Source organism: Equus asinus, chromosome 10 (assembly GCF_041296235.1).
Source record: "Equus asinus isolate D_3611 breed Donkey chromosome 10, EquAss-T2T_v2, whole genome shotgun sequence".
NCBI lineage: Eukaryota > Metazoa > Chordata > Mammalia > Perissodactyla > Equidae > Equus > Equus asinus.
Genome location: NC_091799.1, coordinates 41,231,615 through 41,519,972, shown reverse-complemented (window position 1 = coordinate 41,519,972; position 288,358 = coordinate 41,231,615). Strand labels below are relative to the sequence as shown.

Genomic DNA, 288,358 nt, shown 5'->3' with positions numbered 1-288,358 from the left:
AATAATTATATTCTCGAATGTCATGGTCAGAAAAAACAGCTACCTCTTGCTAGAGCTCTCGTTCACACTGCATGCAGGTAAATTTGCCAGTCATTTTTCCAATGCCCTTTCCTCTTCTCCAGCCCCCAAAGGCACTGTCTCTGGGGTCTTTTCCCTCATACCTTCTCCCTCCTCCATCCTGGACCTCTCAAGTTAGCTGCTTATAGTGATTCTGCAAAAGTAGAAGTCTTTGTTGGGTGAAGGAGGGGAGAAAAGACAAGATCACGAATTGGTATGTATAACTCAGATCTCAGATCTCTCCTTGCCTTTTTAGATTCAGATAAGATTGGCTCAAACTTCCCATAAAGTTCAATGCCTTCCTCAATTTGGAGGATATTCCAAGGAGGGTTCTGTTGTTAAGGCCACTCCGGCTTAGAGCATCTCATTTCACTGAATCAGTTCAGTCAAGCACACAGGTCATCGCCCCAGCCCAGTGCACCAGCCCTGTGCATATCATGGTGACCTAGCTGGGAAACTTGGCTCCTTCAGTAGATTTCCATGAAAAAGCAAAAACAAACGAACAATTTCACTTTTTGCAGTGTTAAAAGATAAACTGAGACATACTAAAATTTTAAGAATTTATTTGAGCAATACCAGCTTGTTAGAAGCACTCTGTCAAAGGGAGCTGGGGAAAAACTTTGATAGAGAAAAAGCAGAAACAAAGTAAGGAAATTATTGATTGGTTATAGCTTAACGCCTAGTTGGCTGTTTGTGATTGGTTGTCCTTAGGTTTTGATTTCGTAACCTTGAGGCTCAGATTTTGGTTTGCTTATATACGCTCTATTGCATTAGAGCCACATCAGTCTAATGACCTCCTTGTTTAATTAATTTAACAGCAGACATGGTTAAAGGTTTGCAGAGAGGAAGGGGAATTACATGGTGGCCACAGAACAATTTAAAACTGGTCATTAGTCATCCCTATTCCTAAAAGTCCTTTGAAACACCTCACCAGATGGAGTGTCCTTTCACTGCTGCTGTCTCCACTTCTCTCCTCTCCTCTCCCATCTCTCCTCCTCATTTCTTCCCTCACAGATTGCTCTTAGGGGTCTGAATTGTTTTTACTCTACTAGTTGAGGCAGCACCCCCCGACTCACCTCTAAACCTTTGTATCTCCAAACAAATCAGCTGACTGGGCTATGGGACAGGGCCATCTGCTCCGCTAGAGAGGAGCCACTCACAAACCCTAAGCCTTCCTCTAAGAAGGTCCGTCTTCCTTATATGGCACTTTCGGTATTACATCACAATTTTGCCTTCTCTTTTAAGTATATTCCAAGGTTGTGTGGTGAGGGCCATAAGAGAGGCAAACCCGCTTGTACATGAGTTTAAAGGAAGGCAGTCTCTGTCTCTGAGACTGTCAGGGAAGAATGCACATGCAGACACTCCGAGCAGAGCGGAGAGTGTAGAGTATTTCCTGCTCTGAAATAGAACCTCAGGTATGTGTTTTGTGTGGGTAACAGAGGATAGAGTTGGGTGCTGACCTGTGATAAGGATCAATCCTCCTATGGGCCTGTTTTACTCCCTGCCCTTCTGCTCTGTGGCTGTAGGAGTGGAACAGAACCAGAAAATACCAGAGAAGAATTAACAAAGGACAAGCATTCCTTTATACCCCGATGATGCAATTGCATTTTCTTGAGCTAGGCATGGCCAGGACAGACAGTGGCCTTGTTAGCTAAACCCTAAGGCAAGGGAAGATACGGACCATTCTAAACCTGACGTTTTTTCATAGACATCCACCTCTTTTAAACTGGTTTGTAAAAAATCAAGCCCACACAGGAGTGACCTTCTTACATGTTTGCTTGTTAAAGCCAGGAATAGCATTGTTTTAGATTAGGTATGTATCAACCAGATTTTTATCGTGGCCAAGGAAAGAGTCTAGCAAAGGCTATTAACGTGACGACCGCAAGTTTTGGGCATTTCAGGCATCCATTTAAAACGAAGTAAACCAACTTTTGTATTGGCTTCCACACCTGTCGTTCTCTGCTGAGTGAAGGCTGAATGGTTTCTACTGAGGCCCATCCTGATAGATTCCTTAACTTTCACCAGGACCAGTGTCAGAGGGCCAGGAGGGTCTGAGCTTCACGTTCGAGAAAGACCTCAAGTTCAGTTTAGATGTTATCGCCGACTGAGTTATACATATGGTTATTGCTTCATGTGTGTGTTCAAAATATTACTTTGCTAAATGTATGCATTCGAATTCTACCACGGTTTTGGTAACTCTGGCTTTGCCAGAGTCTTCATTTTTAATATACTTACTGGAAGCTTAAAATTATGGAAGTAACCTGGATCTCTCTTGGCCTTTGAGAGGCCCTGTCCCACACTTATCTTGATTGTTTATATACAGATAGATCTTTATTCCACAGGAAAGGAGCATAAACTTGGGCTCAGGTCCCCCAATAATTTATCAAAAGATTATCTGAAAGAACTATTGGGAGAGAATTCCATGAAGAATATGCAGTCCATCCGGTTTGATGATATCAGAGGTATAGAGAACGGGCACATTACATACCCAGGCCTACACCTTTCCCACTGGAATCGTTTTAGGTGACTAGTTCTAGTGTGCTTTTGGTTTGATACCATCTGACTTGCCTGAAGGCCATCATCAAAAATAGGTCTGTGCAACTCACTCTCTGGCCGTCATCCAATCGTCCCATCACAGGCTGTGCTCATTACAAAGTGCTCAGACAGAAATTCTTGTCTGATCTGAGAACTAAGAATAGTGGTAGTTCTCCTGAGCAATCAGTTTAATTTTATCTCACAATTGTGAAACTGCTTAACTGGCTAGGTTTCCATTTCTTGTTGCCTGCTAGTTCATTCAGAGACAGATTTTTGATCTACCCATATTGTGACCAGAAATCAGGCAAGGAAAGAGTTGTTGAAAATCTGATCGATAACTAAACATAGTCTGTCGAATGTTTTCCAGACAAGGAGAAAACTAAATGTGCTGTTTTTCAGAAGATGATGTCCTTGTTTTTACAGATGTTGCTATCCTACAGTGAAACTTACATGGTTGCAGCAGGACCCCTGCAAACTGCTCCAGCTCTAAATGGCATGTTGCATTGAACCTGCCATGTAACGGCATTGAACTTGTTGTACACTACACCCTGATCAGGCCCACTTGTTACACAGTTGTAACATAGCCTCTGCACTGTCGTGTATAAAACCTCCACCTGCACTAAGCCCAGGGAGGTGGGGTGGGCACTGCTTTGGGAGCTATTCCCTGTATTCTCCATTGCTTGTGCAAGCAATAAATCTTTTTTCTTCACCCACTTCAGCCTTGGTTGTGTTTTTCAGCTCTGCACTCACCAAGAGATGGATCCATTGAGTTTGGTTACAATATCAAGTGTGGACCACAGTGGTTAGTTAGTTAATTGTACTAAGTTTGGCTAGTTCTTTTTAGGTTTGTTTGTCTTTGGGTTCTTGTTTTTGGCATTTTAGTGGATGTTTGCTTTTTGTTTTGGTTTTTAAAATTTTACTCATTAATCCAGATGTATTTTCTTTTTGTGAATGCTTTGAGGCAAGAATTTAAATGTATTTTCCCCCAAATAGTAAATTGTGAGTCATGCATGTTCTCAATGCACGCTCTTAAATGCATTTTCTTCTTATGCGTGTTCTTAAATGCAAATAACGGACTCTACTTGTCTTAGTCAGCTTGAGCTGCTATAACAAATACCATAGAATGGGGGGCTTAAACAACAAACATTTATTTTCTCACTGTTCTAGAGACTGAGAAGTCAAAGATCAAGGTGCTGGAAGATCCAGGGTCTGGTGAGGTCCCAATTCCCAGTTTGCAGATGGCTGTCTTCTTACTGTATTATTGTTACCAAACCTGAAGTGAGTTCAATCACCAGTCACACAGAAAGCCAATCTCTGACACCTGATATAGTAGAGGAAAGTAGGAATTTTATTGCAAAGTGCTGAGCAAGGAGAACGGGCAGTTAACACTGTAATCCCCAAAAAGCTACAAGCAAGGGTTTTTATTTGGAGTTTTAGGTGGGGGGGGGGGGGAGGGCATGTGGCCTTGGGGGCTGATGTTTTAAGAGTCCTCTGTGCAAGCATGACTGTCTGTCATATTTCTTTATGGGTCATGTGTGCAGATTTAGGGGGGTTCTATGTGTTGTGTGAAGTGGATTTTTAGTCTGTGATGTCTAAAGTTTACAACTGTCATTTTAGCTTCTCAGTGCTCCTGTGAGATGCTTAGTCAGGTGGGGGGCTGTTAGCAAACTACTCTCTTATCAGCAGTCCTCCTGCCGTTCTGCAAGGAAGCTCAAAAACTTTGGTTATTTTGTTTCCCACGCCAACCTTGTGGGTACAGGCACCATTTCATCCTAATCCAGGAAAATTTTAACTCCTTCATCCTTGGTTTCATCCTCACATGACAGAGACCATAGAGAGGAAGCAAGCTCTCTTATGTCTCTTCTTTTAAGGGCACTCATACCATGCATGAGGGCTCCACCCTTGTGACCTAATCACCTCCAAAAGGCCCCACCTCCTAATACAATCACATTGGGGGTTAGGATTTCAACACATATTTTGGAAGAGACACAAACATTCCGTCCATAACACTACTCTAGCTCAAGCAGAAAGGGATTTATTAAAAGATTTTGGTAATGCATAGACTTCTGAGAAGGCCAGAGAACTCGGCTTATAGGCTACACAGTCAAGACAGGCATGGTCAGCACATCTAGAAGAAATACCTAACCATACCGCAGGATAGTTCTAGCAAAAACTCTTTAAAAACTGACTCAATGGGACACCTACAACTCTGACATGGCTGCACCAAAGGAGCAAACACTCTTGACACCATACTTCCCAGAAGATCAGTCTCCCTGAATGTGCCCCTTCACATGGCTCCCTTCCACATCAGATGTCATGGGGGTGAGAGTGGGGAGTATGTAGAATCTAAGCCATATGCCTGATTTATGGATTCTTTTGGGAAAATAGGACTGACTTGCAAAGTGAGAGATGATCAGAATGTCAAGAGGGTGTTCATAAAATGTTGGACAGCCATAATGCAGAGTTCTTCTACATTAATCAGTTATCTCAATACTGTTTCTAAAACAACTTAGCATTTTTTAAAATGCTATCCATAACATATTTGATTAATACATAAATGTACACGCATGCACAGTGCATGTACACACACACACAAATGTATTATAGTTTCTATTTTTCCACTGATGTATTTTTGTTTATCCTTGTACTGCTCAACAGTGTTTTAAGTATTGGAACTTTATGACACATTTAAACATCTAGGAGAATGTGCCCCCTACAATTTTCGTCAAAGATTTCTTGGCTCTTCTTACCTTTCAATTTTCCAAACAAACTTTAGGATGGTTTCATGAAATTCTTAATTGGGCATTCTGATTAAAATGATACTAAACTTATAAACAAATTAAGAAATAATTGATGTGTTATTAAAATTTACCATCAAGAAAAATAATATGTCACTCTACTTACAACTTAATTTTTGTACTTCCCTAAATTTTTATAGTTCTTTTGTTAATTGGCCCTGTGGGTTTCTTGTTAAGTTTATTCTAGAAATTTTTTGTTATGTTGCTAAGTGAGACTTTTTGAATTATATTTTTAACTTATTAATCCTGTTTAAAAATCTACTTCTTTTATTATAGAAAAGTTTTCTTTAGTAACTGTGGAAATTAGTAAAAGAAACCTTAACTAAATTGGAGTCAGGAAGGCCTATAGGGGGATCTCTCATCCCCTATCCTACAATGTCAATTACTCCAAACAGAAAAAGATGGAAGCTTGCAGGATGTAAAACTACATTACTACTGAAGGAAGATTTCTCTCCCCAGCCAGCAACAGCCAAGCCAATGAGAAGCTGTTGCCACCCTGAGCTGCTACTTTGCCCAATGGACTTCTGTTTAGAACAGCCCCTCCCTAATTCCATGTTTTCTCTATAAAAGCAGCTCCCCTCCTTTGTCTTCCAAATTTGCCTGTGGTTTGCCATAGCATTCATGTCCTGAATTGCAATTCTTTTGGCTATTTCCAAATAAACTCATTCTGAGGGTAAAATAACAAGCAAATTTGCTTTTTAAGTTGACATAACTCATCTCCTTTTTGACATCCATAACTAGTTCAATAGTTTAGTTGATTTTCTACCATTTTAAAAATTATAATCTAAGAGAAATGATATCTTGTAAAAATAATGAAAAAACTTTATAGTTTTTTCAGTAGCCTCTTACTTATACATTGGTTAGAACTTACATAAAACGGCTAACATTTTGTGATGACTGTGCTTTTTTGACTATTTATTTATTATTTTTCATGGCAATGTTGTTAGTATTTTATTGTTGTGTCATATTGCTTTTGAGTTTGAGATATTTGTTCATTTAGAAAATTATCTACCTTAATTCACAATTTAAAAAAAAATCAGGAACAGACATTGAAGCAGATGCTTCAGCTGGTTGGCAAGAGGCAGCAGTATGGGGAGCCTACAGGAGGTGCTGGGTTATTCCGGAGGACCCTGCACTAGCCAAGCAAAAGTTACAGGGCTGAGACTCTGGTTCCTGTGGGGCTGGGGGAGGCATGTGGCTGTGGGGGGTGAGGGGTCTTTGTAGGACCAGGTGGGGAAGGTGGGTGGAGGTGGAGGTCTCTGTCCCAGCCTGGCATGGGGTTAGGGGCAAGGCAGGGATGCTGTCTGGGTCAGGTTGTGCTCTTGTGAGGGGAGGGGCTATTTCTGTGCCAGGCAGAGTCAGGGACACACTGCAGAGAAGGAGGAGCCAAGTGCACAGAGCCTAGGGATTCTACAGAGGGCATGCTGACCCTTTGCATGTCCTCGATTCACATGCTAAGCCAGCCAGATGGCCACTAAACAGTGCACTAGGACACGATGGTCCAGGTGGTGGTAGACTCCAAGGAGTTGGATTCCAGAGGTGGTGAGGGTCACCTCTTGGCCATTGGCAAGCAGAGTCACTTGATGATTTGGCCTTGGAATCAAACCCATGTGACATTTCAAGAGCAGGCACTATTCTCCTGAGCAAATCTCAGATGGATTTGCAAGAAAAGAGGAACAGCAACCATATAAACCATGTGCCTCCAGGCAGCTTACTAAAAAGTATAGTTCATGTGTAATCATAATTCTAGATGCCAGCATAGTCAGCTAAACTAACCTAAGAAGCACAATAAAATGTGTGAGTGTAGCAATATATTACCAGGTAAAGAACACTTGCTAAGACAGATCCCTGGAGATATATATAGATGTAGATAAAGATATAGATATAGATACAGATCATCTTCTCACACTTCCAAAACAAATTGAAGATATGCAAGGACTTCAGAGTAATAGATGACTAAGGGAGTGCAGATATAGTCAATTAGTTAATAAGACACTAATAAAGGAAATGGAAATGCTGTTTGTATGAGTAAGATATAGCTTTGATGTGCCTCTTTTCCCCCACTACACAACCCCAAGCATCTGATAGAAGCAAATTAAAAATCTTTTCCTGGGAGAAGAAAATGTTATCTTAGGCCCCAAATTATTTCAACAAATAAACTTCCAAATACAGTGTCTAGACACCTTAAACTATAAGCAGATAAGTTAACTGAAAAACATAACTGAAATCAAGAACTTGATAGATAAATTTAATAGCAGATTAGGCACAGATGAAGAGAGAATTAATGAACTGAAAGGTACATCAGTAGGAAATATACAGCACAAAGCAGAGAGAAAGAGAGGATAAAATACAGAAGAGTGAGTCAGAAATGGGGGAATCAGTGAGAAGGTCTAAACTACATCCACATGGGCAGCAGAAGAAGACGAAAAATAGGCAGCAGTAGTATTTGAAAAGAGCATGGCTGAAAAATTTCCAAACTGATGAATCGATTCACAGATTCAAGAAATCCAGTGAATTCTAAGCAGGACAAATATTTTTTTTAAGCACATCTAAATACTTTATGATGAAACTGTAGTACAACAACTAAGTGAAAAATCTTTAAAACGATCAGAGAAAACATGACTTTCGAAGGAGCCACAGTCAGACTAACAGCTGACATCTCAACAGCAACAACAGAAGCCAGAAGAAAGTGGGCTGTTACCAATATAATAATAATTTTAAAAAACCCTGCTATACCCAGTGAAAATATGCTTCAAGAATGAAAGAGAAAAGAAGTATTCTGTCCAGAAGAACATAAGAAAGAGGAGAAAGAGAAACCAAAAAAATAAACAGAAGAAAAGAGAGTGCAAAACAAGATGATAGAAATAAATTCAAAAATCTCAATTGTGATAAATGTAAATAAAGACCTCCAATGAATATATCCCCATGCTATATTTTTTAAAAATCAGCATATACTGTTCATAAACAATACAGCTAAAATGTAAAGAGTCATAAAAGTTCAAAGTAAAAGGATGAAACAAGTTATGCCAGGCAAATACTAACCAAACTAAACTGACAGAGCTACATTAAGTTCAAAGCAGGTTTTAAGGAAAAAAAGCATAAATAGAGAGAAGGTGACTACATAATGATAAGAGGATTTATTCACCAAGAACAAATAACTTTTACTTCATACTTAATGCAACTAATAACAGAACTGCAAACTACATTGAAATAAAACTATAAAGACAAACACATAAATCCAGGATCACGGGAGATCTTACTTATACCTTTCTCAGTAATTTTTTAAGGAGATAAAAGTTTGAATAGCATAATTAACAAGCTCGACCTAATGGAACACTGCATCCGATAACTACAGAATACCTATTATTTTTAAGGGTGCTTAGAATATTTACAAAAGTTGACCACATCCCAGGCCATGAAACATGACTCAGGAAATTCCAGAGGCTTGCTATATTATACAAACCTCAGTATGAGTAAATTAGAAATCAATAACAAAAATAACTGGAAAAACTCCATGTATTTGGAAACAAAGAAACATACTTCTGATTAATTCATAGGCCAAAGAGAAAATCACAATGGAAATTAGAAAATATTTTGAATTAAATAATGGACATAATTTGTCTTGAAGATTTGGGGATGCAGCACCTAAAGAATTTTTTTTTTTGCCTTAAATCCCTATATTAGAAGAGCAGAAAGACCAAAAATTGAGCTAAGAATCCTACTTAAATTGAAAACAGAATAAATGTAAAGAAAACATATGAGTGGAAACAAAAGAGAGGTAAAAATTTACTCTTTGAAAAAAACGAATAAACTGACTAACCCTCTGCCAAGATTATTTTGACTTCTCTTTTCTTTATCAATATTAAGAATAAAAAAAAGGTATCAAAAGTTTGACAAGGATATCAAGAAACTAGTTGCCCACATATTTGAAAACCTAACTAAAATGGACAATTACTGAAATAATATAACTAAGAAAATTGACTCGAGAAGAAATAGAATAACAATTAAAGAAATACAAACTGAAGTTGATGTTTCCACAAGAGAATTCTAGGACCACACACTTTCATTGGTTTGTTTTAATCACCAAAAAAAATGCTTCTGATTTACTCGGTATCATTCCAGAGAACAGAAAGAGGGGATGCTACCCAATGTATTTATGGGACTAACATAAACCTGAAACCCAAACCTGACAAGATAGTATCATCAACTTGAAAAAGCAAATTTGCCTATCATATTATCTCAAAATGAGTTTATTCAGGAATAGCCACAAGAATTGCAATCTGCAGTGTGCATGCCATGGCAAATCACAGGCAAATCCAGAAGACAAAGGAGGGGAGCTGACTTTACAGAGGAAAAAGGGGAGTAGGGAGGGGCTGTTCTAAGTGGAAGTCCATTGGGGGAAAGTAACAGTTCAGGGCTGCCACAGCTTTTCATTGGCTGATCTGCTGCACTTCTCATTGGCTGGGCTGTTACCAGGCGGGGAGAGAGAGCCTCCTTCAGTAGTAATGTAGTTTTACTTCCTGCAGAAGATCGAGCCTCCCTCTGTTAGTAATTGCTGTGATTGCTGTTGTGTGATAGGGCATGAGAGCTCCCTCTGCAGACCTTCCCAACTCCAATTTAGTTAAGGTTTCTTTTCTCAATTTCCACAGTATGAAAGAGGAAAATTACAACCCATCTCTTCAGCGAACACAGATGGAAAAATTCTAAACAAAGTCTTAGTTGAATACAATAACTTCTAAAAGTGACCATGGTATGGATTTATCTCAGAAGTGCAAACGTAGTTTATCAGGAGAAGATCAAATAACATGTGATTATATTATCAGATTAAAGAAGGAAAATAATCTTCTCTTAATGAAAAAGTGTTAGACAAAACTCGTGATTCAAGACTTCTTATCAACAAAAGTATCTATGAAAAACCTATATCAAGCATCATAGACAATAGTGAAATGTTGGCAGCATTTTGTTTAGGGTAAGGAATAAGACAAATACACCTGATATCACCACTTCTGTTCAACATTGTCCTAGACAGTGAATTAAGACAACAAAGAGAATAAAAAGTACAAAGTTTAGGGGCCTGCCCCGTGGCCGAGTGGTTAAGTTCACGCGCTCCGCTGCGGCTGCCTGGGGGTTCACTGGTTTGGATCCTGGGCGCGGACATGGCACCACTTAGCAAGCCATGCTGTGGTAGGCATCCCACATATAAAGTAGAGGAAGATGGGCACAGATGTTAGCTCAGGGCCAGCCTTCCTCAGCAAAAAGAGGAGGATTGGCGGCAGTTAGCTCAGGGCTAATCTTCCTCAAAAAAACAAAAAAGAATTTTTCTTTAATTGATATATGTGTTAAATCTTTTCATCTTTCAAAAATAGAATAGTAAATATGATCAAAATCTGGCCATTTTTAAAATGATTTTTTAAACAGTTGCTATAATGTAGATTAAAAAACCATTAATTTCTTTGGTTTTTATGTATCCATGGAATATTACTCCAGGGTTCCTTCAAGGTCACATGACCAAAAGCACTTACAAAATAATTCAGATTTATTCGTGTTTCTTTACAGAGGGATGTTTAGAGTCCTCTGAGAAATATAGTTGTTTTCTCACTCTGGCTGCTTGTCTCAAAAAATCATCATGGAGAATTCCCTAAGAATAAAACTTTCTACTTTGTTACTGCACTGAAACTGCCTTTGTAGGCTGTATTATCATCTAATATAATGCTATATTATATAATACATATGCAGTTCATGTCACTATTATACCTCATCGTAAATGAATAAAATTGCCTTCCTGGTGTATGTATTTATCTTATGATTCTGGTTAAAATATCTCATTCTAAGAGACAAATCTGTGCTGAGTCTATAAACAAAGTACAGTTTCTGATCCTGCAGGGCTGTGGTCCACACAACGTGAGAAATTTACTCTGTGAGGTCTATTGTCTTGTTCCCTTGATCCTTATGGTAAACCCGACAATACCCATGAAGCTGAAAACGGGCATTGGAATTGTATTGTATGTAGAGTTTTGCATTCTGCTTGTCTCATGTACCAGTACATCTTGAGCATTTTCCTATACCATTGAATATTCTTTGAGAACATAATTTTTAGTAGGTCTATAATTTTCCAGCGTATATTTAGGCCTTTATTTATTTAACTAATTTCTGTCTTGAAAACCAGGGTTGTTTCTAATTTCTTTGCTTTAACTATAAAAAATGATGCAGTGAATATCCTTATACTCAAAACTTTTTACACATTTCTGTTATTTCATTAAGATAAATTCTTAGGACTGGAAATATCAGGTCAAATTGAATGAATACTGTGGCTACATGCAAATTGTTCTCCAATATCCATTTTCCCCTTCTTCTAAAGTAGTAGGGTTTCAGCTGGGTGTACAGCTGCGTGGCTAAAGATATTTTAGCCACCAACCTCCAGTTCGATGTGGCTGAGTGACTAAGCTCTGACAGATGGGATCTGAGTCTAGTGGCGCGGGCACATAAACGAATCGTGCTTCAATTCCCTGGTCTTTCTCCAGCTCTTCACTGGCTGGAAGATGACAAAAGCTGAAGCAGTCACATTGAACCCACAAGTGGAAACCACAGGTTGAAGATAGTAGGAGCGCCAGCTATAATTTGCGGGGCCCAGTGCAAAATGAAAATGTGGGGTTCCTTGTTCAAAAAGTAGCGGAGAACTGCTATCAAAGGCAATAAAATGTAAAGTTTTCTCTTTCTTCCATGGTTGATTTTGATTTCTCTCTCTCTCTTTTGATTTCTCATGGTATTTTTTGTTGCTATTTAATGTTGTTCTAAGTAAAAAATAACCAAGATTTAGATCGGTAATGTGAATTTTTACCGTTTATCTTTGTATTGCACAATGCCAGTTTTAAATGCACGTACATATAAGAGCATTTAACTCGTGTGCAGAATCACCAAAATTACACAACTTGTGTTTTGGTCATATATACATATGTATTTTATTCTTTCTAGAAGAGTAGAAATTCTGCACAAAGCTAACTCAACTATTTTTGTTTCACTTCTCGATACACACATATCCTGTCAACATTCTCTGTCTTCAGCTTGCTGATGAGTAAGGAAAGCCTAAAGGAAAAGGGACTAGACGTTTCCCTGTCTTTCTGTGTCATCATTTTCAATGTAAGTGGCTGGTTAGTACAGGGAAGGAACACAAGTAAGAAAGGATGTGATGTTTCCTCGGTTGTACATGTTTCTTAGAAAGTTATCGTTTTCTTTCTGGATTAGAAACAATTTCTGGGTCAAATGGAAGGCTTGGCCTCCCAGGGCAGTCCATGCGCTCCCCCAGCCCCTTACTTAGTCACAGACATAACACACTTAACGTGTATTCACTGTGAGTCTCCCCGAACTCCCATGCATTGCAGGTCCACTGGAATTCTGTGCTCATAGAGCATTGCCAACACTATGTGCAAATGGAGCACAAGGAACGGCAGACACACTTCCGGTATATTTCTCGGCTTACGGGCATGTTCCATTGTTCCATTGGGCTTTACGTACAAAACACAAATTCAAAGATAAAATTATTAAGAATTTCTAGATGGCAACAGCAGCACATTAAACCAAGCTGTGGCCCCTTCTGAGAGTGGAGCTCTGTGTGACTGCACAGGTCCAACACCCATAAAGCCAGCTCTGGACTGTCTACCTGCCAGATATTAAGTGAGCTTGGAATATGTTACTACCTAGTTTAAGCTGTTGTATTTTGGGATGTCTTTTGTCACACTTTGTACACTGACTATTGCAAACACTTTTAGTCCTCGAAACATATTGCTAGTCAATTGATAATGTAATATGAAGACATTATTCTGTGTGAAGCACATTAGTCCTGTGCTAGCTTGAAGCGTTCATTAGTCACTGCTGAAGGTTAAATAAAATCATTGAGTAACTGCTAAAAAAAATCCCATATTGCCAGTTGCATCTGTTGCTCCAGCGTGGCCCATATGGTCAAAGTGTCCAGTAATCTAGAGCATTTTGACTAGAGAATTGTACGTATTGATTCCAAATCAATTATTTTTGGGAAAAAGTGCAATACGTGTAGGGAGGTGCTTCAAGTGTTTTCATTAGGAAGGAGAGTTAAAATATTTCATATTCCTCCACAGGCTCTTGGAGCTTAAGTACCAGACCTTTGTACTAGCTGAATGGAATACTGTAAAGGCAGCAGATGTGTGATGAAGATGAATAAGTAAATATGAAAGTCCTTTTAGAAATTTTGCATGATGCCAAGTTTTAGCCAGATAACCTACTAAATTTTTCATTTAAATATTTTGGCATCTCGTAGACACAACTTCATTTTACCCATGTACTTTTCTGTCATGTTTTTCTCCTTGATCCATATCTATAGTAGCATTTTCTGAAAGTTCTTATAAAAGTGCTTTTGTGAGGGTGGGCCCGGTGGTGTAGTGGTTAAGTTTGCATGCTCCGCTTTGGCGGCCCAGGGTTCACTGGTTCGGATACTGGGCATGGACCTACACACTGTTCATTAAACCATGCTGTGGCAGCGTCCCACGTACAAAAATAGAGAAAGATTGGCTTAGAGAAAGACTGGCACAGACATCAGCTCATGGACAATCTTCCTCAAATAAAAAGAGGAAGATTGGCAACAGATGTTAGCTCAAGGCCAATCTTCCTCACCAAAAACAAAAAAAGAAGCTCTTTTGTTTATAAAATAAAATCTATCTAAAAAAACCCCAAAACATACTGCCAGATTGCGTAGCCAAGAGTGTGTCTAGGAATCCCGCATAAGCTGTGTATGAGTGCAGATGCTTCACTCTGCTCTTGCTGTTCTCTCCTTTTTAACGTTCCACCACCTCTAACTTAAATTGCCCCAAACTGTACTCATCTCCCCTCCAGTATCAATGGTAGACACCAAAGCAACTAGCGTTTATTTAGCTTTAACATGAACCAAGCATTTTACATATTTCTTGCATCTGATAGGTAGTGTCATCATCATCACCATTTCCAGATGAAGAAATGGAGGCTTAGAGAGCTTGTGTAATTTGCTCCAGGTCACACTGAGCCCAGATATGATCCCAGTATATGTGATTCCGAAGCCTGTGTGCTTAACCACTTCTCTCTCCACAACCTTTCTGTGATGGCAAGATAATTCCTCAAACAGTGGCTGGTGGTGTGATTGGGAAAAAGAAATGTTTTCCTTTACATCTCGAAAATCAATGTCTACAGTAAGTCCGGAATCCTGGTATCCTATGAGTTCACTCTGTCCCTGTGATTCCTGCCGTCACCAACAGACACCCTGAAAACTGCTGTGCTCTGCTGGGAAGAGTTTGCTCAGAGAAGCAGCAGTCCTTTATCCCCTAGTGACCTCTTGTGGCTAATGGACTCCCTGCTGGGAAACCTGCCTCTGGAGAATCCCTGGCTTGTTGCCTCCTGAATGTTCATCCTCTCGCTACAGAAAATGGGCCATAGAGGAACCAGGAAACGGGACTTTGCCTTATCTTCCACACAATGACATGCTTGGAAGTCAACATTGAAAAGGGCCAATATGTGTCATCTCTAAAATTAGTCCAGGAAATATGTAAGAGAGCCAGGTCTTCTGTTTTTCGAACTTGGCTTTCATATCTTTTTTCTTTTCTTCTTTCTTTCTTTCCTCCCCCTGTTCCACCCTCCCTCGCTCCCTCCTTCCTTCCTTTTCTTCCTTCCTTCCTTCCTTAATTTAGGTGGGGAGAGAATATAATAATGAAACATAAATCAGACTGCAGAAATACATAGTAGTGATATAACAAACCTAGTGGTATAAAAGTATGCACAAGGGCGTTTTTTGCAGTGCTGATTTTAGCAGAAAAAATTTAAAAATATGTAAACATCCATCAGTAGGAGATTTTTAAAGTGATTGTATTACATTCATACAATGGAATACTAAAAATGCATTAAAATCTATGTATGTGCTATACACACAAGGTGCAGGGTTGGGAGTCGGGGGGATGTGGGTAAAGAAACCAAATTACCTAACAACTTGTATGATATCCTGGTTTTGTATAATTGAGTGTGTATTTCTATGAAAAAAGTCAGTCACCAAAATCTTAACAGTGGTGGTTATATCTGAGTGTAGTGTTAGGGTTTTTTTTTCATTTCTTTACATTCTCCTGTACTGCAGTGGTTCTCAACGTAGGTAGCACACTAAAAATCTGAACGCTCAGCCCCCTCTAGACCAATAAGGTCAGAATCATTGGGGTGAGGTCCAGGTGATTCCAACCTGCAATCAAGTTTGAGAACCAGTGTTATTTTGTTTGAATCTTTTAAAATCAGTGATCATATTTACAAAACAGGAATAAGGGGAGCCAGAGAAAGCGATCTTCATTTTGCCAATTTATGTGCAATGTGCATGTGTGTGTGTGTGTGTGTGTGTGTGCAAGCATGCTATTGCAGACAATTAAACTAAGACTAAAGCTTCCAAATAATCCAAAGAAAAACAGTGAAGTGACCTAAATTAGGTCATGGAGTCTAAAGTCAGAAAACCTAGCTTAGTTTCTTCATTCTACTCCTTCTGGCTATGTGACCTTGAACAACTCACTTCACCTGTTCAAAGGTCAGTTTTCTCATCTAGGAAATGTAGGCAGATATCTGCTCCCAACAGAACTGTGAGAATTAAATGCAATATTGCGTGTGCGAGGGCCATATAAATTGTTAATTATAATATGTGATGGAGGAAAAAAAAAACAGAAAAGAAAGCAGGAGAAATGATTGAACATTACAAGATAGAATCTGGTCATCCCGGGAATGTTAATATCTTTCGTTTCTCACAGATGGTTTCATTCCTCTGCCAAATACAGTTGCTGAGGGCCCACTGGGTCGCAGGCATTGCTCCAAAGGATGGAAAAGACCAGCTCAGTCAATAGTCTTATCTTGAGGGGCTGTAGGGAAGACAAAACTTTACCTCTGCCCTCTTGGGGTCTCCAGCTGGGCCTGAGAGTTAAATCAACATAAAACATATTAACATATTAACAGCCTCATATTAACAGGAGACAAGTGTATAGATATTTTCATGTACGTGGGAGGCCCCACAGGAAAAAGACCCAAAGAAGCAGTTAGAACCCAACCCTTATAGACTAAGTTGGACAAAAGTAGTAAATTGTAAAAATGTGACAATTAAAAGGGACTGGGTTAGGGCAGTTAAAGGTGGAGAAGAGACTAGGATGATAAAGATTAGTTTAACAAGATTTGTTTGCACAGATTTCTCAGCCTCATCTTCTGTCTCTAGTGATTAAAATTTTTCTTTCCTCCCCATGTAGGGAGGACATCTTTCACATGGGAGTTTCATCTCAGTCTTTCAGGAATAAAAAGGAAGATCAGGGGACTGACTGGCCGGTGATGTAGTGGTTAAGCTGCACACAGCCTGAGGTTCACGGCTTGGATCCCGGGCACGGACCTACACACCACTCTTTAAGCCATGCTGTTGCAGTGTCCCATATACAAAGTAGAGGAATATGTTAGCTCAGCAACAATCTTCCTCAAGTAAAAAGAGGAAGATTGGCAACAGATGTTAACTCAGGGGCAATCTTCCTCACAAAAAAAAAAAAAAAAACCAGCATATGCTGGGTTTTGGGTGCCTTTAACTCAAAATAATCTTTATGCGAAAGTGGCACTTTTAGGGATGACATATTCTGGTTTCCTTCAGCTCACACAGGCAAGGGAAAGATGAGCTGTAGCAGATAATGCAATGCGCTAAGTGCTGTAAGAGAGGTGTTTACGCTCAAGGTGGTGAGGGGGTCTCCAGATCCCGGTGAAGCCTACAGGAGCACAGGACGGGGAAGTGCAGGCCACACGCTCCATCTTCTGAGGGGTGCTGAAGGCTTTCTCCTCTGAGGTCTGAAAAGAATTAGCACATCTAGTCTGAAGGATAAAGACAGCTTAAGTAGAACTGGGTTACGATAAATGCTCCCATGCCTCTTGGTTTGGGGGTCTCTCTTTTTAGATGTTTCTTGTTGAATTGCTTCTCTCTTGGCTCCCGTGCAGCCAGTAGTGTAGGAGGACTCTGGGTCCTCCCCCATTTAAAAACTGCTTCCTCCAGTTAGACGACTAAGCAAGAACCAGAGTTGAAGTCCCCCAGGCAGGAGGATGCCACATCTAGGCACTAGTCACACGGTCTAACCCGACTCACACGGATGATGACAGCAGGGTTTGGGGATGATTTTGCCCTACTTTGTCGCTTGCGCACGTGCTTGAGGGAGTGGCCTATGCCAAGGGATTGAAAGGAGTTGGCAGGACAGGGTTCAGAACTTTGGGACCTAGACATACTTATCAAAATCACTACAACCAACAGATATATTTAGATCTTTTCATTTTATTCTTTTTACTAATTTTTTCATCATTGTTTCATAACTACATGATTTGTAGATTCAAGGTCCTCTTGAATCTTGCAAACACTTGATTTAGAAATTTTCTAAAATTTATTTGTGGCAGCAACTATATTTTATAGGAAGATATTTCTCTTGTTCCTAGATTGATTCCCTTCTTTTCATCATTTATTTTTATAGTGAATTAATGTTTCTATTTGCACACTCTTACATGAGGAGGCCTCAGATAGCCTCTGATCGTCTCACATGGAAAGCGAAGATGGACTCTCTCAAAATTTGTGAGACATCCAAATGAAGGGAAATATGGACAATTTTTTTTCATTTAATTTAGCTTTTATTTGTTTATGTTTTGACATACAAAAGCTATACATATTTAATACATACTACTGGATGAGTTTAGAGATAAGTATATACCCATGAAACCATCACTATATAAGACAAAAACACAGCCATCACCTCCAAAAGTTTCCTCCCCAGCTCTTTCATTATTGTTACTTTTTGTGTGTGATAATAACGTTTAACAAAAGATCTTAGCAAAGATTTCACATAAGATCTTAGCAAATTTTAAATTATACAATATACTATTGCTAACTGTCAGCCCTATGCTGTACAATAGATCTCAAGGACTTATTAATCTTACATAACTGAAACTTCATCTCATTTGGCTAATACCTTTCAGTTTCCTGCTCCCCCCAGTCCCTGGAAACCACCATTCGATTCTCTCTGTTCCATGAGTTTGACTATTTTAGATTCCTCTTATAAGTGGTGTCATGTAGTATTTGTCTTTCTGTGTCTAGAGTATTTTACTTAGCATAATGTCCTCCAGGTTCATCCATGTTATCACAAATGACAAGATTTCCTTCTTTTTTAAGGCTGAATAATATTCAATTGTATGTATACCCCACATTTTCTTTATCCATTCATCTGTCGATGGACATTTAGATTACTTCCATGTCTTGGCTATTGTGAATAATTCTGCAATGAATATGAGAGTGGAAATATTTCTTTGAGATTCTGATTTCAATTCCTTTGGATGTATACCCAGAAGTGGGATTGCTGTGTAGGGGAGAAGGCATTTCCTCTACCTGCTCTGGGTCCTTCTGGCCAGAGAACGAATTAAATTCAAGTGAGACAGAATAACAGGAGAAAATTAAACAAAGCTTTATAACATGTATACATGGGAGATGCTCAGCCAAACTGAGCAACTCACCAAAATGGCTGAAGCCACCACCTTAAATATCATCTTTAGCTAAAGACAAAGGAGTATGTTGGGGGTGGGACATGGGACATCAATCATGGGACATTACCACACAAGCACAGTAAACAAGAGTCAGGTTATTATGCAGACTTCAGTCCTTGCCTTCCATGTTGATAAGAGTTTCTAGAGATAAGGTCATCCCTCCTTCTTCCTGGTACAGAGAGGAAGACACCTTTACAGACGGAGATTTCCTTTACAAATGTAAATGTCTCTTAACAAAGGATAAGTAAATTCTACTTTTCAGAGTTTCTTTCCTGTCTGCAGTTTTTAAAAGTAACCAGCCCAAAATAATCCTCATGCCAAAGAGACATATCTTGGGGTGGCCAATTCCAGTTCCCTAAAGCTGAATCATATGGCAGTTTTGTTTTAATTTTTAAAGGAACCTCCATACTGTTTTCCATAGTGGTTGTACCAGTTCACATTTCCACCAACAGTGAACAAGACTTCCCTTTTCTCCGCAATATCCCTAACACTTGCTATCTCTTGGTTTTTCGAGGAAGATTAGCCCTAAGCCAACATCTGCTGCCAATCCTCCTCTTTTTGCTGAGGAAGACTGGCCCTGAGGTAACATCCATGCCCATCTTCCTCTGCTTTATATGTGGGACACCTACCACAGCATGGCTTGCCAAGTGGTGCCATGTCCACACCCGGGATCTGAACCGGCAAACCCTGGGCCACCGAAGAGGAATGTGCGCACTTAACTGCTGGGCCACTGGGCTGGTCCCAATCTCTTGTTTTTTTAATGATAGCCATTCTAACAGGTGTGAGGTGATATCTCATTGTGGTTTTGATTTGCATTTCCCTGGTGATTAGTGATATTGAGCACCTTTTCATGTACCTGTTGGCCATTTGTATGTCTTCTTTGGAAAAAAGTTTATTCAGGTCTTCTGCTTATTTTTAAAATTGGATTATTTTGTTTTTGCTATTGAGTTGTATGCAATCCTTACATATTTTGTATCTTAACCTCTTAACAAGTATATGGCTTGCAAATATTTTCTTCCATTTCATAGGTTGCCTTTTCATTTTGTTGATTGTTTTCTTTGCTGTGTAGAAGCTTTTTAGTTTGATGTAATCCCACTTGTTTATTTTTGCTTTTGTTTCCTGTGCTTTTGGTGTCATCCAAAAGACTCTCGATGAGACCAATGTCAAGGAGCTTTTTCTTTACATTTTCTTCTAGGAGTTTTAAGGTCTCAGATTTTACGTTTAAGTCTTTAAACCATTTGTAGTTAATTTTTGTTAGTGGTGTAAGATAGGGTGCCTCCAGCGCCAGGTAAACTGTCCTGGAGTGGTTGGTTGGGTCCAGATACACCCTCTGACCATCTCTTGCTACACCTTCATCTCCAGCCCTAACCCCTGAGGATATGGATGGGTTCTGCTGGCATCCAGGTCACTTGGTTAGTTGTTCCTTCTTAGGGATGAGTTGCAGTAGGTAGGATTGGCCATTTTTCAAACCAGTCCCTTCTGCACCGTATCTTGCAGAAATTCCCCTACGTCTGTTGTGTGTGACTGGCCCTTTTCCTTGAGTTCTAGCACAAATACAGTTTTCTCTGTACCTTTGTATTCTGTAGTTGTGACAGAGGGAATCTGGGAGTCTGCAAGAGATTAGTTAAGAATGCTGACGTCAACATTATACCCAGATGATTCAGTGGATGGTTCAGAAACTTCTTAAATTTCTGATAGCTTCCCATAACGCTAGGAATAAAATGCCAGCTCCTTACTGTGGCCTAAGAGAGCCTCCTTCTCTTACCTTATCTCTGACCACTCCCCCTCCATTGTATTTCAGCCACATTGACCTTCTTGTTGCTCTTTAAACAAGCTAAGCTTATGTCTACCTCAGGAGCTTGTGCAATGTGCTGTCCTTTGTGCCTGGCATCCTATACTCTAAATATTTACATAGCTTATTCATATCATTTTTGTCCCCACTTAAATGTTGGTTCTTCAGAGAAGCCTTCACGATACCTTATCAGAAATAGCCCACACAGCTTCTACACTCTTAAACAGCTTTGTTTCTTCTTATAGCACTTAGATCCTCTGAAACCATATTATTATTTTATTTGTATACTTTTAAAAAATCTGTTTCCCTTTCTAGAATATAAGCTCTATAAGGACAGGGACTCGCATCTGTCTTGTTTCTTGCTCTGTTCCCAGAGCCTAGAACAGTAAGTGGACAATAAATTTTTTTTGAATGAATGAGTGAATGAAAACCAATTTACATTTTTAAAAGGTGAGATGGATTCTGGATACAACCCTAGTATTGGGGCTTCTACAGATTCTGGGCAAAGAGAAAAACCTGTGCAAGGTGTGAAGTTTGGGGTTTTAGTGTATGGCTGCTTCTTTCAGGACACAGTGCCTGAGGCTAGCTGTGGTGCTGAGACCGCAATCTGGGCACCTCGAGTTTGCAGAGACAGGCCCTGCACATCCCTTGCTCCAACCCTGAGACCACGTGCTACAGTGACGATTCTAAATCATACTTTTTAATGTTTTTGAACCTGGAGTGAATCTTATAATGTATGCTTTTAATATACTGCTACTGCTTTTGTTCCTCCTAAAAAGCGATTAAAACCTAGAGATAATGGTGTGTCTTCTAATATGAGGTCATCTTCAATCAAAGAGACAGTATATTACCAAACTCATTTATAGAACTTTAGATTCATAAAATGTTATAGCTAGTAGGCATTAGAGATCAGATGATCTAGCAGATTTTAAAGACTTTTTCCATTTTTTTCTTTTTGTTCCCCCTTACACCTGGCCTTTTTTGAAATAAGTCTTTAGAGAGACTATAAACTAACAGATAAAATCGCAGTGGGGTGGTAGGTAACTCATGTTAAGTCTTTTTTAAATAACAACTTAATTAAGATATAATTGACATAATAAACTGCACATTTGTAAAGTACAACATTTGATGTTTTGACGTTGTATACCTCCATGAAACCATCACTGCAATCAAGATATTGAACATATCCATCACTTCTAAATGTTTCTTTATGTATCTTTATAAACTCTTCTTCCCCACCTTACCCCACCCCACCTCCAAGCAACACTGATTGGCTTCCTGTCACCATAGGGATTAGTGTGAATTTTCTAGAGTTTTATTTAAATGGAATCATACAATACATACTCTTTTTTTGGTCTGGCTTCTTTCACTCAGTATAATTATTTTGAGATTCATCCTTTTCATTGCTGAGTAGTATTCCGTTATATGGATATTCCTCAGTATGCTTATCCATTTGTTGCTGATGGACATTTGAGTGGTTTCCAGTTTTTAACTATTACAAAGAAAGCTCTATAAATATCCATGTACAAGTCTCCTTGTAGACATATGTTTTCATTTTTCTTGGGATAAATACCTAGAAGTGGAATGGCTGGATCTCATCAAACAATAGGTGTATTTTTAACTTTCCAAGAAGATGCCTACTTGTTTTTCAAAGCAGCTATACCATTTTACATTACCACCAGGAGTGCAAGAGAGTCTAGTTGTTCCACACTCTCACCAACACTTGATATGGTCAGTTAAAAAAGTTTAGCCGTTCTAGAGGGAGTGTGGTAGTATCTCATTACGGTTTCAATTTGCCTTTCCCTGATGACTGATAGTCTGGAGCATCTTTTTCTGTGCTTATTGGCCATCTTCTGTGGTGGAGTGTCTGTGGAACTACTTATAAGTCTTTTAACCACTTCAGTTTTTTTTCTTGTAAAGTTTCTGCAGTAATGAGAATGTTTTGAGGCATTTTGCACTCCATCTATTCTAAAATTTTGTTGACAGAACTATTCGATAAACAGCACTATGAGTGGGAAGCGAAGAAGATCTTTGTTAACTAACAAAGAACTATCCAAATAGGCTGATATTTATGGCATAAACGGTGACTATTCACACTTATTCAGGCCAGCAGAAGGGAAGGTGAATGGGGGAGATGATGGCATATAATTGGGAGACAGTGGGAGAGGTTGACAGAAAGAAGCTAGCAGGAGAATATTGATTTTGCCTCAACCAAAGTTTCTCTTCCCACACTGTCTATATTATGGGCAATACTTCATGGCCTTTTTTTCACAAAATTTCTTTTCATTATTCTAGATGACTTTTTGTTATTTTATACCAAATATGTTAAGGAGAGGCGGATCCCAGCTCAGCTGCAGAATCTAGCTATAGGCCATTCCTTGTGGTCAGATTGCCAAGAATTGTCAATGATGGACCACTTGATCAGAAATCCATCTGTAGGCAAAAAAAAGTTTATCCATAAACCAGTGTTAACAGATAGGAAGTTTTGCATTTTTTAAAAAAAGGACTTTATACAAAAGTGCAGTAATAAGCCTAGAATTTGAACTTGCCTTTCTAGTAAGCAGGTGTAGTGGAGTGAGAAGACTGGCCTAGACTGGAGTTCTGGAGACAGTTTGTCATGGAGTGGAGTGGGTGTGACCGTGGGGAGAGGACTGAAGGGCAAGGGGGGAGTGAAGATGGCATTCAAGCTGAAGAGCGAAGAGCTAGTCATGTAAGAGGGAAGGAGATGGAGAACTCCCAGCCAGCTCTCCTCCCATTTCTGTCTTGGACTGTAGGGGAGGGAGCATTTCTGCTGCTCCCACACCCTCTACCCTTCTTGCTAGCTTCTTCCTGAGGGAGAAAGAATTAGTTACTCAAGTGCTCAAAGCACAGGGCAGTTACCAAGCACGTTTTACTAGAATATCAAGTCTCTAAGCTGATGTTCCCCCTTTTGCAATTACAGTCCCCTTAGTGCAGTATACTAGGTCAGAGCCAGGCAATTCTCTGTTCTACATTTGTGTATAAATTGCATCTGGTCTGTTCCAGATCCTTCCATCACTCCTGAGTGATGGAAGACTTCCTTAGGATTCCAGGCCTAAACAGCATAATCTGATTTGACTGAACAAAGATCTCTGTACTGGGAGACAATTGGGTGCTTATTTATCAGTTAATAAAAAGGTATTTTATTTTCCATTTGGTTATTGTTCTCATGTGCACATTCGTCAATTAGAAATCCCTGAAAAAGTCTGAATGGTAGGATTTCACCCCTAAACTGAAATTCTGACATTCCCATAATTAATCTTAAACGAGGTCCAAATCCAAAGGGAGCCCAAAAAGAGACAACAATGGTATCCAACACAGAAGGACTGCAGCTAGGATCAAGGTGACAGGAGAAGTTCAGAGGATAAACAGAAAGTGGAAACAGGCTCCCCTTGAGCTTCATCTTGGATAGAGAGGAAACCGTCATTCACCCATCCACCCATTCATCCATCCATCTGTCCATCCATCCATCCAACCGCTCATCCATCCACTCATCCATCCATCCACCCATCTATCCATTCCATCCATCCATCCATTTATCCACTCATCCATTCATCTACTCATTAACACATTTCTGAGTTCCAGGTACTGGGCTGTAACTTTATGATACAGCAGTAAACAAGTCAGACAGTCTGAAGGAGGATTGGGAAAAAAGGGGTATATGTGAATTTGTCATGAAAAAGAAAAAAAATGAGTCAGAATGGGAGAGATGGCACAGCATTCCCTCCTCACCTCCATTCTTGGAGGATGTTGAAGCTCCTTTAGAAAGAGAAATTAGGACTAGCGCTTACTCATGAGAAAGTTTTAGGGACTCTGGGCATAGGCAGTACTGATTCCAAGATCAGGTGACAAAACAGAGCACAGAGCTGGAGAGAGGGCCCTTGTTTCCAGTTTTTCATAGAACCCAGGACTGACCTGTAAACCTGTAAACCTGTGATCTGTAACGTAGATATTACTAGTGTTCAGCAAAATCTCTTCTCCCCTTTCACACACATGAAAGAGCTCTCTGCACCTTTGGGCCCTCTTCCAGTTGAGTGGAGCCATGGCTCTGACCACCTGCACTTGGAAGCAGAGAAGAGCTAGCGAGTAACCATTAAGTCCTCTATCTGGTGAGTGTCTCTTTAAGCCTCCTGCATTAATCAGGGAGGTTTCCTGCTCCTGATGGGACAGCTACAGGACTATGAAAGCTTCCTCAGCCTAAATCGCTCAGTTACTACATGGAAAATAGTTGCCCTAAAGGGTTGCCCAGCTCTTTATTAGATTCTGTGTCAGTGAGAAATAAACCTTTGTCATGGTAAGGCATTTGTTCTCACTGAGCCAAAGTCTAGCCTCGCCTGGAGACCTGATAGTTTGGTATGCATTAAAAAATAGTCTCCTTGGCACAGGCACTGCTGATCCCAAAATGGCTACAATAAGCAGAGGCAAGAGAGAGGCCCTTTAGGGTTATTTTGCAGGCAGCGTGGAGTCAGAACAGGAGAAGAAAGACAAGATAGACGCTGTGTGATGAGCATGGCTAGCAAAGAGCTGTGTGAGCACGTACATGTAACGTACCTTTTTGGAAATTCCCAGAACTATTTGAGTGAAACTTTTAGGGTGTAAAGAAGAGTATGACAACAAAGGGAACAAAGCATTATTTAACATTAGCATGACTTCATTTGTATCCACAGGCTGGTGAGACCTGGTGTCTCTAGGTATTAATTAACTGAGTTTGGGATATCATTTTTGGGGAGAGTTCACGGTTCCAATTCTAGTTGGTAGAACTGATTGTAGTTCTTGTCTTCATCCTTATTCCTTTCTTGAAGAGTAAACTGTCAAATATTGCTCACCTTGCTAGAAATTTCGGGATCTCCCTAGGATTCGGGTCAGACTCACCTCTAAACTTCCAGGAATACTGAGTTTTCTTGGTGAACGTAATTTGATTTCAGCTTCATAATTTTCTCTTGAAATTGAATACAGACATATTAAGGTTTGCATGCCAAGAGAGACTCAGAAGTTTACAGCACGGTTCATTCCGTACATCAAAATTCATGTGACCACTTTCCGAAATCGTGAATTTGGAAAAAAGTTAAGAGCTTTTCATGTGCCCCCAATCAATAATTCAGGAACGTTCAATAATAATTTGAAAGCATAACTTTCAGTTGCCAACTAGTCAATCCCCAAGTCCAATTTGAGTCTGAGTATCTGTACTTCCTTGAAACTAACAACAATGATTTTATTGTTCCCATAATGTCTCATGTTCAGTTGCTCAGATGTCCTATCATATCAGAAAGAAAACGCAATCTCATGGGCCTCTGGGAAACTGACAAGCTAAGCCTCTCAAAATCCCTTTGAAGTGATTCAAAACAATTAATCTGGTAGCACTATGTTTTCAAAAGGCTCCTATGACCTAACCAGGTGACTACATGGTTAAATAAATCTAATCTAAATAAAATAAATCTCCATGTTGCTTCTATTTCTCAGTACCATATAAAGTGGCAAGACCAGGGAGAATATTAAAAATCTTGATCACTTCCCCAGCAACAGGGCAGTCACTGCTTACATTTTGCCCACGAGCTACTCACATACCTCTTCTTCCTGGCTAAAAAAAGCCCCTTTTTGTTTGGGGGCTGGGTAGAGAGCCCTTGAAGTCAAGAAAGACAGGCCCCACGCGTCCACAAGGGAATGGATTGTGACTGTGTTTATCTCATTTCCCTTTGCCCGCGAATGTTCTAAGAGCAGGCCTGTGGCCCATATCTCACCCATGAGACAAAGGAGAGGTCTTCTAGGACACTTCCTGAAATTGTTCTTCCTGGAAAAAAAAACACAGAACTTCACAAGGAGAAAGCTTTTCACTCCAGCCGCTACCTTCCTGCTTTGAATGCAGCCCTGCGAGGACTTGTACTTGACGTGTAGTAGTCATGAGGTGGTAAAAGATGGCAGAACATAAGGATAGAGAAGAGACTGGGTCCTTCATGACATCATCGTGCTGCTGGGACTGCCTACTCCAGACTTCTTGTTAGGTGAGAACCTTGAACATTATTGTTGCTTAAGGCCCTGTGAGACTAGATTCTGTTATTTGCAGCTAAATGCATCTTAATGCTACAACCATCTCAGGCACTGAAACTAACCTGCGAAATTTACGTTATTTCCCCAACACCTGAGGAGAATGTAAAAAAGCACTCCAAACACCTCTTTTAGAGAAATAGACTGAAAACATCATTTTTTCTTTTCATTTGAGCTATCCCATTTTGGCAAGTGAAATCAGAATTTTCATATATAAACTCACCTTATGATTTCCTTATTGGCTAGCGGTTAGAAACTATTAGCTCATGAATGCTTTCTCATGAATGTTAAGAGTTACATTTGCTAACGTAGTTCATTCATATGGGGGAATCCTTGAAGGTAAGGATCAGAGTGGACAAAGAGTTTTGAACAATGGTTGTGAATTTTGAATATCCCACTGTTTGTGGAGCAGCAGTTTGGCCAGCTATCCTCAGAGCAAGACTGAGGACTTTGCCAACACTGTTTCAATGTGGATTAGTAAAAAGAAAAAAATAATAATTTTAGAAAGTAAGGGATGAGTGTCTTCTGGCTTGGGGATCCAAATGGAAACATTGATGAGAATAGGTAGATGAAATAACGTGGCCCTCAGTTAAAAATTCTTCAGAGTTCAAAGAAGAGTGCTTCTCACAGGCAAGACAGTCATCCTGTGAGAAGGACAGAAAGCTCCAGGAGACTGGATCTGACTTACAGTCAGCCATGGAGAAGATGAGTCATGGAAAGAACATACTTTACATAAGAAACCCAAAGGCCACAAGACTGGGAGATGGAAATGAACTGGCAGGAGAGATTGGGGAATGAGACTCACTTTGAGGGAGTGAGGACCAGTGTGACCCTCACAATCCTCTCTCCGTTTGAGGATCAGTAAGCTCTTGTCAGCAAGATGGGATGGACAGTGAAACAGATTGGGTGTGGCTTTTCTTTTTTTTTAATTGATGTCATAATAGTTCATAACATTGTGAAGTTTCAGGTGTACGTTATTATTTGTCAGTCACCATATATATGTGCCCCTTTTCCCCTTATGCCTTTCCTATCTGGTAACTACTAATCTATTCTCTTTGTCCATATATTTGTTTATCTCCCACATATGAGTGAAATCCTACAGTGTTTGTCTTACTCCATCTGGCTTATTTTGCTTAATATAATACCCTCAAGTTCCATCCGTGTTATTCCAAGTGGGACGATTTTGTCTTTTTTTATGGCTGAGTAGTATTCCATTGTATATGTATACCACATCTTTATCCATTCATCAGTCATTAGGCACTTGGGTTGCTTCCATGTCTTGGCTATTGTGAATAATGCTGCAATGAACATAGGGGTGCATAAGTCTCTTTGAATTGTTGATTTCAAGTTCTTTGGATAAATACACGGTAGTGGAATAGATGGAACATATGGTATTTCTATTTTTAATTTTTTGAGAAATCTCCATACTGTTTTCCAGTGACTGCACTAGTTTGCATTCCCACCAGCAGCGTATGAGGGTTCCCTTTTCTCCACACCCTCTCCAATATTTGCTGTTTTTTGTCTTGGTAATTATAGCTATTCTAACGGGTGTAAGGTGATATCTCATTGTAGTCTTGATTTGCATTTCCCTGATGATTAGTGATGTTGAACATCTTTTCACATGCCTGTTGGCCATACATCTATCTTCTTTGGAAAAATGTCTGTTCATATCTTCTGCCCACTTTTTGATCAGGTTGTTTTTTTTGTTTTTGAGTTGTATGAGTTCTTTATTTATTTTGGAGATTAACCCCTTTTTGGATATCTGATTTGAAAATATTTTCTCCCAGTTGGTGAGTTGTCATTTTGTTCATGGTTTCCTTTGCCTTGCAGAAGCTCTTTAGTCAGATGAGGTCTCATTTGTTTATTTTTTGTTTCCTTTGCCCAAGTAGATATGGTATTTGGAAAGATCCTTCTAAGACCACTGTCAAAGAGTGTACTACTGCTGCCGAGACCAGCTAGGCAGCCAGCTGAAGGGGCGGATGGAATTAATAGACAGAATACAATCTATATAATAGACACAATCTATATTATTCAATGGGACAGGGGACCATCAGGCTCAAGGACTGAGGTGAGGTCCCTCTGATCGCCACGTATTTATTTATAGGCAAGGAAATAGAAGCATAGGAAGAACTCATGCCAGCAGGGATATGCAAGTCAAAGCTCAGCAGTTCTAGTCTTCCTCCCTCCGTGACGTACCCCAGCCCTATCCAAGGCCATTCCCTTAGGGAGTATCCTAGGAAAAATCAGCAAGTTATGCAGACGGTGTTCCGTTCCTGCAAGGGTCCGGCATTCCTAAGCCCCTTGCCTTCATGCTCAATAAAATACTCCCCTCCAGCCCTTGATTCCAAAGCACAAACAATCTGGTATAGTAATTCATGAGAATCAGCAGATCACATAATTCTCAGCCACCCATTTGTAACTTATTTTTCCTAAGCTTAAAGCCTAGCAAGAATGTTGCTATGATCTCCTGCAACATTCTACCTATATTTTCTTCTAGGAGTTTTGTGGTTTCACATCTTACCTTCAAGACTTTGATCGATTTTGAGTTAATTTTTGTGTATGGCACAAGATAATGGTCTATGTTCATTCTTTTGCATGTGGCTGTCCAGTTTTCCCAACACCACCAATTGAGGAGACTTTTCCTGTCTCCATTGTATATTCTTAGCTTTGTCAAAGATTAGCTTTCTGTAGATGGGTGGTTTTATTTCTGGGCTTTCAATTCCATTGATCTGTGTGTCTTTTGGTACCAGTACTATGATGTTTTGATTACTTTAGCTTTTTAGTGTGTTTCAAAGTCAGGGATTGTGATGCCTCTAGCTTTCTTCTTTTTTCTCAGGATTGCTTTAACTATTACGGGTCTTTTGTTGCCCCATGTGAATTTTAAGATTCTTTGCTCTATTTCTGTGAAGAACATCATTGGGATTGCACTGAATCTGCACATTGCTTTAGGTAGTATGAGCAGTTTAATTACGTTTATTCTTCCAATCCATGTTCATGGAATATCTTTCCATTTCTTTACGTCATCATTGATTTCTTTCAATAATGTCTTATAGTTTTCATTGTATAGGTCTTTCACCTCCTTCGTTAAATTTATTCCTAGATATTTTATTCTTTTTGTTGCAATTGTAAATGGGATTGTATTCTTGAGTTCTCTTTCTGTTAGTTCATTATTACAGTAGAAAACGCAACTCATTTTTGTAAGTTGATTTTGTTTTGGGTGCAGCTTTTCAGGATTTTTTTGAGGAAACTATGGCAAATTGCTGCCAAGAAGGTGTCTCATCCTTGGGCAAGCAAAGTTCTTTAGGAGTCATTTTCTTTTTTCCCAAAATGAGTGTTTTTAATTCAGTTTCAGAAAAAGATGTCAAATGAATTCGGATTATAAAACATGACATTAAGCTTGTTTTTCTGGAAATGCAAGGAAAAATAAAAACCCTTGATAGATTCAACAAAAATTTTATGGATCTTCTCCCCAAAGCACCTGCTCCAAGAGCCAACTCACCCTCTTTATCTCCCTCTAGCAGTGACAGGCTAATTCCCCTCTATCTGGACCCCTCACTTACTTCTGTAAATAAATGCTTGTGTCAACCATTTTGTTTTGTTAGAGACTTCTATGGTGGACCATGCTGTCCTCGGCAAGAGGCTACAGAGGAGTTGAAAAGTTGGGGTAACTTAAGAGTCCTAGTACTTGGGGGCAATTTATAGATGGCACCCTGTGACCCTGCCATCCCAGGACTTACCTCACTGTACTAATGTCCCCTTGTAAGGAGGAAAGCACATCTTACTCACTCACCTTTGTGTCTCCATCTCTCGGCACAGTACACCCACCCAGTAGGCACTCCATAAATGTAAATTGATATGTGAGACATGGCACCTGGTGCCTTTTATAGAACAAAAGTGACTTGTCTTAACGGACTCCTGAGATGCAATTCTGAATTTTCATGTGTGTCTGCCTTAGTGTGAGGATTAATGCATAACAATAGTTTAGGTGCAACAATAAGGGGTTAATTTGGCTGAAACAGTTCTTTTCTTCATTTGGCATTAACTGGTAAAATGAAAGATAATGTGACTCTAATCTCTTCAAAGCCTTTTCTTTTTCAAATATGGGAGTATGTTTCTGCGGATCGGATTGGGGCATTTCAGCTAATAGTTTAGCTAGATCAATAAAGACAAAATCTTGAGTCATCTGAATGAATATTGCTAATATGATTCAGGTGTTTATGCAGATGGGGATAAATTGCTAAGTTTAGATTTATGTATGATTAATTTGTTTGATGTAGTTCCTTGCAGAATAACACACGAACCATGATTTTGAATGTGACAGACACACACCGTTGTTTTTTTATAACTTGAAAAATATAGATACTTTTTCCTTTACTTGTTCACAGGAGGGAGACTACTCCATGCGTACATTCCAGGAAGAAGATAGAATCCTGCCTCTTTTATCACAAACTTCATTGGATAGGGAGCTGGATGGAAGCCAAGCTTCCTTTGTTGAACCCCCACTGGCTATGGATTCTGGAAGTATTGGGGCTGGAAAGGGTTATGGTTGAGAAGGACAAGGGGAATTGCCCAAACATATAGCTAGAAAGAAATCTACACAGACTGGTTGAGTTGTGTTTCAAAAGTATGTGCTGCTGATTGTACAAGTAACCCTGGTCTCAGGTCTCCAGGTTGCAGCAATGCCAGGGCTTCCATCTTTTTCTGGATAAAAACAAACTGGGGTGGAGTACATTCTTTGTCTAACATGTTGTCACCGCATGAGTGTTGTGGAGGACTCAACTTGTTCATGTTTAAACAAAGCTACACTAACAAAAGACACTAAAAGTCATGTACCAGAAAAATGATCCTTAAAGAGTTTCCTCTTCCTCCCATCCAGACTCTGGGAATGTTCACCTCTCTATTCTTGGTTTCTGTTGAATCATATAATATTTGCCAAAGGCCATCCCAACTACCCAGAGCTACACGGTCAGGCTTAAACCCTCTCACTACTCACCGGGATAACTTCAGAAGAGTTCATTGCTACAGTGTGGTGATCATTCCTTCACTCTCTTTCTGGCCTCTTGGCCTAAAGTCCTAGAACAGGCTGTGGAGCCTCCATGCATGGTGCTCATGTCTAGATGATTCCCACTGGCAACACTAGGACAATGCAGTAGTTGCAGCCAGGAGGAGAAAACCCAGCCTTCCTCCTAGAGTAACAGGCAGGGACCACACCCCCCCCCAACACACACTGAAAATAAAACCACAAATTGAGCCAGCCCTGATGGGCTAGTGGTTAAAGTTTGGTGTGCTCACCACTTTGGCAGCCCAGGTTCGGTTCCTGCACACAGAACCACACTGCTCGTTTGTCAGTAGCCATGCAGCTCACATCAAAGAACTAGAACAACTTACAACTAGAATATACAACTACGTGTTGGGGCTTTGGGGAGGAAAAAAAAAGAGGAAGGTTGACAATACATGTTAGCTCAGGGTGAATCTTTCCCTGCAAAGCAAAACAAAAACCTCCATAACAACAAAGAAAACAGTAGCTGTGTGGTGGTGCAAAAGGTTCTCTTTGCACTTACCATTCTCTCTGCCTGCAGTGCATGTAAGAAAGTTTTTTTACAGGAGTCAAAATCGTACAGCATAACCAGCCCTTACTACCTAGATCTCTTTCTTTGTTCCTCTCCTGTGAATTTTCTCCCCTAGTCCCATTTTACTTCTCCCAGTATTCCTTTTTCGTTTGGTGAGGAAGATTGTCCCTGAGCTAACATCTGTGCCAATCTCCCTCTACTTTATATGTGGGATGCCGCCACAGCGTGGATTAATGAGGGGTGTGTATGTCCACACCAGGGATCTGAACTCATGAACCCCAGGCCGCTGAAGCAGAGCACGTGACCTTGACCACAACGCCACTGGGCTGGCCTCCCAGTATTCCTCTTTTTTGTAGGCAGTTCCACTGTGGATTCCTTTACTCTTCCTTTCCTTCCCTTCCCTTCTGTCTTTCTTTCTGTGTTTCTGTCTGTCTGTCTTCTTTCCTTTCTGTTTCTCTCTCTATCATTCATTTCCTATTACATGTCAGGTACTGTTCCAGGTTCTGGGGACACAGCAATGAATGAAACAGTAGACTCCTGACATTGTGGAGCTTATATTCTGTGGGGGGAGGTAACGTAGGGGTGTGAATTTTATTCTAAATGCAATAGGAAGCCAGGTCCTGGCAAAGTAATGAATTATTTATCCAGAACACTGACTATCTCTTGTTTAGTTCCTTTGCATTCTTCACAGTCCTATAAAGATTTCATGACAGTGGGGCACACATAAAAGATTTATCACGTCAGGGAGTTTGGGACACACAAGAACAGGTGGCAAATGTGAGACCCTCTGCTTCACTGTACATCTTTGTCCTCTTCCCCCATCTCTCTGACATCTTAAAGCTACCCCATTCCTACATAGTTATGTCATCTGTTCCTTGTTTCTTTAATAAAGTTATCATTTGCCTTTGGATTTTCATCTATCTTTACCCCCAAATTGTTAACATAGATGCTTTTTTGGGAAGCAGTTCATTCTTCCATAGTTCTGTGCAGGTCGTTGAAAAAGATCAAGAAAACTTGTTAAATTCTAAACCAAACATTCCCCTTTATTGCAGAGTGATGATTCACAACAATGCTGCACTCCAGGACCTGCGGTGGCTGCAAGCCGCGGCAGACCTCCTCAGCAATTCTACAGATTCAGCACTTTTTTTGCCATTTGGACTATTAAATTTCCAGCCATCTTTGACACAAAGGGGTTCCAAATAAAATCCAACCTTAAGAAAAACAATGCCAGTTAATGAGCATTTCTCAGCAAATTCATTGCAGTGAGGATAAAAATATCCAAATGGTTCATGTGACTTAAAATTACCCAATTTTATATCATATGTTCTGTAACTCACAATGCATCGTAGTATATATAAAATGCCGCAGTAATCAACTCCAATAGAATGCCTCGCCACCCAAACTGAGTTACCAATTAAATAAATTCTCCCAAATGAGGAGTGTATCCAAGGTACATTAGATTAATTCTACCATTATATTAATCCCATTGGTGTTCTCCAGTTGCACTGTAATATTCTCACCATTTTTCCTTTAAATAACAATAAAAAAGAATGCATAATTTAAATATTTCCCTTTAAAAAACACAACAAAATCAGTTATGAATTTAAGCAAACGGCCCATACTTTTGAATGGTGACCTTGGGACTCCACAATGGGATATCTGTGTGTGTGTGTGTGTGTGTGTGTGTGTGTGTGTGTCACTATTTGCCACATCCAAAAAATCCATCCACAGAAACAAGAGAGAATGACAAAAGTCTTCCCAGGACGTCTCACTGGAATGGGTGCTTTTATTTTAACTGATATGTTTATACAAAAACACTCTGTCACAAATGGGAGCTTCTTAGGCCTGACTATAATTTAAACTCTGAAAGGTGAGCGGGACTGTTAGAAACCTTCACCCTGTTGGTAACCTATGTCCCTTGATATAGTAAGGGGACTTTAGTTCTCCTCCAGCCCCCTTGCTTAGGATTAAACGAGAGACTTAAGTTTTGGGATAAAGCTGCCAGCTGTCCTAATCAAGGACAACATACAAAAATTAGACTCTAGGAATGAAGGACAAAGGAGAGGAAGATCCAGAGGTAGGCAAGGAGAAAAGGGCAAAAGTGAGCCTGCATTTGCAGAAAATGCAAATATCCAAGGACAGCAGGATAGTTAAGATCAATGGGGTAAGATGCCTTAGAGTGTAGGTAGAGAAATCAGACAAGGCCAGGACGGCCTTAGCCATCCAGAACGAAGGAGCCAGAGGAGGGGATGTCTGCATGCAGGAGACAACTGAATTAGAAAGAGCAGAAATAGAAACCAGCAATGATTCCCTATCTTGGGCCTGGCTAGCTTAGATGTGGCTCTCCTGTCATTGGGCAAAAAATTTTCATGTGGAGACCCAATCAAACTCGAATGACTTCTAGGCTGGTTTAGCTCTGTTCTCAAACATGGGCACAGACTAGTTACTGCGAGAGGAGGAACGAAGGAGTTGAATCTGAACATCTTAATCAGTCATCTAGCAGCTCTGATCACTTTGGACATTCCTAGAGGATACATAACAGCTCACTGGAACGACACAACACACACTGATATCTGCTTGTTCCTCACGACCAACATGACAACGAGTTCCACCCTTTTAGCTTACAGAGACATTATTTAGTCTGGGTGACAATCAGATTTTACAAAAGGAAATAGGACTACATAGATATCTATAAAATTAACATGGTCAAGAAAAAAAATGCAAGGGCTGGAAGTCAGAAGAGCTATGTTCCAGTCTTGGCTCTCCCCCTGAACCAGAATAAGTCATTTAACATCTCTGGATCTCAGTTTGTTCATCTATAAAACGTGGGGATGAACCCCTGCATCCTCCCTTGGTATTATTTTTTTTTTATTGAGGAAGATTAGCCCTGAACTAACATCCACTGCCAATCCTCCTCTTTTTGCTAAGATTGGCCCTGAGCCAACATCTGTGCCCATCTTCCTCCGTTTTATATGTGGGACGGCTGCCACAGCATGGCTTGATGAGCAGTGTGCAGGTCCATGCCTGGACCCGAACTGGAGCGTGCAAACTCAACCGCTGTGCCGCCAGGCCAGCCCCCTTCCTCGGTATTCTTGAGCAGATCCCAAAACAGAAGCTCACCGTGGAAATTTAAAAGCAAACCAAAGATGTGGTGTGGGAACAGACTGGACAACTGCTTGAACTCTAAAGTCATCATGCATCCTCATCAAGGGACTTATTGGCCCTGGTTTGTTAAGTATCAGCAAAGGACATTTATTTGCAACTTTTGAGAAAAGTTAGTTTTCAGATGCTAGTCTTAGAATAAGCTCAAGAGGAGCCTCAGATCATTTCCAGTTTGAATGAACAATCTCTATTTTTGGCTTGGATGAAAGCGGAGCTGCATATCCTTCAGAGGTCAAAATGAAGAGTCAGCCTTTATTCCAGCAGCATGTGGTCTGGAATGGCTACTCCAGAGGTGTCAGCCCTATGCCCCATCTCATGCCTCAAACAATATCACTAATGTCTTTATCCAAAATACACTCGAGTTTTACATACTTACTACAGGAGAGAAAAAATCAAATATTTGCCGAGTGTCCTCTATGGGTGAGGCACTTGCTAGGCGTTCTATGTACATTCTGTCATTTAACCCCCAAGCCAACGTTAAAAGGTAGGTATCACCATCCCCACTTTACAGTGAAGAAACTGAGACTCAGAGTGATTATGACTTGCCCAAGTTCACACCACTAGGACATGGCAGAGATCTGAAATAAAAATTCAGGTCTTCCGACTTCACAGTCCATGTTTTTTCTCCTATGACGTCATGCTATCTGGAAGAAAAAGAAATGAGGGTAAACGGTTAGCCAGCAAAGTTAGGGACAAGGATCTGCTAGTAAAGAGCTCACCCATTCTATATCATTCTACAATGTCCAATTTTCAAAGAATCAACGTGATACAAATCTTCAATATTAAATCATTACAAAACATACGCAATCTGACTTTGATGATCCAGAAGGTGCTTCCAGATCTTGCTTAAAGGTCTCACTAACAATACTGATTATCAGTGCACCACAGATGAGTGGAAAAGAAAACGCCAGGTACCAGCAGCCAGATCACCTGCCTCAAAGATGCTGGGCACTTCACGGCTTTTATTACACCAGGAAACAAACGGAGTCTATCCATATGGTCCTGCCTCTTTGAACATATATTCTAAACATACATCCATTCTCATGCCCAATGAGGAAGCAATCAATTCAAAAGGATCTCACCTTTCACCAAATTCTACCCTTAAAATCCTAAAAGTCATACCACTGTGCACAATATTTTTGGCAGCCACAAACTCTACCACAAAGCAGAGCTGAAAACAACTGGAGAATATAACTGGTATTTAAACGCCCCCTCATTGGGCGAGTCAGACTGCATGAGGCAGCGTGGCTGTGTGGAGGGAGAGAGGTCCGCACCCCTGGCGAACTGCTGCTCCTGCCAGAGTATTACCAAGGCCAGTGTTCTCGACTGGTACGTTCCTTAGCTGTCCCAGCGTCTATATCCCTAGTGACATTAAACAATGAAATATCTGCAAGCAACCATGTGCAAATAAAGAGCTCAATATTTGAATCTCCAAGAAGTGGCCAATTTCAGAAAGGCATTTCTTGGCATGCTAGAGCAGACTGGGATGAAAGTTGTACCGCAGGCTGGAGAAGAGCCCGATGTGTTTCACGAGGTTGGGCTCTACCACGTAGGCCCGCTCCCCCTTGGCCCTCAACAGTGAGTAAAGGGCCATGTCCTTGCCAAAGCCCTTATGGCAGTACACCTGGGACAGGTAGGTGAGGGTCCGGCGGGCTGCAGGGGCAGGGAAGAGCATGGCCGGGGTGCAACACTGGGAAGCAGGGACCACGTTGTATAGGGAAGGACTCAGTCGCCGCAGTTCCAGGAAATAGTGCCGGCCCACCAGTTCCACCAGACCCATGCTATACAAGGAGAAGAAGAGCATGACGGGCCAGCTAAACCCTGGACGGCTGGCAAACCGCATGTATATCCAGGTTAGTAAGGGGCCCAGCAACATGCCCACGCCGACCCACTCCAAGATCCGCATGGGCTCTGGGTTGATGTAGTGCTGGAGCCTCTCAGGATGATAGAGCTTTAGATAAAGGGCATCTCTGAGATGCGGCTCAGAGAAGCGAGCCCGCAGAAGGTGCTCTAAGACTGGGAAGATCTGCTCTTCCGGGACGGCGTCGTCTTCTACCATCAGAACGTAGTCTGGCTTGTAGGTCTGCAGGGAGGACTCAAGGCAATAGACATAGTCCTGTTTCTCTTTCTCAAATGAGTTGGTCGAAGGGTCGTCACCGTAATCATCCTCAGTGCCCTCATATCGGTTGGCCACGGGGACATACTTGGACAGCAGCTTGGCATCAAAATGGCTCACACTGCGCTCCACGTTGCACAGGAAGAGTTGGTGCCCCTCGCACTGGGGGCCACACTGTTGAAGAAGCCGGTGGAACTGGGATACCACCTGCAAGACATAGTGGAAGCCAGGTTGCCTGTCCACAGTGATGATAGTGATGACCAGCCAGGGGCGGGGGGTGGCCTGCCACACGATGGGCACTGAGCCATTGGCAGAGGGCAGCTCCTCAAAGTAGTGGAGAGCAGCTTCACCTTCTTTCAAGCTTTGTTGCAGGAACTCTTGGCTCATTTGGTTCAGATGCCAATGACGCAGATAGAAGTAAGAGTGCAGAAGCCGGTGACACGCCAAGGGGGCCAGCAGGCCAAACGTCACCACTGTTAAGATGAAGAGTTGCACAGCAGTACTGCCCCAGGAGAGTCGCCTCAGCCTCCGCAGGAGCATGGCAGCTGGAGAGGTTGATGTGCTCATGAGGTCAACTTCTGGTCAGGTCTGGTCCCAAGAACAAACCATCCTGGAACGCAGGCCAAAATCAGCACAAGTCAAACCTAAAGAGAGAGGAAGCAGTGAATGGTAAACGAGAGTGTAAAAAATCCAGGGACAGAATTTAGCACGGATCAAACCAGAAATTCTAATCCTAGAAATTCTAATCTAATCCTAGCTAGTAGAGACTCAGAAGTATGTTCTCCAGTAAACTGATCTTTGTTGTCTGTTAATGATCTCTGGGATTCTTTTATTTCTATGAGTAATGAAACTTTGGTACATTCAACCAAGTCTCCATGCCTACAGATGTTTAGTTAGGTTTACAAAGGAAATCACCAGGTAGGCTAATAAAATCATTATTTCAATTCAGCAGCAACACAGACACGGGTTCTTAAAGTAGATGCAAAAAAGCAACTCTTGATGTGAAGGAAATAAACATTTAAAGTAAGTTTCACTAAAAGTGCATAGTAAGAACTTGTTGACTGTGCATAGTACTTTTTGAAAACTGTCTTTTCTGCACATCTCAAACAAGAAAAGGACTATTTAGGATTTCCAGAAATGTCTTTGTCAAGATCTTCCATTCTTATTTCTCTAATCTCATGCAACTATACATAAAAATTGCATATTAATTTAATCCTGATTGTTCTCCCTTTTTATTTTTCACAGAACTGCCATGGGAACCAGTGAGAGAAAGGATCTCCCAATGCCAGTAAAGTCTGGAGCCCCAGGCTTTGGGAGGGAGGAACTCTCTGAAGGAAGATCCACGAGCAGTTTTCAGTGAGAGAGGGAAAGGTTGGCAGAGATGAAGATGGAGAAGATAGTTGCTCCCAGCCTGGTCCAGAAAGGAATGTTCATGACACGATGACTTACAGTGCAGGCCTGAGGTCAGGCATAGAGTAAAAATGCCATTAAAATAAATCCACATGTATAAACTCAAGTAACATCTTAGGAGTTAAGCAGGCCTAACGACCTGAGGCAAAACAGACTCACACCAAAAAACAGAGTTGAAAGGACAAAGCCAGTATAACACCAGTAACGTCAATGCAAAATGAAGTGGTGTCTACGGAATTGAAGGTAAACCTCTTACCTCACATTGCACACATTTAGGAAAAAACTGCCTAGCATGTGAGTTATCTTGAAAGAAGGGCTGCCCAGGTACCATAAAGGTTATTGGGGTCCTGTCTCCAGTGCCCTCATATCCGTGTTCTCCCCTTCTTGGGCATACAGAAAGACCACAGCTCCTAGCTCGTCTTCTTCCAGGTGAGGTCATGTAACCGGGGCTTGTCAGTAACATGTGAGCAAAGCGACAGGTGTGACTTCTGGGCCAAGGTGGTAGAGAGTAGATGTGCCTTCTCAACTTTTTCTCCATCTACCAGCTGAATGGACAGCCTTGGATCTAGAGGAGAGTAGAGCCACCAGAAGGGAGGAGCCTGGGTCTTTGAATGACTGCATGGAACAGAGGTCACTCCCACTGCTCATCTCTCAGCACCCTCCCAACCTAGGTTGGGCTGTGTTGTAAGTAATACATAAACCACTGTGTCCAGTCACTAATGATATTTGGATTTGCCTATTACAGCAGTCAGCCAACCCTGCCCACTAGAGTCGTGTAGAATACCAAACCTCTCTCTACTGTATGACGGCATAGTAATTCAAGGAAGTAGAGAGACATGTCCCACTTCAGCAACAGAAGGAGATTATACTGTGGGATCCCAGAGGTGAGACAGACTTTCCCAGTACTAGTGAGAGATCTGGAAGGTACCTACAGAGAGAAAAAGCAGGGAAAGCTTTGACTAGTAGTGCAACCCCAGGCTTGCTGGTTTGTGAACTTCCAGGGTACCACAGACTGCCTGTTGTTCCACGTGATCTGCTCAGGTCAACAGAGTTAATTAATCATCAGACTGCACATCCACGTGGCCTAGCCAGTTCCACGTCACTACTAGCAGAAGCCGAGGACCCACTCGTGGAAAGTTGGCCTTGGGAATGGAGTCACTCAGGGGGCTTTCTGCTCACGGTTCCCCCTGCCTTTGCTATCACCCAAAAGAGCTGTATCCACGTAGCAGACAGAGCAAAATACAGTCAACAAGATAAGGCCTGCAGCTTGGAAAATGCAAGGCACATATCAAGTGCTAAGATGACAATGTGATTATGATGACAATGCAGAGTTCTGTAGGTGGTATAAAACTGCTAACCACTCTCCTTCAACACCCTGTTCCAGTGACAGCTTTTGATAAGGCAAGAATGTGACACTCTTTAGTCCAGATAAGTCCCGGGGTGGGATGTTTAAGGAGTATATATATATATATGGGTGTGTGTGTGTGTGTAGCTGCATGTGTGTGCACACAGACAATTATTTAAAAATATAAATCTGATCATGTCATTCTCCTGCTTAAAACTCTTCTCTAGCTTCCCACTGCTCTTATAATAAAATCCAAATTTTTTACCACGGCCCACAGGCCCCTTACGATCCTGACCCCACCTTCCTCTGTCATCTTGTTCTACTGCCCTGCTTTCTCAAGTTGCTCTAGCCTAGAGGTTAACAATATTTTTCTGTAAAGGGCTGGACAGTAAATATTTTAGACTCTTTGGGCCACATACTATCTCTGTTGCATATTCTCCTTAGACTTTTAAAAAACTCTCTGAGACCCCACAGGGGTGTCGGCTGTGGAGTGGCCAACCGCAGTCTCTGCAAATACTTCTGAGGCCTAGTGCACCATTCCCCCCACCAGGGATCCATGCCACCCACGATCGTGCGCCGAGGCCCATGAGGAGTCACTGCTGATGTTTCCCCCAGGCCACAAGCAACAGCAAGATGTCTATCCCCTTGGGCGCCTCGCTCCTGGCCACCCACAACTACTACCACCCACGCCTACTGCTGTGCCTCCTGGGTTCCACTTCCAGTGACAGCTGCTGTGGAAGTGCAGAGTACCCCGGACAAGCCATCTCCCCCAGCCCGGTCTCCCCAAGGCCGACCTGGGGCACTGGTGGGCGAGCTGCTTTTTCGGGAATTCCACGCTCCTGTTTAGGGCCACGGAGTTGGAGCCCCCAGAGCACTAGGATCTCCCCAGGCCTCCAGCACATGATCACGGTGACCCGGCCTGTGAAGCCAAGAGGAAGCAGCCTGGAGGCCAGCCTGGCAAAACCAACGCCAGGCCGCGTCCCGCGTGGCCACGGCCAGCCTCGAGCTTCCGGAGGTGCTGGGCTGGTCAGAGCCCTTCACTCCCTCCGGCCCCACCGGAGACTGGGAGGGCTGCAGCAATGAGACGCAGCTGGGCAAAACGCTGAAAGGGAAATTGAGAGAACCAGGCCCTTCACTATCCAAGCCCCATGGGAGCCTTCCCGACATCCCATAACTGTGTGCTTTCTGCACAAGTGGAAAATAAACTCCAAGAGGCTAGCAAAAAACAAAACAAAAAACTCTAAAAATGTAAAAACTATTTTCAGTGCTTCAGCCACATAAAAACAGAGTGTAGGCCAAATTTGGCCTGCGTGGCTGGCAGTTTACCAACCCACACTCTAGCTCTGTCCAATAGAGATATAATGCAAGCTACGGATGTAATTTAAATGTTTCTAGCAGCCACAATAAAAAAGAAACAGATGAAATTAATTTTAATAATATTTTTTAATACAATACATCAACACGAAACAATATAGAAAATTATTACTGAGGTATTCTATGCTCTTTTTTGTATACTAAGTCTTTGAAATCCACAGTGTATTGTACACTTCCAGCATATCTCAATTCAGACCAGCCACATTTCAAGTGCTCAACAGCCACATGTGGCCAGTGAGCAGGGCAGCTCTAGACACACTGATCTTCCTTCAGAACACCGACTATGCTAAGCTCTTGCCCATCTGCTGGCCTTTGCTCACACAACTCCCTCACTCTGAAACATTCTTATTCTCCCACCTTCCCTGCCTCTTCACATAGATTTTTCTCATTGTTTAGACAATCTCCTAGATGGGAAATTAGCTGAGTGACTCCTATATATCAGGGAAATGAGAAAATACCCACATCAACAAATAGGAAAGGCTGAGACACATTCTCACCCTAAAACCCACCCCTGGTATAGTGCCATACAATTGGAAGAGAACTCACAACTCCCAGTTTCTCCCTAAGGAGTGAAGGGTTTGGATCACTATCTAGCACTTCAACTTTTAAGACTCCCATCTGAGGGATGAGCCCCTAAAACACTTAGCGCTGAAAGCCGATGGGACTTATATCAACAAGACCATAGCAAAGAAAGCAGCAGTTCTTAACAGGTAGTGGGCACTCACCACTGGCATCCCCCCAGGGCTCAGTGCAGAAGGAGCCAGCAAAAAACACCCATTTCCCAGTTTCTCCCTGGAAGAGGTTGGACTGGGTACTTTACAAGCTGCTGCCTGAGGGTCCAGTTTCTAACTGAGGACTCATCTAGGAGCTGGTTGCGATCCTCCTGGAGCCCAGGGAAGCCTGTAGGCACTTCCCCCACGGGCTTCCTCCAATGACAATAACTGTCCCAGCTTTTGCGGCAGCTGCTTGAGAGGATAAGCCCTTGGATCACCTGGCTCTGATAGCCTATGGTACATGACTCAACTGTTAGAACCAATAAGTGAATTCAGTAAAGTTGTAGGATATAAGATCAATATACAATAATCAGTTGCACATCTATACACTAACACGGAACTATCAGAAAGAGAAATTAAGAAAAAAATTGCTTTTACAATGCATTAAAAAAAAATAAAATACTTAGGAATAAATTTAACCAAGGAGGTGAAAGATCTGTACACTAAGAATTTTAAGACAATGATGAAAGAAATTAAAGGCAGAAATAAATAGAAAGATAGTCCATGTTCATGGATGGGAAGAATTAATATTGTTAAAATGTCCATAGTACCCAGAGTGATCTACAAATTCAGTGCAATCTCTATTAAAATTCCAATGGCATTTTCCACAGAAATAGATTCTAAAATCTTTATAGACCCACAAAAGACCCTGAATAGCTAAAGCAATTCTGAGCAAGAAGAACAAAGCTGGAGTCATCACACTTCCTGATTTCAAACTATCTTACAAAGCTACGGTAATCAAAACAATATGGTACTGGCACAAAAACAGACATACAGACCAATGGAACAGAACAGACACCCCAGCAACAAATCCTTGCATACACAGTCAATTAATTTACAACAAAGGAAACAAGAATATACAACAGGGAAAGGATAGTCTCTTCAACAAATGGTATTGGGGAAACTGGATAGCCATATGTGAAAGAATGAAACTGGACCCCAGTCTTATGCCACTCACAAGAATCAACTCAAAATGGATTAAAGACTTGAATTTAAGAACTGAAATCATAAAACTCCTAGAAGGAAATACAGGAGGTAAGCTCTTTGACACTGGTCTCGGCAATGATTTTTTGGGTTTGACAACAAAGGCAGAGGCAAAAAAAGCAAAAATAACAAGTGGGACTACATCAAGCTAAAAAGCTTCTGCACAGCAAAGGAAACTATCAACAAAATGAACAGGCAACCTATAGAATGGAAGAAAATATTTTTAATCCACATATTATACAAGGGGTTAATATCCAAAATATACAAGGAAGTTATACAACTCAATAGCAAAACAAAGAAACAAACAAACAAACAAATAACCCAATTATTTAAAAATGAGCAAAGGACCTGAATAGACATTTTTCCAAAGGCATACAAATGGCCAATACATACATGAAAAGGTGCTCAACAACACTGGTCATCAGGAAAACTCAAATCAAAACCACAATGAAATATCACCTCACACCTGTTAAGATGTTTAGTATCAAAAAGACAAGAGATAACAAGTGCTAGCAAGGATGTGGAGAAAGGGAACTCTTGTACACTGTCGGTTGGAACATAATCTGGTACAGTCACTATATGGAAAACAGTATGGAGGTTGCTCAAGAAATTAAAAATAGGGGCCAGCCCTGTGGCCTAGTGGTTAAGTTAGGTGCACTCTGTTTCGGCAAACGGGGTTCAGTTCCGGGGTGCAGACCTACACCACTCTTCAGTGGCCATGCTGTGGCGGCGACCCACATACAAAATAGGGGAAGATAGCCACAGATGTTAACTCAGGGAGGATCTTCCTCAAGCAAAAGAGGATTGGCTACAGATGTCAGCTCAGGCCAAATCTTCCTCAGAAAGAAAGAAATAAAAAAGAAAGAAAGAAAAAAATAGAACATGTGATCCAGCAATCCCACTTCTGGGTATATATCTAAAGGAAACAAAATCACTATTTTGAAGAGGTATCTGTACCCCATGTCCATTGCAGCATTATTCACAACAACCAAGGTACAGAAACAATTTGTGTCCATTGACAGATGAATGGATAAAAAATATGTGTTATACATATGCAATGGAATATTATTCAGCCTTAAAAAAAAAGAAGAAGGAAATCCTACCATTTGTGACAATATGGATGAACCTAGAGGGCATTACGCTAAGTGAAATCAGACAAATAAAGACAAATACTGCATGATACCACTTATATGTGGACACTAAAAAAAAAGTCAAACTCATAGAAACAGCGAGCAGAATGGCGGTTGCCAGGGGCTGGGGGGTGGTGGGACAGGGAGAAGTTGGTCAAAGGGTACAGACTTTCAGTTATCGGATGAATAAGGTCTGAGGATCTAATGTATAACATGGTGACTATAGTTGATAACAGTGTATCGTATAACTGAAATTTGCTAAAAACGTAGAACTTGTGTTCTCACCAAAAGACAAAAAAAAGATTTAAAAAAAAGTAACCAAAGTCTTTATATACAGAAATTGTAAATTTTTAAGATATTTTCAGTTAAAGAAGACATAGAAAAGTATGTATGTACATCATGCTACCATTTCTGAAAAAAAGGGGGAAAATATACACAAACGTACTTGCCTATATATGCATATACATAGGCTATGTCTGGAAGAATATACTAGAGACTGGCAACTTTGCCTCCAAAGAGGAGAACTGGGTGGCTTAGGGGCTGGGGCGGGATGGAAACATTGTACTAAATACAGTAGTCGTCCTCCCTTATCTGCAGTTTTGAGTTCCGCGGTTTCAGCTACGTGCAGTCAATCGTGGTCCAAAAACATTAATGGAAAATTCCAGAAATAAAGAATTCATAAGTTTTAACTGTGCACCATTCTGAGTAGTGTGATGAAATCTCGAGCTGTCCTGCTCTGTCCTGCCCAAGATGTGAATCATCCCTTTGTCCAGCAAATCCCGCCCGTTAGTCACTTAGGAGCCATCTCCGTTATCAGATCGACTATCTGGATATCGCAGTGCTTGTGTTCTAGTAACCCTTATTTTTCTTAATTTTGGACTCAAAGTGCAAGAACAGTGATGATGGCAGTTCAGATACACTAAAGAGAAGCCGGAAAGTGCTTCCTTTAAGTGAAAAGGTGAAAGTTCTCGACTAATAAGGAAAGAAAAAAAATTGTATGCTGAGGTTACTAAGATTTATGGTAAGAACGAAACTTCTATCCATGACATTGTGAAGAAGGAAAAAGAAATTCGTGCTAGTTTTGCTGTCGCACCTCAAGTACATATGTATAGGAAAGACCATGGTATATATGGGTCTGGTACTATCTAGTTTCAGGCAGCCACTGGGGGGCTTGGAGCGTATCCTCTGAAGATAAGGGGCCCTATTGTACCTGTCTGCACCTTTTGAATTAAAGGTACTGACTTATAGGAAATAAATCTTAAATTTTAATATATTTCACGTAAATATCATCACCCTCCCACCCATTTCACCTGTAACAGTAGCTTGTTAGATTCCTTCCTGACCCTTGGTTTGGTTGGCCTCCTCCGTCAGAACACACCCTCACGAAGGAAAGGAGTATTTGTTTTGATTTTGATTATTATGGATACCCTGTACCTAGCTCCTTGTCACATGAAAGGCAAGTCCACAGATATTTAGTGACTAGGCAAACTGACAGGGCACATCCTTAAACCCAGAGAAGACTGGAGAGGCCCTGAAGGCACCAAGTCCTCCCAAGCCGGTGGCTTTTTGCTTTATTTTCCAGGATCTTGCTCAGGAGCCTGGTGTGCTTGCTGGCCTGGCTCCAGAATTTCTGTCTAAAGAGGCTTGTATGTTCCAGGAAGATAAAGGAGGAGAGGACTTTCTTGAAGCCATGTCCATGAAGCAAGCATGATGATTCTCCTCAGATTTCAGGATTCATATGGGGCAGTAGAAGTTAAGGAGATGAACTTCTACTGTCCAAGCCACCCTGGGCTGCTGCTCTCAGGCCCGGCCCTTCCCCCTGACAGCCCAGGCTCCTGACTCTCTCTCCCCTCTGGCAGGTGACAGAAACTGAAGCGCCTAGTGCTGATGTAAAGACGTTTAATCCCAGGCAACTCCCCAGTGGGGGCAATAAAATCATTAACACATCAGAAAGCCCCAGCTTTAAAAACATGGTGAGACTGCCATTTTACTAACGATCAGGGAAGAACAGGGATGCAGCTCAGGGCACACAGTCCCTGCCTCCACAGATCAGCTCTTGCTGGGGTCGTAAACAGCCTTAGATCTCCATAGCTTACAGTAACAACGTGCATTTCTTGCTCACCAGTATGTGGATAGCTGTGGCTCGGCGGGCGTCAGCTCCAGGCTGCAGGTCAGAACCAGATTGTTGATATACCTCTGATTCCAGGTCGAGTTGCAGAAGAACCAGCCAGCTGGGGCATGCTCTTTTGGTGCACGGCAGCTGCATATGAGTCAAAATACACAGCTACATTTACAGCCTCACTTAAGCATGCCATAGATCAAGGCCACTCACCATCCACTGGCGAAAACAATGGGGCAGGGAAATTTACTCCTCCCACAGAGCAGAGGAAGGGGAAAGCCAAGATTCAACAGAAAAGAAAAGCAGCAGGCCATTTTTCTAACCCCTCAGGAAAAGAGAAAGGATCTAGCATTTTGCTCAGAGTCTGGGAAATTTCTAGAATACTCACAAGGCATCCAGCCCCACCACATCATTAATACACTGTATGAGTTAGGACAGGCCACAATAATGACCCCCAAACCTCAGGGGTTTATAAGAACTGAGATTTTATTCTTGCTCATGTTACTTGTCCATTAGGGGTCAACTGTGACCCTGCTCCATGTCATTTGCCCTCCAGGACCCAGGTAGATGGAACTGCCTCTTCCCTGAACATTGCTGATTTTGTGGCAGAGGGAAAGCAGACAGAGGGTGAACCACAAACTGGCTCTCAAAGCCACAGCTCAAAAATGACACATATGTTCACCTGTATTTCACTGACCAGAGCAAGTCACATCATAACTCAAGTTCAACAGAGCAGAGATATGTAATTTTCCAGCAAGAAGGGGGTACTAAAAGACATATGGCCAAGCCTGAAGTCAATAATTAGGGAAATACACAACTTTCCAGGGAGGAGCAGAAAATACCTTGAACAATAATCCAATCTAGGATACCAACCGTGGGCCATGGGAGCTGGAATCAGACCCTTCATTCAATGATTAGATGACAGATTTGCCTAAAATCCCGTCACACAGTTATGTAGGCATTCAAGACTATGTTCTAGTTTGCTTTTTAAAACATTTTCTTTTCTGTTCCTTTTTTTTTTTTGAGGAAGATTAGCCCTGAGCTAACTGCTGCCAATCCTCCTCTTTTCGCTGAGGAAGCCTGGCTCTGAGCTAACATCCATGCCCATCTTCCTCTACTTTATAGGTGGGATGACCACCACAGCATGACGTGCCAAGCGGTGCCATGTCCGCACCCGGGATCCGAACTGGCGAAACCCGGGCCACCAAAGTGGAATGTGCACACTTAACCGCTGTGCCACCGGGCCAGCTCCTAAAACATTTTCTGAAAGGATTTAATGAATTGCTGCGCAGTGGAGTGTGGTGTCCAAGGCCACATGTAATTTATTTCACTTTACTGATCTGGTTTTAAGATAACTGGCATTGGGGCAAGAGACATGAAAACACAGGATTTTCCATTGGTAGTTTGGGGGAAGGAGTTCTCTACTCCCAGCCCAATCATGTGGGTGGTACAGTAGGTGGGCTATGTCTATATTATCACTCTGATAGCCTTTTTCAGAATCTCACAGTCACCCATGATGTCACCGGCTCAGGCCCACACTTCAGCAATGCTGTGGAGTGACTGGCATCTGTAAGTTGGCCTGGAAACAACTTCACCCCTACAGCCCCAATTCTATGGAACAATGATTAACGAATTCTTCTTATCTATGTCTTGCAAGTGCACTTTGAAACAAAACCATTTCCTAAACTAGATTATGCCTGTTACCATGTGTAGGCTGGAGGGCACAGGGAAGACAGTAAAGGACAAAGACGCCAAGAAATGAACATGAAATATGGCTAGGATGAATAAATGGATCAACAATGACAGTTTCATTTTAGTGCAGCTTCTAAAAATGAAGCTGAAGGGGCCCTAAGCATACAGGAGGCAGAACACCAGGCTGAGTGAGTGTCAGGAGAGAAGCACTGAGAATGGTCCATGTTTCTCAAGTCTGCCCTCCTACTTGAATGACACCACTACTCTCTCAGGCACCTGGGTCCAAAAGACTGGTAAGTTCTGACTTCTCACCCCTATCCAGTCACTTCCCAAGTCGTTGCTATTCTACCTCCATGGTCCCCCCCATGTCTCTTTCCTCTCCTCCCCTCCCCTCGCCATGCCCTTCTTCACTGCCGAGTCCTAGTCCTAGTTACGTCTATCAACTCCAGGCCAGCTGACCACAACAGGCTCCTAACTAGGCTTCTGACTTCCAGAATGAGCAACAGATTTGAAGCCAAAAGCTCTTGGTCCAGTTCTGGTCCCAGCACCCACTAAGCAGGTCCATTAGATCTCTCTGAGACTATTTTGCCTCTCTGCAAAACAGGAAAATAAAAAATATCTCATTTATGGAGGCATTGTGAAGATGAAATGAGACAATGGCTCTGAAAGCTTTGTCAGACACAAGACTGTACGAATGATGGTAATGTTTTACATTATCAGCATCCATCAGATACTCTGAAGCACAGGTCTGAACATGGCACTCCTTTCCGTAGAACTGTTCAATGATTGCTCAATCAGTGTAGAATAAAGCCCAAGTGCTTTGCCAAGATTTTTCACAATCCAGTTCCAGCTGTTTTTTCAGACCCACTTCTTCTCCTCACACAGGCTAAATCGACTATCAAGAATCAGCTAAAAAGGGACCTCTTCCAAAAGCCAACCCTGATCTCCCCCAACCAGAAATAATCATTTTTTTCCTCAAGTGCTGGGATCCTTTATATGAACTTTCCCCCCAGGATATTCATTTGTCACTTTCTACTTTAGACTCTATCTATTTCTAGCTACCACTTATTAAAAGCTCCTACTACATATCCACGGTCTGCATTAGACTCTTACATCTATTTCTTCTTACCAAAATAGCGACTCTCAAATAGCAAGGGAACTAATCCCGTTTAGATCAAAAAAATAGATGCTACCAAGTTGAAAGCAAGAAATTCAAACACAGGACAAACTTCAAAGCCCATGTTTTTCCTCCAATGCCTGCTGCCTTCCATGGCTTTATTCATGGCCCTTGATTTATGCCCAAATTGGACTTACAAATCCCTTGTTAGTAGATTCAGTCTGATTTATCTTTGGTTCCCCTCTCAGACCGAGCTCAGTACTCCATGCAGAGAAGACGCTCAGCATTTGTGGAACAAAGAAATTACCGCACTCAAGTCATTTGACCTCTCTGGGCCTCAATTCCTCAGCTATAAAATTGGGAGTATCACAGAGGCTCGTCACACAATGTGCAGAGGTCAACTTATTGGAAAATGCTGGCTGAGCACTAATTATGTGCTAGGCAGTGTTCTAAGCATCTCATTGATCCCCTTAAAAAGCCTAAGAGATGTACTATCATTGAGCCCATTTTACACCTGAAAAAACTAAGGCATAATTAACTTGTTCTCAAGGTTAACAAACCTTTTAAGTGGATGGCAAAACTTGAACCTAGGCAGTCTGGTTCCAGACCCCATGTTCTCAAACAATATGCAATATTGTCTCTGCACAGATTGGGAACCCAAGAAAATCAGCTGGAAAACCATTAGAAATGGTAACAGACTTGCAGAATGTGGTTGGTAACAGAATTAATATGCAAAAACAATATATAATATTATATATACACACTATATATATAAAATGCTTTCAGTTAATTGGACAATCACTAAATTAATTACTGGGATAAAAGATCCTAGTCAAAATGTAAAAAAAAAAAAAAAAAAACCCTAAAATACCTAGGAATAAATTTAAGAAATATGCAGAATATACACACATACTATAAAATTCTACTGAAGGACACTAAAAAAGTCTTTAATAAACGGAGAAAAATAACATTTTCCCAATTGGCAAGCCGCACTAATGAAAGAGGAGATAGAGGTCTCTTTCTCCAAAATTAATCTCTATATTTAACATAATGACAATTCGATTTACCTCAATAAGGAGCGGCCCAGTTCGGCAAATGGGCACTTTCATATAAATTGGTGCAATCTTTGGAGGGTAAGTCCAGATGGTATGCATAAAAATTTTGTATGTGCATCTCTTTTGATGCAGAAATTCCACTTCTAGAAATCCACCCTGCAGAAATGGTAACCCCTGCTACCAAAGATGGACAAGGAATGTTCATGGCCGTTTGGTTTGTGATAGTAAGAAAGAGAGAGAGACAAAGAGGGGGAGGAAAGGAGAGGAAGAAGGAAGGATGAACTACAGGGAAAGGAAATGCCCAGCAACAGGGAACAGATTTTTAGGTAATTATACAAGGGGATGATATGGAGACATCAAAAAGAGAAAGGTTTAAATATACTGATATTTTAAAAGTCTTAGCTAGATCTCTTATGGACCGAATGTTTGTGTTCCCCTCAAGTTCATACATTAACACCCTAATCCCCAATGTGACGGCATCTGGAGATGGTGTCTTTGGGAGGTAATTAGGTCATGCCCGTGGAATTCTCCTGGTGGGATTAGTGCCCTCATAAGAATCGATAGGGGAGAGCTTGCTTCCTCTCTCTGCTCTCTGCCAGTGAGCACACAGTGCGGGAAGATGACCGTCTGTGAACCGGGAAGATGGCCTCACCAGAACCCAACTATGTGGGCACCCTGATGTGACTCTCAGTCTCCAGAACTGAGAGAGATCAATGTTTCTGCTGTTTAAGCCACTCAGTCTATGGTATTTTGTTATAGCAAATCAAGTAGATTAGAAAAGTCCCTAAGGGAAAAATGCCAACTATGTCAATGCGAATTGGTGAAAAATGTACACAGTATGATCATTTCACTTTTAATGTGGAGTATAATTTAGTGAAGGAGAGATAAAGGTATGAGGGATGAAGGTATGAGGGATGGAGGTTTCCTGTTTTGTTTTCCAGCTTCTGCAAAGAGCATGTATTACTTTTATGATCCTTAGTAAACATTCAATTCAGCAAATACCGCATCTTGTGCCAGGCACCGGGGTGGTGAACATGACAGTCTCTACTCTCAGTCTCTCCTCTAAGGTCCCTACTCCCAGGACCTTTGTTATCAAAACTCCGGTACAAGTCTAAACATGATTTTGTTCGTTTCTCTTGGTGGAATGGAGAGAGGTTGGTTAACTTGACTAAAGTATTCTAAAGATCATCTAGAGCTAATACCAATAAAAACTGCTAGGAAATGCTCGCTTTGCTGGCACACAGACTAAATTGGAAGGATATATCAAAGATTAGCATGGCCCCTGTGCAATGATGACATCAAGTTTACGCAGTGCTCCATAATTTTTTATTGTGATGGCGGTTACATTTGACAAAATTCATCAAAATATACATTTAAATGGTGCATTTTATTGTATGTAAACTATACCTCAATAAAATTGATTTTTTTAAAAAGCCAGGAAAATGATGATACTGTGTAACGAGAGAATCTGCCTAACTAGATACTAAACCTATTATAAAACGTAAGTAATTATAATAACATGGCAATGGCACCAAAATATACTGATAAGTAGACGTATAAAAATTCACAAACGGATACAAATATGTAAGAAATCAATCTATCATAGTTGTAGCAATTTAAATCAGGGGTAAAAAAATGATCTTAATAGTTTTGCAGCAACTGGCTAGCCACTCAGGAAAAGTAAACTAGTTCTCCACTTTACAACTAAAGCTAGAATAAAATCCCACATTAACATTTATAAACAAAAGCTTAAAAGTACCTCAAGAAAATACAGGAGAATATTTATATAAACTTGGGTGAAGAAAGGCCTTTCTCAGCAAGATCCTCAAGCAGAAACCAAAAAGAAAATGAATAATAGACTTGACTAAATTAAAAAGTTAAACTTGTATATGATCAAAGATGAAAACATGACAAAAACATTAAGCAAACTGGGAAAGACCATGTAACATATAGGACTGAATTACTACTTTAATGTACAATATATAAAGAGTGCTTGAAAATGAGGAACAAAAAGACACTCCAACCGAAAAAGGGGCAAAAGAATTAACAGTCAATTCACTCACACAGATGCAAAAGGCCAATACACAGAGAAAAAGGGTTGATTCCCCCTGGGTAATCAGACATGCAAATTAAAGCAAGATACTATTTTTGTCCATGTTATTGGTTTAAATGTGTTTATGCAGGGAAAATTTTAAGAAGATATCCAGAAACTCTCAACAATCTAGACGATGTTTTAAGTTATCTTTATTTTCTCCTTTACATTTTTCTGTTTCCTAAATGTTTTGTAATAAGCTTACCCTTTAAAAAATTATAATAATTTTAATAATGGTAGGTGTTAGACATAGTTTTCTCTTCTTACCTTCTAAAGTACCGGGTGCAATGCACTCTAGAAATGCTCTCCTAAAAAAAGCTATTCCCCCTTACAGGGTCTAGTTCTCTTGGGGAAATACGCGCGCACATGCACACGCACACACGCCTGCAGGTTTTGCTAATGGTCTGCATAGTGAGAGCATCATTGGAGTCGCCCTGCGGTCTCCGGTCTCCGGGGGAGAGCACCAGACTAGCAGGGGATCCCCGGGTCACACCCACCCTGCAGGAGTTCTCGCCTGGGAACATCGCGGGTGGAGCGCAGTGCGGCACCGGCAACGCCTGCGCCGAGAGGCCAGGAAAAGGGCGAGACCAGCGTAGGTGGCTCTAACTATCCCTTGTGGAAAGAGAATGAATGGGAGCGGAAGAGCAGAGTCCCGGATCCAGCGTCTGCCGCTGACCTTGGGCAGTCCCTGCCGTGCTTGGGCCTCAGTTTCCCCACCCATAGGCCTAAGCTAAGGGTCTCGATCGCTGCGCTGGCTGCCTTCAGCTGGTCTTTCCCGGAGCTGGGAGGGATGCCTTTCTCTGCCGGGTCGTCCTTCCCCCGCCCCAGGGCTGCGAGGTCGCCGGCAGAAACGCCTCTCAGCTACAGCAGCGCGTTATCGGCGCGCCGCGAGCGGCCATTAGGCGGTCGGCCCCGAGGCTGTTCGGCCCCGCCAGGCTGGGCAGAAGCCGGGCTCTTACCTGGGCTCGCACGCGCCCGGCTCGCGCCTTCCTGTCGGCCTCGCTGCGCAGCCGACCCAGGCGACACTCTTTCATCCCTGCGCTGCCGGCCCCGGCCGCGCGGGAAACGCCCTGCTGGGGTCCCCGCAGTCCTCCGGATGGACGCGGCCGGCGCCCAGGCGGGGCTGCAGCGAAGCCCGCCTGCCCAGAGCGCACAGCCGGGGGCGCAGGCCCTCCCGGGCCGTGCCAGCCCCGCAGCTACTCTCCCCGTGCCAGCCGTGACCACCCCTAATCTTCATCCCCTCGCCTCATTCTCTCCGGGGTGGGCGCTCGGGTCACGATGCCTAAGGGGCTGGGCAGATAGTGCGCAGCGGAAACCTACCCGATTGGGGCGGTCAGCTCCGTCCCCTGCGCACGCAGACGGCCGCCTCTGGTGTCGCTCCGGCTGGCTGCCTCATCCCCACGGAGGAACCACAGGGCCGGACCCTGAGTTGCAGGAACGCCGGCGCAGCGCGGTTTGGGTGCGCGCCGAAGCATCACCTCCAGCGGCGCAGCTCCAGCGCGGGATCCCCGCGCTCATGCAGGCCATGTGACCTGATTGCTGCGGAGCAACCGCAGCCCCCAAAGCCAGCTTGGGGGAAAAAGGGACCGGCAAAAGGCGCCAACTGATGGGCAGAGAGGGAAAAGCAGGCTCAGAGGAAGTTGAAACGCTGGAAGGATTAGGTCCCTGTGCTGTTACAATCCCAGCTGGCCGTCAAGCGTGTTCTCTGCTGGAGGGATTTGTTTTTGCCGATAATAAGAATAATAGTGGACACCACTTGCACCCGCAAACCCACCGTACCCAGCGTTATACCAGGCGCCTTATGAACATCCCTATAGCTTTCACTTCACTCCTGTGCTTAGAGACTATCGTCCTTAGTTTGCAAATGAGGAAGAAAAGTTGAGAGGATAATTTGCCAAGTGCAACCCTTATTCCAAAAGCCAGAAATGTAAACATTTATTAAAAAGCAGAACGGTTTGGTCTAACCAAATCACCTAGCCAGGCAGGGGATTTAGGTCTGTGACTCTTTCCACTTACCTGTCAGTCTCTCCCAGGAGCGGCTTTGGTGGTTCGTTTGAGTCTTGTCAAAATTAACTATAGTGGAGCCATTTTAAAATGGGATGGGAGCTGCCTTTCCAGAGAAACTGCCTTGCTGTCTTGAACCTGGGATTGGGCCAAACCTTGGGACTGAGCCAAAAAGGCAATTGTTTTATAAGCAATTGTTTGAGAAGTCAGCAGGAGACTGGCCATCCTGACCCCAAACACTGAGGATTGTGGACTTTCTGAAGATAGAATCAATAGTGAATGGATGTTTAGCCAAGACTAGCTCTCTGCCTCCAGTTGCAATTAAAATTCTTTGTAATACAACCTCTCTTCTTTGCCTTTTAAAGCCCCTTTTACTCCCTAGCGGGACACTATTCGGTTCGCCACCCAAATCCGTGTACCCCAAATTGCAATTCTGTAATCACCAAATAAACACCTCTCTGCCTCTCATTTTGGCTCTTTATTTTTAGATTAACAGTCTGAAGCAGTATCCACCCCTAACCCTTAATTTTGGCGGATAGATAGTATCATACCCATCTTACAGATGGAACAATTGAGGTTTGGTCAAAGGAATGATCTTACCCAAGTGATAGAGAGTGTCAGTCTAGTCTACTAGTTAATAATGGAGTGGTGAAGGGCTGGCCTGGTGGTGCAGTGGTTGAGTGTGCGTGCTCTGCTTTGGCGGCCTGGGGTTTTCCAGTTCAGATCCCAGGTGCAGACTTATGCACCGCTTATCCAGCCATGCTGTGGCAGGCCTCCCACATGTAAAGCAGAGGAAGATGGGCATGGATGTTAGCTCAGGGCCAGTCTTCCTCAGCAAAAAGAGGAGAATTGGCAGCAGATATTAGCTCAAGGCTAATCTTCCTCAAAAAAAAAAATAATGGAATGTTTATTTGCTAGGGAGGTTCTGTGCAAAACACATAATTCACATTATTTTAGTACTCAATATTCAGTACAACTCTAAATTTAGTACAACAATCTTAGAAGGAAGCTACTATTACTATTCCAAGTTAAGAAAACTGAGGCTCAAAAAGGTTATGAATTTGCATAAAGTTATACAGCTAGTAAGTGGCAGAGTTCGGATTCAAATTTAGGTCTTTTTTCTGCAGAGGCTTTGCCTGTCTCCAAAGCTGTGGTTTTTTCCCCACGCTATGTGGCTTCTTACTCCTTCCTATTGCTTCTAGATTTTGCCAGAGATAAATGGAGTGTTTAACCTGTATCCGGAGGCTCAGGGCATTGTAACAGCATTGAGCTCATTCGCTGTGACATCTTCTGGATGACGTAAATGGCACCTAATAAATTGAAGTCGTTACCAGCCAGTGGCTGGTGTTCTGTGTATAGAGTCAAGGCTGGACCATTCGTGGATTTTGATGTTCTCTCGAAGAGCACCAGACATACTTTCTAAGGGCAGATCAGAGCTAGGTATATTTCACTCACAGCAAAGCCGAAGTTCTTATAATCACCAGAAAGCTCCTACAGTATGTGGCTGCTGGCTCCTGCTCTGGCTTCCCATCCAACCACCTTCTTCCTTTGCCTCTACCCTAGCCACACTGGCCCCTGCTGTTCCTCAAATACACCAAACCTACTCCCACCTTAGGGCCTCACACCTGCTGTTCTCTCTGCTTGCAACACTCTTCCTCTAGATTTTTATGTGGCTTGCTCCCTTGCTGTCCCTGATCATTTCCCATAGTCTCTACTCCCATCCCAGCACTCCCCTCCCATGAGCTCCTCCCTTTATTCTTCTCCTCAGTGAATGGCAAATGAATATGAACTCCTGGTTCTACCTGGTAATTCTGACACTTCTTACAGAACATCTAGAAGAGAGAGCCAGGCAAAGGGAGAAGAGAATCTTGAAGGAGAAATCTGAAAAGTGGCTGTAATTAGTAATGAAGGGCTTTCATACATTGAGAGATCATTTCTGGGCTTCATCTGTTAGAAACCATTCAGTTAATAGACCACAGAGGTTTAATAAAAGATCCTATTTGTAATTAGGTGATACTGAACAAGATAACTTAGTGCTTATTGTGAAAGTGCTAAGTATTCACTAAGTATATAATAAGTGCTAATTTAAATGGTATTTGAAGATGTGACCAGTCGTGAATTATAATTTTTATTTCATTCACATATTATGAGCGAAACTACCTAAAGTCTAGGCACTTCTTAAAAGAGGAGTGAGGTCTCAAGCCAACTCAGTGTCCAAATGAGAACTACAGAATGCGTTTCACCCCTCAGATAGGTCTTTACTGCTCATTCAAGCATCTGTGTATAAATCTGTTCCTGCCTTCAGGGTCACCCCCAGGTCGTGCAAACAGGAAGCATGTTTCTTTAGAGAGGGAAATAGAAGCCAGCATTATATTTCATCAGGTAGTACAGAGAGATTATTTGCATTCATGAAATGATATATCTCAATGCACGACAGCCCTTCATTGGAAAGCTGTGACTTTGGGCCTCGAATGTTTTTCCGTCTTCCGGAAACCTACTTAAACACAAATGGTCCTGAGAGAGAGAGCACTGGAGGTATAAGAAACTTGCACATTGGTTGAAAACAATGAGGAAGGGGACGTAAGAAGGAGATGTGGAATGACCCTGGGGAGGAAAAAGATGGGCTCGAAAGAGAAGACATAGACAGCCGTGTTCCCTGGTCTCTCCCTTCTTTGAAGGGTTCCCACTGGAGTTTCACTGCCTTGCTCCAGGCTTCTGATTCTAGGTCAGCTTGCCTTTCTAGACCAGAGGTTAGCAAACTGCAATTCACTGCCTGTTTTTGTGCAGCCCACAAGGTCAGAATGGTTTTTTACAATATTAAATGGTTAAAAACTAAAAAGAAGAATATTTTGAGACGTGACAATTATGTAAAATTCAAATTTCAGTCTTATTGAGACATGGTCATTCATTTACATATTGTCTATGGCTGCAATCAGGCAACAGCAGAAGAGTTGAACAGTTGTGACAGAGACCTCATGACCCACAAAGTCGAAAATATTTACTGTCTGGTTTGCAGACACCCGCTCTAAAAGGTCTATTCAGTGGTCACAAGGTATAGCAGCAAAGCCAATGAATGTTCACACGATTTCATCTCGTGTGTGTCAGCATAGCTGACAGTAGATACGAAGTTCCCTTAGAATGTTACATCCATCCCCCTGGGCATCCATCCATCCTCTAGTCTTACAACCAATATTTATTGAAGAATTGTTCTGACATAGTGTCAACACTACACATGGATGAGCATGAGATAAGAATGAGATGTGTGTCCTGCTCTCAAGGAGTTGGTCATTAGGAATGTTGGAAGTCTATATAAGACCACTGAGAGCTGGATCTGGCGCAGGAAAGGAGCTTGAGAAGGTGCTCTCATGCCCTAGACCAGTCCCAGACCTCCTACTTCCAGACTTCTTTTACATGAGAAGGTTAAAAAATTTTTTTCAAGTTATTGTTATTTTGGAATTTTTTATTATGTGTTATTAAACTTAATCCAATATAAGTTATGAGGAGAAATACACAATTATTTGAAGTTGTTTCATACTCAATTTGTTAGAATCATGTGGTAAGGCTCAAATTTCCATGTTGGGTAGTAGTTTCAAGGGTGTTTATTATTATTTTACATGATTATGTTACACATAGATAATGAAAATAACTACCTTCTCTACCACAGGAGTAACAGGGAGCCAAGTTTTCATATTAAAACCCAAAGTGGAACAGCCAACAAAGTCTTTTATGAAAGAAAATAAATAGAGGGGTTCTAGGGGGAGGTAAGAGGGGTGGTGATGTAGGAACACCTGGGAAAATTCCTGGAAAGATAAGTTTCCAGGATTCTGGTTCTCATCTAGTAAGCCCCCTTGTTTGCTCCACCCTAGCTACCTACCCTCCCTTGTGCTAGGGAGGGTTTTTTCTTTTTTTTCTCTTTGCTTTTTTCTTTTCTTCTTTTTTAAAAAATTAGACTTTAGGAGCTCAGAAAGAGATTAATCACAATTCTTGGTTCATGATATGCTCTCATCAGGTGTCTATGTAAGGACTTCTATCAACTAATAATAATAACAATAATAATATAATAAACACCCTTAAAATCACCACCGGGCACGGAAAACTAGAACCCTGACAACAGCTTCTATCTGGCTGTATGGTCCTTACTCATCCCATCTCCTTGGATATGTTAAAGAAAAAATTACTTGATAACACTTGTTGAAGACAATGAGGCAGACCTTATTCAAGGGGGGCCATGATGACGGGGGGGGGCTATAAGGACCACTGCAATGGGGTCTTGCCAAAGGGGATTGGACTCAACTCCAAACATAGCACACCCCATTGGAAGTTTCCAGCCGGGGGGCAGGATGGAGGTTGTGGATGGCAAATTACTAAGAGGAAACCTCTGGTGTAAAGGGGTAAGGTTCTTGCTAAACAGACTTAGCAGGTTCTTGCTAAAACTAGATTTCACAAGAAAGTGCACAGATGGGGCTAGGAGAAGATTCAGGAGCCTGACTAAAGTTTAGTGAAGAAAAGAACCTTGGTTAGTCACGAGGGGAAATGTTTGTATTCCATTCTTTTATGGAGCAAAAGAAAGAAAGTAAACACAGCTCACTGGATTTCCATGTTCACAGAGGTGGAGTGTTTTCCACTGGCTCTCTGTGGTCTCACAAGCTGGCTTACCTCTTCCAGAAGCTGACTCTGACAATGTGGGAACTGAAAAGAATTTGCAGAAGCATTAACCACAAAAAATTTCCTGCAAACTTCAATCTCATTGCATAAATGATTCTTGTTGCTGCATTTGTCACTAGTCATAAACAGAAACATTCTCTTTTCATAAGCATAGGACATTTTTAACCCTTACTTTATTAAAATTATTACTTTCCCAAAACGCCACAAATAATTTCATCAAAGACACACTACAGATCGTGTCCTGAGAAGTGCCAACAACTTACCTGAACATACTTGGTTTCCTTCTTCGTCCGCAGTGAGAAGTCTCTCCCATTGCTCATCCCCCTCAGCGTTGGAAATGGTCTTATGCTAACCTCTATCCATCACCTAATCATGTGACTCTTCCCCACTTCACAAAAGAGAACCAAAAGCAGACACCATCCTGGGTAAGTCCAAAAGTAAACATTCTAATCTGTTTTTATTACAGTAAATCTTTGATTAGCCAGAACTAACCTTCTAAATCTATGACTAGTCAGGCCTGTCGGTCCTCTCACCTGGCTTTTTGACAGCAGAACTTAGATAAAGACATCATCTCTCACCTGGTAATAGTCTCCTATTGAATCTCAGGCTCTTTAGTCTTTGGCCTCTAAGCAAACCTCCAAGGGCTACCCCGGTGAGTTTTCTAAAAATATAAACCAGATCAGGTTTCTGTCCAGCTTAAAACACTCCACCTGGCCCAAGCTTCCAGCTCATTTGCATGACATTTAAGGCCATTTGTAACATGGCCTCTGCCTATAGCCGCAGCAGGATTACCTCTCTGGAAAAGGACGCATCTTGTGTTCATGGAGTTGTCTTGTCCTTCACCAGTTACTTATAAGGGATGTTTTTGAAATGAGTGAATGAATAAGCAAATGAAAGTACCCTTTATAAGGAGGTCTGGATAGTAACTGTGTGTATTACCCTTGATCAGGGGGGGACTGAAATTGATCTTTGATATCTGTAGGCAATAGCTTAAGGAAATACAATATGGTATTTTTGCTGCAAGTCTTATTTTAAATTGCACTTAGTTTTACTGCCTGATGTTCTTGTAGGTCATATTTAATTTATTTTAGACCCTGAGTTCATGAGTTATAATTTATTCCAATTTCTAGAGGGTTGTCAAACTAAGCTTTTATTTGATTGGCACACATTTTTGAAAACTTCCTATTTAAATATAATATACATATCACTGCAGTTTTTAAACCTGAGATTTTGTTTTCTTTTATTGTTGTTATAAGTATTTACTTATGATAATGAGAATTGTTTTTTTTAATTTTGGGGGGGGTAACTTTTCTGCTTTGAATGGATTACCTACAGTTACGTGGATTGAAAATTAATAGTCAATATATTAATGTTGAAAATTTTAAAACTTACATTTTTGAAACCTGAAGTTTAATTTATAAATCTTTTTCTATTTGTAAATATAATAGTTTTATATGAAAATAAGCAGTTTTACTTTTTTAATGAATTGATTATAAAGTGCATTTGTACATTTAAATAAATTTGACTTTCTCACATGTTTTAAATACCTGACAGTAAACTTAACACTTGCATAAGCAAAATCTTACTAAGCATTTAAGCATCTTTTGAACATGTAATACATTTCTGTATAGAATGCCTCTCAAAATCTTGTAACATGCAATGCAGTTTCCACATTTCGTCAAATTCTACTACATATGTCAACTTAAAAGTATAAGATTGCCAGATTCTCTTAAATGTTGTCAACATACACAAATTTTCCTGAATTAAAGGAAGGCATTAATACTATGTGCTTAATTCAATTCCTTTTCCCTATGCTCAATTAGAAATCTTCCCAGGGTTGAAAAGTCCCTTCTATAACTAAGGAGAGTTGTTTCACCCTCTCAGGGAGGCTGAAGATACTGGGTCAAAAATCCAAGAAAAGGAATCAGATGCATATCAGAGATTGAGGACTGGGGCATGCTTCCAGGAGTCTCCCTCCCAAGCCACTGACATACATGCTAAGCGCCCTTTTATAGTCGTAATACCATTCTGTTTACTGCAGACCCCCAGTCCATGCCTCTCAGCCACAATTCTGGTTACCTAATTTGCATTGGCAGTTGACTTCCGCCACCCTGATTGCCTTAAGCCTCTTCGCTTAACATTTTTGTCTAGCTCTTGGTGACAACTCCACAGTCACTCTAAAAATAGGTTATACCTGAGTGACATATTTTCTGTTTTACAGTTTAATTACTTATTTTGCAAATAGTTTATGCTCATTGTGAAAAAATTACAAATATAGTCAAATAAAAAGAAAATCAAAATTTCCTAAAAGTAAAAGTCTAAGTCAGATTAAACAATTATTAATCTTTTATGTGCTTCCTTCTGTCTCTCTCATTCTGTGTGTGTGTGTGTATGTGTCTGTGTGTGTAACAGTACCCTTTTGGCTATTTGAGGCTGGCAATGACCTCACCCCAATTTCCCAGGTGTTTGCGTCCATTGAAATGCTGAGGCCTTTATTCTTTAACTAGAGGAGAATAGAGGAGTTTGGGTTAGGGAGGGGGTGAAAAAAGAAAAAAGAAGTAACTAAAGGGAATAGGATGGTGTTTGTCTCACCTACCCACTGAGCTGGATTTAAGAGACTCTGATTAGAGTCAGAAATGGAACAAACGGTTTATAGTTAGGTCAGATCTGTACTATTTCCCTCTTCACTAACATGAGGATAAATAACATCTCCTGTTGGGAACTCACTCCCAAAAATACCTAGGGGACACTTCATTTGGGACTAACTTTCTGCTTTGGGGAGGGGTGGGTAACTCAGAGGTATGATATTTGGGCCTACACATAAATGTGATGCTATTTTAAAATCGTTCCATTTTCCAACCGATTCTTCGAGTGTTGTATTAGTTTCTTATTGCTATTTTCACAAATTACCACAAACTTAAAACACCACAAATTTATTCTTACACTTCTGAAGCTCAGAGGTCTGAAATGAGTCTATGGACTAAAACCAAGGCATCAGTAGAGTTGGTTCCTTCTAAGAAGCTTTTGGGGAGAATCTCTTCCCTTATCTTTCCCAGATTCTAGAGGCTGCTCATGTTCCTTGGCTTATGGCCCTACATCACATCACCTTTTCTTCCCCTTCTTCTATCACATTCTTCCTCCTTTAATCTTTCTGCCTCCCTCTTGTTAAGGACCCTTGTGATTAAATTTAGGACTCACCTGGATAATCCAGGATGATCACCCCATCTTAGTCCTTCCAGGCTGCTATAGCAAATGCCATTGACTAGGTGGCTTATAAACAACAAAATCTGCAAGGTTTATTTTGCCATATAAGGTGTCGATGAAAATAATCCATGACCAATCTATAAATGAAAATTTGGGTGAGTTTATTCTGAGCTAAAATATGAGGACCATGGCCCAGGACATTTCTTCCTGAAGGGAGAAAGGGAACCAAAGAAGGGGGGTGTACAGAGTGGTTATATACCCCCAAAGAGGATGTTTCACATATGATTGAAATGTCCCTTTTACAATAGTTGTGAGACTGCTCTGTCAGCATGGTGATTGATGGACCCAGCAGGTAGGTCTGCTGTCTTGGTGAACACAGCAGGGTGGCAGGTCTGTTGTCTTCAGCTGGGTGGTCACAGATGAGCTGGGTGGTCAAAGGTGAGTGCAGCAATCAGTTCCTAGCCTAAGGAAAGATGCCTATCCTTAAGGAAATGCCAATATGGGGGGACGTTGCACCTTTATCTTAAGGGCATTTGTTCTTGCCATAGTAAATGTTTAAAGCGGATGTACAATGCATGCTCTATGGCCACGTCAGGCCCTTTTGGAAAAAACAAAGTCAAGCCAAATTAGGTTTACACCAAATGGCTTCCTCATATACTCCAATATATCCTACTGCTTGCCATCTCTATTTGTCAAAGGTAACATATTCACAGGTTTCAGGGATTAAGACATAGACTTCTTTGGGGGCCGTTATAAAGCCTACCACAAGTGCCTACTTGTGCACTTCCAAGTGCAAGTACCACTTGCAAGGTGCTGCTGTAAATTCTGGAGATAGAGCAGTGAATAGAATAGAAAGTTCTGAGGCTAGAAAGACTTGGAGCTTAATGAACAGGTGAAGAGAGTGATCAGATCATGCAAGATCTCATAAGTGTGGACAGATTTTTGGGACCACACTCCCTAGTCTAACAGGCAAATCTAGCAAGCAGCTGCATAGGCTTTGTCAGTACAATAAAATCCATGCTGTCCTGTGAAGCAGCCATGCCCGCCACCTTCAGCCTCTGTCAGAATGACTTTGCAACCCCTTGTCTCAAGACTGAAGATGCCAACTGGAGAAATCAGCAACAGGAAAAAAATAAAGGCACCCAGCTCCTACACCCACAGCTGTATTTCTTGAAGATTAAGGGACTAAATAACGACCCAGTGGAAACTACATTGAATGTTACAAGATTTTGTATTCTATACAGAAATGTCTTAGATGTTCAAAAGTTGTTTAAATGTTTAGTAAGATTTTGCTTATGCAAGTGTTGAGTTTACTGTCAGGTGTTTAAAACATGTCAGAAAATCAAATTTATTTAAACTCTCTTTCTGTGAATTGTCTTCCTCCCCTTTGAAGTCCCAGGCCCTACCTGCTTCTTGTTAGCTCAGGATGACATGTAAGCTTCAACTGCCTGACTGTCTGAAAGCCTCATATCTTCAGGGTTCCTGTACACACAAAATTGTCTATTTCTTTCTCTTATTAATCTGTTTATGTCACTTTAATTATTAGACCAGCCAAAGAACCTAGAGGGGGAAAAGGGAAAAGTTTTCCTCCCCTTCTGGTGGAAGAACAGGGAAGGGATGTCACCTGAACTCCCTCCCACCTGCTCCAACAAGGTCACTGCTCCTGCTTCATAAATTTCTTCAATAGGAACTAACACCATCGTCCTGCAGTAAAGATCAAGCTAGCTTCAAATGCGAATGAACTGCTTGTGAGAGTAACTTGAATTCACAATAGTCGGTATGTGTATGCGTAAGGTCAGAGTATTTCCTGAGGTTCTGAGAGGGAGAAGAGAGAGAAGAGCTGGCTGAGTGCCAGAAGTGTCCCTGATGATGGAGGTGAGCGCCCAGCTGGGAGGACTTTACAAGAGCTGGGATGCTGGAGGTGGTCTCTGCTGACTTCACAACTCCGTGGGCAATTGTATCTGCATTAGTCATGGGTGTATTTAGCCTTATTCTTCCTCTCAGGTGGGGAGGAGGTGCTGATAAGGCAAGACTCTAAAGATTCGTGGATTCCCGGCCGTATACTACTGCCACAGACCTCTTATCTGTGTTTGACCACATGCTTCATGCACCAGAAATTTATATCTGAATGTATTGGAATGGATGTCAGTTACGTCTTAATACATGCAGTTTGTTAGAGTCAATAAATGTTTAAGTTGATACACTATGTCAGTTGTATTGATATCAATTCTCCTTTGTTGATCTCCGAATAATTTAAAAGCTAGGGAATGAAAAAGACTAGACATAAGTGATAGTCATGAACCACACATGACAGCAGATATGCAATTAAGTGATAAACAGTATTTTTCAGATTAAGTACAATACAGACTTCTCTCTAAAGGAAAACAAATTTCTCATGGACCACCTCGAGCTTACTTAAGTTATTTTTATTATAATGTTAGTTAAAAACGTATAAACATAATCTTGGTATAAAGCCTTATGCTTATACAGCTGAACAAACCAAAGCATATTTACAAATTAGATGTAAATAAAGCCAAATAAGCTTCATATGAACAATATTGGATGTGACACCTGATGTTTCGCTGTGTGGATACGGTGTGCTGTACATTCTCCGGCGTTCAGTGGTCCATCTCATCACTCTTGACTGCCCACTGGGGAAGATGTCTGATCTCTAGCCACATGGATTCTCTCGGGACTCCTATAAATTCCAAAGGTGAGAGAGGGTGTGCCTGGAAACCTAATTGCCCCAAATTTTCGTGCAGAGGGATTGAACTGAACAAGCACAATTACCCTGAGCTGAGATAATGATTATTGCATTAAAAAAAATATTTTTTGGGGGAGGAGAACATTTAAGTTTTACTCTCTTAGCAAATTTCAATTATATAATACAGTTTGATTTTTTTAAATTAAAATATCATACTATTCCTACTGTCATGGTGTTTCATATTAGTACTATAAATTTAGATACATTTTCCATTTTGAAGCTGTACAATTATTTAGGCAGCCCTTCTTGATAGATACCATTAGTATTAAAATAATATATGTAATCCTGCTTGTTTTGCTTCCAGCTTCAACAAGTAGCCTTCTGATTATCTATAAATGTGGTTTCATGCACAGACCAGCTATAAGGAGAAAAAATTAATGACCAGAGAACGCAAATGTCTGGTCTTGTTGAAATAACTAGCAAATGGACATTTTGGTTAGAACATTGCATCTAAATTTGGATAATGAGTATTTTCTTTAGTCCCTGATCACCTGTGAGATCCTAAAACTGTAATCAGTTTTATGTTTTTGCCCCAGAGTAGGAAATAAGGTGACTTTACCTACATAATACCACCTGGGGAGGTATCTTTATACTAACCAGCCAGGCTTCCCCAGGGGATGCCTCCCTCCTGCATTGCATTTCAAGTTTTAACACTACCTTCACTGTCAGAGTTGATGGGTTTGAGCAACAAGAGCTGGGACATCATCTGGAAAGTATTAATCAAAGGAGTGGAGATTGAATTGGACCTTAAAAGTCAGATATGATTTAGATGGGTGACCCAGATGGGGCATGGTGATTAACAAACGAGGGTCATATCATACAAGCAAATTCAACTTTTAACTTCTGAAAGACAACATGTAAGGTGGTTGGTATGGACTGAAAATATACATGGTGGGAAAATACATGTGGTGGGAAAAAAATACACGAGGTAGGGAGTCTTCAGTGTCATTCTCTTCAAGACATAATGAGAAAAAAAGTGAAAAGGGGTATAAAGAAAGGAAACAAGAAAACTATCATTCACGGATGACATGATTGTTCTCAACCCCAAAGAAGAATCCGAGAGAATCAACAAGAAAGTTTTGTAAGATAATAAGTCAAATGCAGAAAAATATATAGCTGTCCTATATAGCACGTACAACCAGTTGAAAAATATAACCTAAAAAGTCTTATTCTCACAGCAACAAAACCTATTGACTATCTAGATATAAACTTGGTAAGTATCATGAAAAACTTCTAAGAAGAAAACCATGAGACTCTACTGAAACATACAGGAGGGCTGGAGAAAATGGAGAGATATGATGTGTTCCTGGTTGGGAAGACTATTTAAATATTAGAAAATTTTCATTTCTCCCTAAATTGTTCTATAAATGTAGTGCACTATATCAAAATCGCAATGTAATTTTGTTTGTAGTTTCCAGATCATTTTGATTCCCTGCTCCTGCCATAGGCCCCATCCCCAAATACCACCACATTGGGAGTCACAATGTGAGATTTGAGGGGAACACGATTCCATCCATAGCACCAGGTTATTGAAACTTTTGGGAAATGGGCTCTTCCAGTCTCCTCTCTGCAAGAGTTAAACAGAGCCCATAACCTGGGAGTAAAATACAATAATCCCTTTACAAACTGCCATTTGAAGGGATCAAGGAAGTGCCTGGGTACTAGAAGTGGGACCAGCTTTCAGCAAGACTCCATACCTTCATTTGCAGGAGTCAAGTGGGAGCCCCTGACCTCTGTGTCTCTTAGCAAAACTCCAAAGTGAGATTCTTTCAACTCTCATAGCTTTAGGACCTACCACACTGGTTATCCAAATCCTTTGGTCACCCAGTGGATGCTATGCTGTGCTGTCAACATCTTCCTCTACCCTCTCTTAAAAAGAACCGAGAAACTCATTTTCCCCAGCTGCTGGGAATGATGGATGTTGATGGTACTCAGCTGAGTTCCTCTCCAGAGTTTGCCCTTGGCTGAAGAAAGCCACCTTACTCAAGGTCCTGCCCCCTTTCCCAGGTCATCTGGTATCTGAATCCAATGACTGATTGATGCAGGGGTATAAAAGCCTAGCCTCCATGGCTCAATTTGGGGCAACTCTGAAAGGCTTCACCAGTCCAAGAGCTACCTAAGACCTCAGTGGAGGTCGTTACTGTGACAGTAACATAGCCCAACTTCTCCTTCTGCCTAACCCTGCTTCATTCCCTCCCCTATAGCTGTTAAACCTCTTTCGTGCAAATCTCCATCTCAGAGTCTATTTCCTGAAGACTCCAAACAAAAATGTCTTATTCCTATTTGCCCTGCCTGTGGCCTTTGTGGTCCCTTCCTCTAACTCTCCGCATTCTTTAAGACTCTTTCTAAGTGACTTCCGGAATTCCAGATCAGTCAGCAAAAATCTTTATATGAAGATTTGAGACACATAATTTTCTTTCAGTCTCCTGGATGTTAGAATAGTTATTTCTAGTTTACTTTTATGGGGAGAGGTCTCTAATAGTGTCGACTGAGGAAAAATCACTATAATTTAAACAGAAGATATTTATTTGGGCAATTAGAATTACAATTTGGGAGACACAGATTTAGGCAGAAACCCAAAATGTGCTCCAGAGAAGACAAAGCACAGGTTTATGAAGAGAAAAAGAGATAAATCATACAGGTTGTTTTGCAAGATGCGTGATTGGTGCTAGGCACAAGAGTTCTTCTTTGGTTGTGTGTGATTGGTTGCTAAGGCATCTCTAAGGCAAAAATTTCTAATCCATGGAGGAAGCATTTCTCTATAGGAATAAGCATTTTTTGTTTACTTAACAGAAGGTCAAGATAACAGTGATGCACAGTTCAAAATGTCACATTCTGTCTGGGCAGAGACATGGTGTACTCACATAAGCCTCACGTCCTCAGTGGTCTCCCAGCTCTATTTTATTTTTTACTTTTTATTTTCGTATTTTTTTTTCTTGAGGAAGATTAGCCCTGAGCTAACATCTGCTGCCAATCCTCCTCTTTTTGCTGAGGAAGACTGGCTCTGAACTAACATCCATGCCCATCTTCCTCCACTTTATACGTGGGATGCCTGCCACAGCATGGCTTGCCAAGCGGTGCCATGTCCGCACCTGGGATCTGAACCAGCAAACCCCGGGCCAGTGAAGCTGAACGTGCACACTTAACTGCTACACCACTGGGCCGGCCCCTTCCAGCTCCATTTTAGAAGCCCTGGCATATGTGACTCCACTTTGTTATCACTGTCCACAACAGCCATCCAAACTTGACAGTCCCTGGGCTTTGTCTCCTGTCCCTCATGCCCTTCAAGGCCATGAAAACCTAAGTTCACATTTACCCAGTTTGACAAATGCCTGTAAGCTGAAATCCAGTGTTAGTTCTCAGCTTGTTTTCTGAAGGATAGTCATGCTATGCTGCTGCTGAAAAAGAAAGTTCCAAATCTCACCTTCCTAACTATGCTCCGTAGCCCACGCCAATGCCTGATGCAAGCATTTCAGTAATGTTTTCCTCCAAGGCCAGTTACCCACTAATAGCAATATGAAATAGTGGACCTACCCAGTGAGAAGTCACAAATAAAGTATGGCTTCTGTCTTCCAAATTCTCTTCCTCTACTGAGGGAGTCATAGCCAGCACAAATGCTTAATGAAAATCAAAATTATAAAAATATTGGTACCCTAAACATAAAATATCACATGGCCTAAAAACATCAAAGACCAATTCCCTGACTATAACATACTCATGAGGCACCTTGTCAGGAGAGTGTTAAATGAAGTGGCGTTTCTCTGACAATTTGTGACAATATATCAGTTCTCATCCTTCCACAGACCCTGCTGGGAGTCCGTCTCCTTACTCTTTGAGGAGGAGAAGCCTGGCCTGGTTCCTTGGACTAAGCCATGACCACGGTCTCCAGAAATCACAAAGTAAGAGGACCGGGCATGGCATAGCATAGTGGACTGGGTGATCTGGGGAGAAGGAGGCAGGGGGGTGGAGAAGAAGAGAAAGACGTGGCAAAGGTGAATGGCTATAAGGTAGGAGAGGCTGAGGACAAGTGGAGGGGGCTGGTTTCCGCAGAACACCCTCAAGCAGAGCTGGATATCATCACTTGGAGCAGTGTTCCTCAAACACGCCCAGATAGTGGGCATAATCACAAAGGTAAGAACGTGCATTTCCAGAGAGCTTTCCCCTGGAGATTCTGATTCACTAAGTCTAGAGGAGGAGCCACGGAATCTGTATGTTTCTGTTTAACAAGTGATGTCATGCTAGATAAAATACAACTTGACTGAAAATAAGGATAAATAAGAGACTTCTAGTATTGTCACTGGCTACAAACATAGGTTCCTTACCTGTCACACAAGTTGGGCCAAAGAAAAACTGGAATGCCAGGCTTATGGCAAGGAAAGCAATAAGAGAGACTAATCACTCTCCTCTCCTAGCTGATGCCGCCTGAAATAAAAACACTTTCCTGGCCATAAGCCTGGCGTTCCAGTTTTTCCAGTTTTTCTTTGGCCCCTCTTGTGTGGTGGGTAAAGAATCTATGTTTGTAGCTGGTGTCAATTTGGTGAGCTAGTCAGGGGCCTCTTGCCCTTGGCTCCGTGGCCCCAGGACAGCTGGGATTTCCCGGGAAGCAGTCCAGCAGCTGCCTAGGTGATTTGCCCTAGGGACTGCCCCCATTACTTTCTCTTTGACCTGGCACCACTCACCCTAGGCTCATTTTCTTACGACAAGGAAACAGTCTCTAGGTTTGTTTGTTTGTTTGTTTTTGCTTCTTGTGAATCAATGGACTCAATCTGCTATAGGGTAAGTCACCTCAGGGATGGCTGTGAACTTCCTTCCCCTCCATCTGGGGTCCCTTCCATTCATGGAGGGTTTATCTGAGGTCCTTTCCATTCATGGAGGGGCCCTCTTGGGTCCTTTCCATTCGTGGAGGGCCCATCTGGGTGCATGTTCAGAGTGAGAACAGTTTTAGGACTTTCTACCCTAAATCTAGGAACCAGTTCACTGGTGTCTGGTTCTGTGTCTGGCTCTATGTGTCTGTCCATCTCTGTGTACTGGAATGGGGAACATGCTGTCTGTTCCCAAGTGGAGCCCACTGGGGCTGATTCTGAGTAGATGGTCTAATTATAGTCATAAGCCAGTGTCTAAAAAGGGATGATTTTCTTTTGTAACACTGCATGGCCACAATATTCTTTAGACTCCAGAGAGAAAATGGCCAAACAATGGATCCTTAACTTGGAAATATTTGAGAGAGCTTTCATCATAAACAGCTGTTTTATTGGTACCTATGAAAGACCAAATTAAAAGAAAATATACTGTCTAGTCTTAAGAATGTAATCAAACTTGGGGTCTCAGCTTCTTCTCATGGTCTTACAGATGCTAATGAAAACATTAAGTTAACAAAAGAATAAAAGGCAGCTAAGGAAAAATAAAGGGACTCTTCAACAAGGTGACAATTTTTAAAAGAGTTTTAAAAAATAATAATAAAAAGAAGAATGTAAATAAGACAGTGGATTAAATAAGACAAATATTAAAGGGAAAAAAAATTCAAAGAGAAATCCAAAAGTCAGAAGTCACAGGATTCATCCAAACAGGATGAAAATCTTTAGCTAGTTATTAAAAGGAAAATGGGATGAATAGAATAGATGTGAATAAAGTCAAAACAAAGGTTTTAATCAAACACTGCCTAAGGTAGGATGGGCTAAAGGGATCCCCTATGGGCCCCCCCAACATTAAAGGACCCCAGAAAGGCCTGTTCTATTCACCCCAGTTTTAAAAAAAATTTAAAAGCCAGAAGGCAGAAATCACAGTGAGAAACCTGAGCAGCAATTGTTTGGGGCAATGCTTAGGCTGCTCTCGTTGATAAGACTATAAAGGTTAAAGCGTTTAAACTAATATTATATGAAGAGGTTATGTCAACTTTGCCTGGATTGTTTTTTGAAAATAGATGTTATGTCTGGCTGAGAATGATTCCCCTACACAGTATTGTAATACCAAAACTTGCTAATGGAATTCTAATATAAGTTATAATTAGAGGTATAAGAGCTGATAAAATTAAGATAAAGTTTTGTAAAAATTAGTATTAAATGGGCCTTTTGTAAAATGATGACATCTTTTTTGCCTGAGTGCATTATAAATTCTGTCATGGGGATAAACATTATGTCTCACTGGGGAAAATTTCCCCTGTCTGATATGGTAAAAAAAATATAAATACCCTTCAGGCAATTTTAATTAAATGTGCTAAATGAGATCTCACTTTAAAATGGCCCAAACAGGGCAATTTCAGTTTACCCAAACTGGTGTATTTACACATGCAATTGGAAAAACCAGCTATAAAGTTAAACAACCAACAGGAAGCCTATTTTAATATTTTGAGGCTTCTAAATGAAATCACAAACACTTTACTGCCTCTTTAAAAGTAAGCAATTAAATAGTTAAACATGCCAGCAGCTGAAGCCAAATCTGCTGGGCCTCTCTCCTCTCTTGCTGAGCTCCCCCACTTCAATTCCCATGAAATTCCTGATCTAAAATGAAGCAAGTGAAAATAAGTAAATTTTTGAGATAATTTGGAATTATAATGGCCATTCTGGGGAACCTCTGTTTCAGATGAGTCCACCTTAAAGGTCACCCTTAAAAGAGAGGATTCAAACATCTCATAATGGAATGCAGCCTTGGATTAATATGCAGAAACTTCTAAAAGACAAAGTTATTTAACAAGGTCCAAAATGATCTTTGGTAAATAAAAGCATAAGTTTGCTAGTCTGATTTAAAATAGGCGTGTCGTAAAGTTATCAGCATTGGATATGATGCAGACATGTTATCTCTGTTACAAGACTTCTCAGCAAAAGTAATAACTTAGAATAATAGCTGATTTTGTTTGCTGTCTCATGAGGTTTTTGTAGACAATCTAAATATAATTGTTGAGGACAGATAAGCTAAATAGATGTAAAAAAAGGATAAAAGTTTCTGGAGAAACTTTTAAACAATAATTATGCGTTATGGTGTATGTACTTAAAACAACTTAAGATGATGGCTAAGTGCTTTAATGTCACACAAAATTTTTGTGAGTAATCTAAACATAATTGCTAGAAACAAATAATTTAGATAAAAAGGGGTTCGAGTTTTTGGGTACAACAATTGTGTTTTATGGTATATATGCTTGAAAAACAGCTTCCAAAATCTTTTTGGTAACTTAAAACTTTAGAGTTTTACTAAATTAAATAAATGATAAAGTTTATTGAGTATCTAGGTCATTTTCAAAACAAGATAAAATGTTAAAAATTGACTACTAAGCATAGGTTTGTCTGCCTTTGGTTTCTTATCTCAAGGAAACTAAAAGGTACTTAAGTTTATTGATAAACATATTTTGTACATGCTGAGAAATCTTCTATGAGAAAACATATTTCTAGAAGTCTATATACAAGGAAAATAAAATGTATGCTTTCAGTAAAGAAGGTATAAAAAATGGAGGTATTTTTGTTTGTTTTGTTAAAAAAAGATAAATTTATCCTAAAGTGCTAGGAAAATTTGACATGGGACAAATTCTAAATGTAAAAGTAAGTGACAGAAGATTTATGGAAGTAAAACCCTGAGGAGTTTTGTACATGGTCAAGCTGGCTAAAATTAAAGTAAACTGATACAAAATTAAATTTTGGTCTTCTCTCTCTTAAAAGATAGTTTTCTTGAACTTTTTGTCTGCTCTTGATAAAAAGATTATAAAAGGTTTTTTTTTGGCTGTTTTAACTCTGCCTTTGTTCCTGTTGTTACTTTGATTGAGTGGAGAGCTAAACAGTATTTTGTAGGCACCTATGATATTATATCTGTAAATGTTATTGATATAAATGTTTTAAAAATTATATAACATTCCTAAAAGTCTGGTCTGTTCTGATTATCAGGCCATAATTCTGGTTATTATTTCAAAGTTTTGTATGTCACAGAAATAGCCAAGTTTCTTTGTCAATTTCCATTTTTAAGTCTTTTGTTATTTACAGTTTTTATTCTGATGCTTTTGTAAATATGTTTCATCTTCAGAAAGATTCATGGAAAGGACTCTGACACTTGCTCTAGAATACAGGTTTCTGGTAAACTTTCAGATTATAAAACTGAACTGGGTAAAAAATTACAGAACTCTAACAGAGAAACTGATGGCCTCATAAAACTGCTAACAGAAGACCAAGATCAAGAATTAATTATATGAGACAATAAATTGATGAGGATGTTTATAATTTTTATGACTTTTTGATTAAGACATTGCTGATTTCTTAATGTTTTGTTTTTTTCAGATTTAAGAAAACCTTTTTCTCTTTTCTCTTACGGAACTATGACTTACAGCAAATTGTCAGCAAAATTGAAACACTTAACTTTTTCTCCCTATCTTATCCCTCCAAAACATGAAAACTCCTGATGGGTAATTATTCTTATTTTTATGGCTATATAGTTATTTGCATAAATTCAATAAGAATCTGTTCTTCTTATAGCAGGACACAATTAGAAACACTGGTTATATTACCAAAGCTTTGACCAGAATGTCACATTTCAGAGAAACACACAACTCAGCTATGACAAGACAGCTTTTCAGGAAAAAGCTTGACTTTCTGGAATAAAGCCGTGTGGAAATATTGGCCTGGTACTTTGTTTACAGGGATTCCAGCAATCTTACCAAGTAAGTAGGGAAGGTCACTTATCTGGCAGGTGCCCGGAGCCTTGAAATATTTTGGAGGACCTCAGAAGAGAGGAATTCACCCAAATCTATAGGTATTACAGGCAGAGTCTGATGACAAGTTCTTGGTCTGGTTTTCCTGGCCTCAAGAGAGCTTTAAAGTTCAATCTGAGATTCCTTGTAAAAAATTCTGGCAAAGAATATTTAAAAGAGATCAATTCCTATTCTTGCTGTACTTATGTAAATAATTGGGCCACGTTTATTGAAACAAAACATTTGCAAACCAATGGGTCTTAATTTGGCTATTTTTGATAAGAACAGCATGATTTTAGAGAGAAAAATTATGTTTAAACAAAAACTATGTACACATTCATTGATATTAGGTTCTAGTTCTGATAATTGTCTTTGAGGTTTTTGTTTTATATCTATTAACTAGACTGGATCCTGAATTCTTCTAGCCTCCTGAAATATCTAGCTACACATCTCCAAACTAATGTTTTCCATTTTTCCCCATCATTTTCATTTGGAATCATTGAAAACTGAACCTGCCCTTTTTCCTGAAGCCCTGAAAACTGAAGGTAAACATCTTGATATAAACTTAAGAAAGATTCATACCTGCTGCTATGTAAGCCACTCAGATAGATACCTGAGTGCCTGATGATACCATCAGAGACATTTCAAATGGCAGAGGATGCTTTCACCCTGGTTTCTAGAAATCTTCTTAATTGGCTCTCCCCTGGGCTCAAGAACTGGTTTATAATTTGCTCCAACCATCAAATTTTTTTTTCTTTTTGTTTTTCTAGAAATACTTCTTATTAAATATCTGGTTACTTTTTACACAATATAGGCCTAACTTTGAGAGCCCATCTACATCACTGCCTTATTAAAAGACTGGTTCAATGAGATAGAACAACTTACACCCATTAGCAGCAGGTATTTCCAGAGGTACCAGGTCCAAACTGATTTTCAGGACTGTTTCTTGGATTCCCCAAGGGAAAAAGTCTATTTTTCAGGGACTGTTAAAATTTGCGTTGTCTGTACTTCTTATCTTTCTGGTCAGATACTTCATGTACCTTTAGATGTTGTTCCACACTATTAAACAAGGTACAAATGTTCTAATAATACAAAATATTGATTTGAAGTTGGGAACAAAAAAAAATTACAAATGAGTTCTAAACAGTTTCATTCCTCTAACCCAGATATAGCCCCAATTCAGCAGCAACTAGCTAGATCAGTCATCACCCCAAATTCCTAAAGATTGAGGAATTAACATAAAATAGGGGGGAACTGATGCCAGCCCTGATGTCAGTTCCCCTTCACTAAATCCAGCATATATGGGGTTAAAACCAAGAGTACTCATCTCCTTCCCCTGCTTCTCTAAGTTGCAGTCATATGTAAATATCAGTTTTTCAAACCTTTGTATCCCTGAACTTCACAAGGCAGATGGAAGTTACAAATTATTAGAGTCCAGGTGGCCTCATACTCACATTTTGGCTAGTTAGGGCTCCTTTAAAGTTTTGTTACAAGGAAACTGATATCCAGAGAATATCAAGAAGCTGAAGTTTCCCAGAGCCCAACTCCTCAGCTGCCTGGCACCAAAATCCACAATCCACCACAGAGGCAGACAACTAAGGACATCCATCTGCAGTTATCCTTATCTCATTGTTCTCCTTCCTGCAAGTAGCCTCACAAGGCCAAATGCAGGCTGGTGGGAAGACACCAACCAACAAGCCCACAGGCTCTCCCCATCCCTACAAGCAGCCGTATTCCTTGCAACCTGTAAAACCCCTGGCTTCCCATCTTTCAGGGAGACAAAATGAATTTGAGGGCTCACCCTTGTCTCCCTGCTGATGTCACCCAAAATAAAGACCGTTTCCTTGTCATAAGCCTGGTGTTACAGTTTTTATTTGGCCCCTCTCGTGTGGCAGGTAAAGAACCTACATTTGTAGCCTGTATCAGTATTATGTTTAGCACACAAAACAACCCAGAGTTCATGAAATATTGGAATGCATGGAGATACAACAACAATCTCACAACAGAACATTTGCAGGGAGCATAGACAAAACAGTAAACAAAAATCCAAAATATCTTATTTTTATCTTTTATGAGAGCACTAAAAGTCCATCCTAAGTAGTTGTTCAGGTTTTTAATAGTTAAGTTGAATACTGGACGGAAGACTAAGTGCAGTACTCTGCAACTAGAACTTCCTAAGAGGACCTGGGATGAAAGTGTGTCTCCCGCTGCCACCTTCTGGCAGAATTGTGTAGTTAAAGAAGACGGGCTACAAGCCAGAAGAGTTGGGTCCTTTGACAAATATTCATTAAATAACTTGGAAAAATCACTTGAAATCTTTCTAAGTGTGTTTTCCCCTCTAAAAAAAATGACTATTACTATATTAGTTAAATTATAATGTTGTTGAGACAAGCAATGAGAACTTTCAAAGACATACTTTTCAAAGACAAGTATTACTTTAGTATAGCAACTGCTGCTCTGCCATTTCTGAGTGAGGGCCAAACTTACTTTTTTAGGCTATTCTTTTTTATCTTTATTAAGATGGTGACAGGTGGTGGCTGGTCAGAAATGGGGCATACAGTTAGTGAGAGAGGTCTCTGCCATCCTCCCCTTCATCTATTCCAGTTTTCTAATTCTCTAGGGTGAGACTGCCTCTTTGGATCAGGACAGGCTATTGGGAAGGTATCAAATGGCTGACTGGTGCTTCTGGAAAAGATACATCCAGTAGCTGGAGAATGTGGTTATCTACACGGTGAGAATGGGAAGGTTCTATAAAGATCTGTTCTCACTATCTTCTCTAGCATTCTGAAGTGTGGGTTGAAGTTATGGGGGTCCTAACTGAATTGATCTGGCTCCATTTTCCTGAGATTCTCTTAGTTCTGCCCACCTCTTTGTTGGCTTCATTATCAAGCTGGGTAGCAAGAAGGCTCCAACAGATTTGGATAAGTAAACTGCTTCAGCCCTAGTATTCGAAGCAATTCAACCCGATTTAACTGTCCTCTGTTAAAACCAGGGCTTTGGCTTGGGGAATGGGACTTACTATTTATATTAAATAGGCAATCCCTGGAGATGGAAGTGAAGTCAGCTTCCCCCAAGACATATGGAATGAATGAGGCTAAATGGATACACGAATAAAATCTTGGTTGTGTTCTGTTAGGAAGGTGAGAGGGAGAATGGATGCTGGGTAGGCAACCAACAACGTTCACTTACTAGCAGCCACTGATTTGTCACAATATGACACACAGGTGATGATACGCAAGTGAAACTCAACTGGTGTCAGGGAATTGATAATGAATAGTGGGAATTATAGCAAACAGGAATAAAAGAGGAAGCACTACTCAGTTCTAGGCAATGTGGCCATGCAAGAATATAAGCCCAGTGTTGCTAGATCTTCTACATTTTCAAGAGAAGTTGATAATTTGGATTTTTATGTAAAATATCTTATCTTAAATGTTGGCAACTAAGTCAGTTTTTGTTTTTAGTCACAAAGGGCAGCCGATAGTATCCAAAATAAAGCAAGCATATCTGTTGGCCAAATACAGCCTGTGAACCTCTAGCTTACAAACTTTGGACTAGAAGAACCATTGCTTGCCATTCAGTAGCTCTGTGGATGCAAGGCTTTCCAAGAGTCGAGCAGCCAAAGGAGGCAGAGCAGAGAATGAGTGTCATTTGTTATACAATGCTTTTCAGCCGGTAAGTCCCCAAACATGGTTCTCAGGCTTCTGCTTTGCCTAAAAAAATGTGAGGTGCTGGCCCGGTGGTGCACACGTTCCACTTTGGCGGCCTGGGCTTTGCTGGTTTGGATCCCTGGTGCAGATATGGCGCTGCTTGGTGGGCCATGCTATGGCAGGCGTCCCACATACAAAGGTGGAGGAAGATGGGCACGGATATTTGCTCTGGCTGGTCTTCCTCAGCGAAGGGAGGAGGATTGGCAGTGGATGTTCACTCAGGGCTAATCTTCCTCAAAAAAAAAAAATTAATAAAATTAAATTAAATTAAAAAAGAAAAAAATGTTAAGTCCATTTGGAGCCAGTTACTTCTTTCCAGGTTAGGCACAGTGTTCTAGCACTGGGAACTGTAAACACTTGTTTTCCGTTGTTTACCTTGTTACTTCATCCACAGATAAGAGCCAGGAACCAAAGTCTTCACATTACCAGAAATCCAGTGTAGATTAGATTTCATCTTTTTTCCAAAGATGCCTAAATTCCATGGGTTCTTTCTTTTAAGACATAACAATCATTCTTCATTCCCTGGGCCCCTATCTGACATCATTAGATAGTTTTTCATAGTTCTGCGAGGCATACAGATTTTATGGATAAATTAGATTGATTACCTTACTATCATTAAAACATAGACATTTGGCTTAATTGAACAGGAAATAGCAGTTTGTTACTGACTAAAATCAATGCTTAATTAGCTTAAAATAGACTACTGTTGAAATCAGAAAGTAGTGATTTGTATTTCTTATCTTTTCCTTGGTCAACTTCTTGTTTCAAAGAAGCTGGAAAGCGGTATTGTCCATCTTGTTTGCACACTAGAATCTCAGGGGTGGGGCAGGGTTGGGGAAATGCATTAAATAAAGTGTCCATGTCTAGGCCCTAAGTCTGGAGAGACCAAAACCCCCCAAGTGTTTCTAACGTGTAGAGAGGGCTGTACCTACTTCCCTGTAGGAAAAGTTTACAAGCCCTGAAACCCATCTAATCTCTTGGCTTTTCTCCACAACACTTCACTTCAGCACCCAGGGACTCCGAGTAACGTTTTCCAGAGGTACTCAAACTGGCGCTTTCCTGCCAGGAGATTGACGGGACCATCAGCCAATCGGCAGCCTGAACGAGTCTCGGAGAATTAATAACAGCCAGCAGAACAAGGCAATTTAGCTCAGGAGAAAAACCAGGTGGGAGGAGTAAAGGCCAACAAGCCGAAAAAGGCAGGGGCTTTCCAGGCCGGGTTGCACCTCAAGGTCTCAGCCGACCCCCACCTGCAAGCGTTGCTAGAGAGACGGCTCTTACTTCCGGGCGCTCGGCGCCCTCGGGGCACGTCACTTCCGCCCGGGTGGGTTCCTTAGTGCGCCGGGTTGTGTTGAAGCGACTTCCTCCTTTTTCTCCCTTTTTTCCGTCCCTGGCCCCGCCTCCCGGAAGTTGGATGGGTCTTTGCCTGCGGGTCAGGGGTGAGAGGTAGGAGAGCTGCGCGGACGTTGGTGAATAACTGCCCCGAGTTCCGTTCCCTGGCGGTGGGAGTTCGAAGAATCCAGGTTAAATCTCGGCCGAGGGCGCGACGGGTAAGTGCAGGCCCTCGGGAAGCTCCGCCCTCTCCAGCTCGCGGGCCTCCCTCTCCCGGGCCTGCAAGTTTCCGCGCCGGAGGCTGGGGTCCTTGGCCCCTAGCGAGTCCGACTGAGGCCCTTGTCCTGCTCCTCTGTCTCCGGTCTCCGCGGGGGAATCCGCCTCAGGCTGCTGCCACCGATACTCCTCTCCTGGAGCTTGAGTTGGAAGCAGAGTAGGGTGTAGGCTCGTTGATGGCAGGGCTGCTTCCTAAAGTAGCAAAGTGCCTTAGCGTTCTCTCCGCTTCCTTTGAGCTCCGAAACCCTGGGAGGCAGGTAGGGCAGACACAATATTTGTTCACTTCCATTGTACGTACCAGGAAATTGCAGCTCTTAGCGAACTCACTGTTTCAAGGCAACTCAGCTCCCTAAGAGGTAGAACTGGGGTTCGCGCCCAAGTCTTTCCTAGCGTTGCACAAAATCGTGGGGAGAGTGTTTGGAAATAGGGAAGAAACTGCAAATATGAAAAGGAGAGCTAGCATCTCTGAGTGGATACTTCATGTCAGGCATCGTGCTAAGTTCTGTCTATACTTATTCACTGCTTATAAGGGGTATAGGAAGCATATACTGTTGTTATTCCAGGCTTCAAAACTTGAGGCTCAGAGATGATAAATGACTTGTCTAATATTAATGATTTGGTAGACATCTCCCAGATCTCTTTCAGCTCTGTGATTCTGCCAACACTGCAGAATTAACTTTCGTCCCGATCAACCTGTACTTTTCAGATCTTGGCATTTCAGGATGTCAGATCTCTGAAATTTTTCTTGCTCTCTTCATCCTTTGCCCATTGTCTTATTTCTGATCAGTATTCTATTTAGAAATTTTTAGTCATGTGAATTCATCCCTGACTCTTGCTCCACAATTTACTTTTCTCTTTCCAAGCGTTGTATGGTGTGGAATTAATGGATCCAGGTTTAAGGGTCAGCTGGAAAAATTGCTATTTTTACATCATAAGTGGTCTCTATTGTTGTTCTCCTTGCATATCTTACCTCAGTTTCTGCTCTTTTTTTCCCTCTAGGAAAACAGCTATCATCTTGTTCCAAGATGTCAGGAATTGGAAATAAAAGATCAGCCGGAGAGCCTGGCACATCTGTGCCTCCTGAGAAGAAGACAGCTGTTGAAGATTCGGGGACCACGGTGGAAACAATTAAGCTCGGGGGCGTCTCTTCAACGGTATGTGGAAGCAATGCTGTGAGAGTGTGCTTTTCTTCTGTTCGTTGCAACCTCACAGGAAGAGTTTATGGAAACCTTCTGGAGTAAGGGGAATTGATTTGAAAAGAAAAGGGAGGTAAAATAGCTAAAAGTAGGTGAAATGATGTGCTGGTCAGTTCTGAAGAAGAGATATATTGACATTTGATCTTTATTTTCAAAGGTGTACTTATATCCTTTGGAGAGTCTGGTGACTGACACAGCATTGATCATACATATTTAACAGTGGGAAGCTGTACATTTATTTTTCATTCACTGAAAAATTAGGTGCCAGGTGCTAAGGGAAGGTAGCAGAATCGTTGAGGGAGTGCTAGAGCGTGAGTCTGAGACCAGACTACCTGGAGTTGATTCTCTACTCTACCACTTCCCAGTTGCCTGGCCTCGTGTTATCCTGCCTGTAAAATGGAATTATAGTGCCTACCTCCTTGGGTTGTTGGCATGGTAAAATGAGAGAGTCCCTGTTAAGGGTTTAAATATTATCTTTAACATGATAAGTATTCAATATCTGTGAGCTATTAATAGTTATTACTGGGCTAGATGATATGAATATAATGGTGACTAAAATAGATACTGATACTGTCTTTGCTCTTATGGAGTTGACAGTTTCATTCGACTGTTATACACCCAAAGCTGATGGTAATGTTATGAGTTCATTAGACATCAGCAGCTCGACATAATGGGTTTTGATCTAGGTCAGGATTCTGTATTTTAAAACTCAGCTGTGGAGATGTGGTATTAAAATACTTTACATCTGTATAGCTTCCAAAACCACATGTGTTACTTATTTGTTTTGAGGCTGAAGATCGGAAAGAATAATGGGAACGCTGAGAGTAAATTGTTGATGAACTGTCATTTCTGAGACCACCTGGGGTTCACCTCCTCTATACTGCAGCCAGGAGGTGATTTTTTTCAGTGGTGTCTCACATCACCCATCCCAAGAACGTTTATTCGTTCAATAAATATAAATATTTGTTGAATATCTGTCATTTGCCACCCACTGTGCTTTACGTTGAGGATGGTGGCCCCTGAACTTCAGTTTGTAGGGTGGCATTGTCAAGGGAGCAGACTGTTGTGGTAGAGTGGTATGTGTTCTTCATAGGGATAACCACATGCTCTAAGGGAAGTGTAGAGCACACATTGCAGCATGGACTTAATCCAGAAAGCAGCGAGGAGCCATTGGAAGGTCTTAAGCAGGGGAGTAACGTGCCCTGGCATATGTTTGGAGAATAGACTTGGAGGAGCAAGGGTTATAGGCAGAAGTTCAGTTAGCCCTTGTTCCTTCTTCCTCTTCCCCCTCCCATTCTGCCTCTCTAAGAATGGAGAGCTGGGGCATATATCCACTGTTTGCTGCCTCAATTGGTTGAAGACAATAACTTTCCCTCTTCACTTCGAGGTTGCTGAGTGAGCCAACTGAGATTATGGAACAAAATACTAAGAGACTCCAAAGTGTCCTTGAAGTAGGAACACTGGCAGTGTGGATGGAGCTGTCCACCAGAGCTGTGCTGAAATCTGGCAGGCCGACGGGACATGGCATGGGCTCAAGTGTGTCTGTTACAGGAGGCTGTTGCAGTAATCTTGATGAGGGATCATGGTGGCTTGGACCACTGTGGAGGTAGTGTTGACAAGATTTGCTGATGGATTGGATGAAGTATATGAGAGAAAGGAGGCTAGATGACCCCAGGATTTTGGAAGTATGGAGTTTCCACTTAACTGAGTTAGGGAGGAGTAAGAGAGGAGCAGATTTTTGGGACCTGTGGAAGATGAATCATGAGTTTGATTTTGGACATGTAAGTTTGAGATATTTATTAGACTTCTGCATGGATAGATAGTTGGGTATTGTAATCTCCAGTCTGGGGAGACGTCAGGGCTAAAGCTGTACCTCTGGGAAACATCTTTTTATAGATGGTATTTAAATCCATGAGACTGGAGGGTCTACCCTAAGAAATGAGCATAGATAAAGAAGAGATCTGAGGGGCTGGCCCAGTGGTGCAGTGGTTAAGTTCGCACGTTCAGCTTCTCAGTGGCCTGGGGTTCGCTGGTTCGGATGCTGGGTGCGGACATGGCACCGCTTGGCAGGCCATGCTGTGGTAGGCGTCCCACGTATAAAGTAGAGGAAGATGGGCACGGATGTTAGTTCAGGGCCAGGCTTCCTCAGCAAAAAAGAGGAGGACTGGCAGTAGTTAGCTCAGGGCTAATCTTCCTCAAAAAAAAAAAAAAAAAGATCTGAGAAGAGAGCCCTGAAGCACTGCAGCATTTTCATGTCAAGGAGATGAGAAGGGACTAACCAAAGAGACAGAAAAAGAGGGGTCCCACTGTGGTAGAAAGAGAACACAAGAGAGTGGGGTCCCAGAAGCCAATGAAGAAAGTGTTTCAAGAAGGAGCTGATCAGTGCTGCTGATGGGTTGAGTAAAGGGAGGACTGAGATGTTGGATTCAGCAATAGAAAGTTCAGTGGAGACTTGACAAGAACTATGTTGGTGGAGTGGTGGTAATGGAAGCCTGATTGCAGTGAGCTTAAGAGAATATGAAAGGAGAGGAGTTAAGGAAAAGAGGGTAGAGACAGTGCTTTAGAGGGGTCTTGATGTAAAGCAGAACAAAGGAAATGGGGCAGTAGCCAGAGGGAAACGTGAGGTCAAAGGAAGGTTTTTTGAGGTAGGAGATATTACAGCGTGTTTATCTGTTGATTGAAATGATTTGGGGGAGCGGATAGACTTGATGATGTAGCAGAAAGAGGAGATGGTTACTGGAGTGCTGTCCTTGAATAGGCAAGAGAATGTAATATAACGCACAAGTAGGGGAATTGGCCTTAACAAGGAGCAGATATCTGTTGCAACAGGTAGGGCAGGGGATATGGGTTCAGATGTAGGTAGGTTTGTAGTTGTGGTTGTGGGAGATAGATGTGGGCATTCTCTTTTGATTGCCTCTTTTTTTTTTTTCAGTGAAATCAGAAGCAAGACTCATCTGAGAGTGAGGATGGGGGAGGAAGTTTTGGAGGTTTGAAGAGACAGGAGAAGGTATGAAGTAGTCCTCTTGAAGAGAGAATGGACTAGAGAGATGGAGTAGACTTGCTGGGCAGCACTGAGGGCCTCCTTGAATTTGTGATCATGAGTTTAAAGTGAGACGAGGCAGCATGGTGCTTGATTTTTTTCTCATCCTATTCAGCTGTATGCATGTAGGCCTGGAGTAGGCGGAGAGTCAGATGTTACCAGGATTGGGGTTTTTCCCAGGCAAGTATGAGGAAGGAGAAGGTTATAAAAGTACTCAATTTTAATGACTGATCATGGAATTTAATTTTGATAAAGAAGGGAGAGAGACAAGTGAAAGAGAGGGAAAACTATAGGGCCAATGGATTGCAGATTCTAGTGGAGTTGAAGAATTGTTGGAGTCAGCAAACTAGAGAGAGTGAGCTGGAAAAACAGGTGGTAATTGTAAAGATTGGGGTGTTTGAAACTGAGCTTATGGAGAACATACAGGTACAGATAAAATGAAGACTAAGAATAACTGGGAGTTTGGTGACTGAGGGAGGTAGAGGATGAGGTCATTGGAGGAAAGAAGGTCAACGACTTGATGAGCCAAGATACAGGAAGGATCATCTACATGGGAATTGAAATCAGAAAGAACTATTACAGGAGTAGTAGTGGAGACGGTGATAATAAGTGAGGTGCTAAATCTTCAGGAAATGTGGGGAAGTGAGCTGGCCGTTTATAGATGAGTGCAACAAAGCAGAGCACTGAGTGGTTAGACCAATGGCATGAGCTGCAAAGCTAGGAGGTTTTAGGGAAGAGGGTGGGATGATGGCCTGGAAGTGGCACTGGACAACAGGGAGGACACCTCTGCCTCCAGGTCCAGGGCTTCAAGGAGTGTGGGAGAGAAACCACCACCATTGGAGAAGCCTTGTGGAGGCTGTACTCTCTTCCTGGTTTCAGTTAGAGCAAGAAGGGGAAGGCAGTGCTCAGAGAAGGGGTTAAGCATATAGTTTATTAATAATATTAATAAACGGCTGCAATTGGGAAACTGTTAACTATTTGGTGTAACAAGAATGTTTTAACCAAAATGGGAGAAAATGAAAGTGAAATCAGAAGTTGGTGCTCTAGTAAGTAGTTCTTCCTTTAAAGTGTTCATTAATTCCTAGGTAAAGTAAAAATGTAATCTGTTCCACATGCTGTTTCCTTGCCTGAGATACTGCCCACCTCCCAGCTTGTGCGAGGGAGGGAGCTAGAGAGAGAGGTGAAAGATTTTGAGTGGGGTGGGGAATTCCTAAGGGAGTGACAATTTCACAGAAACAGAAGAGAACAGGGTCCTGAGCACAAGTGAGGTTTTAGGAATGTGGGCAAAGGTTGAAGTGGTGTGAAAGGGTCGAGGAGGTGGGAATTGAGGAGCTTTCCATCTGAGGGCTTCTATTTTCTCTTTAAAATAGGAAGCAAAGTTGTCTGCTCGGTATGATGTGAGAGGAGGCGGGGCTTGGTACAGTTTGATACTGCCTCGATGGAGAATAGGAGATAGTTCACTTGTTAAAGAAACATTTCAGGACGACTTAGAAGATCTGCTCAGGTTTGGCGTTCGTTTTATAAAGGTGCCAGTCTCCCTAACTGACCTTACCTAGAGATCTCAGCATACTGGCTATAGGAATGGAATAGTCGGATATGTGGGTTAACTCAGATTGGGGTTTGCAGAGGTAGAATAAAAGGGTAAGGGCAGAGAATTGAGCCTGATAGGCAAGTGTTTGAAGGAATGTACTATAGGGTATAGTCAAGATATGGAAGATAGTGGAGACAGAACGGGACTGACAGGGAGAAAGGAGAGAATCAGAATTCTGGCGATCTAGATGAGGACTGTTATATTGGGATAAGGGCACGAGATACCTACAAAGATATGGTTTTATTCAGGCAGTGGGAAGTTGGAATTTAAGATTTCAGATGTAGCACAGTTTCAGATAATGACAACAGTCCAAGATGTGACTTTTGAAATGCATGGCTGAAGCACAGTGGAGGCGATAATCATTGGAGTTAAGGAAATCAAAATACAGCCTAGGTGCCAGAGGATGTCCACATGTGTATTCAGATCACTGGCAGGGACTGGGATAGAGAAGGACCCGGGTGCCAGTCTTGAATGGCAGTGCTTAGAAGATAGACGACGGTGTTGACTGGTATGGAGGGTGATCCAGCTGGATGGTGGAGCCTCACAGTAGCAGTACTTTGTGGATGTACATGTGAATAGAACAGTGAGATGGGTGAGAGACTGCTAGTGTGTTTGTGTCATTCTTTCCTTCTGTCATCATAGACCCTTTCCTTTATTTCTTCTGCTTCTACTTCTTATCTAATTGTTTGTTGTAAGATTTTTTTTTAATGACTAGCTTTACTCATAGGAGATAACTAATTAACTAATATGACCTTGTTGAGTTTAATAGCTGATCTGTCTTTTCTTTGTGGAGACTAATAAGACTGGTTTCCTGAGGCAGGAGGAGTTAGACATTCGAACTCTGCAAAGCAAAAATCGCAAGCTGGCAGAAATGCTGGATCAGCGGCAGGCCATTGAAGATGAACTCCGTGAGCACATTGAAAAACTAGAACGAAGACAGGCCACCGATGATGCCTCACTCTTGATCGTCAACCGATACTGGAGTCAGGTAGCTAACTCGTTTATTTGCTCAGATTTTTATTTGAGCATTATAGTCCTCCTTAGCACTGTCTTCATTTCCAAAGTTGTGTATTTTGTTTTCTCATCATTGGACCTGCCCTTCTCCAGTTTGATGAGAACATCCGTATCATCCTTAAACGCTACGACCTGGAGCAGGGTTTGGGAGATCTGCTCACAGAAAGAAAAGCCCTCGTTGTACCTGAACCAGAGCCGGACTCGGATAGCAATCAGGAACGGAAAGATGACCGAGAGAGAGGTGAGAATTCGTGATGGGTTCTACCACTGCTGCTGTCTGGGTTCTTGAAGTAGAGCTTTGCTTTGAGGCTCTCCATTTGAGGGAAAAAAGTAGCTTTTGGTATTTCCAGTTTTATAATGTTGGGGGCTTCTTTTTTCCCCCCGTGTCCTCAGGGGAAGGGCAAGAGCCAGCTTTCTCTTTCCTTGCTACTTTGGCCAGCAGTTCCAGTGAAGAGATGGAGTCCCAGCTGCAGGAGCGTGTGGAGTCCTCCCGCCGAGCCGTTTCCCAGATTGTGACTGTCTATGATAAATTACAAGAAAAAGTGGAGCTCTTATCCCGAAAGCTAAACAGTGGAGGTGAGGCAAGAACGAGGAGACGGGGAGCAGAGGGGGAGGAACAAGGACTCAGCTTTGCATGCTCATCTGTAGTTTGCAAACTTACATCTGTGTTTTTAATTATGTTCCTTGGAATCTAATCTCCAGTATTACCAGTAATGTCATTACTGTGGCTCATTAGGATTTTACGAGTGCTTCACATTTTGAGTCACATGCCAGTCCTGTAAGAAGCTGGGGAAAGATTTATCAGCCCCAATCTGATACTCTATTAGACACTTTTATAAGTAGCAGAATTAATTTTATTATTTAAGAAATAGCTCTATTTCTGGATATTTGTGTAGTTTTGTCCATTGGTTTATTAGTGGTAGTAAATATTTTAAATATTGGAGTTATATTTTTCAAAAATTTCCTTTATTAGATGTTGAATTTTTGACTTCGAAGAGTCAGTTTTAATATATTCTTGTTTTTTCTTTTTCTGTTATCTCTAATATTTTCAGAAAGAGTTGTTAGATGATCTCTGTTTAAAAAGGTAAAATAGAAAATATAATATGGATGGGAAGTGTCTATTTGAAATGAGGATTATTTGAATTAATTATGTTACTGTTCAGTGTTAATGCAGAAATTATATTTGTACAGTACAGTAAAGTATTTGTGTAGCTAGGTTGCATCTTCTTAAATGTCTTGATTTCATGTTTTCAATAATAATCGTGGTCTAGTTGTTATATCTTATTACATCGCCTGATTATCATTAAGATGTTTAACCTTTCATTTCTGAAAGGAATAAGTTGAAAGTAATGGAGGTTGAACCATTTGTTGGGCAAATAAGAATTTTATTACTCTTTAATTTTGTTTTGAAGGATACTTGGGCTAAATTATCAACAGAATTAAAAGAAGAGGCATGTAAAAGACTTGTGAAAATTTAGCAGGCAACAGTTGCTTTTGCTTTTCCTTTAGTGTGTTTGTGTATTTTTCTGTTTTATTATTTGGATAACAGATACTTGTTTTAAAATATACAATTCAGCAATATGTAAAGGTAGGTTATAGCAGTCCTCCTGTCTCACTTCCCGAAGATAACCATTGTCAACAGTGTGGTTGGCCTCCTCCCAGACTTTTGTATTCATGTGTCCCATCTACCTGTGTGTTCCCAGCTAAGCCCTGTCTCTCGGTGCAGTGCCTTGGCTCACTCTTCTTTGTTTCTCTGGTGTGTCTCATTGTATCTGGTATCTCATGGGTACTTAGTTAATGGTGAATGAATGGCTATAAATCCTCTCTGTCACCTAATATAAAGCAACTTGTGTGTTACTTCTTTCTCCCTTGGCTCTACTTGAACAGTTAGATGGTTATTGTTAAATCTTAATAACAGGCCACACAGATATACCATATACATTATAGTAAATACCATATACATATTATATGTGGATGATATGCCATATGCAGAGGCTTTGTCAACGTTAGGCTTGATTTTATAAAGGAACATCAAGTAAAATAATTGCTGTATTTAAAAAGGAACTAAAATGAGTAGTAAATTAAACAATACTTTAAAATTATTCTTTTTGATGGCATGCATTTTAAAGTAGGGTTTAAGTTAAAAAATAAAAACATTTATTACAAATTACAAATAGCTTAGCTATTATTTATAATAAAAAAGGCAATTGCCATTGAAAGTGAACTTTCTAAGAGATAAAGATGTTTAAAGCATGAATTGTAGCATCAGCTGTAAGCTTTTTTGCAGTTCGTGTTCCCTCTGTGTTTATTTGATTCTTGATTCAAAAGAATTGGCATTTCTTGGCTTGTTGATTAATTCACTAAATATTTATAGAGCTGCTTTTTTTTTTTAATAAGCACTGTTGTCAGTCCTTGGGTTATTAAGAAGACAAAAATTCAGTCCCTAGTTCTTAACTTGGATTATGAATCTGAATCACTTTGGGAGTTTTTGGAGCATACTCTTTTTTTGCCTCTGCCCATTGGGATTCTTATTTAGTAGCTGTGGGATGGGTCCTAAGGAAGTGTCTAATTTTAAAGATTCTGATGGGCAGTCCTGGTTGAAAAACCAAGAAAACCACCACGTGACCAACCTGTCCTGTGTTCTGTTTTTTAAAGTGATGCCAAGGCATGGCGGTATGAGAGAGCACACTTTTTCTTCCTGATAACTGTCTCTAAAGGGCAATGTATGTCCTGAGAGTATCTGGTTTCATTTACTAGCGTTTGGATTTGAGCTATAGTATTTGTGATTCTAATTTTAAACCTATTAACTTGGTGTAATAAGTTCTGTAGATTTACCTACCTTCTTTGTAAGTAGTAGTGTACATTCTGATTTTTGAGCTCAGGAGTGCCGCTAGCATAGTTTTCTGGAATATGATATGTAATTCTGTGCTCTTATCTTTATTCTTCATGATTTTGTAGGTGCTCATTTGAACAAGGAAATTTCTGCTCCCTGCTCTGCTTCTCTTTCCCAATAGAGAGATACTTCATGTTGGTGTTAGTGAATAATAGGTCTTATGAAATAGAATTTTATTGCTGTTAAGTCTGACACTGATTAGAGATACTTTTGTCTATAATTCTAGAATGCAGTTTTTTGGGTGATTGTGCCTTATCTGAGTAAAGTTATAGACCCTCCCCGTTTCTTTTCTCAAGGCATTTTGACTTTAAAGAAAGGGATGAGAGTTAGGGGACCTTGGCCCTGTGTGTGTCTCTACAGAATCGCAAGATGTGCTCGTTTCCTTAAGCGAGTCCTCTAACCTCTGGGTACTTAACTTGTCCTGTGAAGATAATAAAAACCAGCCTACTTCTTGAAGTTTTCAGGAAAATCAAGTGAGACAGTGTGTTAATGCTTTGGTGGGATGTACAGTTGTAAAATTTGACACTATAGATGCTAAACTAAAGTACAGTTCTTCTCTCTCAGATAATGTAGTAGTGGAGGAAGCAGTGCAGGAGCTGAATTCCTTCCTCGCACAGGAGAACATGAGGCTGCAGGAGCTGACAGACCTCCTTCAGGAGAAGCACCGCACCATGTCTCAGGAGGTACTTGACCAGAAAGGAGAGACGATGTTTTCTAGTGGCCCGTGGCCGACACTGCCTCTGAATTCTGAGTGCTTCAAAGGTCCTCTTACTCTAGAAAGCCTATTTTTATATTGAAGAGCATGCAGGTCAGGCTAAAGCAGCCAGCTTGGGGAAATAAAAATCTGAGGAAGAGTTAAGGGAAGAGGATAATTGACTATGCCTCTGTTTAAACAGACGTTTTAGGATCTTAGTCTTTCGGAAAAAATACCATCATGTGGAATTTCGCAAAACAATACACCAAACCCTCCAATAATGAATTACCCCAAATATAAAGGATCATATACAATGTTACTGAGGAATGAGTTGGTAGAAATTCTTCTGAGAATGGGGCAGTGGGAACTTCTGCATTGATGATGGCCTAGGAACTTGAGGAATATGGGTTTTCAGTCCAAACTTGGACATAAGTAGTGCCATGACCAAATCATGTCAAGATGTGAGTATTTTTTTTATTTGTTTATTTGTATAAAATGATTGGGATAAAGTGATGATAGGCCTTTTAAGACTCTTCTGACTCTGATTATCATTTTGGTTTAGTTCAAAGGATTTTCTGCTGAAATTTGACCTACCTTAGTTTGGCCACCTACTCTTATGCTTATTAGTAAGTTAATAGTGAACATTTACTTAGTGCCTAGCACTTAAGCACTTTATGAATATTATCTCTAATGCTCAAATAACTCCCATCTTATTGCTAAGGAAACAGATTCAGAGAGGTTGGTGACTGGTCTGAGGCATAGATAGAAAGTGATTGAACTCTAATTCAGATGTAAGTCTGTTTAACTTCAAAGCCTGTATTCATTATGCCCTGTGTCCTGAATTCCAGCGCCAAGGTCCATCCTGCGCTGATGGCATGAGAATCATCGGAGGAGTTTGTTAAGATATATGTATTCTCATCGATCTTCAGAGGGGTTAGAATACCATGATGCTTATAAATCAGTTGGAGTGTAGTAAAAAAATAGAATGTTTTAAGACATACACTAAGTGCTGCCAAGATGGAAAGATCTTCCTCTTCCAGCCATTTCCCAAATCTCACTTAGCATTACTAAGCTGGAGAGACACATTGCTTTGCTCAGCTGGGTAAACTCCAGGATGACTGTCATGGCTGTCGATGCTACCTGTCAGCTGGGAGCTCACCTTAGTTGTCCACTGGAACACCTGCATGTCACCTCTCCAATATGGCAGTTTCAGGGTAGTTGGACTTCTTACGTGGCAGCTGACTTCTTCTAGAGAATGAGCATCCCAAGAACCTCAGGCGGAACCTGCATGGCCTTTCAGACATAGCCTTGAAGTTATGTAGTGTCATTTCCACTGGGTCACCAAAGTTGACCCAGAGTCAAGAGGAGGGGACAGTGACTCCATCTCTTGAGGAGAAGACTGTCAAAGAATTTTGGGGCCATATTTCAAAACCAACACAAAGAGTATGTATAGATTATTGTGAAAATGTAATAGTTTTGTCATTAAAGTATTAAATAGTATTAGCTGGTGTATAGCTCCTAAATAGACAGAACAGCAAAGATTTTTGTATCTTTATACTATCTGATTCTACAGTGCCCTAGGGTCAGCTTAACAAAGAGAAAGGAAGTTTTCCTTTCATTCTCTATGGATTGTCATTTATGGGAATATGGGAAGGGAAAGTTGGGAGTAGAGAGAGCTGTCTTTTCTGAATATGTATTTGATTTTGACCTCCTAAAATATTTGGTAAAATCAAGGATGTTATGATTTGTCTCTTGAAAAGTACACATTTTCTTTTGTGTTTGTGTTCTATCTAGGGAATTGTGTTTCTACTCAGAGGTGGAAAAATTATTGAATCTTAAGTGGTGTTTTCCTCTTGTGAGAGTTCTTATAGACTTGTACAGTTTGCATGATTGTAACTGACCCAGAAGTGTTTCAAAGAACCTGTGAGTTCAGTTTTGTACTCATGCATTGGGAAGAGGATGAACATCTTCTATTTAAATTTTTTCTATAATGATACATAAGCAAGGGTTAATTTAGTGAGATTTTGGATGTAAGGTAGTGATGTAAGGCATTCCTTTTCTAACTTTGTCTTTTTTTTGCTGTATTTTTATAAATGGCTGTCTTTGGGATATAGTTCTCCAAGTTGCAGAGTAAAGTGGAGACAGCTGAGTCACGAGTGTCTGTCCTAGAATCCATGATTGATGACCTGCAGTGGGATATTGACAAAATTCGAAAGAGGGAACAGCGACTCAACCGACACTTAGCAGAAGTCCTAGAACGGGCAAGTGTTGTTTTATTCATAGTTTGGAGACTAGCATCATTTTAAGGAGTCTACTCAGAAAGGGTGGCCTTGGGTAGTAGTCCTGGGGGACAAAATGGACTCCTCTGAAAGTACTTTGGTTATCAGACTAAAATGTTAGCGTCTCTCACTAAAGAATCTTTGTCTTCTCTGTAGGTGAATTCGAAAGGTTATAAGGTGTATGGTGCGGGGAGCAGTCTCTATGGCGGCACAATCACTATCAACGCCCGGAAGGTAAAATCAGGGACTCCCTCAGGATGCGTTAGTTGACTTGGTGTCAGGTGTTGTGCTGGGTATTTAGGGGTGTTCACAAGTGGTGAAGGGGGTTTTGCTAGAAGAGTGGATCAGTGAAGATGGAAGCTTAGGAATGGAATGATTGAAAAGTTCTTTTTCTTTATTCTCATTTTGCTATTTTCCTGCTGCTCTCCAGTTTGAGGAAATGAACGCAGAGCTTGAGGAGAACAAAGAGTTGGCTCAGAACCGTCACTGTGAGCTGGAGAAACTTCGGCAAGACTTTGAGGAGGTCACTACACAAAATGAAAAGCTGAAGGTAGGAGACACACCTCTGAGGGCCGCACAGCGAAACTTGTTGCTCAGCTCACTTACTTACTGTGAACCCTCATAATTTATGAGGGGAAAGAAAAATTTTTATCGGTTTATCTGTTTATTTACTTCTGTATTTACTTATTCTTCATATCCTGCCTTGTTCTGAAAAGGATATAAAGCAACCTACAAAGATGTGTAGACTGAATCAAGGTGTTTTAACTTAGGAATGGTTGAGAAAAATGAGGAGCAGGGTAAACTAGGGTGAGGATTCAAAATGGATCAAAAAATGGCGCTTGTATACAAGATAATATGCGAAGAACATGTACCTACTGTGGAAGGGTAGGCCACTCACATCTCAGTAATTGCCAAATGTGGGCCACAGAATTTGGCTCTCTAGTTTCTAGCTGCCCAAACAGAGAAAGAAATGTGATCAGTGATCCTGTTGCTTTTCAAACCTGCTCGTTAGAATTTTCTCTCTCCAGGTTCTGGTGGGGAAGAAAGTCGATTCTGAAAGTCTTCCCACCCCTCTTTTAATCACAGCCATCTGTCTTTTATAATTTGATGTGTTTTTAAATAAATATATGAGTAAGGGTGTTTGAACTGAAAAAACAAAAACAACCTGCATTAAATCAGTTAAAGTGTTTGGGTAATTAAAGCAAACAGTTGCTTAGGAAAAGCATGACTGTTTTTGATACGATGTCAAAAATATTTTTGTCTGTGACTTAAAGAGAGCAGGTTAGTGGCTGGGGTCCTCCACTATGTTCTTAAAATAAGCATGGTGACAAATTTTGTAGCATTCTTCTCTGTTCTTAGATTGGACAGATTTCATAGGGCCCCTCTATTGTCCTGGGATCTAGGTTGACACATAATGTAAAACACTTATCAATTAAAACAATTCTTGGGTGAAAGAATACAGGTAGCGAGTACCACCTCTTGGATGGTCTAATTTAATTTGGGATACATTTTGTATAACTAGAAGAATGGTACATATTCTTCATAATCTTCAGAAAACTTGTGCAGGACGTTAATGAGTTTAGATTTTATTTCCTGTCTAGCATCCAGAGCACAGATGCTAGATCCTGCTTCTGAGTTTTCTTTGGGCCTTCCTAAGGTGGAGTTGCGGAGTGCAGTGGAAGAAGTGGTTAAAGAGACTCCGGAATATCGCTGCATGCAGTCGCAGTTCTCTGTCCTGTACAACGAGAGCCTGCAGTTGAAAGCGCACTTGGATGAGGCTCGGACGCTGCTCCATGGCACCAGGGGGACCCACCAGCGCCAGGTGGAGCTCATTGAGGTAACAGCTTAGCTTTGTCTTCTGTATAGAAGCTTTTCTGCCTCAAAAATGTTATAATTGTATATAATTATAATCTATAAATATAAATTATATTTTTATGTGCAATTAATCTCTTATTCATTCAGCAAGCATTTGTAGAGTGACCGGAGGTCTTTACTCTGCTAGATGGCGGGCAGCCAGCCTCAAGGATCATGCAGCCTAGTGGAGAGAATAGTAGTCATTAGAATGCAGGCTGGTACAATAGAGGGAGATCCAGAAGATGCAGTGGTAAAGGAGACAAAGCATCTCATTTGCCTGTGGAACCTTCCTGATTCTATTTGCCAAAGTGAACTATGACTTTTAAGGATAAATACAAGTTTACTGGTAGATAAAAATAGAAGGGCATTCCGAGCAGTGAGAAGAGCAGATATAAAAATAGTGTGGCTGGAGCCTTAAGTGCATGCGGGAGAATAGTGGGTAGAAGGTGTGTCGCTGCTTACGAGCCATTAGAGCGTATAACGGCACATGTAAATCATTTTTCTTAAAAGTAGAAACTTTTATGCATGTGTTCACTTCTGTATCTTCCGTAGTCCTTAAGGTAATGTTTATAGTAGTTGGTCTTTTACTGTAAGTCTGCCACATGAAGTGAATTTAATATATCTTACTTTATGTTTATATACTGTTTTATTGTTTAGTTCTCCAACTAAATTGTAACATTCTCAGTTAGGGGCCATTTCCTTTATTTCTTGAGTTTCCTGCCAGTTTTCAAATCAGTGTTTTGTAGCTGTCTGGTGCTCATTAAGTATTGATTGAATTGGAACTCTTCAGAGTAATCTCTTTTCATGGTTTTTTTCTTTTTAAGAGTCTTATAGATCAAACTTAGGAAACATAATAATAGAATATGAGGATAATTACACATTTTGGTAAGAGTTTTTGATTGATTCCTTTTTCTGTGTGTAGCGAGATGAGGTTAGTCTTCATAAGAAGCTGAGGACCGAAGTGATCCAGCTGGAAGATACCCTGGCCCAGGTCCGCAAGGAGTATGAAATGCTGAGAATAGAGTTTGAGCAGACCCTTGCTGCCAATGAACAAGCAGGTATAATTGCTCTCACCCCACCCTGAAGTTTGTCTACTGCAAATGCCTTCCTTTAAAGACACGATGTGGTCACCAGTATTTGTTAGTACTAATTGGAGTTCAGAAGTCCTCAAGAACCTGGAATCAAATCCTATAATTCATTTTCGTTCACAGCCTGGGTGTTTGTTTTCTAACTCACATTGGCCACTTTTGTTTTCATCTTCTGAGAAGGAATCTTTCTTTTGGTAACTCTCCCTGTTCCTCAGAGGTTCCTGATGGGTTCTGCACTTTCTCTCCTTGTGCGTCTGCCCTCATGACAGTTCTTCATAACGTCGCTGTTGCTGTATTTAAGGTCCCATAAACCGGGAGATGCGCCATCTCATCAGTAGCCTCCAGAATCACAATCACCAGCTGAAAGGGGAGGTCCTGAGGTATAAGAGGAAATTGAGGGAAGCCCAGTCTGACCTCAACAAGGTACCCAGGAGGAGTAGGATAAGTATTATTTGCTATGAAGTTTGTAAAGCTGTTTTTGAGGGAGGAAGACCTTGTGCTTGCCGTTAGTGATGTGTGTCTTTCCTTTCTTTGTCCTCCCAGACGCGTCTGCGCAGTGGCAGTGCCCTCCTGCAGTCTCAGTCCAGTACTGAGGACCCCAAGGACGAGCCAGCAGAGCTAAAGCAAGATTCTGAGGACTTATCCACCCAGTCCTCTGCATCGAAGGGCTCTCAGGAGGAAGCCAACGAAATTAAGTCCAAACGGGATGAGGAGGAGCGAGAACGAGAAAGAAGGGAGAAGGAGAGGGAGCGAGAAAGAGAGCGGGAGAAGGAGAAGGAGAGAGAACGAGAGAAGCAGAAACTAAAAGAGTCAGAAAAGGAGAGAGATTCTGCTAAAGAGAAAGAGAAAGGGAAACATGATGATGGAAGGAAAAAGGAAGCAGAAATTATCAAACAATTGAAGATTGAGCTCAAGTAAGAGCAGTGTTTAGAGTAAATGTTTCTGACTGAAAAGCTAAGGTTAGGACATCATGCGTGAAATGTTCAGTTGATGGCATGACTTTATCTGGTAACTAATATTTTGAGTGTAGCTAAATGTACAATTAATGTGGTCTCACTTCTTGATCAAGTGTGCAGCCAAAATGGCCTGCCTGACTATTTCGAAGTCTGGATCAATGGTCAGATCTCAGTAAACCCCCTGGGATTCATGAAGGATAAGTAAGCCATATTCTTCATGAATCCCAATTAAGGGAAAGAGAGTCGTGACTGAAGTAACACTCATGAGGGTTATTGGAAATGATCTACTGCTATTTATCGGATTTGGACAGATTGCTGGCATTAATTGTAATTTAAATTATACTAGGTAGATTATGTGTCACTCTAACTTGAACAATATTGATCTGTTTGCTTGGCAGTTAACTAGTTTGTGTATATATCAGCTCATTTTAAGAGATTTCCTGGAAGAACAGTAAGACAGACAGTTAAGCCAGTGGCACACCATCGTAACCTTACATATCGACCCTTCTCCTTTGCATAACCAGTAATTTCTCTGGTAGAACTAGTTACTTCTTGGTCCCCAGTGGTCGTGGTTGAGCCTTTCTTGATGTTTGGATTTTAAGGACCGTGTGCTCAAAATGTTTGAACTTCTTTGTTGTATAAAAGTAGAGTTAAGAGTTTTGATGATTTAGAAGGGATGAAGAGTCTTCGGCTGATGGTTAGTCACTCAACTATCGAGTCTAGTATTAGGATCATAGTTTAAACTTTCAGTTTTCTCCTTTTTTTCCTCCCTGCTCTTGGTCGCTTTAAGACGAACGTTTTTCAAGTGTGGTATCAGAATCACCTGAGTGACTTGGTGAAAATACATTCCTGAACCCCATCCCAGACCTACTGAATCTCAGTTTCTAAGAGTGGGGCCCCAGAAATCTGCCTATTTAATAAGTGCCACAAGTGTTTATCTTACAACTTTATTTGAGAGAACTTGGTCTCTAACATAAGGTAGAAATGATTCCTTTATACACGGTACTTTCTGAGTATATCCAGAAGTCTCTTGATAGTCATTGCAAAAGTTTTGTCTTTGAGGTGTGTAACATAAAGTGTAAAATAGAACTGTTGTAAGATATTTTGCTCACTTCAACATTCCCTTGCTCTGATGCCCTTTGTTTTCTCATTACACCGTTCCCCTCTACCACCCTCGTCATAGGAAGGCACAGGAGAGCCAAAAGGAGATGAAACTATTGCTAGATATGTACCGCTCTGCCCCAAAGGAACAGAGAGACAAGGTTCAGCTAATGGCAGCTGAGAAGAAGTCTAAGGCAGAGGTAATCTGGTCTGCCATTACCTGTCATTCTGGTTAAAGTCTTCATTTGTGGGATTTTCCTTCACACTTCTGAAGGATATAGTTTCTTTCTTTATCTTTAAAGTTAGTGTTTAAAACAGCAACATTTTCTTCACTTTCAAAGACCGTTTGAAATAGGGATCTCCAGATTCTCCGCTAGGTGATAAGGTATATCAGAATTGGTGGGAATAGGAGGAGCCTTTTCGAGTTTTTAGTCCTGCTTTCCCCATATAAATTATTATTATAGTGATTTTCTGATTGCTTTTGGGAAGAATGTCTTACTCTCTTAAAATTTTGGGGCCTAGAAAAAAAGGATGAGAACTCCTATTCCAAAGAAAGGTACATGTGTACTCCTCAAAAATGTTGCTGATGGAAGGTTGTATTGTTGGAGTGATGTTAAAACAGTGTTGTGACGTGGTGTACTAGTATCTCATTTATCTCCTTTCACAATTCTGTAAAGGTTCTTCTGGTGTTACGGGCCCTCCATCGTGCACAGTATTAATTGATGTTTAAAATTGTTTTATAGCTTTTTCTTTGTTTTTGTGTGATTCCTTTCCTCTTGTAGTTGGATGATCTAAGGCAAAGGCTCAAGGATCTAGAGGATAAGGAGAAAAAAGAGAACAAGAAAATGGCTGATGAGGATGCCTTGCGGAAGATCCGGGCAGTGGAGGAGCAGATAGAATACCTGCAGAAGAAGCTGGCCATGGCCAAGCAGGTGGGCGTGCTTTCTGCCTTTAATTGGCTTTGAAGTAAATGTTACTTGACAAGTAAGTGAAATTGGCTCCTTCATTCTAGTCTTTGTTGTTGTTAATATTTTTTTCTCCTATATATTTGCTTGTTTGTTTATACGTTGAAGTCTCTCATCCTTTGTTTTGTGTATTTGTAAGGAAAGAACTTTATTTTATTTTAAAGATTTTATTTCTCCTTTTTCTCCCTAAAGCCCCCCCGTACATAGTTGTATATTTTTAGTTGTGGGTCCCTCTAATTGTGGCATGAGGGATGCCGTCTCAGCATGGCCTGATGAGTGGTGCCATGTCCGTGCCCGGGATCTGAACCAGCAAAACCCTGGACCGCCAAAGCGGAGCATGCAAACTTAGCCACTCCGCCACTGGGCCAGCCCCAGAACTTTATTTTCAAATGAATGGCTAGTTGTTCAAACATTGTTTATTGAGGGATCTATCCTTTCTCTGCTGATCTGGAATCAGGATATAATGAATACAAAATTTTTAAAAAGATATAAAGTTTTATAACATTAGGATTGTAAATATATGAAACCAAGAAAAGCATGTCCTCCAAATAGGTTATAAATAAATAACCAGTATGTTAACTGTGGTTGTTTCTGGGTCATAGAACTATCGAGACTTTTCCCTTTCTCATAATGAACATGTATTTCTTTTTAAGTCTCAGTGAATTTTATTAACATTCAATAATAAAGATAAGAAAAATGGTTGGAAAAACCGTGTATGTTCATTGTGAGGAACACCTTCACTGTTTCTAAGAAATAGCAAAAGACAATGAAATGAGGTAGTTGATTTTTTTTTTTTTTTTTTTGAGGAAGACTAGCCCTGAGCTAACTACTGCCAATCCTCCTCTTTTTTACTGAGGAAGACTGGCCCTGAGCTAACATCCATGCCCATCTTCCTCTACTTTCTGTGTGGGACGCCTGCCACAGCATGGCTTGCCAAGCAGTGCCATGTCTGCACCCAGGATCTGAACTGGCGAACCCCGGGCTGCCAAAGTGGAACATGCACACTTAACTGCTGTGCCACTGGGCTGGCCCCTGAAAGGAAGTAGTTTTAATGGTGACTCGATCATTAAATACTTTGAAAACAGGAATGTTATTAGAACCAGTATACATTCTTTTGTAAAAAGTGGGGTTTTGGCTTTTCTTAAATCTGACGATTGCCGCTTTTCTCTCTTTCTCCTTTCTTTTTTTTTTTTTTTTTTTTCGGTGAGGAAGATTGTCCCTGAGCTAACATCTGTGCCAGTCTTCCTCTGTTTTGTATGTGGGATGCCACCACATCATGGCTTCATGAGCAGTGTGCAGGTTCATGCCCGGGATCTGAGCCCGTGAACCCTGGGCCACTGAAGTGGAGCACACAAACTTAACGACTATGCCACCAGGCTGGTCCCTCTCTCTTTTTAATAATTATCAGGAAATTGTACTGCTGTAGGTTCTAGTACAAGTGGAAAGACACACTGTGTTCTTATATAGGATGACTTGCTATCTTAAAAATGTTAATTCTCCCTAAGTTAGTGTATAAATTTAATGTGATCCTAATAAAAATATTAGTTTTTGTTTTTGTTTTGCTACTAGACAACTGATTATAAAGTACACATGGAAAAGTAGACAAGAATGGCCTGGAAAAGTGAAAAAGAAGAACAATGGGGTTGAGGGGTGGCAGTTCCTGTCTCTCAGATATTAAAATGTAAATTCTCAGTAGGTAAAATAGCTTGGGGCCAAAGACTCTTAGGGCTGAATACAAAGTCTAGAAATAGACCACAGTACCCAGGAGTATTTAATATATGCTGAAGATACAGTTCTAAATCAGTGGGAGGCGGAAGACCGTTAAATGTGGTGATGCAAAAATAAACAAGATAACATTGGAAAAAAATTGGATGTATACTTGAACACTCTGCACTAGGATAATTTCCAAATGGAACATAGATGTAATGTTAAAGAAGGGAATCCATAAAAGAGCCAGAAGAAAACAGATAAATTCCTTTATAAATTTGGAGTGGAGAAGACCTTTCTAACTATGAATAAAAGTCTAGAAAACATGAAAGAAAAGATTGATAATTTCGACTTATGAAAAAGAAACACACACAAAACTTCCACATAGCAACAAAGCCAAAAGATAAATGGAAAAAATATTTCTAACTCTTATCACAAAACGGCTTATCTTTCTAATATATAAAAGAGTTCCCAAAAAGTGATAGAGAAGAAAACCCAACAGCCCAATAGAAGAACAGGCAAAAGATATGAATAGTTCACAGAAAATACAAATGGCTCTTAAATGTGTGAAAAGATGCTCCATCTCTGTTATAATAAGATGTGTAAATTAAAACTATTTTTAGATACCGCTCTTGACCTATCAGATTGAGATGTTTGAAGAACTGTTGGAAGATCTGTAGATTAAATTCAGTATTATGCTTGTGGAAAAGTATGAGAAAATGTGAGATTTTATAATAGAAGTTCTCTTAACCAATTGTTACTTGATCAGTTTACTAGATTATGGTATGTGTAATTTTTGTCTGCTTTAGCTGACTTCAAGTATAGATCAGCTAATGAGCATCAGACCAGCAGTCAGTGCCAGTGGCTTCAGATAATAGGACTTCTGTATTCTAGGACTAACCTAGTGACAAAATGAAGCTTCTTAAAACAAAGTCTCTCCGTCACTAGGTTAATTTATTTCTAATGAACAGTGGGAAAGTTTAGTTTCCTGGGCTCATGTCTTTGGAGTTAGAAGATTCTATTAAAATGAAGGTTCTTCCTTCCTTATCTTAGGAGGAAGAAGCTCTTCTCTCAGAGATGGATGTCACAGGCCAGGCCTTTGAAGACATGCAGGAGCAAAACATCCGTTTGATGCAGCAGTTGCGAGAGAAGGATGATGCAAATTTCAAGCTCATGTCAGAACGTATCAAGTCTAATCAGATCCATAAGTTGCTTAAAGAAGAGAAGGAGGAGCTGGCAGACCAGGTTTTGACTCTGAAGACTCAGGTAATTAGAATGAATAAAGCTTTCCAGAATTCTGTTGAAGTATGATGCTTTCTACATGAAGATACACATAAAAGAATGATTATTGTGGCATTTTTTTGTAATAGGAAAAAAACCTGAAAACTAAATGTACGTGATTAGGATACTGGTAAATAAATACATCCCTACAAAGGAGTACAATGTAGCTGTTAAGACAAATATGGATCTGCTAATATGGAAAAATGTCTAAAATATTTCATTAAATGATTTGTTTTATTGTACTTCTTGCATTAAAAATGTATATGTCTTTGTGTGCATGTGTGTGTATTTTAGAAATTTCTAGAAGGCTGCATGGGAAACTATAAGAATGGTTACCTGACTGCCTCTGGATGTTGGGATGAGAGTTTGTGGATGCGAGACTTTGCTTTTTACCCTTTGATATTGTGTGATTGTATTTTGTGCATGAATTGCAAGAAAGACTACTGTAGAACTTCTACTTATTCTGAAAGAGACATGCTTGGACTTTTGTTTGAGCTATAATTTACATGTTCTAGTATGAATAGCCAGGCTTTGGGGATTGGTATGGGTAAAGAAGGTAAATATCCGTAAATGAAATTTCCTCTATTCTTGGCAATTTGGAGAAGAACCTTTTCAGTGGTTTCCCGGACTGTTACTTGAATCATCAGCAATATTTTTAATAGTAAAGGTGAAGCTTTTGATTATCATAGTCCTGCATGTATTTTGAAGGGTTCATGGATAAAATTAGTAATAGTTTGAGATTTCTAACAGATTCTCTTTTGTGGGCCTATGGATTAACAGAACCTAGTCAGTTTTGTTTTTTTCCTTCCTGTTTGTGTTAAAATGTGACTTTCTTTTTCAAAGGTTGATGCCCAGTTACAGGTAGTAAGGAAACTGGAGGAAAAGGAGCATCTGTTACAAAGCAACATTGGCACAGGGGAGAAGGAGCTGGGTCTTAGGACTCAAGCCTTAGAGATGAATAAACGCAAGGTATGGTTGATTACTCTGTAATCTAACATGATGATTAGTCTTTACAGGAACAAATAAGTATAACACTGATGAAATTAGAGGTTCGCTTTATTCCTTGGACTTGGGTCATGTTTGCCTCACTGGAAATAAGGGGTGGTAAGATGATGTTATGCATACATCCCTCTTAGGCAATGGAGGCAGCCCAGCTTGCGGATGACCTCAAAGCACAACTGGAGTTGGCTCAGAAGAAGCTGCATGATTTTCAGGATGAGATCGTGGAGAACAGTGTCACCAAAGAAAAGGACATGTTCAATTTCAAACGAGCCCAGGTAAGATCAATTGTTTTTTCTTTACATTTTGGCCTTTAGATGTTTTCTGAGCGCTGAAGTGACCCATGTGATGAAGGAGTCATTGGTCGAATATATGGCATTTCCTACTTGAGGGTCAATTCCTTGAGGGAAGAGACAGAGCCTTGTTTCTTCCCTGCCACATCCTCAGAGCCTTCCGTCGTGCCACCACTACTTGCGGCATGATATAAATACTTATTAAATGAATGAATCGGTGAGTTTGTAAAGAGGTAGCACCAACTTTAGAGGATTTTAAAGTTCTCCTACAATCTTTCAGTTTTTGGCACACAAACCGTTTTCCGTGATGCCTTTCTATACTTATCTATAAATCTGAAAATTATTTTAATCAAATTTACTTTCAGCTTAAAGCTAGTTATCTTAAGTGACCTATCAGATTTTCATCTTCTTTAAAATTAATTCAGTCCCTCTAAACTCTTACACTGTATTTGCACAGAACTGAATTGACAGTACAGGCATACCTCGTTTTATTGTGCTTCGCGAATGCTACATTTTTTACAAATTGAAGGTTTGTGGTGACCCTGTGTCTAGCAGGTCTGTTGGCGCCATTTTGCCAACAGCATTTGCTCACCTTGTGTCTCTGTGTCACATTTTGGTAATTCTAGCAATATTTCACAGCTTTTCATTATTATTATATTTGTTATGATGATCTGTGATCAGTGATCTTTGATTTTACTATTATAATTGTCTTGGGGCACCATGAACTTCGACCATATAAGATGGTGGATGAGTCAGTAAATGTTGTATGTGTTTGCTCCACCAACTGGCTCTTCCTCTGCCTTGGGCCTCCCTATTCCCTGAGACACAACAATATTGAAATTAGGTGAATTAGTAACCCTACAATGGTCTCTAAGTATTCAAGTGAAAGAGTCGCACGTCTCTCATTTTCAATCAGAAGCTAAAAATGATTAAGCTTAGTGAGGAAGGCATGTCAAAAGCTGAGACAGGTCAAAAGCTAGGCCTCTTGCATCAAACAGTTAGCCAAGTTGTGAATGCAAAGGAAAAATTCTTGAAGGAAATTAAAAGTGCTACTCCAGTGAGCATATGAATGACAAAAAAGAGAAACAATCTCATTGCTGATATGGAGAAAGTTTTACTGGTCTGGATAGAAGATCAAACGAGCCACAACATTCCCTTAAGCCAGAGCCTAATCCAGAGCAAGGCCATAACTATCTTCAATTCTATGAAGGCTGAGAGGGGAGAGGAAGCTGCAGAAGGAAAGTTTGAAGCTAGATTGGTTCATGAGGTTTAAGGGAATAAACCAGCTCCATAAGATAATAGTGCAGGGTGAAGCTGCACAAGTTATCCAGCAGATCTAGCTGAGATAATTAATGAAAGTGACTACCCTAAACAAGATTTTCAATGTAGACAAAACAGCAGTCTGTTGGGAAAAGATGATATGTAGAACTTTCTTAGCTACAGAGGAGAAGTCAACACCTGGCTTCAAAGGACAGGCTGACTCTCTTGTTAGGGGTGAATGCAGCTGGTGACTTTAAGTTGAAGCCGGTGCTCATTTACTATCCTGAAAATCCTAGGGCCCTTAAGAATTATGCTAAATCTACTCTGCCTGTGCTCTGTAAATGGAACAAGAAAGCCTGGATGACATCTGTTTACAACATGGTTTACTGAATATTTTGTCCACTGTTGATATTTATTGCTCAGAAAAAAGATTCCTTACCAAATATGACTGCTCATTGACAGTGCACCTGGTAACCCAAGAGCTCTGATGGAGATGGACAATGAGATTGATGTTGTTTTCATGCCTGCTAACACAAGATCCATTCTGCAGCCCATGGATCAAGGAGTAATTTTAACTTTGAAGTCTTATTCTTTAAGAAATACATTTGTAAGGCTATAGCTGCCATACATAGTGATTCCTCTGATGGATCTGGGCAAAGTAAATTGAAAGCCTTCTGGAAAGGAGTTACTATTCTAGATGCCATTCAGACCATTTGTGATTCATGAGAAGTGGTCAAAATAGCAACGTTAACAGGAGTTTGGAAGAAGTTGATTCCGACCCTCATGGGTGACTTGAAGAGGTTCAAGACTTCAGTGGAGGTTACTGCAGATGTGGTGGGAAGAGCGACAGAACTAGAATTAAAAGTAGAGCCTGAAGATGTCGCTGAATTCCTGCAAGCTTGCGATAAAACTTTAATGGATGAGGAAGTTGCTTCTTATGGATGAGCAAAGAAAGTGGTTTCTTGAGATAGAATCTATTCCTGGTGAAGATGCTGTGAAGAGTGTTCACATGACAACAAAGGATTTAGACTGTTACATAAACTTAGTTGATAAAGCAGGGGCAGGGTTTGAGAGGATTGACTCTAATTTTGAAAGAAGTTCTGCTGTGGATAAAATTCTATCAAAACAGCATTGCATGCTACAGAGAAATCATTGGTGAAAGGATGAGTCAAATGATGCAGCAAACTTCATTGTCGTCTTATTTTGAGAAATTTCCACAACCACCCCAACCTTCAGCACCACCACCCTGATCATGATCGGTCATTGGCCATCAACACTGAGACAAGACCCTCCACCAGCAAAAAGATTGAAGACTTGCTGAAGGCTCGGATGATGGTTAGCATTTTTTAGCAATAACGTATTTTTTAGTTAAGCTAAATACATTGTTTTTTTGACATAATGCTATTACACACTTTTAATAGACTACAGTATAGTGTAAAGATAACATTTATATGCACTGGGAAACCAAAAAATTCATGTGGCTCACGTTATTTTGATCCTTGCTTTATTGTGTTAGTCTGATATCTGTAAGGTATGCCTGTATTTAGATGCAACTTAAGTTTGGCAATATGATTATGGTTGCTTATTCTGAAACAAAAGAAAATATCTTGCCATTTGCAATTCTGCGCATTCCTGAAAGATAATTGGTCATGAAACAACAGGAAGTCCTTTCTTTTCACAACAGAAAGTTCAAGTTGGAGCAATTTTTCTTCTCAAAAATGGCAGGTTTCAGGGCAGTGTATCTAATGTGTATGTTATCCCACCACAGGAGGACATCTCTAGACTTCGAAGGAAACTGGAGACCACAAAGAAACCAGACAATGTACCCAAATGTGATGAGATTCTGATGGAGGAGATTAAGGATTATAAGGTTAGGAAACCTGCCTCAGTGATCTGTTTGTGTTTTGTTGTCCAGGCCTGAAATGGCCTACTAAGAGACTGAGAGAATAAACTCTGAACTTCTTTATATGAAGGTAACCAGAGACTGGTTTATTTTTGGCGGGGAAAAAATGGTACTCTCGTCTTAGTGCTTAGTGGGTTTTCTCTTGTTTGTTTGCTTATATATGAGAGTCATTTGGGGCTTCAGCCTTTCTGGTTGCTCAGACTCTGACTTCTTTCTTTTTTAGGCACGCCTGACCTGTCCCTGTTGCAACATGCGTAAAAAGGATGCTGTACTTACCAAATGCTTCCATGTTTTCTGCTTTGAGTGTGTGAAGACACGCTATGACACCCGCCAGCGCAAATGTCCCAAGTGTAATGCTGCTTTTGGTGCCAATGATTTCCATCGCATCTACATTGGGTGATCCAAGTCAAGAGAGGAAGAGAGGCTGGCTGACAGGCACTTATTCATTCACCACCAAACCTCTACCTCTTCTCTCCTTGACTGTCACCTGCAGGGCAGTTGTCTGTCAACTCTCTCCTCCACAGACTGTATATCCAGGTTCTACTCTCTAATAACTAGGACTTTAGGGGAAAGGACTGGTAAATGCAAGTCTTGAGTTTTACAATGAATTAGAAACGAACAACTCTTGTCTTCCCTACCAGCTTTGTTTATGTCCGGCTTTTAGACTTTTCAACATTTTCTTCTTCAGGCTCACTGTATAATCTTGGATTGTCCATTCCTCCTGAAAAAGTCAAGTTGGTATTTTTGACGTGGAGAAGGGAACAAAGAAGAGTGGAGACACATGGCTATTTTGGGGGGCAGATCTTTTAGAAATAAGCTACTTATGGGTACAAACTTTTCCTGATTTGAGTAGAAAACTTTTTGTAAACTTGGATTATAAAATGGTGTAATTGTACTACTTTTTCCTGGATGGTTTGAAGCCTTAATGAAATTATGTCCAGGATGATTCAATCCATTTCCTTTTCACTAGCAAAGTAACTTGTTAAGATCAGTTGGCTTCCTTGTTATTTAACTTTTGAATGTTCTACTCATTAAAGTCTTTAAATTTCTTGAGGCCAGATAATTTGAAATACTATAGCTCCTTTTATCTTACAATGAAATCAAGATTGGAGAGAAAGGGGAACAGCAATGAAATGGTGAACAGATCTGGGAACTCGATACAGGGAAGCCATGGTGAGCTATGAATTACTCTCATCCGCCTCTTGCAGGGGTTGGTGTGATCCCTGTTTTCCAGAAGATTCTCTATAATGTTTCTGTAGGACTTTATACTCCATAAGCTTCAATTAAAGAAGGATTCAGTTTGCTTTTGTGTTTGTGTTTTTCTTTGAAACTTACATTTGTCACTATTAGTTGATTTTACACCTGCTGTTCTAGAATTGAAATCTCTTGGACAGAAATAATCAACGTAGATTAAGATGCTAGCTGTGTTTGAAGAATTTATTTCTTTGATTAATTGGAGCACTTTTCTCCCGGTTGTGTTATTGAGTCTGTTCTGGGGAGAGATTATGCCTGAAAGAGGACAGTTTATTTGACTACTCAGTTCCCATCCATAGTTCACTGTGGGGGTAAGATTGTGGTTTGTTATCCAGGAAGTATAAGGCTGCCTGGCACTTTAGGCTGAGAGTTCTTGAATTATAAGTTTTGTAGTAACCAGCACTCCAGAGGTGTTTTATATCTCTGCTAAGGGGTTGTGTAAAATGGGGCCCTTCTTGATCACCACCTGTCCTAGAAGATAGGTAAGAACAAATTCCATGTCCTTTTGTGGTCACTACCTATATTCAGCAGGATTTGTGATGAATTCCACAAAGTCATGAGGTATGGGTTGAGAAATGAGTCTAAGTGGGGAATTTCACAGCATCATCAAAGAGGTCACGGGTCCTTTGATCCCCCTGTCCCCCTACCCACACACACACAGAGCCATGATGGGGCGAGGCTCTGCTTCTGGACGTGCAGTGCATGTGCAGGCAGTAATAGGACACTTTCCCCTTGCTGCTCTCTTCTTACAGGGCAAGCTTGGGCATAACTCTGTTGGTTTGGAGGCAGACTACTTGTGCAGCAGGTGGCAGGTTTGGATATTGACTGTTTATGACACTTGGCTAGGAAAGCCAGCTGCCCAACAGTGATGATGGTGGAGCCTGTGGAATGTTATGGAGGGAACCACGAGTCCCACGGGAAGGTGGATTTAAGCAAAGTTCCTCTAGCTTGGAAGAGCGGGGAACCCCTAGTCCCAACTAGCTTGAGGTCTAGGCAGTACAGGGAGTCCTCTTAAAGTCATTGTCAGATAATGACCAAAAACATTTGTGATTTTTGGGTATTCTGGCTTCTCTCACTACAGAAGAGGATGATGAATGGGCTTCAGGAAGACCCACAAATTGTCTGTCAGATTTCATTTGTGTTGGGTGTACGTCATTTGTAGCTTGTTTCAGATGCTAAAGGAATTCTGGAACTTCACAAATCCCAAAAAAGTTAAGAATCTGTGCTCTAGATCCATCGAACTTCTTAAAAAGAGAATTTCTTTAATGCCAATTTCATAAACAAATGCCAATTTTAGAGTATTACAGAAGTACTAGAGTCTTCTCTTTTTTAAAATGCTTCAGGACATACAGGGATGGTCTCTTGGTTTTTTTCTTTACTTTTGTTGTTACCTTGGAAATTGTCTTGGCAATTTAGACCAAAGTCAGAGTTGATATGCCCTAAGGCATATGTCTTAACTACATGGCTTGGCTTTTACCTCCTTACCTGCTATCGAGATCTTTTTCAAAGGTGTTCACCTGTTTCTACTAGCTATTGCATTCTGGAAATTTGTAATTCCAGAAATTACATGAATTTCCATTGGGATTCCTTGTTTTTTTCTTATTCTCAGTCCAGATCCACTGGCATCTTTCTCCTTCAAGGGCAGGAGCTCTGCACTTAGTACCATGTGCATGCCCCTTGAGTGATGAGTGTGATTGGATGCTGTGGGGATTCGTGGAAAGATTCTGGACAATAAGGAAGTGATCACCTGTCATCTTTTAGACCTGGGAAAGTGATGCCCAGTTCCTGAAGGAAGCTTTATGCTGTTCTCATCTATTTTCATGGTTTGCTAGTGTGGAATACCTTTAAATTTTGGTCCTTAAAGTTTTTCCAGAAGACTGTCAATTGATAAACTCAAGTCCCAGTGAGTCTGCAGAAAAGTTTTGACTAATTCTTATCACAAAAGTCTACCTGATTGACATGTTAGGACAGCCACACTGAGACAGTAAGTAGAAAATTGGTGGGTTGTGTATATGTTGGATTGGGTTTACACAGTAGGAAACTCCTGGCATAGAAGTAAATTAAAAATTTCCTAGATATGTAATTGTCCCACCACAAGGAAAAATTGAGCTTTACCTTCTGGGGATTTCTGCCCAACTTTGGTCATTTCCTAACATTAGATATTAAGGTCTTATTTCTAGCATACTTCACAACTACTAAAATCAGGACATGGAAAGGGCAATGTCTTAACAATCTAATCCCCAGCATCCAGCAGAGGGCCTGGCACACAGGAGTATCCATTACATTTTGCATGATTAAGTTAATTCAGCTCCATCTTTCTGCTAACAAATCTTCAGAAGTCTGCTTTATCGGACCAATGTGTGAATTCAAACCTTATTTCTTTTTTTCACCCTCTAACTGGAAATAACTTTTCCTCATATATTGAAGTAACTTTTCAAATTTGGATTATCCTGAAATATATGGCTGCATTTTAAATTTCTTTTGTGGTGATAATAAAGGAGAGTATTACAAATTCTGAAACTAATATCTCTGATAGAGGCAACCTATGATAGCCGGGGCTTTTCTTCACATAGATTTAGCCTTCTTTTTCTTGAGGGAAATTGTAGACAAAATTAGAACCACAGCATATTCACATTGACATAATGATATGCTCTGAGGATTTCCGGTTACTGAAATCTTCAGAGTTGGAATGATTTAAAAGCTAGGATGTGAGAGCTGGAAGGGACCTCAAACCATGTCCTTATTTTAAAGATGAGGAAACAGGCCCCAGGGTCACTCAGTTTAGTAGCAGAATCAAAATGTGATAATCAGACCTCCGTTGTTCTTTCTTTTACCCTAAGTGGAGACCTGTACCAACAGAGGGCTTGTCATCTGGGAGAAAATAACTGAAAATACTTTCTGAGTCTTTTTGAAGTCTTTCCAAAAACTTATATAAACCTGGTGTATTTAGCCTTGATAGTTCTAATGTAAGTAGGGTCTCTTTGCCAGGCCCTTGATTAGGACTCCGTTTTGTCCCCCTGTTCATTGAGAGTTCCCATAGCACTTTGGTCTAGAGTAGACTCGAACCAAAGGGGTCTTTGGTTTTTCCTGCTCACCGACTCTGTTGATGTGTTTGTTGAGTGCTTACTGTGCTTCCAGGAGCTGTGCTAAACACATTTATTATGAAGTCAGACTCAGATGAGAATGGCCCTGCCACGTATTAGCAAGTTATTTCAGCTCTAATTCAGTTTCTTCATCTACCAAATAATAATAACCACATTACAGGATTGTATTGAGGATGAAATGAGTCAATAAATGCAAAATGTTTAGCACAGTGCCGAGCAGCTAGTAAATGTTTAAAATATTAACTTCTATTATTGCAAACAAAGAATTGAGAGGTCAGTGTTTCTTTCTTCTACATTTTCTTCCTATTTCTAGGAAAAAATAAGACTGACATCCTTTGGAATCTTGGCCATTGTGTTTATGTCTGTCTCTAAATCCACCTGTCTTGGTTAATGATGTCATGGCCAAGTCATTCCAAAATATCAAAAAGTTAACTTTGTTTGCTCACTGTCCTACAAACAAAATGCATATGAATGACAGTTCCACCTAGTGGTGAGGATCCTGGTCTTTTAATTCATCCCTCTTCAGCTTAGAATCCTTGAATAGTCCCTGGAGTCTTTGGGATACCAATCCACTCTAGCACAGTTATCTAGCCTCTGCTTTTCTTTCCGGTCCTTACAGCTTGCACTTGCCTCGTGCATTAGGTTTCTGTCATATTGAACTATTTGATGTTCCTAAGTTCCTTGACTGCCACAGCTTCACAGGTCTGGACTTTGTACATACTGTTTCTTTTACCTGGCATCCCTGTTACCCTCCACTCAGTTTCTCCACCACACACACACACGGTGTCTTTGCTCCCATAGTACCCGATGTGCATCAGAGCACAAGCCACATTGTTTTGCCAGTTTGTGTCTGCCTGCTAGACTGAGCTCCATCAGATCAGAATCTGCGTTTTATCTTTCTGTTTCCAGCAGCTAACCTGATGCATGCCTCAAAATAAGCATCCAAAAAATGACTGATGCAAAACATGCTTGGGTAAGTTGGCAGTTGAATTAGCTTATAGTAGGTTTATGTTTTTACGAGATTTGATTTGGGTGTCTTCTGGAAGAATGTGTGTGAAGAATGCATCCAGCTAGCAGATTCATGATGGCAAGTTTGCAGCAGCTAAAACTGCCTGGGTTGTCAGAAAGTGCAAAATACCTGAGACTGGAGGACTGCAAAGTGGTTTGCACCAGTTCCTGGTTGGGCTAGATAGCAAAAAGAAAGAGATGCCCTAAACCGTTTCTGTGAGACTCAAAGGCTACAGTGTTGAGTTCAGTGGACCAATGCAGGTGCAGTTACCACATCAGCTTCCCTCTCCATTCTGTGGAGCTGGAGGCCAGGCTGAGGCATGGGTGGGAGGCAGGATGGCAGAAAAACTAAAGGGGGGTTAGAGGAAGAAGGGGAAGTTGTAAGGAGTGGTCAGTGTCCTGACAATGTAGTATGGTTGTTCTGGAATTGCGCTGCCTGCATGTGAATCTCTGCTGCTACTAATGCTGACTGTGTGACCTTGGGCAACTCACATAATTCCCTGACCCTTAGTTTTTCCATTTGTAAACCAGAGGTCTGGTTTATCTACTCCAGACCAGGTTTAGAGCAACTGTCTCATGGGGTTTTAGTGAGGATTAAATGAGATCACAGTTTGTAAAATAAGTGCTCAGTAAATGTTAGTTATTATTGTATTTTCCGTTTACAGGTTGTGGAAAGGACAGATTGTGAGGAGGTCCCTGAAGTTAGAGACCAGGCCCATCTTATTCACTATTGTGTTTCCAGCACTTGGCACATAAATACAAGCTGTTTAGCAAATGTTTGTTGAGTTCCTAAATGCGTGTGGTCAGGGCAGTTTTTCAGAGATCTCTTAATATTGTGGCTTTTCCTAGAATGTCTCTCTCTGATGAAGCCATTTCAGCTCTACTTCATGATGCCATAGCTCTGAGTGTTCTCAGCATATTTTGGGCGACTTTGGACTACACCAAGGAAACAAGCATAAGTCATAGCAGCAGTGGGTCTCCTGTTAGGAAGGGGCTGATGCCACAGCAACATTTGAATGCCCGAAGATAATGCCAGCAGTACATCCGAAAGTGAAGTTTCTGTCTGAACATTTATTCCACAGTCATAGAAACTGAAGATGGAAAAGACCTGAGGACATCTAGTCCATCCATGTGATTGTACAAGAAAAGTGGCTGGAGCAAAGCAGCCTGTTCACTTCATGCTCACAAGACAGCATTTCAGTTCTTCCTGGAGTGGAGCAATTGCAAACACATTAAAATGAAGACACAATGCAAATACTCTTTACAAACCTTAAGAAAATACTTATAAGTACATTATTTTCATAAAACAATTAGGAACTAATCTAAAAAAGGAGTGAGGGAATCCTGGATTAGATGGACGGTGTGGGTGGGTGAAGAAAAGAATAACTAAACATTGCAGATAGTGAAGTGGTTTTGATGACTAGAAAGCAATTTCTTCTGGACTGGTTGGGTTTTTGGTTTGCCCATCAAAAATATGAGTTGAGAGGAAGAGAGGCTCTGAAGTAGTTTCTTTCCCCTTCATTCTTTATCCACACCAAGGAAGTGCTTACTAGCTCCAAGGCCCTAATGACCCGGCACCAACACTGAGAAGTCTGTCACCCAGATCACATAGCTCTGTTCTGCGTGGCGGTTGCTCCACTTACCACTTCTTCTCTTGGCACCGAAGCAGCAGCTTCTATATTGGGTTTGTGCAATAGTGAGATCCATGAATAGCGGAGAGTCACCTCCAGGCATGTTAAAGACCTCAACTGATTGGGTCCCTGTGGCTGCCTCACTTGTCTGTCCCAGTCATTCTGCCAACTTAATGGTTGAAGGGATCCCCTTGCCCCTCTACTAGGGTGTCCACACTGTGGGGCCCTTATTATTATTTACATGAGCCTAGTAGCCCTCCTTGTCCCAACCCACCCAGTCATCCTTTATTATATTCTTCCTGTGTCAGGAATTCCCTCTTGGAAAATTGGGTTGGGGTGAGCGACACAATCAGGTTGTCATGTTCCAAGTTCCCAGCATCAGAGCTTGAAAAGGAATGGAGGCCTTCCTGATCTCATGAAATAGGAGCCCACAAGAGGAGGCAAGGTAGCACCCCATCTCTTCTTTACCAGAATACCACCCTCCGCCTCAAGATTCCTGATCTTTGTGTTTTTTGAGCCTGAGGGGAATTGAGAGAACAGAGGTGGGGCAGAACAGAAAGGAGGGTTTTCAAAGGACCCACCATTTCATGAAGTCTTTTTACAAAACACAACGCACTGTTTCACAAATTGCAAAACACTGTTCAATTACTACCAATAAAAATAACCATTGCTACTTAACATGAAGACTGCTTCATTTCACCACAAACAATTATGCTTTGTTTTTCTTTATCCAGAACTTGGAGGCATTTCAAGCAGTACTGATGGCAGGAAGCCTGCTTTCAGCCCCTGCTGTGTCTCCCCACATCCTGGCCACAGTGTTGGCCAAGTAGTTCCTCAGAAGATACTCGAGGAGCCATGCACTGGTCACCTGCTTCGGGGACAGGCAGGCTACTGCTCAGAATGCCTCAGTAGAGAAGCTTAAGGTAAACGCGATATACAAAAATCCAAACTTACAAAACAGATACATTAAGGGATAATTAATTGCATTACAAAAGGATTCTTTACTTTACAAAAGAATTCACCTCTGGGTTCCTTTAAATAGCCAGCTTCTCAAGCACAGTCAGAATATGAGCTGAGTTATAAAAATGTCCATGTACAACAGTAGGAGCATGGCTGTTGCGTGAGTTGAGGTACACCTGTACATCAGCCTTCCGGGCTGCAGAGAGCATGATGCAGTCTCTACAGCATCCTTAGCTATTGCAGACGGGTGGGAATGGCTAAGGGGCATGATCTTCCAAAGGCAGTTGCAGACATACTTCGGGACCTGTGATGAGAACGTGGGAGGATAGGGCATTTCAAAGCAGAGTTGTCCTTTCTGTTTCCAGGGCTCACCTGTTCCCTTACTGAGAGGTTGATGAAGTCTAACTTTAGAACCCTCCTACCACCTCCCTAATCAGTCTCTCTGCGCCTACATCCACCCCAGGGTTTTCTCAGACAATTAACTAATTGCTAAAGTGTTCTCTAATTACATCTTCCCCTGGGGGACTGGGTAGCTCTTAGTGGGGAATGCAGGGATTGCATCCAAAAGTAGGGGGAGAAATTTTGGAATTGAGGAGCTTTTCCAATGATCTGCAGCTGTTACAGAGCACAGTGCTTGGCACAATGCTGTGAGCTCATTGTAGGTCTTCAAATTGACTGGAGTGGAGCAAAGAGACTGAGAAGATAAAGAAGGTAATTGATAAACAAGGAAATCTAGTCCTAAATGGCACCCTGGGATGGGAGTGGCTGTATGGAAGGGGAATCAGCAGATGTTTGCTGAAGTTTAAAAAACTCTCAAGAAGGCTCTTCTCACCTCTCCTCATCGCTGGGGCAGCCAAATTCTATAACAGTGTTGCTCGAATAGTAACAACCACATGTGTCAGTCACCTGGGGATGGTGGTTAACAGGAGGTTTCCGAGCCCTCATCCAGATTCCCCACCCCTCCAGTCCTCTGGGGGAGCCCTGGCAATCAGCATCCTAAGGAGTGCCTTGATCATTGCTACACTAACATTGGGAACTGAAGTTCCATAGTCCCATATTCCCTTCCCTTTCGGCATGTCCAAGCCGTTGCACACCGGGAAGGGATGCCCAGGTGGAGGGGAAACAGGTTACTTACATAGTCTCTTGGGAGCATTAGATGGAGCCAGGAGGAGAATTGGAGGCTCCTCAGAGATGAATGGGAGTGAGGTGGGGAGGCTGACTTGGTCATTATCAATACAGATATGGAAAGCAGGACACATTCCTGAAGGTTGAAGCTTGTGATGTTCACAGGTTCGAGGCTCACTTTTAGGATTCCTACAGCTAAGAGACTGGTGACTGCTGACCTGAAAATGGCCTAGTAAGTGGTTTGCAGAGCATTTTCACTTAACCCACCGTGCCAACTCACACATCCTATACAGGCAACGACCAGGGATGCTCCAGTTTCATGCCAAGGCCACAGCCTTGCTTTATATTTCTCTTTCTTCTTCCTTTGTAAAAGGCACACACTATAGTGGAGATGCTTAGTCCTATTCATTCCTTAGCAAAATTGCTTTTCTGGCTCACAGCTTTTGTTCTAAAAGCACGCTGACATTTTTAATGCCTCTTGTGCCTGTCCTCTGTTCCCACTCACACATCCCTGTCCCTTTTCTTCATGGCAGGTCAACATGTTCCTACTAAATGTGAGTCAGGATGGTGTCGGAGATCCAGGACCTCCTCAAAACATGGCTCTTGCCTGACCCAGTCAATCCTTGGCCTGCTGTGATACTAGGAGTTGAGTTAATGTTTTAAGTACCAGCTCCCTGTCCTTGGTTTCTCTACCTCTTACCTTGCTCCCTGTCAGGATTGTAGGAACAAATCTAGCCTGGGGAGTTGTATCAAAAGCCACAACCCTGGATAGTTCTGCTCTATGCTAAGATTAAACCAACCACCCAGTAAGACATAGGTATGAGTGACAATTTTATCTCTTATTGATAGTGCAGAGAAAGGGCTAAAACCCAGAAATATTACCGTGGCACCTGGTGAAAAGGTTAAGAGGAATGAGGGTCGTCTGGTTATTCACAAATCCCTTCCTTAAACAGAGTTTACTCCTCTGACTAATTTAAGATTCCTGCTCTGAAAAAGATGCCTATCCTGGAGACCTAGGGAGCGAGCTCGGAAGAGCTGCTGCTGCTCTTTAGGCTGCGGAGAGCGGCCTTGACCTCTAAGAAGACCCAGACCTCAGCTTCCCTGCGCCTTTGTCAGTAGTTACAAAAGAGCATTACAAAGTGTCTCAGGGGCTCAGAAGAGTGCCAGGAATGGAGAGAGGGGAGCAGCGTGGTGGCCTAGGACTCGCAAGTCCGATTTGTCCTTTGGTACTCTTCTAGCTCCGTTTTCCTGCTCACCGCCAGCTGCAGCTCCTGGCGGATCACCTGAATCTGCTTCTCGAGCTCCGAGAGCTCCTGCATCACTGAGTTCCGAGCTCCGTTCAGGGAGTCTGCTCTCCCATTGGTGGTCAGCGAGGCTGGGAGCTCTCTTCTCCTTGGAGGCAAAGGGATGTCCTGGCGGGTCCGGAGGCCCAACTGGTTTTGTCGTCCCTCATCACTCAAGATGTATTTTTGTCGGTCGTCATGGCTCAAATTGGAAGTATTCCACACGGTGAGCTGACGGGGTCCCACGTTGGACCTAGGAAACCAAGAGACACTTTAGATTTGCCTTCCACTCTGCAGCCCTCAAAGTGCTGTTCCCCATCCATTAGCCATTTCCCGTGTGAATAACATGGAGCTGGTATGCTTTTAGAGATGAAGTAACAGCCATGGACAGCCTGCTTGCTGGAGTGTCATGGGGACAAAGGGAGCCGCTACAATTCTTTTCAAGTGAACTTCAAGGTCTTGTCAAGTCTTCCACCACCCTGGAACTGGAATGGGTGTATCATCTGCAGGGCTGATGGATCAGGGTGTGGCACATTACTTTATAAAGAACCATACGTGCTTTTTTTTTTTAAAGATTTTTTTTTTTATTATTTTTTTCCCCCAAAGCCCCCCGGTACATAGTTGTATATTCTTTGTTGTGGGTCCTTCTAGTTGTGGCATGTGGGACGCTGCCTCAGCGTGGTCTGATGAGCAGTGCCATGTCTGCGCCCAGGATTCGAACCAACGAAACACTGGGCCACCTGCAGCGGAGTGCGCGAACTTAACCACTGGGCCACGGGGCCTGCCCCGTTACGTGCTTTTTTATTTCCCTCCTGCGAATGAGGCTTAGAAAGCAGCACTGCCTAGCAACATGCTAGGGCTATAAAGATGGCGCTTTAGTAGAAGTGAGAATCTGTTTATTCAGCTATTGGACTCTAACTGTGAGCCTGCTGATAGATACTATAATATGGCTCATCCCACGGGATCACCCTGATGTTTACTAGTTGAGTTTGAGGAGAATAAAAGCATACAAACTACAGGTTTCAGCAAAAATTTCCCAGTTATAGAGATGTCTTTATGTGGGTTGAGAATGACAGCTTAGGTCTGAAGCTTAAAAAAAAACCCTAAGAAAGCCTCAGGTTCTTGCTGGGATAATGCAAGTCAAATAGAAATAGATTCGCAATCCTCTTTCAGGCTTGTGTCGAACACCCTACCACCATCTCAGAGAGATGGCCGTAGACAGCAAGAGAGGTCTTGCTGGCCAGGCACAGGAGGAGCGGGGTCTGGTTTCTGAAACATGCTTTGACAGTTAGATTCAGTGAGAAGAGTTTCTTGCTACAAGAACAGATTAGAGCCCTAAACAGCATAGCTAATTTCTTCTATCCTTGTTGAAGGAGAAGGAGGTGGAGGAAGATTTTGACCACTTTCACAATCTACCACAGGGCAAAACAAAATAGAAACGCTCTATTAAGTCCTTGTGTTTCTGTTCCTATACATATAACTGAATCAAGGCTTGATTCCTGGACTCTTACTTGCCAGGATGAGAAGGGGAGGACCTGTAGGGGGAGGGGAAAAAGGAGAGATAATCAGGTCTTGATTCGTTTACATGGATGAGAACAAAAACACAAAGACTTCATAGGATGACTATTTCATTTTGCCTGTGGTGGATTGCGAAAGTGGTCATAATCTTTTGTACCTCCTTTCATCCATGCCCCTCTGTAATGTGACTTTGCAGCTTATCCTTATCGAGGGTGTTCAAGGGGGAAAGTCTGCTTCCCCACCTGCCTCCCTGATGAATTTGGTCTTGTCTCATGACTTGTTTTGGCCAACAGAAAGTGCCAGAAGTGGCAAGTGGCACTTCCAAGCCTAAACTTTTAACACGCTTCACACACTTCCACTGTCTGTCTCAGCACCCCTCTGCTGCAGTGTGAACAAGTCCGGACTGGTCTGCTGGATGACAATAGACCCTGTGGAGAGAGTCCCCAGTCTTCCCAGTTGACCCAGCTGAGGCCATCAGCAATCAGCCAGCCCTTAGCTGCTTTCCCTCTCCCCATGAGCTGGCTGTAGAGACACAAGCAAATAAGCTGAGCTCAGCCAAGTTTGGCCCAGATCAGTAAACTGCACAGCTGACCCTTAGACTCATAAGCAACTCACTGCTGTTTAAAACATTAAGTGTTGAGATAATTTCTCACACCACAAAAACGGACTGATACATGCCCCAAGCCATCAAAACACAAGCATTTGAAAACACCTGCAGTTCTTTAACATTTCTCATAGTTTAAGTCTCATATAAATGAGCAGAGGGCACCAGAGCTCAGCTCTCATGTGTCCTGGGCTGGGTAAATTCTATAATGAATCCTCTATAGCCCACTGGCTTTACACTGAGATCAGAGGTACAGTTATAATTTTCTTTCTAACTTTACAGTTCCCTTTCATTTTTCCTTCATGTCTTTTCCTATTGAGTTTGAATAGTTTCAAAACAATCTTTTTGTGGTGTGTTATACGGTTTACAATTTTTGTCCGTCTTGGGGTGAGAGGAAAGGAAAAAGGAAATGTATTAGAAACTCAGTAGGGTAAAGGATAGACCAAAACATGTGAAATCACATGCTGAGTAAACCAAGGACTATATATAAATGGTCTCTGGCAATGCCTACTTTTTTCTCTGCTTTAAATAAAAAAGGAACACCACCAAATTTCATACCATGGCCCCAAATTTCTTCAAGCCTTTCCTCAAACCCATACATTAGTAATTCATTCATTTATCTATTGTTTTATTCTTTCAATAAATAGGGAGCACACAGAAGGGATGTTAAGTTGTAGCAGACAGGCATTTGGGTAGATATTCTTCTCAAAAAAGAGGGAGAGTTTTCAAGCAGACCTAACTCTGGTACCATAGAATGATTTGTAGTGGGAAGAACCTGGGAGTAGGGCATCTACACGCTTTCCTGGAATGTCCAAGAAGTCACAGAAATCAGGTAAGTAGAGATAGCCAATCTGGTTCCTCCAGAGCTTTGTACATCTATCTGGGAATATCATATAGAAGAATAAGCAAAAGCTGGATTCCATGACAAACTCTAGTTGCCAGTGTCACAAGTGCTCTGATAACTCATCGACACGTGGCTCTAGGCTACCTGCAAATGCAAGATGACAGATGCTGAATGTCAGATTTGGTGTCTGGTTGGAAGGAATGAGTGTGTTATATTGTTAGCCTATATAGTGTTTAACTTGTGTTTTGTAACAAGCCTTCCTCAGCCTAAGAGGGTAATGTGACCAGTGAGTGAACTGTATTTAACACTAAAAATGAGCAAAACAAGCTTCCACAGTGCAATTACATGACATCGAGGTTCAATCTTCCACCAGACCATTCGGAAGAGACCTGAGAGCTCTGGGGCCTTAAACGCCCACTGCGCTGGGAACGGTACAGGTGGGTGTGGGGCTGTAGGGAGGTGGCACAGGAAATGTGGGCCCAACATAAGCGATGATGGATGTTCTGCCTTAGCTCCTTCTCAAAATAAGGGGTTCCAGAAGGGACTCTGCCAAGAAAAGTGGATAAGTTGTGTGAAAGACGCATTTAGCTCTCCATTGAGGCAAGAAAGATGTGAATAGGAGTCATATCACAGTTGGAAATGGGATCACTGGGCTTCTTGTTTCTATTACGACTGGAAAACAAATGCCTTGTCATTAGGAGATGATGTCTTTGCTGCTGTGTCTTCTTGTGTTCCTCTTGTTAAAAATTTATGTTAAAAATAATTATAGAAAAAATATATATAACGTGACATAGAACAGCTGTGACCTGATTAGTCTGCAGCTTGTCTCTGACAAGGCTGCAATTTGATACAGGAATGCCACAGACTGAGGTGGGGACGGGATGTGCTCACTGACTGGAAAGAGGGTTTAAGAGACAGCAGAAGTGATTCTGACAAGCTGGATGCAAACGGGAGAGAAGGAGACTGTGGTAGTCCCAGAGGAGGTACAAACAGGGAAAAAGAATCATGTTTTTCACTCCTTTTCCCTTTTCCTCTGTTATAAATGAGAAGTGTGAGTGTCATATTTCAAGATTACCCACAAAGCCAACCTCTGAGCTGAGGATCTGCCATAGATAACAGAGTTGCTTAGAGGTACCACCCTAAACTGAGGCCTCTGGGCATATGAAAGAAGCAGGAGGGCTGCCATAGGCAGCATGCAACAGAGGCCACCAGGAGCCAGACCCAAATGTTTCTGACATCTTTTGCCACCATGAATGAGGCCATAGTCATCCCCAGGCTGGATGTGGGGAAGGTGTGAAGTTTCATTTTCAAATGTCATCTATGTATTTAATGCTTGCTACCTTCTACTAATGAGATGCTCTTTTCTGGGGAGCTTGTAGTAAGATGGCCAGGAAGGGGGCTAAGCAGAACACGTCTGTTGCATATTTCAAATATTCCTAGGAGTTCTGGCAAGGAGTGGGGAGTGGAAACATGCCAAAAACGCAATATCGCATGAAGTTTGTTGCCTGCAGTCCTATGAATTGTCTTTTGTGTACTTTGTGTACAATAGTAATAGCTGAAATGCTTTGTTTTCAGAGCCTGACAGTATTATCTCATTTAATCCTTGCAGCATCTCTAGGAAGTAGGTACTGTTCTGATCTCAATTTCACAAAAGAGGAAATTGAGGCACAGAGAGGTTAAATAAGGAACTTACCCAAGGCCACACACATTGTAAGTGATGAAGACAGGATTTGGATCCAGATGCTTGCCTCTGGAGACCACGCCCACACTTTTAACCATGGCATATATTGCCTACACTGCATTTCGGTGTTTGTATATGTACAAGTATGTTGGTCGTTTTGTCTGTTCTTTTTCTATTTGAAACCACATATATTTTTACTGATTGTGTTTATCAACAACTTGGTCCTAATTCAATCTGAGTTATTTACCTTTTGAGCACAGAGTCTCAGTTACATCTCTAAGCTTTTATTTTAACAAATATAGAGACACTGGGCATTGGCCTCTTCTTACCTCTTTTCCACACGTTTAGTCTTGAAACGCTGCTGCCTTTCTTCCACAAATGATGTGTTTAGTGCTCGATGCAATCGCTGGCAGAAAGAACAGAGTCACACGCAGAGATCATCAGAAACACACAAGGGACAAGGTACCACCCGAGATTTAATAGCATATCTCATCACCACAAACCTTGGCCTCTTTAAACAAATTTCCAGGGATCCAAACACAGATCAACATTCAGCCCCAAATCTCAAGAGGACAAGAATTCTAAGTTATTATTCAGCCTGGAGAAAAAAAAAAGTAATTTGATAGGAAGCTTAGAAATGCTCCAGGTTGTACCAAGGTGTGTGACATAAAGAAGAGCTATCATAACTAACACATGGAAAAGGGCCTGTACAATTGTTAACGGCAAGTCAAAAACTTAAGTCTGAGCTTCTCAGCAGCCAAAACAAAGAAGGGAAGACAGACTCTTGAGAATTAAACTAACTGTGTCAACACACAGTTGGGAAGATCAGTGGTCTTCAGAGTCCTCCTTAACAGACCAAATACTTCCTAAGATGAAAGTAGGAAGAACGGGGTTCAAGCATAGCTAGACCAATGAAAGTGACCCATCTAGGAAAAAAGTCCTGTGTTAACAATGCAGAGAAGTCAGCCTAACCGATGAATGGGGCAGAAGTGGGAACTGGCAGCCTCACTGCTGAAAGGCAGGGGAAAGCCTGTCCCTGGGAGATCAGGATGGCTCCTCTCGCCTCACCCCTCACCACTGTCAGGGGGAACTGCTGCCTTTGCTAGAGTCCCTTCACCACTGAGAGGCCTTCTGAGTAGATTTTGGCTCTCCATGCCAATTTCCTTCAGGGAGAGATGTGCCAATGAGTGTGCTTGAATGGTTGGCCTGTCAGTTTCAGTTCTCCCTGCAAGTGAGTGTGTTGGTGTCTGGATTACACGAAAGAACTTCCATCCTATGAGGCTTGGCCTTGCCACCAGCGAACTTCAAACCTCTGCGCCATTGAAAATGCAGAGAGAACAGCGGCTGGTGGGTTCACCTAAAGGAAAATAGGGACTTCAAGCTCATTTAATGGGTTTCAATTTTGGCAAGAAAAGAATCTGTAGGAGACAAATCTTTCACACCGTCTCTTCAGATTGTCACTATGAAGTGAAACCAGGTTAAAAACAATTCTATTGCTTCCATTGGGAGCAACAGTGGAGGGTTATATGAAAGGAAGGGGCATTACGGGACAGCCTAATTTAAGGGGAAAGTGAGTTAACGAGATAGAGGGAATTCCATCTTCTACATCTAGAGCATCTACACCACCCTAGTTGTCTTGGTAATGTACCATTCATCAGGGCTCTGGATTCTCCCATCACAGGGAGTTCTGACGTTTAAGAATATTGGTGCAAGATGCCCAGGGCACTCACCTGACTGGTGTGGAGCCAGTACTGCAGCCTAGATTTGTTCCTGATTCGTGGTAGCAGCAGCCTGTACACGATGTGCTCACCAATGATTGTCAAGATGGACAGACCAAACCCGATGCACAGCAGCACAAAGAGTCCAGAGAAGTGTTGGATGCCCATCTGCAAAGTCTGTGGCAGAAGAGGAAAGGAAAGGCCATGAATGTGATGCTCCTCCTGGCCTCATGTTCACGCAGACGCAGATTCTGTTTTTCTGGACCCAAGGAAATCTGGAGACTATCCTTCCCCGTGTGCTCTGCAGACTTCATTACACTGAACTGAGAAAGGAATCCAGCCAGGACTGAAGATGCTGCAGAGCACAGTTCCCGGGGTGCTACCCATATATAGTCCTACTGCATGAATAGTCCCTGAAGTTGTGCAGAGGCCCTGCATCTGGACCGCCTTACACTCTCCAGATAGCCTGAGAGATAGAGAAAGAGAGACACCAAGAAATGAAACAATTTAATATAGTCCTGTGCTGCATAACAATGTTTTCGTCAATGATAGACCACATATGCGATGTTGGTCCCATAAGAGGAGTACCGTAGATCCTAGGTGTGTAGCAGGCTATACCGTCTAGATGTGTTTTAAGTACACTCCATGATGTTCACACAAGGCTGAAATCGCCTAATGATGCATTTCTCAGAACATATCTCTGTCATTAGGTGACACATGACTGTATATTAAAACATTGAATAGCTATTAAGGAAAGAACCTCTCTCAGGGACATAGAATGAGTAGGTTTAAGGAGAAAAGATGATGAATTCAATAATTTTGAACTTTAGATCTGGCAGGGAACGCAGAGATCATCTAGTTCAATGTCTTTATTTTACCGATGAGGAAGCTGGGACCAGAGAAATGAAGTAAATTGAGCCAGGCTACACAATTAGACAGCCATAGAGGAGAAAGAGAAGGGACCTAACATATATTGATTGCTTACTTTTTTTGCACTTAGATAGGTATTATAACCGAAATCATAGTTAAGGAAACTGAAGCTGTTAAGTGACAGAGCTGGTCTAAGTCCCTGTTTGTTTTGCTCCAAAGCAGGGCTCTTTCTGCTACACAGCAAAACAGCAGCAGTTACAGCAACAACAATAGTTGCAATAACTCTATGTGGCAGTCACTTTGCTAAGTGGTGTACATCTGATATCTAAGAGAAGCCTCACGAGTTCTCTACAAATTAGGTATTATTCAGTCAACTGACATAGATGACAGGAGTCTATCCTCAGAAGCAAAGACATGTGATACACTGAATGCCTACTATGTGCCAGGCACTCTTCGAAGTACCATGGAACAGAGATAGGAGGGTTACGTCCCTGCCTTTAAACAGCTTGAGTCTAGGGAGGAAGCAAACATTTATACTCCATGATGCACTGAGACACACCTCCTGAGTTTTGTGGGGAAGCTGGCTCATGAGATAAGATTTAAAGAGAGGTAAGATGCAGAGGCTCAGGTGGGAAAGGAAGCACTCTAAGCTGAGGGTGGCAGAAACCAAGAAGGACTGACAAGACCTCCCGGCAGGCACGGTGATATAGTGATGCTGTGGCTTGGGGTAGGGTGCATGAGGCATGGTTGTGAGGGAGAAACAGGGCCACATGAAGCAAGCCCTCAAACGCCAGTGCCAAGGAGCCTGGGTGTCATCCCTCTGCTGGAGGCTTTTGGTCATCATCATCATCATCATTATCAATATTTATTTAGCCCTTAATATGTGGAAGGCATAACTCTGAGCACTTTGTTGAGGTAGCAACTTGCTTAATATTCCTAATGACCTAGGTAGGTACTGTTACTGTCTCCATTTTATAGGTGAGGAAACTTACGAACAAAGGAGTCAGGTAATGTGTCCAAAGGTTAGAGCTGGTATTCAAAGCCACGTAGCCTGGCTCCAGACCCTACACTGTTAACTACCTTATTTGACTAAAGTGAGTGATCCTCCCATCCTCCGGAAGGGGTTTTCCTTCCTCTTATTCTCCCCACCTCTACCCCCAATCCTGGAGAAACAGCCAGCCAGGCATGGCTCAGGCAAGGCTAGACCTCCCAGGGATGCCAGGAAGTCTATCGAGGGCGCGGGGTTCAGAGGCAGAGCTTGGAGATTTCAGGTTTTGGTGCAGCCTGGGCCTTGGAATCTCTTTTCCTCCACAGAAGTGGCTCTGGATCAAAGATGGGTGCTAAGATCCCTGGGGAAGGAAAGACTAGAGGTGAGCAGGGGAACAGAGCATACCCTAGGTCCAGGAGGCTGAGACACAAGGCAGGAAGACTAACAGACCACCTGTGAATGCAGGCAGAGCCCAGCCCCAGGGAATAAGGACCTTGCTGGTCTAGGCAAGGTGAGAGGTGTACTGGCCCCAAGGGCTACAGGGACTAGGGCTTTTCCACAGACATCTCTGTATAACTCTGACCTCCAGAAAGCATATACAAATGTGTCTGAAAACAGCCCTTGGCCTGGACCTGTTGTAATATGCACAGAAAATGGCTATTCCAGAAGGATTTAGTGAATTTACTGCTATGGATGATGAACAAACTGGGGAATTCATTTTGGACTTCAGCACTAACATCATCAAACATACAGCAAACACCAAACAGACTGGCACCGCTTTCTTAGAAGGCACTGCCAAGATGAGGAAGAAAACACGTAACTGACAGTGAACCATCTTGCCTTTAAACGCAGGGCTTCCCCTCTGTTTTCTTGTGCATAACAATATCTAGTCTCATTTTCCTCTTATTACATCAATAACAAATAGGCTGTATTCAGTTTATTTTATACATTTCTTTATTTAAATTTCTGTTGTTTATACCCACATACTTGACTAATAGAAGTAGTTACTGTTTTTGTTTTAATTGGACATCTAATGTGTGCGCCAGACACCATATATGTATACTATGTTCTTACACTAACCCTGTAAGTTAAGTGTTATTATCCTCAGTTCACATCTGAGGAAACTGAGGCTCATAGAGATTAACCCCCTTACCCAAGATCATGCAAGCTAATAAATGGGGGAGCCGGGCAGGGGATCCAGGACTGTCTGATGCCAAGCTCGCACTGCCCTTCAAGTGAACGCCAGTTTACAGGTACCCCTGGCTATCTGAACTCCTGCTGTCTATTCCCTATAACTTGCAAAAATTTTTATTCAAAACTCACCATCTGAATTGAAAATTCATTATAATCTGCTGTGAGCACCAATGATAATGTTTAAACTGTGTCTGAGCCCGAGCGATAAGATGTGGCGCTGCCACTGTAACTCAGCTGTTCTTCCCCCAGGACCACACTGCTTAAATGCGCTATGCATTAGCCGTGCGCGTGTTCCCCACCTTATCAAGCAAAAGCTTTTTTTCTAATGCAGTGGAACTTGCTCAACTTGACATTGATGATTGGTCAGAGGAAGACGAAGAGGAGCAATGAACATTCAGTGTCAAATCTTTAAGATAAATTTAAGTGATGCAGACAAAATAATGATCGCAGTTGCAAGTGACACGAGTAGACAGACCACCTTCAGAAATGCAATCGCAGCCCAGTCCCATGTCATCAAGAGCAGCATAAACGAAAGCAAAGAAGCACAAGCAGAGGCAAGTTTTCTTCATCCCATCGCCTCCTCTGCAGCTTCATTTGAGACCTCCCAGCCACACACTTCCGGGGTCTCAAGTGACCGGGAGAGAAGACCGTCCCAGGATTTCGCTGGGGGCAAATCTCAGACATTTATGGCTTCATTGGTTCTTCACGTGCTCTCTCTCCCACCCAGTCTCACTCAGCTAACTCTAATCAGTAAGGAACCGTTAAAAAAATTGCCTTGCTTGCTTATTTTGTTTTGCTGAATGTTATGTTTCTTTAACATTTTATTTTGTTGTTCATTTACATTAATATATATTCATTGCACTGTGGAGGGAAAGTCTACTCTGCATACTGCACCCATGAATACCCACTAATTAAGCATAAAAAAGTGGTCTTTTAAAAGCTTCATATTATGCAGAAATCCTTGGTGGGTTATCATATATAACGATCCATTCTTTGTGCATTAGATATTAAACACTTATAGGTGTCTAAGAGTGTTTTAGTGACGTTTACAGAAACTGATTGGGGTGGGAATGCTTTATTGCTTTTCCCATATAAGATAATGGAAAGGACTCTCAACATCTGGAACTTCACTAGCCAACACATTTCCAGGAATAGACTAGATTCAGATAAAGAGAGATGCCTGTACTGTCAGATGTTCTGAGTGGTCATCCAAGCTTCCATGCTTCCAAGCAGATCATCCATGCTTCCAGTGACAGGGAGAGGCCAAGACTATCAATTTTGTCATTGCCCAAACCCTTGCATCTTTGCATTGCATCTTACTCAGATGTAGACAACATCTGACACCTGGTTAGATAACTGACTAGTTCTTAAACCTCCAGCAAGAAATGCAGTTAAAGGATTTCGCTCATCAATTGCTCTGGGTGTTACTGGCTAAGTCCTAGGAACTAAGCCTCCATGGGCCCCCCTCCACATCTCCTAACACACAGCGAGGACTTAGTTTCTATGGTCCTCTAAAGAGTTGTCTATACTTAGTCTTTTCAATTCCTCTGTTCCCATTATTTCCTGTGACCCACTCCAATTAGGCTTTTCATCCCCACCAGTAATCAGGACAACTTCTGTCAAAGCCATCAATGACCTTCACATTGCCAAATCCAATAGTCAATTTTCACCTTATTCGTGTACCAGCTTGGACACTGTTGATTATTTCATCCTCTTTGATATAGTTTCCTCACTGTTTTTAGGATCCCTCTCTCTTTGTTCTACTTCGGTCTTGTTTACTGATTCCTCCCCATCTTTCCGATCATAAACACTGGCACGCCTTCAGTTGTTTAGCGACACTTTCTTACCCAGACTCATGGCTTTAAATACCACCTATGTGCCAATGACTTCCAAATTTATATCTTCCCGAACTCCCAACTCAGCCTTTCCACTTGGATATCTAGTAGACTTCTCAAACTTGAACATCAAAATTAACTCCTAAGTTTTCCCGTGAAACCTACTCCTCACAGTCTTTCTCATCTTAATGAATCTCCATCCTCGCAATTACTCAGCCCCAAAACCTTAGAGCCATCTTTGATTCCTCTTTTTCTCTAGCACCCCGTACATAGTGTGTCTGCAAACATGGTAGACACTACCTTCAAAATATGTCCAGAATCTGATGACTTCCTACCACCTCCACCAAGCACCTGGTCCAAGCCACCATCATCTCTCACCTAGACTGTTAAAATAATCTCCTAATTGGTTGCCTCACCTCTTCAGTCTGTCTTCTGCATAGCAGCCAGAATGACTCAAAATATGTCAATCCCGTGCTCAGTACCCAGCGATGGTTTCTGTCTCATACAGAGTAAATGTCAGAGTCCTTACGAGGGGCTACAAGACCTTACATGATTTAGTCCCACACTTTCTAACTTCATATCCTTCTTCTCTCATTGGTTCACTCTGTCAGCTACGTGGGCCCCCTCTCTCTTCCTTAAATCTATCGTGCAAGTTCCTGCTTGAGGGTCTTCATTCTCTCTTCTCTCTGCCTGTAAACTCTTCCAGGAATCAATATTGCTCCTTTCCTCATTTTCTTCCGGTCTCTGCTCAAGTGTTACCTATCAGTGAAGTCTACCCTAACCACTTTGGTTAAAAGGCAAATCCTACCTTCCTCCCCAACCTCCCCTGGACACAGTCTATCTCCCATACCCTGTTTTACTTTTCTCCTGACAAAATATTTGTTTATTGCCTATTTCCCTCCTCAACTAGAATGCAAGCTCCAAGAGGCCAGGGGTTTTGCCCATTTTGTTCAGCGCATACGCTGATGGCCTAGAAGAGTGCCTAGCACTTACTAGGTTTTCAATAAATATTTTTTGAATGAACGGTTAAAAGCATATGAAAGCTAGAATCTTTTTTGTATAATATAAATTTATATATATTTTCCCCCTAAAACACTTTCGTATATCTCAGGAGATTTCTAGAATAATTCCATGAAGGAGAAAGATGGAGATGGATATTCCCAATTGATAGATGAGAAACCTGAGGCTTGGAGAGCTCAGAAGACCTGCCGTCCTGACTTCATAATGCCAGTGTGCTTCACTCTGGGGCCTAACACGGGAACTGGGAGAAAAACACAGTTACAATTAACAAAGTTAAAATTTGAAATTGAATGTGGTAATTTCAGCTGACTTACATTGGAAGTGTATTGTATTGATTTTATTTGCATAGGATCCTTTCCTAGGGGACCTGCCCTCCCCCACTTCATGTGGTTTTGGTGTGGCCACCATGGCTACCAGTCACGGACTCCTCACTTCTTGGTCACGTGAGGCCAAGCACGTGACCCAAGATAAGCCAATTTGCATTTGAAGCAGAGACATGTGGCAATGAAAGTGGCTGGAGCTGGGTTATTTCAACGCCAGTGCCTCAAAGACACAGTTCCCTGCTTCCTGCCACTAACATCCTTGGAGTCCTGTTGTTCCTAAAGCATCATCAGTTCCTCTCCTCCTTGCGTCAAAACATTGAGCTTCCCCACTGTTCTTTTGATGAGCCCCTTTTTCTTGCTTAAATTGATCTGTTGCTTGCAACCAAAGAATCTGACCTGATAGACAGCTTAAAGGATTAAGCTTCTTTAGCTCTGAGGTGTGCATATAACCTCTTTCAAGACAGACTATTTCTCACACAGAACACTGAGAAGAATGAGGGAGGTTGTCTTAGGAAGTTTTCTCTGATGGGTTGAGGCGTTGCCTTTCTTTGCATGCCTCCAAAAGCCTGGTGTGTAGCAGGTGCTCAAGAAATGCTTATTAAATGAAGTAAACACCTGAAAAAGAACTCAGTAACAATTACCTTCAAAATTTTCCAGTACCTATTAAGTACTTTTCCCCAGAGCAAAATGACTACAAGAGCCAGGGGAAATCATTTTATTTTTCAGTGATCTAGTGTATTAAACTTTACGTGATCTCCTCTCTGAGTCCGTACAGCTAAATCCTGGTGCTCAAAATAATTTTCTTTTTCTTTAATAAGAGCTGGAGTGGGGAAGGAATAATGGGTTTAGTGAGAGGTAAAGAAAAGAAAGGCTACGGAGCTTCTGAAATATTGATAATCCCTAGATACTTGGAAGCAGGATGAGGAGAAAGCAAATGCTGTTTCTAATTTTGAAGACCTGATTTCTGTTTCTTTTGTCACGCACTATTTTTGCCAGTAGAGCAGTAGTTCAATAAAGTTTGGCAGCTTCGACGTTGTGTCTACACATATGGCCCTCGAGCGGGGAGAGAGCGAAAAGATGGAGACCTGCATGAGGCTGGGCTCCGGCGGTACCAAGCACAGCTTTCAGGGGAGAGACTTTGCCTGGCTGGAGAGAGTGGGGTAAGATTGTGCGGTGTAATCACTTGAGATTTCTAAAAGAAATTTAACAACAATCATGAGAAGAGAGAAAGAAGATGTACGGCTCAGAGAATCTGGAATTTCCTCATCCATGAAGACAGATTGAAAGATCACATTCAACAAAAGAAACAAAAGAGGTGATTTGCAAATTCCTGGGAGACACCGCGTGGGCGAAACGAACAGTACTCTCACAGTTGGACAAGCAAAATATTCTAGATGGACAGCAATCAGGGTGTGTGGGATCTTCCCATCACTTCCCCGGCCCGGGGGCGGGGACACCTCTGTCTTCTCTAACCTGGAACGCGCTCAGCGGCTCATCACCTTGGAGGTGCCCATGTTGCCGCGGAGAAGCCCCCTGTCTCTCTGTTCCTCACGCTCCCCAAGCCCCGCCCCTTCTAGGCTTGGCAATCATCTTTTAGCCTGGACTCGATGCTTAATTTGCTACATGAGCTCCATTGTGCAGTCTCTGGAAAAATCTCAACTTATTATTAAAACAACTCAAAGATATTGCTAAAAATTAAATTTGAGATGATGAACTATAATCCTGTTACTATTTAAACAATTACTTCCAACTCTTCATTTTCTCTTCTGACCCAAGACCTATACATACATATTTTCCAGAGTTGTAAACATAACGTAGAACAATTATGCTTTTTTAAAAATTTATTTTCTAAAGATTTATGGTTACACATCAATTTATTTATTTTAATGGCTTTATGTGATCACCTATTTTTCGTTTTTTTAAGGAAGATTAGCTCTAAGCTAACATCTGCCGCCAATCTTCCTCTTTTTTTTTCAGAGGAAAATTGGCTCTGAGCTAACATCTTTGCCTATCCTCCTCTATTTTATACGTGGGACAGCATGGCCTGAGAAGCGGTGCCCAAGTCCCTGCTGGGATACAGAAAGGCGAGCCCAGGGTCACGGAAGCAGAGCGCGCGAACGGAGCGTGCAAACTCAACCACTAGGCTACCGGCTGGCCGCTCGATTAGTGAGGCTGTTTTTTGATGTTTGTTTTTCTGACCTCCTTTTGTGTGAATCATTTATTTATATATTTTGCCAAATTATGCATTTCAGACAAAGTGAGGCATTTTATTGAAAAAAAGCTATTAACTCCTTTCCTAACATGTTACATATGTTTGTCCATTTTTAAAGTTTTCCTATTAACGTTGTTTTGTCAGATTTCATCATACAGAAGTTTGAAATTTTATATGCCTGGACTTCTTTTGTTGTAAACTATTCTGTTATTTCAGTCATTAGAAAATATCAGTTGTTGGGATGTTTTATGACCAGTTGCTTTATTTTTGGGAAAAAAAACCCCACTTCAGTCCATCTCCAGCTTTTGTACTAAAGAGTGGAACACATCACTTTCTCTTTATTGAGACTGCCAATTTCAGCCCCATGCTTCAGAGGGGCCTTAGCCAATAAAAGACCACTCCTATCCTGAAGTGGCCTGCATTCCCTTATGCCAATTTTGATTTTTACTTAAAATCTTCAGATTTTTATCTATTTATTTATTTATTTATTTTTTAAAGATTGCCACCTGAGCTAACAACTGTTGCCAATCTTTTCTTTTTTTTCTGCTTTTTTCTCCCCAAATCTTCCCAGTACATAGTTGTGTGTATATATATATATATATATTTTTTTTTTTAGTTGTGGATCCTTCTAGTTGTGGCATGCAGGATGCCGCCTCAACATGGCCTAATGAGCGGTGCCATGTCCGCACCCAGGATGTGAACCCTAGGCTGCTGAAGTGGAGCGTGTGAGCTTAACCACTCGGCCACGGGGTCGGCCCCCTAAAATCTTCAGATTTTTAAAAAATATTTGCCCAAAAAAATTGTGAGAAGAAACACCATGTGAAACTAACAACAAAACAATTTCTTTGCCGGTCAGCTTTAGCCTAAGAGCTGTCAGATGTTATCCTTTGATCGACGCAGCTTTATTGCTGCTGGTGTCCCTTCAGTGTTACGGTTTTTCATTCTAAGTCAGCTAATGCCTTTCAAGCTGACACATGATTTGCTGCTGTTCACATTGTCTTCAGCTGCTGGGACAGTCCTGGGAGCCAATATGGAAGGAGAGAGGTCCAGTTCTGCTGCTCAGTCTAGTGACCTGACTCCTCTATCACGATGCCACCTTGTCTTAAAAAACATCCACGCCTCTCCCTTTTCAAGGCATGCAAAACAGACAAAACACAGTAGCCGGACTCATGACCTACTCTACATCCTACTAGAGAGAATCGGAAGCCTAAGTGAAGAGTGGAATTTGTACTTAAAAAAAAATTCCCAGAAGATTTTCCCTTAAGAATGCCTCTAAAGCATGATAGATTTAGAGGATAAACCAATTGTGCTAAGGCCATATTTTTTCCTATGTCTCAAAAAAAGAAGTGTCTAGTGCTTGGAGAATTGCAACATATGGTAGAGAGCAGACACAATCCATTAACAGAGGATTCATAACAACATATTGTTACTGATCTTTGTAACCTCAAAGCATATTGGTTGATGTTATCAGTTTAATCTAAATACTGTTGCTTATTTTTCAAGATGAGATGAAGGCAGAAGATGATTTAAGACTGCCTTGCCTAATATGTTTTATGGTTTTCTCTTTGCAGTGCATAGAACGAAAGAGGGGGGCACTGCTTGCTGCTTGACAAGCAATTCACCACTTTTGTGAAAACTTGAGGCTTGATTTGATTACATTAATAAGACCATCAGAAATAATTTGGTTATTTCACTGAACATTGGTTTAAGTCTGTGTTTTGTCACTTACCAGCCGGGACACTTGGAGGAGATTCTAGAACTTTCTACAGCATCCTCTGTAAAAGTGAGATGATGGCACCCACCTCACAGTGCTGTTACGATGATTAAATAACAAATGTAACAGTACCTGGGACAGTTGTTCAATAAATGTTAACTACTATTATCACCCCAAGGAGTTGGACAGAACTAGATCTGCTGACAACCAGCAATTAACAGAGAGAAAAATCAAAGATTCTAATTTGGAAGTAAATGTGATCTTTCTTCCCAAATAGCCATACAGTCAGATCTTCCCGGTTGCTGAAGCTAGAATCAGGCTCTCAGTTCAAGGTCATTGCCACAAAACCTTGGGTAGCTGGTACTGAATGGACTGAGCAATTTGCTTGTTAATTCCAGCCACTCCAGAAGCTGAAATAGTTTTCCTCTTCTTGTGGAAATTTGAACGTGTAATCCAAGATGTTTCAACCCTTAGTTATAATTTTAAAATGTTCCTATTTTAATGTGCACATTGCAGAGTGTATAAATTATGTCTCTCTTTTAGAGGTCCTCTCAGCTGGCATCACACACACTCACTTTCCTCATGCAAAGTTTCCTCCACAACATCAAACACATTGGGCTAGAATGAGAGTCTCTCTCTTCAACTTTCTCCAGTCAAGAAATCTGTTGTCCCCTCTGCAGATGAGGGGGTTGGGGAAGACCTTGACATTGTTTCTATTGTTTTCTTTCTGGATTAGGATTACACTTTAGAGTGGGTGTGGCTAAACAAGGGCTCAGAAGGAACCACTGGGCCTCCTGTCTCCCTTATACATTGATCTAACAGAAGCAGAGGAAGGGGGAAGAGAAGGGAATTAGGAGAATGAACCCATTGCACTCTAGGCACTCAAAGTAACCCTCAGATGGATCCTCGTTTTAATTAGGAGGAATGACAAAGGGAGGTTAAGCAGCTTGCTCATGCTCATATAGCTAATAAGAAGCGACCGTGATAAAAACCCAGTTGTGACTGAATCCAAACCCAGGTGTGTCTGAGTCTTTGAACTTTGTCATCCTGCAATGGGGGTGTGATTCATAGCACTACAGGGTTGGGAGCATTTACTGATTATTGATACATTTTTTTTTTTTTTAGGACTGCAAAGGGATTAAAGAGATTCTTATGCTTTGTGGTTCCTAAGTAATCTATTAAATAAAAAGTGCGGCAGGGTATCTTGGTAGATGGGTGCCCTGACAGTAATTAAATTTGTGGACTTATTTTTCCTACTTCTTTTTTTGGGTCAAGACTAGCTACCAGCTTCTTCAAAATATAACGATAATAAACCTCCTTGAAACGGACCTTCCGTGTCCTGAGAAAAGTCACCTGAGTTTTGTCCCTTGGCTAAGTACGTGTAGGGAGAATACGTTTCATTGTCCTGGTGTCAAGCACCTTCTGTGCGGAGTGGTTCCCTGTGAGAAACAGGGCTGGGTTAAAGAAGCAGATGCTGGGACCAGTGCGAGCCCAGCTCTTCTGAAGACAGTTTGTTCTCTGACAAATGGCAGTGGTAAGTGGGATGTCAGAGAGCTGGTAACATCTGGGGTGTGGACAGTGGTGTACTCACTGGCACACTGGCTCTCCAAAACACAACAAAAACAACTCTAAGTTTTTGCTCTTTTCCATGATGTCCTAGTCCCGGCCAATTTCAAGCTGTCAACGTGACGTCACTGAACCTGGAGCTGGGGAGAGATGCACACACACTGGCTCTCACCAGTGTGAACAGGCTCCAGCACACCCCTTGGCTGCAGGATTATTAGGGTGTGAGGGACTCTGGGTTGAATGTTATATTAGAGAAAAAGCTTCCCCGAATGAGAGATTAGCTTCCCTGTCAGGCCCTGGGTTTGAGTTTCAAAACTAAGCTTCGCTAGTGCAGAAAGAATTCACTTCTGCTGCAAAGAGGTGCTTGCCCATGTCTGCATCTTTTGAGTACCAGGAGCAACACCACTTCAGCATCCTGGCGACAGTCCCCTGCAGCCGGAATCTTCACTACCTCTACCCATGGGAAGCATGACTCTGAATCTGTCCCTTTCTCTCCAGCTGGGGTGGGGCTGAGTGTTGGAGGTGAGAGAGCTCTCTGCCCTGCTTGGCTGGAAGCCTTCTTAACTGAACTTAACACTGGGGTGGCAGCCAACCCTCAAAACCTGCTGCCAGAGGCTGAGAGTTGGGCTGGGCACTTAGTCCAGGCTTAGCATTTCTTACAAGAGCCCCGAGACCAGTTTGTGTTCGGGAGCTGAAGCAAGGAGACAGGAAGAGCCTGACCTGATGCCTACCCCGCAAAACATGCTCAGGGATTTCTGGAAGCATCATGGGGAGTTGGCTGTGGCCTGGGAAAGGAAAAGATGGACTTTTGTTGCCCAGAGAGAGGTAATTAAAGGTGCTCAGCCATGAGAAATATATTCATCCCTGTTGCTACAATAGGGAAGTTGACACAGTCTGTCAAAAGACACCTGACACCACAAGTAAATGAAAACAGTTCACCTAACACTTGATTTGAACTGTATAATTTTCTCCCACATATAAAACCATGAGAGGTAAAGGCAAAGATGTATATTTTCTTGTTTTTGAACTTCTAAAGTTCTTGTTGACTCTTTATAGTTTGGTCTCTGAATCTCAACAAAGAAAAAGACGTTTATAAAAGCCATTTCTTTCCCCACCATGCTCCTTCACCTGTTCTCTGCCACTCAGGGTACTACCCTGAGTCACTGAGAGAAGGATAATTAGGAACAGAGTTGGTCATGAGGTTTATGTTAGCAAATTTGGCTTTCCAAAGAGAAAATACTTCCGAGTAAGTCAGAGTGACAGTTGCTGGTCATCTTGAGCTGATCTTGAAAGAGAGAGAGGAGAAAGAAAAAGTTGTTGTTGGGTGGTGCTCTTTAAAAAAACAGCTCACACAGCCACCACCAAGTTCTTGTGGATCTCCAGGCCTCGGACCACAGCGCTGAATTCCTCGTAGGATATTTTCCCATCGCCGTCTGTATCCAGGCAGATGATGGTTTTGTCGACGACCTCCTGTAACTCCCAGTCTGTCAGGGTGTCGTCCCCCACCATCAACTTCAGCACCTGGAAGAGCTCTCCGTTGGAAATGTAGCCGTCTTTGTCCATGTCGTAGATGCTGAAAGCAAACCTTAGCTTCTGCTCCTCGCTGCCCTTGACACTGAACTGGGAGGTCCCCACGATGAATTCCTTGAAGTCCACTACGCCATTGCCGTCGGTGTCGAAGACGTCGATCACTCTCTTCGCCAACGGATTCCGCTGCAGCTGGGGCAGCGACAGGAACTCATCCACGCTCAGAGAGCCCGAATTGTCCAAGTCCAGCTTCTTAAACCTCTTGCTCAGCCTTTTAATTTCATCATGGTCAAACTGGGAGCACATTTCCTCCGGGTAACTGGCCTCATTTCCCATTGTGGACGCTGGGCGCAGGCTCTCAAGGTCGGAGGAGGGAGCAGGGACGGTGGGCACAGGCGGGGTTCCCGCGGGGACCGTTGAGCCGGGGCGGGTTGGGGGACGGGGGAGGGGCGGCTCGTGGGCCAGCCAGGACCCGACTAGAAAATAGGCGGCGCTGGAGCAGGTGGGAAAGGGAGCTCGCGGGTAGGAGAGAGCCGGGCTGGAGGAATGCCCAGCAGAGGGAGCGGCTGAGAGCAGGGCTACCCGCCTCTCTTCCTTCTCTCAGCCCCTTGTAACCCCTATCCCCCTTGCTCTTATGTTCTCTTCTCACTTCTTCACTTTCCTTTTTCTCCTTAGAAAGTAAACCCCAAGGGGGCAGGGGCTGCATCAGTATTACTCACCACGGTACCCCAGCACAGTGCCTGACATACAGCATGTGCTTAATAAATGTCTGTTGAATGACTGAGGGAACTGCAAGCCGGGCCTCTTTATGCTCGCTGTGCAGACCTAGTGTGAGGAGGAAATGAGGTAATACACCAAAGCCCTGATGTGATATCTATTTCCTAAACTCTCTGGGAGGGGAAGCCAGGATTGGCATCCTTCCAGTATAGTGGTCACTGACCTTTTTCAGGACATGGAGTTCAGGGTCTTTATAAGAGACCCTGTTTGTAAGAGATCACAAAGAATTTCTCACACGGATCACCTACAGACAGTAACAGGTTCCTGAGGAATATACACAATGCTGAATTTGGGGCACTTTTCGGGAAGACACAGGTCCCAAGAATATAGCCTCTGTCTCCCTATTGCTTGGAATCCATCATCTCGTTTGGCGGCTGTCTTGCAGCCCACTTTGGGGAATGGCTGTAACGTGTCCAGGGAAGCCTTTTCGTGTTTTGAGAGTGACAGGGGCCCCTAAGCTGTCTCACTCTTTCCCACTCTGCTTCAACTGGATTTGTCCTTTTGGTTGAGGATGAATCTCACGGGTTCCCTCATATTCTTTCTTTTTTCAGGAGCATGTCAGTTAGTGCAGATGCGTAAGGAATAAACTTGATTCAAGAACTATGCAGTTCAAACAGTCTTGGGGGAGCCTCAGGTCATCAAATCAAATGGAAGGAGGCAAATACTCATTCCTTTAAAAAGTGTTGGCACCGTCTCTGCGCTTTACTTCGGGCAAACTATCGGTTTAAAGGTAACCAGGCTTCAACCAGCGCAGTGAAGCCACAGGGTATCTTATTGCTCCGTTGGGACAGTTTAGGGGAAAAGGAAAGGTTTGGAGGCTAAAATATTTGTGACCGAATTATTAGCCCGACTGACTGAATTAACTAGATCTGACAGAAGCATTATAGGTTAGAAAGAATTTAAAAGAGGACAACCCAGCATCAAATCTGGAACAAGTTGCTTTATGTCAGTTTTTCCATCTGTAAAATGGGGCTAATATTTTGTATAGTTGTATAAGGATTAAAGACATAATGGCTGACATTAGCCAATATGATAAATCATTATCATTATTGTCATTATTACTAATTTTATTACTATTTACCCTGCCGGTAGAGATGAAGTCTCAAAGAAAGAATACTTGGCAGCCCGGGCCTCTAAGTGTATACATGTCTCTGTAATGAACACTCCTCATAGACCGTTTCCCGGATGTCACTCACTGCTTGAAGCATTCTACCAGGATTGACTTTGGGGACTGACGGCAGACTTTCCACTGGCCCACCAGGCAGTCTTATGGAGTTTTCACTGACTTTCTCCCCAGTAATACCTTGATGGTCGTCAATCAGAAAGGCGTCACCAGTGTAGAAACTCTTAGTAAATGTCTTCCTCTATGTGGGTGTGTTATTAGGAGGTAGTGAGGGGTCACAGAGAGACCACAGGAATTAAATAGACCAGGTTCCAGTCCCCACACTGCCCCTATTAGCTGTGAGCCCCTAGAAGAGCCGTTACTGTTCTTGCCTCAGGGTCCACATCTGTAAAATGGTGATAATAATTACACCTGCTTTATGTACAGCATGTGGTTATTGTAAGAGTGAGGTGAAGGCGTGCATATAGGAAAGTTATGTAAAAGGAGAAATATTGTCCCAAGAGTTAACTAATTTAATAGTCGAGCAGACAATACTGGGAAGATGGTACCACTTCATTGAAATCATTCAGTTTGCAACCATAATTGCTTTACTCCTGCCTTGTAGAGGGTGTTCTGTTATGCTGGATCAGAAGTTTCATTCAATGTGAAGTTGAATTCCCCACTGCTCCACATTTCACAAACTTTGTAGTTTCAGCAGTATTATGGGACTCAATGTTATTGTTCCGATTTTCTCTGGCCATTATTCTTAGTTATTTCCATGGAAAACACAATTTGTTGCTCTTTCTGTTTATCACTGTGGAGGGATCTGGATAGTTGGACATTCACTGCAGTAAATAAATTACAGGGGTTGACTGATTGTTTTGGAAGAAATCAGGAGCCTGACGGCACTTCCATTTCAGTAAGCCATTTTTTTGTCCTCAAGAGTTTTCAGATGAAGAACTATGAGATGGTCACTTGCAAAAATAACTGATATTGGAAAACAAAATGGAGACGATGAGACCCAAGGCTCATATAAAGCTTCCTCTTCCAAGTTGGTCAGACGAATGGGTTTCTGAGTAATGTCACACAGTCATTCTGGGAGATTTACAGGCAGCCTTGACCTTGGCTGGAAGGCCTTCCCTCTCTGCGATGTTGCTGGTCACCATACTTAACATCTGTCTGTATTGAGGTTAGCAACTGTGTAGACTGTGGAACCACATAGCCCTGAGTTTAAAATTTTTTTGAGCATCAGATTTCTCATCTGCAAAGCAGGAATAATACAGTGGTGTCATAGTGTTATTGTAGGTTTCAGTGAGATAATACCTGAAATAACACTTTAAAAAAGCATCTAAAATAGCATGCCAGCACACAGTAGTTGCTCAATACATTTTGTACCCCGTCTCTTATTTTTTCCTTCCCTACTCCTTTACAGCCGTGCACTGCACAACAACGTTTCAGTCAATGAGGGATTGTGTATACCACGGTGGTCCCATAGGATTAGTACCATACAGGTGAATTGTGTGGCAGGCTATCCCATTTAGGTCTGTGTAAGTACATGTGATGTTCACACAATGACAAAATTGCCTAACAATGCATTTCTAAGAACGTTTCCCCATTATTAAGCGATGCAAGACTGTATTTGCTTTCTCCAGAGCACAAATTTGACTCCGGCTATATGTGTTCTAGGTTCCTTGGATATAACAAACCTTGTTTCAAGTCAAGTCCATTTCATAAATATATATTGAGCACCTGCTCTGTCCCAGGCCTTGTGGTCATGGGGGTTTCTGTGGTGAATAAGACACAGTCCCTTGAGAAATATACAGTTTTGCTGTTGAGAAACCTACAGTTTAGTAAACAGTGTGGCTTTAAGAATGTGGCAGGATTTGGTCAGTCTTTTTTGTTTATCATGTATATTCAAAAGGATCAAGAAGAATACACTTTATTTCCTTTGGTAATTCTGGGATGCTATTTAATATGAACTTTGGAGTGCATGATTGTCGATCCTAGTTCTGCTATTTAACAATTTTGAGATTTTGGGCAGAGTTACTTATCCGAGTCACTGTTTGTTCATCTATAAAACAAGGACAGTTGCCAACTCATGGCGTCGTTTTTCAAGATTAAATAAGAGAACACAAAAAGAATTAGACCCAATGCCTAGCACATGGTAGGTACCAAATGGTAGATGTTATCATTATTGCCTACTGTAGGCTTGCCTGGAAAACTCTAATAGGCTGTTTGCACATACACACACACACACAGATATAGTCAACTATTCATTTGTTTTCTCCACAAATATTCATCGAGCATCTACTATACGAGAGGTGTACAATGGTGACCTAAAGCAGATACTTTCCCAGCAGTCTCTGTCCTCATGGAGCTCAGTTTTGCAGGGAAGATGGACATTAACCAAATGATCATATCCATAAATGTAAATGAGTACCTGTGGCCAGTGTTACAGAGGAGAGGCAACGCAATGGGAATTTGTGGTGCCAGGGAGCTCACACAATAGGAATAGTCAGAAAGAGGAACAAAACCGCTATTGAGGATGTGATGATTGAGCTGAAATCTCAAGGAGGAGAGGTTACCTGGGTGTTCTAGGCAGAGCTGCGTGTTCCAGGAAGAAGGAACTCCATGTGTAAAGGCACTGGGGCAGGAGGAGCATATCAAATAGGATGAACTTAAAGAAAGCCAGTGTGGCCGGAATAGGGAGGTCAAGGGAGTATTAGATGAAGTAGTATTAGGTCAAGCGAAGAGAGGGTCTGACCATGCCTTGGACACTGACGTTCATCCAGTCATTCCTTACAGGTCATCATTTATCCAATTGTGCTTTGACATGTAAAGTGTTCAGGGCATTCAGAGATGGTCCCTACTCAGAAAGCTTACCGACTGCTGAGCGAATTGAGGCATAACTAATTATAACCCAAGACGGCGAATGAAAGGTCATCAGAAAGATAAGGGCAAAGAGCTATAAGAATTCAGAGAATTGAGAGATCGTTGAGAAAGTCGCAGAATTCTTGCTGGGAGCAAATGGAGCAAGACCTTTTTGGCAAGAAGTATTGTTTGATCCTGATGACAACAAAGGGGACAAGTGCCATCATCACAGAAGTAGGAAAGGGAAGAGGTGTAGACCTCAGCAACTAGTTTAATGTAGCTGAAGCCCTTGAGGAAAATCTCAGAAGGTGGGCTGGAAGGAGCCAGGTCAAGGAGAGTTTTGAAGGTTTGGCTAAGGCATATCGTTTCTATATGACAGGGAAAGCACAGCAGAGTGACCTGATAGAAGGATATTCTAAAAAGATTAATCTGGCATTGTGAAGGGTGAATTAAACAGGGGGAGAGACTGGCACTGTGAGAGCAGCTAGCAAATAATGACAATGACACCCGTTTGTGTGGAAAACGAGAGCCTGCTCTAGGGTAACAGAGGCACTAGAGGTGGAAGGCGAGGTGTATGAGTTTCCTGCGGCCACCCAAACAATGTTCCACAGACTGGGTGGCTTAAACAGAAATTGATTGCCTCCCAGGTCTGGAGACTTGTTTTATGTGATGTCAAGTTGGCTCCAATTCCTGGTGACCCTGGGAATGAGTGAAGTCCACAATGTCCTGTCCTCAGCAGCCCTACTCAGCTTCTGTAGACTCATGACCCTGGCTTCCTTTATGATGCAACTCGTGTTTGGTCTTCCTCGTTTCCTGCTGTTTATCACTTTTCCCAGCGTTATTGTCTTTTCCAAAAAATCCTGCCTTCTCATGATGTGCCCAAAGTAAGGCAGCCTCAGTTTTATCATTTTTGCCTCCGGTGATAGTCCAGACTTAATTTGCTCCGTGACCCACTTGTTCATCTTTCTGGCCATCCAGGGTATCTGTAGAGCTCTCCTCCAAGACCACATTTCAAATGAACCCATTTTTTCCCGTCAGCCTTCTTCACTGTCCAGCTTTCACACCCTTACATAGTTATTGGGAATATGAAGGTGTAGATAGTCTTTACCCTAGTCTCTAATGACCCTTCCTTACACCTGATGACCTTTCCTAATTCTTTCATTGCTGCCCTTCCAAGTCTCAGTCTTCTCTTGATTTCTTGGCTGCGTTCCCAAGTAAGGGCTCCAGGGCTCCCCCGTGATGCTGGCTTCTCCTCTAATGTGTGCTGAAATTCCACCAACTCCCACAGCTGCATGGGGAGTAAGTGTCTTCGGAAGCCTTGGATACGACAGAGGAAATGTGAGGGCAATTTCTTACGTTCTTAGTTCACACTCTTTGTGAGGTGGAAAAAAGATGGATTTTCTGATATTTTGTGACACTTCCCATCATGGCCACTTGATGGCAATCTTCACACATTGCCATACTTTGTTTTTTCAGCTGGAATCTTTAGAGCCTAGGGGCAACTATTTAGCACAGGGAATAATTAAGGAGGAGTCCCATTTCATGTAATTCTCCCATAGATTTCAGTGTACGGAAATCTAAAAAAGTGGAAGGAAGACTGTCTCTCACAATAGACCTAATCAGTTTGAACACTGTTTACACCTTTTAGTTGCATAGTAAATACCATTTCATAAATATTCATGAGTTCACTGAATTTAACCAAAGGAGAAGCAAGAACTATTAACCGTATGTGGTCTTGGGTATAATTTATGCCCAAGCATCACTGGTGTATAAAAGAGGAGACCTTTATTCCATGAGTTCTGTTTACTTGGTCATTAGCAATGGTGAAGGGGACACTTGCTGGAATTAGTTTTCAGTGTATCAGAATTCAAACTTCGGTCATGTCTGATAACAAGAGAACAACAGAGGAGCAGCCCCAGCTTTGTGATATGAGGTGGGGGGGAAACAAGACCTGAGAATTGTAGGTCTCCAGCCTGCGCTCAGCAACCTGACTGTGAAACACCATTGACCATATTTAAAGAAAATAGTTACTGTTGTTTCTCTAAAGATCTGTTTTAAGTACAGCCTAATGGTTTCTATAAACTGTATTCATGTTTTCCCACTCAAACCTAGAAGCTGAGTTAGAAGAAAAGAATAACAGGGTACTATAAAAGCTCATTAATCCAGCACATTGCAAAGTAGAAAAGTCTAGAGTCACATATTTCTCAAGTCCTCCGGTAAGAAAGTCTTCAGTTATATAACATATGTAAGTAATAAATAAAAGAACATTTATGTTGGAATTATAAGATGCTTATAATAATAAGATGCTCCTACTTTTTTGGAGCTGGGGAGGGTGCACCAACTGTAATTTCTTGCACGTGCTTATTATTCATCAAATATTTTTTTTCTTCTGTGTGGATAGCTCTATACACAGGGAAGGAGGGAATATTTGTTAAGCTAGATGTTCTCCATAAACCAGCTCATTAAATATATTTCACTACTTACAAGTAGACTCTATTAGTCTCAATTTTGGTGTGAGGATCTGAAGTTTCAGAAGTTGCCTGGCTTGCAAAGACACATAACGATGGAGACAGGAGTCAAACCCTGGTATGTCCACTTCTAGAGCTGAAATTCTCAGTTATTGCAGATGGCATTCCATGTGGAGACTAGAAAAGATGTCCTGCTCTTGAGGAGATGACAGGCGGGCTACGAGGCAGACACAGGAGAAGTCAGAGGCCTATAGTTTACTCCTGGGTCTAGCTGTGGCTGCATAACAAGGGGGCCAGGGAGGGTGGCCATCTATGATTTTAGAATCCCTGGGGAGGGCACAACTAAAACGGCAGCGTCCTGTCCAGCACCATGGTTGAGTGCAGTGTCTCTGGAGGGTGGGACCAAATTGCATTGCTTATAATTTCCTGCCTCAGTGTCTTGCTCGTGCTCTGACTGGAGGGTTCTTTGCCCTACAGAGGTTACCTCCTCTAAGAAGACTTCTCTGGTTCCTTCTTGCTCTCCCATGAGTGAATCAGGGGCTGACCTATGTCACTGTTCTGCCTCATATCTTCTTCCACTGCTGCCCCTGGGGCAGCGTGGTTTAGAGGGTTTGTTTGCAATCAGCTTCTACCTGCCTCTGAGCTCTGTGTTCATCTCTGCACCAGCTGCCCCTGGCACGCAGGAGTTCAGTACGTTTGCCAATTGATGGGTGGATGAATGAATGAATGAATGAATGAATTTGTTCTGGTAGCAGAATAAAAGAAGGTGAGGCCTTTCTGAGATTGCTTCCCTTTCTTCACATGCAATTCCACCCCGCATCATATAAGGACACATGAACAGCTTTGTGCTTCTTCAGGTTTCCGGAAAGCGCTACCTGGACAGGTTCCATCTGACCTTATGCTTGGCTTAAATATTAAACTCAATTACTTAGGCTATTCCAAGGGAAGCACTCAGCTGTCAAGGTGGCTCTCGACATACATGGGTTTTCAATTTAAAGCAATCTATAGTCATTAACTCTCCTTGCCTCACCATAACTCTCATCAGGTTGAATAGCAGACAGTGATGTTTTGAATTGAAAAAGGAAGGTGTGGGGATTAAGGAGGGGCAGGAGGCTGTTGGTATGTGACCCGGTTGTCAAGAGCAGAAAAGACTGTGTTTAAGCTCACCCCTCCCCCACCCCCGTACCATTTAAAGATAAACTGGACAGAACATTGACCAGCACTGAAGCTTCTTGATGTGACTTGTGTGATCTCTTTGGCTTTGAATGTAGAGTTGACTAACCCTTCCTCCATTCCCCAAAAAATTAACAGAGGGAAGAACTGATCTGCCATGAGAAAGCCCCATTTTCTCAGTGAAAAAATCTTAATAGGTTTCACACTAGGTACACATTTTGGTGGTGTGGTGCGGTGGTCAGGGATGGAGAGCCCAGACTGGAAGCTAGTCAGTCAGTTCACTGTCCTTCCCTGTGTTCCAGTATCCATGTCTTGAGCTAGATAGGTCGGGATCCCGCTAAACGAACCTGCTTGAGAACCACAGCATTCTCTAAGCTGGGTCTCCTGCATGGCTCAGTCTTACGGTGAGGGAACAAGCTGGAGAGAACTTAAAGGATTGGCCAAAGGTCACTCAGCTGGTTCATGGCAGAGTCAGGACGAATGTGAAAACCACTATCCATTCAGCACCTATTACGTGTCAGGCACTTTTATGTACATCATCTCTGTTCCTTACGCCAAGTCAGAAACATGGAATATTATTCCCTTCATTTTGCAGAGGAGGGAACTCAGAAGGGTTAAGTCCTTTGTTTTCATGATGTTTTGAAGCACCTTTCTGACGTGGATATTTTGATGACACAATTATTTCCACATTGGCACCTCTATAGTGTTCCTAAAAACAAACGATTTAAACGTCAGCTTTTAAAAATTACCTAAAAATGAGCTTGACAGACATCTTCACTCCATCCCTGCAGCCCCAACCCTTATTGGATGAAGTTCACAAACTGGGGGGGGGGGGGGGGGGCAAGGATGGGAAGGATCAAGAGTAGATTGAAGGTCAGGTTGGGGTTGGGGGCCAGGAATGGGGTGAGGTCAAGGATGGAGTACATTCAGGGTTGGATGGGGGTCAAGTTGAGGGTGAGGTCAGAGATGGAATGGGGCAAAATTTCCTAATATACACTTTCCTTGATAATAAAAAACATTGAAAAGTGTAATGATTTACTTTTAGACTGTTTCAGAATATACTTCTCCTTTTCCCTCCCTACCCCATGTAATCAAGGTCTCTGGATCCTGAGATGGAGCCCCTTTCACTGCAATGTTCTCCCCCTTGCTTGGTACGTGTTTGTTTCCTTCAGCACTCAATAACAGAATGAGACCCGTGGATTCAGAGACAGAAAACTTTGTAACAACCTAGCAAGATATGGATTCAATTGAGGCTCAGAGAACTTAAGTAATTTTCCAAAGGACATAAAGCTGCCTCCTCAGAGCAGTGGGAGAGCCGGGGTGGTCTGACTCCCAAGACAGGGTCATTCCAGTGGACCCGGTTGTACTTCTCTCTCCTTCCTGGCCAGCACGAGGCATGCTCTCTCTCCCTGCAAGCTGGACTTCTGTTTGCAGGTGCAGAAGCTGCACATTCTCAGATGGTCAGGCTCTGGGCACTTTCCTCTAGCTGGTCCCATCCCCCGCTTCGTGTGCCACAAGGGGCTGTGCTGGACATCCTTTTGCCCTTCCAGATCTACTCTTCATCTTTCTCCATCCTGCTTTGTGCCCTGGGGAGTCCTCTATGGACCACACTGACAGGTTTCCTTGACCAAAGGCAGCGGTGGAAGATGGGAAGGTGGGAAGAGACTGATGTCAGGTATTTATTCCCTGGCTTTCTCTTGGCCAGGTCACTGTGGGTTGGCTATGTTCCTAACCAAAGACCACAGCTCCTGTTAGAAAGCCCTCTCCTATGCACCCCTAGGTTTTTGGAATGGTTCTCTCCATTTTTTCCCTCGAGCCTAGGTGGTAACGGCTCCCTCACTTTACCTGCCCCTGGGAGCCATACAATTTCTGCTGGTTTCTTTAAACCATACCTTTGCAAATCGTTTCTCCTCAAACTGAGTCTGCAATCGATTCCCTGCCAAGAGTACTGTATCCTCTTCCTTCTTGACTATTCCCAGTTGGTTAAAAGGCACATTATTCAACTCATTATTTAAAGGAGACTTTCAAAAAGAAGTACCATCATATATCTTAATAATTCCTTGAAGAATTTTGAGGGTTTGCTAAGCTTTGATCTGCTGCCTTCCTTTGCTTTGCAAAAAGCAGATTTCACAAAACTGTTGCCCTGGCACTCTTAAACTCACTCAGTGACTTGAAAAAAAAATTGCATTTGCTTGCTGAGTCAAAGGAAAATGAAGGAAATTCAGAGGCTGCCATACGTTTTCCTCAGTGGAATTGATTGACAACGAGTCTACTGTGGGCAGAAGCACAGTTGGGTTAGAAGGATCGTGAAGACACATCTGAGGTCAATTTAAAATTCCTCTGAAAATTGCTGGAGGTGGGCTGTTGAATGAGACCCGCAATTTCCCGGGTGACTCTGGGGAGCAGATAAAGTCCTGGAATTCAAAAAAATGAGTTTATCCTCCAGAGAGACTGCAGCTAGACAGCTCTGGGGTTGCCAAGAGATGAGAGGTGAAGAGGTGAAGGTTCTCACAGGGGACCAAGTATTAATGTCCAACTACCAGAAATAGGGGGAAAAGCATATTTCATATCATATTACTAGGTGATCAAATCATTTATTAGCCAATCTAGGATATTTCTTTTCAGAGTTAAGGGGTGTTTAATTACTCCGTGTCAACCTACGTAGACGAGGACTGTACCTGGAAAATGGGAGGTCAGGTCAGAAATAAACAGAGGAAGCACCTGTTGGGAGAGGCGCCTTCCAGAACATACCTGCCTCTGCTGCACTGCACCCTGCAGCAGTCCCCCTGGGGGGTGAAGGAAGAGGAATATGTTCGTTAAACTACCATTTTATTACTCCTCACAGGAGCCACTGAGGAGAGGAAGAGGCTGAGCCTGAGGGAGGTTAGTGATTTGCCCAAGGCAAGGTGACGATGGTAGAAGCAGCCTTCAAATATGGCTTGTCTGATTTCAAAGCCGGTCCTTGTTTCTCTACAGTAATGCAGCCCAGTAGTGAGTGACATTTGAGGAAAAGGGATGGCACGCAGAGCGTTAACAGATGTGTCTCCTTCTTCCGACCTTTTCAGGGAGAAAGCTTAAAAAAAAAGCAGGTGGAGACTCATGGATTGAGCAGAGAGAAGTCCAGCAGGCAGAGGGTCCTCACGGAGGAGACCAAGCTCAGTCAATGAGCTGAACATTGATTTCAGTTAATTGCATTCTACCTTTACGTTCTGTGAGGGTGACATCCTGAAATTCTGTCTCAGGTTGTTCAAGACAAATATGCCAGTCAGAGCACAAGGATGTGTACTGTTGTTTACAGGCACACACGTGAGCATCATTGTGAAGCTTTTTGTTATGAAATAGACCAGGATATGCCACAGTGCAGACCACCATCCTTGAGAAAGAATAGCTCCATGTGTGTTCACAACATTCCCTGAGGCTGGGAGTGGCCCTCTGGTCTCTACAAACATGTGGATGTTATCAGGATCTTCTTTTATTTCTGTCTCTGAAGTTCCAATTAACGATACGTCTCTCTTCTATTCTCTTCATCCTTACCCCCTCTCCCTTCCAAATTCGGCTGACCTGGGAAGTGGGCCCAGGGTTGTCCTAGCAACCATAACTTGATCCTGATATCAGCCTCTTATCCAACGGCTTCCAGCTCACAACATCCAGAATTTCCCAAATGCCTCTCCCCTAAATCTGACCCTTTAAAAACCATGGCTGAAAAAAAAAATTGGTGTTTTGTTTGAAATTACTCGTAAATCCATACAGCTCTGAAACATTTATGGTGACACCTCATAATCCTTAGGAATGTAAGTGACCTTGTGGTTATCATATTTGGGTATAGGCTCATTATTTTACAAGCATTATCTTACTTAATTTTCACCACAACGAAATAGATATTATCATCCCCAATCTGCAGAAGCTGAGGCTCAGAATGGTCAAGTAACGTGTCCTATATCACACTGCTAGTGGGATTCAAACCTGGACCAGTCTCCAAAGCCCATGCTTTGGACCATTATGCTATACTGTAAAGAACATTAAATATTCTTATCTTGGATGATATAAAGGGAAACCATAATCACTGTATCAAAGCTGGGTGGGCTCTTGCAGATGATTAAATCCAAAGAACTCATTGTAAATATGACTGGAAGTGGGTAGGAGGTGAAATGAAGCAACTTTCCCATCAACAAAGTGGGTGTGGAAGAGGTGGTTGGTTGCCTATTCAGCATCCATTCTCCTGTCTCCTCCTTCCTAAGGGAACCTTGCTTTTGTTTAGATCTTTTCTACCATGTATTTCAAAGGAAGCTGCCCCATCATCAGTACTAGGGGATGAGTCATGATTGGCCTAATCTATCATGGTGATCTCATTTTTCTCACCTCATGGCTTAGACATGGGCAGATGATACAATTTTGGCCAATGAAATACCAGAAAATCTACTGGAGAGCTTCTAGGAAGGTTTCCTCACTTCTAAAAAGAGCTGCGGGAAGACACCTGAAGATATCTATGAATCCCAGGAAATTCTCCTAGTGAAAGGAGAAGAAGAATTAATACTTCTATTATTTACTATTTACTGGGCCAAGTAGTTTTTTTTTTCTTGGTTATCTTTTATTTTTTAAGTTTGACACCTGAGCTAAAATCTGTTGCCAATCTTTTGTTTTTTTTCGTCTTCTCCACAAATCCCCCAATATGTTGTTGTATATTCTAGTTGTAGGTCCTTCTGGTTGTGCTATGTGGCACGCTTCCTCAGCATGGCTTCATGAATGGTGCTAGGTCCATGCCCAGGATCCAAACCAGTGAAATCCTGGGCCACTGAAGTGGAGCATGCACACTTAACTTCTTGGCCCTGGGGCCAGCCCTGGTGCCAAGTTTCTTACTAGGTCTTTCCATAAGTGAGCTCTTATTCTCAGAACAAAATGGCAAGGCAAGTTTTATCATATCCATTCATGGATGAGGCAACTCAGACTTAAGAGCAATTAAGTCATTCACTTGTTAATTGACAGAGCCAGGATGCAGTCCAGAAATGTATGGCTTCAAATTTATCATGCTTTGTGTTAGATACTTTCACGTTGGAATAAATAGATTTGATACAAGCCCTGATATCAGTTCCCTACATTAAACCCAGCATATATGGGGTTAAAACCAAAGCATTCATTCCCTGCTTACTCCCTGGCTTCCTGGCACCAGAATCCACTATCCGCCATGGAGACAGACAGCTAAGGATGCCCACCTGCAAATTACCTCATCATCCTCCCCACTGTAAGCAGCCTCCCAAGGCCAAACACAGGCTGGTGGGAAAGTGCCCAAGGCCACAGGCCACTCCCATCCCTATAACAGAAACATTCCTTACAAACTTTAAAACCCCTTGTCTTGGGGCCAGCCCTGTGGCACAGCAGTCAAATTCATACATTCCACTTCGGTGGCCCAGGGTTTGCCGGTTTGGATCCCGGGTGCAGACATGGCACCGCTTATCAAGCCATGCTGAGGCAGGTCTCCCACATATAAAGTAGAGGAAGACGGGCATGGATGTTAGCTCAGGGCCAGTCTTCCTCAGCAAAAAGAGGAGGATTTGTGACAGATGTTAGCTCAGGGCTAATCTTCCTCAAAAACAAAACAAAACAAAAATCCTTGCCTTCCATTCTTCACGGAAATGAGACACATTTGAGAGCTAACTCTCATCTCCTAGTTGATATCACCTGGAATAAAAACTCTTTCCTTTCCATAAGCCTGGCATTCCAGTTTTTATTTGGCCCCTCAGGTGTGGAGGGTAGGGAACCTATGTTTGTAGGCTCTAACAGATTTATGCTAGTGGTTGTGTTAATCTCTGAAAGTATGTTCCCCTCTATGTGCCCAGGTGGAGTTAGGTTCTGAGTCTTCAGGGCCCTGCACCCTCAGAGGCTTGCACTAGGAGTCAGGTGGTTCTTCCAGCTGATATCTAGGTCTGATGATCCTGAAATGGCAACAGCCCAGAGGGGTGCTTTGGTCTGGGGGTGCCAGTCATTCCGTACAGCTGGCTTTGTTGACATGACTAGGAGACTCCTTTTGTCTCATCTAATGTCTTGCTGTCAACTTTGAATTACTTGGACATTTTGGCTTGAGTTAACCATGGTCACAACAACCAGTAGAAAGCACCAAGTGATTGTTGCTTTGCACAACTTAAGGAATTGGTTCGTTTGCTTTCTTGGCTGAATTAATTCTGCTGACCAGTGTAAGCCCAATTTTATTTCTCTTAGGAAAAGTCATGCACATCTTTCCAAATAAAGATAAAAATACCTGCCTTATACAGTTGTAGTGAGAGCCAGTGAGTTAATGTCCCGAATACAGTTTTTGTCACGTGGTAAGAAACAGAACATGCTAGTTCCCTAATTCCTCATTTCCCTTTTTGCTTCCTTTAAACCTTTGCTCAGTGAGATATGAGATTATAAAGAGAGATATGATTCAGATTGGATCAGGGACTATGGGCAGGCTGTGAAGAAGACAGGTCTCAGTTGGGAGTTTATGATGAGAAGGCATTAGCTGGGTAAATGTCAGGGGGAGAGTACTGGAGGAGGAGGATGGAACAGCATGTGCACAGTCCCCAAGGCAGGGAAGCTGCTGGTGTATCTCCATCTGAAATGACCATTGTGGTGTGGCTGTAATAGCCAGGAGGCATGAGGTGAGGCTGAAGAAGTGGGCAGAGTCAAGTCCAACAGGGCATTGTAGGCCATTGTAGCATTTCAGATTGTTCCCTAATTAACATGGGAGGCCATTGCAGGCTTCTAAGCAGAAGGGTGATCTGCCATGTAGAAAACAAATGGGAGAAAGGCAGGCATGAAAACAGGGAGACCTGTTAGGAGACTTTTGCAGTTGTCCAGGTGAGGGATGATGGCTTGGACTAGAGTGATGACAGTGGAGATGGCAATAAATGGGCATATCTGGGACATATTTTACACAAGGAAAAGATATGGCTTGTTGATGAATGCAGCAGGTGAGATGTGGGAGGCATTAAGGACCCCTGCCAGTTTCTGGAATGAGTAACTGGATGGACAGAGGTGCCATTACCCAAGATGTGAAGCACAGGATGGAAAGCAGATTTAGGAGAGAAGATCAAGGGTTTACTTTTTGACAAGTTAAATGTGAGATACCTGTAGGATATTCAAGTGGACATGTCAAACAGGAAGATAGATACATGGTTCTGGAGCTCAGAAGAAGAATCTGTGTTGTAACACAAATTTGGGAGTTGTTGGCAAATAGAGGCTATTTGAAGCCATTATTGTTGGCTTTAGATTCTTTTTTAAATGTCAGGCTGAACTTGTACTGGTTTATTTGGCTTCTCTCTTAAATAACTGAGCCTGTGGCTCTTGTTACACCTTTAGCCTCCTGTCTTAATCATCTACTTTCTGGCTCACTTTGCAGGTTTCTTTCTAATTACATTGTAAAGGCAGAGCATTGCAATAGAAAGATGTAGATTCTGACCATTTGTGTGCCTTGGGCAAATCACTTAAGATCTCTAGGTGTTAGTTACCCATCTGTAAAAGAAGGGAATTGGTTTTTTTAAGTTAAAAAAAATCTCTGATTCTATAATCTAAGAATTACCAGTTAAGGTATGTCTATTTTTCTAAACCCACAAAGGATTCATCACTGGACTACTGGGAAGTTAGCTTTGATTATATCTTGAAGGATATTTTGAAGTCCACATCCTGACCAGCAATTAACAGTTAAACCAAACACTGTTAATGTCAGTCTCAGATACTATTGCTGTAATTCAGAGCAGCGTTTCTTCCACACTTGTGGATATAGTATATAGAAAAAAAGGAGAAATTCAGACATTTACACATCAAAATAGCATCACATTTAAATCCAAGACAAACTTGTCTTACTGCAAATTCCTATAGGAATGGGCATTCATCCAGTGAAGTTGGGAGTAATCCAAATATCATGGTGAGTCCTAGGATGTGTAAATAGCCTGGCTTATCAATCACAAGACACATACAACAGCATTTCCTCATATTCTTCAAGGTAAAGCTGTACAAAGTGTCAACATTATCAGCAGTTTTTCTTTACCTCAGTGACAGCGAAACTTCTTTTGCCACAGGGAACCACCTTGTACCACTTGTCATGCAGCACATCCATAAACCCATGTGACTTGTATTGACTAATTAGCTCAGAGATATTGGAGGTCAGTGGAGAGCCGGGTGGGAGACCAATGCCGTATCCTAGGAGAGAAAAGAATCTCAGATCAGTTTTTCACCTGAGAGGCTCCTAAGAGATCGCCACCACACTTGTGTGATATTGCCATTAGACCTGGCAACAAGGGTATGGTGAGCTTTTACCCTCTTTCCTTCAAAGGACTCAAAGATGTCCAAAGTATGATTGCTTTGGAGCTGCTGCCTCTCTGAGTAGAAGAGATGAGTCTGGAAAGGAGAAGAATGGGCTGTGCACTGTGTACCAGTGGCACATTGTATTCCAAGGCCTTCTGCCCTTCCCTTCAAGTTATTTCTGAGAAGCCATCTTTGAGGTCTTTACCAGAGCTAGGATTCCTTATCTACTTCTCCTAGAACCCCTTCTCTGGACCTTAAATACGTAAAATTTGATTAATCATAATTTCTGGTTTATGACGTACTCTCATCATTGGTCTTGCATGACCCTCTTTTACTTTTATTTTGTTTATTTTTTAATAATATGATGAGGCCATGTAAATATACAACATAGTGTGGGAACTTAAACACCAATAAAAACATTGTCAAAAAACAACAAAAAAAACCTCAAAGGAATCTGGTAATACCAAGTGTTGGAGAAGATTTAGATGAATAAGATCACTTATACATTGCTTATGGGAAGGTAAATTGATATAATCACTTTGGAAAACAGTTTGCTATTATCTTGTGCAGTTGAACATTTGCACGCAATTCGAAGTACACTCCTAAAGAACTCCTACACACCCATATCAGGAGATACGTACAAGAATGTTTTTAGAGGCACGGTCATAACAGCAGAAGTTGGAAACAACCCAAATGTTCTTTGAAAAGAGAATGGGTAAATAAATTGTGGACTATTTACACAATTGGAACATTATATAATGTGAAACATATGAACTAGAACCACATGCAATAATATGGATGACTTAGCAATATTGAGTGAAAAAAGAGCAGTCCCAGAAGATTACAGTATGAACCCATTGTATAAATGTAAAAACATTCAAAACAAAACCATATATTTTTAGGAATTCATATGTATGTAATGAAAGTATATTTAGAAAAAATCAAGAAAATGATAAACCAAATATCCAGGATAGAGGTTATTCAAGGAAAGAGAGGCCGCAGAAAGGATGAAGGAGGAGCAAAAAGATCGGTGTAATTTGTTGTTGGAGTTTTATTAACCAGCTTGGACTCTCTATCCTCACTCTCTGTGACTTTACTTGCTTTCCAAACTGTTACAATATTGTTAATCTCTTTGATGAGTCATGTGGAAGAACTAATTAACTACGTTTTGTCTTTAGCTTTTGGACAGCATAGTCAAAAAAAGATATTTTGCCCTCAAGATGATTGGGGAAGGCAAATTAAAAATACAGCTAGTTCCTTTTTCACAAATAAAGACTAAAAGGCTGTCAAGAATCCAAAGATAGTTCATGGAAACAAATATCTGCTATAATTACTCCATCTTATAATTTATTTCCAAGGACATTAGTTTTTGTTCCTTTTTTTAATTGCAGATACACAAATCTGTTTTTTAAAAATATGAGGCTTGAGTCATGTATATAACCAATAAAAGAGAAGAAATAAATAATGCAGAAAAAATTTTTGAGTTTTAAAGAACTGTGTGTTTTTTCCCCCTGATAATTTTGTTTGTTCCTAACAATGGCGAGTCAAGGAAATAATGACAATGTCAAGAGCATGATTAGAATTTTCCATTCAAAGAGCTATTTTGAGTGCCTATTTTGTGCCTAGTAGTTTGGTTTGAAAGGCAAGACAGACAATAAAAGACTTTACAAGGGCAGCCTGTTCTTCTGCTGATGTTATCATTAAATAACATTTTTTAATAATCAGTGACTACAAGGAAGTAACTAGTTTTCTCTAGAAACTTTTATTATAATGAATGCTATTGACAAGTCAATTGCAAGGCATTCACTCAGTACCTATTTACATGTCAGGCACAGCAGTAATTGTGTGTGTAATAGCATTCACTGACTTACTGATTCATGCCTTCATTTATTCACTCATTCATTCACTCAACAAATATTTACTGAGTGAATAGGCGTTGTGTTGGGTGGTTGAGATTTAGCAGTGAGTAGGGCAGGTACGGTCCCTGCTGTCATAGAGTGTACACTCTATTAGGGGGACAGATATGAAATAATGCACTATATAATGATTATTGCATTGCAACTGAGATAATCGCCATGAGGGAGAAGAACTGGGCACATACGAAAATATGGTAGGAGGACTTAGAATTATCTTGTGGGAGTGGGTTGATGGACTCGATAATTAGGCCAAGTTTGCTCCATATTATTGTATTTTTCCCCCCTGAGGCAATAATTTTCAACAACACCAACAATTTCTAATATTTGTCAAGGGATAACTATACTCACAGTACTACTCTATGATCAACTTTTTATGCACCTTACCCCATTTTGTAAACCATGCACTAGTCTAAATTTGTGTACTAGATTGTGCATATAGTTCAGTCAAATTACTCTGGGACTCAATAAGAACTAGAGCATATTGGGACCTACTGTATGCCAAATACTATTCCACATGTGTCTAACCTGTATATAAACCCGTGCAGAATATGTATTACTCAGAATAAATAAACTGCCTAAGGTCACACAGCTTGTAGTTGGCAAAGCTAGCATTTGAAAGTAGGTCTCTTTGAGTCCAAAACCAATGCTCTTCCTACTGTATCCACTATCACATGTGACCCAGGCAAGGGAGTATTTGGCCTATCCTCCCCTTCAATACAGGCTCTATCACTACAGTCATATTGATGTCATCTTCCCAAACCAGGCAATTCAGTAAAAAACCCACAATCATCTAAACTGGTGGTTTGTTTTCAGCAGACACAAATCTATATTATTCCCGGGCAGATTTTGTCATCAAACTTTTCAATAAGTTGTGTAAATATAATGCAAGTACAGCCCAAACTGGTATATGATTATGCATATATGTGGAAATTAACTAGCAAGGGCTGTCCCTTACTATATTGTTTCTCCTAAAAATCCTGTTAAAGCCAATAATTCCAGCCCAGGTTAGTGTAATAATGGCAGAATTGTTTTCATTTGATGAACACTTATTGTATACCAGTTCATCTATTCATTAATTCCACAAATGTATTGAAAGCTTATTCTGTGCCAGACACTCCACCACGTGCTATGGAGGTTACCAAGTTAAATTAGACACTGAGTTTATCCACATGAAGCTCATGGCAGCATGGGGGAGATGAAGTATACATAAATAACTACACAACATAGTAGGAAGTTACAGGACTTTTCTTGGAAAAAAAAGAGGTGAGGCATAAATTCAAAAAAGGTAAAGTAAAATGATTAGGACGAAAGGAGGAGGATGGATAAAACTCTGTGGCATTCTGAGGAATGAGGGATTGCTATCAGATGAAAAGATGAGAGAAAGCATCTTATATTGATTTGTTTTTAAAAAATATAGTATATCTCTAAAATTATTTTATTGAGGTCACACTGGTTTAGAACAGTGTGTAAATTTCAGGTGTACATCATTACATTTCGGCTTCTGTATAGATTGCATCACGTTCACCACCAAAAGTCTAGTTTCCATCTGTCACCATACACACGTGCCCCTTTACCCCTTTTGCCCTCCCCCGAGCCTCTCGCCCTCTGGTAACCACTAATCTATGCTCCTTATCTATGTGTTTGTTTATCTGCTACATATAAGTGAAATCATACGGTATTTGTCTTTCTCTGACTTATTTCACTTAGCCCAATACCCTCAAGGCTCATCCATGTGTTTGCAAATGGCACAAATTTGTCTTTTTTTATGGCTGAGTGGTATTTCATTGTGTGTGTATATATATATATACATACACACACACATATATATATATACATTGATTGTATATATATATATATATATATATACACACACATACCACATTTTCTTTATCCTTTATCCATTAATGGGCACTTGGGTTGCTTCCACATCTTGGCTATTATGAATGTTGTTGCAATGAACATAGAGGTGCATATAGATTAGCTCTCAGCTAACATCCGCCACCAATCCTCTTCTTTTTGCTGAGGAAGATTGGCCCTAAGCTAACATCTGTGCCCATCTTCCTCTACTTTATATGTGAAATGGCTGCCACAGCATGGCTTGAAAAGCACTGTGTAGGTCTGCGCCTAGGATCTGAACCTGTAAACCCCAGGCCGCCAAAGCAGAGTGTGTGAACTTAACCACTACGCTATAGGGCTGGCCCCTATAGGGGTGCATATATCTTTTTGAATTAGTGTTTTCATGTTCTTTGGATAAATACTCAGAAGTGGAATAGCTGGATTGTATGGTATTTCTATTTTTAATTTTTTGAGAAATCTCCATACTGTTCTCCTTAGTGGCTGCACCAAACGGAAGTGTATGAGGGTTAGATTGATTCTTGATAGTGGTATTTTGAGTATATGAGACAAAAATACATGATAAGAAAGCTTAAAAATCTGAATTTAATACTTATAATAAATCTACATATTCTAAGAATAAAATGTTGGCAATACAACAAAATTATTAAAATTACCTTAGGGGAAAAGCTATGTTGAAGTTGCAGAGACATTATAAAAAATTGCTACATAGGAAATAATAAATATTAAATCACTCCACTCCATCATGTCAAGGTTAATTTCCAACTGACTGCTAAAAATAGATTACTGTCTCCTCAAATTTTCTATTTTAATACATACATTGAGTATTGATATTTTAATGATTATTAGCATTACTAATACTCATTAGCTAATTAAAACAAACTATGCATATAGAACAAGGAGAGAAATAGGAAAAAACAGTTATGTGATGACTAGAAAAGGTATTTGTTAAAAGGCATAAAAATCCATTTTATTCAGAAACACAAAATAGTAAAACCTTCAAAGTTTTGTTTCTGTCCTTTATCAGTTGCTTTTCAAATTTGATTGTGTTCATTGGTCAAAGAATTCTTATTTTAAAATTGCTGACTCAACTTAGCAGCCTGAGTTGCTTTCATTATCATTAGAAACGTGGCTTTGCAATAAAGACGAGGTTGACTATTTCCTGGTTGATGGATGAAGCAAAATGGAATCCTTCAACCCTAAAGATGAAGGCATCAGGCACCCTGGAAATTGGATATGGCTTAATAGCCCAAGACAGCAATTTTCAGAATAGAATCCTGATCTTTTCTCCATGGATAAATCAGCTTTACTCAGCTAAGAGTGGTAGAAATATATTTTGGCTAGGAAATGTATAGAAATTCATAGATGAAAAGAATCTTCCTGAAATGTGGTTGGAAAATAAGATCTCAGATAGGGTTAAAAAGGCTTCAAGAAGAAAGATCAAGTCAGTTTTGCAGTCTGTTCTTGGAATACCGTATTTATCTGGGGCAATGGTTGAGAACATATTGTAATAGTCTCAACTACGAAGAAGACTTTAAAAATGGGTTTCCTCACCCTACGCATGTCAAAGCAGAGAGAGCAGTGTGTGGAAGAAGCTGAGATGTATGAAGATTATCTATCCTGGGATTATTGTATAGTGAATTGGTCTCAACGTATTAATTCAATATACTGAATAATAATAATTTATTGGGCACTTACTATGTGCTTGTACATGCTTTACATGTATTACTTAATCTTCACAACAACTCTATCATAGATGGACTATTGGTAAGTCTTTTATGCAGGTGAGGAACCAGAAGAACACATTAAATGACTTGCCCAACGTAACACCGTTAGTAGCAGCAACTCTATTTTAACCCAGGCACTCACACTCCAGAGCTAGTGCTCCAAGCACTGTATTAAATAATTAGTGGAAAACAAGTAAAAGAACAAATTCAAAAACAGGCAAAGGTCTTCGGCAGAAAGGTCACAAATCATTACTGTGCGGTTCCATTACTCTTTCTTCTCATTTGACCTTTATCGTCAGCTAACTCCAATGCATAAATTTGGGACATGTATTCATTTATCTCAACACTTCTTTTTTTACAAGAGCACACAATATGTCTTTGTGCCCCTGGTGTGTGGTATTTAATATGATCAAAGCCTTTCCACATGCTCTTGAATTCTTAATGGTTTGGGTTTGCTGTGCTGAGTACTCATGAAAAGGTTTCAAACTCCTTGTGGAGCCACTGTCTCTCATTTGCCTCACCTTTAAGCCTAAACAAATGCAGAATGGTGAAGCTGGGAGGGGTATTTGGCAGTCACAACAACAGCTGGTGTGATATCAACACTATAGAGAGCCAATGTACATTGAGCATGAAGGAATCAAGATGGACTTCGTTTTCCCTCCTAAATTCCCAAAGTCATTTATGCACCTGGGAAAGTGTATGCAGACTATCAGGGTGCTTTTGAGTAACTACATTAGTAAGTGAATTAGGTACGTATTTCACATCTAAACTAATGAGTTATATAATAGGTAATACATCATTTATTACATAACTGTTAAATGCCTAGCATTGTACTAGATTCTGTGAAAGGATACAGACGGACGTATGAAATAATCTCGTAAGGTGACTGGGTAAGAATTGTTCATAAATTTCTTTGATGATATTTTTATGCCTATAAAGTTGAAATAATTAATAACAAAGTCCACATTTCCATAAGTTCAAGAAACCTAAATGTTGTGAAAAAAGCATATATTATTTAAAAAATTTCGTTGAGAGAAATAGTCACTAAAAATCAATGAGATGATTAACATTTTTTAATAAAAGCAGCAATTAAGAGTTTTGCTAGTATCTCTATCATACTGTTGTTTTTAACTTATCAGTAGCCTCCTTTTGTGTTTTACCAAGTTCTGTTTTTACTTGTTGGCAGGGACGGTATGGAATTCAATTTTCTGATTTACACCTCACCTAGAATAAACCTGCTATGGTTTTTTTTAGAATACACCAACAATTATGAGAATGTTCTCTCTGTTCAAGTCTGTGGTCTTTCTGCTCTCTTGCCGAGAGAACTCTTCCATGCATCCCCTTTGAAAACATGGTGGTGTCTGGAGATGATGGGAACTATAAGACACTAGTCTCATAAGCACAGATGGAAATGTAAACAGGAAACCAGTGGGGAGTTAATTGTGTGGCATCTGGCACTGGGGTCCAGCAGAGTCAAACAAGCCATTTCACCACTGCCTTTTGACAAGATAGGGTTGCCCCCTGAAGACAAAGGTGGAAAATGGAGTCCCCCATTCTTATGCCCGCTAACAATGATTCATTGTTAGTAGCTGCTAATGGCAGAAGGGACCCCAATTACCCAGTGCATCCAGGACAGAAAAAGAAATATAACATCCCTTCCATATCCCCAGATGCCACAAAAATGGGAATTTTTCCACTATTACATAAAAACAGGGTTATATAATGAACGTTCTTTTAGTTTTCTAGCTTTCTCCTTCTCTTTCCTTTTCTTTTCTTGCCTTTGCTATCTCAGACTGTGGTCTTAAGAGAAGACCACTACCACAAAATCTCTCTCTTCCTGAGTTCTCTCCTTGGTTCAGGTGGAGGTCACTTCACCTGGAGAGGAGATTAATTTCTCTTAGGAGGAGGCGCAAAGAAACAGCATCAGCTGTTCCATTCTCATTCATCACAAAAATAAAGACTGAATTAAAAAAGGTGCTGATGTGTTTAGGGGAGACAGAGACCACCTGTGGTTGGGAAATTGGAATCAGAATAGTCTTGATACACCAGTTAACATACAGAAAAGTAGAGTTTTCTTGAAATAGAACTTAGGTCCTCCCGGGTATTGTTTCAAGTCAAAGTGTTTTCTGACAAGTGAGCATGGCTGTCTTGAGAGCAGCATGTACTGTCAGAGAAGGGAAGCTGGGAATTGGGAGATGTGAAGTTTGCTGGTTCGAACCATCAGCCTCATATATCAACTGTTGTCCAGAATGAAAGGAGCAACTGACATAGCAATCCTTCTCTGGTCCCGAAGTTTGATTGATTGGTTGATCAAGTTGGAAGCAAAAATTTGCTGTCAGTGGGGAGAAAGGCAAACCTGAGATCCTAAACAAGGTTTTATTTAGGACTCTTAAAGGTTACTAAGCTATAGAAGATTTTTATTTTTAACTTATTTTCAAACCAGTGGAAAAACATTTACTTAAGAACCATGAGATTTGGATTCTAATTCCAGTCTTATCTTCTAATTGTGGGATTATGAAAAAGTGATGTAATGTGCCTGGGCTTTCTTGTGAATAAAGTGAGTAGATTGGGTTAGATCAACACTGGGTCCTTCCAGTTGTAAAATGCAATCATTCTAGTTTTTGCATCAGGTTCATTATAGGACTTGGCCATTAGGAGATGCAGGTTAAATTAAAATTGGACTCCTTCTTTATTACACTGTGTCACTACTCCCAGGTATCTGAAGAAACATCGTTTGGTTAACAACAATGCTTTTTGTTGTTGTTGTTTTTCTAACAATTGGGTGAATAAATGTTTGTGGAGTAGGTGAAAAATAAATTCCTAACTTCAGCAACTTAATAGTTAAGTGCTTATGAGTTGAAAGTGAAAACAAAGGAAGATGAATAGCTCTTTGCCTCTGACTTTGGCATTTGTGACTTGCGAGGTTGGCAAACTGAGCTCCTGAATAAAAGGGAATCACAAATGACTGATTCGTACCTTCTATGGCAAATGGCTTCCCCACAGTTAGAAGTTTGCAGTCAGCATCCACTGACACTTCATAATCCAGAAGGGCTTTGTCCATGATGAAGGCATCTAGTTTCTCTGGATCATTCCTATATTTAAGACCAAGAGAAGAAAAGTGAAAAATGATTCGTTAATGTACAGGAAGCACTAAGGCTGACAGCTGGCTTTGTTTCAGGGACAGAAACCTGGACATTGAGGGCAGCACAAGCCAGCAAGCTGCTGACTCAGCCTTGTTGACACCTCACTGACCTGTAGAGAACAGACTAGGGAAAACAGACAGTCTTACAAGAGAGCATGACATCTTTCCAGTGGATTTATCTACCAGGTCCTTTCATTACTTCTAAATCCAACAAAAAAGCCAGAGTGCCTCTGAATCGAATGGGAAGGTTCATTTCCCTTGCATTAACTGAGTGACTTGTTTGCGCTAGGCATTGTATTTATTGCTCTCCATACATTTTATCACTCATAATGACTGTGTGATGGGTGGTATTACTCATTTTAACAGATGAGGAAATTGATGCTCAGACAGTTGAAGTAACTTGATCCAGGTTATACTGCTAGTTGTTGCAGCCAGGTGGTCTCATTAATCAGTATGTGGAAATTCTTATTTCTTTCTGTCATGGTCACTATCTTATTCTTTAGAGATCAGGCATCATTTCATATTTAGGAATACGTATTAAGGAAATGCAAAAAAGAGATCTAGCGCTCTTGGGAAAAAGGGAATTAAGGTGTCTTTAAAGTTCATAGGTTAACATTCAAGAAATGGAAAGGTAAGAATATGTAATAGATCTTAGTGATCTGATTTATTAATATATCTCTAGAGATTCACGTTTCACTCCCATCCCAGGAGGCAGTTCAGGCAAGAAGCATTTAAGGTAGGTGTCCCCGGACTGTATCAGTGAATTGGATGTGGCCTGGGTTCATGATGCCAACAGATGCCTTGTGTATCCTTGATGTGTTCTCTGCATCTTTTGAACCTATGCTCAGAGGTGGTCTAGAGGAAGGCTATGTCTCAGCACTAGCTGAGCTTCCATTTGCAAAGTGGGCAAGGAAGGAGGAGTCTCAAAGAGAACTGTTTAAGGTGTATGCAGTGACTTTGCTTTCAGCCACCTCAAATTCTTTTTGGGAAAGTGTGGGACATGCATCCATTTAAGAAAGGATTTCCAACCCTCAGGGGGTCCAAACAGCTGTCCAAACAGCTTGGCAAAGAGAACTCTTTTCTATTCCATCTGGGCTTGATCATTCCTCTCTTAGAGCCAAAAATGAGGCTGTTGGAATTCAATACAGAGGAGTGGCCTCTAAACTCAGAGGAGAACATGGGTAAGGCACATCAAAAAAATAAAAGAGAAAGACACGCCTAGACACCTCTAAGATTCATCCTTAGGCAGAAAGTACATCCTTACATGGATGGCTTTGTCTGGGCCACACATAGACACAGATAAGTAGGTCACCTTCCTTCTTGGTACCGACGACCATTGCTTGCTCTTTCTGCTCTCCCAAAAATTGAAATAGCCAATTCAAAGTGCATCCCCTTTTCCAGAGGTATTGGATATAAGTTATAATGAGGCCATGTTTAATTTTAATGGAAATGAGAAGCACCTCTCAGATACACAGCTGTGGGAAGTTCAGAAAGGGTTGGGGATGTGAATTGTTTTCTAGGAGCTGATGATGAGGAACCTTAATGGAATACAGGCAATAAAAAATAAAAATCAAGCTGAAAGATATCTGTCCAATAAAAGTTTGACTGACCCTGTAGCAGAATGTACCTTGGGACCTACATAGCAACAAGTTACCATTTGCCAATACTCCACCAATATTTGTGATAGCAATAGCAATCGAAAAAAATTGGAGTTCAGTTTTTCTAACCAGTAATTCCTGAGGTCCATTCTCAGTGGTTTCCTTAAATAACTACTCCTGATTTTGGACTGCAAAGTGAAGTTAGCTACAACAGGTCTCTATTGCATAGAAAGGCAAAAAGCAATTAGCTCACAGATTCCCATGGAGCCCTGAGTCACTGGTGAGGAAGTGGCCAGTGTGGTCCAGGTATTAGTAGTTTCTAGACTGACTGAATCATTCTTATAGTTGGCAGGACCTCCAGTTGTTTCTCTCATTATAGAATCATGCTGTGTCTTTTTTAGCATTCATTTAATAATACATATACTACCAAAAACAGTCTTAAATAAACATACTAAAATTAATACTTTAACAGGGATTAATTTATTGGAATACTGTCACTTCAGAAACAAGGCTCTAAGTGAGTAGAACTAAGCCCAAGGGAATTTTCATGGGAAAGGGGAGGGACAGGTTTAATATAGGAAACTGACTTGTACAGGCGACTTCAAGGGTTGTGCCCTACAGGCCAGGGCTCTGGGGTGTCATGGGGGTAGCACGAGGACTGTGGTTGCTTGGAGTGGTGGCTAAGAGCATGGGCCATGACTGGGCCAAAAGTGGAGAGAGAAGCCCAGAGAGGAAGTGAAGGGGCATTAACGATAAGCTCTGCCTATATTCCAATTTCACTTCCATCAGTGAGTCACCTGGGGAGCTTGTTAAAATGCAGATTCTGAGATGGGGCCTGAGAGTCTACATTTCTCACAAGCTCCCAGGTGCTAACTTAACATGGACCATTCTTTGAACATCAAGGACCTCCTTTTCTGCTATGGTTCCTAGACTGACTTGCAGCAGCGGTTGGATTCTAAAGACTGGGTTCTATTCCCGACTGCACGACTTGCTAGCTGTATTACCATGGACGAGTAGCTTCTTTTGGGTCTCAGCTTCTTTATCTGTACCTGCTTTTCTAACGATTTCTTCTCTCTAGACTAGAGTGGGGCCAACTCTGAGCATTGGAGTCTTCTCAGGTGAAGCCTCCAGGATAAATGCATCCCTGAGTGCTGAGTGGGGACTACAGCAGCGGCTCTCTCACCATTTTCACAGTACCAGAAGGGCACGGTTTGTCAGCCATTACTAAGTGGGAGCCATTGCTGTCTCTCTGACATCTTATTCTTTCTTTCAGCCATGAATTTGCCTGAAGAGGAGCGGGGAGGCAAAGGAGCACTGAGCTCAGTCAGAGAGGAACTCTAATGTTTTAACGTTTTTGCAAAATTGAAAGTGCCGTTTCATAGTGCTTAAATTGAACATATATAACTTTGCAAATCTGAGAGCACAAGGTTTCCTCTCTAGGTTCTAGTTAAAAGTCCATAAAATTGCTTTTGGAGCCTATTACTACTGCTCTTGAGAAATACAGACTGCTTGAGTCCCATGACGTTATTTATTAATTTCCCTTCTTAAAAAAGAATTTGAAGTGGCAAGTTCTGCGGTCCATTGGGAAGATTATTGTGGTTGGCCATAGAGAAACCAGTCTCCTGATGCTGCACAATTCTAGGAGTTGGAGGTTTGAATGTGTGTCATTGTCCTGAGACCATCAGGCAGGAGGGAGAGGAGTGCTCACCCTCAGGCTGTGGTGCTTATCAGGAGCCATTCATTCCCTTCTCCCAGGCAGACTAGACGAGCAGATCTATAACCACACCACCCTCCTTTGCCTTCAGCTTCACTGAATTACAGCCTCTGATAATCTGCCATGGAAGTGTGATTGCTCTTGATTGCTTCTCATAAATTCTGATGAGGAGGATGCAGGCATGGGAATCACTGCCTTTTATTTCCTTTCTACAGGAAATCTCTAAGATAAATTCTGTTTCCTTGTGGCAGTCCACAGGCTTGGAGATTCACTGTGAGGGAAAGGGTTGCTTTGGGACATTTCATCCTCTGGCCACATTCCTTGAGTGTTTGATCATTTCAGCACCATTGTTTTCTCAAGTGATGTCAAACCAACATTTACTTCCCCCACCATCTGCTACACTAATGACCCCACTGGCACTTTGAGCAAAGCTACTGCCAACTTGGGACTATGCAGGTAACTAGTAATCTAGCTCACATAATTAAATGCACACTATTCCATACTGCCTCCTGGATCTCACACAGTGTGAGCTATTACTGTATATACTGTGGGTATATCTAGCTGTCATTTACAAAAGCCAAAGCACTACATCAGTAGCTGACTTCCCCTTCAGGGAGAACTTTTTGGACCCAAGAGGTCACACTCACTTCAGATACTCTACTCCGTCGGGGGTGGCTGGTACATTGTACCTTCTCATATACTCATGCATCTCTGGGAAGCTTTGCCTCACATAATCTTCAGCACTGCTTTCCCGGACAGTTCCAAAGCGGAAGCCTTGGGAGGGATGATGTAGCTGGGGGGAGAAAAAGAAATGTCTTCAATATAAATTATTCTTAGAATTGTTTTCAAAATTTTCCTTTTCCATCATTCTTTGGAATTTAGTAATGATTTAGAATTTTTCAAACACATGTAGTCATAAATATCTACACAGAAATGTGCAGACATAGGTACATGCTCTTATTTCAACTTTCACATAAGTGTTCTATCTTCAAAAGCAAAAAGACAGAAACAACAAACAGAAAATATAAAATAATTTTCTGCTTCATATTGAGAACCTATCAGAATTCTTTAGAAAATGTATGAGTTGGCATGTAGAATCAGCCTCGTTATTATAAACTTCATAACAGATGAAGTATAAAGTTAAGGTAATAAATTAAAGATCGTGTTCCTCCTTGGTTAGAACTACACAAAGGCCAAGATAAAACTTTGCATCCTGAGATTGAAATATACCTGACCCAAAGCAGTGAATACATCTCTTTAATGTCTATCTGTCTTTTTGCTGTATTATATTTTAAGTATGTTAAATTTATTTTTGGTGTTATTATGAAATGATCTCTTTCCTTTTGACAACTCTATCATCCAGTGCTGAGTCATGCTGTAAATTTGCTTAAATGGAATGAATGGAATGTAAGACAATTAGGAGCAACAGAGGAAAAGGGTAGCTGGAGTAGACCCAGCAAAGTCCTAGTTCTCCAGGATGCAAGACTTCACCGTGAGGATCGGTAGAGCACCAGGAGTTCTCCAGAGGCTCTGCCACAAAGGATGACAAAGACACAGCACGTGAAACATCATTATTCATGAAAGTTGTAGAGGACTGTTAATGTAGACTTAGATTATTTCAAATACAAGAATGAACAGGGATTGGACCATTTTATGAGATTAGTTGAATGTCTTGTAGTCAGCAGTATTTTAGCAATTCTCCTCAATTGTTACGTTAAAGTTTTTGCACTTTTTTATTCTGCTTCATGTTGACATATTTGATATCATTAGTTCTGACCTGAAGCCCCAGGGACAGAAATCCCTGGATAGGCTTCATGGAGTTTATAAAGCTCCTGAAATTGTAGGCAACATTTTATATAAATATATGGTTGTAATTTTCTTCTGTGAGGGAGACAGTACAGACTTTCATTTTTAAAAAATTAGGTTTTCAAGTTGTTTACAACCCCAAAAGGTTAAGAACTCACTGAATAGGGTAACAAGTAACTCATATTTGAAGATGAATTAGTTTTGACACACACTAAAGTTCTAACAATATGACAGTAGTTAAATAAATTATATGGCAATCCTTATAGAATGTTATACAATATAAATCATATTTGCAAACCATATTAAAACAAGGCAAATGCTCGGATGATAAATGAAGAAAAAACTTTTGTACGGCATGGTCAAAATTAAATATGTATATAATTATCTTAAATGCTGTGATCCCCCACATATATCACATTTGTACACACACACACACCTCAGAAGAAAATACATCAAGATGGTAGCAGTGGTTGTCCTATTGGTGGCGAAATTGTGTGTATTTATGTATTTATAGATTGTCTACAGAAACACGCCTCATGTTTATAAGTAGAAAAAACTTTATTTTTTCTATCAGTCAGTAAAATAAATCACTCATTAATTTATTCAACATTAATTGAGAGCCTGCTTTGTACAACTTTCAGAGCTATTGGGGCCACAAAGGTAAATACTTGCAATCATTGCCACAGAGGAATTCACCACCTGGTTGTTTATGAGATTCCTACGGACGCTCCAATGTTGAGTAGGTGATATGAGGTGCCCTTGTGTTTAATGTAATCATTCCATACGCTAAACACATTCTAATGTTTTATACCAGTATAGCCTTAATGAGGCATCAGCGATAATAACAATAGCTAACGTTTATTTTTTGTGGGCCAAAAATGGTGTTCAGTGCTTTACATGCATTATCTTATTTAATCCTCATAACAGCTCCACGAAGAGGGCACTATTATTACTTCCTTTTTAAAGACTATTAAACTGAAGCTCAGAGAATTGAAGTGATGGGCATAAGATCACACAGCTGGAAGTAGTAGGGACTTGATTAGAACTCAGGTCTGTCTGATTTCAAAGCCCATGCTCTTATCGACCACATCATCCTGCCTTCCACCTCATGGCAGCAACTGGAGAGAAATGTTTGCTCAATGAACTCACTAGTCTTTTAAAATATTCTCCTTAGACCCCTTTACCATTCTCACAACAGCAAATTGCAACCTGCTGGCTTGAACAGGGCAAATTTATCAGCATTCGGTCTGTCCAACATCTATTCATTTTTTAAGGCCTAGATCAATACTTTCTATATGAACTCTAGTCTTATCTAGCTTAACCCTCCTATCTAGAACAACAAAAATAATTCACTGCTTATTTATCTGTGCTGATACAGCACCTTGTATCTACCTAATATGTCACCTAGGTGTTTATTAACCATCTTTCCACACTTCTCATGCTTTATCTCCTACGATGCTCCCAAGAAACTTATGAGGTATTTCTATTATCTAATTTTTATAGATGAAGAAGCTAAAGATTAGAAACTTTGTCATTTGCCCAAGGTCATAGAGCAAGTAAATGTTGGACCTGGGATTCAAACCCTCTCTGATCAAAAATAGTGATTTTTTTTTTTGCCATTGAGTTAACATCTGTGCCACTCTTCCTCTATTTTGTATGTGGGATGCTGCCACAGCATGGCTTGATGAGCAGTGTCTAGGTCAATGCCCAGGATTGGGACCCATGAATCCCAGGCCACCAAAGGGGAGCACTTGAACTTGACCACTACATCATGGGGCCGGCCTCTAAAATAAGCTGCTGACCACTGTAGAACACTGCTTCTGATGCTACATCAGAGTGACCCTTGGTCTGGTCCTTACAAAATTTGCTACTTATGTGCCAGGCAGTGAGCTAAGGGCTGTAAACATTTTTAATTCTCATAATAATCCTACAAGGTAGATGTTAATTTCTTATGTTATAGATTAAGAAGCTGAGGTTTGGGTAGTTAAAGTAACAACCAAATTCTCACAGCTAGCAATTAGCAAGATTCAGCCCATGTTCTTTTCCATGATCTGCAGACTTAGCTTCATTCATTTGTGTATCAGTTACTGATTATGACCCTTGTCACCTGACAGGTGCTCTATGAATTTATCGAATTAATTAATTTACCACTATTCTTCCATCGTCTCTTCACCAGTTTAACTTCTGCCTATCCTTCTCCTCTCAGTTCAGACATCATTTCCCTAATTTGCTGTCTGTGCCAGATCCTCCCTTCATAAGCCCTCATATACACATAACTTCCTTCTGTAGGAACTTATCACAGCTGCATTTTTCAAATTTAATTTGTAATAGTTTAATGTCCAGACTCTCAGCTTCTTCATTGACTGGAAGCTCAATGTAAAACATTTAATTAACCATTGTGTTCAAATGCCTCTCATCGTGTGGTTGCTCAATAAAATGCCTGATGAATAACTGATTGATAACTATTCTTTGAACCCAGAGGTGGGTGAGAGCTTAGTCATCCCACTTAGCACAAGAGGGGCTAACAATATAGCTTACAACTCAAGCTTTTGAAACGAACCTTCCTTTTAAGGTGAGAGGATCTCAGTTCAGTAATTAAAACATTTTTATCTTCTATATGAGAAGAATCCCTTTCAGAAGTCCATTTCCTCACACTATGCCGTGGCGAGGACCTATTTCTAGGCAATCTCTGGGCCTCTTCTCTGCTGAGTGCATCAGTACATCATTCCTTCCCCGGACACTGGAAGGAGTTGGGAACCAGCAGATTTAGTCTGAGAATTCCAGTGAGGACTAGTCTTTTGGGTTTTTCCCTTTCCATGATGTTCAGCCACCCTTCATGCATAGGCTCCCACCTCTCCCTCACACGGCTCTAATGCCTGTGAAGGCAACGGTTTTGGGGTTTTGAGCATGGAAAGTTCCTTCAACATTAACATAAATAACCAGACTCCATGGGAGGAAGTATTTTGTTAGCCCAACTGGGACACCACTCTAACTTGGAGATGTTTTACAAACACTGCCACCTCTCTAGTCCAAGCCACCATCATTTCTGCCCTCTGCACTTTCCCTCTCTTCCCCTTAATCCAGTCAGATTGGATCCAGATTTAGAGCCCAAATCTGATGATGCCACTTACTTGCTTAATGGCTATCAATGGCTCCCTATTGCCCTGGGGATAAAGTCGAAACTCCTGATGTGGCCCCTAAGGTTCAGCACGTTCTTGCTCCTGCCTTCTCTCCAGCCTCATCTCCCCACTTTCCCGCTGGCCCTGTAAGCTGTAGCCAGTTCTCTTAGTTCTTCCAACATATATATTTTGCTTGATCAGAACTCTCGCCCAGTCTTCACTGTGCCTGGGATGCTCCTTCTCCTCAAACCTACCTTTCCTTTGTCTAGCTAAGTCTTAAGTGTTGCTTCCTCAGAGAAGACTTCACTGACCCTTTGACTAGATTAGACCACCTGTAACACCCTCCCATTGTGCCCTGCAATTTCATGTAGTATTGATGACACTTGGAATTACTTGTTCAATGTCTGCTTTTCCTATTAGCTTATAAGTTTCCACGAGGGTAGAGCTCATGCCTGTCTCATTCTGAGTGTGGTCATAGGTTCTCAGTAAATGTTAGCTGCTATTACTATCATTATGATCATCATATCATTACTGCAACAAACACAATGCTTGGCACATAGTGGACGCTTGATAAATATTGGTGTAATAAGTAAATCGTCATTATTAACATGAAATTCTCTTAGGTTAGATACATTTCAAATTTGACACTTTTGTCACACTTCGTTGTCTTTCTTTCCCCTTAAAAATTATTTTTTTCCTTTAATTTTTATTCATTCTTTCAAAACAATATATTCTTTTTTATTTCTGTGCATGAGATTCTAGTGGAAAAAAACAATGAGCTACTCAACAGTCACAGAATATTAGAATCAGAAAAGGAATCTAAGAAGCAATTGATACAACCTGATAGACTAGCGTAGTCCATCCTGTGTGTCCATGTGGTGTGTGACGCAAACATCCACGGATGTCAGAAAGCCCGATTAAGGAGGGAGGATAAAGCATACAAAGAGCTAAAGCAGTTGAGCCGTATTACAACTTTCAGCAGGAAGTCTCCGAGAGAAGAAAATTTCTTTACCGTTTCAACTAAATAGTTCACCAGCTCTTCCAATTCTGTTTATATTTGTGTCAACCTCTTCAGGCCTTGGGGAAATATCTAAGGTCAAACTATCTATTTGTATGTGAATTGTTCAGTATTAATAGAACACTGGACTTTACCCAGAGCATCTACGTGAAGAACAATCAGATAGACCTTTCACAGAAAGCAGAAAAGTGGCTCAAAACAAAATGGAAGCAAACGCAAGAAACAATCAAGCTGCTGTGTCCAAGGTAGATGTGATGCTTTAGATTAAAAACAAATCTCAATGTTGAGTATTTTCATTTAAAGTCTACATTTGTATTTATCTGACATTGGTACTTAAATAATAAATAAAATGGAGTCAATAGACCTAGTACAGTGTCCTCTGGAGTTGAGTGGGAAGGGCCATTCTTAACTTGCCCAATGGAAAGGGATATACTAGATATTGAGACCATTGCTCCTCCCCATGACATTATTTTATACACTTAAAACCTATGGACTCTATAACATGAGGTGATCTCAGAGTTTGGAGGGACCTTAAAAGTCACCTACTCTAAGTATCCACTGATAGCTGAATCCTTTATAGCAAAGCTAAATATACCACCTAGAGTTTTTTCAAAATGTAGATTCTGATTCATTAGGTCTAGGTTGGAGCCTGAGGGTCTGCATTTCTAACAAGCTCCCAGTTAATGCTGATACCTCTGTTCATGGACCAGACTTTGAGTAGTAAGACTTAATTTATAACATGACTATTAAGCACCTGTTAAGTGTCTGCTTGAATGTCTCCAGTGACAAGGAAGTCACTCCTCTCGAAGCAAATCTTCTGTATAGGAAGGATGACTTTGTGTCCCAGCCAACCAATCTATCTATTTGAACATGTAATAATAATAGTAATAACAACAATAATAAAATAACAAGTAATGTTTATTATATGCTAATACATTTAAATCTAATGAGATTGCTACTTTTATTATTACATACGAAGAATTGAGATTCTGGGAGATTCAGCACATTGTCTCGGACCAACAGAAAGTGATAAATTAAGATTTGAGTCTGACTCTATCTGACTTGAAGCCATTCCCCTTATCTAGCACCACATTCTGCCTTTATAGTCTGGTGTTATTGTCCAAGTTTTGGCAATAACTTTAAGTAACATATACCTATCTGTGCTACAATTTCAAAATAATTTTGGTTATAATAGATGTGGCCACATAATTTATATTGCAGACTAGGACTCTTGTTAAAAGGGAACACTATTGATTATTACAGAGGAACAATAGACACTAGGACTGTCCCTAGCAAACAAGAACGTGTGTTCACTGAGTTATTATTTATGCTCTGAACATGAGAATACAGAAAAATGAGACTGGAAATAATATTTCTGAACCCTACCCAGTGTATTTCTAATGTGAATTACTGAGTACATTTTCTGTTGCAATTCTTTTTTCCTTGTTGTTCCTAGTTTCTTCTACAGAAGCTAGGTTTTCCATTTCAATGTAAGCATTTTACTGCCTCTCTCTTCATTTTCAGTCAGAAGCCCTCTATGTTAGGTCAGCTAATCACTGGTCAACCACATTTTTTGACATTATGTTTGATTTATATGAGCTTTAGCCCAGGTCCTTCTGACAACTTGAGTCACTGTATCACATCCCTTGGATAGATGAGGGGTCAGCAAACTATGACCCATGTGCCAAATCCAGCCTGCCACCTGTTTTGTAAATCAAGTTTTACTGGAATACAGCTATGCCCATCATTAACGTATTGTCTATGACTGCTTTTGCACAACAGTAGAGTTGACTAGGTGCGAAAAGACTATATGGTTTCACAAAGCCTGAAGTATTTACTATCTGACCCAAAAGAAAATGTTTGCCAGCCCCTGGTGTAGACAATATTGGTCTATCTCCTTGACTCTCATATTTCAAATTTTCCTCTCTATTCTAAAATCCCATCTGTCACTTAAGAGATGCCATCTTTGGAGGTGAATGAACAGAGGCAGGTTTGATAAATCTCAGCAGGCTTCCTGGCACTGTGCAGATTTAGGCTTTAAGACGATGACACATCTCATTTCTAGCTGCGTGGAGTATCAATCCCTCAATGAGAGGCCCCGACTACTACAGTCCTTTGTTTCTTTCTAGTACCAGTAACAGGAATGCTCCGGTTCCAAGTCTCAAATTGGAGCATTAGTATGATGTGTGGACTAATTTTAAATTTAATTTTAAATCCCAGGGGCAGGTGCCATTGCAGCTGCCTTCACAGGCTTGAGGTTATGAGAAATGGCTAGTGACACACATACTTACTCTATCTGAGTTATTTTCCATTCCATCCTCTTCTTTGCCACTTTCCTCCCTTTCTCGTCTTTTCGGTGCACACTTTGTGTACTTGCCATCTCACCAAAGCTGGAGTCATTTATTATTTCTATATTATTTCTTCCATTATTTTAATAATGGTAATAGTCAACACTTATTGGATGTCTCCTTCATTCCAGGCACTGTGTCAAGATCTTAAATGCATCACTATATTTAATCCTCACAGCATCCTTTTGTTGTACGTATAATCATTATCTCCGTTTTAAAGATGGAGAACTGAAGCTTAAAGCTGTTAAGCAACTTGCCCAAGGCCACACAACTGGAAAGTGGCAGATTAAGGAACTGAATCCAGAAACCTCAGGGCTGGTACTATTAATCTCTAGTTTATACTGCCTTCAGGAAAGATTCTTCTGCTTTGAGAAGCTGTAGATAAGATGGGCTTTCCTCAAACCTATGGTCAATTTAATCCAAACAACTAGTGCCAGCTTAAAGAAATAAGACAAAGAGCCCATATCCCTTGGGTTTTTAAACAAGGTGTTGATCATAGTTATAGCAACAGCAGAAAAACAGCAACATTTGAACTGTGCTATTTACAAAACTCATTCTTGCATATTATTCCAATCACAAAACAAGCAGTCTGAATGGTGTCTGTGTTCTATTCATAAAAGCTAAAAAAATAAGCGAGATGGATTGACCAAGCTTCTTAAAACAAGCACATTCACCCTGTATCCCCTGTGAGGCTCAAACACCTGTGCTCCATATGTAGTAGTCTTGGGGGTGGCTGTAGGGGGACTGAGCCCTGCTCCTTCCTCCCTTGTCAGCGTCACCACATCTTCACACACATCTCTGATGTCACGCTGCCCATCGTAGTGCTTATTTTTTCCACTCTATTTATGTTACAGGTGGGGGCTAGGGACTGAACTTGAAGAGAGATGTCAAGGCTGGGAAGGCTGTAAAAATATGGAGTCCAAGCTAGAAAAAAGACGAGTAGCAGGAGGAGATGCTACAGATCGTTTAGTCTGTTCATTTATTTTTATAGATAATAATACAGGTAGCTTCCATTTATCAAGCACTCCCCATGTGTCAAGCATTGTGCTAAAACCTTAACATGGATTATGTAATTTAAGCCTCATAACACCCTATGAGCTATTTATCGTCATCTCCAACTTTCACACAAGAAACTAAGGGTTGCATTTAATTAATGTGCCCAAGATCACTCGGCCAATAAGCATACAGGAGGGTTCTGAACGTAGTTGGACTCCAGTCTTTGTACCTGAACTTTCCACAGTGCTGTTTCCTGATCTATACAAAAAGGAGATTTAGGCGCACAATGAGAAAAGCTAAGAAGGGACTTACTCCAGGTCACACAAATAATGCAAAGGTGAGCTTGAAAAACTCTAACTCAGGCCCAGATATAATCCTGTTCAATGTATAATCCCCTCCCCAAATGAATATGGCTGATAAAAATAACTGTTCCTTCTTTCTCCTTTTTAGTATGCTATATTCAACAACACTTCCCATCTACTATTTATGAAACTATAAGTTTCCAGTCTTTATTTCCTTCTCTAAAAAATAATTTGCTGAACTAAATTTGCCCTGCAACATCCATGAAATGGCACTGCAGTCCTCAGTTACTAGGCTTCTGGAAGCCCTTGGATTCTTCCTGTCTCACATTTAGTAATATAAGGGTGGGGTCTATCACCATGGTCTTTATAGCATCTAGCCTTTAGATACTATAGAGACCAAAGCAAAGATTTATAGGATTTCTACAGGGGAATGATCGCTATTCTGCTGCAAATGTTCTATCTGTGTCTTTGTGTTCTGTTCCCTTTCTTTCACTAAGTCATTTTGTTTTGCTTCATCTCTGACCCTGGCCTCAATGTATTCTATTCATCTCAGCAGGATATCCTTTTCAGTTCACTGAGACCCTTCCAACTGTCTTATTCAAAAGCCCCTTCAAAACTCACTTTATTTTGAGGAATCTTGTAGAGCTAAATCCGTTTCTCCCTTATATGTCAGACTAATTATTTCACCACTGGTATTACTAACACTGCTGGTGTTTCCAAATGAAAAAGTATGGAATGATAATAATCACAATGATGGTGGTGATGATGATGATGGTGGTGGTGATGACGATGATGGTGATGATGATGATATAGCTCACCCTATGCCAGGCATTGTTTAAATGCTGTAGACATATTAACTTTTTAAATCCTTACAACAGTCTCATGAGGCTAAGTCTGTCATTATATCCATTTTATAGATGAGGATCCTGAGGCAGAGAGCAACTAACTAACTTGTCTAAGCTTAGGGAGCTAGTAAATGACAGGACTGGGCAGCCAGTGTGGCTCCATGGTTTATGCTCTTGACCGCTATAGTACACAGTACAAAAGTTTTCATCTTTATCAGCTATTCCCTTAACTTCTATGAGGCGCAGTTCCCTTATCTGCAAAATGGCTAATTGAAAGAGTTCAGCCATTGTTCATGTAGCCCAAGAGCCAACCACAGGAGCTTAATCAGCCCCTAACAATCTGTTAATGCTAGCAGCCATCATTGATTGTGCTGATTGGGTGCATGGCTCTCCATATTCATCATCTCATCTCAGCATACCTATACCCATCTGAGGCAGGTTCTTTAATAACTCCAGTTCACAGATGGAGGAAATGAAGCTCAGAGACATGAAATACCTTTCCCTAGGCTCTTCAGCCCATGCTGTTGGAGTCAGTCATTACACACACTAATCAACTGACTCTAGAACCCAACTACAGGTAAGATAATGTCTTACTGGGTTTCTCAAAGGTAATTATGGTCATAATGCAATTACTTTAGAACCGTAGTCCCTCTAAAGATGTGATTCCACTCTAGGTGGCAGAATTGGGGTTTGAACCAGGTAAGCTGAGGCCAGAACCGATGCCTCTTACAGAAAACGGGAAGATTCCTTTAAGCCCAATGACATCAGAATAACCCTGGCTTTTTGTTTATATAATTGACTTGCTATCCAGCCAAACTTCAAGGTGAAAAACGACCTGTGGACCGTGGAACTCAAACTACTCACTTGAGTCATTGCCCATCACCAGCAGTACTGTACTCTGCAGACTGAGCAGGCAGCAAAGTCCTTGCCGAACCTAGAGTCAGCACTTCTGGGCTGATTAAATGCAAATGAATGAAAACAACTATAAATCCAGTCTAGTGATGTAAGCTCTTTGGCACAACTCTACTCAAATCCTTACGGCATAGGAACTTGTTTTAATGCCAGTTTTTAATCATATAACTCAGAAGAATTAAATATTAAAGCATGTCCAATTTGGCATTTATTTAGGGTGGGTTCGGTGCAAAAGTACGGGAGGAGGTTTAGCCTTAAGGTTGGTAACTGACAGCATGGACCCTAGGAAACCAGCCTCTTACAGAGGCTGCTAAGCAAAACATCCAACAGACAGAAAGACAGACAAACTACTGAAAAACAGTAAGAAGAGAAAACCTTTCCTTTTGCATTATTTTTTTCTTAGGCTAGCCCTTGGGGTGACTTGGGCTGTATCTAATCATTTTATTTACCATGACTGAATAGTCAATCTGTCTTTGCTCTGGAGTGCTCAGGGAATCAGCGACTGAGTCGTTATGATGGAGGGACCCTCAAAGATTCAAGCATCTATTCTGAATAAATGCATCCAGGAGGAGCAGATGCTCACCCCCCCCACCCCAGGGCAGCCTGCCTGTAGCGTTGCTCAGGTTTTTCCAGTGGAGACCATCTCCCAGTTTATGACAGAGCTGGTGTTTTCTTATCTGTCTTTTCTCTTCAGCACATTTGCTACTGTTAAATGAATCACAGGAACAGCACAACTAAAGCAGCCCTTTGCTTGTGAGCTAAGCATCAGAAGGCAGCAGTCAGCTGAGTTAAAAAGGCATTTGCTTTCTCCTTCTTTTGCAAATTTGAGAAAATTTTCATGCAGCAATAGAAAAACATGCAGCGATTTGTAAAGTTTGCAGTTGAGAAAAAATGAGGATTAGCAAGATTAAGCAATTTGGCCAAGATTAGACAGCTAAGTGGAGCTATGTCATACACACATTTAACGTATTGAACATGTGTGCTGCCTCTGGACTTACTTAACCTGAACGTAAGTTCTGATTCCACTATCTTGAGTAATCCTCACAGAAAACAATCTAGGAGCATGAAATGAGGAGTTTATAATTCATAAGCAGAAACTGGCTTGGTGCAACTGGAAGCGCAGCTCCATGAACTGTCTCTAGTGACTAGATAATGACAGCAAATGCTTGATGAATGAAAATGCCCATAGTGTAGAGAAAGAAAAAACAAAGATTGGCTCAGAACCTAAAAATACACAATGTCAATTAATCTACACTGAGTTTAAAAAGCATGCATTCTAAAACAAGTATGTCATCTGTTTAAAAAGTAATTGTAAGTGGAAGCTATTGGACTTTTAAAATCATCATCTGTCACATCAGTATACATTAAAAAATAATAAAATATTTATTTTTATTTTTTGCTGAGGAAGATTCACCCTGAGCTAATATCTGCTGCCAATCTTCCTCTATCTTTGCCTGCAGAAGATTAGCCAAGAGCTAACATCTGTGTCACTCTTCCTCTACTTTGTATGTGGGTCGCTGCCATAGCATGGCTGACAAGTAGTGTAGGTCTGCCCCCAGGATGGGAACCCATGAACCTGGGTCACTGAAGTAAAGCCTGCTGAACTTAACCACTGCCAAACAGGGCTGGCACAAAAAATAATAAAATATTTTTAACTAAAATAACTGATTTAAAAATTTTGTTTACTTATTAAATCCTGAATTAATTCTTCCTTCCTCTTCTTTTTTGGTTCATATTCTGACTGATAACTTTTAGATAAGTGGGTTCATTTTCAAATGAACCATTTCTTCCCAGAGTGATAGAATGTTAGACCTAAGGTGTGTTAGAACCATTTAATTCATAATCCTTAATTTGCAGACGAAGAAACTAGAGTTGGCCAAGGTTAAATGACTTGTCCAACGCCAAAGACTTGATTACAGCAAAGTTGGGTCCAGAACCTAGTTTCCTGGACTCTTGGTCATGCAAATAAAAATAAAGTGTGAACACAGAGATATTTAAGGATGAAAATCGAACAGAAACAACCCGAATATCCAGATCAATGTTAAGCTGTTGAAATGGAAATTATGAAAAAACTTTAGTAGTTTCATTTTATGAAAAACTTTCCAAAATATATCCACTTATTTAATGCCACAAGTAATACATGAATCTGTTTTCACAGTAAAGTGCAAACAGAGTTTTATGGCATAAAACATTATAGTATCTCTTTTTCCTTCCTGATTCTCCTGCCTCCTCTAGAAGTAGCCCTGGCTGATTTTAGTGGTTAACACGAGTTTCCTTGGGCTTACCTTGCTCTCTAAGGGGCTGAATTTGGTATTTAGATGTCCTTTTTTAATTACAGCCCGGAAAATGTACTAGCCTTGTTTGAGACTATTGTTTTCTCTAAGGAACATGAAATAGAGGTTTAAGTTTAAATGTGTGGCTAGCTGGTGTGCAAACCACAAACAGAGTGACACCAATCTCTTAGGATTCCATAGTAACTTCCTGTGTTATTTGTCTGTTTGTTCGCAGCTAAAGAACTTCAACCTTCTATACAGGTCCCCTCAACAACCCTGGGATGTCAGGAGGGAGGAAGTGCTGTGTTCTCCATTTATAGAAGATGACATCAAACCCTAGGGACATTAGGTGGGTGTAGTCTATTGATTGTATTAATGGCTCCAATTCTCCCTGCTTTGATTCCCACCCTTTGCCATGTCACTGTGAGTGCCCTCCCTCTTTGACTCTGGCCCTGGCCAGTCAGGTGACTTGCTTTGGTCTCTGGAATGTTAGCAGACATAACGTAAGCATAGTCTTAGAAAAGAGGTTGTACCTTTCTGCTTATGCTATAGCCCTCTGCTATCATCATGAGAAGGACATACTTAGCCTGCTGAATGAAGGATGAGACATGGGGAGCAGAGCTAGCAAATATTGAAGTCACTCCAGACCAGCCAGCAGCCAGCTGCCCCCCAAATATGTAAATGAGCCCAGACTAGATCAGCTGAACCTGACAAACTTGTGAGCTATGCAAATGCTTTTTGTTGTATGCCACTGATGTTTTGTGGTTTGTTGTTCTATGGTATTATTCTAGTAACCGGTAATTCATAGAGTGGTAACAACTATAAATGAAGATCCAGAAATTTAACAGTCTTCCGTCTCTAAGCCTGATGCTCATGTCATTTGGCTCACTTTCGCCTTTGCACATGCTATTAATTACGTCTGCCTGGAATTCCCATTTCCATTTCCCTTATTCTTCCTTTAAAATTTAGTTAGGTTGCCATCTCTTTTTAGAAGCCTTCTCTGATCTTCCCAAGAAAGAGATAATTATCCTTGTGGGAACCACCTCTCCCTTTCACATGTTCTTATTATTTCACTAATCACAGGGTAGTGCAATTAGTTTACTTGAATGTATTTCTGAAGGGAATATGAGTTTCTTTGAACTCTTTTAGAAACCATCACAGTGCCTCATTAATATTTTTGGAATTATATTAACTGGTAGAAAAAAACATTGGAGGAAGAAATGGATGATTTCTTACTGAAAGATTTCAAGCATATTTCTGATTCGATCTTGCCTGCCACCTAAGTTAGGCTCCCTGGGTCAGGGGATAGATTCAAGAACAAAGAACCTATTAATTCAGCACATATATATGATATGTATTCTGTGTCCCAGTTGATAACCCCTATGAATAACATAGAGAAGGTCTCTAAACTTATGGAGAAAAACAATTAACAAAAGGCAAACCAAGTAATTACAGATTATAATAAATTAAAGAAATGAAGATAAAAAATGCTATGTTGAGAGAGAAAGTCAGGTGGGGTGGCCACTTTGCATAGGGCGGTCGGGGATACTGACGTCCTCACTGGGTACTTAATGGTGAACGCGCTTCCTTCCCTAGTTATACTGCAGTGTTTTAATCTTAACTTGATTATATACTTCTGAGGACGAACACTGTGTACACTGTTCTTCATGTCTTCCACAGACTTTAGGAACAGAGAACAACTTGCTGGCTGATTTATTAATTTGATGATGAGGGGCATAGTAAGTTCCCCTTGTGTTTGTGTGTGTGTGTGTGTGTGGTGTCTTCTTTTCTGATTTTAAAATTTATGCTACTTGCTTGGAGGGTTGTTATAAGTCTGTAAATTCTACAGATAAATTTCATATTCCTTGGTAATACTTCTGGGCTGCTTCTGAGATTTCCTGTTTAAAATTGGTCACAGGCTTTATTTCAAAGACGTGTATCAAAGCATAAATCCTGAATGCCATGAATGTTGGCTGTAATTCTTGGAGAAGTCAAGGATGCATTAGGTCTTGGCCTATTGTTAGAGGTGTGAGAGAAAGAACTAGAGTGGATCCTCAGCCCTCATAGTAGGTATAATCTGTCCTTCTTCATTCATCTGGTCACCTTCAACTCTGGGATTATGGTCATCGACAGCTCCTGAGAATTTCGATTTAATAAATAATTACAGAGCATTGATACAGGCCACTTGCTGTGCTCAGGGATTTTATATACATTATCTCATAATTGCCTAAGGGCAGTGCTATGAGTAGGTATTATTTTCATTTCTATTTCTTGCTCAGGATCACAAAATCCAGTTATATAACACACACAAAATTCAAACGCAAGTTTTCTAACTTGAAACAGGATTTAGAGTTCTTTCATTTTTTTCCCAGCAAATGTTCATCAAGTGTCAGGCTCTGTACTAGGTTCTGGAAATACATAGATGGTTAAAATGAGATGGGGCGGTTTTCATGAGGATCTTTCCATTGCACCCCATGAGAAGAGAAAATGCAAGAAATAAGTGGGTTTGAGGTATTTAGTGTAGCAGTTTGTCTATTTAGAAGAGCAACTGTTGCATTAAATTCCCTGGAGAGCCAGTAGTTCCCAACATCCTCCTCCTACCAACGGCACCGACGGCACCGTCCCCCAGGGGGGAATTGACCGCCAGTGGGCTGAGCAGGGGTCCCAGGCACTGAGCTCTGTGCCATGCCCTGTGGCTGCAGTGTTCACGCTTTTCCCAACCTCTTTGGACCAGGGCCACAAGGGACTTGGGCAGCCTAGTTACCTTTCATATTTTCCTTCAGATCAACCTAGTCAAGTCAACTTGTCTTTTCTGAGGCTTGGTTTTCTATCAGCATTTAGTTTCTATGTATCCAGGCTTTCCTCTAATATGCATAATTGCTGAAAGAAAAAGGCTGTAGAACATCCGTGGATTATAGCTTTTAAGGGAATGAACTCCCAGTTAATGTTGCAAGACAGCTTCCATTATAATCCTATTTTCACATCCCTGTGACTTTTTAGGGGGGAATGGAGGGAGGAAGAGATTTCTGTTGAGCTAAACTCTTCCATGGTTTGACTTAGGTTGAAGTGATTTTCAAAAATGAAACATTTGCACAAACGTCTCCATTTATTTTTGAGTTATTGTTTTTGGAAAAGGCTGTTCATTTTTACAAGTGTTGTTAATGCATAAAAAATTCCAAGTATGAATGGCTATTAAAACTTCAGTTGCTGCATGCCACTTGTCTCAGGAATGACATCTGAGTAAGATTTTATAAGAATTATAATTCTCCAAAGCTAGATTCTTTCTGTATATAACTATATCATAGTTTAGTGAAAAAATGGTTAAAATATTTCATTATTTTCAGAGTTTCATTGTAATGCTTGGTTAGCACACAGCTTTTCAGAGAGCAGATAAACATTTAGGTTACTTTTACTATTTTTGAATTTATGATAAACTCTAAACTGACAAAATACACCTAAAAATAATTTCTATACTTTTTGAACTATATTAATCAAGCTTTTAATTTTTTAGTTTAGGTCTGTTTTACATGTGTCTCATAAATGGCACTTTGTTGAGACTTTTTCTAAAAATGTTGCTTTCTCAGTGAAACCAATTAGCAGAATTACTAATAATTACCATAAAACCCAAACCAATTCTTCCTATGTCTAAGGATCTCTATTCAGAACTTGGGGCACATATTTAAGTAAGTATTTTGTTCTATTGGTTTCTTTCTCTTAATTATTTTTTCCTTCCACTTATTATTGATATAGTTTGATATTCTGAAACATAACCTCTCTTGTGTCTATTTTTCATTTTATGTGTATGACTTTAGATGATTTATTTATATTTAACTGTACTAAAACTCTACTATGAGTGTACCTACTCACTAAGATGAGAAAATATTATGTATATTATAAAGTGTGATACAAATGAAAATTGTATTATCACTGAAAATAATAATGTAATTTGTTTGTTTGGAATTATATGGAAATACTGTTGAGAGACGGCTTCGTGTGGTCAGTAACTCTGGGCTTTTCCATTTGGTGGCAATCTTTATATTCTCCTCCAAAATGAATGGCATCTTCACTAAGTAAATGTTTCACATTAAATAACCTTTCGGTCTCTTTTAAAATCTTGTACCTATTCTTCCATTCAATATAGTATTTTGTGATCTTATCTGATTTTGTTATCCTAATTAGTTACCCTTTGAATATTATCTCTATAGTCTTTGAATCTTAAGCTATTCTTTTCCTTTGTGACTGGAGATGAAGCATTTTATTAAAAATGGCTTGGAGTTTTCTCATTTCAAATTCTGCTCTGGTACACACACATGTGCCTATATACATCCGTACACACAGATGTAAAATATGCATATATTATATACTGTATTATATATACTATATTATTTCTCATTATGTATATGCATACATCTTATAGACATTTATTTATGCTTGTACTCTATACAATATATTATGATATATTTGTATATATTATATATTTGCATATATTATATATGTATGTATATATTATATACATTGTATATATATTTGTAGTACTATATGTATAATATATAACATAATATATGTGCATATATAATGTATATATGTATAATGTATATGATATACACATACATATATTGTGATATATAGTATAGAATATATATATATTATAGATAGATATAATGAGAAATACCTATATGTACATTTTTACTAATGTATATGTTGCATTATTTTCTGATCCTTACCACTTTTTCCTCTAACATATCCACACAGCTGTTCCTATCGTTTGGAGGGAGGTTTGATCTCTTTGTTCTCTTTCCAAGTTCCCTTTTCCTCTCTCACTCTCTGTGTGCTTGTTAAGAATGAGTTTTCCCCTCCTCTTAGCCTTCATAGTTCTGATTCATCATTCAGAGTTCAGCTCTATGTTTCTTGCCTCAAGGCGGCCTTCTCGGATTGTGTCCCACCCTCCCCAGTTGGTCAGATTCCTGTTAGCCCATTGGCACAGCATTCTGTCCATCATCATAACACTTATCTCATAGTTATGGTCATTTAATGTCTGATTCCTCTGCTAAAATGAAAGTTCTCTGAGGGTAGGCTTAGGGATCTGACTTGTCTGTTGTAACCCAGCCCTTGTCTTAGTGGCGGACATGTGGTGACACACATATTTATGGAACTGATGGATGAAGGAATTGCCTGCCTGCCATTCTCATTTTACAAAATTTCTATATTTGAAGTCATTAGTCAATAAGATGAGGCTTTTAATATAGTTTTTCCTATGATTGCTATAGAGGACAGGCTAGTTATGGTGCCCGATGGCTGAAAGCATTTCAACAACTTTTCCCCATGGGGAGCTATAATTTTACCTTATGATATCATAAACCACTCAAGGATTTCATGTAGTTAGCAGAACCTTGGGCTAAAATTATAACCCTGAAAGCCCTTGCTGCCTATTAGTCATTTGGTACATGGCACAAAGCAAAATATAGTCTGCATTCTTGGACTTCAGTTTGGCTCCAAGTATATTGGCTGCTTGATTTTATATTTGACCTGCAAAATATTCCACTCCCTGAAAGTTTAAGCCATCTAAAAACCGAAGGTAATTCACAAGTAATAGATGTACATTAAGCAGTAATTAAATGAACATATTACAAATTTCTTATGTGTTCTGATAATTATTTTTCTCAAATTACGTTTCTGAAATGCTGAGCAAAGCATTGAGAGATGTAAGCATTCCTACCCTTGTATGCTTAATAAGTTTTTGAATATAGTTTAATATGAGGCAGCACATTGTACTGAAAACTGTGATGGATCTGACATTAGGAAGCTTGGGTTCAAGTAGCATCATCACTTAACTCCTCTGTGCCTCAGTCTTCTTCCCTAGCCAATGCCTTTTCTGTCACAAAGATGTAGGGGATAAACTGAGGTGCTGAAGAGGAAGCATTTGGAAAGCAATGAAGTGCTTGACAAATGGCTTGTATCGTTATTATTTGTCATATTAGTGAAGCAAAATTGTCATTTTCTAAAAGCATATAAAAATGAGAAGAAAATGACTGGATCTGGAAAAAGCTTGTATTTCCTATATGTAATACATTTTCTGCTTTCAGCACTCTATTGTAAATAAGAACCTGTGCCCTATGGTAACATTATGTGAACACATGGGCAAGACCTTTCATTCCTTCAGATGAGCTGGAAACAATGATTTGTCAAGTGATGTGAAGTGCAGGGTGAGAAATGGGTTAATAATGGTTCAAAAGAGAAGCTGATAAGCTGGTTACTAGCTCCACAGAGGAAAGGACAAGAGTGAAAAGGCTTACAAAGAAACACAAGGAAGTGAGGGTAGACCAGTGACAGAGACCAGGGACTCTTTTCTGAAATTCTTTAGAAGATGGACCAGTGTGTTGCTGATTTGGTTAGAAGGCACACAAGTAGGATAGATCAGTTCGACAGTGGGGTAGGGAGAATTCTGTGTGGACAATGAAGAACAATAGTCTATAGGTCTGTCATCCAAGATGTCTAGCAGTTGGGCTAAAATCATAGCTGGCACACTAGGGCTCTGAGCCAAAGCATCTCCTGGATGCTGGGAGAGGACCAGAGCTAGGCAGAATCACAGTATGGAAATCACTGGAACCTTGAACTTGTTAATAGGGCATAATGCCAATTATAAGATAAAGGTAAAATTTAGTCCTGGAACATGGCACTGATTGAAGGGTAAAGATAGGAGTGGGGCCAGCAGCAAAGTGACCTGATGCTGATTCATGTAGGAACAGACCTACAACAATGTTTCTCCAAATGTATTGTACATATGAAACTCCCAGGGATCTTATTAAACTACGGGTTCTGGTTCAGTAGGTCTGGAGTCAGGTCTGAGATTTTGCATTTCTAACAAGCTCCTGGAGATACTAAAATGGCTGGTCTTTGGACCACACTTCTGAGGAGAAAAAATCTAGACAGGGCATCTTAAATTCTTCCTGAAGGAGAATAGGATTAGTTCCTGAGCCTGGTTAGGAGAAAGGTAAGAAAGAGAGCTGTGCCTGAACGTGAGGGAGAAGTGACTTCAGCTATGAGAAGGAGACAGTGAGAGGGGGCTGAATCTTGGTAGCAATCTATGCTGACTACTTTATCCTTTGGTCTCTTCTTGCACGAAGCTGACGGTTGGTGTCTTCTCCCTAAAATTCATCACATTGTCCAGTGGTACAGCCCCTGTTCTCTGTGTAAGCAGAATCATCTGGTCTAAATTAATAACCTCTATAGGAAGTTAACAGAATTTCACCTCTTTCAGGGAACATTTGTCTTATCTCAAAAGACATGCAGTCTATATAGTGGCCGTCTGGAGGCAAATCTCTTAATACAAAGAAATAGCTGTTAGGAGAGTTTCAGGACCTGTGGCAGGAAGAAAGATCTGAGGTGCCTCTGATATCATTACTGTCATGCGTCGCTTAATAATGGGGACATGTTCTAAGAAATTCGTCGTTAGGCAATTTTGTTGTTGTACAAACATCATAGAGTGTAGTTACACAAACCTAGATGGTGTTGCTTACTACACACCTAGGCTATATGGTACTAATCTTATGGGACCACTGTTGTATATGTGGTCTGTCGTTGATGGGAGCATCGTTATGCAGCACATGACTGGATATTCTATTGCTGAGGAACCAACCCTTTATGTGACTGCCAATTCAGGAAACTAAAAATCTTAGTAGAATGTATTTACAGGTTATTTTATTTTATATATGTTTTTTATAATCAACTATTTTTACTAGACAATATATATCTAGCTCATTTTTTTTTCTTAACAGCAACATCATATTTCCATGAAGGAATGTACCCTACTTTAACCAATCTCCTCTTAATGACTGCAGATTATTTCTAGCCTTCCAACAGTATAGTTTAGATTATATATCTAATATATTTCAGAGGAGATATAAACTGATGCGGTCTTTGTTCTCTTTGAACAAAATTTATGTGAGTGGTGCTGAAGGTGGAGTAGAGTAACAGTGTGAGGGGTCTAACAGTGGGAAGATGAATTAGCACCAAAGTTCATACTCAGATGCTACAGCTTCAATCGGAGATTTGTAACTGCAGGTCAGGAAGAGAAGAGAAGCTGCCACTTCACAGGGAGCAGGGCGGGGGGGCAGGGCAGCATCTGACGCTGTGACAGAATGCCAGAGTGGTGGTGGCTGGAAGACATTATGCAGATAAATAGCTCCTTCTTAGTTTATGAGGTACCCAGGAGGGCAGATTCTTGTGACAGCACTTCCCTGGGTAGGGTAGTAGTGTTGATGATGGTGGGGATGGAGTGGGAGTTAATCTTTCCTGGATCTGTGTCTCTCATATCTTCATCCCTTACTCAATCATATACGGTGTGTGCATAGATTCAAATGTCGCAGCCTCAGCAGCAGTCTCTGCCCTTGAATCATCTTTGTGTGTGAGCAGACTAAGTCCAGGGTGGGCAGAGGGTTGGTTGGAATAAATCAGGTTGAGGAGGATGTTCTTATTGCATGTGTAAATGAAACACAGAGTAGGAATAATTCACAGTCAGATAGTGTTGGATAGGAATCCTGCCTCTGCCGTTTATTAGCTATATGGCTTTAGACGGGTTACCTAATTTCTTTCAGCCTCATTTCCTCATCTGTACGGATGCAGTAAAGTTTAAATGAGAGAAATCCACGTGAAGCAGTTAGCAGAGTTCCTGGAACATAACAGACACCAATAAATGTCATTATTATCATTATTATTTATTGACCACATTTTCAGTTCCTGTTCCCCAAGTTATATCTGGAGTCTTATTATGACCCTCAGGATGCTGACTGATCACTTTAAACTACAGGAGATCCAGGTATTTACGTACCTACCTTCACTTACATTCTTATTTTCCAATAGCTTCACTTCCGTTAACTCTGTGTCTTCAAATCATGCATGAAAAAACTCCCTAGTTAAAATATAATTTAAGGAAACATTGATAGGTCCTGTTTTGGTTGGCACTGTTAAAATTTTCTGTCATTTGGCATGTTATTTTTTTAGGCAGCAGCTTTCTGATAAAATGCCACAGTAAGTGTACTTCTTGAGTTTGAAAAATATTAACGGATACTGACAAAACTGAACTTAAGCTATGAATAACATCATATGTATTTTATATATGTCTGTGCAGTTGGCCGGAGCAGGCTGAGATGCAGTTGCAATTGGGAAAACTGAGCCCTAGCTGACTGAATTTCGCAGACTGAGTCACAGTGAAGCCTCCTGACTTGCTGCTGGATACACTGTTGGTTAGATCATGCTGGCTCTGATCTGACTAAGGATTAAAAGGTTGAGGCTAAATCAAAAACTTCCAGCATTCAGCTTAACTTGTAGTGTTTGTGGAGCTAAAATATGTATTTTAGACGTAATAGGAGCCCTTTTGGGGGTTACTTGCAACTTCTTCAGACACACATAGACGTTTATTAAGCACGAAAACAAAATTCTTCACAGGGCAAGCTATCAAACTTAAATTGCATCAAACATGTATCTGTCCAACACCAAGGCTTTGCCATTTGTTCATACTGCATCGCCCCCTACTGGCGCTCACCTTCTATTCATTCCATAGCATCTAGTATGAGAATGGTTTGAATGGTTTGAACGGTTGTGAGACCAAGCAGAGGTGGCTAAGATGAGACCAGCAGGCTAGAAGCAGAAGTGAGAGCACCTCTTATCTGCATTTGGAAGGTGCAACCAGGAGATTTCCACATTGTGTCCAAGAGTGACCTGAAGTAACTTAGTTCTCCCCAATTACAAACGAGTGGGTTCATTTAAGCTGCATTAACTTCTTAAGTAATATAAATATATGTGTGTGAACACACAGTAGATAGACATGCATGTGGATAATTCGTTATAATTATATAAGATATATGTGAATGTTTATAGATATCCTATGACATTCATCGGTACAGAAACTATCTATGTATAAAGATAGTGCTTGCTAAGCAGGTTAATAATGTCAACAAAGTTATAAGCCAATTTCCCCCTGATTTAAGAGAAGGGTTTGCAAAAGTGTAGCACATTCTCTGTTTGTATTCAAATGAAGGAAGTGATCTTAGACATTCATTAAAGCAAATCCAGCAGGGTGTCTAATTGGAAACACTTTGCTGCAGTTAGTATGAATTACTGTATCTATTTGAAAGTAATAAAGCTGCAGTTACTTAAAAAATTCTGTAAAGATGCCATCTCAAAATTATTGTGGAAGTAGGTGAGGAAATAAACAGATTACATGCTCATTTGTTCAGTTTTCCATTTATCAACCTGAATTAGCAAAGTCTTGATGATTTTCCCAAAGTTCCTTGAATTGAAGAACATTCAGGAAGGGAAGTGAAATGTTTTTTCAACTCCTACTAAGTGTCACGTACTCTGTGTCTGATCCTTACTGGACCATTAAATGTTTCTAAACTCACTCCACAATCCACTGCAGGGGATGCGGAACCATCTAGGCTGGGGCAGCGTTATCTGTCTCATGTTCCCATTCAAGGATCCTAAGTCTTTGACCCTTAGCTTAGGGATGGGCATCATGACCTTAGTTTTTTTTTTTTTTTGCTTTGATGATCTGATTATATCCATCTCATGGCCCAAACACTCCAGGTCACTCTGGGATATAATTTGGAACTTACTTGGGTACACTCTCCAATTCCAAGAGAGTGGTGCTCCTGCCCTCTGCCTCTATCCTCTTAGATACATGTTGGTCACCCTGCTTGGCCTCAGAGCCAAGTCCATTATTTACCCAACACTTATCTAAATGAGTGATTGCCTTAAGGTTAGGCTCTGGGGATACAGGTGCATAAGATAGATCTGGTCTCCAGTGTCGTGGAGTTCATAATCTAGTAGTGGATGGAATCTGAACTTCAGCTAGATATTTCACATCCATTATCTCCTGTAATCCTCTCAAAGGAGGACACAGAGGCCATGGTAAGTAACTTGTCAAACTTCACACAACTAACCTATGATTGAGGCATATATCAATCTTAGATCTGTCCACACCAAGACTTTGCCCTTCATATCGTTGTATGTTGCCCCTTACTGGCTTTCCTTCATTTGTTCCACAGCATCTGGTAGGAGAATTGTTTTGAACGATCTTATCAAAATTATTGATTTCCAAGTAGTCCCTGAAGAAGACTATACCCCATATGCAATGATGCTGCCATTTTTCATTCATTTATTAATTGAACAACATTTACTGAATGTTTACTGTTCACCCAGCATTGTGAGGATCCAGTGGTAAGCAAGATACAGTGGACAATTAACGAGTAAACCAATAGATAACATGACCGTTTCAGACAGTGTTAAGTCCTATGAAGGCAATAAACTAGGTGGGAATGGAAATTTGCTTCTGAAAGTCTCTTTGGAAAGAATAGCATCTTTACAATGTAGACATTTCACTGTGGGAGTACTACTCACTGAGGAACTTGCCTTACCTAGACTTGAAAGGCTGCAGGCAGCAGAAGTGCATGTGGAGCAAACATTGCTGCTGTGACCATTGTCTCATGTCTGAATTATTCTCATTCTTACTTGGCTTATTATGTACTTTCTCATTACATAAATAATACATGAACACTGTAGAAAATATGGAGTGGAAATGATAAAGTAAATGTTTCCCATAATTACACTGCTCAGACATCAGTGCTATTAATATTGTGTTATATTTCCTTCCAGTCACTTCTCTTTACTACATGTACATATGTAAATTACAAAATTGGAAAGAAAGCGTATGGTTTTTATCCCAACTTTTCACTTAACATTTTATTTTGATTTTTGACATTTCAAAGACTCTTCAAAATCATTTTTACTGGCTACATTTTATAGCATATAGGAATATTATAATGTATTAATTGTGCTATTCTTGCACATTTACATGGTTTCCAAGTTTTTGCCATTTTGAGTAAGACTGTGGTGAATCCTTGCGCTAAATTGTTGTCCATATACTAAGTTATTTCTTTTGGACAGATTCCTAGAAGTGGAAGTCAAGGGTGAAAGGGCATGAACCCTTTTATGGCTCTTGATACAAATGACCAAACTGATTGATGAGCATATTGTACCAACTCACCCTCCCAATAGCAATGCATGCTGGAGCCATTCTTAATGTGCTCCCACTAAGATCAGGAATTATCGGTAAACAATTCCTAATTTGATAGGTAAAAATATCATCTCATTACTGTTTCAGTTAGCATTTCTTTGATTATAAGTAAGATTTAAGATTCTTTATATTTGTTGGTCAATTTTATTTCTTTTCTGAATTGCTATTAATATTCATTATCTATTATTTAATTTTAACATTACTTAATGTATGCCTTGCTCTCTTCCTGACAAGAGTTAAGGCAGCCTAAAGGTCACGTAAGACACAAGAGGCATAAATTAAAATAGGATGAAGTAGAAAAAGAAACAGCAGGAAGCCAGGAATGATGTTGAAAATGCATACTGCAATGACAATAAATCTGCTATCAGTGGGCAAGAAATTTGCCTCCAAGCTCTCTGGAAGTTAGCTCAAAAAGAGAATCTTGCCATTTACCAGTTCTCATTGACAATGAGAAAGAGAGAGAGAAAGACAAAGAGAAAGAGAGAGAAAGAGAGCTAATTATTCAAGATAAGTATAATCAATATTGGTATTAAAATCTGATAAGACCTTTAATTATTTTTATTATTACTTTGTGCCCCCTAGGGGTCAGACACTATGCAAGTTGCTTTACTTGGATTAATTTAATTTCCATGACCGCTTATGAGGGGAGGTACTATATTAACATTGTTTACAACAGTGCCTGGCATGTGAGAGTGGTCAGTGAGTATTAGCTTTTCCATTATTATTACTAATATTGAGGATTTCAATATCTAGAAGAACAAATCCCTTGAATCTTTTATTTTTTATATTAAATTTAATATATGTATTTTAGAAGTTTTAGCAACAAATAAATTTTAAAAAAGTCCTTTGGGACTTTGCTTGAAATTGGTTTATACCCATAAACTAACCAAGGGAAAATTTGACATCTTTAAATATTCAGTCTTCCAATTTGGTAATATGGCACGTTGTGTGTGTGTGTGTGTGTGTATTTATTTAATTATTATTAAAACAGCTTTACTGAGATATAATTCACATACCATACAGTCCACCCATTTAAAGTGTGTAATTCAATGGTTTTAGTATATTCACAAGATATGTGCAACCATCAGCACATTAATTTTTTATCCAACCCATCCTTTATGTTTTGTGCATTAAAAATTGTTTTCTTTTAACACAGTTTTTATAGAGGACACTTCCCTGATCTCTTATGAATTTTTGTTGCCAAAGTGAATGGGATGTTTCTTTTATTATGTTTTCTATCTGTGAGTACATGGAACCCATGGGAAGTGCAGTTCTCCTCAGACTATAGCACTTCTTGGATTTTTCTTCTTTTGAGAAATTTTCTCTCTAGCATATCTGGCGATCAAAATCCTCTAACTTATCACTTGGCCTATGCTTGTCCCCCCTTTCCTGGCTTTCCAGTCTCATAGCTCACAGTTGGGTGGGTGGTCGTGACTGAGCTCCTCTCCTTCCAGTCTCGGGCTTCTGCACACGCTGCCCCATCACCTGAGATACTCTTCTCTTACCACCCTCCCAACTCGCCTTAGCTCACTTAAATGCTTCAGATCGCATCCAGACTTACTTTCCTAAAGGCGGGGCGAGGGATGGGAGGGAGGTGGGGTTGGTAGAGGGGGTGTGTTCTCTGATTTTCCATTCAGATCAGGTCTCTTGCAAGCCTCTCAGATTCTGTTGTATTTTCCTTTACAGTAACTTACCATGGTTTAAATCATTAGCTGATTTGTGTGCTCCCTTGATTAATGTCTTTCTTTCGCACTAAACTCCATGTTGCGAGGACAGTGTGTTGCTCAGTATTAAATTGCTAGCCGCTAGTTTGGTGCATGGAACAGAAGTTGCCATTATTGGATGAATTAAAGAAAGAACAAATGAATGGTTTGGCGTAGTTCAGTTTTCTTTCCTCTCATCTCAAACCCCATTTTCACTGTCTTGTTTGCCTGGGAGTTCTGGCACCCCTCCCTTCTTCAAGGCCAGCTTTTATTGTATGAATTCAAATGTTTTATTGGGCAGCCACATGCTGTTATATGGAGATCAATAAAGGTGGTTTTTATTATTTGGGGAAATACTTATCATTTCCTACTAGGGCTATGTGAGTGGCCTTTACTTTAATATTTCTGGTTAAAGTTTACTCTTGCCTTCACAGCAGGTCTATTTAATTTTTAATATTTACCTGAATGTTCCCCAGAACTGTTTTTCTAAAGCAGCACCACCATTTGCCTGTGCAAAAATGACACTAGCTTCTTATTTCCTCTAACAAGCTGACACTTTTTTTTTCTATATTAGAGACACAGGCCTAAAAGGGGTATTTTGTGTGAGAAACTGGAAAAGAAGAACTAGAAAGTTCACTAAAATCAGCAAATAGCCCATTTCAAAAGCTCATGTATCCGCTCAATTCGACCAAGTGAGCTCTATGAGGGGAGGAAGTGCTTTATTTTTCCATGTAATTTGTGATTTATGAAGTGATGTTTTTCATCTTGTCTTAGATCTCAGTAGATTGCTGGATATAAATAATACAGCAGTTTCTATTCACCTGTCAATCATTCTAAGATGCTAAGAGGAAATGACTTTGGATGATGAGACAATGGGTACTTGCTTCCATCTGTCTACTTTCCTCTATTTTCTGCATTGCCTATAATGAATAGTGCTAGCTCTATGTCAGAGAAATACCCATATAAGCTTTATCAAAAATATCACTCATAAATTCTTGCTTTCATGGTCTCATGCTTCAAGAGCCCACCTGCTTTGAAGCATGGAGCCTCTTCCCAGAAGAGTCGGTGGGAGGCTGTGAGAAGCTACATATATTACTTTTAGTGTAAACTAAATTATTCAGGCAGAAATAGTTTAGTTAAGTGAGGCTAGAACCAGCCTCTTGAATTTTATTTGCACAGCAGGCCAGTCCCTCTCCCTTGGTGTTATCTGTAGGAGCAGCCAGCAACAAGCTTATTTCTTCCCTCTGACCCCCTCTCAGAAAAAAAAGTATTCTAACCTGCCTTGGCTCCCACAACATGCAGTGAATCATAAATTGGTCTGTCCTGCACAGCCTTTGGCTTTTAATTTTATTTCTGATTCAAAGTAGTTAGTTGAAGGCAGTGAATCTCAACTCTGAAATGGTGATAAAATGTTTACATTTTAATTATTTACAGTTTTATTAATTGTGCTAAATATATAGCCAGCATGCTAATCAATAATGATCAAGAAGAAAAATGGAGCTATTATATTCATTGTAAGTTATCTGATATCTTGGTTACAGATACTTATGTGGCCAGGACTCAATTTACTGATGGACTGTGTATAAATACAGACCACAAATCTCACTTTTTAAATCAATAGGTTTTCATCCAAACACATTTTCCCATATGGATATTTTAGAAGTGGTGGTTAGATTCCAAGACTGATATAAAAAAAAATAGCCAAAATTTTGGGCTAGAAATATAAATTATTTACACAAAAAATAAGAAAACACTTATTATAATTTGAAATATTATATGAGACAGAAAAGTCATTTTAAGGAAAGAGTAGATGGAACTTGTGGGGTTTTGGGGTCCTTGGATGGCCTCTAAGAGTGAAGTCATTGATTCTTAGGAGCACATTTCTTAAGAAAATGCTTCTAGGGAAGTCTGAGAGTTGTTTCTCTCAAAGTTTTCGGACACACAATTAGAACATGGGGAGATTATCCCAAGATGACTAAAGAAGAGTCAGAGAAGGGAAGGAGGCAGGGGTTCAACAGCATTAATGTGGAGGCCCAAGGAAGTGTGAATGAACAGAGCTGTGAGTAGTGAAAACAGGCTGAAAACGGCAGCATGGAAGAATGGAAGTGTCCTAATATCCAGTAGGTGAGGAAGTGAAAGGAGATGAAAAGAAATGAGACAGATCGTGAGTGAGGGGTGAAGAATCTTCATATATGTCACCTCTCATTCAGATTTAGCGGATTTTTTACCTACAGCAGAAAGTCAAATGTCCAAAGAAAACCACAGGAGATCTGTGACTTCCATGGTATGCTTTCACTTATCAGAATTAAAATGCTATCAAGTAAAATTGAAAAATCAAAATGGAATTTTGCAAACTACTGAAAAAAAGCAAATCACATAAACCCAGTTTCATCAGACTTTAAAACACACACACACACATACACACTTGCTAATTCTCATGGTTTGGACTGGGAACTGATCAGCCTTTGAGAGGTCTGATAACTACTGGCAAGAAGCTAGACGTGACAGGTGGGGTAATATCAATCCTCATCTCAAAAAGTCAGAATTCTATTGCTAGAGGGTCAAGGGCCTGCATGATTTTACTACAGGGCACCTTTATCTCCTTATCTTCCACCTCATCTCTCTTCAAATCCTATACTCCAACATCTTGGGACTTCTTTATGCCTGTTGCTTTCCTTCAAAAAGCAATTTTTCTTCCCGCCACCTTCTCCCTTGGGGATCTCACACTTCCCAAGGGCTTTCATACACGGTAGCACCTCTCTGTCTAGGATTCCTACTAGTTTCAATCTCACTCTTGAACTCTGGCTCCACGTTTCCAAATGCTGCTGGATTTCACTTGGATGTCCAAAACAGATTTTAAAATACCATGTATGAAAAGGAACTGATCAGTGTATTTTTGAGCCCATAAACTGCCTTTTCTGCTTCCTTGAATGGTACCATCATCTCAGACACTCAGGCCTGCAACTCTGAAGATGTGACTCTTTGTTGCCTCTCACACCCAATTAATTTCCAAGTCCTACCAATTTGATCACCACAATATTTCTTGCAGCCTTTCTTCTTTCCATCATTGACTACAGCTATAACTTCAACTCCACTTGTCTTTCTCTTCCAATCTTGTTTACCTGTTGCTGCGGAAGCAACCATTCCAAATGGAGCCTGCTCCTCTGTGCTATTCCATTGTTCGAAATGTCAATGGGTCTCTACTGTCAGATGTCCACTCTTCTTAGCCGGATGTCAAAGAGTCTCTGTTATCTCAACTGAACTTAATTTTCACACTTGGATCTCACCTCCTCCCTCCATGTGACATATGCTGTGGCTAAATTGAACGCCTCAAGATATCCTGACTATGCCTCATACTTTCCACCTCTAAGCAGGTCACTCTGTTCCTTTGCTTGGAATGTCCGTTCCTCCTCCCCTGATGCACATGTCCAATTTTCGAGTAGTTTTCAAGAATAAGCACACATTTTTATCTTGTTAATTAAACTTCCCCTTGATGCACTAAGTTTAAGGTGATCGTCCTTTCCTTGAACTTTGACAGTATTTCACTTGTTTCTAAACTTCGGCATGTTTATAACTTTCTAAGTTGTTTTCTCCCCTCTTTGGCTTATTTACCTCTGAATTTCTCCACCTCATTTGCTGTAAGAAAAGGATACAATCCCTCAAAGAATTGAGCATTGGGAGGAGAGAAAAGCTCTCATGTGAGTAACCGCAATATACTTAAGAATGAATGCTGAGAGACTGAACGGGTATGGAAATTATTTTAAGCATAACTCCCTGTGGGAGGGTGAGGACATTATGTCATCTGTTTAATACCACACATCTGGAGAAAATGGAACAATTCTGTCAATAGCATTATTTGCCAAAAGTCCAGATGTCCAGTATTGCTTAATCAAATAATACAGGTTTCTTTATATGAAAAAATTGTATAAATGAGAGACTTTAATACAGAATCAACACTAGGAAAGATATACACCTTTTTGGAAACCTTAGTGGAAATTCATTTATTATCTCAAATTGAAAACAGTTTATATTTAGGCTTGTCTCACTTCATTAAGAACGTACTAGCTATAACAGAAAGTTTACTTTATCCAGTTCTGCTCACTTTGTCTTGTGGGCTGCTTTAGATTTATAAAAATGTCACCTTTTTATTCTTGTAGAATTGGGGATGGAGTCATTGTTTCTTTTTGCTTAAAAAAATTGTTTTACTGCAGTGTATACTTTATGATTTTCTTTTTAATTCCCTAAAATAATCATTGTTGCAGGTTTCTCACACATAGCATCCAAGACTTAATTTTGGCAGTCCCTGGTTCTGACTAATGAAATTCTAGTCAGTATTGTGCTCATCTTTTTACATAAGATAATACTCTGGAATCTTCACAACGACAGGCATATATTAGATTGTTCTTGGGACTAGATTGGGCTGAATGGTTTTCAGTTTGAGTTTGTAATTTAAGAGTCACAATGCCAAGATTCTTGCAAAAAATCTGAGTAAGGCTTTATTGCGATGGTGAACCTTTGGGAGGTCTACAGGTCTATTGGGGCAACAGATAAACAGAGGCTGCTAATACTGGTGCAGCGTGTGCATGCTGAAACATCACCAAAATCTCTCTTTAGGGTGACACTTTTATTTGTGTCACCTGAGTGTTCATTAAGAAGCAATGCAATTCCTTGCCTAGTTCCTGAGCCATTGTTTGTTGACTCTTTTCATGAGATTCATGTCACTTACCAGGAGTTTGCAGTGTATAGGTCAAACTTCTCATGTTCATTTGTTTGCAGAATAGATCTTATATCCTAATCCAAACCGTTTATGAGATTCTCTAAAGCTGCCACCAGCCCTCTGGGCCACTCCATCATTTGATAAAGATAGTTGCAAATGTCCTATTTGTTGATGCTCTATGAAATGAAGTTTTTATGTTTAATAGAAATTTACAGTGAATCTTTCAATACTTTCAGACTTGGTGTGGGAAGAGGTATATGAAAAGGCATGAAGAGTGTTTCACAACTTGAAATGCTCACCTTAGTTCAGGTTGCTTTAAACACAGTGTGTGCTGAGTAGGCCCATTGAATTGCAGGTGTCTTCAGTCTCTCCCAGGTGGGTCCTATGCATTGGAACACACTTCTGCTCTGGATTTACATTCTGTTCCTCATCAGGTGTGTAGGGCTCCCTTGAACCCTATTCCAATTGCCTTGAACTTTGACAGCCCCCTCTTCTCTACTCCTATCAGGTTGGAATAGGTTCTCCATACCCCCACTCACTGAAAGGGTTCCTGTTTCAATCCAGAGAGAACACAGACATGGCTGTCCTTACTCCAGTATCACCACTGCTTTACCTGTCTACCTGAACTCTACCCTCCTGCTCTTAGGGTCAGATGTCTAGGATACTAAAGGCAGCCTGGAATAGATACACTTTTCTTGAATATCCTTGGACACTGCAATGTAACTGCTGGCACTTTCCTCTAACCTAAGGTGGCCAACTGTACAGCTTCCCCTACTCTTTAAGGACACCCTGTTCTTAGCTAATCCTGCCACCTCAGCTCAGTACTCCCTGTTCTATATGCATTCAGTTCTCTAGCATCTGATTTTGCTTATGATAAAATGCTAGTTCTTTTCATTTTATTATTTTTTAATGGCAAAAAAAAGGATTCTTTACTATTTAAAATATGGGTCCCACTATTTATTTCCATTCATTCCCAAGAAAATTAATTAATCAGTTTTTGAAGACTGCTTTGGGTGAAAATTCTCTGTAAGACTATTTCTTGATAGTAATTTTGTCAGACAGTCAAACAACACAAGGACAAACTACACTAATAACTGTTTCTACCAGAAAGACTTTCTCTAGGATAAACACCCCTTAAAACTCCTCATTTTCATTGTTTCACTTAATAAAACAAGGAAATATTTAGTTCAGTTAAGCAGCAGACTTTTGCACTAGTCTCTACAGATGGCTGAGAGAATATTCTCTTGTCAGATGAAAGGACATAGACATGCTGTAGCATAAGACAAAATATATGGAGTTATAATGGAAAATAAAGAAAGCTAGAGTAAAAAGAAGTATTACCTTTGGGTCATGTATTCCAGAAAGCTCTTCGTAGATCTTCTCACCTACCATAACAGCTGCCAAGTTCGCCGTGTATGTAGAAAGGCAAAACATACAGAAAATGGCCCAAAGGTTCATTAGAAACCTTCCAGTCCAGCATTTTGGGGGTTTGATGGCTACTGTTCTACCAAACAAGAGGGCATAACAGACATTCAAGGCTGAAGAGAAGGAGAAGACTTTACTTCTATTCCGCCCCTTGGGAGTCATACCAAAGGGGCTCTTCCATTCATATAAAGTGAGGAAGATGGCAGTGATGTGCAGAGCCACAAAAATTCCCAGCCACATGGTCCAGTGAAGTGGCCACATGAAGGCTCCAATGGGAGCTGCTGTGTCTCGGGTCCTCACTAAGATGCTCAAGCTGGTGGAGAAGAAAGGACTGGTGAAATCTATCACCTGGCTTCGTGCAGTATTGATGCTGAAGGAAGTGACTGCCATGTGGGCTGACCCACTCAGGAGATCACCCACCAGCCCAGTCCAGTGCCCATTTTTCCAGGCTCCATACTTGCCATCCCCAACAATATAGAGGTCAAAGTCAAAGTTCATGTCTTCTGCTAGCTTTTCCAGCAGATCAATGCAATATCCATAGCAGCATTTCTTGAATTTGAGGGGCACTGTATCATTACTGCTATGGAGGCTGCTAAAAAGGCTGTCTAATATGGAAGAGTCATTAGTCATGGGGTCTAGACAGAGCTGGCCAGCAGGGCACAGGCCTTCATCATCTACCTTCCGGGTGAAGACAAATGGATGCTCGATCAGGGTAACCACTCTCAAGTGTAGCTTACTTGGGTGTTGGAAGTGGGTTTTGTGCCTCTGGGCCTGCTCTGGCCATATTCCATAGTCCATGACAATCTTTCCCCCCTGCCAGCTGCCCAAGCGGGTCCACATTGGCTTTCCCAGGGGGTCATGTTGCAGATTCCAGATGAAAAAGTTGTTTTCTGAGCTGATGATGGAGGAACCTTTTACATTGATGGAACCACTGAGGCCTCTGAATGTGGTGTTGGCTAGAAACCTGGCAAAGAGGAGCAAAGGCAAAAAGTAAGGAAGAGAGGTGACGCCCAAAACAGGAAACAGTGCTCATCTTTGCTTCTCTGTCTTAATAAAAAGAAACTGTAATCTTTTTAAAAAAGGCATTGCCTATATTTTCTTCAGGAATTAATTAGCTAGACTTTTTCTAGGAGAAGAGTCCTATTTCACTGAGCCGATGAGATCTCACCCTCAGGTTTAACACCTGGGCTAGGCGTTTGGCTCTTGATCTTGCTCCAAATCTCTTTATTTCTAGATAAGGATGTGTTAACTGTTTAATGTTATAAACTGTTAATTATATATTCTCACAAGTTTCCAAGCTAAGGAGGTTTGCGGCATCCTTAACATGTCTTTTTTCTATTACTCACTACATTTGATTGCAACTAAATCAGCTTGATAAATAATTTTTGCTGCTAGGAATGAGTTTTAAAAAGTATGCATATACTTTTATAATTGCTTAAAAATTGCATTCATAATTTTACAAAACAGTTAAATCTTGTTACCAATGTTTCTCTTTGTAGAGTGTAAACAATCAACATATCTGTCCCCAGGAGACCAGTCAAAGCTGCCTGTTGGATATCATCCATGGAACAAACAAAAAAGATGATAAATAGACTGGCAGTTCTCAGGATGGCCTCAGGCTACCCTCCCTCTAAGTCATTAGAGAAAAACAATTGGCTCTGGCTCTAGAGAGAGCTTCTGCCAGAAGCCAAAGAAAGGAAAATTACCAACTGAATGATACACTGATTCCCAACCCAGGGAACCCGGGCACTGTCAGTATATGTTCTGATCTGGGTGAGACAGGAAAATGCTTGGTTGGAGCCTCTGTGTTTTTCTTGAGTCTGGGAAGATAAGACAATGAGAGGTAACGTGGAAGTTTGTGGCACCTCTGTACTCTTCGCTGCGACCTTGTGTCAGGATAAAAGCCCAGACTGTAACATCAGACACATCTGTGTTTGAATTGGTCCAGCCACCTTATAACATTGTCCTTGGACAACTTACTGAGCTCTAAGCTTCAGTTTTGTCATCAGCAAAATGGGTAAAATAATACTTCCTCCTTTACCAAGAGCTGGAAATAATGCACATGAAGCACACACCACACCTTCTGACATAGAACAAATATTCCAGATATGGCGGCTGTTGTTCAAGTTTTTTCAGTCAAGGCTATCCCCAGGTCACTTTCCCAAGTCCTTTAATAGAACTTTTCTAATTGGAGACACAAAGTACTACATTACTAAACTCATAGAGGGTACTCAACACACATTTCACATGAAAAAAGAATTAAATTGAATGTGGAATGTAACGTAAAAGATTGTTTTGAGGAATCAGATGATATGAGTCTAGGTTCTGTGAGGGATTAGAATGTGCCATCCCAAAATGAGTGTCTCTATGGCTTGATTATTTTTAAGAACAAAAGACTCTGAAAGAAACTTTCGCCTTCCCCTAACTGCCTAAAGGAATTTCAGATAGAAGGCCTGTTCCAGGAAGGAGCTAATACTGCAGATAACTGTACTATGATATAAACTAGGTGTGATAAATGGGGAGGAACTCAGCAAGGCCCATTTGATCAAAGTTTTCTCCATCTATCATTGTCTTTGCAAGGCATAGTCAACATCTGTTTATCAAACATTTGCTTTTCCATCTCCATGTAAATTGCCTTCCTCCCCTTTGAAGTCCCAAACGACTACCCCAACATCCTCCTTTGTCCTTAGCTGACGATGGTATTTAAGGTAATTGCTTCCATCATTTTGGTGAGTTACTCAGATTTCCTGGGTTTCTCCCATGTATACATGTTATTAAACTTTACTTGATTTTCTCTCGTTGTTCTATCTCATGTTAGTTTAATTCTTAGACCAGCCAGAAGGACCTAGAGGGTAGAGGAATAGTTCTCCTCCCCTACAGCTCTCGGCAAAACACATTCATCCATTGCCTGTCACAAACATTACCCATTAATTTACAAATGCATATACAAGCAGTAAGAAGTTATGCTGCCACAGAAGGAACATAGAAAAAATCTGCAAGTGTGAAGAATGTACTAATTTTCATTAGAGATATAAATGTCAATCACATTTGAAGATGCTATACTATCACTAAATGCAATGAAACTACTCATTTTGGTAGATTGCATGTAATGGTAATTATTCATGTTAGCACTCCCCAGTGGGGCTCTACCACTTAAAATGAATTCTATTTTGCAACAAGTAATGAAGTCTCAATTATCTTAGACTTTAAAACAGTTTCTTGCTTTTTTAGAGAAGTAGGGACACAAATCATTACGATATACAGATTAATCAATTGATAATTACCTAGGTACTATAAGGGAAAGGTGACTACAGTTGTGTTTCTGAGGAGCAACTTAGTTTCAGATTTTTTAAGACACACACACACACACACTCACACACACACACTTGCACTTGCTGACATAGCCTAGGGAATAAAATGGTTAGTAATAAATAGGTAATTTCATTTGGCTAATTTAGTGATCAGGAAAGTGAAGTTGTAGAAAGAAAAGCCCTTCATTATTTTAAGAATATGTAGGGCTTAGTGATTATAGATTTTAACTGGATGGATCCTTCAAAGACTGCCACTGAATAAATATATATTTAAATAATCTCAGAAAAGAAGAACTAGAAGTCTTTAGAAATCTTTCAGAGATTGTATAAGTCCCTCATTCCCGTAAAACCATTCCTTGTTATCAGTATTAAATAACATTCAAGATGGCCATGACTGGAGGACAATGCTTGGGTGTCTTTGAGGCATTCATTTGTCACAAAAAGGCAAATCAACCAGGATCTAAATGTCTTCCATTTTCCCAGACCAGAAAATCCGGGGCTTGTTTCTCTATGCAATCTGCATGAGGAAATTGGGTCTCAGAGAATTCCCACTTATGAGAGATTATTTCTGTTTGTTTTATTTTCACTTTTACAGTAAGGATAAATTAAAATCATCTCATTGATAGCTTTCAGTTATAGTCACACTTCACATTCTTTGTAAGGTAATGACAATGCGTAGCATAGTTTCAATGCTTACTGTATTCATTAAAAGATTAAAAGGTTGAAATCCAGGTTCTGCTTAAATCGAATTCTACCATTTCATGCCCCGGACTCTTTGTCTTGCCCTGGACTCTTCTTGGATGAACAAGAAAAAGGAAAACCAGGAACAATTTTATTGGCAAAATAAACTGATGCCAGGCACTGTTCTTAGCACTAGAGTTATAGAGATGAAAGACACACTCATTGTTTGCAAAGAGCTCAAAGTCTAGTAATGGATTTTTCTAGAAAGAAAGATGAACAGGCAATTCTAAAGCAGGGTAATGAGCATCATAACAGAGGTAAACCTGGGAGCCATTGGAACAGAGAGCAAGGGCACCTGCACATTTTACTCTAGGGTGACAAGGAAGGCTTCTTAGAGGAGGAAGTACCAGAGCTGAGTCTTGAAGAAGCAATTACAGTTAGCCAGGAAGAGAAGCTGAGGACTGATGCTTTCAACTCTGGGAGATGCATGTGCAAAAGCCAGAGACAGAGTGTGCAAGCTGCATGATGATAAACAGTGAGAAATAAGGCTGGAGATGAGGGTGGGAAATGAATTACAAAAGGTCTGAGGCCAAGAAGAAGGTAATGGAGAGCCATTGAGAGAGGTTTATCTGGGGAGGGACAATACCATCAGACATGATTTTAGAAAACTTTTTTTCCTGCTAGTTCTATAGGAAATGATTTGGAAGGAGGAGGGAGATGAGTGTAATTTCTTCTATGAGGAATAATGCTCCTTCTCTCCTCTGGCTTCTTCTCTTCCTGTCTCTCTGCTGGTTTCATAGGGTGCTTAAAGCGGCAAGGCTAAGGAAATGGCAGTAGAAGTGGAGAGAAGATGGCATAATCAAGAGCTATGGTTTCAAAAAGAAAAGTAGAGATTTTAAGAGGGCCAAATGCACAGGGTTGCAGTTAGCTCACAAACCACACTAAGAATGTGTAAAACTCGGCTTGATGGAAGGTCATATACATAAGACCTGGAGGATTTAGTTGAATATCAGCTGAATGTGAACCATAGAGCTTCATGAGTACAATAAAGGAGAAAAGTAACCTTAAATTCTTTTAATAGAAATTTAGTGCCTAGGTGACAGGGACCAATAACGCTACTACACTCTGTGTTCATCACACTACTGCTCCAGCCTAGATATGAATTTTAAATAAATCTTCCAGATTCAGGAATGTTATCAGGAAAGGTAAGGAGGTGGAGAATGTAACAGGGAGTGGTGAGCCTGACGATCTGATTGCAGAGCAGGGCAGAAAAATGAGAAAATAACATAGGAAAAGCAGATTGCAACTAGATTATAGAGGATTCGCATGTCCGTTTTTTGAGATTGGATTTTATTTAATTGGAAAAGGGGAGCCATGTAGATTTCTGAGCAGAGTAATGATATAACCAGAGGTCTGCATTAGCAATATTGATCTGGAAACAGGTAAAGTGTGTCTATAAGAAGGAAGAAATGGTGAGCAGGACACCACCCAGAAGAATATGGCAATAGCTTTGTCATGGTATAAGAAGGGCTTGGACCTCACTCTGTGATTGAGAACCTACTTTAGCGCTGTGCATTGTGCATAGTGAGCGTTTAACAAAGCAGTTCAGGTATACATCTTTCTTATCAGTAAACCTCCCAAGATGCCACTCTGCTAAAAGAATGAAGCTCATTAGTTAATTTGCATGGAGGTAACTTATTACTTTAGCAAGAGCTCCCAATTATGTCACTAATTAAGAATATATGTTGATTTGTATAGAAGACCAGATAAAATTTGCAGTTTGCAAATTGTGTAGAAAATGTTTTTGAGACAGTACGCAGTATAAGCAAGATCAGTGTTTAATATATTTCAGATATGTTTTAGAAGCCAGATTTGCACACAAAACTTGACATACTAATTAAAGGATTTTCTTATTCATTAAAACAAATGAACAAAGATGTTAACAAAACAATACATCATCCATTCAATCATTTATTCATTCAACAATACTCATTGGTGTGAGGCACTGTTGTACGTGCTGAAGGATATGGTAGTGAACAAAATAGACAAAAATCTATGCAGCCTATATTCTCCTGAAGGAGACAGAATAAATAAGTAATATGTACGGGATGTTAGATAGTGCTAAGCGCAAAGAGGAAAAATAAAACAGAGTATGGAGATAAGATGTGTCAGGGTTGGTAGTTAGTGGGGTGAAATTTTAGAGTAGGGAGGCCAGCACAGGCCTCTCAGAGAAGGTGATATTTGAGTAAAGAGCCGAAGAAAGGCAAGGAGCTAACCAGGAGGATAGCTGAGGAAAGAGCATTCCCTGTACAGGGAGCAGCAAATCCAACATCCTTGAAGTGGGGTTGTGTCTGATCCGTTTGAGGAGCAGCTAAGGGAGCGAGGGGCAGGAGAGTTGAAAATGAAGTCAGAGAAAACTTGCAGGGAGTGGGAGTTGGGGAAAATAGGATTTTGAGGGTCATTTTAAGGACTCTGTTTCTTCTCTACAAGAGTTGGAAAGTCATTGGTGGGTTTTGAGCAGAGAAGTGATACGATATGACTTACATTTTAACAGGCTCGTCACAGTGCTGTGTTGAGAATGGACTAAAGAGAGACAAGGGCGGAAGCAGAAAGACCAGTTAGGAGGCTATTTCAAATACCCAGAATAAAGGTGATGGTGGTTGAAGTGAGGTAGTGGCAATGGAGGCGGGAAGAATTAGTTGGATCTTGAAATATTTTGAAGGTGAAACTGGCAGGATTTGCTGATGGCTCAGATATTACTAGGAAAAACAGGGGCAAGGATGACACCAAAGTTTTTGCCCTGAGCAATTGGAAGGCTGGGGTTGCCATTAATGGAGATAAAGACAACTGTAGAAGAGTCAGGACTGAGGTGGATGAGAACTACCAGGAGTTCAGTTCTGCTAATATTAAGTTAGAGATAACTGATAGACATCCAAATGGAGATGTTGAGTAGGTAGTTGGAGATTGTCTGGACTGGAGACACAAATTTGAGAGCCATCACTCTATACGTGGTACTTAAGGAGACCAAATGAGATCACAGTGTGAACTGTAGATCAGAAGTGGTCCCAAGAGTAAGTCCGGGACACTCCAACATTTGGAGGTGGAGCGGGTGAGGAAGAACCAGCAAAGGAAACTGCAAAGTAGCCAGAGACACAGGAGAAAAGCAGGCTGTGTTGTGTTCTAGAAGCTAAGTAAAAAAGATGTTTCAAGGAGGAGATAGTGATCAACTGTGTCAAATGCTTCTAATAGATCCAATACAATGAGGACTGAGGACTGACCATTGGCTTGAGAAACATGTAGGCCACTGGTGACTTCATGAGAGTAATTTCAGTGAAGTGTTGGAGCCTAATGCTTCAAGAGAGAAGGGGAAGAGAGAAACTGGAGACAGCTCTTTAGAGGGTTATGCTGCAAAGAGAAAGAGAAAAGTGGAATAGTGGTGGAGGGGGAAAATCAAGTAAAAGTGTGTGCGTATAAACATATATATGTGTGTGTATAACATTTATATATAGGTATGTAACAATGCTGATGGGAATGATCTAGAAAAGATAGAAAAATTGTTGATGTGAGACAGAGGAGGGGGAATTCCTGGGACAATGCCCATGAGGGGCAAAAAGGATTGTGCTCTAAGGTGCAAGTGGAGGTGATGCTCTTTGCTGTGATAAGAGAGGAGCAAGTCCTCTTCTGATTTCTTTAACTCATTTTGGGGCACTTGAAAAGTAAAGCATAGATCTCATTATACTTTCCCACTGTAATTCACTTGAGAAAAGTTTTACTGTATTATTTTCAAAATGGGACCAAAGGTGTTCTTACAACTACAGAAAGCAAAGGACTTTCATGAGAAATCTTTTAGATCAATTTCAACTGAAATGTTTAGTGTTTTGTTTTCCCACTTAAGTTTCTGAGAGTCAGTTGTAAAACTGTCTGGGCCTGGCACTTTTTTAAGAATTGTAATTCTTTAAATCACTTTTTCAATCTCTTCTATTAAGCTTCCCATTTCTCTGTGTCAATCTTGGCAAACGATATTTTTCCAGGAATTTGTTGCTATGGAATCCCATATAATACCATTTATACTAGCTTAAGGATTCCTCAATTAATTTTGGTTGTTATTTTGTTAATTCCTTCTTTCTAGGTCTCCTCCCACCTCTCTCTCCTCTAATTTTCTTTTGGATGAGGACATACTTGTGTTCATATCTTCTTCTTTAAAAATAGAGTGTTAAGGGGCTGGCCCCGTGGCCGAGTGGTTAAGTTCGCGTGCTCCGCTGCAGGCGGCCCAGTGTTTCGTTGGTTCGAATCCTGGGCGCGGACATGGCACTGCTCATCAAACCACGCTGAGGCAGCATCCCACATGCCACAACTAGAAGGACCCACAACGAAGAATATACAACTATGTACTGGGGGGCTTTGGGGAGAAAAAGGAAAAAAATAAAATCTTTAAAAAAAAAAAAATAAAAAAAAATAGAGTGTTAATTGCAGTGTTTATCTTAATTTATCTGATGAATTATGTTATTCATGTACTATTTTCACTTTTTTAAACTTGCTCTAAAATTTATTAAAATTAAATAAAAATCTCCTGCTACAAATAATGTTGTCTTGTTATTAAAGATCTCAAGACTTGTTGCCTCCTGATTTTTCTTCCATCTTATTCAGCATAGAAAGTTTTACTGATATTACATTTTTATGTTTATTATAAATCTGTATCTTTTCTTGCTTTGGAACTAGTTCTGTAATAATCCCATTGTTGGCAATATATGAATTTACCTCTTTGTTGTTTAAATGCATCATCATCCTTATGTGTCTCCTTCTATGCCCAGTTGTTGATAGGTCATATATTTATTTGTACTATGATCTTTTTTCACACACCAACTTGTCTCTGTCTATCTACCTCTTTCATTTGTTTTTCATTTCTTTTTAAATTGCCCTCTTTATCTTTTCCTTTTTCCTCTATTGTTGCCTTCCATTAATCTTATCTATGAGAATGTCTATTTTGCTCCGTAAAGCCTTAACATTTATTTTTCCCTTTGGGAACTTTCTTTGTATCATTAAAAAAATCTGTACCCTCATTCTCTTATGTCTTGAAAAATGAGCTGAATTTCTTTTCCCATGATCATCTCGTCCTATTAAATATTTCTCCCCTGAGCAATGAGAGATTTGTTCACCCTCCATAAAGCTCTATAAAACTTTTTAGCCTGCGAGAATTTAATTTTGATTTTTTTGCCTTTGCCTGATTAGAAATCTTTGGCCACGTTATTGCCAGTGACCATCTACCCAACTCCCCTCTCACCAGTAGCACCTAATTCTTATCAGGTTTACTTACTTCTGTGCAGTGAATCTAAATATTTATTTCTTGGTCACTTTTAGCTCTAGGTCTATTGACTATAGCAGAAAAGCGCAATAAAGCCCTTTTAGCATGAGACAAAGGAATAGTTTTAAAATTTCCCGTTCTTTTTCTGGGAGGAGTGAAGGAGAGTTGGGAAGAGAGCCATCGGTGTTCAGAAATCCCATCTTTTCTTCACACAATTTGTGTCTACAATCACGTAACGAATCTTCCATTCAAAAACATCCTCCAAAGATCTACACTTTTGTATTTGTCACAAGCTTAGACTTATATAGCTTTTTTCTGCTCTTTATCATTGAAGAGCCCCAAACTATCTCTCTTTGAATAGTCTTATGTCTTTTAGAAAACTTACATCCAATTCTGATCTTTCACAACCTCTGTAGATCTCTAGTTGTCTGAATTATTAACTATTTATACTTTATGTTTGTATTTTAATACGTGTGTGATATTTACTACTTTTCAAGACTTTTCCCTAATTCTTCTCATTCCCTAAGTGATTCTCATTTTGTGTCTCTTCCTCAGGCTCTAGACTATTTCCCCTTCCTCCAGTATCCTTACAGTTTTGGACATGTGGATTAATCTTTGGCTATCTCATCATTCCTTTAATGTTCTTTCTCTCATTTTATTTTTCTGAATTTTCTCCTCTTTTCCTTTTGGTGGACTTTGTACAAAGGAATTGCCAATATTCCATCCTGTTCAGAAGAGATCTTGTCTTAAATCAGCTCTTGACTGTCTCTACTTAATTTAAATATTTTTTTTTGTAGTTGCCCCTTTAGGCCCCCTCCCACTACCCTCTGAAATCCATTTTACTTCCTTTTATATTTTTCAATGTCTCTTTTACCATCTCTCTCTCTCTCTCTTTTTTTTTTTACCATCCTGGAGAATCTTTGTCTATTTGTATGGCCAGTTGTTACTCATTTGGTCTCTTTCACTGAAACAGACCCTGTCGTGTCTGCCTCCCTTTCATGATAACATGAATTTGCCACCTTAGCCACAAAGCTTACCCATGGTCCAATTCTGTCAGAGGACATTGCTTTGATTTTGTTCTCCATACATGAGGCAGCTCTCCAAATTAAGCATTAAATATAGATGATTTCTTGAGCTACACGTAAAATGACTCCTTAACTGTCTTCGCTAAATCCTCCTTAGTAACCCTAAAGGATAAGTATGTGGCAGCTGATTAACTCATCTTTGACTTTTTAGACTGTTAAGTCTTCCAAGTCATGGATTTTGACATTCTCCACATTCTGAGAGCAGTTTCTTCCACAGAGTTGCTGTTAGGAATGAACAAATCTTCCCTTTCCCACTTCCGTGCTTCATAACACTGCAGGGTGTCAAGCTGAAAGAGACGTCAGTGTTCATCTAAGCACCTATAGTACGGAGTCATCTTTGAATCTTAGGCACAACATGGCATCTGGCCAGCGTAACTGCTCAGCAATGTTTGGTAAACGCAATTAAACACATGCCTTCTGTTCAAATCAAACATATATCTCTTAAAGAGCTCTTCACCACTTTGCCAGAAGAATGAGCTTGATCAACCAGGAAGTATTTGCATTTGCAATCTATGGACTGTTCAAAGCATTAAAATTCCAATACATTTTCCCCTGAATAATGGATAGTATCAAAACCAGAAATTAATTCAATGAGAAACCTGATGATAAGGAACTTAATAGGAATTGGAAATTGCTAAATTTCAACCTTCAGAGTATAGGGCCCCACACATTTTAGTCCTTGATTGCATCATCTCTTAAAACAGCTCACACAGCTCATCTTTTAAAATAGATTTCTATCGGTGAATGGACAACAGCAATTTAATCACATATTAAATGTGCATATGTACACACATATGAATCATTGGGTCTATGTTTTGCCAATATCTGCAAAATTCAGTTACGTACAAGTGAAACTGTAATGTGGAAGGAGAGCTCTTGTTCTTCTTGACTCTTTTCCCAAGAGGAGAAAAATACTAATGTATGGGATTGGGTCATTTTAATATACAATTTTGGCTGTGTTACAATTGGTGTGTATGTGAGGGGGTCACTACATCAAGAAACTGGACACATGGCTATAGCACTCTCTTTTCCTGCTTTCATGTGGTACAACTGGCAAGCTGGCACTTTTTTCTCTGTGTGTTTTTTTCCAACATGGTAGTTAGATCTATTCCATACCCTTAAGTTGTTTTCCTTTCCCTTCGCTTTTTGGTATGACCCTTGACTCTTGTCCACAGTTATTGTCTGCATCCATCCCTTGGACTGCTCCTGGTTGCTTCCTGTAATAGCCCAACTTACTTCATTCTAGCTCTCTAGCTCTGGCTCCAGCACTAGTCCAGGTTCTGATATCCTTTCCTTTAGCATAGCCCTGGCAATGGGACAATATGCAGTATTTACCAGTCTAACATCCATCCGAAGGGTTACTGGGTCTGGAAGTTGAAGTGGCCCCGAGAGAGAGAGATCTAGAATGCAGAAGAGGGCTGCAGTATTGCCCTATCTTCATACCTCTTTTTAAAATGTTTCCAAATTTTATAGTAGATGCAAACAAAGTAAAAAATGTCAACGAAGAAGACAATTTCCTCTCAGGCAAATAAAAGCTTGGAAACTTTCCTAATTTGGAAAAATTCCATAGTTTAAAACCTGTTAGATGCAGGATTAAGCAAATTTAAGCTGTATTCAAAATAGGGTCCTGAGGGAATACATATTTTTCAGTGTTCCTTATTTGAAGCTCTCATGACTTAGAGAAAATTTCAGACTCAGCTCTTCACATGACCTAAGTGACATTGAAGAAGGGGCAAATTCAAAGGATTTCAGCCAAATTAGTCCAGTTTCCTATTGGAAACATCTGGAAACACAGACCTTAAGTGTTGGTCTTTAAGATTCTTGACACCAAGGCATGTGTTTTCTGAAAGTACTAACTTCTTGGTAACCCTAGCAGAGAAAGTTAACCTAGGAGTAACAGCTGAACACACTAGGTCACCCACAGCAACAGGTTCTCCTTGGGGAATCCAAAGAACCAGTGTTACCAGCATCCCACCACTGGCTTCCATGGTCAATGCAACTACATTTCTTTTAAGTACATGTTGAAACATACAGGCTGACTAGTTTGGCTCCATAGAGGTCCTTAGGACGAGAATGCTTATACAAGGGTAATCATGCCTCCTGATTTATAGCTTTTGGCTAAAGGAATATGAATTACAAAGTAATGGGATCCCAATTAAGGAAAGTTTATTTTAATTCTGAAAGATCCTGGAACTTGAATTTAAATGAACTGATTTAAATCTTCCCCTATAAAGTGCTAGCTGAAAGACCTTAGGCATACCACTTAACTTTGCAAGTAGGAATCCTTATAGTTAAGGAAATTGGAGTTTCAAGAGATTGAATAACTTTGCCTTGGTCACAATGCCAGTAAATTTTTGTAAAGCTGGATGAGAATACCCCACATTAGAATCATATCATGCAGCCTCAGGTTCTTCTGAAACTCTTCTAATATCCAGGAATGAAATGGGGACCGTCATCAATTTATACCTTGGGATTTTTGAATGGATATTTGTTTTAGTCTTTTTTCCTGAAGCTTCCTAGTACCTCACAATACTCGGCACATAGTAGGTTCTAAATAATATGTGCAGAATCAATAAATAAAGCAATATTTACTATTAATGACAGTCCAGAGAATCTTGATATTGCTTGACCACGTAAGCATAAAGATGAACATAGCTTGGAGGAGAAAGAATCTCTAGCATGGTGGGCCGTTCTTCAAAGACAACTGAGGGGGCTGCCTAACAATGCCAGCTAATGCCAGAGGATAATCATTACTAGTGTGGGTGTTATCTCAATGAAGAATGATAACCAAACAGTTAGGTCAAACAAAATGCATAAAAAATATGGATAATTAGAGGAGCATACCCTCTCTTGGTGAGAGAAAAGAATAAGGAAGTTGTAAGCTTCCAGAGAGCAGGCCCCTTGTCTTCTATTTCTTTTTTTTTTTTGAGGAAGATTGTCCCTGAGCTAACATCTGCCACCAATCCTCCTCTTTTTGCTGAGGAAGACTGGCCCGTGCCCATCTTCCTCTACTTCATATGTGGAACGCCTGCCACAGCATGGCTTAACAAGTGGTGCTAGGTCTGCACCCAAGATCCGAACCAGTGAACCCTGGGCTGCTGAAGAAGAATGTGCGAACTCAACCACTGTGCCACTGGGCCGATGCCTTGTCCTCTATTCTTTTTGTCTCCAGCATTAGCCAAGGACCAAGGACCTGTTGAAGCCTAGTAAGCTTCAACAAATGTTTATGAATGAATAAACAAATTAATCACTGCCTACTTGATACAGAACTGAACTGCAGAAGCTGTTTAAAGAAGAAGGCAAGATTCCATAGCCTGCTTAGAAGCTAGAATAACTATCAGGACTATGATTAACTAGCCAAAGGGTCAAGGACTTCTTAGGCCAAGGGGAACAAGGTGTTTATCAGAGTCTAAACTCCTGGAATTCTTAAAGAAAGGATAACTGCCTTTGACCAGCCTGTGAGTAAGCCAGGGATCTCTTCCTCCAGGAAGAATCAACGATTAGCTTTCAGAGAAGCATGGGCAAATTCTAACCCTAGGAACAGCAGGTAAATCCTCAAACTCTTATTCGCTTTCACCAGAGTCCAGTGCTTAGAATGCAATAAGGGAGTAAATGTGGGCAAGGCTAAAACCAATTTTGAGAAATAAAAACAATCTTTATATTCTAATGGTTTTAAAAATTACTTTTAAGAGTTTTACACTATATTACTTAATTTGGTTAATTTGTTACAGGATTATGATTTTACAAATATGTCATGGCTAATGTTCTGCCATTCAAGTGACATTCAGTATGCATATAAAATACAAATTCCTTAGCTTGGTATATAAAAGCACTGTGCTGCATGCTAGCAAATTAACAGCTTTTCCAGAATATGTCAAATCCACTTCATACGCAATGTATGCTTCAGTTGTACAAAATTTCTCTTTCAGGTCTTGGTGAACTTGCAAATACCATTTCCTGTGCCTGTGAATTTGATCCAACTCAGAAAATTCCTATTCATTTGTCAAGATCCAATTCCAGTGTTTCTCTTTCATCACCAAGTCTCTGAGAAGAGTTAATTATTTTCTCTGATATGTATCTGAACATATCTCTATTTTTAAGAATCATATATTCATTTGTTTTATAAGCATTTACTTACTTCTCAACCTTGTGCACTAGGCTGTCAGCTACAAAATGGCAAGATGCAAGTTTTCACTTTATCTGTCTCACCTTAGTTCAATAAGTAATCATTGGCTGCACAAAAGCCCCCATACATACGTATTTACAGAGTTATTACCAAATAATGTATCAGATATCATTGCTTCAAATAATTAACATTTAATAAAGCAAGTTACAAATAAATTGTTAAAGATCACGCTATGAACTTGGCCCCCAAATGGTTTTGGCTACTTTTAGTTATGATGGACATTTGATTTGGCATGTGGGGACCTAGAAAGAATAAAATCCATTATGCCTGTAATTACGTCTGTGTAGTCTGCCATAAGAAATGATTTTTCTAGTCTAAAAGCTTATGCTGAAAAAGCTATGTTTTTGGTGATTTTGTTAACATTTAAAAATGTTAACAATTCTGTCAGCCCAAACCGAAAATGACTGTGTGAGAAATGAAAGCTTGCAAAACTCTGACACTCGCTATTCATGGCTCATTATCCTCATGACTTTCATTTTGCAGTGAGGAAGTGGGGTCAGCTTCACAAAATTTAGAAACGATTAAGAAAATTACTGTATGCAGATGTGACTTATGGACTGAGAATAACGCACTTTCTAAAAGACTGTATTCAACAAAATAAATAAGGATGATGAGAAATCCACAGATGTTTTATGGCTTATGGCAGTTTTTCAGTTATTCATTATAAAGACTCCTTCCAGGGATTTGCCCACTTCCCTTGACCCTTTCCTGAACACTTTGAAACTTTCTCTTTTACTGTATTCCTCAGGGAGTTTATGAAGTTCTAGGCATATTTCCTGAAGTTCTTTGAGTTCATTCTCAAACACATCCACTGACCCTTATACATTGTGAATTGGTGCCCGGGTCCAAACCTCACATTTTTCTTTTATAACTTTCAGAGTTTTTGGAATAAACATGTGGAAATAGTCACAAGGGCAAAGGTTATCCACTAACCTAACATTCTATCAAAAAAAAAAAAAAGAAAAGAAAAGAAAAAAAGGAAAAGAAGAAAACCAGATGGTATCTAGGTAAGTAGAAAACCCCTATGTTTTTAATTTAGATAAAATTTAATTTATCTGTCAGCCACTCATTTTTCTTCTGCAGCAACAGATGGTGTAGGATGTAAATATAATATAAAATTTCCTTTCCTTCTTTCTGTGTCAATTTAAATAAATGTCTATTAAGTGGCTGTTATATGCTAGGCATTAAACTAGGCTAGATAACAGTGTCTCCATTTAATAGAATTTATATTTTAGCTTAGAAGTCAGACACATAGACAAATAAAGATGATGGAATGGGCTAAGTACTATCATATAATTTTATGTACAAAGTGCCATGGGATACTTGTTGATGGATGCACATAACTTTAATATAAACTAAATTTTGAGGAGACAAAGACCAGTTTGATTTTGATAAAATGAACCCTTAAGGTATATACAAGCCAACTCAACAAATATTTCTCCCTGTAGCTTCTAAACATGTTTAAGATCCAAACAGAATCGTTTTTCTTGTGCTCTCCATTGTGCATGAGACAGAAAGATGCTAGATAATTTAATGTAGTTTTCAAAAGTGGTTTTCCTGTCTGATGTTTATGATTGTCCTTCCAAAATAATGAATATAAATAAAGGCTTTGCTTATATTTTTGTGATGAAAGAGAATGTTTCTTCTCCCAGATAAAATCCTGAGCCTCAATTATGTGTTAGTTCAAAGACTGTAGATTGAATCTGGATAGCGGTTGTAAAATAAAATATGCATAGACTTTAATCTTGAGGAAATTCAAATACAAAATGTGAGAAATGGAAAGTTCAAATGATGATAGGACATCCAATTTTTTCATTAATAGATTCCTAATAAATGAATTTTGAATTATTTTATTTTATTAACAACATTCTTTAGGGAATGTGTAGGCTGTGCTTCAAATTGGCCAAATGTATGGCATTCGGCATGCTGTCTTCCACATAGTAGATGCTCGATCTGTGTGTGTAAAATTGGATGTAAAATGCTTAGGACCTTCTGAGCATTCATCAGTATTCATGTCTTTCTAAAAGGCAAGACATGATGAGGTTGTCTTGTCAGATGTCTCTGCTCCAAAAGGACTGCCTAAAAATGGGACAGGCCTTTAGCCAAGCCTTCACCTCTGAAACAACAATAATTCTCTGATTTGGCCGCTCTCACTGTAGGTGGCCCTTTTCAGAAAAAAATCTAGCCCCCTCCCTATAAAGTATATAAAATAAATACATAAAATATCTTTTAAGGATATTTCCAGAGATTGTGAAAACCATTTTTACATGGTGGGCTATTTTTCATTTAAATGAGCTTTTTCCATTCTAGCTTCTGAACCAGACTGGGGAACTGGAGAAGAAAGGTACCTAATTAAAAAAAGAAAATATATATATATATATTATATATATATAATACTCTTGTGGAACTCTTAGTTCTATCTGTCTATCTGCCTATCTTCACAACAACTCCATGGATAGTAGGATCTACTGTTGCATCTATTTTGCATAAATGGATATAGGAAATAGGAAACTAAGGCTCAGAGAAGTTAGGTAACTTGACCAAGTCACACAAGTAGTAAGTGACAGAGATAAAATTCAAACTCAGAAAGCCTGGCTCCAGGTCTATGCCTTTGACCACCACTCTACGCAGCCTTAGGCATTAAGGCCTGGGAGGAGAAAGAAAAGTCTATTTCCTGCTTGACTAAATTTTTTCTCTGTGTGGATTTAGAGAGATTTGTCCAAGTCTGTTGATATGGGAAAGAGTGGGCAGGGATAGAAACTTCTATTGTGTATCTACTATGCGCTGAATACAGTGTTAGGTACTTTTCATATATAATTTCATGGTATCTTTATTATAATATATTAAGATATTCAATATTATCCTAGTTTACTAATTAGAACACTGAAGCTCAGAAGTTTTAAGTGACTTGCTAAGAACACATAGCTAGTACAGGACTAAGCCAGGGTTTAAAAGCAGGATTATACACTTGTGCTTACAAGTGTATAGATCAAATTCCAAATGACAGGTCAAGAAATACTAGCCTTGTGTAACCAGAAAACCTTTCAGAAATATTATTAGCGTTTAAAGCTACTCAGAGTCAACATTTCTGCAAAGGGGATAGAGAGGGAAATTTTACATCTTGTCACAACCCTATCAATGGTGATGCAACCCAGGCTTTACATCCTACCTTGATAAATATTGTCCTGAAGTGAGATTTGCAGCTTCCACATCCATGCAGTTCATTGTGCTGGGAATGAGAGCAAGTTCTGGCTGGATCATGGTGGCTGTAGCTACAGCTCTTGCGACCAGTTCCATGGCATCTTGTACATAGTATTCAAAGACAGACTGTGTTGTTTTTCCATGAGCAATGAGCCCTAAGGGCAGACCTTCTGTCCTTAGTTCCTCAACATTCTGGGAATCCCCCAGCACCCAGTGAAGCTCAGGGGGCGTTAGCCCAAACTGGGTGGTAATTTCGAAAATTCGCCGGATACTTTCCATGTCGCAGCCAAACATCACAACTGTGGGCGTACTGTTCTTAATGCTCTCAAGCTGGACCTGCAGGAAGCTCAAGAGGTCCTCGGTGGAGGAGAGGTCGGTGGTGATGTTGATGACAGACCCGAGGTGGAACTTGGAATTATTCTGGGTAAGGAGGAGAAAGTCAGTGATGTTCCAGTCTTCCTGGCACAGCAACAAGCTAAAATTGTACCAGTTGTTCATGGTCAGGATTGAGACAGTGACATCAGCATCAGAACTTAATGAATTTTCTAAACTCAGTTGTAGGTGAAGGGGATTCTGTATTTAAAGATATGAAAAAGAAGAATTAGAAAGCATTGGCCAAAGATTATAACATAGGGTACTTTTGCTTTCTTATGAGGCTTAATCCTTTATTTTTCCCTGTGATATTCAAATGCTTCTGGGATAAAACTCTCATAATTTGGAAAGCCATGTTTCCTGTCTAATAGAATTATTGATTCCTTACAACTGATTTCCCTATAATTTTTGCTAAGAGTACCAGAGGACAGATGGTTCTTGATGTAAATCTAAGCGTGACATAACCATACATTTGGTCTTAAATTTTTATCGGGTTAAGATTTTATCAGGATACTTCCTTACAGACAGTCCCCTTTATACATCCCACTTATAACTATCACTGTTATTAACTCCTTTATTAAATTTTCTCCTCAGGTAAAATAATTGAAAGAAATTATTTTTGCTTTCCTTTAAAACTAATAGCAGAGAAATCTTAAAACAGTGCAGGTACTTGTATAAGGCTGGTGTGGAAAGTGCATGCATAATAGTTTCCTAAACTTCCAGCCCCTGAGGAAGGCATTTCATCTAATATTTGTGGTGCTATGGTCTGAATGTTTGTGTTCCCCCAAAATTCATATGTTGAAATCCTAATGCTCACCGTGATGGCACGAGGAGGTGGGGTCTTTGGGAAGTGATTAGGCCCTGAGGGCAGAACCCTCATGAATGAGATTAATGCCTGAGAGGCTTGATAGAGCTTCCTTGCCCCTTCTTCCACGTGAGGACACAGTGAGAAGATGGCAGTCTGCGAGCTGGAAGAGGGCCCGCCCCAACCATGCTGGCACCCAGCCTTGGACTTCTAGCCTCCAGAACTGTGAGAAACAAATTTCTGTTGTTTACAAGCTACCCAGTCTGTGCTGTAGCAGCTTGAACAGACCAGGATACATGGAATAATTAACAATATATACATTAAAATTAAGTGTAGAATCCAATATTGAAGGCCTGATTACATTTTGTATCTATTGACACTGGATTCTTGCTGTGAAATGTGTGCCATTTAAACACATTTATGTAACTTCCATCACAATTTCATCTACTTATAGAACTCACCAACTCAATGAAGAAAGATTATCTTATTAGAAAAGTCGTAAATTATTAATCATATAGGTGAAGTGGAAATAGTCCTCCAATGAATGAATTTATTGACTGTTCTTCCCAAGTACAGACATTTGATATATTTATCCTTTAATATTGACACCCTGAGAGTGTTTAGCAAAAAGCCTTACACATGTTAAGTGCACAATAAATATTGGCCGAATTGAACTAAATATGTTCCCATTGGGAACTAGTAGACTATTGGACTATTTTTGAGATCTTGCTAAACATTCAGGTCAATAACGTAAGCAGAGAAATGAGGAGGACTTTCTCAGTAAAGTTTCAAGTCTTTGTGCTAAAGGAAAGAAGTGTGGCCTCCCCTTGCACGCCAAAAAACGTGTAACAAGAAATAGAATTTGAGCTGAACTTTGAATTCTTTGAAAGCATTCTGATATGTGTAGAATAAGGAGTGAGGATTCCAAAGAGATTTTTGGGAGAAAAACTATGACAAAAGGCAGTAAATGAGAGCAATCATGGCGGTAGGTAGGATGGAGTTTTAAAATTTATTCTGAGAGTGTGACTTCCGTCCTTCCAAATTAAGCTATTGAGTAGGGCTTGTAATGATAAAAGCAGAGCTTTTGGAGGATCATCTATGGGCAGCATTCACCAAGGAGAGGGAAAATAAGGCTTCCAGGATCTTGATTAGGTGCTAAAGGTTTAAGCTGGAAGCCAGTGTTGGTAAGGGTAGGAAGGGCGATGAGAAAAGGTATTTTTTTTTTGGATCACCATAGGAGAAAAATTTTTTTTTAAATTAAAATTTTTTGGCAAGATCAGATGTGAGAGGCAAAAGAGAGAAAGATGTCAAAAAACTAGGAGACAATATCCAGCAAGTAGTTCCTGTTTTCCAGGCTTGAGATGCCAAGCAAGATTCTTGAGGTAAGAGGAATGGAGCTTCACTGCCTCTTTCCTACTATTGATTAATATAAATTGCTCCAGAGAGTTCTTCTGTCCTCCTTTTTTAGCTTTCTTCCTTCCTTTCTTCCTTTTTATTTCCTCCTCTGCCTTAACCCTCTTCCAGAATGGAAGGCGAGTTCTACATTTAGCTGGGAGGAACAAATTATTCCCAACTGCCTTCTTGGCCTCAGCTCCCTGTTCTGTTGCCAGTTTTCCTTCTAAAACATAAATATGACCATATCTTTCTTCTGCACCAGAACCTCTGAATCACCCATAGCAAAAATTTCAAAATAAACAGTACTGCTTGGGAAGCCATTCCTAGTCTTTAATTTCACCTCCAACACTCCAAATATGCTCACCAAGACAAGTCGTACTGGATATTTTGTTTTTCTCTTATCAGAGCAAGCATTTTCACACCTCACAAATCTGATATGCTGATCTCTCTACCTGGGAATGTATTTGCCTGTATTCATATTTATCCTTCAAAACTCAGCTCTTACATGCAGATTTCCGGAAACTAGTTTATGTAGTATTTACTACTGTTTCTGCTGCTGCTGCTGATTTTTTCCCCACGATATTTTTGCCCTGTTGACTTCCTGCCATGGTGAATTGGGTTCTTGTTTGTTTGACTGTTCCTCGGACTGCTGACCAAGCAGGATTAATCATCTCATGTCTGTGTCATGGTGGCATTTTGTTCATCACTCTATTACAGAACTCTTCACACCGTAGTGGAGCTATATTGTTGTCTATCTCCCACACCAGACTGGAAGCTTCTTTAGGACTAGGACCGTATCTCAACCATCTCTTCAGCACAATTCTTAGTTAACCAAACATAGTATTTGTCAAGCGGAATTTTCTTTTATTCACCTCAAGTCCTGGGCTCTGATTATAATCTCTTCACTGAAAGACTGAGAAGAAGACCATTTCCAGCAGAGCTTCAAGACCTAATATTTTGCCTCCAGTTGGAACAAAAGCTCATTCATATATTTCCTACAGAGGGACTCACTAAATTGGTGTGTGAGGAACAAGTTCTAATGGAGGCAAGGATGAAAATGTTCTCCTTTTGCTAGATAGGGAAGTGAAATTAGCTAATCAAATTGAGCATTTAGCACCATAGAAACAAACATATTTGGTAGAGAGAGTGACATGGGAGTAAAATGAAGACCCTTGTCCCCATAGATAGTGATTAATCCATATAATCACATTCACCCCTACAAACAATTCTATTAAGAAATTCCAGATGTTGAAGTTAATTGTTTCACAAACTTAAGGAACACAATTCTTCAAACAAATATTTATGAAACGATAGTTTAGAAGCATCTAGTGCTATATTTATCTAGCAGCCTAGGATGCAGCATCTCCAATTTCTCTGCATATAATGATAAAGGTACACACACATGCACACACAAAGATACGAAAACTTTTAACACTAAAATTCAAGTCTGATAATAAAACTTTTATCAAAATCTGGGACAACAATTAAACAAGACCTATTGAACCAAATTGAGACTCAAAATCTGCGTCTTATATATTTTGCTGTTTGCAAAAGAGCAAACTCATGGTCTGAAAGAAGGTATAAATTTTTTCTAACATAATTTCCACATTATTTACCCCTTAAATCGGAGATCCAATAGCAGCACAACCCAAGAATTAGGAAGCCTCTCTTTACCACTCAGAGAGAGTGAAACTGCCTCATAAGTGCATTTAATTTATACAAATTAAAATAAACAGGCTCAGTAGAGGAAGGTAGGGGGAGAGAAAATATGAAGTTAAATAGTACTGATAATTCTAATTCCCTCCCCTAAGTGAGTGTACTCTTTATTATACGTGACATATTATATATACACTACTGTGTACTGTTATATATGCATATTATTACACATAGTTGTTTACACAAAACCATATATGCCAAACTAAATAGATAATTTAAGGGATTTTCAAATGTAATTTTCCTATACTTTGAATTGAATTTTTATTTCTACCTAATATGACATGCCACTCCACTCCATTGATTTTTAGGGTTTTATTACCATCAAAATCTGCTGCTGCATTATTTTAGAGGCTGAAATTCCCAAAAGCATAGGGCATGAAGTGTGGGTAAGCAACGGCCATGCTGAAATGTACTCATGGAACGAAATCTCAACAAGTCAAGTGCAGAGCTGAGGGGACAGGGGAGTTGCCCAGCGGCAATGCAGTTGCTAGTGTCAGAGAATTGCGAAAGTGTCAGAGAATCAGTCAGTGGTGAAAGGGAAGACTGCTTCACCTGCCGTGGATCATAGTGGATTTGTAACTCATAAAATATTAAAATTCCACAGAACGAAAAATCAGTCAAGAATGGTAAAAAAAAATTTGGAAAAAGAAAAATGACAGAGAGGTGTTGCCTTAAAAGATATTTGAACACATTAGAAAAATGCAATTTTTATAAAATAATAATAATTAAAACAGGGAAGTGCTAAAAAAAGGATTAACAGGTAAATAAATAAAACATATTAATGTATTTAAGGAAGTACATTGATTTACTATATATTAATATATTATATTTTGAAAATTATAAAGGAATTTGGAAGAAACATATATGAGATTAGGAGTTGAGAAAATAGATTATTTGGAAAAATGATATCACTTAAGTACCTAATTCCACCATATATTAAAAATAAATCCCCATGGCCTTCTGGTTGAGTGTGGTGCACTCTGCTTCAGTGGCCTGGGTTTGGTTCCCAGGAGTGGACCTATACCACTTGTCAGCAGCCCATAATACAAAATAGAGGAAGATTGGCACAGATGTTAGCTCAGGGACAATCTTCCTCAAGCAAAAAGAAGAAGATTGGTAACAGGTGTTAGCTCAGGGCAAATCTTCCTCAGCAAAAATAAACAAATAAATAAAAAATAAATTCCAGACTATTTAAGAATTAAAAGTACAATGTCAAATCTTTAAAAAGATAGACCAAACAGGTAAATGTCTCAGAAATCACAATGATAAAGAGAAAAACATTAAACTAAATAATACAATATACAATATTTCTAGCATTAAACATCTACCATAAACAAAAAGGTAAAGGAACATGAGAAAGAAGAGAATATTTGCAATAAATCTGATAGACAAAGAGTTGATGTTCATAAAATATAAAGAACACTTGCTAATCAACCGGGAAATAGAATCCTTGACTGAGTACTCATTCAATCAAGAAAAATAATTTTAAGCTCCTTCTGTGAGCTATGCTCTCTGCAAAAAATTTCCTGTTGCCTGTATAGTGGGTGAGAGATAGACAATATCTTTTTTTTAATTTCATATTTAATACTTAAGTGCTGAAAGTGATAGAAATTGCTATTTTTTCTTTCTTAACGAAAAGAAGCAGGTAACTTGGTAAAAGTCAGAAAATACCCAGTGAGTCTTTCATGCCATCCTGGATTTTTCTGCTGTCAGCTGGACCCACTAGAAACAGCAAAGGATGCATTTCTGAACCCCACTCCAGATGTTTGAAAGTAGACGACATGATTACAGTAAATGGACAAACATTTAACATCATTACAAATTGTGGAAATGACCATAAATATAATAGGGTGTGGCGAGACTGGGAAAGGGGGAAGAATATCCCAGGAAAAGTTTAATAATTATGATTAGTAGGATAGGTGGATGCAAGTATGTGCACTGTACAAGCACTCTCTAATTTAGGTCTTTAGAAAAAAATAAGGAATGTATATAAAAATAATTAATCACTATATATAAGTAAACATATATAATGGTTTATAAAAATATACACATTTAACTAAACCTGTGGTCTCATTTTGACCATCCATTCTTCTTCGACTAGGTACTATCTTTCTAGTCCCAGGTAAATGGTTGGAGCCATCGCCTGTTTCTATATTCCCTGATTGTTCATTTTCCTCTTTTATAGCGTCTCCAATGTTCTTGCTTCAGTCCTAAGCCGTCCTTGCTGTCGGTAAGGTAAGCCAGCTGAGCTTTTCTCTCCTTTTCTGAGAGGCAGTAATGATGTGAATCAAGGCTGCCCCAGGGAGAGAAGCCCAAGGCATCCTGGCCTACATGACGATCTATATGACCTGATTCATATCTAAAGCTATACAACCACACAATAACCAGACCCCATCTGCACTCATACCATTTTAATCACTTTTTACATCATCTTTCTTTTATCTAGTAAAAATAAGTCACGTACCCAAGCCTTATAAATTTAGCCCTAACCCTCAAAACATTGCAGCCCTTCACTGCCCGTGGGTCCTGTCTCCATGCTTGCAGCCCTTCACTACCCACGCGTCCTGTCCTCATGCTATTCTCTGAATAAAAGAGCACTACTACCAGAGCTTGAGAGTCCAAGAAATCTTTCTTTCGACTCCTCTGCTCGCGGAGCTTGCATCAGTGAGTACAGCGGTCAGTGCTTCATAGTCGGGACAACATGTGCTTCAATTCTGACCCCATCGTTTATGAGCCATGTGGCCTTCGACAAGTCAACTGGCATTTCTGAATTGTAAATTCCTCATCTCTAAAATGAGGATAATACTACCTCTTGCCTTACAGATTCATTTTGAGATTTAAATATGAGAATGTGATAATGCATAGAAAGTGCCTGGAACAGAGTGAGGGCCAGTAAATGGTAGCTGTTACAGTTTGCTTAGAGTTAAGCTATCAGATTGGAAATGCTTGGTAAAGTGATTGCAATACAACTTTTTTCTTTGCTATTGCTCTTTTTTCTTTCTCTTGTTGGTTTTCAACGCAATGGTCTCTGTAATAGATGGCTTTTACAAATGCTGATTACCCCAACTCCTTAGGAGGAAAACAGCTACTGTATCTCAGCCTGGGAGAGGCTATTCATTTGAGAGATATGTTTACAGCAGAGGACCTCCCCTCTCCCCTCAAAAAAAATGCTTCTTTCTTTGGTAACTAGTTCCAGTGAGACTTCACAAGCTAAGAAATTTTCGGTGCCAACTGCTGGAGATCCCCCGTCAATCTTTGTTCTTCCTGAGAGCATAGATTCAGCTATTTTCTGGATCAGTCAAAGTTTCAAAAACAGAACTGTGAGATAGTCCCTTGACAGAAGAAAAGAGGTAACGAAGCCAGGTTTGCTTCAAGAGTGAGAAAAGATGAAATTCTCTCAGCTCTTTCCTGGGCAAGCAAACCCATTTTGTTTTACCTTCTAGGCCAAAGCTCAGAAAACTCAAGTGAGCACAGTATTTCTGCTATTTTTAAGAGAGATGAAATTCCTCTCCTTTCATAGGTCACCAGATTGCTAAAGGTGTTGAAGGGGTTCAGAACTGGCTTTCTAGGCTGCAGTCACTTCTCCCAGCCAAAGAGAACCTCCTGCAGGTTTGCTGTTTCTCATTTTCTCACAGTGCATTTGACCTATATTATATAGAAGTCTTTTTTTTTCTGAAAATTAAAGCCTACTCCTTTAGAAGCCCAGGTTTTTAAATAAATTAACTGTTTTTACAGTTGTATTAGGGATTCAGGCAAACATAAGGCATAGTCCCTGCCCAGAAATTGTTGTCTAATAATAATAATACAAGTGAAGAGCTAATACCTATGGATGTCCCTGGGGCCTTATGCGTATTGTGTTATTTTATGCTCACAATGGCCTCATGAGGTGAGTTCAATGACTAGCCTCCTTTAACAGATGAGGAAAATGAGGCTCAGAGAGAGTGAGTAATTTTCTCAAGGTTGCACAGCTACTATGAAATAGAGCCTGGATCCAAAACCCAAATTGGTGGGACTTGAAAGCCTGTACTTTTGGTCAGTACTCTATACTACTCCTTCCACTTGGTAAGAACAACATGCGATATAGAGCCTTGACATTTGTGGATTTAATATTTATAATTCCAATTATTTGCAAGTAATTCTAAAGGCCCATGGAGTCGAGTCACTTTTGTGTGTGTGTGTGTTGTTTTTTTTTGGTGAGGAAGATTGGCCCTGAGCTAACATCTGTTGCCAATCTTCTTCTTTTTGCTTGAGGAAGATTGTTACTGCGTTAAGATCTGTGCCAATCTTCCTCTATTTTTTTGTATATGGGACACGGCCACAGCATGGCTAGATGAGCAGTGTGTAGGTCTGTGCCCAGAATCTGAACCTGCGAACCTCAGACCACCAAAGCAGAGTGGGCAAACTTAACTGATATGCTACCGGGCCAGCCCTTCAAGTCACTTTTAAGATCTGTCATGATGGGTTAGAATGACATGCCCTGTGTGGCTGGCACATGGGAGCCAGTGAGGGGGGCCTAGCCTGCTGCCCAATGTGCACACGGCTTCTGAGCCATTTTCTTCACTCATTCTCTCTGTGTAGCAACTCCTGTGAAATGATAAGACTTGTGTTTCTTTATTAACAACAATTTGACAAAGAAAGGCAGTTGAATAATTAATAACATCAGTTTTGTGTTTGGTAGAATAAGAAAGTTTGGAAAAGCTCGCTAAAATTTTTCATTTAGATTCTACTGAATTTCATAGTGGAAACTATAAAATAATGTTCAACCATTATCTATGGTAGTATTAACAAAGACCTTGGGACATATCCCTCAGGATTTTTGAGTGATATATGAAACAATACATAACATAAAATGCAATGAATGCTTCACAAGGTAGTACTATGGATGTATGGAGCAGTCGGCATAATATTGCCAGTCATGCTGGGTGCAGTCTATTTCACTGCAGCAGTATGGGGAAGGCTGGTCTCACCTTCTGGAATACAGCAGACACTGGTAAGCTGGCCAAGTCTTAGGAGGAAGTATTGGCATGCATAACACTGTCTTCAAAAACAAGTGGCTGATTTATTCCTCCAACAAAACATGTGTTGAAAGCCTATTATATGCCAGGCTATGAATATAGAGATGCCTGTCTTCAGGAGGAAGAAAGAGCAGAAGCAAGCATATGGTACCCTTTGAACCAACTCAATCCTTCTTCACCCTTGGCCGATTTCCAAAAAGGTAAGTCAGGGCATAGCAGGTCGGTTTGTGGCAGTCACTCAAGCTTCCTGCACTGGGCTTTTGATCATGCATTTTTTCCCATTCTAGTTCTAGCTAATTATTGATTCTCAACTCGATCATTTATATTTCACCCCACTTCTGCCTTTTGTTCTGGATGAAACTTTGTTTCTCTCACCTGACCCCTGGTAATCTTGAAAGCCTTTGGCTGCCACTCATTCTCTGAGCCCTGTTCTCCCAGCCCACTCACACAAGATATACCCCACCCAGGTGCAACCCCTGGGGCTTAAAACTGTCACTGGTATACTTGGGGGAGGGAGGGCTTTGATCAAAAGGATGTGGCTACAGAGATATATCGTCATATGGTGCTTAAAAGAGCAGTCAGCTCAGGCATAATGTCCCAACTCAGGAAAGAGTGAAACAGGGACAGGTAGTCATCCGAAATGTGGGCATTTGACATCAGGAAAGGCTATCAGTGAACAACAAGGTCCAAAACCTTGGTCTAGGGTTCAGAAGGTCACTGCCATTCCCCGGAGAGTCCAGAGGAGAGAACATGGTGGCTCTATTTGGAGTATCTCAGATCTTTGTTTGAATTGTGGTGCTGCCATTTACCAGTCTTGTGTGACAGATTTTATGAAAATCACCTAGCCTCATGGAGCTTCATTTTCCATTTCTGTGCAATGAAAATGATACCACCTGCCTTGCAAGGTTTGTGAGGATTAAATAACATGATGCATCAGCACATAGTAAAGAGTAAGTGGTAGTTTATAATGATGAAGATGCTGATGAGATTAGGAACGTTACACCAAGAGAACTGAAATATACGGGCTAGACTTGTAGTGCATTCAGTTTATTTAATGTCAATTGAATAGCTGTTTTGAGGACCATTTTGTGCCAGTCATTGGGTAGAATAAGAAAGTTTGGAAAAGCTCGCTAAAATTTTTCATTTAGATTCTACTGAATTTCATAGTGGAAACTATAAAATAATGTTCAACCATTATCTATGGTAGTATTAACAAAGACCTTGGGACATATCCCTCAGGATGACTACAGTAGTGAATATGACCAATATGGTCTTTTCTTTCATGAACTTTAAAATCTACAGGACACTATAATCAGCACCAGGACACAAATTGAGGAATAGTTTAGAGATAAAGCAGCAGACCAGTGACAAGAAATAGAGCCCAAAGTTTGAGCAAGACTAAAAAGAATCGTGATTTGGTTTTTGAGTTTTAGATTATGTGGCAAATATCTTCACAGCCTTCTTTCCTGGTGGAGGTTGAGGGACCATGGATGAACAGGAAGGGAGGAGGCTAGAAGAAGGCAGAATCTGACAATCAGGGAGGCTTCATCACATGTCTGACATGCAGTAAGCACTGGGTAAATGTTATCCTATTAGTATTATTGGTATTGTTAATAAAATTAGCAGGCTTCTTTGGGCTGGCATAATTGATCCTTCCCTGATGACTCACAGCATTCTGATGTCAACACCAGTCATTGTGCCTGGCTACAGGGCTATGGAGCCAGCTGGTTTCCATGTTGACCAGAACAGGTAGAGCTGAGCTTATGATGATGTGGGAATACTTGAAACTCTTTAGAAAGTGTATTTTCTCAGACGAACTCTGTATGACTCCACTCATAGGTGGTAGTTAACATATAGACAAAGAGAACTGATCAGTGGTTACCAGGGGAAAGGGCGGGTGGGGGAAGGGCACTAAGGGTGAAGTGGTGTACCTACAACATGACTAATAATAATGTACAACTGTAATTTCATAAGGTTGTTAACTATCATAATCTTAATAAAAAAAAGTGTATTTTCTCTTTCCTGCCACAGCATCAGTTATCTACCACCTTTTTTTGTTGTGTCAGTGTGCCTACCATCAACTCCTTACAGCCGTTTTAATATACTTTGAGCTAGAAAAACAGTACAACTCTCATGTCACAATTTTGACTAAAATAAGAGGAACATACACCAAGACCATCCCATCAGCAAAATGGATCAGCTTTAGCAGTATTGAGGAGGCTGTGGACTGGATTTGAGATCAGGACTGTTTTGGGGAACTTGACTTCCATTTCTTTAACTGTGACAAGAGAATAATAATAGTCAACCAACTACTCCAGGGCCATGCAAGAACATGACGTTATGCGATGAAAGTGCTCTATGAAGTGGAGAGCACTATAAAAACAGAAGACACAAGGCATTTGCAGATCTGTTTCCTGGACAGTACAGGGTGGCAGGATCAATTACCTACATAGAGGTAAAGGAGGCATTTCTGGAGTAGGATATTAAAGTTAGATATAATTGTCAAATTCTAAGCCAACTTTTTCATCTTTATATTCCAAAGGACAGGATTATTTGTTATGTTTTAAGAACTTTTGGAATACAGATGTTGGTTTCAGACTGATTTTAGTTCCTATTTCACCACCCAAGTTTTGGCCAGATTTAGTAATATTCGAATGAACTTACACATTTATACACATCAGCAGGCGGATGATTTAGAAGATAATTAAAATTTATCGAGGTATTCAAACTATTGTTATAGACACTCTCAGTGACAAACTCTGACATATTTTCTTATAATGGGAACTATTGAAATGTGCACCAAATAATTAAACTGTCTAGCATGCAAGTTAAATTTCCTATGGAAATATGATTACTTTATGTCAATGCAGCTTGAAACTATTATTAAGAGATGGCTTATGTCACATGCTAATTTGCTTTATTACACTAAGAATGAAAACTCAGCTAAATGCTGGATTATTTCTATTTTTAAATACTCTCCAGAGATGACACCACAGTTGACATAAACTTTTTTTCTCAATTCCATAAGCCATTTTTTTAATTGATACAAGTACACGTTTTGTACATTTAAACCATGGTTCAACTAATTGCGATGTAATATAGCTTCTATATATACTGGTTTAGCACCCCAGATTAATTTCATGGTTATAAAATCAGCTTAATTGCATAATGCCTTCTTCTTTTACTTGGAAATTTAAAAAAATTTTATTGACTCACATTCATTGCTTGCTACCTGACATTGACCAGTTTAACACTAGAAATGGTATTAGCATGCCATTTAACAATATCTCAATAAACATCCTTTTTAGCACCTTATTTCAAAACTTGTAATCTGCTAATTATGATTAAGCTTTGCTACCATGACATTTTATTTCACTTGCATTACTAGGCACATATTAGCATAATTAATTCTACATGCATTTCAAATCTTGGTTCAAAGTAAGAAGGCTTTGGAAATGTTGAATTTAATTCTTAAAGTCTCTGGCCACTACTTTCTCATGAATTAGTGATCAAACACAAAGATTCTTTAAGCAGTTCTGGTGACGTCAGGTCCAGGACAATGAATCCTGAATGAACAGGTCTATGTTCTTTCAGGATGGTCTATGTGAGCATTCTCACTGATCACAAAATGAAAAAAGACGTAGTTAGCTGGTTTTCAAATTTAAGGTTTGCATTGTCTCTGGCCCTGTTGTGAACTCACTTGTCAAGTCATTGCCGATATACATTCAAGCCCAGTAGTAATCAGATAGGGCAGAAGTAGTAAGTTTGAATGATCCACCAAAAGACAATTAGTGTTCTTCTAACTTTATCATTTGGTTTGGAAGGGACCTTAAATCTCCCCTAACCCAACCTCCTGTACAGTTTACGGATTGCCATGAGTTAGGGAGTAAGAGTGAGTTAAAGGCATTTCTCTTTTTGTTAGGAAGGTTAATAATTTGTTTAATTGAGATAGTCTGTCTTTATTATGGTCTTTAGTGAATATGATTAAATTTTAATATTTATGAGTATCTACTTGTGTTTAATTTTATCTTCTGAATTTTAAGGGAAAGATTCAGGCTCAGTCCAAACTTGCACACTCTAATATCTCTCTGTAGCCCTTAAACCACAAATAATTGCCTTTTAGGAGAAACATATAAAGAGTACACTGATTTATGAATTTACTAATTTTTCTTCTCCACTGTGACAAACATACACAATCACATGGTGTCTTGAGGGTACAGAAACATTAACTACTAATATTTTTAGTGCTAAAAAAAATAAAATCAAATATCCGGGCTTCCATCTGATTTACTGCATGAGCCTTAGAATTATCTCTTTCTGGAATTATTTACTCTCCATATATATTCATTCTGTTAGCATTATTTAGCCTCTATTGGCATTATTTTCTTTGAAACTCTTGCATATCATACCAAAGGTTTTTAGGCTTTAAAACTGGAAACCTCCAAAGACTATCATTATGTTTTCTAAGTCAGTTTGGAGCATAGACCCATAAAGAGATCAGGGATCTTGAGAGGTCTTTATTATTTCCAGAAAAAGAGAGAATTGATAACCCAGCTTTTATCACACAGTCCAGCATCTCAAAATGCTACATTCACAATATTGATGATTTTCTCTCTCCTTCTTGTGTCCTAGATGATCCTGGAGAGTTCTGATATCCTACTTCCTGCCTCCCTTTCAAGATTACGCAAAATCCATCAGAGCAGACTGTTACAGCTGTTTGTATTCTAGCCCTCATGCTTTTCTTCTTTGAACCGCAATAGTGGTGTCAACTTGTCCTGTTTATTCAATTGTCTAAACATATCTTAGTTTCCATTTATCTTGGAAGCCATTCCAAAAAACTCGGAATTCCCAAGTGCTCCAGCTCTCTTGCCTCCACATCCAGGAGTAGGTCTTTTTCTCTGCCCAGAATACTCTTCGCTTCTCTTTTTGCAGCAAGGTGGTGCTCAGGCTCTGTTTTTCCAGTTAAACATTCTTGACTTGCCTCACCCTCAAGTCGTATTACTTGCCTCTGTGATCTGCTGTCCCACCACACTCTGTACATCCCCCAATTATTTCTTGCATGGTCTAGTCATCATTAGTTTACTCATCTCTCTCTCTCCCTGGACTATCTGGGAGCTAGAGATGTTGTCTTTCATAGTAAAATCCTTAGTAACAATGCCCAGAAAATAAGAGACTCACAGAGAAGATTTGTTGGTTGAATGAATAAATGGTGATGTATAGTTCGGATTTAGACAGAGAAGCCTGACCTTTAGCTGAGATAAGTCTGTCTTTTATGAGTCATTTTCTTTCCTATTTGACCAATACGGTTTCTCTCTAGAGGCAAGAGTAATTATTATCTGCTTTCCCATAAAATCTTATCCTCCCGTATGACACAAATCTTCTCTGACGTCAATCAGAAAAGTGGCACCTGAGTGCTGAGAGGATTGACAGAACTGCTCAGGTTCATATGCGCCTGAGGCACTGTTTAGAAATACAAGTGAGTCATGAAATGTGCAAACTCATGTGTCAGTCATTTTCTTTATAATGAAGATGGTTGTGGGGAAAACATTTATTGTGCTTTATAAATTATTTGTAATCAAGTTTGTTTAAATGTTCAACACTGATGCCTTTAAAACATGATTCAACATACAGAGGAATCAATATTGAGGCAACCTTTCCGTTACTTATCTATTATCTAAGGTACTATGATAGAACTGGAGAAATGACTTGGAAATCTCAGTGACCAACTCGAATGGTATTCTACCAAAGTAAATGGAAATGACAGTAAATAAAGAAAACTATGTTAAGGGAAAGGAAGAGGACAGATAAAGGAAGATGACAAAAGTTTTATTAAGATTTTAAAACTTAAAATAATGCACTTATTATTATGAGGCAAACAGAAAGTATCTTAGCATTTTGCATAAAAGAAGAAAGTAACCAGGCTTCTGACGCAACTATACATGGCATGGAGGATGGCGAGAGGGAATGTGGACAGCTAACCTACAGTATAAACCCTTCCATCTCCTTGCTCTGAATTAGTCTAGTTTGCCACATAGTGTATATGATGAAAGAGTGAAGATGTTTACTCTTTCTCAAGGAAACAAAATGCAGATTGCTGAGTTGAAGTGAGGTGGGCCCAGAGTTAGTTCCTGAAGTGTTTGGAAACTTTCAATTATAGAAATCATGGGGAGTTTTTTCATTCCTCTCTCACCTCCCCGATGACCTTGTTCTGGAATTTGCTTCAGTAGTTTCCCTCTTTCCTCTGGGTTCTCCCATCCGCTTACAAATATCCTTAATATCATCCACTTTCCTCCTCCAGCTACTATTCCAGATTTTACTCCTTTTCTTCAGCACAAGTCTGAAGATCTATCGATTCTTAAAACTTCCACTTCCTTACTTTCCATTTTTCTCATCCAATCAGACTTTTGAATTTACCATAACAACTTTTACTAAAGCAATCAGTGACCAAACATTGCTGAAACCAAAGATCGATTTTCATGCTACATGTGGCTCACCTCTAAATACCGTTTGATACAGTTGTTCCCTCCCTCTTGAAACACTTCATCCTCTAGGCTTCTCAATCTCATAGGCCTTGTTTTCTTCTTATCTCACCAGTTGATTCTTCTCAGTCTACCATTTTGCTAAATTTGTTGTGCCTCCTTTTCTTATCTACACTCCAGCATACTAAATTTAAGTACCACCCATACACTTTCTTCTCCAATCTGGACCTTGTATGTTGGACTGCCTTCTTGATATCTCCTTTTGGATTCCTGTTAGGCACCTGAAACTTGACAAATCCAAAGAGATTCATTGCATTCCTTCTTCTTAACCCCACTCGAGACACCCCTGCCAAATCCGCTTCCCTTAAAGTCTTCCCCAAGTCACCATGATTGCACCATCAAGCAGAACAATTGCTCAGGCCAAAAAAATAGGAAATCAGCTTTCAATTCCTTTTTTAATTCACCTCACTCATTGAATCCATCAGTAAGTCCCATTCACTCCAAAATATTTCCTGAATTCAATCTCTTTCATCATCTCACTGCTTCTAGAGCAAGCCTCCCTCTGTCACCTGGACTAACGTGACAGCCTCCTGACTAGTCTCCCTGCCACCACCACTGCCTGTCCAGCAATCAGGTCTATACACAACAGGCAGAGTGATCTTTTAAAAAATCCAAATCCACATCATTCCTTTGCTTAAAACACTTCAAAGCTACCTACTGCAGCTGAAGCAAAATGTAAGCTCTTCACGCTATGCCCTAAATGATCTGGCTCTGCCTACTCTCTAAGCTCACCCTCTCCACCATGTGGTTTCAAGGCCATTGTGCTCAAACCTTGTACTTGCTGCTGCTCCTCCTTTTTAATTTTTTTTGGGGGAAGATTAGCCCTGAGCTAACTGCTGCCAATCCTCCTCTTTTTGCTGAGGAAGACTGGCCCTGAGCTAACATCCATGGGCATCTTCCTCTACTTTATGTGTGGGATGCCTACCGCAGCATGGCTTGCCAAGCGGTGCCATGCCAGCACCCGGGATCCGAACCCGTGAACCCCGGGCTGCCGAAGCAGAACATGCGCACTTAACAGCTGCACCACTGGGTGGCCCCTGCTCCTTCCTTTTTTATGCAAAGTGGGATTACTCTTTCCCACAGATAGCTGATTCTTTCTCAACATCCAGGCCTCAGCTCAGATTTCAAGGCTCTCAGCCTAACATTAGCAGCCTCCCCTCTGAACCACCCTCCATCAGATCCATCATTTTCTTCATGGAACACAATTTTATCCTCTTCAGATCACTCATCAGTAACGGAAATTGTCCTACTTATTTGTGGATGAGTTTGTTGAATATTTTCTCACTCACTACTAAAAAGAAATGTTCTAGAGGGCCAAGACACTTGATCCTCACTATATCATCTGGGCCTAGAATAAGGTTTAAGGCATTTGATGATGGCTGGCTGACTGACTCACTGACTCAGGATGCCTCTCTATCACATATTAAAATTTATCTTTCTACCAAAAACTTCAAAACCTCTTTTTTTGACTGAGAAGATGTTTCTCAGAAATTGTCCCATGGGAATTATTTTGGGGTCTTTCTGTGCTTCCTCTGTCTCCATCCAAAGCTGGTCTGATGCTCCTTTTGCCTACACTTCCACCCCTATCTCTACCTCTATCTCTGTCTTGATCTTGATCTGTCTTGGTCTGTAAGTTTCTTTATCTAAACATTTACCTCCTTTGTGGTCTGTCTTTAGCTTTCTCTTGTTTAAACACAAGCCAAAGGGCTTCCTTTAAAAAGAGCATAATAATGGCAAGTGACTGTATTTACTGAGTGTTAGAAACCATTATCATCATATTCAAATAGCTTGCTGCTTTGGCTATTGTCTTTAAAAGATGAAACATTTTAGCTATTAGAAAAATAATTCATTATTTTGCATCTCTTTCCTGCAAAATTGGATATCTGCAGATCAAATCATGTTTCCTATTCTCATACAGTATTTCCTGATAGAATAGGACTGGTCTTTTCAATACCTTAATGTAACGTTATAGAAAGGCCCAATTTAATCCTTTGGTGTTTGAGGTCAGATTCACTTCCAGAGTAACTCATGTTTCTAGGCAATATATTTTAAATATATTTTTATTCATAAAATATTTGTTGAATTGCTACTATATGCCAGGCACTGTGACTTATTGGAAATGCAATGGGAATGAACAAAACAGACATGTACTCTGTCTTTGTGGAGCTTAGAGTCTTAAGGGGGAGGCAGATATTAACAAAATAATACATTAGAAAAATAAAAAATAATAATAGGTAACACTTATTGGATGAATGTTTACTGTGTGCCAGGCAGTATTCTAAGTGTTTTACAACTATTAACTCATTTAATCCTTACAGCAACTTTATGATGTAGAAACTACTAACATGCCCTTTTTACAGGTGAAGAAAGTAAGGTCACATAACTGGTAAGAAGCCAAAGTGGGATTCAAAATCAGTCTCTAGAAGCCATGCTTGTAATCACTGTGTTTTACTGCCTGGTGACACACAAAAAAATGAAAGGCAAGAATCATTCCAAGTCAATTCATAATTATAACAATAAGGTCTATGAACCTAAAAAGTATAAAGAGACTACCTTTCAGAGTGACCTAATCTGGGGACTCAGGGAAGATTTTCTTAGGGAGGAGGTGTTAGAGCTGAGATGGGAAGGATTTAATTTATATTCCATTCCCTCCAACCTTGTTCTGCCTTACCTAATACTACTAGAAGCTTCTTTTCAAAGGAATACAGAGGCTCCTCATTGACAAGTTGGTAGTTAATTCATTCTTCTGACCTTTCCACTTCCTGCAAAATAATCGATCTTTGCTGTTGCTTAACATAATGCGAAGTCAGAAAAAATGAATATGGGCCAGATGAATGTAAAAACTCTCTGGGTGGCCATGGTCTGTCTCAGGATAAATGTGACACCTTCAATAATAACCCTAATAAGTGAACAATATTAACTCCAACTCTTTTGTGACCCATTCTAACCATTTGTAGATAAAGATGTAACTTGGAGAGGAATTGTTTAAGAACATCATAATCAGATTACACAATCAGGGTGCTGGAAGGACTGACGTTATTGCATTTAATTCATGACACATTATATAGTAAACCATTTCAGGGAAATGGCGCCTCTCCTTTTAAGGTAGGTCATTAGGAACATACTCCTCACTATCCGTGTGGCAGAACAGTAGAACGTGCTGCAAGAGGAGGTCATCATGCACTCTTTCTAAACAACAGCTCATTTAATCCTCAGACGGGCCAGGAGGCTTCAATTTGTTCCTTGGACGTGGATTTCATCCTTCACCCCAGGACTTATCTAAAAATGTAGAATGTTGCAGGAAGAGAAACCAAGAGAAAGAACGAGAATGAATGTGTTCCCAAATGATCAAGTTTTACAGTCTCTCAAATCCAAGAGGATTGATCTTTTTTTTTCACTTGCAGATGAAACTCACAGATTTCAGAAAAGAAATCACACGCTTATAAGGAGATGGTGAGACTAAATCAGCAAATAAGGAGCAAGAAACATCCCAACAGCAATTATTCAACAGCCACTGAAATTTGCAAAAGATGCCAGTATCACCCAGGAGAGTAAACAGTCATGATGTAGAAATGTCAGTTGTGGAAAGAGTATGTTAAAAATGCAGTGCAAAATTTCCCAGTAGTATATTTTGTCTTATGGAGTGTGGCATCATGCACAATAGTCCATAAGTAGTACCAGGGTTGTAGCTATGTCAGCAGAAATCTCTTTACTGCTCTGTCCATGGTAATCATTAATGAACTGAACTGGAGACATGCTGGCTAGCTTAATTTATTATCACCAATAATTGCTTAAGTCTAAAAGGTTGAATGATGGAATTCAAACCTAAATCCTATATACACCCATTTACCTACTCTTCCTTATGGCTAATTTATTGTCCGAGCTTGCATATCTTTTTTTTGTTTTTGAGAAAGATTAGCCCTGAGCTAACTACTGCCAATCCTCCTCTTTTTGCTGAGGAAGACTGACCCTGAGCTAACATCCATGCCCATCTTTCTCTACTTTATACGGGGGATGCCTACCACAGCACGGCTTGTCAAGTGGTGCCATGTCCCCACCCGAGATCTGAACTGGCAAACTCAGGGCCACAGAGAAGTGGAACGTGTGAACTTAACTGCTGAGCCACTGGGCTGACCCCTCAGCTTGCATATCTTTGTCACAGTCAAGAACGGCCACCTTTTTGGTTGCTTGGTAATGCCTTCTTCATGCATCTTTTAAAATATCCCAGATTGGCAGCTCCTCAGAAATAAGAAATGGATATAGACAAGAGTACTCTTATTTATGTAGTAAAGTAATTGTTAATACACATCTCTCTAGTTTAAGTAAACACCTTTTCTTTGTTGTTTTAGCTTTTCACAACTGCTCCCAGTACCAGCAGAGATATTTCTAACACTATGTAATATACCTACAGTTTTAAGGTCATATCAGGCAGTTGTTTTCATCCTCAACTGTGGCAGACAACTCATCCTAAGGATTTTGGATTAGTAGATAGTGAAATTTTACTCCCCTCTTGGACTGCTAGGAGTCTCCAGGCAAGAGTAATATTATACTCTTCTTTATAGTTAATGTTTCTGCTGAGGGGGAGGGTGGAAATGAGCATGAAGTCAGAAGTTGCTCACTTCTCTTTTGATAGTTCTTTGGCAAGGCTTTCTCCTTAATGTTAACCAATTGCATCTTGCTGATTATCAGGTGAGGAAAAGAGAGAGTTCCTCAATGCAAAATGTTGGGGTGGGAGCCATGCTTAGAGGTACTGAATAAGTAATAGACTTAGATAAAAAGAGAACGAGAACAATCCTACCATTTGAATGAAGAGTCTAAAATGAGTTAGCTGATGAGAGTAAAACATTTTTCATTCTAAAGGGTCCTGAGGTCATGCCAGTGATTAAGTGCTAATAGTAGTCAATAGATTAATAAGTGACTAATGCAATCCCATTTTAGAACTTGAATAATTAAGTGAATTTTACAATTTTCAGGGATTTAACATTATTTTTTATGGACAATGGATTGTCCAGTGGTGGGGAGACTGTCATCATATGCCTTTTAAATATGTTTTAAAACAAGATATTGTGGTTTTGTGATGGCTTTATAGATAGAGGTAATTAAAGCATATTTTGCGGGACTATGTGATAGTATTGCTAAGCCAAAGTGGGAGCAGAATGCTCTGTGTGAAAGGAGAGATGGGGTACCGTGGTTTAGCCCCACAATGAGCTCAAGGTCACAGATGTTAATGTGGCCTAGGAATTATCTATATGATACCTACCTTGATAGCATTCTATTTGTATAATTACAATTAATAATGAATAAGTCATTTTGGTTTAGAGCTCCAGAATTAAATTTATTATCTGTTCAAGGCATAAATCTTCAGGAATAATGGGATAACGATTTGTCCTATGCATTTCTACATCTAGCCTGACATTTTTATAACAGAAGAGTGAGCATCTAGCTTCAAATTATAAGGTCTACACTAATGTCTCCCAGATGTTTATTAAAAGTCACCAAAGTAACTTTGCAGACTCTCACATAAAATTTCGCAGTAAATCCCCCACATCTGAATATGTCATCAGACATATTTTATGAATCCTATATAATAGTAGAAAGCTGAAGACTAAATTTTTAACTGCTGTAAATGTTTTCAAGAACTTTTGAAAAGGATGCAAAGTGACCATAACACACAGGCAATTTCAAAATGCTATGGTGAGGGCCAACCCTGGTGGCCTAGTGCTTAAATTGGGTGCACACTCCACTTCGGGAGCACGGGTTGCATTCTCAGGCACAGACCTACACCAGTCATCTGTCAACAGCCATGGTGTGGCAGGGCCTCACATAAAAAAAAGAGGAAGATTGGCAGCAGATGTTAGCTTAGGGCAAATCTTCCTCAGCAAAAATAAACACAACACCAAAATGCTTCAATGATCCTTGGCAAGGGACTCACTCTTTTAATAACACATTCATATTTTCCCAGTCATAACCTATGCTACAATTCTTTAAGTACTTTTTTCTCTTTTGAAGCTGATTTTTTTCCTAGGAAGATGAGTTGCCTAAGTTTTCTAGAGGCTGGACATGAGTAAAGGAAGCTAAAGGTAAATATGTTAATATGTATTCAGTGTCAAATAGGTCTCAGAAAATTCAAACAATCTTTTCCAGAAAGAAACAAGATTCATATTTACCCATCTCAGTAGCTTCAGATGATGATAATGTTTTCAGATGCCAAAGGGGTAATCTAAAAGCAGTTTTAAAGAATATATAATTTATTATATTATATATCAACTCTCTGCTTATGGGATCCTTGGTAGAATATGCCTGGTTTTGTTGAGCCAGCAGAGCCTGGTGATTAAAGTCTCAACAGAGGAGTCAGGACCTTTGGATTCTGAAGTTGATGCCACAGCAGCTCCCACGCTATCTAAGCTCCCATAAGAAGACTCTCTGACTCAGCAGGGATGTAGAGGACAGAGAATGGGACTTAAAATCGGAAAATTTCACCTTCATACTTGCTTGGTAAAATAGTCTACCCGAGGCCCAGCTTCTTTATAACTTAAATTGTAATTTGGGGGAGTGATACCTTCCTCCTAGAGTTGTTGTAGGTTATTTTGTGTATATGAGGTTATATGAACCAAAATTACTTTGTACATTGTAAAATCCTCACGAGCTGAGAGTGTTTTTATTATACAGATACAATAAAAGGCTCACGCCCTGTATGCAAAACCCAAAGGGAATGAGACCCTCTACCGTAACTCCACCGGGGACTTCTTCCTCTTTCCATCAGGAAAGAGTCTGTCGGAGATTGTAGGAATGGTATGTTTATGATCTATCAACGTGATGGTATAAGAGCCTGTCAAAAGTGTTGTTTGGATATCCCAAACTTAAACTTATTCTATACATAACCTGTCTCTTTTACTATTATTCTTCTAAATTGTTTTTCATGGAAATCCTTGGTTTGGGAGAACTCTGAGTGAATCCCAGTAATTTGAGGAGGCTGAAAGAAGGAACTATAAAGAGATTAGATTTAAGTATTGGTTGGCAGTATCAATCTAGTCTTTAAAAGCCGGAGAAGTATTTATAGGTAAATATTGGGAGTCAGGCAACGTAGGGGTGGGTGAGTGGAAACTCAGGAGTGAAGAATTAAGGATCTAAGTCTCAACTATCAAAAAATCTTGAATAACAGATAATAGCAATTTTGTAACTAAACCAAATTCTCTGTCTCAGAGAATTCTAATTATTTTTTTGAGTCTCAAATGTAAATACAAATTAAGACAAAAATTCGCTTATTGTTGAGTGAATGCCAATAAATGTGCAAATATTAGTAATCTTTGGCAGACGTCAGTGGAAATATTAAGATTTGGCAGATGATTGATGTCCCAAGTCTATTCTCAAGAGTTATAATTTATTGTCTAAAAAGAACTCTACTAGTCTAGAGGTCTGTAGGCTGATACTTTCCTAGTTTACCCAACTTGCTTTCCTAAGGGAGAGGCTACTGAGGAGAGTCAACCTCTGGTGATGAGGTACACGAGGGGGGAATTATGCCAAACAATTAGAGTGACATTACATGGCATAAAGTCAATTGACAACCTGGCATTTTTCCAGGCAATCTGAAAGACAAAGTAGATGGCCAAAGCAAATAATTCACATTAATATATATTTTCTAAACTTCTCATTGTCCAATTCAACTATCTGTTTAGTTCAGCTGAATTGGAAAATTGCCCAGTCTCCACAGCTCTCAGCAATTAAGCACACACGCCTAACATACCAAGTTAAATGTTGTGAAATAATAATTTTATTGAGAATGAAACAAAATCAAACAATGTTGAGCAAAGAGACATCAATTACTCACAAATGAATCTCAGAGTTAGAAGAAATCATAGCATCAAGACCATCCACTATAGGAGGCAATGCTGTGTACAGGCTTTGGAGCTACAAAGACTGAACTTGATTCCTGGCTGTGTCTCTTACTAGTTGAGTGACCTTAAGCAAGTAACCCCTAACCTCTTTACCAATAATATGAGGATAAAAATAGCTACATGAGAAGACAATGCATGAGCCTAGCACATAGTAATGGTGCAATGAATGCTAGCAATCATTACTACTATTTCTTTGATACTTTAGGTGACTCACTGTGCTGGATATGGCTATTGTCTCTCAGCTGCAAACTCACATTTCTTTTCTCTGCTTCGGGATGTTGGAGCTAGTACTCTACAAACCACATTTCTGCTCTACCAGGGAGATCCTGGTAGCCTCCACCAATAGAGGCCACCAGGGGGAGACTGCAGGGCTGGAGGAAGAGAAGAGACTTGCTTCTTCCTGTCTGCTTCCTGTGGCTTTTCTGTCTGTAGCATCACCCCAGCAGCGCTTCTTCATCTTTCAGCAGCTCCTTTCCAGGGCAGCAGCCAAATCCAGTGCAGCTTTTCCAACACTTGTAGAACCACTTTCTCCTGCACCCTCAGAGCTACCAACAGCAACCAGCCAGTTAGAGGTCTGGATGTGAGCCCTTAGGGACACTCCTTGGAGCTCAGAGACACCATCACCAGCTGAACAGTACCTCTTTGTCTCAAATATCTGAGTGTCAGCTTCACAGGCTTCTTCCTCTAGGCTCCTAAGTGTTAATATTTCCATCATCTTCCGGTTGTTTTCTTAGTTCCAGGGATGGTAACTGCTTCCAGGACTTGCTGTCTTCATACCACAGAGTTCTCTTATTATCCTTCCAGTTACCTGACCAACAACTTTGTACCTAGTTAAATATTCATTCTATTAAATTTTCTCTCTTCAAATAACTGGTGTGGTTTCTATTTCCTGAGTGGCTCTCACTGATACACTCAATATTTGGCAGTTTATTTAACCACTTGGACAGCTTAGAAAGATCTCATGCAGCATTCCTCAATTTCCTCTAAAAATATCAAATAAGATATAAAAATATGAAAGCTTACAACTCTAAAAGCTTCTGTTAACAATCAAACTACTGCTAGAACAGAAAGTTTTTGCACAAACTGCAAGCTCTTGGGACCAAAAGAAAAATATATAAAATTGATTTCTATATGAAAATAACAGGAGCTAATATTTCTTGAGTACTTAGTGCATACCAGGCATTTCTTAACACTTTCTATAATCTTCCTTTCTAACACTTTCATTTAATCTTCCTTAAAACCCAATGAGATAGATCCTATTATCCCTATCTTATAGATGAGGAAACTGAAGAATAGAGAACTTAAGCAATACCAGTTGCATTTAGCTAGGTAGTGGCTGGGATGGGATTCAAACTCAGGTAATCTGGGTCCTCTGGCTCCTAACTCCTATAATGACTATCATCTCTTTCCTTCTTTCACTTAGAAGTTCAGTTAGAAGAGTCACCATGGTCCCTCTACTGCATGGGTTCTGCTTTTTGAGGTAGTCAGAATGACACTAAATCACTTCCCTCCTCTGCTTAGTATTCTTGTTCATGAATGTAGATAGAAACTGTATCTCCAAGTGGAGTGTGTATGGGGGAGGTTTAATTCCCACAGGAAAAGCACGATTGAAGGCAGCAGAATCAGAAGTCACCCTAGTAGACCTGCAAACCAACAGCTCTGTGTGTGTGTCTTTTATGTACTTCATTGGTTCAGATCAATGAGTCTCAAACAAGGGGGCACATCAGAAACACCTAGGAAGATTTTTACGTACACAAGCCTGTATTTCCTAAGACTTTGAGCCAGGAAGTCTAGGATGGAGCTTAGGTGTGTATTTTGAAAAGGCTGTCTAGGTTGAGGAATTGATTAAGAGCCTCTGGTTCATATGATCAGAAAGCAAGTCAGCAGGGGAGGAGCAGATTCCAGCTAAGTTCAGCAGAGTCCACCATGCTTGACGACTGCTAAAGACTAGGATTTGGTGCCGGTGCTGTGCACAGCAATTTTGTGTCCAGTTGTATTTATTAGAAGAGGATTCAGCCGGAACAAAAGTGAATTCAAAGTATGGCAATTAGCAATCTATGCATCCTACTGGCAAACAAGAAAGTATAGATAGATTTCTTACTGATCTAGAATAAGAACTCCTCCTCCCACCCAATAAAAAGGAACAGAACAACATTGGCTCTATATAAACGCTGTAGAACAGGCAAAGGAAAGACATTCTGAAAGTGATTTATTTTAGAAGCCAAAGGAAAATAGGAAAAAAGTCTCCACAAAAACCCTGACATTTAAACACTAAGCAAGGTAACATGACTTTTACGAATCATGAGTAACTCACAAGAGGACAACATGTTGAGATGGACAATCATAGGATGCAATGAAAAAGAATAGTGTTGTATGGAAAGAAACAGAGAACCTAAAAATCCAAGTATAGATTTGAAATATGCTTTGGAAGCATAAAAGGCATGATAAATATTGCAAAACATTGAATTAATGATATGCAAGACAAAATTAAGAAAATCTTTCAGGTTGAAGGACAAAAGGGCCAAGAATGGTAGATAATGAAAAATGATGGGTAACATGGCTGTGTGTCTCGATTTGTATTCAGATAGTTCTTGGATTTATACCTATTGTCTTGTGTAATTATTAACTGTCCCCCTTTTCACTTTCAGAATTGTCCTGGTTTGGATATAAGTTATTTGTGTCCTAGATATAGGGAGAAAGAAGACAGCACCAACCTAAGAATTATGATATATCTAAGAAAGAAACCATAACAACAAGAATGGAAGCACTAATCAAAGACAGATCTGAAGAAAAATTTTCTGGTTTTAAAAAAACCCTCAATTTTATGACTTCATTCTTCACAAAATCAATAAAAATTGATTTGAGACATATCTGGCAAAATGCTTTAATAAAAATCTGTCAAGCATTCAGGACAAAAGAAAAGAGAAAAAGTAACCTTCAAAGGGATAAATATAAATATCATGGGTTTCTCATTTCTGCTACATCAAATGCTCAAAGACAATAAAGTGATATCTAACTGAATTTTTTGAGGAAAGAATTTTATGCTTTGTCAATCTGTCTTTTATTTGTAAGAAAAATAACAAAGACATGCTGGCACATATAAGGGTGTAGAAAATATTCTACGTTCGTATACCTCAGATGAAAAAGATCTCTGGAAATATTCCAATTAACCAGCATTTATTTTCCCCTTCCAAGAATCTATGCTAAGGAAATAATCTACAAAGTGGACAAAGAGTCTATGAACAAGGATCTTATTGTGGAACATTTTATAACAAAAATTGTAAAAAGCTTAAATGTCACCATTCTAGACATATCCAATAGCTTGGGTTAACATGTAGTTAATAAAATAATGGTAGCAATGGCTTTCCCACGACATGGGAAAACACTAGCAATGTCACATAAAATCAAAGCATCTGAATAGAAATCCTCCACATTTAAAGAAAAAGTTTTATATACCAAATATTAGGAGAAATATCTTAGCAAGTTAAGAGTGATTGTTTCTGGATAGTGAGATTAAGATTTTTTTCTAGGTTTTCATATTTTCCTGATTTTATATTAGAGAAAATCAACAAAATAGGTAGAGAAATATGATTTGGAAATTAGAAAAGATGCATAACATCATGTAAGTGAGCAAAGAAGAATAAAGAATTGATTGTACCTTTATAATTTCAAAGTTCGTTCATTCATTCCTTAAACAAATATTGTGCAAGGCATGGTAATAGGCCCTTGGATTATAATGGCAAGTAAAACAGAAAGCACCGACCTCAGAGAGATAAAAACATGTACACAAGAGGACAAAAACAGAAGGGAATGTATATCAAGGTGATGAAATTATTAGTATTTTAAATTGTAAATACATTTTTTAACATCACCACTACATTGATTTCATATAAAAGTTGCTATTTTTTAAAAAAAAGCCAATGAATAGCAGAGTGCAACTAAGTCAAGATAACATTCCTAGACCACTCTGGCCCAGATTATCAGCTTTTTCAGAATTATCCACAAAAATTCTCCAGGCCATTTGTTAGCAACTTTCTTTGCACAGAAATTAGAATTACTGAATCTACAGCACAGGAAACAAATCCAGGGATGAGATGCAAGGACAGTTTTGTATTTTGAAGTGACATTTCTCATGAGAGACTTGAATTACTTTGTCATCACTATTTTCTTAACTATCTCATCATAGAAATGTTACCAGTTTTCTTTAAAAAACCCCACAAATATCAAGGAAATTTGTCAGTTTTTTGCCATAAGTTTGCTTTTCTTTAATGCCTGTTGAATTGTAGTGTCAGGAAACAGAGGCTTAAGGAAAGGGAAAACAAGGGAACTAGCATATTTAAAAAAGATTCAGTATGTACTATATGTCAGAGATGTTGCTAATTCACATGATATAAACTATTCTACTTAATCAATACCTCAAACACTAAGTAGTTATCATTATCTCATTCTCTCATTGATGTGAGTAAAGTTTCTAAGATTCATCTACGGGCACACCTGGAATGGATTACATTCACTGTCTTTTAGTGCCTTTTTTTCCTGTTGTTCTCTTGCTTTCAAATGAGGGTGGCCACCTCTCCTTTATAATGTGTACTTATTCTAGTTCTTTCTAACTGCACCTTAAAGGCCTATGTCAGCTCCTATTGCTTAGCCAGTCATTAAGGTATTTCTGGTCAATACTTGTCTATGACAAATATGCTGACCTCTCCTAGTCCAAAAGTGTCAAACTGGCAACCCTCCAGCTTTAGAGGGCCTGCAGATTGTTCTTTAAAGAGTGAATTAGTTAATTAACTCAATGGGGGAATCCTTTCACAATGTATGTGTATATTAAACCATGACATGTGCACTTTAAATATAATTTTATTTGTCTCTCTCTCTCTACATATATATCATTAATGCAGAAAAAATGTTGAGTTAGTTATCAACATTTAAGGAAGTTTTTACATTAAAAAACCACAGTCTGGCTTCCTTTGGAAATTCAGAATATCTGGCAAAATCCCCATGAGTAATAGCTGGTTGCAGCTGACTGATGACTGGTCGCCTCATTTAGAAAGATCAGGCATTCTTCACTTACCTAGAATTTTTACTACTCCCTACTATATTATTTGGGACTGTTTTTCACATTTCCGTTACCTTCTTGGTCTCATAAGGCATCTGAGTTTGAGACTTCTGCCCCAGGTCATTGATTCTCAAAGTGTACTGGGCATATATCAATCACCAAGGGAAGTTTCTTAAAAAAAAAAAAAAGAAAGCAGCTATCAGGACATAGCATACAGTTTAGTGGAACTCAGTGAGTCTGAAAATCTACACTTAAAAAAATTACCTAATATGATTTTGTTTCAGGTAGTTCCCAGTCACTCTTTGAAAATTACATTAGGGGAGACTCATAGGCAATGATGTCCCAAAATATGATACTCAGAATCACCTGTGGACACAATCACCTAGGCTATTTGTTTTTTAGATAGACTTCTATGCTCTTACCCTAGGGGTTCTGATTTGATAAGTCTGAGAATCTATGTTTTGAAAACTTATCTGGGTGTTGCTAATACACAGATGGCCACCACTCCAGAAGGTTGAACGCCTAAGGAATTATATTCATAAGAGAAAAGCAGTGAGGACAATGTGAAGCTAGAAATACACCTGGCTAATCTTAGCCACATCTGTACTCTTGCCTGAGTTCCTGATATTTTTTTTGACAAGAGATGACAGGATAAAATGCAATTCCAGCGGGCTGACCCTGTGGCGAAGTGGTTAAGATTGGTGTGCTCCACTTTGGCGGCCTGGGTTCACAGGTTCAGATCCCAGGTATGGACCTACACCACTTATCAGCCATGATGTGGCAGCAGCTCACATATAAAACAGAGGAAGATTGGCACAGACATTAGTTCAGGGTTAATCTTCCTCACCAAAAAAAAAATAAAACAATTCCAGGCTTTTTTTTTTTTCACTGATGATTACTTCCAGTAATTTTACTTTTCATCAACTCTGACTTTCTCTAATTTTATATGTCAAGAATCTTTGGCTCTACAATATAATGAAATTGTCTAAAGGCAGGGATGAGAGTTTGGGAAAGCAGTGGCTCAAAGTGATGAGAACAATGTCGCTTTTCTGTCATTTGTGGTCTTCAGAAAATTGAAAATATTTGGTGAAATGAAGGATGTATGAAAAGTTTAATAAGCTAGTAGAAGCAGGTTCTCTATTTCTTACAAAATCAACTTCCTTAAGGCCTTACTCTTCCAGGTTTGTTCTACATCTTATAGTGAATTCTGGGTGGTCATGAACTCTATCCACCAGTGAATGAGGACCCATTTTCATAAGGGGGTGCACTTTCTTAGGTTCACATCACCCCACCTTGAGAGATGGTGGGTTTTCCATAAGTATTACTTAGTTCTCTTACACTGGAAGGGATGGAAATGCATCATTAATTCATACTATAGAACTATGATATTTAAAAACAGTATGGTACTGGCATAAAAACAGACAAATAGACCAGCAGAACAGAATCAAGAGCCCAGAAATAAACCGAAGCATGTACGATCAACTAATGTTTGACAAGGGAACCAAGGATACTCACTGGAGAAAAGACAGTCTCTTCAATAAATGGTGCTGGGAAAACTGGATATTCACATATAAAAGAATGAAACTAGACCTCTATCTTACACCACTCACAAAAACGAACTCAAAATGGATTAAAAATTTAAATGTAAGAGCTGAAACCATGAAACTCCTAGAAGAAAACACAGGGAAAAACTCCTTGACGTGGGTCTTGGGTAATGATTTTATGGAAATTCCACTTAGGGCATAAGCAACAAAATAAAAAATAAACAAGTGGGACTACATCAAATTAAAAAGCTTTTGCACAGTGAAAGAAACCATCAATAAAGTGAAAAGGCAACCCACAAGATAGGAAAAAATATTTGCAAACCATATATCTGATAAGGGGTCAATATCAAAATATATAAAGAACTCAAATAGCAAAAAAACCACAAACAATCCAATTAAAAAATGGGCAAAGGATCTAAACAGACATTTTTCCAAGGAAGATATATGAATGGCCAATGTGTCATGAAAAGATGCTCAACGTCACTTGTCTTTAGAGAAACACAAATTAAAATGGCAATAAGATATATCACCTCACACATGTTAGAACGGCCATCCTCAAAAAGACTAGAGCTAACAAATGCTGGTGTGGAATGTGGAGAAAAGGGAACCTTTCCACATTGTTGGTGGGAATGTAAATTGGTATAGCCACTATGGAAAGTAGTAAGGAGTGCCTCAAAAAATTAAAAATGAAACTATCACATGATCCAGAAATTCCGCTTATGGGATTGTATATCCAAAAGAAATGAAAGCACTAACTCAAAAAATTTGCACCCCCATGTTCACTGCAGCATTATCTACAATAGCTGAGACATGGAAACAACCTAAGCGTCCATCAGTCGATGAATGGATAAAGAAATTGTGGTATATGTATACACACACAATGGAATATTATTCAGCTATAAAAAATGAGGAAATCCTAGCATTTGCAACAATACGGATGGACCTTGAAGACAGCATGCAAAGTGAAATAATTCAGAGAGAGAAAGACAAATGTATGATTTCATATATGTGGACTCTAAACAAACAAACAAACACTAAATTCATAGAAAAAGATGTCAGTTTTGTGGCTACCAGAGGTGGAAGGTGGGGAGAGGGAATTGGAGGAATGTGGCCAAAAGTTACACACTTCCAATTATAAAATAAATAAGTACTAGGGATGTAATGTATAACATGATGACTAGAGTTAATAGTGCTGTATGATATATAGGAAAGTTGTTAAGAGAGTAGAGTTCTCATTACAAGGAGAAATTTTTTCTTTTCTTTTTATTGTATCTATATGAGATAATGGATGTTAACCTAACCTATTGTGGCAATCATTCCACAATATATGTAAATCAAACCATCACGCTGTATGCCTTAAATTTATGCAGTGCTGTATGTCAATTATTTTTCAACAAAATTGGAAAAAAATAACCATTGAGCATCTACAATGAGCCACACACTGTGCTAGGAGCTTAGAGGTCAGTTCAGTGGAAGAGAGAGACAGCTATGTTAAGAAATAATTACACTGCTGTGATAGATCTAGAAAAGAAGCAGGTACAAGGTACAAAGGACACACAGAAGTGAAAGTGATTCACTGTGGTAGGGAGAGGGTGGGCAGTCAACTGCACACAGGGGATGTTTGAGCAAAGATCTGAAGGTTGAGTAGGAGTTTCAGGCCAACACAAAAGGAAAGGGCATTCCTAGCGGTGAGAATAACTTGTGTCAAGGCTTGGAACAGCATTGTGCCTTTAGCCATTGCTGAGCACAGAGTGCAAGGGATGAGGGTTTGGATCAAGAAGAAATGAGGAGAGTTAAGCAAGGCTAAGATAAGGAAAGGCCTTGAATGCTGCACCAAGTTGCTTAGAATTCATCCTATAGGTTAGAGTCTGGCAGAGTGTAGGTGGTTCATGAGAGGATCTTATGTTGTTGAGAGACTTGACATTAAATAACACTGACCTGCAGTGAGAAAGTTAATCCCTTTTCAATTAGCATTTAATCCTTCTGTTAAATCAAGGTGAAAGCCTCAGTTTGGTGTCAGTATGTCTTTAACACTTCTCAAACACCTGGAAACTTTCCATTTTAAAAAAGGGCTCAGGCAAGAGTACCTAGTTAGAATTATTTTGTTTTCATTGTGTACTTATTTTTACAGTTAATTTCTATTTGTGGCAATGAGGTACCTGCTTTTCATTAATGTCATGATGGAAGGATTTTTAAAAATAAATTTATTTAAGTAAAGTAGTAAGTTAATTTTAAAAATTAACAGCAATGGGTGATGTCGAGATATGGCAAAAATTATGAAGGCAATACATGAATGCCTGACTTGGAAACCAATACCATTGTCTTTAGGGAGGAGTGGAGGAGTTAATTAAGCAGGCTAGTGAGCTTGTTCACTTTTTGACAGAAGCTTGGAGTATCTAACAGAGGAGTCAAGAAGGGAGGCAAAGAAGTCAGTTAGGAGGTCACTAAAATGCTGTGGGCAGAGATGGTGTGGCCATGGTGAAGCCTGTTGGTTTATGCCTAGTGTTACTTTGCACGAAGGGGATCCTAAGAGTTCTCCTGGCCTGGACTGCTAAATCCTAAAGTGGTTCTGAAAGATGGAGATGCCAAGATCTTTAAGTGGTTGCTGCCCAGCAAGTGTTAAAGGCAGACTTGGAATGAAGGTTAGACTAGGATTTGATTATTTTCCAGAATCCCAATCCATTATGGAGTATTACTTAGACACTGATGCAATCTTAAATCTTAACTAATGTACTTTTATGGCTATAAGAAGTCAATCTTAGGTTTAATATTTGATTTCCAAAGTGTCTCTCATTCTGTTCTGAGTCCTGGCTGTGGTCCTCCTATCCTGCCAGCTCCTCAAAATCCTTTCCTCTCCCTCGGGCCTAAGATGGGCAGCTGACCATGGGGACATTTAGGACAAGCACCTTTTTTAGTCCCTATTTGGGAAGTGTGAAGCCCTGCTCTCCTTCCTTCCCTTTCCAACTGCTGCTGACCATTTAGGAGTTGCAGTATGACCACTCTGGTTCAACGCAGGAGGCGAGAACAAGGGTGGGCTGTCCTACTGCCAAATTAGTACCGAGGAAGATACGTCCTGGCTTTCCAAATCTGGAACTAGGAATGTTTTCCTGAAGAAAAAGATGTTTCAATAAAAATGCTTCTCATCTGTTTTTTAATTTGAATTTATGAAGAGTTTTTATGTATAGTAAACTTACTGAAATCCACATCAATTCTTTAAAATAGCATAGGCACTTGACAAATACCTGTTTAATGAGCAATTATTTATAATTTATAGTGGAGAAAAATAAGGCTCAGAGAGGCTTCTCGAGTCTATACAGATGATTATGGAGCCGTAACTCGAAGCCGGTTCTGCTGGCTCTCCTCCTTGCTCCACAGCACCTTGGTCTCAAGCAGAAAGAGCCTGTTACAGATAGTGTTCAGTGTCTAAAGAACTATTAACACCAGAGTTCTGCTATATTATAGGTCAAACAAGCTTTTGTGGCCTGGCCTGAGGTCTTAATAGCCACAGATAACATTGTTTCAAAGGAAAAATCAATTTTGAATTGGAACTTAATTCATCTGTAAATCAAGACAACTTGGGTCTGTATATCTGTCTTTCTATATAGATCTATAAATAGAGAAATGCTTTTAAATATGATTTGCATTTATTGATTTTTTTTAAAAACCTCACACACACACATTTCTATTCCTAGAGATCTTATTTTTTCTAGGCACCTGTATCTCAACAGAATGTCATGAATTGGAAAGAGTTATTCGCACATTTGTGGACAGGCTTGAGGACTAGGTTCTGTAAGTTTGCTGATGATTATTGACTTGATTACTTCTCTGGCTTGTGGGAGGCATGTCAGAATCTTAGGAGTGGGGCACGGAAGGCTTTTTTGAACTATATGCACAAAACCTGATACATTCTGTTAAGGGCAGTTTACCTTGCTCCAATTTTGTGACTTAGTGAACCATTGTTATTAAGGTGTGTGTTTCCTCCCTTGGGAGTGTTGGGACATGGAAAAAAGAATGATAATATTTCCATAGTAAAATAACTTTCAAGCAGTGGAGTGGCATGAAGCTAAGTGCTTCATAAGTGTTTGTTGAATGAAAAAAATGAAAGAATGAATAAATGAATGAAAGTTGCTTTGCTTTAGGAAGATTTATCTAGCAGCATGATGTAGAGTGCTTTGGAGGAAAGCAACTAGAGATATATAGGCCATTCAAGAGTATGGGTGGGAGGAACTAATGTCTTTTGAAAATAAGAAGGAAGGATAGAGGTAGGAGAAATATACTGAGGAGGCAACAGAACCTGGTGAGAAGAAAAGGCAAAAGCCAAAAATGTTCTGAGAAATCTGTTATAGGTGAGAGGGGACACCATCTTAGGATATCTTTAAATATTTTGAGTCTAAGTGAGAAAGAGAGATATAACTGGAGATTCAGTTAGAAATTCCTGGTGCAGCCACATGCAAAGAGCCAAATTCAGGAGTCTAACCCTTGGGAAATACCCATATGTAGGCAGGTACTGGGTCTGGTTATCGCCTCTGTATTCCTTCCTTGATATTGTGCCCACCAGCCAATCTTGTAATCCATGGTACTAAGGATAGTTCATTTATTCATTGATTCAACAAATTTTATTCCTATGCTCATTCCTATCTCAGGGCCTATACATTTTCGTTCTCTTTGTTGGTAATGCTTCTCCCTCAGAAATTTGCATGGTTCCCTCCTTACTTCATTCTCTGCTCAAATGTCACCTCCTCAGACAGGTCTTAGTGACTAACCATAGTCATTCTCTAATCTTTGAGCCTGCTTTATTTTTCTCCATTACATTTGCCTCTACTTAATAATGCCATATGATATATTACTTTGCTTGCATGTCTTATTGTCTACCTCCCCCTCTAGAATGTAAGTTCTTTGAGAGCAGGAGCTTTGCTATTTTATTTATTGCTGTATTCTAAGGTTTATATTAAGCACTTAACTCAGGAATCTGGCCATTGCTCATTGGATTAAGGGAGGGCCTATAATTTTGGGTGGAGAGGGAACAAATTTATGTGGGCTGAGCCAATCAGATGTCTGGAGAATCTGAGCTAAGAGATACAAGGAACATAGTCAGATGATTTGGTTAGAGTTGTAAAGTCATAGAGAGTTCAGGCTCTGTCCTGTCATGATAAATCAGAACCGTGCACATATAGAAGTTATAGCAGACAGAGGAAGAAGCAGGTATCGAGAGAGGAGGATGGAGCATATGTGAATTGAGAAGCCAAGAGAAGAGCTTTTGAGCCCCAGAAGAAAGGAAAAAGAGAGTAGCTGCCCTAACACTTTCCAGTGGTGCAGCCCAGCTGGGCCTCAAGCAATTTCTCCCCTTGTCATTTTCCTATAGTTTTTTAGGGCCAATCCCTTGTTTTCCAGCTCGGTGAAGTGAATTTCTGTTCCTTGCAATTGCATGCCCTTAGACAGAGATAGAAGTATCCAACAGAACTTTCTGTAAAGAGGAATATGTTCTAGATCTGTGCTGTCAAATACGGTAGACACTAACCACATGTAGCAGCACTTAAAATGGGGTTAAAGTGCCTGAAAAACTGAATTTTTAACCTTATATCATTTTAATGAGTCTAAATATAAGTATTCATATATGGCTATTAGTGATCATATTGGACAGCACAGCACTGTGATTATTACTACACGGGTCAAAGACGCATAATCAGTAAAAGACAATGAAAGAGCCAACAAAAAGGAAAACCCTGATAGTGTCATAGAACTCAAGTAGAGAGTGTCCCACAGCACCAAAAATTACAAGAATGCTAAGGAGGATGAGTCTGGTAAAGTCCCATTAATAGCAGTGTTACTGATTTTTTCATTGGGAAAACCTGGATTCAAACAACAGGGGTTAAACAAATCATGAGAAAAGTCCATTCAAAGGCAAAGCATCTAGTCATTAAAATAACGGAAAAATATTAATGACACGGGAAGATATTTAAAATATATGGGGAAATTTAAAAAATTCATAAAATAGCATGGTCCCAATTTTATAGCACATACATATGTCTCGATCTCTAGGTTGTGAGTTTATGGGTAATTTTCATTTTATTCTTTGGCACTTTACTGATTTGCAGAATTCCCCATAAAGAACATAAATTTTTTATAATCAGAAATAAAGGAACAAATTATATGCTTAACACAATAAAATGGCTGCATCTTTTCATATTGCATTATAAACCCAATTGATAGTAAATACAGCTACTAAAATACTTAAGAACTCTACATTTCTAAAGTTAGTAAAAGTCATTCACGTTTTCCTCCCAACCCATCTAGATACATTGAGATATCTTACATAATGATTTATAACTGCGATTACAGATATGGTAGTAGAACAGCAGAAACTGTTGGATCTTCTTGGAAGGCAGAAGAAGGTCTTTTATTCAATGGGTTAACCTAGATTTCCCATGGTCAAAAGATCAAGAGATGGACTAAAACCTGCGTGGAGTCCTTTTCCTGTCTTGTGAGATTGGATTCCTAGGACGCTTTAACTTAAAGCTATATTTGAGAGACCACTAGATGGCTCTCTGTGCATACGACCAGGCACGTTGGATTAATCCTTCATTTTCAGGTACACACTGAAGCATTTCCTTGTGTGTATAACATAGTGTGTGATATGATGCAAATTAATTCCTTGCATGGCACCAAAGCAATAACAGTTCTCTATCTGTGCCTACTAAATTCGCAAGATACAGAAGCAAATTCTTTGTTTAATGGAATCCCTGTTTAAGTACCCCATTTGGGACTGAACAAATAGAACTTCACAACTGAGCCAGATTGTGATTCTATTAGATAAAGACATGCTGAGAGTCTAACTTTGTTTATGGAAATAAACATTTTTTATTTTTAATCTGGAGAGTATTAACCCAACTTTTGTTTGGCTTTGAGTTGAGGCTTTCAATACAAAAGACACCAATAGATTGTATACAGGTTGTGTAGCCATCAAAGCGCTTGATCCTGAAAGTTCAGCCAATAACCACCCCTTGCTGAGAGGATGGTAACAACAGCCCAGTTCTGAGTCATTCCTAAGAATGCTACTGGAAGACACAGACTGAGCTATTGTTTGGAACTCCGCAGACTCAGACACTTGCAGAGTGAGGAAAATATAAAGTTAGGCTGAAAATACAAAGGAAAATATCACCTTTTAATACAGAAATACCATCAACTCAGAGTGCCGAAGATTCAAAAAGCCATGTCGACTCTGAGTTTTCAGAAAATTAAAAAAATAAGATTTTCTTTGACAACCAATGTCCAGCTGGAGTGACAGTACGACTTTCTTTAGTTGTACCCAACTGTTTCTAAAATTTTTAAACCATTAGCCTTGAGCGAATAAAATACATCAAAATGTTACTCTAGGACACCCAGGGGGAAGGAGTGCACATGCGTTGCTTTTATAATCAGTAAAGCAATATGCATTTAAAAAGTCCCTCCTAGTTGTATGCATCAAACAGCTTTGATATAGTCAGCATTCCGTAAAACAGAGAGCTTGCCTTATGGGTCTCCTTTTCCTATAAGTATATAATAGCGCTGTTGTCCCTAAACTTTGAGCTAATGTACGCCACAAATCAGTTCCATTAGCACAGATAAAGCCTGTATGAAAAGGGGGAAACTTCTGAACTTTCAATCCATGTCAAGTTAGGCTCTGCCCTTTCTAACAACCCCTACTCTTCTTCTCCCCCGGGGAAGCTTAAACCATCAACTGGGTCAAGATTCTTTCGTTCCTGGGAGCTGTCTATGAGATATTAGGCTAGTAGATAAGGCAAGACCTGTGAATTCCTAATTCCGACTAAGAGAAATAGAACATTATTTTTTACCTCCGAAGTAACCGCTCCAAGGATCCAATCATTCAGATCCCAAAGGAGCAACTAATTGAAATTAGACTTCAGAGTTTACTTCATTGCTGATCAACTTCACAAACATCTAACCTGAGGGTTCACTTCAGTGAACTGCAACTCTAAGTGGGGTTTCAAAACAGCAGATGCCTGTTTTTCTTAGGGTTGGTCCTCTGGAACTGAGTGTTCTCAGCCTAAATATCATAGGCATACTGAAAATGCACATGGAAGTACTCTGGAGAGCAAGCTAGAAGATTTGAGTTCTTATTCTGATTATTTTAGTTTTTATTAATCTTGCCATGTCAACACTCTGTGTTAAAAGAATGATTATTGTAATAAGAACACACAGTTCTTTAGGTCGTGTGCTTATAACTGCACACATGATGTCATCCTCACCACAACTTTGTGAGACAGCCATATTTGATGGATCAAGAAACTGAGGTATAGAGACATCAGGCACGTTTCCCAAGGTAAGAGGCCTAGAAAGGTGTGAGTGAAGACAAACTAAGTCTGCGCATCTCAAAACCTATTCTCTTAACCTTATATTTCTTCCAGCTATATGTTATTATTGTCTCATTTGCAAAACAAAATACTATTTGTCCTGCTCACCTCACAAAGTAATTGTGAGGATAAAATGAAAAGAAAATAGCTGTGAAAAGACTTTGATAAATTTAAACATACTTTGCGATTTATTTTTTCCTGAAATCTATACGTTCATATGGAAATATTGAAAGTGCCTATAGGGAAAAGTGAAGGTAACTTATCTTTTTTGTCTTATTATTTTTAATCCTGTAGGTAATACACACTTATTTTTAGAAAAATAGAGGCATAAATAAGGAAAAATGTGGACTTCTACCATCTAGTTGGAATCACATTTAACATTTTTATAAATAAAATTCTAGACTTTATATTTTACAGGTCACAATTTACATACACTGCATAATTTTTTTCTCTCTGTGACAATGCATATATTTTCATTTTGAATGGGTACCTAGTATTCCATTGTAAAGATATATCATCATTCATTTAATTCAGTCCCAACTTTTGGATATTCACTGTGAAATAAACTTTTAACAATCAAACCTGGAAGTAGATATCTCTCTCTTTTATCCTTTTTTTCTGAGATAATTCAAAAGTAGTGATGGATCCGCTGTGTTTTTGGATTGTAGGTGACAAGTACACTAAATTCAGAAAAGAGCTATTAATCTTTTTTCTTCTTAGTGACTTCTTCCCACAATGCATAGTTCTTTCAAGTACTCTATATGTTGTCTATACATTGTTGTCTATCTCACAGAACTGTTAGGAAGATTCTATGAGCACATTTGTGAAGAAGAAAAGCATAAATGCTACAAAATATACATGATTTTTTCCTAAATCTATGTCTCAAATGAATAACAATGTGGCATAATTCAGCCTGACTGAAAAACAAAGTCAGCCAGCCCTGGTAGTCTAGTGGTTAAGATTTGTCACTCTCACCAACCACCACAGCCCGGGTCCATTTCTGGTCAGGGAACCTCATCACCCATCTGTGGGTTTTCATACTGTGGCAGCTGTGTGCTGCTGTGATGCTGAAAGCTATGCCACTGCTATTTTCAGATACCAGCAGGGTCACCCATGGTGGGCAGGTTTCAGCAGAGCTTCCAGACTAAGATAAAGAAGGACCTGGCCACCCATTTCCAAAACCATTAGCTATGAAAATTCGGTGAATAGCAGTGAAGCATCGCCTGATACAGCACAGGAAGGTGAAAGGATGGCGCTAAAAGACTGAGCAGGGTTCAGCTCTACTGTAGACAGGGTCACTAGGAGCGGGAATTGACTCACTGGCACTAAGAACAAAAAGGAGTCATCCTGCTTAATCCTTTACCACTTGAACCCTTGAAGGCTTATCTCCACCAGTAGACCATCCCTAGTCAGCCAGATACTAGCCTTTCAGTGTCAGGGTTTACTCCAGCTGCCACAATACCAGCCCAGCTCAATATGATCAATTTGCTCCCTCAACGCAGGAGCTCAAACACAGACTTCCCTGAAAGCTTCTGAATCATACACATTCAGGAGGCGATCTGAGAATCTTGCTGAGGTGTTAGGTTGTGGGAAGGGATGAGAGAGGTGACAGACAGCTGGCTCTATGCTCATCTTTTTCCCATTGCTCTTTTCTCCCCCATCTCATAAATGAAAGATCTGAGAAGGACAAACGAGTGGCTTAAAGATTTCCATTAATTTGTTATTCATGCATTCACTCAAAAAGCAATGCGGCAGATGCTGAGATGGTCTTTCTTCCTTCTTGCCTAGTTTATAGATTTGGCATGACATTTCTGGTGCTGTACAATTCCTCTACTCTTCTGTGTAAGTAGATAGGAGTAACTAGAGTAGGCAAGAGAAAAGACAATGAGATTCTCATCTCAACATTTGGTGGTGCCACTAAAATGAACAATAATTTGCTATTAGAGCCCTACATAGCTGTCTAGGGCAGTGGTGCTCAAAGTAGCTGGTTTGCAAACTGTTATTGGTCCATGATGAGATAAAGAGCTTGTGCTACTTAGGAACCTAGTTCCTTTTTTTTGGCTAAACCCACTTACTTCTTTTTCTTTTAAGAGAAAGAAAATGAAGAAGTGGGTAGAAAGCAAGGTGGAGGATGAAGACGTTATATTGTGAATCACATCCCATTTTGATTAGTAACTACTAATGCAGAATTAGAACTTGTATGTTTCTTATCAGATCATAACCAATACCTCTCTACTAGTTACTTGGCTATCACTATAAATTTCTCCAAAGTACTTCACTTTCTTATTTGACTCATAAAACAACTCTGTCAGATTAGTAAGGTATCTTCTTTTGACTATTAAGCATAGGTGTTCAGAGATAGAGGCACTTGCCCAAGATTATATGGCCAATAAGAGGCAGAGGTGGGCTGAGTGTCTTTTCACTACTATTTAACACACTTTCCATTATATTTTGCTCTTTCAACCATGATTGGAATTTGACTGGAGGAATTCATGAAATAAAATCTAAAGGCACAAAACCCATAGTGCCTTCTGCAACTCCAAAAGATAAAGCATTAAGGAATTAGACATTGAAATTGGTCTTCAGATGATTCAGATACTTCAGTTGATTCAATCATAAGTGAACTCCAAAAAGTAATAGTCAAAGAAGATCAAGACCAAATATTCTCTATGACTATACTGTGGCAAGCAAAAAGAAAAGTGGGCGAGATGGATTAATTGCCTAATGAATGGTGTCTGCTAGTCTCTTCTGCTCTATTTATCTAGAAAAATAAGTATTGTAAAAAATATTCCAAAATTAAAAATAAAAACTTCCAAATGAATCTCAGGTCTCTGTTCTTCAAGAGGAACCTGTAAAAGATCACTGCTAAGGAAAGTTTTGCATCACTTGACATTTAATTTGAAATTGCTTATCTTCAAGTCAGTAACAATTAGGTGCTACTATCAGAAATTCATCACGAATTGCAGAAGAATATACTTTCGCAAGAGGAGACAGAGCAGTGTTTTCCATGAAGCAAGTCAAGGAAAACCAACAAAGTTGAGAGTATATGTTTTAAAAATAAACGTCTTTTAGAGGCTGGCCTGGTTGCTCAGCGGTTAAATTCACACGTTGCGCTTCGGCGGCCCGGGGTTCGCTGGTTTGGATCCTGGGTGCGAACCTATGCACCACTTGGCAAGCCGTACTGTGGCAGGCATCCCACATATAAAGTAGAGGAAGAAGGGCACAGATGTTAGCTCAGGGCCAGTCTTCCTCAGCAAAAAAGAGGAGGATTGGTGGCAGATATTAACTCAGGGCTAATCTTCCTCATAAATAAATAAACAAACAAATAAAGAAATAAATGCCCTTTCCTTGTCCCCTCATGAGGCACATACCTAAGTTATGTAGTGGTAGTATGTATCATTGTTCTGTCCCCTGTTCCACACAAAAGTGGCATTGTGCTAGCTAAATTCTAATAAATAGGCTTCAGTAGTTAGGCCTGTATTATCAGAGAAAATGGATCATCTGAAACACTTATATTTCCATGGGAATAAACATATATTAATTAGTTAGCATATATGGCTCACAAGACGGGCAAAGTGTGGTTGGTACACTCAACAAGAGTTGAAAATAGTAGTACAGTCATTATAACTGCATTGGTTTGGATCCAAGCCAATTATATTACTCCATTAACTCTGTCTAATGGAACCAATATGGAATTAACATGAGATATACATTTTAGCAGCAGGTAAATTTCAAGGAGTTAACTTTGGAGAAACTATGCAAAACCCCTAGAAGAAAAAGGGGTTTGGAGAGGGAAGAGAAAGAACAACTGTTGGAACTTAATGGAACTTAAATGTAAATGTAACTGGATCCGTATGCAGCATCATTATTTGAGGGTGTGGGAATAGAATTTAGAACTAAGAAATGATCATTTTATTAAAATGAGTTAGCTGAAAGTGGAGGTTTGAGTACGGTAGTAAAGTCAGAATTTTTTTGGATGGAAACATGCTTTGATCCTATCCTATGTGTAATGTTGTATTAAGTTTTTATTATGTGGTGATAAAACACACATGGTTTCCAAAAGTGAATAGTTAACTATCTTACTTTTAATGGACTTCCCTGCTTGAAGGAAGTTGATTCCTTCCAAGCTGATGATCTGATGCTTTGATGTTTTGAATAAACAGTATATTGGAATAAAACTATATGCTTCTCTCAGGGGTTTGATCATTTCAGTGGTATCTCTTCCCATTAGAAGTTGTGGCAGGAATACTGTCAAAATCATTACTTATTAATTAAAGGCTTCATATGAAATAAATCAGCAGCCCAAAAGAAAGTGAGAGGAAACACAGTTGCTGCTCCTTCTCTAAAAGCAATTTTGATTTGCCTGAATAAGAGACACAATTTTATTTTGCTTGCTTGTGTGGACAAGTCCACTTTCTTCTAGAAGCCCTTATTCAGGCACTGGCACAATCAGTGTAATAGGTCACTGGGCAGTAGACTCCAATGAGGACAGTGGCTAAATTTGATTTAATATGTAAAATGACTTTGACATTCTTTTATATTTAGAAAGTTTTTTAAAAATCACATCAGTGTATTAGAGAAAGGTCTACTTTTCAGGAGAAGCAAGGAAAAGATCAGTTATTATTTTTGCTGAAAGCAGATTAGGGTCATATTCTAAAATTACATATTACAGTGACTTGGCATTGAGCTGGACATTCTTAATATAGAACATTATGGGATGACACACTAAAAGTAAGACAAGTTAGATAAGTTTGAATTTAAAATACAAAGAAATATGAAAGGAAATGTCCTCAGTTGGGCAAACTAGGTCTGAGTTAATATAATAATGTCTCCCTTTCAATATGTGCGCCATGAAAGTAACAGTGACAACAGTGATTGAAAATACATTTCTGAATTGAAACACAGAAGTAAATGTGCTTGGCAGAGTACTTATTTTATTGTCAGCTTGTAAGGGTTGTCCCTGGAGGACTTTCTTCCCCCAGTAGTCCTAAACCTTTGAAGTTGACTGATTCTAGAAGCTGCTTCACAGTTTCTCTGGTCCCCTTGTTGTAATGTAGAGTTTACTGCACAAATCCATCATGGAACACAGACAATTTCCCTTCTAACTAAGGAACGCTAATTTGGGAGAAAATTCTTGCTATTTAAGACTCTTGCCAAACAATCTACAAATGGAAAGGAGTCTGGAGACTGTGAACGCTATTGGCAACTTATGAAGTATTAGGTAATAAAGAAGCAATGATGAGAAGCAAGTGATGCTGACTCTTGCATTTCATTAGATCTGATTCTGCATATATATTAATAATGATGCACCCTATGGATGCAATTTCATGTTTATAGCACTTTGGTCATTGGCAGCATTGTGCACCTGTGTTTTCCATGCCTTCCCATCTGCTGCCTACAGTGATTCAGGTGACGGAAATATTTTAGATAAAAGTTAATTAGGTTGCACTCTGCAGATCAAATCTGTGTATTTCAGCATTAAATAGTAATTTTCTGGGCAAGTGCTGAAAGTATCTTGTGCCTGCCCTTCCTAAGATTAAAAACGTAAGATTCACTTTTTTAGAAAAAGAAATCTTTAGTATTCTCTTGATATTTTATGCATAGATTTTATCAAAGTTTTCACCTGTATTTATCCTCACTCATTTTAGTTTTTACCTCTGTATCTATATCAAAAGTGGAGGAAAAGTGATGAGAAATACTTTTTCCAGCTAAAAGGATAGAGTGAAAATGATACAGAGTTAGTAATTCTCCAGTATCTGGACTCTTTTACCAGTACACTTACAAACGTTGATCAAGCTCCAGAATTTTCCTCTCTCTCAATCTTTAAAATGGGGCCAATACCAATTACCTATTTGTTTCATAAATACTGGTGCAAGTCTTAATGAAGCTTGATATTTTGATTAAAATAATGCACAAAATGCAGAAAACTGCTATTACTGAAAGGACCCCATCCTCTCCTTAAATGTTTATCTCATCATTATTATGAACAGTTAAGTTCACAAATAGCTTCTTTTATTGAAAATACATTTAATTTTCTTAACCCATAGGAAACTAAATCATTAGATCTTCTTCCTTTACTCCTAGATAATTGGAGCAGAAATGGGCTGAACACAGCAACTGCAAACTGCCAGTCTCTGAGCCCACATCACATAGAAGGAAGGTAGGGACAAAGAAACCAGCCCAAATGAGTCTTCTCCTCCATTTTTATGCTATCAGCTAATGTCTTTAATACATTCCAAATCCAGGACTAATTAGCCACTGTTCTTTACCTATTTTTTCTGTACTAGTTGCAGATTTCCTATTTACTCAAAGGATTTAGAGAGATGTGTTTTCTTCCTTTGCCTTCCTTCGCCATCGCCTAAAGCTCAGGCACACCTTCTAAAGAAGTCAGAGAGCAGATGCTGCTCTTCCTGCCACATGCTCTCAGAGTTCCTCACGGGAGTGAAAGACTAGCAGAGTCAGCCATCCCCATCTCCCGCTCTAGTTATCAGAACCTCGATCGCTCTCCACGGTCCTGAACTTCGACTTCTACTTCTGTCGGGCACCCGCTAGGTTTCTTCCAGCCGATCAAAACGTGAAGATTTTTTCGCTTATTCTGCCCACTTCCTTGCTTCCATCTGCTACCTCTCTCTCTCATTTTATTTTCATCTGCGCTTAAAATGTTTTATTTTACTTCTACTGAGGTCCTTCTACCTACCACCTACAGAAAAGGTCCAATCCTTAAACAACGTCAAAGCTGTAAAGCCCTAAGTCCCTCTGGACTTCATCCGTCCCCTTTCTCTCCCCACACTAAGGTCCGGCCCCCAGTAGCGCCCAGCTCCACTCCACGCGCCAGCCTCCTCTCACCTGACTCTCCCGCGGAAACTCGTGGCGCACGATGCTGATCACTGGGATGTGCAGGACGGAGCTGACCAAGTCGAGCTCCATCATCTCGCCCTGGCTCTGGGGGAAGGCAAGCAGCGCCGATACCCCTTGCACCACCACGGTGTGGCACACGCTCTGCAGAAAGGAGAAAGGGTCACTACTCCACGGCGAGCTAGGGGAGGAGAAGGGCAAGAGCGGCAGATCGCCTAGGCCCGCCTCGATGGCCATCACTACTTCCAAAGACAGGTTGTAGGGCAGTAGCCCTTCCATGCGGTTCAGGTTGTCCACGGCGAAGAGTAGGGCATCCCGAGGCCACAGGGTCTCGGCCCCGGCATCCTCCCCGGGCTTCCGGGCGCCCAGCGGCCCCCGGCCATGCAGGGCGCTCCCCAACCAGCGTCCTCCTGGCGAGGGCGCCGGGGGCCGCCAAGTCCCTGGCGAGGGCTCATCCCGCTGGGCGCCTGTCCGGCTGCCGTCCCGAGGGCGGCTGGCCACGCGGGGGGCCGTGGTCCAGGGCTGCAAGTGCACCGCGCCCACCCTCACCGCGTGCCCGATGCGCTTGAGGATCTGGCAGGGCTGCGGGTGCGAGGAGGAGCCGGGCACCCCGGCTAGCACCAGTGCGCAGGGCGGCGGCAGCAGCACACAGACCCTGCTCAGCAGCCACCACAAACTCAGTCTCCTCATTACTGAGACCCGCAGGGAGAAAGCGCGCCCCCTCCTGCGCCCGGCTTGCCCCCTGCAGCCGCCGCCTAAGGTCTCCGCCCCCAGGTCCCGCGCGCCGCTCACTCCACGCGGTGAAGCGGTCCCAGGAGCTGGAGCGGTCTCCAGGCCATCCAAGTTGGAGCCTACCGTGCTCTCGGCAGTCTCAGATCCCGCTCCCAGGCCCCTCCGCCTCGCATCCTCTGCCCGCCCGGTCCCTGCGCGGAGCCAGGCAGGCGGGCGGGCCGGCGCCTGTCACCTGCGGCTGGGGCGCCTGTTCCCTGCCCGCCCCATCTGCAGGGCGGCTCGGGCACTGCGTCCCGCCCCGTGGGGAGGCTGGGCTGAGAAGCAGCCGGAGTTCCTACGGTGACCGAGGAGGCAGCGCGCGCACTTGGATTATTTTCTCTTCCTTTTCTTTCCAGGAGAAACCCACTTATTTCCTTGGGGTCGCCCAGGAGAAGGGGTTCACGCCCGGGGCGCGGAAAAGATGCCAGATACTCCTTGCTCCACCGTCGGCTACCTTCTCGCAGGCTTCCCCAGAGCTGGTTTCATTTTTCTTCCCTCATTACTTCCTCTGTTCCTTTCTTTCCTCCTCTTTCCGCCGGGTCGCCGCCGCCGCTTGCTTCCTCAGAGGAGCGACGCGACTGGCCAGCAAAGGGTGGTTCCGCTCGGGGCGCAAAGTTTTCCCAGCCCCAGCCGGCGCCTCCCTGTTGCTGAGCCCTGGCGCCAGCCCGTCGCTTGGCTGCGCTAAACGCCCACTGATGGTGAGATTCCCGGATGGCGCTCCCCGCGCCCCTGCAAAGTCCTCTCCCCTCAAAGGCTAGGAGTCGTAGTTTGCGATTTTCCCTGCCACCTAAGAGGGCGAGGACTCCGATTCCCGGAGAATTCAGAATTTGGAGTTGCGCCTGAGGAATCTGAGATCCACTGGTTCACTGGGATAGGTTCAAAGAGGCTGTGACTTTAAGGCGCTTCTCTTCGATGTGTCGCTTTAACGGTTTTTCCGGCTAAGAGTATTAAAGCCAGCATCATTTACACATTTAATCTCCTCAGCTTCCTTCTCTCTGGCACGTGGGCCTTTGCAATTTTTGAGGATTCCTATGTTTTTAGGTTCTCAGAATTAAAACAGTGAATTTGAAGCAATTATTGCATCAAGAAATTAAAGAGAGTCAAAATACTTTTAGAGTCTCAAATACAGTCAACAGCAGTTCCTAGTTTAGACCAAGAGTCCTCCAGATCACTGTTTCTAGTAAATTCTTCCATTTGTGTGGTAAGACAGTGGTATCAGTGGGTTACGATTCGATCTTTTCCTCCATGATCTGAATAATCTGGAGTTAGAAGGAAAGGAGAGGGTTAAGGGCAGGTCTTTGGTTTCCACACATACAGTAGATTTATTTTTATTTTCTGCCACTGTATCATTTAGGAGAGCAGGAGAGGTATCCGTGAGGCAGAGCAAGGACTGGGGGTCAGCAATTCTGAATTTCAACACCACTTCAAGAGAACCATGACCTTGGCAATTTAGTTCACTTGACCTTGCCCTGCTGTTTAGATCTGCTAAATTGTTATGCAAATACAACTAGCTTTTAGCTCTGGAGAGTTGTTTTGATTCATGAGCTAAAGTTTCCATCACGCTTTAAATCCTTGGGATGAAGATGCTGTGTTAAGTAAAATTCCCGAGAAGGTTGCAAAGTGAATGCTGTTTTCCTCAGCACTAGCATTTAAAGGCATCTCAGAGCAAAACTTACCTGACATTCAAAATAGCTCTTGCAAGCCTGGGGGGCCAGAGAAGAAAAGGCTCCCATGAAGGAAAAGTTAAAATCATAGAAAAGGCTGAACCAGAAGGGAAAGTGTTGCTCGTGAAACCCTAGAAAACATCCCATGCATGGATGCTGGAAATTTCCTCTTGCTCCAGATGATTCCACTGATTGGGATATGAATAAGGAAAGTATAGAATTTCATGGTCCTTGCATTGCAGGAAGACTGAGAGTCCGTTAATTGTGTAGCAAGGAGGTGTGGTTGTCTGTGTATGACTATGTGTGCATCGAGGCGTACAACATTCCAGATTATGACCGTGCCCTAGAGTGATTATCTTAGCTCTTGGCATTACATATGTGTTCAAATCAGGTTTCCAGGAAAATAGGTGGTGATGAAGAATAGATCTAATCGTTAATAGCATCCTAGAGTCACTGTGTGTCCTTTGGGCCTCTCACAAGTCCATGAGCACCTTGAGGGAATGGCTGAACTGGTTATTGATAGAAGAGAGGATGATTCCCATGGTTCTGAGGATAGCGCTGCCCTAGCTCATGATAAAACGGTAGCTAAATCTGAGCAACTCTGACGTGATTTTTAAAAATTTTTAAAGATTGGCACCTGAGTTAACATCCATTGCCAATCTTCTTTTTAATTTTTTCTCCTCCTTCTTCTCCCGAAAGCCTTCCAGTACATAGTCGTATATTCTAGTTGTGAGTGCCTCTGGTTGTGTTATGTGGGACGCCACCTCAGCATGGCCTGGTGAGCGCTGCCATGTCCACGCCAAGGATCCAAACCAGTGAAACCCTGGGCCCACTAAGCGGAGCGCATGAACTTAACCACTTGGCCACAGGGCCGGCCCACTGACATGATTCTTTTCTTTCCTTTCCTCACATCTTCTTTTTCCTTTTCCCCTTCTTCTCCTCCTCTTTCATGCTCCAATGGCCATAATTTTGAAAGCTCTTTTAGATTCAGTCATCAGCTCAACAACCATTTATTAAGCTCCTACAATGTGCCAGACATTGCTGTAGGACTGCCCTGGGGATAGATGAATAAACTGTAGTTCAGAGAAGTTGAGTATTTTTCTCATAAAGTCACATGATTAATAAGTGAACAAAATGCTAACATTGAGCTTATATTCTAGTGGGAGAGAGGAATAGAACATACAAATAAGAAAATGTAGGATGTGTTAGTGACACTAAGGAAAAAAGTAAAGCAGCAAGAAGGAGTCTTAAGAGAGTGGGTTGTAATTTTAGATAAAGGAGCCGGGAAAAACTCCTCAGAGAAGGTAGCTTTTGAATAAAGACCTAAAGGGAGGTGAGGGAGCAATGCATATAAATAGTTAAGGCAAGAATTTCCAAGCAGAGGAGACAGTGAGTGCAAAGGCCCTGAGGCAGGAGTGTTTCTGGTATATCTGAGGAATAGTGAGAGGTTCAGAGTTACTGGAGCAAAATGATCCAGGGCAAGAGTGGTGGCAGGTGAAGTCAGAGGCAATGAGGAGGTGGCAGATTATGTAAGCCAATGAAGACCTTTAGCTTCTACTCTGAAAGAGATGAGGAGGTATAGGGGATAGGTGTTAAGCAGAAGAGTGACAAGACTTATGTTTGAACAGGACCACTCTAGCAGCTCTGTTAGTAGTAGGTGAAAGGTGGGCAAGGGTGGGAGTCAGGAGACCGGATAGGAAGATGTTGCAATAATCCATGTGAGAGATAACATTGCTGTCAAATCATAGAACAATTTTAGCAGATGAGTGTTATTATTCCCATTTTATAGAATAGGCAATTGTATTTGAGAGAAGTGAGATATTTGCACAAAGTCATCACATAGTGAGTGGCAGTGTGGATTCAAAATTCTACGTTCGTCCCAGCTGTGTTGTTGATAGCAGGAATCAGCCAAATTTCAAAATTGGCTCACCCAGAGAAGATGAAACTCTTTTTATTACCAGATTTGAAATGAGAAATACTGATACAAGAGCCCGTGTTGGGGAGTCAAATAAGCAAAAACAAATCCAAATGCTCACAATTGAAAATGTACTTTTGTGCAAATCTGTGCTTTCTGGTACCAGCAAAGGGTAGACTGAAAGCTGAGATGTTCTGGAGGTAGCCCAGGAGAAGCTGCAGGGAAGGATGCCGTGGGAGTCAGGAACGTGGACTCTATTCTCAGCGCGATTTCCATATGGTGTGACTTTTAACCTCCTCAAGCTCAAGCCCCCTCCTTTGTACTGGAGCTGTGGTGACAGCACTCGGCAGCCGTCTACATGGCAGTGTGTGGACTCCTGTGACCCTTTCAAGTTCCATGGAAATGAGAGGCTTCTTGTAGGACTACCAGTTCAGTTGCCTAGTTATAAAGGTTTGGAAAACTCTCTCCTTTTTGCCTGTATCCTGATGTATTTCAAGTTCTACCCGTGTCTTGCTTTGTTTTGCAGGTGGCAATAATATTCCATGGCAAGCTCCTGTCTCTGGGTCAGCCTTTTATGCAATAGTAGCCATGTAGGTTTTTTTTAATCAATATTTATTCAGATGAAAAATGTGCTGACCCTTAGCTAACAATACTCAGAAGCCCAAGTTGTGACCTCTCCTGCACAACTTCTTTATCTCTGTTGCCAGAGACCCTGTTGTTAGGAGAACCTTTCTGGGTAAAAACAAACAAACAAATACGTAGAGTTGGTAGAGAAGCTGTGTGGCAGAGTTTGGGGAGGGCATGAATCTAGAAAAAATCAAGTCAGTTTAGAGTTTAGAGAGCCCTGAAGGCTCGTCTGTCTAAAGCTTAATCATTCTTTTCTCATTGCCCCAATCAGGAAAAAAAGAGGCCTCTAGGACTGGATACCTTGCAACACTCTCCTATATTCTACTAATTACTCATTAATTTTGGCAATAGTCACCCTGTTTTATTTATTTATTTACTTTTTAAAGTTTGGCACCTGAGCTAACAACTGTTGCCAATCTTCTTCTTCTTTTTTTTTCTTCTTCTTTTCCCCAAAGACATAGTTGTATATTCTAGTTATGCTATGTGGGATGCCGCCTCAGCATGGCCTGGTGAGCGGTGCCATGTCCGTGCCCAGGATGCGAACTGGTGAAACCATGGGCTGCCGAAGCAGAGTGGGTGAACTTAACCACTGGGCCATGGGGCTGGCCCCCGTCATCCTCTTCTAAAAAGGCAAATAACTCGTGATTATGGGACTATCCATCACACATTAGTATACATTATTTTACCCTGATTGTTGTAATATTAATATCTTGTAGGGAATTTTTGCAGGGGAGAAGGAGTTCATTTTGCATTATGGGGACATTTAGGGACATAGGAGAGGACCAGGCGGGATCTCACTAAAGGTGTTTTGGGCAGCCTGCGGGACTGGAAACAGGAGAAAAGGAGCATTAGGAACTAAGAAAATGGGGTGAAGAAAAAGAAGTGAAAAATTAGTCCATCTTGTCTATTTCAAATAGTGCCAGGACTTTGCACTTATGCTGGAAAATATAAAGGAAAGTGTCTTCTATTTTGTACCACATGATTACCTACACTCACGAAACCAAATTCAGGCCAGGACTATTACCTATCTATAAATTAGGAACTGCCAATAGCTGTTTGTCTTTCAGCGATGTAAAAGGACACTGTGTTGTCCTCAGTCTAGTTGTCGTCAGGGGAGTAAGTTATCAGTTGTGACAAGTGCTTGGCCTTTTCAACATCCGCTAGGTTTATTAGCTCAGTGTTTGAATGTCCCGATTCCTCTCCTAAACCGCGCATCACAGGGAACTCAAATAGGACATGGAGAGGCCAATATGGCAGTCTCTCTCAGTGTCTCTCTTTCTCCTATGTTTTTTTTTTTTGGGATAATCATTCCAATTTAGTGTTTATCCAAATGAGTTATGGAAGAAAACTTGGCCCATCACAGACTGCAACATTTTTAAAGGACATTTTCATGCCCAGTTTGTAGCACAAATTTTATAACTGTAAGCCAAAATAATTTGGGAATTTTCTAAAGGCTATTTACCTTTTTGAGCTCATGGTTTACATCTGTAAAAGCATTTTGTTTAAAAAAAGTAGTTTTTGTTTCTTTAGGAAGAGACTTTAAGGAAGGTTTTCAGAACATGTGCAAGAATTATGAAATCTTCCTTATTCTAGAGCTTATTATCTTGAGTGACTTCTGCATGCCAGATGCTTTGCATACATGATCTCCTAATTTCATGAATACACTGTATTAGTCCTATTTTATAGATGACAAAACTGACACCTGGTGAGAATGAGTCATTTGCTAAGAACTGGGAAACAAACCCAGATTTGACCCTTTGATACCAAAGGCCATCGTCTTTTCATTCCCGCTTCCAAGTGACTAGAAGCATTATGATCAGGCCTGGCTGACTTTAGAACCATTTTCTAACAAAGATACAGGGATGAACATAATCACAAAGTTATTTGATTATCACTTGTCAGAGTACATAAATGAAAACTCTCAAAGTTTTAATATTTAAAGATATCTCAGGAAATAGTTTTCTTACTCTTTAATAATACACATAAAAAGGCATAAATCAATATCATTTTCTATTCTCTTATTGGACCACAAAATATGCAGTAGATTTCTTTTGTCTATTTCATGTGTGAAATGACTCCTACATTGGCTGCTGTTTTAAATGTCACTGGAAACATTATCTTGTAATTCTTTATCCTCCTTAGGATTTCTGTTCAGCAACCACATACTCAGGATATCAAGGAATATTTTAATATGTGAAAATCTGTGTGATTTGGGATGGTGCTTCTGGAATGTTCTCACTGGGAGAAGTTAAATTCAAGGGGCATTTTTATTCTCCATAAGGCAGACCAGAGCTGCTTCTTCACATACTGTAATTGACAAGACTTCTATCTTGATCAAAGGATTGAAGAGTTTGCATGGTATCAGCTAGCTCACTCAAAAGCGAGTTTGCGTATATTTCGTATTGTGATGGGAGCTTTTGCCAAACAGTGTTATCTTCCATGCCATTTCCAGGTGCTGCAATTGATGAGGGCAGAAAAAAAATCTCATGATTATGCTGAAGAAGAACCTTCTGGGAACTGAACCTGTCTTTGAAATGAGGGCTAATCATCTAGAAATTGTTATTGAAAGAGGAATGACCTCATCCTGAATTTGAAGTCCCCTCAAAAAGCAGTGTACGTTTTTCTTTTGGGGTACCATCATTGGGTGAGAAAAATTCAACTGCCCCTCTCCTCCAACAGTACTATCGCTGCAGCAAACGCTATGGAGAACAGACTGAGCTAGGCTGAGACAATAGCTGCTGTGATTAGCTATGGTCACATGGAGTGCTACCAGGAACTCAATGGGAAAACACTTCATCCATTAAAAATGCTGATATAATGAGACTGATTAGGATAAGGCAAGATGAAAATAATAACCACTGTATTCTGGAATGGGATGACGCCTCCTTTTTTGGAATAGCTTAAAGTATTTTTGCAGAACTTTAAAAAATTCTCTCTAAAGTAAGAAGAGGGTAGACACATTAATATATTTATATAGTTTTAAATCAATTATGAATAGCTGATGCCTGAGGCAGAGAGTCAATAAGTGGATAGCCCAAGGTTCCACAGCTTAAGGCAGATGCAGAATCAAAATCTTAGTGTTTTTTATAGCAGTCAGAATGGGGAGGCAGCATTTACACCCTGACCACAGATGGGGGATCTGGTGCTGTGTAGGCTGGTGTTTTCCCTCTGATCTGCTCTTGGGCAAAAAGAACCCTGTCTGCTTCTGGCATTGGATGCCATCAAAGTGAGGGCTGAACTTTTCTAACAATGAAAACACTGGCAGCCCATTTGTTTATAATGGCCATATCTACCTTAATCTTCATTCACATTTTTTAACTGCGAGATTTGTGATTTCCTCCTGCTTAGTACGGCTTCTTCCTGAAGTACTTCATCTGGTTAGCGGCACAGTCATGTTTCTGTGAGGTTTCAAAAATGATCTTCAGCAAAAGCAATCTTCCTTTTATATTCTACCAGCTATTCAATCTTCCTCCTTAAGTCTCCCTCCTAGCTCCCTGCTGCTTTTGAAATCAAGCTGTGATTTTCCTGGTTTATCAGCTTCTCCATCATGGGGTTTAAATTTGCTATTAGAGACTTTTTTTTTTACTGGTATCTTCTACAGTGTCAAAATACATCATCTTCACTCCAGAAGTGGGTGGCCAGGAACTTATTCCTGGCAACCTCCACAGTTGGTGGTATAAGCATCTGTGTATGTATGAGATGGGTAGGGGAGCTTGCCTACAGCTTTTTTGCTTTAGCATCCACAGTTTTCAAGGGACTCCAATGTCAACAGGTTGCCCATACGTTATTTATTTCTGATTCTGCTAATGCCAGCAAGTCTTATTTGTCTACATAGTCAGAGGATATGGTTTAAAGAAATGAAACTAGCCAATACAATCTTTGACTATATTTTTCACCAGATCAGAAAATATGATGATAATAATGAGATTATACTGAATCCTATGAGTGTATTAGAAAAGGCTTGAGCAATGTATTTATATGTATAGTAAAATATAATATATGTATAATAAACATATAATTTAGTAATATGTATAAGTTGAACTATTAGTCTCAATTCTCCATTCCCCTGTAGTAGCAATATGACCTCATGCTAAGTATATATCCTTGGTCCTTAACTGGGAGCTTGGCCAACCCATTTCTTTGACCAATGGGATTTGAGTGGACATGATGCAAACAAAGACTTGAAATGTGCTTACACAGATGGGCTTGTTTTCTTGAGCTCCCACCTTTCACCCAAGAAGAACATTCTTTGGATAGCTGCTGGTCCAAAGACCATGAAAGGTATGTAAAACAGACATGGACCTGTCTGTGGTTTGGAACCAAGTCCAACTGACCTCACTTAGATCAGCTGAACCCCAGTGAACAACAGTCTAGTGAGTGAGAAATAAATGCTATGCTTTAGGCTGCTGAGATTTCTTTTGTTATCTGTTATTAAGCTAAGTGACTGATACATGTGTATAAATCTGTGGGAAAAAATTTAGTTAGACGCATCTTGTTCACCTTTTGGAAAAATATTCCAAAGATAAACCATGGGTTTATCTTATGGGTTAAAAAAATCCCTCAGACATCTTCATAGTATATCCTGGGAATATCCCACATTCAGTCCAAGCACTTTCATTTACTTTTACAACCTCATACAGTGAAGATTCACACTCTTTGCATGACCCAACATGATGAAGATCTTGAAGTATCATGAACTTAAACATACTCAGCATGTGCTTATGAAAAACAATTCCAGACATTCATAAAGTGCCCAGAATAAGTGATATCAAGGTTAAAATGGACACGTCCAGTCACAAAATGATCTTAAAATAACAAATTCTTTATTTGCACTTTTCAAAGTGCTTGAAGAGGGACACATACACTATACTAATATTTTAAAATTTTCTTCATCTTTCCTATTCATTTCATTTATTCATTGCAACTGCTTCCACATTTCTTTCGTCCTAAATTGTCCCTAAAATCTTCAAACAGAGAAAATTTGAAGATTTCCTCAACCATAGCCTCTTTCTCTGCTTCTAGCTGTCTTTCTGGTTCTGCATAACAAACCCCAAGAGAATTTGGCTCAATCCGGTTATCAGGAGACTAAGGAATTCGAGTCAGAATCTTCTTTAGTGGCTGGAGTTAGGATAAAGGCTGGGAACACTCATAATTTAATAACTGTTGACACACCACTTGTGGAAACTAAATTGACTTTGTATTAGGGACATGATCGATGTTTGGCATAGAATGAAGACACAAATGAAAAGGTCCCTGCTTTGAGATCTCACTTGTGTTGGAGAATTTTGTCATTCCAACAAAGCATTAAAAAGATATGAAGAATAAAGCTTGAAATGGAAAATACTTCCTGAATTGCAATTGGGTCCTTTGTAAGGGTATCAAACATAAAGAAATCAACAGAAAAATGTTAGATAATAGAAAAGATAATATATGCCAGAAATCAGAAAGTGGGGCTAATAGGATAAAATAATGCCTCAATGTAATATTAATATATGTATACACACATAAATATATATTTTATATTTGTCATAGTAAATATAAGAGTTTCCAAATTTTATGGTCTCCAAATAGGTGGCGTTTGGGGTTGTAAAAATGTCACTTTACTTCTCTAAAACTAAAACCTAATTTAGCTTTCAAATTTCCATTTTTACTGATGGTAAAAAACTTAAATAGGCCAATTTAAAGAAATTCAATCTGTTTGGGTTTAACAGAGTCCTTTAGGGTTCTTTCTGTCCCTTCTCCTTCTTCCCTTTGCTGGGGTGGAAGTAGACTTATGAATCATCCTGGTATTAGATGAGAGGGGTTCGCTTTGTGGGCATTTGTCTGTTCCAGCTTCCACTTGTGTCTCCTATGTGGGCCTGCCTCTTCTGTTGAAGTCCTAAGGTCCATGACTTCTGTGTCCTCCTGGTTCCAGCTCCAGGCTTCTTTGGGCCATTGTCTTCTTCAGCACTTCTGTACCTCTCCTAGGCAGCTATGAGAGTTTTCTGAGACTCGTCCATGCAACACTGGGTGGTGTGGAATTTGATGAGGCTGCCCTCAGGCTTCTATCTAGGCATTCCCCTCTGCCGTTGTTCTAATGCTCAGAGGCTTCTCTGTAAGGTTTCCAATCTCATAGGTTATGCTCCAAGTTGCCAGAGAATATTCCCTTCTGCTGTGAGATCCTCTTAAACTACCAGGGGTTCATGTAATCCATCTTTTTCCCCCTTGAGCACCTCAACTTTGTATTAGTTTTCTGTTGGTGGTAATAACAAAGTACCATATATTTGACTGCTTAAATTAAAGTGCATATATTATCTCACAGTTTCTGTGAGTCACGAGTCCAAGTATGGCTTAGCTGGGTCCTCTCCTCGGGGTCTCACCGGGCTGCAATCAAGCTGTTGACCAGGGCTGTAGTCTCATCTGAAGCCTCGACTAGGCAAAATTCTACTTCTAACCTCATTCAGGTTGTTGGTAAAATCCAGTTTTTTGGTGTTATAGGACTGAGAACCCTGACATTTGTCTGGATGTTGGCTGTTGGCTGTTGGCTTCCCTCAGATCCTAGAGACCACCAGTAGTTCTTAGAAGCTGCTTGCATTTCCTTTCCATGTGGGCTTTTACAAAATGGCAGCTTATTTCATCAAGACCTCAGGGAGAGACTCTGCTAAGATAGAGTCTTATGTAAAACATAATCACAGGAGTGACATCCCATTACCTTTATCATGAAATGTAATCTAATCATAGGAGTAACACCTTGTTAACTTGCTGTATTTTATTGATTAGAATCAAGTCACAGGTCCTGCCTTCACTCAAGGGGAGGGGTTATTTAAGTGTGTGGACACAAGGAGGTGGGGATTAGGGGGCCACCCTGAAGTCTGTTCATCACAAACCCCAAAATGAGGTGGCGAGCTGGGCACCTTCAGAGAGCCAGTGCAGAAAAGTTGTAGTCACATCCCCTCTACTTCTCCTTTTCTTGTCAGCTGATAACACTTTTATTCCCTCAACTAACCCTTACATCATCATGTATACTTTTTTCATGTATGGACAAAATTTATGACCTCTCCAAAGGTTGGTCTCTAGATCTTTCAAGTTTTTAGAATTCCAAAACAAAAATAAAAATTTTCTCTCAAACCTGGCTCTTGAAAATATGGCCATCAAGAATGATCGTCTCTGCTATAATTTTGCAAAATCAACTCAAGAGCTGAAAAGCCAAAATATGATTCTATCCTCTTTGTTCTCCCTTAAATATGCAATAAACTTTATCCTTTATCTTCTCTGTCCAGCTTTAATGGTGGGATGAATGCAAAATTGAGAGCACGTTAATTAGTTAGCAACAAGGAGAAATATATCAGATGACATTTCAAAATATGCAGGCATACCTCGTTTTATTGCACACCACCTTATTGCTCTTCATAGATGTTACATTTTTTATAAATTTAAGGTTTGTGGCAACCCTGCATTGAACAAGTCTATGGGCACTATTTTGCCAACAGTATTTGCTCACTTTGTGTCTCTGTGTCACATTTTAGTAATTCTTTCAATATTTCAAAATTTTCATTATTATTATATTTGTTATGGTGATCTGTGATCAGTGATCTTTGATGTTACTATTGTAATTGTTTTGGGGTGCCACAAACTGCACCCATGTAAGACGATGCACCTAATTGATAAATGTTATGTGTGTTTTGACTGCTCCACAGACTGGCTGTTCCTTTGTCTTGGGCCTCCCTATTCCCTGAGACACAACAATATTGAAATTAGGCCAATTAATAACCCCAGAATGGCCTCTAAGTGTTCAAGCGAAAGGAAGAGTCACACATATCTCACTTTAAATCAAAAGCTAAAAATGATTAAGCTTAGTGAGGAAGGCATATTGAAAGCCAAGACAGGCTGAACGCTAGGCCTCTTGTGCCAAACAGTTAGCCAAGCTATGAATGCAAAGGAAAAGTTCTTGAAGGAAATTAAAAGTGTTACTCCAGTGAACACATCAACGATAAGAAAGTGAAACAGCCTTGTTGCTGATGTGGAGAAAATTTTAGTGGTCTGGATAGAAGGTCAAGGCAGCCACAAAATTCCCTTAAGTCAAAGCCTAATCCAGAGCAAGGCTCTAATTGTCTTAAATTCTGTGAAGGCTGAGAGAGAAGAGGAAGCTGCAGAAGAAAAGGTTGAAGCTAGTAGAGGTTGGTTCATGAAGTTTAAAAGAAGCCATCTCCATAACATAAAAGTGCAAGGTGAAGCAGTAAGTGCTCATGTAGAAGCTGCACAAGTTATCCAGAAGACCTAGCTGAAGTAATCATGAAGGTGGTTACCCTAAACAGCAGATTTGAAATGTAGATGAGACAATCTTCTATTGGAAAAGACTCTATCTAGGACTTTCACAGCTATAGAGGAGAAGTCAATACCTGGCTTCAAAGCTTCAAAGAATAGGCTGACTCTCTTGTTAGGGGTGAATGAAGCTGATGACTTTAAGTTGAAGCCAGTGCTCATTTACCATCCTGAAAATCCTAGGGCCCTTAAGAATTATGCTAAATCTACTCTGCCTGTGCTCTGTAAATGGAACAACAAAGCTGTATGACAGCATATCTGTTTACAACATGGTTTATTTTAAGCCCACTGTTGAGACTTACTACTGCTCAGAAAAAGATTCCTTTTAAAATATGACTGCTCATTAACAGTGCACCTGGTCACCAGAACTCTGATGGAGATGGACAATGAGATTGATGTTGTTTTCATGCCTGCTAACAACATCCATGCTGCAGCCCGTGGATCAAGGAGTAACTTCAACTTTCAAGTCTAATTATTTAAGATACATATTTCTTAAGGCTATAGCTGCCATAGATAGTGGTTCCTCTGATGGATCTGGGCAAAGTAAATTGAAAACCTTCTGGAAAGGATTCGCCATTCTAGAAGCCATTCAGAAGATTCATGATTCATGGGAAGAGGTCAAAATGTCAACATTAATAGGAGTTTGGAAGAAGTCAATTCTAGAGGAGTTTGGAAGAAGTTGATTCCAACCCTCCTGGATGACCTTGAGGGGCTCAAAACTTCAGTGGAGGAAGTAACTGCAGATGTACTGGAATGAGCAACAGAACTAGAATTAGAAGTTGGTCCAGAAGATGTGACAGAATTACTGCAATCTCTTGATAAAACATTAATGAATGAGTAGTTGCTTCTTATGGATGAGCAAAGATAGTGGTTTCTTGAGATGAAATCTATTCCTGGTGAAGATGCTGTGAAGATTGTTGAAATGACAACAAAGGATTTAGACTGTTGCAGAAACTTAGTTGATAAAGCAGGGACAGGATGTGAGAGGACTGACTCTAATTTTGAAAGAAGTTCTACTGTGGGTAAAATGCTATCAAACAGCATCGCGTACTACAGAGAAATCATTTGTGAAAGGGAGAGTCAATCGATGCAGCAAACTTCATTGTTGTCCTATTTTAAGAAATTGCCACAGCCACTCCAACCTTCAGCAATCACTACCTTGATCAGTCAGCAGCCATCAACATTGATGCAACACCCTCCACCAGCAAAGAGATTACGACTAGCTGAAGGCTCAGATGGTGGTTAACGTTTTATAGCAATAAAGTATTTTTAAATTAAGGTATGTAAATTGTTCTTTTAGACATTATGCTATTGCACACTTAATAGACTACGTATAGTGTAAACATAACTTTTATATGCACTGGGAAACGAAAAAATTCGTGTTACTTGCTTTAGTGTGATATTCATTTTATTGAGGTGATCTGGAACTGAACCCACAACATCTCCAAGATATGCCCGTAATTCTGGTCTATAGGCATAAAAAGACTGGGGAATGCTATTTTTATTAAATGACTGCATCTCGGAGGCTTGCATATTAACATTGAGAAAACTCATTTTTTACCCACTATGCTTCAGTTCGATTAAAGAGCTAAGTATAATCACATAGAAAAATTAAAACATATAGATGAAAGTACTTAAGGCTACACTGTTAATGCGCTGAAAAAGTAGGAATAATCCTATGCTGATTATAAAATCAAGATATCAATGCACAAGGAGGGCCACACAACTGTTGACCCTTTTTGATAAAATGATCCACTTTACAGAAATTAATACGAAAAAACAAAGAAGAAAAAAACAGTTAGGAAGAAAGAAAACCCAAAAATTCTAAGTAGAAAGGTATTTTTGAGCACAATCGAAACATTGTAGAAACCTAGAAAGCAATATGAATGTTTAACAATAGGGGAATGAATAAGTTATTTATGGCATATTAATTCTATATTATTTCTTTCAGTCAATAAAATGATGAATATGAAAATTTTAGCTTTTGGTAAATCACCTAAAAATATGTAAAAAAAATCAAGTATTGATTGCATACATTTTGATTACAGTTCTGCATGTAAAATCTTCATTTACACATTGATAGAAATTGGAGGAGATCAGGGAAATATGAATATAAAATAATGGTTATAATTTTTTAAATTAGTAAATTCTTTTAAATTAAACATTTATACATTGTAATATAAAAAACTGATATGCAAGTTAAAGTTATTACTAATCTAGCAAGTAATTACCCAATTATCTCTCATATTTGAAACATATTTAGGAACCAGAAAATAAGCAAATACATACCCAAGGAGCTAAAAATCATTGTGGTGCCAATGCTCTGAAGTTCACACATTTTATTTATAGAAAAACACTTTCAACTTTTACTCAGAGCATCTAAGAAGCCTGCTTCCTATATCATAGCAGATTTGAAGAGATAATCAGAAGAGAGGGAATAAACCTCAGAAAATTAATGATAATAATAAGGTCTATACAATATTCATAGTATTCATAAAGTGCATTCACATGCTTTATTTCCTATGATTCATCTGAAACCCTTGAGATATAACTTTTTCATTGTGTCCATATGCAGGAGAAGACATCGAGACTTCAGTAGTTAAGTGTCTTTGCCCAAGATCGCACAACTTAAATCTAGGTGTTCTAAATTCAGATTCCTTGATCTCTTTACCTTCACTACATCCTCTGTCTTTCAATTCTGAAAAGTGACATCTGATTATCTATCAACTTGGAAGGTCAGCAGAGCAGGTTCCAGATCAATCCGACTTATTTTTGCCTCCTGGCTTACCTGCTATGTAAGAATTCTAAGCCTCAGTTTTTTTATTTACAAAACGGGGAAAATATTTATAGGACTGTTGTGATAATTAACTGAGAAAATGCAGGTGAAGTGCTTGGCATAGTGTCTAGTAGCAGCATGGAAAGTTTTAAATGCCTACAGTAAACATGTACTTAAAGTTAAAACAGAATATGGAGTAAACTGAATAAACAGATTACACTCTATTCACTTTGGAATTTGACATTATTTTAAGGCAAAACAGCTTAAATGGCCACATTTGTACAGATGATGGTTTCTTTTCTTTTAGAGCATACTTGCCACTTCTTCACAGTTCTCTTAACTTCTGTGATTTTCAGTCTCATCACGGAATATAAAAGTTAGGAATACTGGGCTTTTTCAAATACAGGTGCCGATTTTCATTCCAGAATATCTTAGTAAATGGAAATATGTAGAATTCTACCTGATGCTGCTTTCCATCATGAATTTTAGAAAGAAGACAAGGCCCCAAAGGTTCGGCCTGGTGGTGTAGTGGGTAAGGTCGTGCACTCTGCTTCGGAGGCCTGGGGTTTGCGGGTTCAGATTCCGAGCATGGACCTACACATCGTTCATCAAGCCATGCTGTGGCCAGGTCCCACACACAAAATAGAGGAAGATTGGCACAGATGTTAGCTCAGAGCCAATCTTCCTCACAAAAATTTTAAAAACATAGAAAGAACTCAAGGCCCTGAAAAAAATGGGCATCAAAAGTTTCCATTAGGAGCAAAGACTTCTGTGATCTCTAGAAACCTGAGTCCAATGGTACCTCTTTGAAATAAGCTTAAGGCATCACATTATTCTTTCTTATGTTGTCTTTTGGCTTCATGAAGTACTTAATATTCTCCAAGGTCTTTATGGTCAGATTAGTTGGTATTTTCTAAATTATTTTGGACTCATGAGAAGACTGCTCAGGGAAATAGTTTTGGAGCTGGTAATTTTCTCAACACACACATAAGCGCACGTGCAAACACACACACACACACACACATCCTTGCCATTTACTGCCTTCAATGCACTATATTGCATTTCTCTTGTGTCTTTGTTTTAATCAGTGCACCTTTGAACCCAGGAAAACAGGTCTAATTCTGTGTGTACAGAGGTGATGAGATCCATTCTTCCTTGGATGATATGTCTGAACTTAACTCTTTGGTACCTCCCCAAATTTTCTTACAATACCAAATAGATGTGCAATAACTAGTGGTAAATTCAGACTTTCTTACTTCCAGCAGACTAGGTACTAACTGAATTAACCAGATTCTACTTGCTTTCTAGCAATCAGAAGAATAGATGTATCATAAACTTGGATGGATGAATGAATAAGTGACAGAGGCCACTAGAGGTTTCAGCTCTGGCCCTCCCTCCCACCTTCCACCCCTGGTCTGCAAGAATATAAAAGTGATTTATAAATACTTTTGGGAAAAAAAAGCCCAGTACAACAACAACAAAACAAAACTTCTCACCCACAAATAAACAAGACAAAGAATCACCTGGTAGAAGCTGCTGGGATCAGGGCCTACAGATGAAGACAATCTCTCCAAAATGCCAGTCCTTGTCTTCCTTTTCATTGCACATTGGAGCTTATGACTTTTACCAAATAGAGGAAGCCACAGCTGGGAACTAATCTTAGATTTAAATGTTTTAATACATATTTCTTTGAGTGAAGATGACAGGTGATGGGGAATGTTAATGGTGACTTTGGAAAATTCATGAAGAGAAAGTTAACCTGAGTGGCGAGTAGAGCGGAAAGAATGGGTCAAGTATTAACAAGTGGGCTTAGCTTCCAAGCAGGAAAGAAGGCTCAAATTTTGAATGGAGAAAGATTTCTGAACTTCTGAATTGTCACATTGGCACATAACGTGCACTCAATATTAACTATTATTATTACTGAATAAAACCAAACTCTCTATACCATTAAAAACACCCAGCAAAAAGAACTTAGAAAAGTATAGGGCTTCAGCATACTGGCAAGCTGTATTACTTAAAAGTCTTTGGGAGCATCTCTGCATTTCAACAGACGGCAACAGAAGGCAAAGATCAGTTTATTCTCTCTTTCCCTTAGACTGAGCCACCACAAACCTACACACTTGGATCGCATTAGTGTATTCCTTTGAAGAACTGCACATAATAAATTATATTTAATATTATGCACTTGTCTTTTATTTTAATTCCTATGACAAAATTTGCTAAAGGATTTGCTGGAAATAAGGTTGAAGATTTTCTTTACTACCTAACTTAGTTGTGCTTATATAAAATTCTCTGTGAGCAATTCTTATAGAAATAATTTATGCAAAAAGCTTGGTTTCCCTTTAAGAACTATGATATTCTCTCCTTTCTAGAAATGAGAAATATAAGTCTTTCTAATTATTCCTTTTACTGTCTTTACCAAGAAGCTCAGTATCAACTTAGAAATAAAGTAAGTATACTAACATTATATTTTTGCCTTTTTTATATTAATTTCTTTATTTTATGTTGTATACTTTTTATATTCCACTATCGTGTTTCATGCTTTTTTTGCCAGTTGTCTCAAATCCTTTGTGGAAAATAATAGATCAAAATTCAACCATGCAATCAAACAATCAATTCCCCCAAGATCTTTATATTCTGTTTTAATTGAGAGAAGTGTGCAAATGACACATTATGCATTTATCTAAATTTATTAAATTTGATAAAGGAAATACTCAACCAGATGTGAACAAAGAACTTCTATAGCTTTTGCATTTTCATTGATTTCATAGTTTCCGAAGATTTTCTAAAACTTGGTGTACAGTTCTTCCGGTTTTAAATCTTGTGATAAATGAGCATTTTAAAAACACTCATTTAAATTAAGGGAGGACTGCTCAATAATGATAACGAACACCATGACATATCAAATAATTTTAACCAAAAGTGAAAATGTTTTGATCCTTTTATTTTTCTCATAAGTTATACCTTCATACATATCCTAAGTTTCATTCAAACCACTCGTTTCTGAATTATTTACATTCATCTGAACACTGGCGGGTAAGAGTTATCTACCGTCTGAAAATAACATCTAATTTGTGCCTTTGTAAACTTTTCTAAGATCTGATAAACAAGGAAAGCAATTTATTTTATCATTTGACCTGAGTTCAAAATGTAGTAAATTTTAAAAACTTAGAAACTTGGTAAACAGGTTCTCCCAAATACGGGGACCTGTACACCCTCAGCTGTAAAGAACAGCAAAAACGCCTCGCGGTTTCAGGCAGTTACCAAAATTCCACTGCCCCTGACACCCTGCCAAGTTGCAGACAATATGGAAAGATTGTTTAGCAGCTCTGGAAAATCTGAGGAACTGGGAACATCTGAATCATAAAAGCAGCTGCCAGTGAAAATAAAACTGCTGGTTATGGTTGGTTCTGTGTAGGAATGGGCAGTCATCCCAGCGGGGGTCGCCGGACTGTGGAGAGAAGAGGCTCCCGTTCGTTGCTCTGGTGGAATCCTGCCCTTCGAGTCACCCCAGTTCCTGATAGTCGGTGAGCCCCTTCAGAAGCGTTGTCTTGTGGAAACACTTCCTTCAAAGAAAACTGGAGTCGTGTGTAAATGGTTGTGACATTTCCTTTCCTGATAAGGAAAGAGAAAAACTTCACTCGTTTGTTTTGGGTAGACTTAAATACTCCTGTTGGGGAGCGTCTGTGGGTGCTTAGAAAGACATCCTTAGATGTGGGAAACCTGTCTGAGTCAGTTTGGGCTGCTATAACAAAATATCACCGAGTGGGTAGCTTGTAAACCACAGAAATTTATTTCGCACAGTTCTGGAGGCTGGAAGTCCAACTTCAAGGTGTCAACACAGTCAGGTGAGGGCCCTCTTCTGGGTCGCAGATTTCTCCTTGTTTCCGAACATGACAGAAGGGGCTAAGGAGCTCTGTGGAATCTCTTCTATAAAAGCACTAATCTCATTCTAAGGGCTCTACTGTCATGACCTAATCACCTCCCAAAGGCCCCTCCTACTAATACCATCAACTTTGGGAGTTAGGAATTCAACTTATGAATTTAATGCGGGGGGTGGGGGGGACATAAATCTTCAGACCATAGTAAACCCTCTGCAAAATGTTCCTGTGTCCCTTGATTTAAACTTACACCAGTACCAAAAATAGGCTGAGGGCTACCTCCAAATGGATTTAGGATCATGGGCATTTGTTCATGGGCAAATGTCTGCCACTTTTCCTCTGAGGATTGGAGTCTTGGGATGACAGCTTGTGTTTGCTCTTTTCCTTCTCTTATGTTTGTGCTTTGTTAGTATCACTTCAGCACATCACATGTTCAGTTAGCCAATTAGTGTAAAATTACCGTATTGTCATATGTGGAAGTGTTTGGATAGAGATAAAAATATACAGGCTTTTTACTTTCAAAATAATGTCAATACATGGTCACTCAAATATTGATATTCCTACCAGACTTGATCAATTGTCAGGTGAGACAATACAACTTGCCAGAGCATGAAAGTGACCCACATAATTCTTCTTTTACAATTAGAGTGGGTCATTACATTTTTGTACTCAGACATTGAAGAATCATGAACGTTTCTCCCCCCCGCCTTTTTTTCTGGTTAATTCCGTTAATCTATATATAACTCTTGCATAGAGAAGCCCTGGTCAGAGAAGCTCAATTCAGCCAATGCAGAGTGTATAAAATTGCAGCCTCACCTGGTCTCCATCAAGGAGTAATTTGAGATGGAGATATTGTTTTTGCAGTACAATTTAGGGACGTAGCAAGATTATTACCAATATTCTGTTAATAACTTGAGTCTTTAAGTTGCAAACATGAGAGTTGATATTTGTGCATAAGTCAAATGAAGATTACTGTGAGGCTGATGCTCCAATTTAGGCACTAAAATTAAGAAACAAATATAAAGATATTTTAAATTGGATACAATTTTAGACTTCCTGGGAAACTTGAATTTTGGACTGTTTGATTTGTTTTCCTAATAGTGGATGAAATAACTTCATACTAGTTAAGTAATTTTTTAGACTTTTAAAAAAACTTTTCAGTGAAAAAGTTTACAACAGATTCAATCTGGAAATAGGAGGGTAGAGAAAGGCATGTATCAAGAAATGTGTTTGGGCAGGAATGTAACAGTCAAGGAAAGACGATGCCAGAAACAGTGAGCCCCTCATGGGAGAGAGTGCCACTCTCCGTAGTCTGTAAGAGGTCTGGGATACAATTCTCTGAGAGAAACCAAGCACTTGTGGAGCATCCTGTGGCTTCAGGAAGCTGGGAGGCACTGTGAAGTCTTTCCCAGGTTCTGCAGAAACAGATTGACATGAAGATTTGAATGTAGGAAGTTTACTGGAGAATGTGCTTGGGAATAGCACCTGTGGGGGGTGAGGGACTTCACAGAGGGAGGAGGTGATGAAGTTGCAACAGAGTCCTCTACAGACCCCACAGGGAGCTCTGGAGCAGGATTGGTCTCTCAGAGTTGTCCCAAATTGAGACAAGGAGGCGGGGGCCTTTGTTTGCTTCTCCAACCTTCCCCTATCAACTGGACATTGGAAGAGGGCTGCCTCGAGAGGGTGTCACTCTTGATCAAGGTTGCCCCCTTTATCAGAAGGCATTTCCCAAAGAGTGATTTTGTCATGAGTTGTCAGCCATCAACACTCCTGGCAGCTGGAATAATGAGGCCTCTGTTCTGAAGGGGGATTAGGGTGGCCTGACCACAGCATTCCTTGTGGTTACCATGCCTTGTTGAATTCAGAGCATGCAATTATTATATTATTATTGTAATTATTAATGATCAGAGCTAATATTTATTGAGACTTCTTTATTCATTGGACACTGTGTCTAATGCTTTCTGAGGTGGCCACTTTAAGCATGACCAGGCCGTGAGGTGGTACAGATCACTATTTACCAATGCAGGCTTTGGAGTCAAAGTGCTTGGGTAAAAGGCCAACTCAGCTTCCTGCTTCCTAGCTGTGCAACCCGGAACAAGATCGTTAAATTTACAGATGCTATTTCACAGGGCACCTGGGAACGTTAAATGAGCTTAATTGTATAAAGTGTTTAGAACAGTGCCTGTCATATAAGTTATATTTTAAAATGTTAGTTATAATTATTGTTTTACCCATTTTACAGATGGGGAAACTAAGGCTTGGAGAGGTTAGGTAAATGCTAAGTCACATGAACTCAGGCAATTTGACTACTGAGTCCATTCCCTCACCCTTATTGAACATTTTCTGTAATAAAGTGCTAAGCATATTTGATAGGTAGAGTTCCAGGAAATCTAATAGATTGTGTTCTCCATGACTTCTGAGTGAACATTAACTCCATAAAATAGTATGGGTTCTTCTGACATTGCAGTAAGATTCTGATGTTAAAGAAAACATAATCGTTTATTTGTTCATTCATTATTCAATAAAAATTTTTTGCGTTGGGCCATTGTGTTCCAGCTATTCTGCTGGACTCTAGGATAAAGTGTTTAGCAGGACAGTCATTGTTCCTGCCCTTGAGGACTTATGGCTAAATAAGAAAAGTGTACAAACTTTTATAAAAGAGAAGTACATGCTATGTGCATGTGAGAGGAAGAATGAGCTTCAGATTTAGTTAATATTTAAGTACTTACTACAGTTAAGGCCAAAACTACCACTCTCACACTCATAATCTACATGAATTATTAATGATTACCCTATTTCCCTCTGACCTTTAATGTGGCTCAGAGTATGTAGTCGAAGCACATTACATATGCTCAAAAGAAAAATAAAAACGTAAAAATTTAGTAATACAGGTAAGCCATTTCATCCAATGGCTATTTGCCCTGGAGAGAGTGTGAAATGGGAAACATTACTTTAGTTATTCAGTCAGTTCTCTTCAGTTTCCATTTACTTCTTATAACATGAACACTTCACTGAGCTGGGCATGATTCTTATGTTAAAGACACTTACTTTTCAAAAACATGGCCTCTAAACATAAACTAACTATTTCATCTGTGCTGAATTGAAGAAACAGCAATCTGTTCCAATCCTGGAAGAGAAATTTCTGGCATTGAATTTATTAGTCTCCAACGTAGCACAGAATATGCTCGTATGTGGTACTTGATCTGTGATAAAAAAGATTTTTAGTGGTAGCTTTGATTGTATGAAATTTTTTCCTTATACACTGATTTTAGAACTTAACCCCTGAATATGATGTGAGTCCATATAGTATTGTCCTTAAGTAAATGGGCCTTGGAGCCAAGTAAACTTGGGTTCAAATCATTGTCCCCCCCAAAGTGTGTGATATTGGGAAATTCAATTAACTTCTGATTCTTCATTTTCCTCCTCTGTAAAATGGTGATAATCCTATAACACAGGCTTGTCATGAGGATTAAATGAAAATATATGTAAAACACTCAGAACAATGTTTTGTTGAGCACTAAGTGTTCTATTACAAAAAATGACTGTCAGACATAGAGCTCTAGGGACTAAGAGTTGACACAACAGCTAAAAGTCATTTTGTGCTCAGGGCTGGCCTGGTGGCATAGTGGTTAATTTCACGTGCCTTCCTTCAGTGGCATGGGGTTTGCGAGTTCGGATCCTGGGTGTGGACCTACACACCACTCATCAAATCGTGCTGTGGTGGAATCCCACATAGAAAAACTAGAAAGACTTACAACTGGGATACACAGCTATGTACTGGGGCTTTGGGGAGAAAAAAAAAAGAGGAAGATTGGTAACAGTTTTTAGCTCAGGGCCAATCTTCCTCACACAAAAAAAGGATAAATGCAACTGAAGGGGATGAAGAAGAAACAAAGTTATTTTGTGCTAATGTGTATTAGGATCCAATAAAACATAGAGGAAAATAGTATATAAAACAGTGATTAAGTTTAATTTCGGAGTTAGTGTTGAGCCTAAAACCCCACTTAACAAACTTTGTAACTTTGAGCAAGTTACTTGACTTCTCTAAGCTGTTCATCTGTGAAACGATGCAACTAATAATTTCTAACTCACAGGGTTGTTGTGAGAAGTCAATGAAATTATCCATATAATGCACTTAGCTGAGTTCCTGGCACATTGTGTGTGCTCAAAAATGCTAGCTGTTATTATGGGACAATTTCACACACATTAGCTTTTTAACCCCTACAGATATTTATTTAACAAATGTTACAAGGAAAGTTCAGTGATTTGGTTAGCTGGGAAGCTGTGATACTCATCTCAATCACAGATCATTTGACTCCAAGTTTAGGGACTTTTCTACAACCTGCTTCCTACTCTGCCTCGTATCCCCTTTTCCCCCATCCTCTTACACCTCACCCTACTCTTCCCAATGAAATACGAGCAAGTAGCTGTTACAATTGATGCTGCAGACATACTTTTACAACACAGTCTTGGTACTCAAAACTAAGACCACAACTAAAATTAAACTCATAGAAAATCCCTGCAAGGTTTTAATAACATACAAATATGTCAAACCGTGAAAAGTCACAATATCAGAATGAGTCTCCAGAAATAATTCAGAGGATATGTCCAGCTTAGATATTCAGACAGAATTTTAAAAAGAAAATGAAAGATACCTTTCTGCAAATACAAAGCACAGACTAGAAGAAGCAGGAGACGAGCATGGAAGTAAACTTTTCATTGCAGTTGTCTTAGTTTTGGAAGAATTCACTCTGGTTTCAACTTCATAGTTGAGGAAAACAAATACAATCTCTCGTTCTCTCATTAATGTCAGTTTTCTTTCTTTCTTTCTTTTTTACTAGCTATAGAAGCCTCTTATTATTTACACCTTTAAAATCCATTGTAATGTCTACGTTTATCAACAGGGAGTGGAGTGTATCCCTGAACAGATGAAATAAGGTAATGTTGGATGTCCACTGGTTAGATACCTTATATAATTGATCTGTGTCTTTGAATCCTGGACTCTAGTGTAACAAGCAGACCCTTAGTGTCGTATTCTCAATCATTAAAGCTCTGAATTCAGAGTGCTTGCTGCATGTCATGTCTGTGGCACAAAGCAAGAATGTACAAATTCAAGGTCGCATGGTTTTAGTCCGCTCAATCTAGCTTATGGTCATTCTCTACTTGGTTTAGATGTTGAATCCTGTTATCCTTTACACTTAAGCCTGCCTGCCTAACATCTACTGCCTCATGAAAGGGAGTCTTATAGGTCCAACAAGATTGATGCAATTGTCCCACTTCCTCTTCTTCAATCACTGCCTGTTCTCATTCTGACTCAACTCCTGTCCAATTCCTGGCACTGAGCCGAGTCTCTTCTACTCTTTCCATTGTGTCTGAGGAGCTCCAAACTTTCACGTCACCCTCAAAGATTTTGGCTTAGATGTTATACTGGTGCTCCCCGCTTTGAATGTCCTCTTGTAGGATACCTTGCCCTAGTTGGCTTCCCTGCCCCACACTCACTTACCTACTTGCACTCCAGGAAGATAAATACAACCAAAACAGTCAGCTGGCAGCATCATGTAGACTTCTCAGATACCAGTTCCTCTTGAGAGATTTCGTATATATATACATATATATATGTAATTCTTGAATTGCTATTTAAAGTACCACTTTTATACAAACTCTGTTCAACTGCACAGGTAGAGTGAGTTATTTGCATAGTCTTCCTCCTGGAAATTATAATTATAATTAATACTTATATAGCATTTACTATATGCCAGGCACTATTCCAAGCGCTTTATACACATTGAACCAATTTAATCCTCAAAACACCTCTATCAGATAGGTAATATTATCTCCATTTTACAGATAAGATAACTGAGCTGCAGAGAAGCTTATCATTTGTCAAAGGTTACCTGAAACACTATTAAGTGAAACGTACACATCATCTGCTATCTCGTGTTAGTAAATTAAATTGACTCAATCACTGACAATATTGACTCTGTTTATCCACAAGCGGTTCTGGGCTACAATATTCAGTAACAATGTAAGATATGTTTGTGCATAGTGTTTCTCATTGCCCTGTTGAAGTACCATCCTCCTCTCATGGCCCAGTTCTTTGAATTGTTTTATAAGGAGAAAAGGAATCCTAATAGAGGATGTATAGTAAAATGACTCAGAAGAAGAAATGCAAATGCCCGTAAGCGTATGAAAGGATGCTCAACCTTACTAATAATCAGGACCATGCAAATAAAAATAATGATATTTTCACCTAACACATTGGCAAATTTTAATCATGATAATCATGAAGTTGTAGAGGACTTGGAAGTCTCATTTATGTTCTGTTGCTGGATTCATAAATTAGTATGGCCTTTTTGGATGATAATTTTGCAGCATCTTATAAAGACTTAAATATGTGTAATCTTCAAGGTAGCAATTCCACTTCCAGGTGTCTATCTTAGAGGGCTATTCAGATGTGGATATAGTAAGTAGAAAGATGTTTACCACAGCATTATTAGTCAGGACAAAATCCATCAATTGACAATTGGTTGAATAAATTGTGGTGACTGCATTCATTGGACACCATGTATATAGGAGTAAATCAGGTAAATATATATGTAGTGGTGTTTGAAAAGCTCCAGGATATATTATTATGCAAAAAAGGAAACTTTTAGAAAAATAAATAAAAGCACCAGCTAACCTAAAAACGAAACACAAAATTACATATCTCTAAGTGAACATGTGTGCCACGTGCTTATAAACCAGAGTAGCAGCTATCTTGGGGAAAGTATCCAGAAAATTGAGACACTATTGTCTGAAGTTTTTATACATACATATACAATACATCTTTGCCTTTCTTTTTGTGTGTACATTTAAGAATAAAATAAATGTATAATATAGCTTTTTATAGAGGATTTGTGTTTTCTATGCTATCCTTCCTTTTTTTATTTGCTTTTTTAGAAGGACTGCAGAAGAAGGGTATTCTTTGATCCTTTTCTATCTACTCAGAAGAGGCTATTCTATGATCGAGGCAGGATAACAACAAAGGCTTCCTGGTGCTTGTATATCACCTTCAAGGCAAAGCGGTCATAAATGATAGGGAGGAGCTACAATCGCTTAGCACAATTTCCCAAGCCTCATTGTTCTTATCTCTATTACTCAGTTGCCCAATGTTGCAGCCCAGCTTGGCCCTCTAAATGTTGGATCTACTCTTTTACCTTTACCTGGCTAGCTCGCTTGGATGCCAAATAGACTTAACCCTTGGACTTCAGATGTTTCAGTGGTTTGTTCAGTTCTTCTCAATACCTTATCTAATGAGCCCATTGATAGTCCCTCTTATTGCCCATGATATTGCATTTCTACCGCAGGCCAAATCATCATCCTAAAATGGACCATACAGGCTTCTGGAATACTGAGGACTTCCAAAAACTATTATGAAGGACCTAAACTACCTGGACATTAAGTGATGGTCAACTGAAACCGAGAGGTCTGGGAGGTGAATACGTGAGAAGCAACCATTGTA

The 288,358-nt window shown here is 40.2% G+C and overlaps 4 protein-coding genes and 1 non-coding gene across 14 annotated transcripts; 2 read left to right on the top strand and 3 right to left on the bottom strand.

The window, feature by feature from the left end:
* Positions 1–33,379: 33,379 nt before the first annotated feature.
* PGAP4 (post-GPI attachment to proteins GalNAc transferase 4) lies at positions 33,380–54,884 on the bottom strand. Of its 6 annotated transcripts, none has more exons than XM_070519110.1 (3): positions 54,065–54,546; positions 46,864–46,929; positions 33,380–38,297 (listed from the first exon to the last, which is right to left on the bottom strand). In XM_070519110.1, exon 3 carries the CDS (start codon positions 38,218–38,220, stop codon positions 37,009–37,011), a length of 1,212 nt encoding a protein of 403 aa, XP_070375211.1. In that variant the 5' UTR covers positions 38,221–38,297; positions 46,864–46,929; positions 54,065–54,546; the 3' UTR covers positions 33,380–37,008. The 6 variants fall into 6 exon arrangements, with proteins under 6 accessions (XP_070375211.1, XP_014697688.1, XP_044635063.1 ...); XM_014842202.3 differs by having other exon boundaries at positions 46,792–46,929; positions 54,065–54,446; XM_044779128.2 differs by lacking the exon at positions 54,065–54,546 and adding an exon at positions 53,704–54,051 and having other exon boundaries at positions 46,792–46,929.
* Positions 51,876–51,978, top strand: LOC123289630 (U6 spliceosomal RNA). Its single transcript, XR_006533694.1, has one exon. It is a non-coding gene; the product is annotated as a U6 spliceosomal RNA (small nuclear RNA).
* Positions 54,885–79,055: 24,171 nt separating the features above from the next.
* On the top strand, positions 79,056–106,779 carry RNF20 (ring finger protein 20). 4 transcript variants are annotated; one of them, XM_070519107.1, is made up of 21 exons: positions 79,152–79,303; positions 80,361–80,515; positions 83,490–83,564; positions 86,009–86,176; positions 86,296–86,443; positions 86,596–86,778; positions 89,660–89,778; positions 91,904–92,050; positions 92,225–92,302; positions 92,499–92,618; positions 93,726–93,905; positions 94,845–94,980; positions 95,312–95,433; positions 95,554–95,924; positions 97,150–97,267; positions 97,850–97,999; positions 100,793–101,005; positions 101,864–101,989; positions 102,157–102,297; positions 105,341–105,442; positions 105,699–106,779. In XM_070519107.1, the coding sequence occupies exons 4-21, from the start codon at positions 86,060–86,062 to the stop codon at positions 105,873–105,875; spliced, it is 2,748 nt and encodes a 915-aa protein (XP_070375208.1). In that variant the 5' UTR covers positions 79,152–79,303; positions 80,361–80,515; positions 83,490–83,564; positions 86,009–86,059; the 3' UTR covers positions 105,876–106,779. The 4 variants fall into 4 exon arrangements, with proteins under 4 accessions (XP_014697683.1, XP_070375208.1, XP_070375209.1 ...); XM_014842197.3 differs by lacking the exon at positions 83,490–83,564 and having other exon boundaries at positions 79,056–79,303; XM_070519108.1 differs by lacking the exon at positions 83,490–83,564 and having other exon boundaries at positions 79,160–79,303; positions 86,642–86,778.
* Positions 106,780–111,582: 4,803 nt separating this feature from the next.
* GRIN3A (glutamate ionotropic receptor NMDA type subunit 3A) lies at positions 111,583–262,351 on the bottom strand. 2 transcript variants are annotated; one of them, XM_070519106.1, is made up of 9 exons: positions 260,914–262,351; positions 215,348–215,799; positions 197,530–198,577; positions 164,724–164,869; positions 160,599–160,714; positions 151,869–152,020; positions 122,218–122,382; positions 120,817–120,893; positions 111,583–116,093 (listed from the first exon to the last, which is right to left on the bottom strand). In XM_070519106.1, the coding sequence occupies exons 1-9, from the start codon at positions 261,610–261,612 to the stop codon at positions 115,754–115,756; spliced, it is 3,195 nt and encodes a 1,064-aa protein (XP_070375207.1). In that variant the 5' UTR covers positions 261,613–262,351; the 3' UTR covers positions 111,583–115,753. The 2 variants fall into 2 exon arrangements, with proteins under 2 accessions (XP_070375207.1, XP_014697668.2); XM_014842182.3 differs by having other exon boundaries at positions 111,584–116,093; positions 215,348–215,952.
* On the bottom strand, positions 135,275–135,790 carry PPP3R2 (protein phosphatase 3 regulatory subunit B, beta). Its single transcript, XM_014842196.3, has one exon. The coding sequence runs from the start codon at positions 135,788–135,790 to the stop codon at positions 135,275–135,277; it is 516 nt and encodes a 171-aa protein (XP_014697682.1).
* Positions 262,352–288,358: the final 26,007 nt, after the last annotated feature.

Coding starts and splice junctions, on each gene's coding strand:
- PGAP4 (XM_070519111.1), bottom strand. CDS start 38,220: ATGAGCACATCAACCTCTCCAGCTGCCATGCTCCTGCGGAGGCTGAGG.
- RNF20 (XM_014842197.3), top strand. CDS start 80,387: ATGTCAGGAATTGGAAATAAAAGATCAGCCGGAGAGCCTGGCACATCT. Junction 92,619..93,725: donor CACAAAATGAAAAGCTGAAG/GTAGGAGACACA, acceptor GGCCTTCCTAAG/GTGGAGTTGCGGAGTGCAGT. Junction 95,434..95,553: donor CCCAGTCTGACCTCAACAAG/GTACCCAGGAGG, acceptor TTGTCCTCCCAG/ACGCGTCTGCGCAGTGGCAG.
- PPP3R2 (XM_014842196.3), bottom strand. CDS start 135,790: ATGGGAAATGAGGCCAGTTACCCGGAGGAAATGTGCTCCCAGTTTGAC.
- GRIN3A (XM_014842182.3), bottom strand. CDS start 261,612: ATGAGGAGACTGAGTTTGTGGTGGCTGCTGAGCAGGGTCTGTGTGCTG. Junction 215,953..260,913: donor AGTTTCCGCGGGAGAGTCAG/GTGAGAGGAGGC, acceptor CTTTAAATACAG/AATCCCCTTCACCTACAACT. Junction 152,021..160,598: donor GAAGCCATTTGCCATAGAAG/GTACGAATCAGT, acceptor TTTCTCTCCTAG/GATACGGCATTGGTCTCCCA.